Source organism: Crotalus tigris, unplaced genomic scaffold (assembly GCF_016545835.1).
Source record: "Crotalus tigris isolate CLP2741 ecotype Arizona unplaced genomic scaffold, ASM1654583v1 scf7180000017834.3080900, whole genome shotgun sequence".
In the NCBI taxonomy this organism is placed as follows: Eukaryota; Metazoa; Chordata; class Lepidosauria; order Squamata; family Viperidae; genus Crotalus; species Crotalus tigris.
In genome coordinates, this window is record NW_024096662.1 from 1,740,170 (window position 1) to 2,028,527 (window position 288,358).

Here is a 288,358-nt window from a genome sequence, read left to right on the forward strand (position 1 = left end):
AGCCCCAGCAGGAGACCCTATAATATTCTGGACAAACTGCTGTGGAATCTTTTCTTGAAAACCTCCAATATTTGAGCACCCACAACTTCTGAAGGCAAAGCTGTTCCACTGCTTAATTGTTCTGTCAGGAAATTTCTTCTTAATTCTAGGTTGGATCTCTTTTTGATAAGTTTCCATCCATTATGTGTCTTGCCCTCAGCTTTGGAGAATAAGTTGTCCTCTTCTTTGTGACAGCTCTCAAATATTGGAAGATGGCTATGTCACCCATAGTCCTCCTGTTAGACTAAACATACCCAGTTTCTGCAACTGTTCATTCTGTTTCAGCCTCTAACCCCCTAGTCATCTTTATTGCTCTTCTCAGTATTTTTTCCAGAGTCTCAACTCTTGTATTATGGTGATCAGAACTGGACATAGTATTCCAGGTGTGGTCTTACCAAGACAGTACTAATATTTCACATGATCTTGATACTGTTCCTGTTGATGCAATATAGGACTGCATTGGCTTTTTTGACAGCTGCAGCACACTGCTGACTCATACTTAAGTGGTTAACCACTAGGACTCCTAGATCCCTGTCAGTTATTACTGTTGAGACAGGTTCCACCTAGTCTATACCTGTGCAAAACCTTAGTTTCCTTACCACTGAATTGCATTTTGTTGAAAAGGGACCAGTGTTCAAGTCTGAAAATCTTTCTGGATCTTGAGCCTATCTTTCAAAGTGTTGGTTAATCCTCCTAGTTCGATGTTGTCTGCAAATTTAATGAGTTCCCCTTCTACCCCTTTATCTAAATTGATTACGAAGATGTTGTAGAGTACTGGGGCTAAGATAGAACTACACTGCATACTTCCTTCTGCGAAGGTGTAGTTTCTATTCAGGACTACACACTGAGTGTGGCTTGTCAACCAGTTACAAATTCATCTGATGGTGATGCTGTCTATCCACATTTTCTATCGTATCAAGAAGTAGATTGGGTCTACTGAAATTCAAGCATACTATATCTTCAGCATTTCGCTAATTTTGTCATTTTGTCAAAGAATGCAGTAAGATTTATTTGGCATGCAAACATCTTAGAAGGGATTTTTCCTAATTTCTTGTATTATAAAGAAAGGGTTGGGGTGGGGAGTAGAGAGATGTACTTTCAGATTTGCAAGATTCTCTTAATATAACATTACAATAAAGTCAGAGCTAGTGCTTCTGGGTATTTTTTTTTTATCTGGATTACCTCACAGGGTAGACAAGGAAGGAGTGAAATTTAAGAGGTTTTGAATGAAAAGCAGGAAATAAATGTAACATCTTAAGTTACATTTGGAATTATAAAGGGTATTTTGTTTTTTAGTTTCCCTGAAACCTTTAAGTTGTGTGTCGTACACAAGGACATACACACCCATGGTGATAACAAATACTCTTAACGTTTATGTAGTCGAAATGGCACTTCCAATGCCAAATCACACCTTGACACAAAGGGGGAAGTGATTATTGCATGCTGTTATGGAACTATAAAGAGAATTTTAGGAAATGAGAAAGGACAAAGTTCCTTCATCTCTCACTCAAATGAAAAGTACACATCTTGCTGTTGGGGCTGTCTAAAGTTTGGAGGGGGGTTGGGAATGGAATGCTATATTGAAAAAATCTTTGGCAGGCTGAGCATTTCACCTCCCAGTATTTCACTGCAAGCTCAGTGTGTAAATAAAACAATTCTTCTTTCGATCAGCACCTAAAGCAGTGGGAGTTTTTAATCTTAAACTTCCTATAATTTTATTTTGCTTTTGTATTTAGACTGATTAGACCAGTGTTTCTCAACCTTGACAATTTTAAGGCATGTGGACTTCAACTCCCAGAATTCCACAGCCAGCAATGCTGGCTGTGGAATTCTGGGAGTTGAAGTCCACATGCCTTAAAATTGTCAAGGTTGAGAAACACTGGATTAGACCAAGCCTTGCAAACTTTCTTTTTTCAACCTGCAATAGATACAAATGCTGCCATCTTCTGGCTCAAATAAAGTTTACAGTTATCAACTATACTTGGCTTTTTAAAAGTAACCTTTTAAAATTTTTACCATTCATCCATTTTTTTTTTAATTTACAGTGCGCAGTTAATTTCTGAAAAAAATATTTTTCAGGGCCAGGCCAAATATCATGTGCAGATATTTGTGTGGCTGTTCAGGAACATAAACATAAGCAATTTGTTAGCATTTTTTTTTAAAAAAATAAATCATTAAAAAATTCGTAGAAAAGACCAATCAAAAGAAAAAAAGAGAGAAAAGTGCATTAATCTACTTATTCGTGCTTAGAAGACATACTGCTTTCTTAGAAATTAAGTTGCTTATGAAGAACTTGTGACACTTGTGACAAGGGTTGCTTGAATCCCATCGCTTGTTTCTTTATTGGTTAATAAAAGTTTTCACTAGTTATATAAAAACTCACTTTTTACAACTCTGCAGTCTCTGTTCAGGGTAGAATCAGGGCAGCTGGAAGGAGCTGAGTGTTTACTGGCCGGATGCCCTTCCTGATGCCTACATGCAGCTTTACAGATATTTTCACCTTGCTTTTGTGGAAATTCCAGTTTTTGGTAAAGTTGTAGTGTTTCTGATTTGACCCTTAAAGCATCTCAAGGGATTGGGGACAGCAGAATTGATGTATTTATTATATAACGTTTTCATAGGGCTGTTGGAGCAAAGCTGTCATTTTACCAATTAACAAAAATATCTGTAACAAAATGTCAATTAAAAACAAGTCATTACAATTATTCCATGTGTTAACAATTGGCCTCAAATTTATTGTGCTTTTAGTCCCTGTAATCATTCTATCCCAAATGCCCAAGGACCCCGCAATGCCTTAAAGCAGCTATGCCTGCCATGGAATTTGTACTTACCAAAATACTGTGGACACATGTAGTCCTCAACTTACAACAACTGGGACTGGAATTTTGGTTACGAAATGATGTAGTCATTAAATGAGTCATATGTGACCAGACCGAATTTTAGGACTATTTTTAGTGGACTTTGTTTGTCGGGAACTGACTGGGAAGGTCACAAATCACGGTCATATGACTACAAGATTCCACAACCATTGTAAATATGAGCTGGTTGCCAAGAGCCCAAAATGCAATCGTGACCATGGTGTGTGTGTGTGTGTGTGTGTGTGAAGCGATGGTCATAACTTTGAGGACACGTCGTCACCTTTTCCTAGAACTGTCATTGAATGATCGTAAGTCAAAGACCACTTGTTCAGTTGATCAGCAAGATCAGCAAAAATGTATGAAGTTGATCGGGCAAACTCATTTCAGAAGAATCTTAAATGCAGATTTAATTTAAACAATCAACAGACGAAGGGTAATATTTTTCTGGGAGCTTGCCATTCAAGTTCATCTAAGGAATCATCAACAGAGAAAAAGTTATTCTGTAGATTTGTTCCCTCTAACACCTATTTATACAGATAAAGAAGAGTAAGTCATATGTCAATCACCTACAATGAGGAAGAGAACAGTTCACAAATAATTTTACTCTATTTGCTCTTTGTGTGACTTCAGTCTATTTAAACTATACACAAACACCAGTGTGTAATGCTGGTGGTGGAAGAGCTCTATTAATCCTTGTTTTGCCAGTAGTGCACCAACAACTGCCATCTATGAACATGTGGGAGGAATTATTAAAATGATTCCACTAGCAGCCCTTATATTTTTAATACCTGGCAGGAGCTGATCAAGAAAAGATCACAGAGTGCCAGAGACAAGAGAAATGAAGGCAAGTTATTTCTTTTTGTGGTAAGAGAACAAATTGATGGTGCAATAGAGCAGGGTGTGGAGTACAATCTGCATGATAAAAATTGTAAAAAAAAAAAAGCCATAAGCAAAGCCAGTGTTTTGTGAAATCATCATGCAGGTTCACAATCTCTCCACGTAGTTTTGTCATCGTGTGGCAACCTATTTCACAAATTGTTAATCTGCATTTTATAATCTATTCATCATCATTTCTGTATCAATTTGGACAATTAAGGGGTTCCAACAAGATGCCCAACTTCTATTTTAGATCATGGACCACTTGCAAATTGTTGGACAGCTTAGCAAGCCTCTTAGTAAACTGTTCCAATTCCAGCACGTACATAGCTCATACAGATAAAATGTTGCTTTATTCAGTAGCACCATCAGGGTTGGAAAGAAGTAACTTGTGAAAACCTGGGGCCTGAAGTTTAAGGATTTATTCAATCAGGATATGAAATCTGTTCTTAGAAAATAAATCAAGTTCAAGACCAAAGCATAAATAATTGTTGATTTTTCAACAGATTTCCTGAATGGAGTTCACTGACCACAATGTGAAAACTGGTTTCTTAAAATGACCACTGAAGATACCTACACATTGTGCAGAAGATCAATAGTAACAACCAGATTGCTCCTAAGGACACTTGCTTAACGTTTTACTAGAAAAAAAATCAAGGTAATTTTTAAAGAACTTATAAAGATGGCATTAAGACCAAGTTGGGGCAAAAATGTATGAATCTCAACCTTGGTAAAAAAACCTGAAAATATTTTGTTCATGATTTTATGTCTGTTCATATACTGTGAACCTTTGAGCGAAGTTAAAATATTTTAAGCTGCTTCTGTTTTTTTCATTGTTAAATATTCCACAATTCTGTTCCAAGTCCTGTTGGAGGAGGGAGGCAGTGCTGCTGTCATGCACAGTGCGGTCCTGTGCACGATTACTGGAAATTAAGCCACAGGTTATAGCCCACAGCCTTCAAGTACAGGTAGGAGCAAATGGCCAATGTAGAATAATTAAAGTGAATGCAGTTCCCATTTTTTAAAACAGACGAAAGGAAAAGACACTGGGCATTTCTTTCTTTTCTTTTCTTTCTTTTTTGATTTTTCTTATTTTGGCCTCATTAAAAGCACAAGGAAGAAGCCCAACTGACAGGCATGGTTAGTTAAGTTTCTGGTAGAAATTCCTTCCTCAGTTGAAGTTCTTGTGGCACCTTCAAAATAAAAAGGAACACAAGGATTTTGTAAGAGAGGTTGTTTTAGAAATTGTCCAATCCAAGTATGGGCGCAAGGGTGCAAACATTTATTTTATGAACCACAGTGTTAGAAATGGAAAAAAATAATTATGATGTTAAGAGGTAGGCTCAAGATAAACTGACCAATTAATTCCTACAAAATCTTTTAACATTTTGTTATGTTAATCTAAGATTCATATATATATATAATAATACAATATAAGAATAATTTTATTTAAATTGGGTGGTAATATTCTACTTCACAACTCCAAATTGTACTCTCCTATTACAGGTAGTCCTCAACTTACGACTATGGTTGAAACCAGAGTTCTAAGTAATGCAGACCATTAAGCTAATCATCTCATGACCAACCAGATTTTCTGACATTTTTTGTGATGGTCATTAAGTGAATCACCATGGTTGTTAAGCAAATGTCAGGGCCGTTAAACAAACCTATTGTCCACAATGGGCTTCCCCCCCCCTGGAAACTGGCAAAAAGCCATAAATCATGGTCATGTGACCATAGGACACTGCAAATGGCTGTAAATGTGAGCTGGGCATCAAAAATGGATCATTTGCCCACTGGGGGTGGGCACAGTTGTTGGAACTTTGAATTCTGGTCATAAGTATCTTTTTGGGGTGTGTGTGTCATAACGTCAAACATTTGCTTAAGCAATTGCTCGTACATTAAGGAGTACCTGTATGAGAAATATTTCAGATTTACAAGGGAAAACCTTCTTTGGAACATGGCACCTGTTGGCAACTCATTAAATTAAATACAGTAGTGGCCAAAATTGTGGAAACCTTTTGGGGAAAGTATTTTTGAGGTTTGATGGCTAATAACACCACTTTCTTTTTGGAGTAGTACCATAAAATTATATATCAATGGAAAGATAATTTAATCAAGAATGTAATGCAACAAAGTTTGTTCAATTATCTGTACTGTAATCTATGAATAGTTATAGCTAAATAACCAGAATAAGGAAGCACAACTTGCTTAGGTTGATATCACGTAGCTTTCCTTCATCTGATTGTAGCCAATGAGTATGAGTGTTTAGAGAACCAATCAGGTGTCATCTTGTTTTGGCAATGAGCCAATCAGATCACAATAGGATTCAGTTATTGATGTCATGTATTGAAGCTAAGAGGAGGACATTTGTCAGTGTGTTATGTGATCGCTATCAAGTTGGTTGAGGTTTTTTTGTGTTCTTTCATTTAGTGAGCTTGTAATAAAATTAAAGTAATGGTGCAAAGAGTTGACTGGTTGCCCAGAAAGGGATGTAAAATAGTATTATTAAGTGAACAAGGCTACAGTTATAAAGAAATTAGAACAAAAATTGGTGGAAACTTAACCAAAAGTAGCATTTCTACTTTACACTTTTCCCAAAATATTTCCACAATTTTGGCCACTACTGTACATGAGGCCCACAGTGGAGGAGTGGTCATTAGAAAAGATTCATTTCGCTGAATTAACTATTACTCTGTATGTTCCCCTCTATCCTTGATTACCCAGCCACTGGCGCAAACTAAAATTCTGGGGTCTTTTGAAAATCTATTATTCTGAGATGCAAATAACTGATCACTACACACGTGCTTCAGCACCTTTCCCATGAACCTGAGCAGCTGCTAGAAAAATATAAAGAACACAACACATTTTCAAAACTGACATTATTATATACAAACATACACATACTCAAACTCGGAATTAAAAGTGTCTCACAATATCACATGTCTTAGTAACTTTCTTTATAAAACATCTTAACTTGGACTTAGGAACACCCAACATAGCATGATAGGTGTATTTACATCCCTGATGAAGCAAATCCATATATCCAACCTTGGTTTAGCACATAAATGAAGCTTCTCAAAATTATTCTTCAGAACTCAGCAGTTTAAAAAAGTACAGAAACCCAGAAAAGTAATGTAAAATAACTTGAAATATATTAATTCTTTTAGACTGTTCTAATATTGTACATAAGAAGGTACAGCACGATGCAGTGAACCCTTGAAGAAAAGCTCGCGAACAAGCTTTTCTTCATGGCTACCACTGACTAAGGAAATAGAACATTTTGCAACATAAATGCTAGCAGGAAGACACAATAAGCCAGTTTTAAAAGACAAAGCATAATCAAACCTGTCATTTTAATGGTAAATTGTTTATGGAGATTCTAAGTCATTCAGGCCACGGTTATCCCAAAGGTGCTTTTTCAAGAGGCAATTGGACTTTCTTAATCTAGTTGCCTATTAGTGGTAAATTATACCACTAATAATTTAGAGGTATTTTAAGATAAAATACTTGAAGAGAACATTAGAAAGATATAATTTAAATATCACTCTTTTCCTTTTAAGTCCACATACTTAAGATTTAAATCAGTCCATGTTGATATTATTGCTGTAGCTCAAGGAGTCGATATACTTTATAAAAACAATTCCTGTACCACACACTAGAGCAGGGATGTCAAACGCGCCGCGTCACATGATGTGTCACGACATATCACAACTTTTTCCCCCTTGCTGGAGCTGAGGTGGGCGCGGCTTCTGTGTGACGTATCCAGTCGGCAGTTTGACACCCCTGCACCTGAATGAATAAGAAGGTTTCATATGAAAAAAGGCCAATAAGCTATCTCCTTAGAGAAAGGTTTCTTCTATCTTATGACTCACTAATTGAACATCATTTGATCCATCCACCTTATTTTATTTGATCAGAGCATGGGTTCTAGACTCCTGATGAAATTTTCAAGAGAAGATAATGCTCTTTAAGATAGTCTGGTTCCATCCCATTAAAACCACTTTACCTTGGGCCAAGAAGCACAACGAACAAAGCATTGGTAGCCCAAATTAATAATCTGCCAAACCACCTGTAGTTTCAGAACTACAGATGTGATGACATTTCATAATGCCTGTAATAAATTAATAATCATGATTGTTAAATACTAACTTTCTTGATGATCACCTACTCCAACAACAGCATAGCAACTTGCTTCTGGCTCATGTTTTACCCTTGTTGTATACCTAAAAGTGTCACTGTAAATAAGCTATTTTCTAAAATCAATGGGATTTACACCCGCAAATAACTAAAGCTGATGCTTTTAATCAAGCCAAAACTTAGTACCACAATTAGCTTTTGATAAATAGCCATCAACATAATACCTGATGTCTCCATTAGCATATTATGCATAAAACAAACAAAGTTTTCTTGCAAAGCCTGGTAACAATTATTAATAGTTCACATCTCCTGAATAAAAAGCACTGTATTAATTGTGGATTTCATAATATATTACTCTTAAAAAAGAAAAGAGCTTTACTTAGCTGACATTACATAAATACAGGTAGTCCTCAACTTATGACAGCAATTGAGACTTGAATTTCCATCGCTAAATGATATGTTCATAAAGTGCAACCACATTGCTTAGCAATAGCAATCCCTGCACTCCCGTTTGCTGTCACTAATTGAATCCCACAGTTCTTAGGTGAGGCAACTTCCTGCTGGTTTCTCACCAGTCAATGGGGAAGCCAGCAGGAGGTCTCAGGCTGGCAGACAGGTAAGGGGTGGCGGCCGGGTGGAGACAGAGTGAGGTGTGGGGGGAGGTTGGGGGGGAATGCTTGAGAGGATGCAAGGAGATTCAGAAGACGCGTGGTTCAGGCCAGGGAAAGTACACGAGGATGAGAGGACCAGCGCGAGAGGTGGGACACGGGTCAAGAAGGATGGGTGAGAGAAAGGGGATGGATCACAAAGGATGTGCTAGAAGTGGATCATGAAGAGTGTGTGAGAAACATGGTGTGAGAGGGTCAGGAAGGGTGTGTGAGAGAGTCAGGTCAGAGAGGCGCAGCAATGGTTGGGGAATAGTCCCCTGAGCATGAGCACAGAGCGTCCAGGGAGGTTGCTCAGGCGAGGGAGACTTACTCCAGCAATTTGCAAACTTCCCTGTTGGCTTCCCCACTGACTTTCCAAAGTAGCTAACAGAGAAGGTTGTAAGTAGCAATCACGAGGACCCAGGGCATTGCAACGGTGTGAAACAGTTGCATAGCGCCCAGTTTGTGAGGATGACCATAGGGATGCTGGGAGGGCTGGAATGACCATAATCACCATTCATTCAGTGCTGCTGTAACTTCAAAGAATCACTGAAGGAATGGTTGCAGTTTGAGGATTGCCTATAGGCAATAGTCTAGTGCAGGGGTAGGCAACCTTGGCTTTTTTATGACTTGTGGACCTCAACTCCCAGAATTCCTGAGCCAGCATGGCTGGCTCAGGAATTCTGGGAGTTGAAGTCCACAAGTCATAAAAGAGTCAAGGTTGCCTACCCCTGGTCTAGTGAAACCAGGAGTATATTGCTCTGCATGAGTCATAGGGGGTCACACACATAAACACAAAGAATGGTTACCTGCTAGAATCATAATGACTTCCATAAGATTTAACTGTAAAAATGAAAAACGCTTTTTTTATAATCAGAAAGAATATGCATTTAGTCTACATTACATTAGTTACAGTTCAGCACTCCGACACAAACCTTTAAATGTTTATAATACTGTCTATGGTCTAGAAACAGCACAATCAGATTCTTGCCATAAGCAATAGATTAGGGCTGGATCTACTCTTCCTAAAAGTCCAATGCATGCAAAGGTGATTTCAAAATATTAGCATAGACAGTATGGTGCAGTCAGAGCTTCTGCATGCCAAATATGCACTTCCTTGCGGCCTACACAGCGAAACTCTGGACTGATTTGAACGAAATACCAGGCATGCAAATACCTGCCTAACTTCAGGAAGAGTTCTCTGTAATTCTACATCTAATCTGACAGATACACATCAGTCCTGACAAAACCATCTATGGCTCTGTTGGGAGACATTTATGTCACCGTATATGCCGGTGAATAAGACGACTTCCGGAAGCGCTAAACTCGGCGCCAAAGACGGGGGTCGTCTTATACACCGAGTCGTCTTATACGCCGGAAATACTGGTAGTTTCTGGCGTATAAGACGATGTTCTAGGAATGCGGCTCGGCAATAAAGACGGGGGTCGCCTAATACGCCGGCATATACGGTATGTGAACTTGAAGATAACTTTTCAGCCGTAGGTAGAGGGTCATTATAGGGGATGCTAAGAGAGCAGGAATCCTTGTAAGATACCAAGCAGCATGAAAATGTGTGGTTTAAATGTCTTTCAGACTCAGTTCTAGCATCCTCCATTAAAACAGTGTTAGCTAATACTGCTCTCATCAGACCCTTTCTAATCTCAAGAGAGTCACAACTAGGATATAGTATTGGGATGAACTGTCTGAAGCTGCACAAATTAACTTTTTAAGTTAATATTGGCCAAACAGGAACAACAGGCATGCACTCTTTATGTAGTAGCTCACAATATATAGATAAGCATAGATTTCTCATTTACAGTTAAGTTACTGATTTCCCTCTTTAGCTAAGAAGCAGATACTTATGTATAAAATAAAGGAGATCTCTGCTAAAATAATTAGTAAGAGCAATTGCATCCGCCTCAATTTCATTGCCAAACTCTAGATTTTAAGCATTTGACCATTAGTCTATTAACATGAAAAATATTTTAATTCAAATCAATTTTATTTAAATAGTAGCAAATATTACAACATATGAACTTACAGAGATTGAATTGACAGAAATATTATAATGTACAAGTTCTACAGTCACATTTTGCTCCCATTTTTTATAAATAGCTATAGCATCAACCTTGAATGAACAGTCCTTTGGCAGTCACACAGAAGATTCCAAAATGAAGATAAACCTCAACTGGAATAGTATTATAAAAGTCTTCAAACCATTTCTATTTGGTTGTATTCTGATTTTATTCCCATACTTGATAGTGTTGGAGTTGGCATAAAAATGCTGAGAACAGTTATTCTACCTGGGATATATCGGGGAAAACACCCTGTATCTACAGGGCAGAGATTGGCTTACAGAAATAATCATACACATATGAGTCACAGAAAGTATTCTTCAATTTAAAACACTGGTCCTTCCTTTTTTGTTGATACCACAAGCATGGACACAGTGCAGTGTTAAATTTGTCTGTTCACTCACTTCCTTGTAATACCGACCCGTGGAAATGGAAGGCAGAGTTCCAAGGTTTAAAGTTTCACAAAGATATATGGTATCATAGCGCTTCTATATGATACAGAGCCTCAAGGCCAATAATTACCCTTTAAGCCATTGCTTAACATTTTCAAGTTATGGTTGCATGCTGGAATTGTTCTCATCTCAACTATATAGGCTTGGATTAGCTTGGGATTTTTAACCACAATTTATTGTTCACTTACATAGGTAGAAAAATAATACATATAGGATAAAAATAAGAACACATTATTTTGTTCTAAGTGGCCAGGAGTTTAATATTAAATTTACATTTCTATTATAAAAAGAAAAATCATAGCCTTGAACTTTTGTTGAAATAGAAAGGTGGCCTATAAATATATAGACAAAATACACAAAAGGCTTCAGTCACAACTGTCTTTCTTGATCCCAGTTAGCCTTTTTTTTTTTTACTTCTATCAAGAAGAAAGGGGGGGGGGTTCCTCAGATTTTCTGCAGTTTTCATAATATATTTTTCAACCTGACAAGTACCTTTCAAAGATGCAACTACTGTCTCTTGATCCAATGCAAAGATTTTGCCTCTACTAAGAAAAAGGACACACCTTCATGCACATGTCAGGCATTCCTTGCAAGGTAATTTTCCAGCCAACCAAATGTGCTTTGATGTTAGTTACAGAATCTCCTGCTACAAATTAACAGGCAACTCCAAGGAGACCAAAGAAGAACAGGTGGCAGGAAAGCAACATAGAATTATGGACAGATTATACTCACTACTTTTTATTTCTAGGTTTTAGTTCTTCAGCAGCACTGCGCAGAAAAATATAGTTTTTCTTTTGGGGATTATAGAATTCATGCCCCTGGGGGAAAAAAAAAGGTTGAGCACAACATTACATATATATCTGAATAATGGCATTATAAAGTAGGCGCACAATATTTGTGATATTCAGTTAGGTTTTTCTGCAAAATTACTGAGCAATCATTAATGATATAGAAACCTCTATCTGGAGTAAAGACCAGTTGTTTTTTGACTTAAAACTTCATGTGAAAATATATATCTGAAAAGCAGTTCTCCATTTAAATATCCATGCAAGGGCATTAAGAAATAGTCTATGTGCAAGAGAAGTTAAATTCAGGCTGTGAGCTAAAAAGCAGAATCAGTGGGAATAAAACAATTGTTGAGCGATAGAAATTCCAGTCCCAATTGCTGTTGTAATCTCAGGACTATCTGGGGTTCTATCATCAACGGGGTGAAAGGGAGAGAAATTATATATATTTGTAGCAACCCCATATAATAAGAAAGATTATATTCATATTATAGATAATGTACTAATTTTTCCAATAACCCTTTGTTATTCATCATCAGAATATGTAACATAACTGTAACAGATCTATAGCAGGTTCGGTACTTTCACCTTCTTACCTGCTCCACTTCAGTTAAAATTTGCTATGAAAACTTAATACTGATTTTCTACTTGGTACCAAGTCTTGTACCGACATAAGATGGAATTCAGTGGCATCAAAATGTTGAGGTGAAACCTGATGAGAATTCTTTTCTGAATAATATATTATGTTTAATGCCTATCATTAGCAGACATCTGAAAAAGATGTTTTTCCTTACAATAAATGAGGCTGATATTCTGGAAGATTTCAAATTTGCGGACACAGTAACAACTCACAATATTCTGTTCATATTAGCAATTATACAGGGAGACCTCGCTTAACAACCACTGTTCAAGTGACTGTTCAAAGTCAGGACAGCACTGAGCAATAATTATTTATGACTGGTTCTTGAAGTTATGACCACTGCAATGCCCCTGTGGTCATGTGATCAAACTTCAGGTGCTTGGCACTGTGTCCACTTAGGACCTCAGGAGAACTTTAACTCTCCTTACCCAACTATCTCCCCACCCCCTTTTTCTGGTTGCCTTGCATTCCCCTGGCCCCAGCTGAGCTCCATCATTATCCTCCTCCCATTGCTGATCAAGTCTGTGTGGCGTGACCCTTCTTGAGGCAGCTGCTGGCCATATGTGGCTTCCCAAAGACAGAAGCGGAAGCGAGGGCGGTAGGCCAAGAGAAGCGAAAGATCCTGGTCTAACAACCAGAACTAGGACTACAAAAACTGCTGTCGCTAAGTGGTATGGTCACATTTCACCTTAACAACCACATCGCTTAGCAATAAAATTCTGGTCCCAATTAGGGTGGTTAAGTGAGGATTACCTGTATTCAAAAACTGTATGTTTTCCAACTGCTAAGCAAGTTATTAGAGAGATTTCATTGGAAGTGCATCCCAATTGTTAGCAACAGCAATGGAGATGTTTACTAGATATTTCAGTGCACTGGAGATGCTGAACTTTCCTAACAACTGCTACTGAAAGGAGTTGTCTTAAACAAACTCAGTTACCTTTGACCAGTCATAACTAGAAGCATATGAAAATATGTTGCCGTTATGGTTGAAGCAGCAAGCGGATATTGGCTGGTCTAGCTGCTCGGATGTTTTTAGCTTTGTCCGCGCATCTTTATCCCAGAAACTGAATCTGCCATCGGACCCTACGGTTGCAAGAGTGCCGTGGGCAGGATGGAAGGCAATCCCGTTTACCTGTTAAGTAAAAATTAAAATATAATTTGAATGTTCTCATACTTTCAGTAATGAAGATTGAAGTTCTACCTTATCAAACTTATAATTTAAAAAGTATGGGAAAAAATGGAACAGGAAAACATACAGTAGTAACTACTTCCACAACCAGATGACTTGTATCCTAAGGTATAGAACGAAGTGTATAGTTTGTGGAACAAAAAAGTAATAGCTCCACTTTACTCTGCAACAATCAGACCTGGATCCAGTTCTGAACACTATCTTAAGAAGGGTTCATCACAGCAATTGGAAGTTAAAGGAAATAAGCATGATCTGGAAACCTACGAGAGACAGAAGGACCTAGAACTCTTTAATGTTGGGGCAAGACGACTAAGGGGCATTTGGTAGCACTCTTCAAATACTTTAAATGATGTATCACAAAAGAAAATCAAGACCTGTTGACCTGATATCTAGCATTTCAAAATGCCAGCAAATAATGGATTCAGTATCTAGGAAAGTGAAGTCCAGCTGAAAGTTAGGAAAAAAAACATCTTCCTAACTGTAAAAGCAGTTTGACAGAGGCTGCAATTATCTCCCAATATAGAGGCCTCCCCTTGCTGGAAATGTTCAAATGGAATGTAAACAATTATCGGTCAGAGATACTTTAGGTTAGATTCCCTTACTGACATGACTGGATTCAGAGTCTTCAATAACACCTTTGAGTCTTCAATAACACCTCTTAAAACAGCCAGTATCCTTCACAATTGGCTCGGTAACCTGAGTTTAAATTTAACAATATCTATTAGGCTGCCAATTGCAAAGTCTGTTTTAGACGAGGGACAGTACTGCTTTCCAAATGGGATAGTGATTAAGGCATTCACTTTCATTACTTTTCTCACCATCATATGTTATTCTCACAAAACAAATGACTGCCATTATTTTTTAAGGGAAAGAATGAAAAGTACCCTTAGGAGCCTTTGGTCAAGTAATGCAAGTATTTGAAGTAGGAAGGGCTGTTTTCCATTTCCTCAAGCTAATGCGTAATTGCTTTACATGTAGAGTATAATCAGAACCAAGCCAAACTGTAGCCTCTCTTTCTTTTGTTTAGTTAAATTCTGAATCCCACTTATCAAATAGTAAGACTGGTTTCCACTCAGATGTGTTATATTAAATGAAAATATACTGAGTTGAAAACAGAGCAATTATTTTTGCAATTTAGTATAAATATCCATTTTTCTCCTTTAATTTGTCCTAGAGGAAACTTACTACACAATGCACAAAACACTTACTGCATAGATATCCTGAGGCGCAGATGTGTTTGTACCATTGGATCGATGACATTTGAAGGTAAAGTTGTCTTTGGCGCTGGAAAAAAAATGTATTCTTTCATTTCACACTGCATGCAACACACAGGAGTTATTCTAAAAGCCTGCACTTCTTGGAATTGAAAAGTAAATAGCAGACCACTTCCAGATACTTACGGATTTGGTGGGTTAATATAATGAATGGCAACTCTTCCTTCGATACTTCCAAGGGCAAAGCCTGTGGGTTTGTTCACTTTGTCTTTGAAAATAGCCACACAACGATGCTAAATAAAAGAGACTGTATTTTAATCAGGTACTTTTATTTATGGCAATTACAGTTTTCTATTTATCCCATTAGGAATAAGAAACTAATGCTGGCATTACAGGTAGCCCTTAACTTACAATCATTTAGTGACTGTTCAAAGTTACAATGTCACTGAAAAAGTGACTTATGACTGTCTTTCAGACTTACGACACTGCAGCATCTCCAAAGGTCATGTGATTAAAATTCAGTTGCTTGGCAATTGACTCATATTTATGATGGTGGCAGTGTCTGGGGGTCAGGCGATCCCCTTTTGCGACCTTCTGACAAGCAAAGTCAATGGGGAACCCAGATTCACTTAACAGCCACATTACTAACTTAACTGCAGTGATTCACTTAACTGTAGCAAGAAAGGTCGTAAAATGGGGCAAATTTCACTTAACAAATCTCTCTCTTAGCAACAGAAATTTCTGGCTGAATTATGGTTGTAAGTCAAGGACTACCTGTACAAGCAAACACAAGCCATAGGGTGGAAATCAAGAAAACTTACGTTACCTGATGTTTAAGTGGAGAGTCTATCCTTCTAAATTCAGAAGGCTGATTCTCTAACTGATAAACTATCAAGCCCCTTTCTGCAGTAGCCACAACGGCCATGGGATATATCTAAAACAGGAGAAATTACACGAGAGTACAGATGGGAGAATTTTCAATTCTAATTTTACATGGTCAGGTAGTAAAAAGTGCTTTATTTCACATTCACATCTAAACAGGAAAGTATTTAATACAAAATTAATTTACATTTTTTTCTTGCACTAACGGAACAATCTATTTTATTATAACAAATAATACACATATTAATTACCACGGTATAAAGAAAAGACTGATAGTCAAGTATGGCATGATTCTAACTAATCAAGGCCTGAAAGCTTCTGAAATTCATCTTACCACATCAGCACAATAGCATCGTTCAGGCAACTGCAGCGTCATCATAGGAGTGGGGGTTCGTGTATCCCAAAACTTAAAAAAAAAAAAAAAGTTAAATAAGGCCTCAATAAATTCTTTTATGTAATAGCAGAATGATCATTCATCATTTCACTTTGAAGTGCCTCCAAACCCTAATCAAAATTGATTCAGGAAATATACTATAATGAATGTGGGAGACTGAAGATACAAGTGAGCAAAATGGCTGAATAAGTCATGCTTGGGCTCAGTTCTCACCTTTTAAACTGAAGGAATAAGGATCAATTTAAAAGATTGGCAAGCATTTTTTTTTATACTGTATTAGAATTAGATGTACTTAGGTAAGATTCTGTCCAGTGGAACTCTCAATATTGATTTCTCTATCATTATTATTTGAGGTACTTCAAACATGGCCCAGTTTCAGAAAATGTACTTTTTTATTGATATTGATAATTCTATGGAGCATTCATCTGTATTTTTTATGATTTTTAAAAACTGTATTTATGTCAGGATACCAAATAAACTAGGACTATTTGCTTGGAAGCTCATCACTATTGTGTTCGTCTCTTTTGTTTGTTGCTTGTAGTTTAATTTTTAATCTGCTGCATTTTTTAAAAAGCATTGCTAAAATAGTGTTACAAATGTAATAAACAAAAAACAATTGCTCCTAATTGTAAGTTTGAAGCATTTCACATACATCCTTTATAATCCTCAGAGATATATTGGCACTAACTGGGAATGAATACGTTAAATGGATACTATGGAATAAAGACTTCCCTAAATAAACTGATATTGAATCAACCATTACATTTCACCCTCAAGTCCACACACTTTGAAATAAGTGTCACATTTACAGGAATAAATTGCACCTTACTCTACCATGTCCTAGCAATCATTTCCCTATAATAATTATTACACAGAACTGCAGAAAACCTTTTTATACATTTTTTTTTTAAAAAATTACAAGCTTACCTTTAATGTTTTATCCCAACTTCCAGTCATCACACAACTATAATTTGGTGCTTTAATCCAATGGACGGTCTTTACAGGAGCTTCATGCTGAAGAATATGTTTAAAAGAATTCTGAAATCACTTTCCATTCATGCAATTACAGATTTCACTTTTCTGTAAAAAAAACAACATTGGCCTAGCCTTGTCTTTGCAATGGCTTTGGCAAGGCTCTTACTTTTTCCCTGTGCTTTTCAATTTAATATAGACATGTTACATTTTTGGTCCCATTAAAATACAAGTTTTAATTCAAACCCACAGATATCACTCCATAAGCACCAAGATCATTATATTTCAGTCAGTTCAGAGTTTTTAAATATTTGGAAACCACCTCATAGAGGAGGAATAATTTGAAAAGCACATATTTTATTCCAATGAATACTATATAATCAACTTTTTATCCTACTTAAGAAAAAAAACCTTTCAGGACAAGACTGTGTGATCCAAGCATCATGTATAATATCTTCCCATGCAGCTCCATCACTTAAAATATTTGTATTTGAACATATCCTAAAACATTGACAACTTTCTTAGAAATTAGAGTTAAGTGAGGTTAATTCATTAGTATATATCAGCAGTCTCCAACCTTTCTGGCTCCCAAACTGGCAGTGGCGGCGGGGATAGTGGATGGTTTCACACATGAAACCTAATCTTGCGCATATACAAATGGAGCTTTGTGTGCTCGCCCGTTGCTTGCGCAGCCTGGTTCTCAACTGGCTACAGATTGGTACTGATCCACGGACCGGAGGTTAAGCACCCCTGGTATACATAATCAATTCATTTGAGTATTCTGCACTCTGCCAGGAAACTTTTAAGTATTGTTTTTAACAAGCTTTTTTCCCATTTTGTGGCAGAAACTTGTTGAGAGTCAATGCATCAAACTCTTTGGTGTTAATTTGTTATAAAAAAAAACAATGCATATTTGAAAATTGTACCTGTGCAATTTGTATTGCTTGATTACTGTTAAGATCCCACATTTTGGCAGTTTTATCACAGGACCCTGTGAACACTTTACTTCCATCCTATTAAACAACAGAGAACAAAAAACTATGAATTCCAGAATGCCTACTCAGGGTGAAGACATTTTAAAAAGAAATATAGGTAGTCCTTGACTTACAACGGTTCATTTAGTGACTGTTCAAAATTACAACAACACTGAAAAAAGTGGCTTATGACAATTTTTCAGTTACAGTCTTTGTAGCATTCCCCATAATTGTGTGATCAAAATTCAGATGCTTGCCAACTGGTTCATACTTATGACCATGCTTTGTCCCAAGGTCATGTGATCAACTTTTATCACCTTTTGACAAGCGAAGTCAATGGGAGAGCCAGGTTCCTTTAACTTATTGTTACTAACTTACAAACTGCAGTGATTAACTTGGCAAATGTGGCAAGAAAAGTCATAAAATGGGACAAAACTCACTTGACAAATATCTCAACAGAAATTTTGGGCTCAATTGTGCTCATACGTCAAGGACTATCTGCAGCGTATTTTTTAATGGCTAAACCTCTAAAATGGGGTTGCTTTTCTCACTCTAGGACAATTTCCTTCACTAAAGAAATTGCTAAGGTTTGAAACAGTGGTTTTGATCTCACTCTCCTCCTCCTTCTCTGAAACCCATTATAGACCTTTAAGTACATTTCTTCTGAAATAATGGAACGTACATCACTCCAGCAAACATCTAGTACTGGTCCTGTATGCATCTGTTGGGCTTTTGGGATAGTTTGCCCGTTATCCTGGATTTCCCAACAACGAACCTGAAATGAATGCAGACATTTGTAAATATGAATTAGATAGCGCTTGAAATGTAAGTAGTTTATCCGGTCTCTTTGACGATGAAGTACATTTAGCTTCATAAAAATGCAAGAAGCTCAATTCAAGGCCTTGGAGATCAATTTATATAGCAACTGTGCCACACTTCTCTTAGTAGTTTTCCATTCCATGACAAAATGTTTCATAAATAAAAACCTGAAAAAAGGTGTTTTTGATGAAAAAGATATCAACACACAGAAGTCCAAGGAGCAATGTTTCTCCAGATTTAGATATTGTTGAAGTTTCTACTTTAGTGCCTCTTCAGAAAAAAATAAAGTTAATGTCAATTTGACGAAATGAAACCAATTAGTAGCCCAGGTTCTGATATTTTTACCTAACTCATTTCCATTTTAATATTATGAGAGGTTTTGTTCTGAAATTCCTTTAGAACAAACTATTAGATTGCAGCACTTCCTTGCTGTTAATACTTTGTAACAAGCTCATTTTGTCTCACAGAGGTAGCATGTGGTTACTTTAACTATTGCCCACTTATGGATAATCATATTTTGTCTGCTGGATGCAGTAATTTTCCATTCAGCAAATGCAGGGAAAGCTGAACGCATGATATGCCTCTATTTTCATTTACTTACATCATTTGCCCATGATCCAGCAATAAGGAAATTACCCGGCAACGTTGGTGGGCTGAAAGCCAAACAACCTATGCTGTCATCAGGTGGGGAAGTAACTTCAATATCCTGGAAAAAAGTTAAAAAGTTAAAATGTATTGTAAAATCATACATTTTCAATTATGAACATCCAATTAGGAAAGTCAGAGTGAGAGTCACAGCTACACTTCTACAAAGGAAAAAAAACCTTAAAAAAATAAAATTGCAGTCAGCTCCAATATATATATCTGCATTTAAATCTCATCACTGTATCAAAAATTATATGCTTCAGAGAACATACATAACCTAAAATTGATGTGTTTTGTAAGCAAAAAGTAAGTATCTATTAAGTATAACACTTTATAACATTAATATACTACTCTTTCTCCCTTTCTTTCTTCTGACAAAGTTTGCATACTTCAAAAGTGAAGTGGAAATGTGAAAAATCAGGCTCTTTTAAAGAATAGCAAAGGCTTGTGTCCTTGTGTGAGGTCCAAAGCATTTTTTTCTGAATATTCTTAAGGGTCTACAATTGTAGTAGCTATCTGAATGACAGTTCTAACAGCTACTCTATTGCAGTACTGTATTGCAGTCTCAAAATCTCATAGCAAATAATGCATAAAGCTAAACCTATAATATCTGGATTCAGCCAAAGGGATTATACACCTTCACCAATAGGCAAACTTGCCATCTTTTCAAATTAATAATTTTCAAAATATTTTATGTGAAATGATTTAGTTTTTCTCAAGGCATCCAGTGGCTTAATACCTTCATTGGGTTGTGGTTATCTGTAGCAGTGCTGCCAAACATACTGGTGCCTCCGGTTCCAAATCCTGATGTTGACCCAAACAAACTCATCTTGGTCCTGTTATAAGAATGCAAAAGAATTTCTGGATGTTATTTATTATACAGAGTGTTCATAAATCAACATAAGATATTAAATAAATAACTCTTACTTATGACATAGGTTGCTTTTATAATGAAAAAAGGTTAAAACAGAAATAAATGTAAAAACATCATCCCACATGCCTCTTTTTTTATCTGTAGTTACTCTTTCTAGACAAGTGATATCTGTCCTAGGCTTAAGGCTTTTCCAGCACATTATTATTTGGAAAATCTTTAATCTAAAATTTTAACTAGCTTTAACTTCAGAGTTGCTTATTGTGAGACTTACATGGGCTTAAGCACTCCAGCATCTTCTAAAATGTATTTTAATCTTGGGTTTATACTTTCAACTGAAGTTTATTTAATCTATATATACTGACCACATTACCTTTTTATTTTTAATATGGAGAGGAGCTTTCTTTACACATTTTAATATTTCTTAAAGTACACTACATTACATTCTAGGACAGCCAATAAATAACATTTCATTGAATGAAACATGTCTTTGGACAGAATCATATGGATCTTATTAGATGTGAATTAGTTAGAGCCACTTTGGTGCAGGGAATCAAGTGCTGGCCTACAGAAGGTGAGTTTTAACAGATCCCACTCCCTCCACTCCGCCCCTGCCCTCCCCACCTGTCATTAGATTTTAATGTTTGATTTTAATTTATTTATGTTCTAATGTACGTGTATAAATGCATTTTTTATGACTGTGAGTCACCAAGACAGAGTTTTCCTGAGGTAAGATGGGTGGCCAATAATATTTATTTATTTAATTTATTAAGAAAGGAAGGAAGGAAGGAAGGAAGGAAGGAAGGAAGGAAGGAAGGAAGGAAGGAAGGAAAGAAAGAAAGAAAGAAAGAAAGAAAGAAAGAAAGAAAGAAAGAAAGAAAGAAAGAAAGAAAGAAAGAAAGAAAGCTCCCTTAGACATGAAAAATTGGATGAGTTACTGGTCAGTTACTCTCAATCCAACCCATCTCATGGGGTTGTTGTTGTGGGGAAATAAGAGACAGGAATATTTGTCTGTCTGTTTCTATTTTTTTTAATTTTGGCAACTTTAACATGAGAAGACCTTGACTCCCAGAATTCCTCAACCAGCATTCTGGCTAAAGAGTTATCTTAAAGTTGCCAAATTTGGGGGGGAAAAACAAAACAAGCAGCGTGCCCGATTGCATTCAGTGGGGTCGTCCTTCTGAACTGATGTGGATGTTGCCATCAGTTCATTCCGGTATGGACTCAATATTTCTTGACAGCCGGATTCTGAGTTTCCATGGGAACCAGAATGCCCCGCTGGGTGGCCAATTTTAGTCCTTGAACTCAGAAAGTCTCAGCGAGAGTCCCTAAAAAACCCAGCCCGTTGCCTGACAGAAGGACAGCGAGGACCCAGATCGTATTTCTCTTCTCTTCTCGCTACGAGTGGGGACTGCAGTTCCAATAAACTCAGGTGAGCCGGCTGGGAATTATGGGGAGAGCGGTCCAACGTACTGAGGACAGGATGCCGGTTAAGGGAAGAGCACAACCGAGTAGGAAGCGGTAGAGAGCAGGCAGATGCTCTCTTCCGATCAGAGTTGGGGAAGTAAGGGAAGCTATTTTAGCTTCTTCTATCTACCGGTAGTTTATCGGCGCCCCATTCGCCCCAACGGTCCTCAAAGAAGGACGATGGAGCCCTGCCGACCTTAAGCCGCCTTTCCTACCTCGGAGATCTTTTCCGGAAAGGAACCTTATCCTAAAGTTATCCGGGAGAAGGAGAAAAAAAAAAAAACCCCAATACACCCACCTACCAATCCTCCACTTCCCTCAAGCCAGCACGCCGATCAGGACCGTTGGGATTGTCCGCGAAGCCTAGGCCCTTCTTCACTGCGCATGCGCCAAGTCACGTCCGTTCTCATTCGTCAGCAGCAATTCACGGGTTAATGGCGGAGCGTGACGTATCGGCTTTGGTCTCTGGCGTTGGGTGCGCGATGTTTTCGCTGAATGCGCTGTAAAGTAGCCGCCCGAACTTGGGGTCTCGGGCTGTGCTAACCACTGGGCTTCCTGACCATATGCGCAGATCTCCAGGTTGGGAAAATATCGTAAATCAGTTCGCTATGGATTTTACCAAGGGGGATGCTTAGAGACGGAGTGCTAATGATTGCCTATATAAAGTGTGTTAATGGATCTTTCACTCGTGTTTTTTTCTCTGACAGAAAATAGGAGATTTGTCTATGAACTGCATTAATGAGTATTGAGGAAAAGAAATATATTTAATGCTATTTCTTGCTTGGAACCAATATTATTTTTGATCCGAAGGTTTTCTTCAGTATTGTTAAATGTTACCCACGTATATAATAACGGTTCCTTGCCTTTTGGAAGAAGGCTGTACTCAGAATATTTAAAGTTTTTAAACTATAAATTAGGTCCCTGTTGAACAAATGAATAGCACAAGGGGAGGAAATCCTTAACTATATATTCCATTCATGTTTGATTGTAAACTAGACAAAAAATCATTCTTTAGCTTATTTAGTAATGTGTAAATAATGGTAACTATAAAGACTAACATTCTTACTAGGTTTATTACAATTTTGATATCAGATTTTTAAACTCAACACAAATCATGAACAAGTGCTTTTAATTAACTAGTATACTGTGATAAAGTGTTTCTAAAACAATATTAATGTTCTTTCATCTTCTGTATTTCTTATTTGAAACATGCAGTTATAAAATGTATGAAAACTAATATTAATATAAATAGGATATTCTTCCTATCAGAAAGGAAAAATTAAAGAGAAATACTATTTCACATGGAAAGTATTTTACATAACTTGAAAATTTTATAAGGTCTGTCTTAAAAACCTCTGAAATAAATTGTAGTCCATTAGGAATAATTAACTATACCTTCCTTTTGTTCTCTTATATGTTCTGCATATTTTTACTTAGATTTTTTTATTTATATTCTTTCAAAATACTCATTAAAAAACTTTAAAAGGGTGTCCTGATATTCAGATCCATCCACCGAATTGCAGCTTGTTTGGTAAATAAACCCTCGAAAGATAATCTGTTGAAAATGAAGTCAAAGCCTGAATTTCAGCCTTCATTTTAGATGTTTCCATAATATCTAACTGTAAAAGAAAAGCATTGGAAATTAGCATTTCAATTAACATTGATTCAGATGCATAATTCAAAAGACAAACATTTTATGCCATGGATTTCACATTACAAATATGATTGACCTTAACTATACAGACAAGCAGAGGTTATTTTGCTACACTATAGTGCCAGATGAATTGTGTGTTGTCTCTCTCTGTCCTCATTTACATCTACATCTACATCTTCCGTTTACATAAATTCAGCACATTGTCAGGACAAGTCAAGCTTATACATCTCAGATATTTCCTTCAGCATGTAGGCAGCTACGAAATGGCAATGTTCTTTGCCTTTAGGTAGGCATTTAAGCCTCAACTGTGTAATAGCATGAGACAACTTTTCTCTGCCCTCTTCTAGACTAGAGTCTATGAGGTCCTCTGGAAGCACACCTTGTTTTGCCCTACATAGGAGGGCATGTTTAGATTTGCTGCTGATCAAGAAGACATTTTATCCAGTTCAAAGCTATTTAGGCCAAAGCTATACAATGCAGTTTTTTTTAAACTATTTCTTGACTCAAACATCAAATTAAGGTTTTTTTAATTATTTAGACTGGAGATCTAATGTTTATGTTTGAACAGCAGAGGGGAGCACCTGAGTTCTGGAGTTCTTTTAAATGCTTTTTAATACTAATAGAGACAAGTACAATCCCACAAAACAAGATTTTTTATCCTCTAGTCCATGAGGCAACACAAACATGTCAGCCTGGATTTTCTGTGTCTATATTGCCAGACTCCCACAGTTTATCAGCACATTTTACAAGGGATCTCAGCCAAATAGTCTATTGCTGTAGTTATGCTAACATTTCACACTAGGCTGCAGCTCTGGATGTATCAAGAAGACTTTCCCACTAAAAGCAAGGGCTGCCATCATATGTGACCTGTTGATATGAATGTTGACACACTGTATAAAGGATTTGTGGGATCCCTGCATAGAATATCATATCACAAGGGAACATAACATGTGAGCATACTGACATGCTGTGCAGAGGAGAGTGGAGTGGAACAACATACATGCCCCAGTCAAGTAGCCAATAGATGATGGGCAAATTATTGTCTAATCAGTTCATTGCTGCCAAATATAACATTTCATCTAAGATCAAGGCTTTTGCTGGGAAAAGTTGAAAAAAACACTCAGAGCAACCAGTCCCTTGGCATCAGCTATGGGCTGAAGATGAAAAGAAGGCTCATGTGGAGTTATTCAATCAGTCATTCTCAAGTTAAAGAGGGGACATGTAGTTGAGCCATACATTAGAACTCTACCAACAGAATATAAATGAGTTTGCTCAAACTGTTTATAATACAAAATACAGAATTTATTATGATCTGTACGTACTTCTTTTTTCCAGGCTGACTCATGAACAATATATGGTCTTGTCTGTAAACCAGTTAATTTACTCTGATCTTCTTTAGTCAGTGGAATTAGTGCACTCTTGGGAATATTCAGCCTAAAAAACAGTTTGATTAATCTGTGCTTATGTTTTACAGTTAAAGATTTATTTTTATTTTTCATAAAATAATACTATAAAACTGAACTAAAAATCCAATAAGATTAATATTGTCAAATGTTAATTTTAAGCTAAGGGCTTTGCACATTTTAGGGACCATGAAATGTTACTTACCACTAGGTCATTATATAATTGGAACATTAACATACTTAATGTGTCTCACTATCACAAGTCATTAGTTAGTGCTTGCTTGTTTTATCATTCTACAGGGAAATGAATGAAGGATGATGATAATTCAGGGTGCTTCATATTTGCTCTAAGACTCTTAGAAACTAGTGCTGTTTTGCTGCATTATCCATTTTTTCTCTCATCCAGTCATTGAGATAGAGCCCCTAGCGCTGCTGAAGACCTAGATGTGATGAAATTGTACATAATACTGTTCTACAATGGGGAGTGTGTTTAAAATTTAAATCAAAGTGGGCAGAGAAAGATGTCTTGTCATATTTCCAACAGATTAAGCATGCAGCAAGGCACATTCTATGAAAATCAGACAGAGCATATCTGTATTCTTGCATGAACATAATGCCCGAATAGCAAGCTTTTGTTTTATTTAAATTGTATGGTTATTCTTTAAATAATTCCTTTTTATAGTCTGAAATATAGATATTAAATGAAAGCTTGCTATTTGAGTTGCATGCTGAAGGTTTGGGCAAAAACAGACATGGGAATGAATTGATAGCAATGTTCCAATATTTGAGGGGCTCTTTCAAAGACGAGGTCAAACTATTTTCCAAAGTACCAGAAGGCAAGGCAAGACACAATGGTTGGAAACTAATGAAGGAGAGAATCAACCTGGAACTAAGAAGAAATTTCATAATGGTGAGAGCTATCAACCAGTGAGTGGTTGCCTTCAGAAGTTGTAAGTACTCCATCACTGGAGGCTTTCAAGAAGAGATTGGACAACCATTTGAAACCATCTGAAATAGTATAGGGTCTCCTGCTTGAGCAGTGGGCTGGACTAGAAGATCTTCAAGGTCCCTTCCAACTATTATTCTATGTTCTATGACTCAGTATTTCACGTTATTTGGAAGAGACTTGGAAGTTCTGGCAGAAATTCCTAATAGATCAGAATATATACTGTAAGCATGGGATTTAAAATTCTTAAGTTAAATTCGTATATGTTTACTGTTTATTTCTACATTTATACAGGTAGTCCTCAATTTATGACCACAACTGAGCCCAACATTTCTGTTACTAAGTAAGACAGTTCTTAAATGAGTTTTGCCCCATTTTATGGCCTTCCTTACCACAATTGTAAAGTGAATCACTGCAGTTGTTAAGTTAGTAACACAGTTGTTAAGGTACCGTATATGCTGGCGTACAAGGCGACCCAGCGTATAAGATGACCCCCGTCTTTATCGCAGGGCCGCATTCCTAGAACGTCGTCTTATACGCCGGAAACTACCAGTATTTCCGGTGTATAAGACGACTCGGCGTATAAGACGACCCCCGTCTTTGGTGCCAATTTCAGCGCTCACAGAAGTTGCCTTATACGCCGCCATTTACGGTAATATGGCTTCCTTATTGACTTTGCTTGTCGGAAGGTCACAAAAGGTGATCACATGACTGGGACACTGCAACAGTCATAAATATGAGTCATTTGCCAAGCCTCTGAATTTTGATCATGTGACCATGGAGATGCTGCAATGGTTGTAAGTATGAAAAATGGTGCATTGTAATTTTGAACAGTCACTAAATGAACTGTTGTAAGTTGAGGATGACCTATACTTATTAAATCATGGAATATACATAGTTCTGTGTGCCACAACTGAATGAAAAATTAAGTAAAGGATAAGTCATGGTTCTAGTCATGCAATACCATTGCATGTGTTATGCTAATGGTTATGTTTAAGGCACTGCAACCGTGTACCTTGTAAATTTGTGCAGAGTAAACCAATATTAAGAAAATATTAAGAAAAAATGAACTTTTTTTGCTTTTTTAAAAAATTGAAAGTATGATAGTTAGAAAAACTAACCGATAAACATCAGATGGAAGGAGGCCAAGCCATCTTACAGCTGGAACTGTGAGGCGATGGGCTTCAAACGACATAGACTGAAACATAAAATCACAATCCTTTTTTTCAATATGTCTGCTTTTAATAGATTGGAACTTAATATAAAATAAGGCTTTTAATGATTAATATCATTGTAGGCATATCTACTTTGATTGACTTATTATGTGCCATCAAGTCATTGTTGACACTTAGTAACCAAATAGATAGATATTCTCCATGAGGGTCTGTCCCTAACCTGGTCCTTCAGTTCTTCTAATTGTGCACTCACAGCTAATGTAACTGAGTCCACCTTGCTGTTGGTTTTCACTTCTTAGAATGGTCCACTCTACTTGGACTTTTATTATTTTTATCCCCAAATTTTATCCCCCAAATTTATTATTTTTACCCCCTAACTGTTTAGGTAATGGGAGAAACAAGTTCTGTTTTTCAATGCATTATTTGAAACAACTTTTCTAAAACTTCAGCAGAAGTATAAAAATTAACCCTTGTGGGTTACATCCATTTATGAATTCATGTGTTCTGTATCAGACCTAAGCAAAACAGAAAGCATTATAAAAATTAAAAAAAAACCACTTTATGTGGCAAAAGCAGTGAATTAGCCAAAAGGGAGATCAACAAATATTACAGTATGCAATGGAGCCTAATTCTCTTCTCCCCTGATGTGCCTTAAAGTGAGCATTTGCAGGCTGAAGCAACATGTGGGAGTGTGTTTATTCATTTCTCTCTCTGCAAGGTTTTGATCAACTGCTTTATTTACACCGTATGAGAGATATCTGCTAATCAAGTAAGGAAATCCAGTTAAAGGGAAGAGCTGTTGAAGAAATATCTTCCATATCAAGCCTAGGCAGGGCTTTTTTTCTCATAGAACGCCAGAACAGAGTTCTGGCACCTTTTTTTGGATGGAACCTTGTAGGGTAGGCAAGGCGGGTTGTATGACGTGTGTGACTTCTGGCACCTTTTTTTTTTTTTACAAAAAAAAAAACCACTGAGCCTAGGTATTTTAAAATGCTTTCATAGGCATATACAATGCTGCAGCAAACATACGGTTGAGTATTCTATATTTGTGGTTCAACTTGTTATTCTTTCCAGAAGGGAAGAGGGAGTTAAACATTTTCTCAAATATTACATTGATGTGCCATAGCTAACCTTGTGCTTGATTATTAAAAAAAAAATTGGAAGGGGTTGGGATGGAATGACATTTACCTTGCAGACTGGGAATGAAATTAAAATTGAGCTTTACTGTAGTTGAATAACTGCTGTATATATACCCTAAACGTTTTCTTGATTTAAATATTTATTAACAAGAAAGATGGTTCATATTGTGAGTGAACACTATATTTATTCTCTTCTCAGAATAGAGAAGATTGGATGGTGCCATGGTTAAGATGTTCGACTGGCACCAAGGACACCCAGGTCCTTCTGTCTACCCTTTGGTAGACTTTAGGCCAAGGAATGTCTCAGTCTAATCTCCAACCCAGAAGTGTTGAGAAGAAAATAGGAGAAAGGAATATTATGTATGTCATCTTTAGCTTCTGCAAATGAGCGTGGTATTCTGTAATCTAATAAGTAAATAATAAAACGTTCATGACACATAGGCTATGTGCATTTTTTAAAGTACCATAAATCAATATGACTGTGATTTGGATAAGTTTTCCCTTATTTTAAGACATAGGTGTTGTCATGATATAATTTTTAACCATTGTTAAAGCTTTTTTATACTTTTCCTATCGTTAGTCCATTAGCTTTTCAGTCTTAACTTTGTCTCGCCATCCATGCAAGCTTGACATTCTCATTATATCTCAGCCTACTCTTTTAAAATTCTTTTGCCCTTTTTATTCTTCAAACATAACTGTTAAAGTGTGACATGCAATTCCACCTCTCTCTTCCCCCCATGGAAGTACAGGCAGATAGTTGTCAACAAGGTACAAGTGCTCCTTGATTCCTCTCTAGGAATCTTATGGTTTTGTAGATTTAAGATATGACTGTAGTCTGGATTGGAGTTTCTCCTGACTTCCATGTACTACTGAAGATTGTTAACGCCCTGTAGGAGTCTCTCTTGCTCTGAATGAACTGCCAGTATATTTTTGACCTTTTTATCTAACTTGAAATTCTACATGCCAGAATTCTCAACATTTGAATTGATCTTCTCACTGTATGACCAATCCCAATCTACCTTTCCCGATCATTTAAAAGATATATAAGATTTGTTTTCCAAACAACCTTTCAATTTCAAGCCAAAATATGAGAAACTGATAAAGTCTCTGTGTGTTTGTGGGTATATGCGTGTGTGTGCACATGCTTTTACCTTTTCATTCACTGTGAAACAATATGACAAGTTTAATAAAAAGAGCCGAGGTGGCACAGCAGTTAGAGTGCAGTACTGCAGGCGACTTTAGCTGACTGTGTTCAGCAGGTCAGCGGTTCAAATCTCACCGGCTCAAGGTTGACTCAGCCTTCCATCCTTCCGGGGTAGGTAAAATGAGGACCCAGATTGTTGGGGGCAATGTAAATATATATATACATTGCTTACTGGTGTACACTGCTTAGAGAGTGCTTGCACTTAAAGCGGTATATAAGTCTCATAAATAAATAAACTTACCACAGATCCATATTTGTAGATACTCATTATTTCAACACCTATACACAAACAATATTTTCCAGTTATTTTTTACAATGTTTTAGCAATGAATTCCAAATAAATGAATTAATACCAAGTATATGCATGACACAGATGTCCCAGAGAAGACACAAAGTTTTGAAGTTCCTATTCAGTAGCAATGCCAGACAGAAATAATGAACAGATTTATCACCTTGTATTATGTGTGCATCAAGATCAAGAGTACTACATCTTACCATATTGGTAGCGGCAAGAGAGACTCTTGGATGAAAAACAGATAGGAAAAAAAGTGAAAGAAAAAGAAGAACATAGAACATAGTGGGATGCTGAAGGAAGAGAAAAAGAGTCTTGTATGAAAAAGTATTAGTAGATGGATTAATTTCCCAACAGAATGAACTGTAAATGAACTTAAAGAAGGCTGATTGAAGCAGAATGAAAAAGTACATTTCAAAATGCAACAGAACTATGTTGAATAATGGGAAGTATGGAAAAAAGTGACAGGTGAAATAATGACGGGAAAAAGACTGGATGAAAAAAAAAAATCAAGCAAACAGCAAGATAATTTGCAAAATCTGAGAAGTGCAGTGTACTTTGTACAAAGGGTATAGAAACTAGATTTCTGTTATTCAGGAAATCAGTGAGAAACATACGTAATAAAACTATTATCCCTTTGTTAATTTAGAGACAGTATATGATAATCAAAAGGCTTGAATGAGTTCCCACAGAAAAAATGGAATATAAATCAAATCAATCAATAGAAAATGTTTTGCACGAATATGCATTTGAAGTCCATTGCTAGGCAGAGTAAAAGGAGTATATGATGGAAGTACAGTATGTGTGAGAATTAATTAAATGCTTATCAAATAGTTCATATCTGAGTGTGACGTAAGATATAGATGTGTGGTGTTTCCTTATCTTAAAGTTATTGAATGTATAGGGAATTATTTTGGTGATTTTAGAGGCATGGTGGTGAATGTGTGCATTTTTTGTATGCAGATCAGATAGCAGGTACAGTATTGCCCCTCCCCCTGCCTGGTTTGTACAGTATATAGATCAGTTTCTTACCCCTATACAAAAAGAGCTTAGCTTGGATCACAACACTATGACTGCCATTGTCTCTTACTTCTTTGGCTATTCTGCAGGAGATAAATTATTGCTTGAAAACCTGGATGGTTTGTAATGAATGTTAAGTAGATTGTATGATCTACACAACATTCAACAAGAAGTATAGATTTGAAAATTAAAGTAACAATGAACTAGATAGTTGTGTTTGACAGAAGAAAGGAGTTTGACTACAGAAAGGAGATGCATTTGTCTATCACGGTAGAATGTTTAATGAAGGTGGCAAAATAGTTGGAGAAATTTTAAGAAATCTAATACTGATAAAAAGCTAGTGGGCAGTAAGTGGTTTGTAGCAACAAATGAAAGTTTGTTTTTTAAAATACCCAAATGGCTTGTAAAAAGAGTATATGGATACTACTGCCTATGTTGTTATATAAGAATTGAGTATGTCAGGAGAAACATAACATAAATTGAATACAGTGGAAATAAGTATCTGTGATAGGAAGAAAGATCATGAATGGATTAGTGTTGAATGCTAAATAAAACCATTGTAACCATAAAACATAATTTGTGGAAGAGTGCAGTCAGTTTCCCTAACGATATAACCACTGTACAGATTCCACACCTACATTACTGGATCTCTAGACCAGATGGCAAAGACACGGAAAGGAATAGCAAATGATATATATTTATATAAATTACTTTGATCTATATTTCCTTTCTCTTAGGGCCTTCATTTTGGATTACTATTTCTTATTCTTTTTTGCATAGCATGCTTCCTTTGAAACAAAATAAATTACAGGGTCATAAAAAGGGAGTTTTAGTGTGATGAGTGTTTATGTCTGTATGTAATATATACTAGTATATTAATATTTTTGAGAGACTGTGGTGATCAGGGGCTGATCCCTGAGAACAAAAGGTTTATTTTAAATGTTTACTGCTATTTATGGATTATTTGGATTTTCTCCACCACGATCTGTATCCCTAAAAGAAGGGGATAGGAAGGCTGAAATCTATCCCTTGTCAGACAGAGAGGAATGGGGGGAGAAACAGAAAAACAATTCTTCCTCTATGCTCAGATAGAAAATACCCATTACCATGTCTACCTTGCTAGACATCTGGTATAAATAGGTATAGAGAATCTCCATACTTACCGTGTGGGTCAGCATCCATGAGAGCAAAAATTGGTATGTGACAAGTATCCCATAATTTTCTGACTAGTAGTCTTGTATTGATATCTGGTACACCTTTTCCCTGAAGAAATAATTACAATATTTATAACTATGACACATTTTTCAATATATGTTTAGGCACAGTTGCTTCTACTCAGCAAAATTCTTTACTACAGAACTCTAAATTCAGCTTCCAATGAGTATAATCATTTTTTTTACAATTGTTTATATTAAATGGATGAGACAATAAAGTCTACACTCACAAAATTAATACCTAAAAGCTGTATAATTTTTTTGGTGAAAACTGGGAATTAAAGTATAACATACGATGAAAAGAGTTTTTTTAGAAAACCCAAAAGATAAACCTGCTTTTAGATACAAATTAGGCAAGACTTGCAAAAATAAAAAAAGGTATTTCCAGTGTCTCAAAGTACATTTGGATAAATGCCAAGAGGATCTCGTTGAGGAAGGTATTGTATAATGCTGATAGTGATGAGATGACCACCCATCTGAAAGATTTGCCTTGGTCCCCACAGTGCTCTACTCACACCCCTGACTAGAGATAGTAGCAGTAACTCTTCCCACATAATTTATATCAACTAAAGTTCTGGATTCAGCACATTAACATATAATGAAAGCTGGAATTCTGCTCTGAGTGCACAAGCTTTCTTTACCTATAAACCTACTGGTCACTATGGATAATGGATGCAGAGATAGCCATCAGGAGGACTCTGTACTTTTATCTCCATTCCTTCTCTAAAAAGACCCAGTTTGCACATCTCTATGTAACACATAGAGTATCCTTTTGATTAGCATTCTCAGGGATTTCATCACTTTTTTTCTCTCTCTCTTTGTTCTCTTTTCACTCTGACCATACATTTCAGGTACTTCTCTGGGCCACTCTTTTTCCATAATGTAAGCTCACACTACAAACTCTTATCTGTAGATAAAATAACTAAGGCTTTCCTATCAGTGAATTATTTTCTAAATAAAGCTTATCTTTATTTTCTTTCATACGAGCACCAGCCTCAAGAATACCTTCAGTTACACTCCTAACTTTAGTGTTTCTCTTTCCATGCATTCTTTCCATTATATAAAGCCCTCTGCTATCCAACAATGTATTGTTGTTGGAACTAATGGAGGCCCATTGAAGCCAGAGAAAACTCTGTTAAGTAGGAAAGATATTTTGCCTTAATTACAAAGATAAATCGGCAACCCCTCCTAAGCGTGCACTTGACCCTTAGAGCAATGTGGCATTGCTGATATACTGTAGCTTAAACCACCAAGCTTCTACTTTGGCTAGACTGAGCTTTAAGTCAGCAGCTATCTGTCAGTGCATCACATAAACTCCGATTAAGGTTTTCAGTGATTCAGATGATATATTTCTGTGTATCTAAGTTTTCAGAACATGAAACAAGATGACAAGACTCTAGGGCAGACATGTCAAACACAAGGCCCGGGGGTCGGATGCGGCCCACGAAGTGGTTTCATGCGACCTGCGAAGCCATCTTGGAAACAGTGAAGGAATGGCTCCCGCTGCCTTGGCTCTGGCCCAGGCCAGCCGGGAGCCAATGTACAATTTTGTGGTAGCTATCTATGCTGAAACGCATTCAGTCTTAGTTCCATAAGGTCGTCTAGAAACAGCGAGGAACCAGCCCCTGCAGCGTCAGCCCCACCCCCTGGGTGCATGCTGGGGAGGTGTAACCCTTTGTGAGGAATGAAGAAATGCACCATGCCTTGGCACTTGCCCCGGTCCCACCCCTTTCTGCCAGAGACCCTCAGATCTGTCCCATTCCTGCCCAGGGCTCCACAGGCACCCTTGATGCGAACGATGTAGAGCTGGCCATGCCCACCCAGTAGGCCACACCCACTCCATCCAAGCCCACCCAGTAGGCCACACACATCCAGCCCCCCGAAGGCAACCACAATGCTGATGCAGCCCTCAGTGAAATTGAGTTTGACAACCCTGCTCTAGGGAGACATGTGTCCTGCTATTTAACCGGAATTAGAACCTTTTTAGTACTTCTGCCAAGTATGAGAAGAACTCTAAGCCTTCACTTAGAGAGTGATAGCACCACTGTGTGAAAGCTGTGAAAATATGAGGTTGAAACTTGGACTTTTGGGGAATAATGGGCACCAGTTATTAGCTAATCATATGGCTGGGCTTGTGTGGTTTGACCATAAACATATGGTTCACCAAGCATATGGTTGGAAATAACACTTCCAACCTCCTGTCTTACCTCTCCTTACTTGGAAACCCAGAGTTCTTGAGATCTTCCTGATTATTGCTCCTTCCTGATTCCTTCAGACATGAAGTGCTGCTAAGTATACCATATTTGGCTTTATAATGCTACTTACATTATTTCTTATTGATGACTTTATGGTGATGACCATGTTGTCGGTTTGGGATGATAGGATAATCCCACCATGTTACCCCAGGAATAGAAAAGATCACGTGATCATCATGCTGGTAGCATTGCATGCTTAATATCTGAGTTACTTCACTTAGTAGTTTCACATGACATTGAAAATAAGATGAACTCTTCTACTGACCCAAAGCACAAATGTCATGTGGTTGAACAGTAACACCCTAGCACAATTTTCTCAAAAAATAGTCTAGATATCAGTAGAACCATTGTAAAATACGAGTCCTAAGCAAAGTCTTTAACAGGAGGCATAATTGATAGTATTAAAAATTGCTGAAATGTATCCAGGAGAATTAACAAGATTATGATTGCATATTATAGTAGCAAACCTCATTGTATAACCAATGCAGTTTCATTTCTGAAACCAGTCCTATATACAATTGAAATGAATTTGGACAATTTATTTGAGAATGTTTGGATTTGCTTAGTAACATGTAAAATTGTACCGTAATTATTATACTTGGGGTCATTTTACAGCAGAAGTTGTCATCTAACAGTCTCTGAAAAGTTGCATCTTTTTCTATAATTAGAATAAATTTTGCATCTGTAATCAAATCTGTAATGTTAAAGGATTCAAGAAAATATATTGGAATTTAATTGCACTACATAAATTACTGGATATTATATAATTTTCTGTTACTATAATATAAACAATTTTAACATCAGTCATGCCATTTTATATGGAATCTTTAATAAATTTATATTCAAGTTTTCATTTTGTTTTTTTACTTTTTTTAAATCTATACATTTTGCTTAAAGGATACTTCTTATTCCTTCTACATTAGATGGTACAGGTGTCTAAAAAAACAGACATCAAATTGTTTTAGAAACTTAGGAAAGAAATTCTTTCAAATGAATTAGACTATAAAAAGCAAAAATAAATCTCTAAAAGTCTTTTCCAAAATAATTAACTATAGTAATTCTTCATTACTTTCTAAATATTATGGTTTTATATATTAACACGCTAATTCTAACCATCCTTTAAGAGTGGTGAATGGACCCATACATTAGAAATATTCTGTGATTTAGGAGTTTATTAAACTAAATAAAATCCTTTGGAGAAAGAAAAGCAATCCTCTCTAGTATTTTGCTAGTAAAATCCAAGAACCATTCACAACCCAGAGGTAAGATGAAAACTACATCATGTGCAGAAAAAGATTTTTCCAGGATATGCAATAATTAGGTGCAAGTTGAGAAAGTCCAGATACTTAGTTCAGTAAAATTATACCCAAGCATCAATACTTTGATTATCGTATTAGAAACCTAATGGATATAAATAATGATTTTATCTTATTGAATATATACAGTAATGTATATATTCTGTATATAGAATATATACAGTAATGTATAGAATATATACAGAATAAAAATTACAAGGCCTCATAATGCATTGAGCAAAACATATCTATGTATTTCAACTAGAATACAGAAATGCGCACCTTTCTTATATAAAATCAGGATATAATGAATTATACATACTGTGATACTGCAAGTACAATTTACTTTTGTACCATCCTCCTCAATATAACTAAGATTACCAGCAATGCACCCTTTGCTAGTGGAGAGCTGCAAAGAAAAAAAGTAGTAACTTCAGATAATAATTACATAGTTACCAGGATAATATATCTAATCATTATTAAGGTTAGATAGGGAAAAAAATGTAAGTGATGTAATAGTGTTCTTAATGTAGTCACAGGAAATTTTATCAGTTCTTTTATTGGATTGGCTGAACTTAATATTGTCTTAGGCAACTACTTCCTCATGTTCATAAATAGTATGACTTATTTCCATACCAATTTGAAATTTATAGAAATTTGACCACTATCCTCCAAACCTTTCCTAGACAATATTTAAGTTCTTTAATAACTGATCACTCAAAATCATCCAACTGCATTTTTTGGTTTGGCAAATGGGGAAAGTTTAGAGAAGGGGCTTTCTGGCAGTGCCAGTCTTGCAGGAGCTATAGGAGGAGGATATCTCCCTTTTCCACTACAGTACTGAAACAATATGCTGAAATGTTTCTTTTTCAAGGTGGATTATAGAATGAGTGAACAATCATAGAAAGGGCAAATAAGATTTTTTTTCTCTTCTTTTGGCTATACTATATAGTTTACTTCTTGAGTGTCATTAGAGAAAGGAAATGACAAAAGACCATCCCACAAACACATGCACAAATATATACTTTCTTCTCCCTTCTATGATTTGCACCTGCCAAAAAATCTACTCATTAGATATAGATACGATTTTTCTATTTTTATTTTGTCGTGTTTCTCTGTACTTACTGTTGTGGGAAATTAATTAAAATATTATTTCATACCTTTTCTCCCCAAAATATACTAAACTTACAGATTACAGATCATGTAAGACACATTTAATACTTAACAATATGTAGAGTCCTTCTGGGTATCTTTAGCATACAGGAAACGTCATTTATAATATTGTCCACAACCCTCTGATTACCAAAAAGTACTGTATCAGTGTAAAAGATATCTCTGTCAAAATAAAATGTAGTTTTAAAATAAAATATTTACAGTCTCAAGAGATTTCAATGCTACTTAGAAAATAGTACTCATGAATATTTAGCAAAGGTTATCCCATAAGTATTGCCTGTGGACATTATTCCCCTATTCTGTCATCTTCCTTGTTTCTTATGTTTCGTCTCTTCTAAATGGAACCCAAATAATTGAAAATTGTAGGAAAAATCCCCAAAGGGAGTGTTCAGGACTATTCTTATGCAGTTTTTCAACAATAATTTTTACAAGTTGTCAGAGTACTTGAGCTAAGATGAGGAGGAAAATATTCAGACCTCTATGCAACCAGAAAATGGGCTGATTATTTTCTCTTTCAGTCTGTTTTACCATAAAAGAGGATAGAAGCTTAGGAAGTGGCATCGAGAATGATGAATTCTGCTTTGAGATGCTTAGATAAACACTTAAATGTAATACATGTTATTTTTGATGTGTGTTAACTTACTCGTGACATCTCTAAAGTTTGGATCTGATTAGGGAACAAATGATTCCCTTCATTCTCTTACTACTATATCATTAAATGAACAAAATTTGATCAGCCATATTAATTTATCTGAAACTTGAAACAGCTACTCCGGCATCCTAAAAACACAACAGTCTTGTAGGTTAATTAGGTAATTCAGATGTAATATATTTGGTAGAACGACTTTCAAAAATATTTCAGAATAGTGAACTAGATTTTGTGTTTCAATGAATAACTTCACTGCTTAATATTTCAAATAATATCGTGGTAGTGAAGAAGGCCACAATAGAAATGCTATCACAGAGGCTATGTTTGTACAGCAAAATAAGTTGTTATGAAATTAATTCACTTTTGCAAAATAAGCTCACAGGGTAGGAGTCATCATAGGCATCTGTTACAAGCCACAGCGTCAAAATGATGACATATGCATCATATGTTATCATACTAATGATACTAATAATATAGTTATATAATTTTTGCCATGACATCTAACACAAGTATCATATGATACCTCTCTTTAGGTTTGTTTCTATGAAATTATAATTGGCAGTAGGAATAATACTGAAGAAGATTCACTACTAAGACAATAGTTCTATAAAAGAAGTTTAAGCCCGAGGCAGAAATGTAATTTGAGAAAGTTTCCCAGACTTGACCCTTACTATTTCTCAAAAAGATAAAGTGAATAAAGATAAACACAGAACTATGTCATAAATAAATGAAGAAATATGAAGTTTTTGACTCATTTGTTTGAGTTTTTCTTTTCTAGTTTTCAGACTTGTCTGAAGAACAAATCACATCTTAGGCCATATTTATGCAGAAATATTGAAACTCTTAAGCACAACTGTATATGTTTATTTTAACCTTACAAATACATGTAAACTTGATTATTACCTTTTTGTTGCATATGTATTTGTCTGAATCATCTTGTAGATTATAGATAATATTTTAAGAAACAAAGCTGAAACATAAAGCAAAACTTCATACAGTTGCCACCTGAAACATTTGCATCTTTTGTATTTTATCTTCAAGGGCTTGGATACAGTATATTTTTCTTACTGTTGGCATTATTTACAAAGATACCACAACCTAGTCTAAAACTTATCTGACACTAAGGCTTTATGTCAACACCTTAGTTGATGAAAACCACAATAGACAATGGAGATCAATATTTATTCACTTATCTGGTGACAACCATAGCACAGAAAGATTGCAATATGAAATAAAGAGGAGTGAATGGTAAAGAGCATGGATTAATAAATGAAATGAACATAGAAAAATACTTATAGTGTGTGTCTGTGGAATTAAGAGAAACGGAAAGTATATAATCAATCTGAAGAAAGTGTTCTGATAATATAGAGTACAATTGTTGAATACATGCAGTGAAGCGAAGGTAAAGATTTGATTGAATGAAAGAACTAAAACATGTCAGAAAAATATGAACTGAGGTATAGGTTGGAAATACTGTAGAGCAGGGGTGTCAAACTGAATGGTGATAATAGAAGAAGTTCTGGGGGGGGGGCAGGAAAGAATATTCTGAGTAACTGTGATCCAGAAGGCGGGGGGGGAAACTAAGTGGCATGAAGAGAACAGGAATAGTGGGAATGATATAAAAGAGTATAGAAAGGGTGACTGGGGCAGTTGGAAACCTAGAAGCTTTGTATGGGAAAAAATGTTTACAATATTAGTGTGAAAGAAAATGGATGAAAAGGAAGTTATAAATAATGTGAGAATGTTGAAGAATGCTAAGGCTTCAAGTATAGATGGTGTAATGGAAAATATATTAAAATATGAAGATGGATTAATTTTGGTATGACTTATGATTTCTTTAAAATATATGCAATAATGCATCTCTGCTTATCAAATGGAACAATGCCATAATTATACCACTATGCAGAGGGAAAGCTAACAAGAATACATGCAAAATCTAGAGGATTAGCTTATTATGTATATCTAGGAAGCTTTAACCCAAAGATACTTTAGCAATTCACTATATATAATTTCTATATTATTCTTACTAAATAGGCCTAGAAAGCTTTGAATTTTCTAAAGCAAGGTTGTTGTACAATTGTTGTACAATTTATCCTAAAGCAAAGAGGACAAAAATGGACCCCAATTAAATGATCTGATCCATTCATTTGTGCATTCTTTGAATTGTAATAAAATGTTTTTGAACTAAATAGATCAATATATTGCTGAGTTTTTTTAACTTACCAAACTTTGGTGCTGATTTAGGGCTGTCACTTCTTATTTGTTGTGTGGTACTATTCGATATCATCTGCAAACCTACAGCTTCTGTAAAACTAGTTTTGAAAACCAAATCAGGAATTTAAAAGAAGAACTAGCAATCTAATAATGATATTTTATTAATCAGGATTGATAGTATTGCATAGAAGTCAAGAATATTTTTTAATACTAAAGATTAGAAACAAAAGATAAAATGTACAAGTAATTCTCAACTTATGATCACAGTTGAGCCTAATATTTCCAGGCCACTAGATGGCTATCAGTAGATGCAATAAGGGCAGGGAAATATTGAAGTTTCACTGTACTTACAATTTCAAGATAACCCTTAATATGGGCTTTGAAACATAAAAACCAGTCTTGTTCTTTGTCTTCCTCCAATGGAGCTCCAGATGTCTCATCTGGTGCTTCATCTCCCAGTGAAACTAGATGCACCCCGGGATCAACACCCAGGGAGTACACAATGGGAGTATAGGCAAATGCACAGTATAGTATAATACAGGAAGATTACACCGGGAAAGATTTCATAGGGATTGTACCGTCCAAGTCACTGCCACCACTATTCCAGGAAGTGACTAAGGCTTTAGTCAAACTGTCACCTCAGAGAAAATCCCCAAATCTTAAATTTTCTTTGGAATTCAACAGGATTCATAAATATAGGGACAAGGAAGATGACTTGGTGAAGATATGCAGTTACTATTGCCTACGCAAAAGGGGCTGAAACTTTTTTAAATTCCAAAATGAAACACGTAAATATACAGTCCCATTTACTTAATGGATTGAAAACCTGATTATATTTGTTACCTATGAGCAGATTGCCTACAGACATAGACTTTACACAGGTAAGTATAAAGTATAAAGAAATATGGGACTCATTTAAACATAATGAAGTGGGTTTGGCTGATACTTATATAAATCTGTTAGAAACACACACACATACAAACACAATTACCCACAGGATTTGATTTTCTGCATTCAGATGAATAAAAATCCAGTTTCCCTGCAAGCTTTCCTGCCTAATGAGAGAAGCAGAGTGGACAGAATAGATCTGCAATGCAGTATATCTCCTTATGCTTTCTCCATTCTTGGATTATTCAAATGCCTGAGCTGTGTTTATTTATAAATAATAATAACAACAACAACAACAACAATAATAATAATATCAATACCTGGGCAATTCCAGTCATTAGGTACACAGCTGGAATAGTGGACTGAACTCACGCAGAACTAAAAGCAATGGATAGGAAGACCAGAAAAATAATGACAATGAATCATGCCCTTCATCCACGCAGTGACATTGACAGACTTTATCTACCAAGGCAAATAGGTGGGCGTGGAATGCTACAAGTACATCAAATGGTTGAAAAAGAAAAAATGGCTTTGGAAGAATATCTGAAGAACAATGATGAAGATACACTGAAATTAGTATATCAGGAAGGCTTACTGACTACTGGAGAGACCAAACTGGCCTACAAGAAAGACCAAATGAAGAACAGAATAGAGGCATGGGAAGACAAAGCACTACATGGCCGATACATTAAAAAAAATAGCTGGGAAAGCAGATAATAACAAGACCTGGCAAAGGCTAAGAGCAGGAAAATTGAAGAAAGAGACCGAGGGACTAATTCTGGCTGCACAAGACCAAGCCTTAAGGACAAATGCGTGTAAAGTCAAAATTGAGAAGACAGCAACAGACAGTAAGTGCCGCCTATGCAAAGAAGCTGAAGAAACAGTGGACCACCTGGTAAGCTGTTGCAAGAAGATTGCACAGACTGACTACAAGCAGCGGCATGACAAAGTAGCAACAATGGTGCATTGGAAGATCTGCAAAAAAAAATATCATTTGCCTGTAAGCAAAAACTGGTGGGATCATAAAATAGAGAAAGTCATAGAAAATGATAAATTAAACTGCTCTGGGACTTCAGAATTCAAACAGACAAGCACCTGCAACATAACACCCCAGACTTAACAATTGTCGATAAGAAAGACAAAAAAGTCTGGATAGTGGATGTGGCAGTGCCTGGAGATAGCAGAATAGAAGAGAAAGAACTGGAGAAGATAACAAAATACAAAGACCTACAAATAGAAATAGAAAGACTGTGGCAAAAGCAAGCAAGGGTAGTACCAATAGTCATAGGCTCCTTGGGTGCAATCCCAAAACAACTGGAGCACCACTTGAACACCATTGGCATTGACAAATTCGCTATTAGTCAATTGCAAAAGATGGCCTTACTAGGAACTGCTTCCATCCTGCGACGATATCTGTAATACCATCAAACATCCACATCTGCCTATCCCAGGTCCTGGGTAAGGACTTGATAGGTAGACAAAATGCCAAATCCAGTCTGAACATCTGGCTGAGTGCGATGATCAATAATAATAATAATAATAATAATAATAATAATAATAATAATAATAATAATAAGTTGGAAGGGAACATGGAGGTCATCTAGTCCAACTCCCTGCTCAGGTAGGAAACCCTATACCATTTCAGACAAATGGCTGTCCAGTCTCTTAAAAACTTCCAGTGTTGGAGCATTCACCACTTCTGGAGGCAGGTTGTTCCACTGGTTAATTATTCTAACTGTCAGGAAGTTTCTCCTTAGTTCTAGGTTGCTTCTCTCCTTGGTTAGTTTCCGTCCATTGCTTCTTGTCCTGCCTTCAGGCGCCTTGGAAAATAGCTTGACTCCCTCTTCTTTGTGGCAGCCCCTGAGATACTGTAACACTGCTATCATGTCCCCCCCTTGTCCTTCTTTTCATTAAACTAGACATACCCAATTCCAGCCGCCTTTCCTTATATGCTTTAGCCTCCAGTCCCCTAATCATCTTTGTTGCTCTTCTCTGTACTCTTTCTAGAGCAGCAGTTCTCAACCTATGGGTTGCGACCCCATTTGGGGTCGATCGACCATTTCTCGGGGGTCGCCAAACAAGGCAATCCGCCATTTTTCCCCCTCGGGGGGTGGGGCCGCGCATGCACGCTGTGCATGTGCGTGCCGACGCGCATGTGCGCTGCGCATGTGGGCGCCGACGCGCATGTGCGCTGCGCATGGGGCGCCGACGCACATGTGCGCCATGGGGCGCCGACGCACATGCGTGCGGCGCCGCGGCGCGCATGGGGGCGCCGATGCGCATGCGCGGCACGTTTGTGTGATGGGGTGGCCGTCACACAAACGTTGAGAAGCACTGTTCTAGAGTCTCAACATCTTTTTTACATCGTGGTGACCAAAACTGGATGCAGTATTCCAAGTGTGGCCTTACCAAAGCATTGTAAAGTGGTATTAATACTTCACGTGATCTTGATTCTATCCCTCTGTTAATGCAGCCTAGCACTGTGTTGGCCTTTTTGGCAGCTGCAGCTGCAGCTGCAGCACACTGCTGGCTCATATTTAAGTGATTGTCTACTAGGACTTCGAGGTCCCTCTCACAGTTACTACTATTGAGCAAGGTACCCCCTATACTCTACCTGTACATTTGGTTTTTCTTGCCTAAATATAGAACCTTACTTTTTTCACCATAGAATTTCATTCTGTTAGATAGCACCCAGTGTTCAAGTCTGTCCAGATCCTCCTGTATCCTAAGCCTGTCTTCTGGAGCGTTGGCTATTCCTGCCAGCTTGGTGTCATCCGCAAATTTGATGAGTTCCTCATCTATCCCCTCGTCCAAATCGTTGATGAAGATGTTGAAGAGCACTGGGCCCAGAACAGAGCCCTGGGGCACCCCACTACACACTTCCCTCCATGTAGATGCGGTTCCATTGAGGACCACACGCTGAGTACTGCCGGTCAGCCAGCTACGGATCCATCTGGTGGTGATTCTGTCTACCCCACATTTTTCTATCTTATCAAGTAGTAGGTTGTGATCTACTTTATCAAATGCCTTATTGAAGTCCAAGTAAATTATATCCACAGCATTCCTCTGATCCACTAATTTTGTCACTTGGTCAAAGAATGCAATAAGATTTGTCTGCATTATCTGTTTTTGACAAACCCATGTTGACTTTTAGTAATGACTTTGTTTGCTTCTAGGTGTTCGCTGATTCGTTGTTTGATTATCTTTTCCAGAATCTTCCCAGGTATCGAGGTCAGGTTGATAGGTCTGTAATTTCCTGAGTCCATTTTTTTTTCCTTTTTTGAAGATGGGAACTACATCAGCTCTTTTCCAGTCCTCCAGTAGTTTCCCAGTGCTCCAGGATCTTTGAAAAATATAGTTCAATGGTTCTGAGATCACATCTGCCAGTTCCTTGAGGACTCTGGGGTGTAATCCATCTGGTCCTGGTGATTTGAACTCGTCTAGGCTGGACAGGTGCTCACTTACTGTTTTCTTGCCTATCTTAACTTGTGTTTCTATTCTGTTTTTTATGGCACTATTTTTGGTAGGTTGGTCCGTTTTTTCCCTTTGTGTAAAGACAGATGCAAAAAATGAGTTAAATAGTTCTGCTTTCTTCCGGTTGCTTGTCACCTTCTTGCCACTTTCCCCCACTAATGGACCAATCATTTCCTTCACTTTTTTCTTGTTTTTTACATGTTGAAAGAAGCTTTTTTTGTTATTTTTGACTTTGGTCGCAAGCCTTAGTTCATTTTGAGCCTTAGCTTTCCTAACTTCATCTTTGCGGGCTCGGGATATTTGTTGATATTCTGACTTAGTTATGTGCCCCTCTTTCCACTTTCTATACTTGTCCTTTTTATCTTTCAATTAATAAATAAAACCACTGCCTTGGTAACCCTAGCTTTTTTAATTTCAGAGCTCATGTATTCTCTTTTTAGTTGGACAAATGTTTTCTTTTAAATCCACAGAACATATTTCCAAAGCATTGTAGAATGTAATTATACAAAATATTTGATTATGCTATTAGGAAACAGTTATTAAAGCTGCATTTTGCTGTTCAAAGTCATTACTTTTTATATCCTTAAGGTGGCAGAAGACACTACATTATAAAATCAAAATAAATCTTCTAGCCTTAGAAAACTTGTGATTTCTCAAGGTACCAAAATGGATCCAGGGCAAGTTAGTCATCAATGTCTAATTTAAGTTCATATTACTTCAATGGTTGCACAGAAAACCTTTCACTTACTTCAACTCTTTATCATTTAAATTTGATACAAATTACAGTCAAATTTCAGTTTTCATCATATTTAGAAAGAATGTGATTAAGTAATGTGATTATGTAGTAGCATTATAAATAAAATTATTTTGGTTTGCTTTATTATATATAATACATAAACAAAAATCAGGTGAATCTAAACCCAGAAATGGCTTACTTTCTTCCTAATTATTTTCTTTGTGCTTAAACTTTGACCTCAAATTAATTAGACCAGCCCTTATTGTATTTATTTCATAGTTTTCAAGGAGCTGAACATAGATTTCAAAATTTCCATTCTGAATTTCACAAACTCAGACTAATTTAACTCAAATAAAACATGTTAGACAAACCTTTAGTTATAGATAATATAAATAGAGCATAATGATATACACTACTTAAAATTGACTATATAAAAGATAAATACTATTGATGACCAAATTCCTTTGGTATTAATATATTCTTCCAAGCAAAACTGCAAAGTAAATGAGAAGAGGACAACAAAATAAGATATGCTTTATAACACAGGAAATTATTTTTTACTGTGTCAGACTATATTGCTATCTATTTCAGTATTCTGCTTTAGAGTTGTAGTGTTTAATCTATCATATAGCTTTGGGTTATGCTGTTGTTTCTGAAAATTTCTGAATATAAAGTTTTAATTCTGTCATCAATATGTTCCTTTCCCAATTTTAGTAGACTAAAATTGAAGAATGTAAAATTGAATAATAGCAATAATAATTTTCATATTACCAAACTAATACAGTTTAAATCAATTACAAATTAATTTCTGAATTACAAAACACAAAAATCTATTATGTAGCTGCATAATAAATGAAATGAAAACATAAACTCTTCACTAGTATTATAGATCTTGATTTCTAGTGCCCTTTCTTCTTTCATAACAGTTAAAACATTTTAAAAAATAGATAATAAAGAAGACACAATTATTAATAGTTCTATATTTTTAAATCACTGTTGATGAGATTCAGTTCTGTCATAGTGACCAGCCTATACTCAGTAATCCCTATGGAAATTCTACACTATTTAAAATTTCCAACATTTTTTTTTTATTTCCTAGGTTTCTGTTATTTCTCTTTCTCTTTTCTGTCAGCCATTTCCATTGGCTTCCATATTAAACTAACAGTTTGAATCACTATTTAATTTCCTGAATAGTGAGCTCTTAATTGGCAGCTGATTTGTTTCCATGTCATTCCTTGTTACTAAGGAGTGTTGCTAGTGTTACTAATGACACTTCCATGCTTTACCCCCTCTTCTCCTGAGAACATCAGTCACCTGGCTAATATAAACTTCTTTCAGCTGATTGTTAGGAGTGCAAAAAGCAGCATTTGATCAATGCCCACTACAAATTATACAAGGTTCTGAAGTTTTAAAAAATCTCATATCCTTAGCTTACACAGATATTTGTCAACCCCCACTTCTGTTCATAAACTGAACAGCTCCTGCTGGGAGGAGAAATTGCTAAAAGCTGTCAACATAAGCCCTGCAGTAAGGATTTGGGGTGAAGCAAAAGGGAAAAATACCTGTTCACAATTTCTGCAGAGCATCAGCATTTCAATGGAAAGGTTATTTTAGTAAGATTTTTAGATATACTTCAGGTAAACCAGAAATAAATTGAAGCCTTGTTGATCATGTGTAGGTTCAGAATTAGATTCTGATTATAAGACTATAGAATTGCTTTAGTCTAATGCTTCAGAATATAGGTTGTTAACCAAAGGTTTTCATAATGTTATCTTTGTCATTTGCAATTTAAATCAAGGTTACTTTTAGTCAGATTGAATAACATTTAATAAATATATAAATATAGAACTAATATTTTATTTGTAATGTTTGCATATAATACATTTGTAAGCATGATTTACTTACTGTATATTTCCCCAGTCAGATCTGTTTCTTAAGATAAGAATAGGTGCTTTATTTTTGGATAAACTCATGATAACATCTTCAATAACATTTTCTATTGCTCTCAGTACCTCGGAGCTGAAAGATATTACAACATATAATTTAATACAGATTGTATATCATTTTCCAAGGTTCACAAAAAAAAATCATTATTGCCTTTTAACTATTTTTTGTTTGAGATTTCTGAAGATTCTAGAAACATTTTATAGTGCTTTGTCTTGCTTCCAATAGTAGAAATCAGTTCATATGTTTAAGATTCAGCCTTAAGAAGTGCATTTCTAGCCAGTCTTCACAAGATTTTTTTCACCAAGCCAAATATTTGGATCAACTGATTTAAAACAACTATGATTAATGTTTTTAAATCATATGATGTAATATTAGCTTTGGCCAGAGTTTGACTTAACTTGTTTTTAAATGCTGTAAACTTAAAATAAAAGTTCAAGGGTATAATATAAGTACTTCCTCTCTACCATAGCACATTAACCTTTTGATCTGACACTTTGAATGAGTGCCTGTGGTTTTTAATTATATGAAGGTTTTGGCTGAATAACAACATTGTGTGTGTGGCAGGGGGAGATGAAATGCATCATGAGCTGAAGTAAGTACATTAGTACTGCTCTGTCTTTGCATAAGTATGTGTGTGTGTGTGTGTGTGTGTGTGTGTGTGTGTGTGTGTGTATTTTGATGGAATATAACTACTATATATATTCCTTCAAAATATAGATATAAAATGGGGCAGAGTAGGAAAATTAACTAAAAATGCAGTTTTGTTCATAGACAATTCAAAGTAATTAGAATAGAATAGAATAGAATAGAATAGAATAGAATAGAATAGAATAGAATAGAATAGAATAGAATAGAATAGAATCCAAGTGTGATTGGATACATAAGGAATTTGTCTCTGGTGCATAAGCTTTCAGTGTATATACAAACAATAAAGTAATATAATTATAAGATACCAATAGTATCTCTGAACCGTCTATGAACAAAACTGCATTTTTAATTAATTTTCCTATTCTTCCCCATTTTATGTACCTACATTTTACTGGTTTATATTATAAAGTGTAATGTAGTTTAGTCATAACTTGTTTCTATGTACAAATCATATAAATTAGATCTATACTTTCAGATCTTCCTTTAGCCTAGTGACATTGTTTTGGTTTTCTTTTATTTATGCACTACACATATATATTATATCACAAGCCACTGTAAAAGACTTTCATACTATAGTTTCAGAAATAATCTTTCCCATGTGAATGAAAATGATTACGATATTTACTGCAGTTCACACACACAAAAATCTCAAGTCTCTTTTGTCATATAGAACTAGTTCAGGGGTAGGCAACCTTGGCTCTTTTATGACTCATGGACTTCAACTCCTAGAATTCCTGAGCCAGCCGTGCATTCTGGGAGTTGAAGTCCACAAGTCATAAAAGAGCCAAGGTTGCCTACCCCTGAACTAGTTGAATAGTTATTTGTTTCCTAACTAAAACTTTAACACTGGATTACATTAAGTTGAAATCCAAATATAGTACTTTCTTAGATGGGAACTCAATGATTTAATGAATGGCAAAAAAAAAGAGTCTCAAAATTTCATGTGTTTCTTCAATATCACTTTTAAGCGCTAGTTTAAATATGATTCTACATGTTTTGTTAAGAGGACTAATATTTGTCACTTTAAAAGATTATGGGATATCTTTCTCTTACTTATTGCTCATGTTTTAGACTGAAATGTTTCAGAATAAAATAAAATTGAGTTAATAGGAAATGGACAACCCTGGTATTATTGATTAGCCATTCTTTTTTACTTAGTTATTTCACTTCTTTCAATACTTAACAAGCGTAATAATTAGTATATTAAACTAATATATATTAGTATTATTGTTTTTTATACATCACATCATTTAACTACATAGATTTCTGTTTAATTTTTAGAAATGTGTAGGTAAGTAATTAGGCCCAGATGGTAGATCCAGGTTTGATATGCAGGCTTAAGATCTAAGGTTTTTGGAGCCAACAGAGTTTAAGAGCATTTTAAATGTGCGAAGAGAAAGATTTGAGTGACATATTCATTCAAAGAAATTGCACAAGTTCCTTCCTACATTTTAGCTCTCCCTGCTTAATAATGAAGTAACCCTCAGTAAAAAGTTACATGACTGGCCAAACATGCCAACTTAAAAGGAAAAAAAAACACCTCAGCAGTAATTACAGAAAAATCTAAACTGTTGAACAGCAAGGAACAACAGCAAATCACACAAGGAAAAATTCTGTCAGCTAATTTCCAACAAGTCACAGCATGAACACCGTTTCTTTTATTTTGGCAACAGAAATAGAAATACCCTTAAATATTATTTCACAACAGAAAATTTAAAAGATACAAAATTAATCTCATGTGTTTGTTTCAACAAATGAAGGTTAGGATTTATTATTATAAATTAAATTTAGAAATACTAAAATGTTCATGGCAATGGTAGTGGATGACAAATTCCTTAAATTAGAAAACAATAGCATTTCCAATTTCATTTAGGGAATGAAAACTTTCAAATGATTTGAGTTTGTGTGTGCAAAAAGGATAATTCAAAGCATTAGAACAGCTTATTAATATAGGATGAAAACTTAGCCAATCATTGTTCATTACAGATGTTACAGTGAATAATGCTAATGAAAGTAGCAAATGCAAGCTATATTTCAACTAGAAATCAATATTTCAATTGTCACATTTATTTTATTTATTAATTTTTTATGCTGCCTATCTCCCCAACAAGGTGAATCTGGGTAGCTTATTATTCATTTGTTGGTGACATCCAAAAGCAAAATTATTTGCTAGATATTGAAGATATATTTTAAAAAAAAATTAAAACAATGTCATTCTTCTTATTGTATATATTATATATGCAGGTTTTTTCATGAAATATATTTATATTAATAGCTAGTAGGTTTAATATTGTTATTTTTACATGATTCAATAAATATTTTATGAATGTGTTAATTTTAATTTTTAGGGTGGTAAATAATGATAAATATAACAAACAAAATAAATATAACAAACAGAATATATTTTGGGATCCTCCCTAATTTTTAAAAGTGGGAAGAGATACTGAGAGCAAAAAGTTTAAGAAACATTGTACAGGTAGTATTCGACTTATGACCACAACTGAGCCCAAATTTTATGTTAAGTGAGACATTTGTTAAGTTAGCTTTGCGCTATTTTACAAGCATTCTTGCTATAGTTGTTAAGTGAATGTTGCAGTTGTTAAGTTACTAACACGGTTGTTAAGTGAAACTGCTTTTCCCATTGACTTTGCTTGTCAGAAGATCACAAAAGGGGTTTGCATGATCCCAGGACACTGCAACTGTTATAAATAAGAACCAGTTGCCAAACATCCCAATTTTGATCATGTGACTATGGGGATGCTGCAATGGCCATAAGTGTGAAAAATGGTCTTATGTCACTTTTTTCAGTGCTGTTGTAACTTTGAATGGCCATTAAACAAATTGTTGTAAGTTGAGGACTACCTGAACTAAGGTTTGGAAATAGATAAAAAGCAGGGAAAGTTTAAAAGTTTAAAATTATGATCTCTGTTTGGGAGAAGACTTGATAGGTTTTAATTTAGTGATTTAATATTTGGGAGTACTTATTATAATTTTTAATAAACGTATAAAGATAATTACGATATATTATGATATATTAAAAGTGTATAAGAAGCTGATAGGTTTTGATTTAGGAGAAAAGGTTAAATTTATGATTAATAAATTTACTTGGGTCTGGGGGGGGGAAGAGTTAAGAGCCAAGTTTATATTGTTTAAAAGAAATATACATCTCGGTGTGGAGAAGGTGGATAAATTATATGAAGAATAAATATGGGATTTAATGGATAAATTATGATTAGAGTAGATATGATTAAAAGTATCGTTTTGATTATGAATAATTTTTGGTTTAAATTTGGAATTGTTTAATTTGCTTTGTATTTGATTTTTATAGTTGATTATGAATAAATTTTGGTTTAAATTTTTTAATTTGTTTGAATTTGTTGTGTAAATTTGTTTCGTATCTGAGTTAAAGTAAGTTATTGATTTTGTTATTTGTATAGTTGGATAGGTTTAGTTAGATTCAGTTTGTATTAGTTAAAGTTAAGTAGATTTTGTTTAATATGTTTGAAAACCCTGTGCCAAGCTCTGGGAAGTGGGGTTGGGGGTTGGGGATGGGTGGGTGTTCTGGGGAGTGGGGGGGAGGGGGGTTGGGGGTGGGTAAAAATACAATAAATTTTAAAAAAAGCAGGGAAAGCTTGCATATACATGGAGCTTTTCTCCATTCTATGCCTTCAGACTTTACTAGATATTTATAAATGAGACTGAGAATTTGCAAGGCAGCTTCCCATTTTCAAAATAGAAGTAATAATAAAGCAGCTAATACAATATAGAAACATAGAAAACTGATGACAGAAAAAGACCCAGCAGTCCATTGAGTCTCCTTTTGAGGGTTTTTTTTTTGTTTTCTTATTTTTATTTTTAATTTTAATTTTTTAAATGATTGACTTGTGTTTATCCCTGACTGACCCATTATCTCAGCTGAAAGTTGCTTCCAGGATTTCATAGAATAAGAGACACAGATTTTAATAAAAACAGATTTGAACTGATTTAAATATCAGCCATTTTTTAAAGTCAGCATACTTTTTAGGGAAAGTTGTTAAACTAACATTTTACACTTCCTGAACAAGAGAAAAATGTTAACTGCCTAAAACCTGAGCTTTTTAGACCTAAGGCGTTTCAATTAAAAGCTTTAGGAGCAGCGTAATAAACATTGCTTTTAATGTTCCCAATCATGGATGTTCTTGTTTGCTACAAAAGTGTGAAAAATATTTCGGTGTGGCTAAATATAGTTAGCTGATGCATTTTCACTAGACTAAACTTATTAAATTCTCTTACTTCAGAACAAGTACAGGTAATCCTTGTTTAGTCACTGTTCATAGTTAAGATCGTGATGAAAAAATAACTATATGATGAATTCTTGCGTTTACAACATTCATAGCTCTGTAAAGCAAAGGAAAATTGATGTAAGATGAAGTGCAGTTGTGGTTACACTTAGCAACCACTTAATTAGCAACCAGGTTCCGAGTCCCAATTGTGGTCAGTAAACGAGAACTATCTATGTTCCTGCTATTATGTGGTAAGAGAAGTGAAAATTGGGTTCCTGCACTACCTTTTTGAAGTAGCCTCTAAAGGATTTTAACCCCTTCTGACATGGTCTGTTACCTGGAGTGACAGACATTTGTGGGTTATTTTCAAAGGCAGCCCATGGGAAGTTACCAGCACTTGGCCAGTTTAACCATCTTTTGGCATACAGATCATCTCTGTCCTGGTTTTTAACATAACAGACTCAAATTATAATCTGGGTTGTGTTAGGGTGACATTACCTAGAGATTTCACAACTGAGACTGGCCACATGGAGTTTTGCTGAAGTTTTCCTGAGGGCCAATGCATGTTGATCCAATAAAGTGAACAAAGACCAGTCTGTTTCTGTCGAATAAGCCATAAGGAAAAAATAAAGATTAAAAACAAAAATAGGAGAGAATAATCTGTTACACTCAACCCAGACTGAAAGTCTGGCTTTATCCTGCCCCTAATTTTCTGTCACTTTTTGGCAGTGCCGGCCAGGCAGCCAATCAAATCATGGTAAAGGTGGGCCTAGTCTGCTTGCTGGGCTGCAGTATGGACACACCTGTTTGTATTCTGAGGGCTGATGAAAAAAATTGGTTACCATTAACTTTTTAAAAAAGTGTTACTAGTGTGTATATATTACCTGGGTGTAGTCAGCAGGGCCTGGATTAACTGTGGCCACTGTAGATTGACTTTGGGAGTTCCTGCTCTTTGTAGGGACTGAATTGGTTAGTATTTGCAAGGTCCGGGTCTCTATTATCGCATACTTTCCAGAACATATGGACATTCTTTTGCTTTTGTAAAGATTTGATCTGTTTAGTCTTTCCTTCTGAGGTAATGAAAGCCATAAGGCTTGAGGTTTCTTCTTTCAGAAGTTGAAGAGACAGTTGCAGCTCTGATTTTTCCCTCAGCTTGCTTCAGAAAGATTAGTACAATGTTTCTCAACATTGGCTCCTTTAAGATGGGTGGGCCTCAAGTCACAGAATTCCCCATGCCAGCCTGGGGAATTCTGGGGGCTACACATCTTAAAAGTTACTGAGTTTTGAGAAACATTAGCTTAGAACTATAGCAAGATGAAGTGGAAATTCCACACAAGTCTCTGAAATATGAGCTATAAATGTCTATTTGAATAGGAGATTATCCTATCAACTGTACTTTTTATTTGACATAGGCTTATTTATTTGGTTGTTTTTTTTTTAAATTTGCCTTATGGACCTAAGCTACATGAACCTTCAGATTTAGCCACACTTGTACCCTGCCACAGAATCATCTCTATTGTGGATGAGCTATAATAATTTAAATAAATATATTAAGAAAAAAGATGTTCTCCACCCTTGCCATTCTAACTACTCTGTTGGTTTCTGTCATAAAAGAAAAGAAAAAGTTCAGTTAATAAACAGATCAAATAAATGAATACTTTTACATTTAACACACTTTCCTCTTTAGATATAATCAATTCTGACAGGAAGTATTTATAAAAGCTCCTATAATCCTTTTTAAGAACTCATTCTCTCTCTCCCTCACTTTCTACATATACAGGTTTCCTTGATATACAAACTGATAAATATTTGTCAAATAACTTTGACAAATTAAATTGCACAGCATAAGGAGACTTTTGAAGATTTCTGTTGCATCAAGTATCAATGTTAGTTACTATGACTCCAATGTGGAATATCATTTCCTGCTTTCTTGTTTTGAATATGTATTTAAATTATGGTTCTAGCTAAACCTGAATATATAAAGATCAAATGATAGAAAAATCTAAGTAAAATGATTGCTATTACTCAGATTATAGAAGTCAGATTAAAGATAATTAAATATATGCTGCATTCATTTATACAGGTAGTCCTCGATTTACAACCATTTGTTTAGTGACCGTTTGAAGTTACAACAGTACCGAAAAAGTGACTTATGACCGGTGCTCACACTTACGACCATCCAACATCCTCACAGTCATGTGGTCAAAATTGGGCAGTTGACAACTGGCATGAATTTACAATGGTTGAAGCATGCTGGGGTCATGTGATCATCATTTGTGACCTTCCCAGCTGATTTCCAAAAAGCAAAGTCCATGGGGAACCTGGGTTGCCTAATGGCCAGGTGATTCACTTAACTGCAGTGATTCATTTAACAACCATAGCAAAAAATGTTTATAAAATCAAGTGTGAATTTACTGAATTTATATCTCCATTCATTTATTAGGTAGCTATTGTCCCTTTGATAGTATCAAAAATGTTCTACAACAAAATTATAGCATGTTGGTAATATATAGCTAGGAGGCGCTTCTGGAAAATGAGATCTGTAAAGAAAATCCAATTGATACCTATGAAATAATCTTCAAGGCTATGAGAAAAGTCCTCCATTGCAGTAGCATGATTTGATTGAACAAGTTAGTTGAGTATGGGAACTAAACCTATCACCTGCTGTTTACGTGGACAGATGCTGATCTTTTTTAATGAACAAAGCCTCTGGTATAGAGATGAAAAGTCATTCATAGCAAAGAGCATAAAACAGGCATATCCTTTCTGATTTGACAAGTCTTGCTTAAAGAAGAAAATCCAATATATTTTAAGCTTACCCAACATTTGAATGAGAACCACCTGCAAGTAATTTAGTAATGGTAGCCAAGCCAGTATGATAGATTGACTTTATTTCCAGACTATTGTTCTTTATTTTGTATCTTTAAACCACTTACAAATATGACAGGTCCTTTCTGTAATAAGAAGGAGCTTTATGCTTATCTCAAAAATGCAAGATGCTTCCACTACTATGTAGCATGAAAATATATCAAGGAGATACGGTAATGTTAAAGAAACTATAGTAAAATATATATCTTCACAGCAGTTTGCAATGTTTTGTGTGAAATAATACATGTTACCCACTTTTTTGAAATTTAAAGAACAGTGCTTTGCTTTTCATTGTTCTTCCTTTTAGAATCATGAGAATAAACACTAGAGTTGCCAAAGACTCAAGCCAAGCCACACATGCAATGCACAAAGCATATTTTTTAACCTTTTCAAAATTTTAATATTTGATGACTGAAAGCTGAAAGTGTGAAATTACTCAATCTAAAATAATCAGCTTAAATGCAGTAGACTACAGGTAGTTCTCGACTTATGACCGCAATTGAGTCCAACATTTATGTTACTAAGTGAGAAATTGGTTGAGTTTTGCTCATTTTATGATTTTTCTCGCATTTGTTAAGTGAATCACTGCATTTCTTAAATTAGTAACATAGTCATTAAATGAATCTGGTTTCCCCGTTGACTTTGCTGGTCAGCAAGATGCAAAAGGGGGTCACATGACTTCAGGACACTGCAACTGTCATAAATGTCAGTCAGTTGTCAAGCTTCCGAAGGTAACTCACATGACCATGGGGATGCTACAACGGTCATAAGTGTGAAAATGGTCAAAAGTCACTTTTTTCAGTGCTGTTGTAACTTTGAACGCTCGTTAAATGAATGGTTGTAAGTCGAGGACTACCTACAGTGAGGGAAAAAAGAATTTGACCTGCTGATTTTGTACATTTGCCCACTGACAAAGAAATGATCAGTCTATAATTGCAATGGTAGGTTTATTTTAACAGTGAGAGACAGAATAACAACAAAAAAATCCAGAAAAACGCAATTCAAAAAAGTTATAAATTGATTTGCATTTTAATTAATTTTGCCTCAGTTTACGACCTTTCTTGCCACGATGAATCAGTGCACTTGCTAAGTTAGTAACACAGTTGTTAAGTGAATCTGGCTTCCCCATTGACTTTGCTTGTCAGAAGATCGCAAAAGGTGATCACAGTCACCCCAGGATGCTTCAACGGTCATAAATATGAATCAGTTGCTGAGCATCTGAATTTTGATCACATCACCATGGGGATACTGCAATGGTGGTAAATGTGAAAAATGGTCACATTTTTGTAATTTTGAACGGTCACAAAATGAACTGTTGCAAGTCGAAGACTACCTGTAGATCCTTAACACTGTGAAGATTACAGTGGCAGACTTTTTTCCCCACAGAAAAGTCCACTTAATTTTTTTTTTATCAAAGGATTCTGAAGTGAAATGAAAATTTTACCTGTGATGGTTTAATGATGCATTCTGATCAATAAGCAACTGCAGGTAGTCCTCGACCTATGACCACAATTGAGCCTAAAATTTCTGTTGCTAAGTATAACATTTGTTAAGTGAGTTTTGCCCCATTTTAAAACCTTTCTTGCCACAGTTGTTAAGTGAATCACTTGGTTGTTAAGTTAGTAACATGGTTTTAAGTCAATCTTTCTTTCCCATTGACACTGCTTGTCAGAAGGTTAAAAAAGTTGATCACATGATCCTGGGACACTGCAACTGTCATAAATATGAGTCAGTTGCCAAGCATCTGAATTTTGATCATGTGACCATGGGGATGCTGCAACGGTCATAAGTATGAAAAACACTCATAAATCAGTTTTTTTCAATGCCATTGTAACTTTGAATGGGCACTAAATGAACTGTTGTAAGTCAAGAGCTATCTGTATGCAGGTTGTTCAAATCATTCTGATATTCTTCATTATTTTCAAGTGTATTCATTTATTGATTGGCTTTTTCCCCCCTCAAAAGGAAAAACTTGAGCTTTTAAACTTCCATTGGATAATCCTGTCAGTAATGTACAATTGCATTTTATGCCACTGTGGAAGAAACAATAGGACATATTATATCTGTAGATGTTGCAACAAAAGTTATTTTTGAGAATTGATCTGAAATTACTTTTCTGGCAGCATCCTAATAATATAGTTAAGAATTTTATACTTATATTTTGCTAAGCTGTAGCAAGCTAACCAAACCTTAAGGAAATGGAGTTTGAAAAATGTGTGTAAAACTGAAACCTATTAGTAAACAGATTAAAAGGCCAATAATTTTGTTCTTGCATTCTGAACCATAGAGTTTGAACAACAAAAACAGTCATAAGACACTTTTTTCTGTGCCCTTATAACTTTGAATGGTCACTAAATGAACTGCTGTAAGTCAAGGACTACTTGTACTGCAACTTCTGTGTTTGAGGAGGTCTGCTCACTTTATAAAGCTAGAAATATCAGGAGAAAAAGAACAGTAAATTAAATGCAAGGGGAATGTGTTATACACGGTAAGATAAAAAAAGATGTATGTTGAAATGTGAATTGTATACAAAAGTGAATGACCAGTAGAAAAGAAGTAAATTGAAACAGTTTGGTCGAAGAAAGAGAATAAACGAAGATTCAATTGCATAGCAGTTATACGAAATAAAATCTGGCTGGGAGGACTGGATGAAGTAATCTCAAAGCAAAAGAAATGAGATATTCAAAGGAGAAAAGACAATGCATGAAGCTATGTATGGATGTGGTGGAGGCAAGCATGATTTGCAAGGATAGAAAGGTATGGAGAAATATGATAAACGGTGTTGATATAAATTAGATTTAGTTACGTTTCATTTTTAAATTTCAGAGTTTTAATTGTTTTGGATATTTCTTACTACCCTGCTGTGCTTTCCAAAAGGAACATGGTGAAGGAATGTATTTATAAGTATGATATTTGCTATCCAATTCATAACTTGGTATCTAGCAGCTTTTCGTTAAAAATGAATGTAAATATTGCTAGAAATTGTGCTATTTGCAAAATGGGGAATTCTATTCCCATAGCATCCCCAACAATCAGCTGGATATCTCTTAGCGTTAGGAAATCTACTTCCTTGGACAGTAGTTTAAGCTTTTAGGGTCCCCAGAGGGGCGAAATCGAATGTGGAAGACGGAGCCCGTCTTCCTGCGTCTGTTATGCCATGACACCTAACCGGAAGTTCCCAATTTTACAACCTTTTTTGTGGTGGTCATTCCTGCCAGATCCCTTGTCACTTTGGTTGCTCCTCTCTGTCCTATCTTTAATTTATCAGTACTTTTTCAAAAGTGTGGTACCTAGAATTGGATACAATATCTGATCCATGCAGAATAGAAGATAACAAGGACATTTCTTTAAATCAAAATGAATAAGAACATAGTAAAGTAACAGCTTCATATATAATCTCTATTTCCAACATTTCTGGGCCCCCAATATACCTAGACAAGCATTTGTAGAAATTGAAAAGGAGAAGATGCTTTGTTTGAAAGTCTGCTCACCTGTTCAGATAAAAGTCAGTAAGAAATGGTTTCTAGTGGAGATAAATATGCTAGGAGTGACTACTTTCATGTCCTATAAATATGCATTTTTATGATTATCAAGGAACTATCAGGATAGTCATATGGTATGGTGCACCTTCCATGTTCTTCATATTCTAAATGTGCCAACCAGCCTGCAGTGCAGTTTGCAAAATTGTATTAGGAACAGAAATATCTTAAATGGAAGTTTCAGCAAATCAGCCTTTTTATTGTAAGAAAAGCTTGATAAACTTTTTTGTTATGGTGATTGTTATATCTTTTGCTATGTCATTTTTTCGGTTTTCATAAGTTGGCAAAATATAGAGTTACTTTCAGAATTCAAAATTGTCCAAAATAATTTAGGACACAGGCTGCTTGCAATTATACGTGCATCAAATCATCGAGTTGAAGGGTGTGGTTCTCTTAAAATTTAAACACTTAGAAATGAGGGTGGAATAGAAACTTGCATTACCAACTACCGAATAATGCCTGGAGAAATCAAGCTAAAATAATGTAACACCCTAGATTGGCAACAGTGCTTTTCAGACCTTCAAATAATAAGCAAGGTGTGGTGTCTATTAAATCTAGATACATATAAACTTTGTTGAAATATATGTAAGCCAGTCTCTTTTAAGTAGGAATATTAGTAAAGACATATATGAGTTGAACCAAATTCTGAATGACTATATGGGCAGATTTTTTAAAATCAATTCAGAATTAGTTTGTCATTAATTCACTTAGATTTTTAAAATCATCCCAATCTAAGCTATAGTCTTGAGATTTCCTTGTGGTCTCCCATCTAAGAGCTTACCAAGTCTGATTCTATTTAGTTTTTTCATGATCAGCCAAAATTGGGTAGTTGCTGTCACTACTTAGCCAAAGGATATAATTGGGCAAAAAAAAAAATGACAATTGTGCAATTGCTCAGCTTGATTCACAAAATTTTACAAGAAATAAAGTAATTATACAGTGCCTTCTGTCTAGTGAGGAATATTTCCTCTGGAAACATCAACTGGGGATGTATAAATAAGGCATGCTATTCTGAACTCATAGAAAAATGCCAAAATACTCAGTCAACATCCTGATTAGGTGGAATAGATATCTATCAGTACAAAACTATGAAAACTTGTTTGATATTGTCACCCCTTTGAGGTAGACCATATTAAGAAACAGTTAGTGCAAGGATTCCAGGAATGCTGCTTTACTGTTCTGGGGCATATTAGAATTTTTCATCAATTGCTTCAACCCAGTTGCTTTGTTAATTTTGTTATGACCTTGTGTAGGTTTAATTGCAAAACCACTTGCAGTTGATGCTGCAACAATGCCTCAAGAGCTTCTTCTACAGACAACAAGATGCTCCAAGAATTTCTTGCCATGTTGAAGGTCTAAAAGTAGGATTTAATGCCTCTCTGATGAGAGAATAGTGAGTTTTTCAACATTGATGTCAATTCTTTGAGATAGGCCAGATCAAAAAACAGACACCTGAGGGATACTAGAAGTAATACTTGAATCATTGGAGTCTATATTAACAGGATCTTAAAATCCTTCCTCAAAACCTTCACTGCCTATTTTCAAGAGTAACAAAAGGAAAGTGGATATCAGTTCTTCAAAATAGGCCAGATCAGGAATTGGACACTACAAGGACTACTTAAATTTTACTTTATTATTGTATGGCATCATAATTTTGAAAGCTTGCCAGAACAGAGACTCAAGGTGGGGTTATTTTAAGTATCTTTCTTGCACTTCTTTCTCAGGGCTGAGATTTACTGTCGCTTTTATCTATGAATGGCTCTGCATTCCTTTACTATCTGTGCATCCCTCTACCCCGAAGCCATTCCCTTTCTCATGCCTTCTACTTTCCCAGGGGGAATGACCATTTCTCTCTCCCTCTTCCTTCTTAAGGTTAACACTAAAGTCCTCTACAGATACCTTCAAATTCTTCATTGAAGCAAGGTGTTAAAGGAGGTTGGGAAGCAGGAAGAGCATGGCTTCCAAAATTCTTTCCAAATTCTTAATAATAATTCCTCTTCAGGGCTTAAGAAAGGTGTATTCACCAACTTTCCCAGTCAATGAGTCACTCAAGGGATTGTTGGGAGATTTCCCCCCCCCCCAGGATTTTTTTCTTCTTGACAACCTCCAGTTAGATCTAGTGCAGTGTTTCTCAATCTTACCTGCTTGAAGATGTGCGGGCTCCAGCTCCCAGGACTTCAGCTCTTCAAGTGGCCATGGTTGAGAAACAATGATCTAGTGCAGTGGTTCTTAACCTTTTTGAACGAATCGCCCCCTTGAGCTAATGAGGAAGTTGTCATCGCCCACCTCCCCCAACATAACCTTTCAATCACAACATAGGAAATAATTCTTCAATTTATGCAAACACTTTTTTTTTGTTTTCTTTAAAATTGTCATCAGGACATATCGATGCAAATAATTTATTTCCAGTCTTTTTCCCATATCTCAACTGTGTGAAAAATTTTGGTGCCACCCGTCACTTTATTCCCAAACTTCGTGATACATGTATTTCATTATTATCTTATTTATTCAAGACACTTAAATGTAATGACCACTGAAAACAAAATTCAATTGCAAGAAAGTGAAATGCCTGAAAAGAAAAACAGTAACATTTAGTGATTGAATTATAAGTGAAATTTAAGACGCAAAAAGAAATATAAAAAGGGCATAAGAACAAACCGCAATGCAGGAACTAAGAATTTCAAGATGAAAACTCTGAAACTAAATTAAGATTTGAGGAAAGTATATATAGTCACACACATTGTAAAAAGAATTAAAAAGACACAAAGAAAATATAATATTGAACTGGAGTGCACGCTAAAAAAGTACAATACAAAGAGACACACAAAATGTTTTACAGAGCACAACAAAAATTTTAAAAAGAAGCCGAAAATGCAAGCAAATACAATGATAAAAGCTCAGACAATTATTAACGAAAAAAATGTATGTACACAAAAAGCAAAAAAAAAAAGAACATCAATGGCTGCCTTGTGCTTGGTGAGCTGATGCCAATTTCTTGATGTCTGGAACCATTTTTGTTAATCACATTCTTAAATCACCTGCAAATTAAATTTTTGACTGCACTGGAACACTAGAAAAACACACATGGACTTCGATAAACCTAGTTTCAACAATTACGTTGACATTACAGCTGACGTCACAGGGAACAGCCACTCAGCATGCAATGTTTCAAAAGAAGCGCTCCCCCCTCCATTACAGCCCATTCTGGCCAATGGTGCACCACTGTATGGGTAGAAGCTGCTGCGCAACACGCATGAAGATAAGCGATGCGTATTCACATATGTATAGCATTCTGTACTGAAGCTAGCTGGAGGAACATTTGAAAACACAATTCAATTCACTTATAGCGAGCGATCTGATGTTTTTGTACGACAAATATACAGCGATTCACTGTACAAAAAAGTCTCAAAAGTATCCCCAAAACTTCTCGTTCCATCGCCCATATATCACCCCCTTTTTGTTCCTTCGCCTCTATGTCGCCCCTTCTCGTTCCATCACCCCCCTGAAAAACAAAATTGCCCCCTGAGGGGCAATATCACCCAGGTTAAGAACCACTGATCTAGTGTATTGTAGAGTCCTTGGTGCTCACTGAGCTTTGTTGTTTACTTGCAGACATTTCACTCTCCAGCTAGGTAACATCTTCTGAAGGATTCCATGTTTCAATCTAAGCTTCTCTTCTATTAATCTGGCGTATTTCAGATCTCAACCTTCTTTATATTTGCTTCCCTCTCAAACACAAGATTTGGTAGTGTAATCTTCAATTTTTAGAGGGTTATTCTAACAAACAGAAAGAATTTCATAATTTATATAAAACTGAGTTGGAAAGAATAAAAAAAGTGAAGAGGAAAAGAGGAAAGCATGAAAATGGTACTAAAATCAGTAAGACTTCCATGGTCAGAATCCTAAGATTAAAAGGAGGAAGAGAAGCATTTTTTGTTGTTGTTAGTTGCGAAGTCTTGTCCGAACAATTGCGACCCTATGGACAACATTCCTCCAGGCCTTCATGTCCTCTACCATCTTCTGGAGTCCATTTAAGCTCACGACTACTGCTTCAGTGATTCCATCCAGCCACCTCATTCTCTGTCGTCCTCCTCTTCTATTGCCTTCAATCTTTCCCATCTAGGCTCTTTTCCAGTGAGTCCTTCCTTCCATTAGGTGGCCAAAGTACTTGAGTTTCACCTTCAGGATCTGACCTTCTAAAGAACAGTCAGGGTTGATCTCCTCTAGGACTGACCGGTTTGATCGCCTTGCAGTCCAGGGGACTTGCAGGAGTCTTCTCCAGCACCATAGTTCAAAGGCCTCAATTCTTTTGCGCTCAGCCTTTCTTATGGTCCAACTTTCACAGACATACATTGCAACTGGGAAAACCCTGCACAGCATAGCTCATTGCTTCATTGAGTTACGCAAGCCCCTTCGCCACAACAAGGCAGTAATCCATGAAGGAGAAAGCATTCTTACAAATGCCCTATAGGTTTAAATTTACACCAGGCACAATGGGGACATAAAAACTCATGTGGCTGATTCCACTTTTTAAAAAAATGTATATATTTTTTTAATTTGTCATTTTCAATGCTAACTAAAATGTGTACTATGGAGCAAAAAAGGAGAGAATTGTGAGAAAAAGGATAGAGATTATTCTGTATGAAATTAGGAAAAAAATCAGTAGAGGTCAGACTGGTAGGGTTGGAAGGAGGTTTATTTTAGCTTTGTTATCTTTATACTGCAATAAAAACTACTGTAGGCATTTCTCACCTCATCCTTCAAATAAATTTAAAACTGGGGACTTTGAAAAGTTGAAAACACACTGGCAAAGCTTCATTATTTCATTATTTTTTCAGAGGCATTACCAAAAATGTATTTCAATCTGCTAAAACACCTAGATATTAATATCCTTCTTGTTTAATAAATGCTTGGAATGTTTTCTTGAGTACCATTTTTAAAATTAGAGGAAATACATTTCATTTTCACTTTTTAGAACAGACTGGGTTTTTTTTGTCTGTCTGTAACTCTTTCTTTTCTCCCAGCTTAGAACAAACACAAATGACTCAGACAGATGTCTTTGTTAAAAAACATATGCCATATATGGACATGAAGAAAAGCATGACATTTCTTTGTGGTTGGCAGTGGGAAACTGTAAGGGATCTGGACTGATTAGCTCCATGAATTTTGCTTTCAAATACTATTTTTTTCTTGAATTATTAAGTGTTCTATAATGAAACTGCTAAAAGGCCAATATAAAGACAAAAGATTGGTGTGTTGACCTTTTCATTGAGGTCATGAAGCTCAACACACCTTCGGATTAATCAAGTATATCTCTAGTCCATGAGCTAGGTATTTCATCCAGAGTTAAGATTTGATTTGATCAGGGTAATTTAAAACAGAATGTAATTTTCATCTAGCACAGAGTAGAAGGACCTGAACCTGCTCCTTTAGATTTTAGACTAAGATAGAATTAAGATGGGATTCAGAACATTTATTTAAATAAAAAAATAACGGGGAGGAGACTGCTGTAACATACAGTATTCCAAAGGCAGCATGTACTTTAGTAATCATGCTAAAATTCATTTTTTATATTTACCAGAACCATGTAGCAAGCTACTGAAGTTGTTTCATATGTCCTGTGTGCTGTCTTAAAGAAGTCTTGCCCCCATTCTGACTTCAGTTTGAAATCAGTGCTGAACATGTCCCTGTTGAATTCCTAGAATATCAATCAATCAGAATAGAGCTGGAAGGGACTTTGGAGGTCTTCTAGTCCAACCCCCTGCTCAAGAAGGAGGCCCTGTAGAATTTAGACAGGTGGCTGTCTCAGTCTTTTCTTACAAACCTCCAGTGATGAAGCAGCCAAAACTTCTGAAGACAAGCTGTTCTACTGGTTAATTCTTCTCAGTGTTAGGACGTTTCTCCTTAATATAGAATAGAATAGAATAGAATAGATTAGAGTAGAGTAGAGTAGAGTAGAGTAGAGTAGAGTAGAGTAGAGTAGAATAGAATAGAATAGAATAGAATAGAATAGAATAGAATAGAATAGAATGACAGAGTTGGAAGGGACCTTGGAGGTCTTCTAGTCCAACCCCCTGCTCAAGCAGGAAACCCTATATCATTTCAGACAAATGATTGTCCTATCTTTTCTTAAAAACTTCCAGTGTTGGAGCATTCACAACTTTGGGAGGTAAGTTGTTCCACTGATAAATTGTTCTGTCAGGAAGTTTCTCCTTAATTCCAGGTTGCTTCTCTCCTTGATTAGTTTCCATCCATTGTTTCTTCTCTTGCCATGTGGTGCTTTGGAAAATAAGTTGATCAGAAAATATTGATCAGAAAATAAAGCAATTCACTTACATATTATATCAAACTCTGGGCATCTCCCAATCAAGAATTAAAATATAATAAAAATCATATAAAACTATTAAAACCTTGAACATTAAAAGCCAAATCCTGATGCCAAGTTAAGCTTCTGACAAGCAGTCACCTCATCCCATCACCTCATCTTCTGGGGGAGAAGCTGGGTCATAATAAGCCAATTATGAGTAAAGAGAATAACTCTTAGATCCAAATCTGTTTTAGGTCCCAGTGCAGCTTGTTTTTTTTCCCGTCACTTCTGCCAGAGAGTAGGCATGGAGGTTTTCAAGGATTAGAAAGTACGAACAGAGTACAGTGGTTGACATGTTAGACTAGGCTCAAAAGGACACAATCAAAACTCCTTCAGACATGTTGCTCATTGAATTACTTTGAGCAAGACTCAACTCAACCTGCTTCACAGAGTATCTTTGTGTGATAAACCTAAGAAAGGTGTCTATACAGAAAAAAATTAATATATTATTAATTGGATTGATGGAGAGAGGGATGGAGGGATGGGTAGATAGATAGAGATAGGTAAGTAGATAGGTAGGTAGGTAGGTAGGTAAGTAGGCAGATGGATAGATAGATAGATAGATAGATAGATAGATAGATAGATAGATAGATAGATAGATAGATAGAGACAGGCAGACAGACAGACAGACAGACAGACAATCTTAGTCCTTCCCTCTGTGTGTGTGCCTTCTGGCAGGTATACATACAGATAGACATATAATGAGCAATTAGTTTCATCTGGAGTTGGCACCCCTTGTTTGACAAAGCAGGGTGATGGGTATTCCAGGGAACTTTTGTCTATATTCATTTTTTGTCTATATTTTTTCATTTTTCAATTTTCACTTTGGGGCTTTCTTCTTTTGGGTAAATACAGGAAAAGCATATTAAGGTTCATTTCATCCAAATTAACTATACATTGCATTATATACAGGTAGTCCTCAACTTAAGACCACAATTGAGTCCAACATTTATGTTGCTAAGTGAGAAATTTGTTAAGTGAGTTTTGCTCATTTTATGACTTTTCTCACATTTGTTAAGCGAATCACTGCAGTTCTTAAATTAGTAACATAGTTGATAAGTGAATCTGGTTTCCCCATTGACTTTACTGGTCAGCAGGATGCAAAAGGGGGGTCACATGACTCTAGGACATTGCAATTGTCATAAATGTCAGTCAGTTGTCAAGCATCTGAAGGCAACTCACATGACCATGGGGATGCTACAACGGTCATAAGTGTGAAAATGTTCAAAAGTCACTTTTTCAGTGCCATTGTAACTTCGAATATTCACTAAATGAATGGTTGTAAGTTGAGGACTATGTATACTTCTTCCTCAAACTGTAATATGAATTTTAATTCTGGAAGATATGCTGCTATGAAATGTAGCACAGGTTCATAGAATAGTAAATGTGACACCCAAAGAATGATTGCACACTCATTGCTTCAATCATGAAAAGTGATGTTCAAGCTAGATTATGCATCAAATTTCCATACCACACAAGTGGAGTTTGATTCCCCATAACAATACAAAAATTCAAATAGTTGAATAAATCTGTCCTCGTTGTAATGGCAGATATGAAGACATTTAAGCCACTAATACATATTGTAATTGTTATCAATGTTGCATTTTTTCCCTTCAAAATAAGCCTATGATCCCTGTAAATTAAATTTAAATTAAATCAAGAAAATGTATAGTCACTCTCAAGCTTCTTCTTACATTCTGGAATCTAAAAAGCTATCGTAAAATAGCATTCTTCATGCTAGCATCTTCCAGATGAACTGGGACATTTCCAGCAGAGTGCCAACCGCATAATTGGAGGAATAATGTGCTAAGCATATGTAGCAGCAGGAACTCTGAACTATACTGTTTCTAGTATGTTTTACATGTCCCTGTGCTTGGCTGCTATGTAAGTATTGTAGATATCAAGGACATGTTGGCACTGTCCTGGAAAAAAGGCCTCCTATAAGCTCACTGCTAGGACAGAGAAACCATCAGTAGTAGGAATGAAAATGTTAAGACTGCCCTAACAGCAGAGACATTTTGTATTGATTCAGAAAGATTCTGGAAAAGTCAAACTCTTAATTTCACATAAGTATGTTCTCCCTCCAGACATCTTTTACGTGAACCCACTTGAAGCTTCTTTAAGGTAATATTTAAACCATGTTGCTTAAAAATAATGGTAAAACCTGATGCTAATCAGATGCCTTATATTTGTATATATTTTTTAAAAAAATCCAGTAATAATTTTGCATATTCCTAATCAAATGAGTAATTGAATTATATTCTAGTCTTTAAACTATGGGCATCTACAATTAATAATTAAATAACAGTGACACTTGTTTTCGTTATCATATTCCTCTGAAGTAGTATTTATGATGCCAGTGGGAAAGTTTCTGTTCTTTTTATTATTTCTGTTGTTTAAAAGTGTAAGCCATCTGGGGTTGTTTTGGAGTTAGCTGGCCTTTAAAATCAATCAATCTAAATAAATAAAAATCCTAAGATTTGTTGATACAAGTTCCATGTATTCCAAAAGAGTTCTCTAAGGGATTTAGATGCTAGTTTATAACTGGAGGCTTGTAAATTGTCTTCAAAATGGGTTATTCACAGTCTTCCCAATCTGCTGTAAATCTACAAACATGAGGAGCAAAAAAAAATATCTTCTAACAAAATTTATCCTGTCTGAGCTGAGAAATATTCTTTGCAAATATAATCTTTTCATATGTAATTCAAACAAAGTGCACATGGGAGATCTTTGGATATTAGTACTTCTGATAAATTGGTAATTTATTTCAACTGTTAATTCCAATTCCCAATTCCAGTTTGAATTATAAGCCAAAATAAGTTCAAAGGATTGACTGTTGTGTAAGTATTTAGAGACTGAGTCATTTGGATGTTTGAATGTACAAAATCTTTTCCGAATAGATAAGAAAGCGATTCCTATTATAACTATTCAGAAAGCAAGTATTATTTTTAAACATTTAAGTCAATCAAAGATTTGTCCATAAAGAAATATGAAGTTTTCTACAGATGTACAAACTAAAATTATAATAAGTAGATGGTTGTTATTAAATCATATTGATATATTTTAATTATGTTTTAACTAGGTAAGATTTTTTATTAATTCTAATTTTATTTATACATTTACATTTTATCTAAAGTTTGTCTTGAACTCAGAAATGAATGGCAATGTAATATGTAAAATTAATAAATTAAAATCAGTTATTGCTTTATGGCATCTTGTTCAGCTGGATTGAGAGACATTTTTAAAAAAAGTTTAGATGGCTATAAATGTGTTTGCATTTTTAACTACTGTATTTGTATCTTTTCCACACACATTACTTTCATGTTTAGTAGTCTGCTTTTAAATCAAATATTGAATAAATACTGTAACTTAATAGTCAATGTCATTTATTTAATCACCCAGTTTTAATTCTTGTTATTCTGCCAGTGACATTGAAAAGCTCTTCTAAACTGTTTAATCATGTGGCTGCAATCATTATTCATCATAAATGTGAACATAAAAACCTAATCGGATTATTCATAATATATGTCATGTTTCTGCTTCTACTCCTAGTTATTCCACCCCTTTTCAAATATTATTCATTTCACCAATCTGACATCCTCCAGATAATATTCAATTACATATCACATAATCTTTACTAGGATAAATCCATTTATGGTCTAGTTTTTCTCCAAGAACTCAAATATATCTTTGAATTTGGTCATAAATTTACAAGTATTTTCTTTGGATAATTCAGTTCCTGTTCATTTCAGATGTATTAAACCAGTGGCAATTCTTTCAAATGTCTGAGAGAGTTAAAATATTTTGTAGCGTACCATATGTACATATGTAACCTACCTACCTCTACACACACATACACACAAGCACAAACTGGCATCCTATATATTAAGTACTCACAGAGAGACTCTAATTATGCATAATGCGAACCCGTCCATCTGAAATTTATCATATGGTCCGATCAGTTCATTAGGTGTTATTCGTTTCTGGTGATTTTTTGGTCATGGTGCTTATTTTCTCTGTAACGTTTAGTTTTGACTGCAGATTGAATAACACTCTTAAATTTTTTTATGTGATTGGGATAATAAAACTGTGTTATCTGTAGTTATTTTTTTTTCTTTTCTCTAAAAATCCATGGGAAGAAATTGGACAGATTACTCCATCTTCTTGGTTGATGTTCTTCACTGATATAAACTGTAGGGGGCACCTTGTACACTTTGCTGGAAAATCTTCTAACTGCGAGAATGCATCAAAATAAGACTTCTAAAAATTTAAATAGAATATTCTACCTGGTAATTCCATGAAATGATCTGAGATAGTAAGGTTTCTAATGAAACAAGGGACTCCTTGCAAATGGTTTGCAGTGGATGATCTCATGTTCTTATTTAAGTAATAAATTTATTTAATCCCTGTTCAATGTTATTTCATCTTGGATTTCCTTCATGTTTCAGTTATATAACAACATAAATTAGACTGGATTCTCCTTGAATAAATTGTTCTTGGGTTTAATCTTAGTAACTTCTTATTGTTTTGTATTGTAAGCCATTTTATAACGTGTCTATATTTTAACTCTTTTGCTGTAGAAGGGAATGTAAACTGCTGAAAGTTCTGTTGAATTGGAGTAGCATGGAAGTTCCAATAAATAAATAAAAATAATAATTGGGTTGCCAGGTTTTTTTATAAAGTGCCTTGCATAATAAACTATTTTTTTTAAAAAAAAGGAACAATTACTCTGAGAAATGGAAAGAAACTTACTTTATGACTGTCACATATGCTAGCCAATCAGCATCATGTATGATTTTTTTAATATAAAAAAAAGTGATAAGAACATAGTGGGTGAGTTCAGTAGCCAGTAAATTCTTTAAAAGTTTGGATCACCTTGTGAAAAAAAGAAGCATTGCTTATATTTTAATATAATGATTTTAATAATCATTTTAATACATGCCTGCTTTTCTAATCGTGGCCCATGCAATCTCTCAAGCCAATTTTCTTCCTAAAATTCAAACTAACAAATATATACTTAGCACTAACTTCATGTTAGGAGGAAATTGCTACAGAGATCAAATAGATTAGATTCACTAGGAGGCATCTTTCTTTCATCTGGACAAAGCTATTCTTTGAATGTCTTTGGTATCCCATTTTTTTAAAAACTTGACTGCTTAGATGTTACAATTGGTATACTTTTGTAGTGACAGGCTAAACTGTAAAATAAAAATGAAGATAAGATCGAATAAATTGAAATTATATGATTCCTTAGGAACATGTAGAAGCTATCAACTGGATATGTAGACACTTAACAATTATTACTCTACAAATGATTCATAAATGCTTTTAGTATTTTGTGGTTAGAAGTTTGATTAACAAATATAGCATATATGTGCTTAACACGGCAATATGCATCATAATGTAAGATTACTTAGGACTGAATATATGTTTGGCTCAATGCAAATCTATATCTACCAAATGTTGTTTCACAAGCAATCTGGTTCAACTGGTTTTTTTTCTTTCTTAAAGTCATCTAACTCATTCAGCTAAGTGACATTCAAAGTAATACAATGCTAGCTTAGGAAATGAAAAAAAAGGGGGGGAGGGGGGAACCCAATGTGTCTTTTCTCCAGAGCACAATTTGCCATTGAAAACAGGATCCTATTATTTTACAGATGAATTGGTTATCTCTAGTGTGTTGACTAAATAGGGAAAAAGTCTTAGGTGATTTGTAGAAATGTTTACATTCTTCACAAACCTGTGGCTCTAAGTACTTTGCAGCCTGTAGAGCCAGAAAATATATGAAAAATAGTTTCTACTTTGACGTAGTTTATCATATTTTTAAAAAACACAGACACCGTCCTCATTTCCTCCTCAAACACACTAATACCAGGCTCCCATGTGATTGCTTTGTATTACTCTTCTCCCCCACCTCCCATGCCTCAGGGCCTACCTGAAGTTCTACATGAAAAGGTGAAAAGTTCTCTTGGCTCAGCCCAATACTGGGTTTGTTTTAACTTGGCACCATTTGAACCAATAATCACACTGACAGAGGAAACTGGGATTTAATACTTTATTTCTGCTAAAACTAAAGATGGAAGATTGGGATCCATATCCAAATCAAGAGTGTCTCTGATATTCAGCAAGCTGCTTTTCTACCATTAAACCATCTGTACACATCAGAATTTCCTGATTTACTTATAGTACTTTACAATACTCTCAAAGTGGTTTACAATGTCAGCACCTTGCCCCCAACAATCTGGGTCCTCATTTTACCATCCTCGGAAGGATGGAAGGCTGAGTCAACCTTGAGCCCGTCAGGATTGAATTGCTGGCAGTTGGCAGAATACTGCATTCTAACCACTGCACCACCACAGCCCCCTTAGTTAAGCTCTTCACCTCTGGGTATGTTTTTTGTCATGCTAATGATGAACTTTTTATCTGTGAGCCTTTGCTCAGACATTGTTGACCACAACTTAAGCAAAATGCCACATTACTTTCCTTGTTCCGGTAATGAGCATACTTGCAAAAGTTTTCGGCATACTTACAAAGCCACAACTGTCCCACTAGATGAACTCTTTCTATAGGGTCCTTGGTGCTGTCTGAGCTTGGTGGTTTTCTTGCACATTTCATTACCAAACTAGGTAACATCATCAATGCTAGATGGGAGTGAGGTTTGCTCTTATTTTTATATCATTTTCTATAACTGAAGATTTAGCTTCTTCTGTTAAGTGTCAAAGTAGGTGTTAGTCAACTGCTGATTCTAATAATGGGTATCTCAATTAAAAGTATAGACAAGGTGATTAAGATGGGCTAGCTCTGGTTGAAGTTAATTCATGGCTCACATAAAAAAGTCAATAATTTCATAAAAAATTAATTCAGTTGCACAATTAACAGATCTCCTGAAAGGGTATTGCTGGAGTTACAGCCAAATTATCAGAGTTTCAGTACTGCACAGTTACATCTTTTTCAGACAATTTGCTTTTTTGTTTCATTCTAGTGCTCAAGTAATCCTGACCGAAACAAAAAAGAACCGCATAGGACTCTAAACCAAAATCAAATAGGCCAGCTTATCACTTGGTCAGTTTTGTGAATCCAACCAATGGCTATTGATAATCCATGACTCAACTAATGTGAAATATGAATCCAGTAAAAAGTTTTGTCTCTAATTAATGGGACTCTTGATGCTGCCTGAAAACTTATACCTCTGGCTTTGTTCTTCTTGCTATTCTCTTCTATCTATTTATCTTCTGTTACCCCTCTAGCTAGTGGGGAATTCCCTAGAGTTGAAATGTTCAGCTTAAAAACATATTTTTTTTCACTGCACGTATTATTTTCCCCCAGAAATCAATAAATCCAGACCTGTAATTTTATCTAGATAAACCATAGACGTGCACTATTAATACATATAAATATTATGTTACAAAATACTTTTTATAGAGCAAAATAAACAAACAAACAAAATAATCACTAAGATTTGCCTAGTAGTTAAGGCACCAGGCTAGGAACCAAGATATTGTCAGTTCTAATCCCACTTTAGGCATGAAAGCCAGTTGGGTGACTTTGGGCCAATCACATACTGTCTCAGCCCAATATACTGTACCTCATAAGGTTGTTGTTGTGGGGAAAATAAGAGGGAGAAGGAGTATTAGGTATTTTTGCCACCTTGAGTTATAAAAATAATTGTTGTTGTTAATTGCGAAGTCGTGTCCGACCCATCGCGACCCCATGGACAACGTTCCTCCAGGTCTTCCTGTCCTCTACCAATAAAAATAATACAGGTGAGATAAAAAATAAAATAATGAATATGGTATTGCTATGTAACTGGTAAGACAGTCATATAAATTAAAATAATAATAATAATAATAACAACAACAACAATAATACCACCAATTATAATTGCAATGGTATCTAATGGACTTCTTCAATATCTGGAAATATTGAATTTACCATTTACCCTAATTTTACAAAAAAACAAACAAACAACCCCCCCCACCTGCTTGGAGCTGCCTATGTTCTTAGATGCTACTTTAATCATTCTTAGAGCCTTGGTTAGGTCTTGTATTATTAAGTTTCCACCACTTGGACTATTATTCTTTTATAGATTATCCACCCATAATTATCCATTTCATTTTGAATCATTATAATGAGGCTAGTACTAATGACCTATACTGATTGAAGTAAAGGAAAACATCTCCCCCTGAGCTAAAATAAATTCCTTGTGATTAAATGAACATCTTTATCTAGTTTTTTTGGCAACAATTCAGAAGTGATTATTTTACTTCTTCCAGGATCACCCCCCCCCCTCTTCGTCCAGTCCAATAGTTCTTTGGGATTTTCTGGTTTCCCTTCAGAGTCCACCAATACTTAACTTTTTCCAGGTCAGTCAAAGTCACCTATTCTAAATGTGATAAATATTCTGAAATCTTAAATTTCTCTATTCATGCTAAATGTTGTTAGACTTGCTTAAACCAAAGAGAGAGTGCAAACAGCAAATATATAGGATAATGTTGTGACACACACACCACCCCTTATTTGTCTCTGATGTCATGATTTATGATTGGGAATGTCTTCTGTTGTGACGTCATAATGTATGTTGCATAATTTTGGTGTTATCATAGTTAGGAATATTCACCAATATGTCATATCTTGAGTTCAATCAAGTGTTCCACTAATTCTCTATAATCCTTAGTTTGTATTTTCAATATAATTCCCACCGAAATGTTATTGATCCAAATATCTGCAATAGTAATATTTTAATTATTATTTTTCTCCATGTCCCATTCCACTCCAAATGTTGGATTCTCTCATATTTTAACAGTAGATGACAATTCTTTGTTTAAAGTTGCTAGCAGCTCCAAAATAAACCTGATATAACTCAGTACATCTATTTTTATATAATTTCTTTTTATTTATTGTGATATAGATTGAATACAAATAAAAATAAAGATCAAAGGGGAGAAGGGAAAGAAATGTAAGGTAGAAGGAAAAAGTAAAAAAAAAAGCAGTGAATTCGAACTCTTTTTGGTACAGTAGAATACAAGATACAGTTACAGCCTCACATATTTGCTTTACATGTCTGATAGATACAAGTCATTTCTATACTAACAAAGTTAATCTAGTCATCAAAACCTAAGATCCAATTTTCATTTTTTTCTGTTTTGAGTATAAAGTCCAGAAGTGATTCAGAGGTGGAAATGAAACTGGATAAGTTCTACTTAATTAAAACAGCTTTGCTATCTCCACCAATTCCAATACTTTTTCCATCCATCCTTCCATTGTGGGAATTGACATGTCTTTCCATCTTTGCACAAGTAAGATTCCCACCTCTTTCAACATCTATAATAATAAAGTTATTTTCTTTCATCTTCTTTATCCAACAGCCCTAAAAAGAAAACTTCTGGTTTCAGCTTTATATTTCTTTTAAGAATCTTCTGAATTAAGACAAAAATTTGGCCCCCAAACAGGAAGTTCTCAACTTACAACAGTTCATTTAGCGACCATTCAAAGTTACAAGGACACTGTCAAAAATGACTTATGACAATTTTTTTTTGCACTTATGACTGTTGCAGCACTCCCATGTTCACATGATCAAAATTCAGACACTTGGCATCTCATATTTATGATGGTTGCGGTGTCCTGAGGCCATGTGATCATCTGCAACTTTTGGCAAGCAAAGTCATTGAGGAATCCAGATTCACTTAACAACTTAGCGATTCACTTAATAACTGTGGCAAGAAAGGTCATAAAATGGGGCAAAACTCACAACTATCCCACTTAGCAACAGAAATTTTGGACTCAATTGTGGTTGTAAGTCAAGGACTACACGTATTTCATAACTCGCTACACCTTCTAAACCAGTGATGGCAAGCCTTTTAGAGACCGAGTGCCCAAACTGCAACCCAAAACCCACTTATGCATCGTCGGGTGCTGCATGGGTGTGGCCCATTGGGTGGGCGTGGCTGCCGTGGTAACGGCAGACTGGGTGGGACTAAAAAGTTCAATCAATCAATTTCAACTTTGCAAGATCTTTTTTTCCCCCCCGCGAGAAGTTGAAATTGACTGATTGAACCTTTTTTTTTTGTACATGGCGGCGGAGGCCTAAAGCAAAAAGGTTTTATAAAACCCAGCTGAAGGCCTAGGACTGGGGCGACGGTGTGCGTGCCCACAGAGAGGGCTCTGAGTGCCACCTCTGGCACCCGTGCCATAGGTTCGCCATCACTGTTCTAAACCAAAGAGGTTAGAATTCCTTTGAAAAAAATGCCTCCAAATCATTTTCCTTTTACATAATTAACACTCTGTTCCTTGTTTACTGAGTTAAAGTATAGCAAGGATACAGAAGCCAGAACCCAACTGCCATCTGGTAAATCAGAGCTGAAATGCGTGGGAACTGATTATCTTTGAAAAAGTTGTAATGATATTCCTTTTCACACTTTTTCCAGATGTGAACTAAAATGAATGCTTTGCCGATTAACACACCTTTTCTTATTAGGAACAAGATTCCTCATAAAGGCTTGGTAAGGATAAAATCTCTGAAGGTGCTAAATATGACTGGGGTGCTCGACTGATTACGTATAGATTAATAAGCAACAGTGATTGGTTTGATATGAATTTATTACCTAATTAACTATTTACCTTTTTATATGTTACAGTGACACAAAAGGTGATGAAGTTTTTTTTCCTCCCCATGCTGTAAAATAGTCCATTAAGATAATTCATTAACATTACAAAGAGGGCTGCAGCTTTTATTGGTGCCAGCAAACGTCTGGGAAAGTGTAAGCTGCTGCATTACCACAGGAAATTCTTTATGCCAAACATGTGCTGATAGAATCTAAAAACTGTTTTCCATAGATAATATCCTCCCTTTTTTTGACATGTTACCCAACCAGATTTACATGAAGGCTTTATGCAGTTTTCGTGCCTTGGGCCCGAGAATTATCTTATCTTTCCAACACCAGAGATATTGGAGGAGAGTAATAATATAATTCAAGCGTTAAAACTTCATCCTTCTCTTTGAAGCAGCTTAGATGGAATGTCGAACCACTGGTTGCACCAGCAGACAATTTGGGGGAGAGTGCAATACAATGGATTGTGGTTACAAAGGCCATGACTTGATTAAACATATGCAAAAATGAAAAGAAATATCATGATAATTTCTGAGCAAATAATAACAGGTAACTGAGGGGTTTTCTTTTAAAAAGCAAGAAGAAACACCATACTTTTAAATAGTGATTTATAACTGTACAGGTAGTCCTCAACTTATGACCACAACTGAGCCAAAATTTTCTGTTGTTGAGACATTTGTTAAGCAAATTTTGCCCCATTTTATGACCTTTCTTGCTATAGTTGTTAAGTGAATAACTGCAGTTGGTAAGTTAATAACAAAGTGAATCTGGCTTCCCCATTGATTTTGCTTGTCAAAAGGTTGCAAAAGGTGATCATATGGCCCTCAGGACATTGCAACCGGTCATAAATATGAGTCAAGCATTTGAATGTGAAAAATGGTCGTAAATATCTTTTTTCAGTGCCGTTGTAGCTTTGAACGGTCACTAAATAAACTTTTGTAAGTCAAGGAGTACCTGTAGTATCCCGTCTTTGCAAAGCTTTAGTTACAAATTGATAAATCTTTCCATAGTATTAGCCAACAGGACTTTTTTTTTTTTTTCTTGTTGCAAATTCCTGGGAGGGGTACCAGTGACTTTCAGAAAATGTAAAAGAAGAAGGAATTTTTGACTCTGCTTTTTTGTGATCACTACTGGGGAGCACAAGGGAGAATTCTGCTTATGGTCTCCCAAAACAAAACTTGGTATTGACAGCAATGATTGCGTTGAAGGTATTATTTCATATCCCAAGTCTAAATCATGCTTAAAGGAAATTAGAATTAGAATATTCTTTATTGGACAAGTGTGACTGAACACAAAAGGATGGACGGGGATGGACAATGATTGGACACACGAATGGTAATTTAACCATCTTGAATCCCAAGTTTAGTAAAATAGATAGAATTTGACTGACAAAATTTTAAAATCATGCTCATCTCCATTTTCTGAGTGATTTTGAGCTAATCATTGTCTTTCAGTCTAACTTCATTCATGGAATTATTGGGAAGGACGTAAGAACTAAATGACTACAGTATTTACTATTTCATTGCCTTTTGTAAGAAACACACAGTCAAATGTTTACCACTTCAATCAGTCCCCAATATAAAAATATTTATCATCAGAGGGATCATATTCTGCTGATTTAGGAGAGCTGAAATCAGTTGGATCCTTTATACTTGAGGAAGACTTTGAAAGTGATCCTTACCTAGAGTGGCAAACTGATGTTGAACTGATATACCTTAACTAATGATTATAGTACATTGGATCAAAGGAAGAAGTTCCATAATACCCAACAGGCAAATGCCTAAACAATTACTTAGGCCTACTGCTGACATTCCTTTTAAATATAGATCAAAGAGACCAAAAGAGGTGTTTCTTTTCTTTTCTTTTTTTTTTTTAAAAGAAAATGATATCATTTAAAAAGCCTATAAATTTAATTTCATAATTTTGCCCTGGATAAATTACAAGTTTCTGTGAGCTTTTCTGAGAGGTTTTTTTTTTTTTAGAAAACATGGTATTCAAACATTTCTAGAAATATATCTGGAATTTCCAAATTGTCTTTGAAGCTACAGCCAGCAGCAGACTGTAGTCAAGTTTAGTCAACCATTTATCAGAAAGCTTCACAAGTAAACAGCTGTCTTTTGGTCTAAAGACTTTGAAGTTAAGAGAGACAACATGTGACATAGTTTAATCGTAGAAAGCTATAATATACAGCACTTTAACTGGTACATTTTGTCCCCAAATAAATTATAAATGTATACAAATGAGCATATTTCTGCACAATACAAAGTCTCTGAGCTTTTTTTTTTTATTAAATGGAATCAGCCAGCTGTGCTGTTTGGGTCTGATGACTCTGTCAACTATTCACTTTTTCTTCTGAAGAGAGGCTCTATCCATTCTTCAGGCATCATCTTCAGATCTTCCTGTTGCAGCAACCCTTTCAAGACTGAACTGAAAATCTGATGCTTTATACAATCAGTTTTTCATGAAGAGAGACTATAGGGGTACATGCTTCCAGGTTAATCCTGGGTGGTTCCTAAATATTCACAGTTCCTAGTGTCCCCCCCAACTTTCTAGTTCTTATTTATTCTCAAAAGCAAAGCAAAGCCCTCCAAAAACTGTCCCAGAAATCCAATGTCTGTCATTCTATATGATTTTCTACCTTGCCTACACATGATTTATCCTTGTGATGGGACTGTCCTCTTGACTTACATATCCATCATCCTGTGGTTCTGACTTGTGCTGCTTCCTTAAGCTGTAACATTAACCACAGACAGAAGCTGGGAGTATTTCAAACATGACCCCATCTTAACAGGTCCATTCTAGCACAGATAATTTGCAGACACAGCATGATCTCACCCAGTTGTAGTCATCATGCTGCAATATGAATGCAAGACAAGCTACTGGCATTTTAAACCCTCTGTAAAACTGTAATATCTGAAGCAAGACATATTGCAAAGATCAGATCTCAAAAAAATTATTCACACAGTGAGAAAAAATGTGTAGTGAGTCAGTTCGTGTCCTGATATAAACCTGATTATACCAAGCAACTGGATCCCATGAGTTTACAACGTTCCTGACTCTTTTCTGAAGAAATTAAATTTTCACAATGTTCACAATGTTCCTGACTCTTTTCTGAAGAAGTTAGATTTTTCCTACGGCACTTTAAAACAATGCCACTCTCAAACCCATCCAAATGAATATAACCTATCATTAAATCAATCATCAACTCTTAATCACTGAAAAAAGCAAGACATTCAGGTATAAGCTTCCTTTTTCTTTACTTTTCTTTGCAAGCTCACTCTTTTCAGTATTCAGAAACTTCTATACCAGCGGTTCTCAACCTGTGGGTCGCGACCCTTTTGGGGGTCGCACGAGCCTTTCACAGGGGTCGCCTAAGACCATCGGAAAACACATATTTCTGATACTTAGGCAGGGCTTGTCAACCGCCTTCTTTCCCTCCCCCCCCATGCCACCTCACTTGTTTGTGGAAAATATGCTGCTTGGCAGCAGTCTGCATGAACTCTACCAAATGTGCCCTGCAGGGGGCGCATGAAGAGCGCAGGCGCAGAGCAAGGCCCCGCCCTCCCCAGAGACTCATTGTGCAGCAACCGGATTGACTTCTTCTCATGCACGCAGGTCAGCGAAGGGGAGGCTGCCGCAGCACCCAACTTCTGCACCTGTCAGCTGGTGATCCCAGAACTTGCGCTTGTCTGATGATGGCCGCCGGTCTCCTTTGCCACTCCGTCCATCCTTGACTCCTCCGCCCATTCATGTTGAGCCCGCTGGGGCTTGACAGGGAGAGAGGGAGGGAAGGAGGAAGGGACTCCTCCTCCTCTCCTAAGCTTCAAAGCATGATCGGCTTCCCAAGGGTGCCACAATCCTCACGAAAGCGGGGGGGGCAGGGGGGAGAAGCAAAGGGGGCAAGAAAGCTCGAGGCAGGCTTGAAGGAGCACCTGTCAGTGTTGGTGACAAGAAATTCCCCACAAACCCAGGGAAGGAGTGGAGAAAAGGAGCCCCTTTGGGAGGAAACCGCCACTTTCTTTTCCTTGGCTTTGCACTCTTCTGTTTCTCGGCAGCTGGGCTGCCAAGCCTCTGCTGGCTGGAACTTCCTTTCCTTCCCTCCCTCTTGGTCTCTTCCTCTTTTCCTCCCTCTCCCATTGTCCCTTCTTTCTTTCTTTCTTTCTTTCTTTCTTTCTTTCTTTCTTTCCTTCCTTCCTTCCTTTCCTTTGCTTCCCTCTTTGTCCCTCCTTCCCTCCCTCTCTCCCCTTGTCCCTTCCTTCCTTCCTTCCTTCCTTCCTTCCTTCCTTCCTTCCTTCCTTCCTTCCTTCCTTTCCTTTGCCTCCCTCTTTGTCCCTCCTTCCCTCCCTCTTTCCCCTTGTCCCTTCCGTCCTTCCCTCTTGTCCAGGATCGGGGCGTACCTCTACAGCTGATCTGCACTTTTGCAGAGCAGCCAAGCAGCAGGTCAGCTGTAGCAGCTCTCCTTGGCACCTGCCCAGCAAACTTACTCGAGCTTTGCTAGAAAACATGTCGCTTGCTAATTTAGCAGAAGTGTGAATCAGCTGTAGCCCGGCGCTGATCCTGGGGCTTCTGCTAACTTAGCAAGCGGCTTGTTTTTTGGTAAAACTGAGCAAGTGAGCTGGGTGGAGCTCTCCTTTGCCTCTGGCAGCCTGTCCCCCTCCTCTTGTCCCTTCCTGGGCGCGGAGGGGGGGAGGAAGGAAGGGACGAAGAGGGAGGGAGTAAGGGACAATGAGAGAGGGAAGGAAGGAAGGAACAATGGAAGGGAGGGAAGGAAGGAAGAGACAAAGAGGGAAGGAAGGAACGAAGGAAGGAACGAACTAAGAGGGAGGTGAAAGAAAGGAAGGAAAGAAGGAAGAAGAATGGGAAAGAGGGAGGGAAGGCGGAAGAGACTAAGGGAGGTGAAGGAAAGGAAGAAAAGAAGGAAGGAAGGGACAATGGGAGAGGGAGGGAAGGAGGAAGAGACTAAGAGGGAGGTGAAGGAAAGAAAGAAAAGAAGGAAGGAAGGGACAAGGGGAGAGAAGGGAGGAAAGACAAGCACCCACCCCAGACCCATCCCAGAGACCCACAGATTCCCCCCCACAGGCACTCTGCAACCTGAGTGATCAGCTGACCACGCCCCCTGGCCATTGATCACGTGACCCTGGGACACTGTGAACGTCATAAGTATGAATCAGTTGTCAAGCATCCGAATGTAAATCACATGACCCTGGGGATGCTGCAACAATCATAAGTGTGAAAAATGATCATAATTTGCTTTTTCAGTGCTGTTGTAACTTCAAACAGTCACTAAGCGAATTGTTGTAAGGCGAGGACTACCTATACTTTCCCATTTTTTCCTCTTTTTTTTGGTCAAGTTTTTGATACCCCCTGGCCAGCTGGATGGGGGGTTAGGAGTCACCACAACATGAAGAACTGTATTAAAGGGTCACGGCATTAGGAAGGTTGAGAACTACTGTTCTATACCATCAAACAAAGAATGGGGGTTAAATGAAAGTTATTCATCAGCTTTGTAATCCCTCTATTACATAAATATCTGTTTCTCTGAGAGGTACTAACTTTCTACAGAAAAATGGGCATGAATTCAGGTCATCAGAAAGCTTGGATTTGACAGAAGTTAAAAAGTCTAAGATTGAGATCTATGTAGGCAACTATTTTCCTGTAGTTTTCTAAGGCCATCTACACCCAAGCACTGGTTCCCATTTCATTCCTCTTCCTCTAATCCAGTGGTTGCTATATATCCTTCGCTTAATTTCACTGGACTCTCATTTATCAGCATGAAGGGTCAAATCCAGGAAATCCCTACTGGCACTTGAACAACATCTGCCCAACAACATTAACATTGATTTCCAACGGAAAGCCAAATGGATGGCTGAATGCCCAGTGATAGGAAAACATATACATGAGCCCACAAGAAAGGTGGCAGGCTTTGAACTGCCAAATCAGCAATGGAGAATCCTGACAGGATTCGCACCTCCCATGGCAGTAGTGGCGATCCTATGGCACAGGTGCCAGAGGCGGCACGCAGAGCCCTCTCTGTGGGCACACGCACCGTCACTCCAGTCCTAGGCCTTCAGCTGGGTTTCATAAAACCTTTTCGCTTTAGGCCTCCGCCGCCGTGTGCAAAAAAAAAAGGTTCAATCAATCAGTCAATTTCAACTTCTTGTGGGAAAAATAAGATTTTGCAAAGTTGGAATTGATTGATTGAACTTTTTAGTCCCACCCAGTCTGCTGTTACCACTGCAGCCATGCCCACCCAATGGGCCACACACACCGGCACCTGATGATGCATAAGTGGGTTTTGGGTTGCAGTTTGGGCACTCGGTCTCTAAAAGGCTTGCTATCACTGTCCCATGGCATCTGTCAGGATTCTCTGTATAAATAGGGCATAGTATCCTCCCCTCAGTGTGACTGCAGGGGTCCCACCTCAAACACATTGAACACATTGTAAGCTCAGAGCCTATACCGCTCCAGTATCTGATTATTTTTAATATAAACAATACTGTGCTTCAATGGTTAGATAGCCTAGACCAGGGGTAGGCAACCTTGGCTCTTTTATGACTCGTGGACTTCAACTCCCAGAATTCCTGAGCCAGCATCAAATTGGAAGTGTCTTGGAGACGTTTCGACGAAGTCTCATTCGTCATCTTCAGGCTCCTAGAAGCACGAAGCCAAAAACCCCAGCATGAAGATGAAATGTTAATTTATATTGCTAGTCTATGTATGATATGCTATACGCTAAATAAATAAATAACTGGCCTCTCAGGTATGTCTTGGGAAGAATTGGGAAGGACAGCAGCCAGTTGTATGCCATGACTAAAAAGGATTACAAGAAACTTTATCATTCCTCACTTGAATGTGAGGTATCCTTGGTGCTCTCTGAACTTGCTCGTTTTCTTGCAAACATTTCATTACCCAGACTAGGTAACATCATGAATGCTATGTGTCTATGAAATCTAGCACTGATGATGTTACCCAGTCTGGGTAATGAAACGTCTGCAAGAAAACAAGCAACCAAGGACCCCTCGTGTCAACTATGAGCTACAAATATTCTCCTTTATTAGTATCACTTGAAGGTCATTTTGTGAAGAAATGGAGGACAACAACAAGTTTGGAACTCCTACTTAAGGATAATCTAGCACCTTTTGGCAGCAGTTCCACCACTCTCCTGCCCACATTTTCTGCTTTGAGAGACATACTATGTCAGAGGATAAGCATGTACCTCCCTCCTCCACTATTCCAAAATGACTATCCCCCCCCCCTTTTTTTTGTAGATATTAGCTCCCAGGTAAAACAGCATGTGCTGCAGAAAATCTCCTGTAATCTCCTGTAATGTAAAACAATTACCTTGACCTTGCAGTGATTTTTTATTTGTTTTAATATTAATTATAAGTGTTGAAGCTGGTGAGCTGAGAATCTCTGCTTCTTAAACTAGAGTCATTTCAAGCTTGGGAAATGAATAGCCACAAGGCTGTTGACTCAAAAAGATGGGAGGAAGATATTCAGGATTCAAACCTTGGGAATACTTGATGTAAATGTCAGGATTCCTGGATAATAGTAGATGGAAAATGTCTTGTACTTATAGCTGTCTAATTCTCTGTAATAAGTCTTCCTATCCAATCTTCTGCCACCTGCTTGGAAACGCAGAACAGAGAGAGAGAGAGAGAGAGAGAGAAGGAGAGAATGAAAGAGTCTAGTTGTTATACTTCATAGACAAATAATAAAGGATTGTACAGGTAGTCCTCAACTTACAACCACAATTGAACCCAAAATTTATGTTAGGGAAGAAAGTTGTCAAGTGATTTTTGCCCCATTTTACAACCTTTCTTTCCACAGTTGTTAAGTGAATCACTGTAGTTATTCAGTTAGTAACACAGTTGTTAACTGAATCTGGCTTCCCCATTGACTTTGCTTGTCAGAAGATCACAAAAGGGGATCACATGATTCTGGGACACTGCAACTGTCATAAGTACATACCAGTTGCCAAACATCTGAATTTTGATCACGTGACCAAGGAGATGCTACAGTGATAAGTGTGAAAAATGATTATAAGTCACTTTTTTCAGCACTGTTGTACCTTTGAATGGTCACTAAACAAACTGTTGTAAGTTGAGGACTACCTGTACATATTACTGCATTTCCTTCCTTCACAACCTTACATGTATATAAATGGATGCATCACATGACCCTGGGACACTGCAACCGTCATAAATACGAGTCAATTGCCAAGCATCCAAATTTTGATCATGTGACCATGGGGATGCTAAAATGGTCATAAGTGTGAAAAACAGTCATATATCACTGCTGTTGTAACTTCAAATGGTCACTAAACAAACTGTCATAAGTTGAGGACTAACTCTATACAATTACCAACTTAATGTATTCCCCTTTTCCATACGAGGCAAAGGTCCTTGACAGAAAAAGGCCGCTCACATCCTGTGTTCTCTACTTTTGAATCTATTGCATTTTCTACACCAGAGGTCCCCAACCTTTTGGGCACAGGGACCGGTTCCGTGGAGAGAGGTTTTTCAATGGACCGGAGGGGGTGTGGTTTTGTGTGCTGCCTGCATCCCGCGAATGAGGCTTTGCTTGTTTGTGTGGACCAGTTGCTGGCATGCCACAGCCCGGTACTGGCCTGAGGATTGGGGACCCTTGTTCTACACAACATGCTTTCTGATGACAAACCCAAGACCATATTCCCTCTCTGGCACATTGCTCATACAAAACATACCAAGACAGTCTTTCTTTACTAAATGCCATCCGTATGTGCTGAAACGACAACTTTTGGTGTCCTTAAATTTTGTAATGCAGGTACCACTGCCACCATGTCATTGGAGAATCACCTATCTGGATCTCCAGGGTTTGAGAAAGCTCTTTCACCCCTGTTTCGCATGTGATGATTTCCATTAAATCCCACACGCCTTTACTTGTAGTCTTTTATTTAGAAATGAAATGAAGACCCCAGGGTAAAATTACTTATAGGATGATATATATTTCCTCCCTTTTGCTCTTGGTTTTTGGAACCTATTTCTCCACACCCAGTTTATGAGACCACCAACATGGTGTAAAGAGCTAGCAACTCTGAGAGTTTCTGCTTCGTGTTCTGCTCTGTTTGGCCTTTTGAAAGGGACTTAGTGCAAGACCTTGTGAATTAGTGGTGCTGCTGGCACAGGAGATCATTAGGAATAGTTTGGTCTGAACAAAAGGCATTTTGTTCCCATTGTCTTGTCACTGGATGTCTTAAAATGCAGAAAAAATCATATTAATTGTCTAACCATATACATTTGCCTACAGTGTTCAAAAAAAACTCTAAGGAAAAGTTACCACTCGTTATTGAAAAGCTGGATACTTTATTAAAGAAAATTTTCACATGAATGTCCACACAGAAATAAATGCTCTCTACCGTCTACATGAATTACAGTAACAAGTCAGAAAGCAGTGTAGACTTTATGCTGAATATTTTTCCCTGATAAGTTTCTTAACCCCGTAAATTAGAAAACCATGTTTCAGGTTGTTCCTTTCTGTAACCTACCACTTCCTATAGGTGGAAAGTGAAGACATTATAGACTGGTACCTTCCCAAAACACCTGCTATAGAACTTATGTGTATCACACACATCATAACAATTCCTTTTCAGGCAAGCAACATTACACATACATACAAAATAAAATAAAAAAAAAAGAAACCAATAAAAAATTAAAGTTATAAAAGAAAGGAAATAGTATATAAACACATTTTCTTCAACACTCTTCATGGTGCCTCTCTAGATCTATGTTCCATCTTTGCAAATTGTCCTTGCTTCCATTATGTCTATACAATGATTCACATACTGCTTTCTGTTCTTTATATATAAAACATTACAAATAGAAGAGCCTTTTAAAATAGTGCCTTCATACAAAGATTTTTTTTTTCTTTTTACAACCCTACAATACCTTCTATCGGGATGGAGTCGGGGCAACTGAGTGAAGCTGAGCATTTACCAGCCGAATGCCCTTCCTGATGCCTATGTGGAGTTCACAGCAGTTATTTTCTCTTTGCGCCCTGATAGAGAAACATCTGTCGCTGCCCAGGATTGAACTCTCAACCTTCCAAGTGGGAGACAAGCATCTTCACCTCCAGGCCAAAGCGCTGCTCTATCTTCATAGCTAAAGAATACAAGATGAAATAACGATTTCATCACTCAGTTGTATCTTGTATACTTTTTCCTTTGCTACTGAAAGGGAATAATATTTTTAGCCCACTCCAATGGATTATCTCCACATGCAGCAGAATTAAATGGGTGAATTGTTTCAAACATTCATACTTCTCCAAACACACACATTTCAGATTATAAATCTTCAAGAAGAAGTCTTATATGTAATATACAATTTTGATTAAACAAAATTAAAATGTTAAAAATGCAGCCAGTGTTGCACAGTATTTTGAACAAAACTCCTCAGGATTTATTCATTCGTTTTCTATTCCCTGCATATTCATCATTGCACAGCCACAAACCAAGTACTGTAATAAAACAACAAGCCTATAAAGTCTCACATAAAACAATAGAAAATTATGATAGCATGCTTCCTAAATGACGTGGGCAAAGGTGGGATATTACTCTCCCAAAGCTTGTCAGAACAGCCATGTTTTAATAGCTTTATGGAAGATGTCTATGTGAAAGCCAGCAAGATTTTAGAAGAAGATTGTTGGGGCAGCAATGAAGAAATGGTGTTTTCATGACTTACCTTAATCTAAAGGTACCTGGAGCATCTTCTTAGGAGCAGAATGGACAACCAGTCAAAGTATACTGGCCCAGAAGTTCCAAAACCAGTGCTAGGGCCTCAGCTTTCGATCACTACAGAGATCGGCAAAGCCTAAAACGTCTCACCTTGTGAGCTGGATTGTTGTTTTTGTTTTGTTTTTAATATGTGGAAGAATTCAAAAAGCATGTTTGTACAAGTGGTTCAAGCCTTGTAAGATAAAAGGGAAAGCTTGTTGGCAGGAAAATCAGTGACTTATTTATTTATGAATGAAATGGTGGGGAAGATCTGGCAGGTGCAAGTCAGGAACCAACTTGATTATATCCTAAGGTTATTAGATTAGAGCTGCCAAAATCCAGATCAAAACAAGATGGCGGCCATGAATGAATTTCTGCCATTAATGGTCCTCTAGATCAGTGGTTCTCAACCTGTGGGTCGGGACCCCATTTGGGGTCGAACGACCATTTCATGGGGGTCACCAAACAACGCAGTCCGCCATTTTTTTTCCCTTTACCTTAGCTGTGCTACTCCCTTTTATTCTATTCGCTTTTGAAAGCCAATAGAATAGACTCTCTTGAATAGAGTTTAATTGTATTGGCTTTCAAAAGCCAATAGGAATTGTCCAGGCTGTCTCTGCCCTGCTGAGCCCGCCAAAAGTCCCATTCTGCAAATGGTGCTGCACCAGTTGAGTAGTCCTTGACTTACGACCGGTTGAGTAGTCCTCGACTTACGACCGGTTGGGGGTCGCAGCATTAAAGAGGTTGAGAACCACTGCTCTAGATATTTCCACTCCCAATCTGGCAGCCTCATTCTTTATATGGCCTTCATGAATTTAAGGAACACATTTCAGTGATCAGCCTTCCTACATAACAATAAAGGTCATAGGAGGACAGGAAAACTTGTCTAGAAATCCAAACATTGGTTAAAGATGTGGAAATGTTAGATCCCCAATTAGATCCCTATACTTAACATGAACCTGACTCATACAAAGGTTGCATCTTTTGCGGTTCTTTTATTTACACAGAAGAAAAATGCATGGGTTTTTTTTCTTTAAAGAAAGCAATCCTACTATTTATTTATTTTGAAATCACCCCTTTTAACCTGGGATGTACTTCCAGATGAAATCTTTATTGTGCAAGCAGTCTACTTTGTATAGGCAAATTTAGAAGTGAAGAGAAGACAACAGGGCATTGAGGTCTTATGAGGGTGAATTTCCAATGTTCCCTTAACTTGGCAAAAAGAAAAAAGAAAAACAAATGATGCAGGTGGGAAAGATGGACAAGAGAAACTGCTAGCACGTGGATCCATTATCCAGAATGATGCTCAAGATTATGTTATTGTTACCAGTGCAATAACAGGCAAAAACTCTGGTCACCTAATAATTTTGCCTTCAAGCCCTTCTTTGAAGGATTCTCTAAGTTATATCAGGATATCTTGCTCTGATAATTAGCAGACTTTGCATTAAGCTTGTTAAAATAATTATAAGCCTACCACCAGCTTTTAGCTGTCGGTGAAGATACAAGATCCTATAGGCCAGTGGTTCTCAACCTTTCTAATGCCGCGACCCCATAATATAGTTCCCCATGTTGTGGTGACCCCCAACCACTTATACATCACCGGGTGCCAGGGGCGTGGCCAAAGAAAAGGGGGAAAAATGGCGGACAGCCTTGTTTGGCGACCCCCGTGAAATGGTCATTCGACCCCAAATGGGGTCCCGACCCACAGGTTGAGAACCACTGCTATAGGCTAAACCAAGGGTCTTCAAACTCGGCCCTTTTATGACTTGTGGACTTCAACTCCCAGAATTCCTCAGCCAAGCAAGCTGGCTGAGGAATTCTGGGAGTTGAAGTCCACAAGTCATAAAAGGGCCGAGTTTGAAGACCCCTTTCCTAAATAGATGTCTTCCAATGAAAACCAACCCTTCTGGTAATTTGGGATCAGTCAGAGATATAAATGGATCTTAGTCTCCTTTGGACTAGAGAACTGAGCTCTTTTGACCTCAGAAACTGGGAAAGGCCAGTGTTCAGTCTTAGGTAAGTTTGAGACTGATGTGCAAAAAAGAGAAATATTTAAGAACATTTGCCTAAGTGGTTTCTCCTTGTTATTTGGAAGTATATTTATTTATTTGATTTTTATTCCATTTTTATTACTTTATAAGTAACTCAAGGCACCTAATATTCCTTCCTTCTATTTTACCCACTATAAGAAGACTGTGAGGTGGGTTGGACTGAGAGAGAATGATTATCTCAAGGTTACCCAGCTGGCATTCATGCCTAAGGTGGGACTAGAATTCACAGTTTCTTGGTGATGGCCCAAAGTTATGCAGCTGGCTTTCATGTCTAAGATGAGAATAGAACTTAGTCCCTTGGTTTCTAGGACAGCACCCTAACCACTACCCCAAACTGGCTCTTATCCATGTTTCACCTGCATGGTTGATGCAGGTGAAACATCACTCGTCGCTTTACAGAGTCCAATGAATGGAGCAAAGAGCTGCCTCCATCCTGCAGAAGCAAAATAGCAAGCAATCAGGATTCTGGAATAAAAAGGATTGTCTGGAGGGTGGGGTGGTAATGGTGGTGGGTTGAGTAGTGCAAGCCCCTTTTCCCAACATGTGTTTCCTTTAGACAGACACTTTTTCCTCAGCCAGGACCTTGATATTAGAGCTGATCCCTGGAAGAAAGGCTTCAGAAAGACTCTCAGTATTTACAGAAAAAATATTACATATCTCTTTGGCAACTTAGAGAGACCCTCCTTTGTGTCTGGGTGGGCAGGGTTGTTTTAGGTCTCCTGCTTGAGCAGGGGGTTGGACAAGAAGACCTTGAAGGCCTCTTCCAGCTCTATTCTGATTGAGAAAGAAAGAAAGGGAGTCTAACTTTTTCACATTATTTTTTTTTAATTTGTAAAGTTTTATGGTTCCTGTTTTGTTTTTTTTTTTCTGGGGAAAATCCCATTCTTCAAAGATACGTTTGCCTGCAAAAACAAGTTTTGGGGAAACTGTAGAAGTTTGAAGTATCATTTTACCCCAAATTATTAAAGAAGACCTAAGGGGGTGGGGAGAATATAAAATGGTCCATGGAGGTAAGAATCAAATAGATAGATAGATAGATAGATAGATAGATAGATAGATGAAAGCTGGCTGATGTTTGGAAAGATGGAACAGAAAACCAGGAGTGGAGTAACCTGGAAAAAGGCATCCTGAAGTCAGTTGCACCCTGAGGAGTAGCACTTTAGATTGCACTATTTTGTGGATAGTAACAAAACTGTGTATTAAGTAAGTGTCTGCCGGGTACAATAAAAAAAGTCAAACAAGTGGCCACATTGATGCCATCAAAAGCTCTGCCTGTTTATGTGCAGTGCTGTTGCAGCCACCATTTTTATTTTTTTGACCATACATTGTGGATATCCTGATGTTAACACTGAGCATTAAAAAAAAACCTTTCTCGACCTCTAATGTTCAATTGTGAAAGTACAATAGTAGATAAATATTTGCCTTTCTGTTTCTAATTTATAGTCTTAGCTTTCAATATATTAGTCATATTTCAAGTTCTTGTAATGTTGAGTTTGATTTACTGTCCTCTATTTTTGACCAAATTTGATGTTAAACATCAACTTCTGATCTTTCAGCTCCATTTAAAAATGTTTCTGCTGGTGCTGAGATTTAACTGCCTTTTAGTACAGGGTGGAGTTGGTAGAGGGAAATTCCCACAGCTTCATTTGAAATGGAAGAACACCAGTGGTGGGATTCAGCCAGTTCGCACCAGTTTGGCAGAACCGGTAGCTAATTTTTTTGTTGCCCAGGCCCAGAATGGACTTCCAGAAGTGGCATCCACACATAGAACTGGTTGTTCACCTATTTGAATCCCACCACTGAAGAACACCCACCCTTTAGGATCACCTTTGAAAATGGGATGGCCATATTTCCAGTTGTCTAACCCTTGAGTGTATTGGCTGTCTTGGGAGTTAAGGGTCTGCAGGTTCTCATTCTGCAGGAGAGATTATAGCAGAAATTGTAAACATGACAAGTATTGCATAAAGAATGGCCATCTCTCTCCCCCCCCATTACAAAGCTTTCTTTCTCAGGAGCCAGTCTTCACTTGTCCAGGGCACTTTGGTGGTTGCATAACAAAATCTGAGAAAGAAGGTAGCATCGTATATTGATGTAGGGTGAAGCCAAAAAAAATAAGGTCCCTGAAAAAAAAGGGAAGTACTGCTGACCTGGTCATATGGCCTGAGTGAACTCTGCAGGGAGGCAGTTTAAGGGCTGGTGTCTGTAATCTTCAGGAAAGATCAGAAATAACAGCTGCCAACTCACAGGTTGCTTCATCTTGGAAGACACTTGGAGAGGGCCAAAAGGAAGGTGGTAAAGAAGAGAAACTGGTTTTCCCCTGTTGTTCTGGAATGAGTTCATGGATGTGTAATATTCCCAGTGAACTGCTTTTATTATCTGGAAGCTTATGAGTGAGGAATGTTTCCCAATTAGTGCTAACAGCATAAATGCATTCCTACAAGTTTGAAAACAACTTGGAAAAGACATAAACAGGCTTTGTTTTTTTTTAAAAAAAAGCACACCTGCAAGTGCACATGTTAAAACACGGGAATTCCAACCCTAATCCTGACCCCACCTTGTCCCTAACCCTCTAAAAACTAATAAAATCTATTCCAAAAAAAAAAAAAAAAACCCCACGGGAATGTATTTATTGCTTGCACAGCTCCTCTACAAGTGGATTACTATCTTTGGTTAACTCTTATTCCTTTTTCTAAGTTTTTTGTTTCACTTTAGAGTAGCCAATGGAAAAGAAATAGGGTCTTCTGCAGTGGTGGGATTCAGCTGGTTCACACCACTTCGGCAGAACCGGTAGTTAATTTTTTGTTGCCCGGGCCCAGAATGGACTTCCAGAAGCAGCATCCACACAGAGAACCGGTTGTTCACATATTTGAATCCCACCACTGGTCTTCTGCCTCTTTAATAAATCTGCCCCTAAGCAAATGTTAAAAGAGGTGCAGCTAGATATGTAAGCCAGGCTTGCTGAAATTCTTCCTTCTACAAAACTATTAGAAATGGAGGCGTATCTGCCTCTATCCTGAACACGGAAGATCTAACAAAACTACACATTTAGGATAATTTCATTGAGAAGGCTCTTATAGCACATTTGGTTCAGTGTTATTCTGCTACTCTTTCTTAAAACTCCAGATTTTATAGCAGTTTCACCGGACTGGAGGCATGGCCTGCGGAGACATGAAGCTACTGAAACCAGGCCTATTGTGGTGTCAACAGGAGATCATATGTAGATTGCAAGGAAGGCATCCCAGGAACCAAAGCTTGGGTATAAATGACTAAACATCTCAAGATTTCTGAGAAGTTCAAGAAGAAGACTGAATTCTGGGCTAAAGAGCTTTATTTTTCCCACTACCATCATCTCCTGCTCAATGACTATGCTTGTCTGGGCTGTAACTAAAAACTCAAGAGCCAGTAAATAAAACAAGGGAGCAACCTTGTCTGCAAGCCATTACAGCAATCTTTCTCACCCGGTGTCTTGCGGATGTGTTTGGCTATAACACTCCAAAGACGCAGCTCACTTGGGAATGTGACTTCTGAAAACATCTGGAGGACACCAAGTCATGAAGGTTACTTTAGAAGGCAGAGTTGAGACATCCCTCAGAATACTTCTTTCTCTCCCACCTTATACAGTAAGATGAGAAGGAAGGGAGAACCAACAAACTCTTTGCTGTTCTCCCAGGACCTTATCCAGTGTTAAGATCTTTTTTTCTCTTTTCAGTAATTTTACCTGGATTGGGCATAATATTTCAGCCAATAAAATAAGAAGAAACACAATTCCCAAATCTTGGGAAGCAAGTGTTCTATTCTATTCCCAGATACTCTATTGTCTACTTGACCATTTGTATTGATCAAATCCTAGGTTTAAAGCAGTGGTTCTCAACCTGTGGGTCGGGACCCCATTTGGGGTCGAATGACCATTTCACGGGGGTCGCCAAACCACGCTGTCCGCCATTTTTTCCCTTTTCCCTAGCTGTCCTACTCCCTCTTATTGGTGGCCACACCCACTTGGGGGTCACCACAACATGGGGAACTGTATTATGGGGTCACGGCATTAGAAAGGTTGAGAACCACTGGTTTAAAGGGCAACAAAGATGATCAAGGAACTGTATATTGAATCATTCAATAAAATAGAAAGACCTAGGCATTTTAGCCTTGAGAAAAGATGGATGAATAAAGATATAATAGCACTTCAGCAGAAGAAGATCTGTCTTGTTCTCTTTCATTCTAGAGACTAAGATTAAGAATAGTGCTAATTTATAGGAAGGCAGATTCTCTCTGGATTAGAAAAAAATTCCAAAGTGAATAAACATTTTTATAATGGAATCAGTGTTTTATAGAAGTAGTTGGTTTTCCTTAAAATGTGGCTATATATATAAGTGGAGGCTAAACAACCATCTGTATTAAGATGCTTTAATCTGGATTCCTGCCCTGAACAGAGGATTAGACACAATGACCCTTCTATCTCTATGAAGGGTTCCCTTTTGGTATATTTCATCACATAGTCATAGTTTGTTCCATGTTCTTTTCCTTGAAAGCTATGCATGAACAGATGCACAGGTGCAGGGTTGGTACTATCTGGCTTAGCAGTAATACTCGCAAGAAGGATTTGGGTGTGTTGGTAGAACACAAATTAAGCGTAAGCCAACAAGGTGCTATGGCTGCCAAAACATCCAATGCACTTTGGTTCAATAGAGATATGTGTCAAAATCATGAGAAGTGATAGCAACACTCTGTGTTGCATGGATTGGATCACATCCGGAAGTCTGTGTCATTTTGGTTGCCACAATACAAAAAGAACACTGAAAATCTGGAACGAGTGTGAAGAACAGTGAAAAGATGATAAGGGACTTGAAGGCTAAATCTCTTGAAAAGCAGATCTTGGTATGTTTAGGTTAAAAAAGAGAAGGGAGACATAATAGCAGTCTTCCATGCATGAAGTGATGCTACAAAGATGGTGTGGATTTATCGCCTGTGAAGCCTGAGGGTAAAACAAGAACCGATGGATGGGAGCTTTACAGGGAAACATCCAAACCTGTAATAAGGAAGAATTTCCCTGTCTGGGAGAGCTATTACACAATGGAACAGGCTGTTCTCTGAAGCTGTATGTGTTCCATCAACAGACATTTTCAGGAAAATATTAGATACCGATTTGTCTGGAATAGTATGAAGATCCCTGCATTGGGCTAGGGTCACATTAAAAGCCCTCCAAGTTCTTCCAACTCAACCCTATGATTCTCCTGCCAACAGGAGGAGTCAAATGGCTAAGCAGTATGGGTGAGCAAGGTGATCAATCATATTTTATTATTTCTCTTTAGAAATGGGTGTATGTCGACTTCCGGTTCCGGAACACGGTGACGCTGGTCACGCCTGGAAACTTCTCTTCAGGCCGTCCGGAGTTTCCTTCGCCGGTAGACCCCCTAGGGGGTCGAAAGTCACCCTGGAGGGGTGACCACTGAGGCCAGCTGATAGATAGGGGAGGGCAGCAGCTTCTCCCAAATCTCCAGCTTTTCCTTAGGGCCGACAGAGCAAAGATCGGCCTGTAAGATGGCCGATCACCCTGCTGCACCAGCCGAAAGTCACATCGTTATCTAAGCATTAACGACCCACCGCGGATGATCTGGGTGAGATCTCTTTTATTCCTCTCCATACCCCTGCTGTTTTTGCCTGTAGAAGCTGTTTGTGCTATCATTTCCCCGTCTGGAGAAAGCGGCTTTAGTAATCGTGGAAACAAAAGGGACAGAAAAAACAAATAAATATCCATTTAAAGACTATACTCTATTCCTACTTACATTGTGCTGTATAAAAAACTGTTTTTTTGTGTTTTTTGGAGTGGTATTATATCGACAGAGTATTTCTTTTTCTATTCTCCCTTTAAAAGATAGAAAAAAGGAAAAAAACTGGCGTTTGAAGAAGGTTTTTTTAGCTCACTGAGGACACCTACTGGTCAAAAGTTAATATTGGATTGTTGTTTATTTGGAGATGAGAGAGCTTTGGCTTTCAAACTGTTTTTCAAGAAAAAAGATAATTTGAGCTAGCTGTGTGATCTGTGGGGGTGGATAATGTTCAACTGTAACCTTCACTAAAAAGGAAAAGGACTCTTCTTTAACTATTGCTAAAATGGAGAAGGCTCAATCACACTTAACTTATACTGGAAAAGATATATGAGGCTAAAGAAGAAATATGTACTACAATAAAAGAGGCTACTACAGAATTAAGAGCCAGAATCTCTACTTTAAAACTTAAAACTGACTCCCAGACTACACTTGACTACTCTACAAAACAGATTATACAAGAAGAGGTTTTAACTGAGGATAAAGAGAATCTTATTTTGCCTTACAAGCAAGATCAGGAAAAGCAAAGACCGAACTTTGGACTTCTAAAGCAACAAGGCTTTATGGACAAGAGAAACAGAGGATTAAATCAGAGATCAAGATGGTCGGTATCGAATCAAGTGACACTACAAGCAACTAAAAGAGACCTATTATCTGGAAGGGAAGCTCTGTTATGGAAACCTACCTGGCAAAAAGGAAAGCTAGAATAAGATTGAAAAATGAAATTTAAAATTTCTTAAATTGGATTAAAGGCAACCTAGAACTATGGACTGATGTAAGGACTGAGATTTTGAGTTTGAAGTAAAAAGATGTCTTAGAGTTGGAGTGAATCAATAATTAATTGAATGTTAATTAAATAAGATGACTTGTTTGTCCTATAACATGTGAAATTTAAACTTTACTTAAAGGATTGAAATGATTTGATATTAATTTGTTAATTCAAAGAGATTGAGTAAGTGAAGGATTAGATATCTATAGAATAGTTTGATAAATACATACATTTAGATATGTCTAGGATAGATTAATATTTTTGTTTAAAAATGAGATATCTTTCTATATAAGGGATTAAAGACAATTTAGAATACTAGGAATGTTCCTTTTAGAATGTTAGGTTTATTTCTATGAAAATTATGATGTAATGGAATGACGAAAATTGAAGAGATGTTTCAGATTTGAAGTGAACTAATAGTTAATTGAAATTTAATAAGATATGATTTTCTGATGATATGGACATTATTAGTCATGTTAATTAATTGGAGATTTGAATTTTGTTTAATAGAATGACATGATTTAAGGTATATTAATTTTTGTAGCTTGAAGAGATAGATCAGTTGATAGATTTGATAGGTACAGGATGATTAATAATAAGGGAGAGTAATGGAAGAAGAAACAAATAAGATTTTGATAAAATTAAGAAAGTAGAACATATGTGGAAGAGATATTTGAATTGAAAATGTTTTTATTTAAAGTTAATTTGATTATGGTAGAAATTGATGAAGCTTAAAAACAGGTTCAGGTTGAATAAATTTAAGCTAGAATTGGATATTCTAAATATATTATGCTATCTGAGGGAAAAAGAGAGGGAATATTTGATTATTGATTATATTATGTATATATGTCTTGTTTTAAGATGTTTGATTACCCCAACACCACAGTGTGTCTTGAATATGTTGCTTTAAGAACCTAAAAAACCAATAAAATTTGTTTAAAAAAAGAGAAATGGCTGTATATCACTACATGGGTTGCATTATTACGATGATGATGTTTCCAAATAGTGTATGAGATCCATAGTTAGTAACCTCCTAGACCAGGGCTTTTCAACCAGTGGTACGGGTACCACCTGTGGTACATTGGCACCAGGCAAGTGGTACGCGACCATCCTAGAAAAGTGGTAGTGGGGGAGAGGAATGAGCTGAACTGGTGGCAGCACCGCACAAGCCTGAGTGAGGGATGGCTGGAGCTGCAGGGCTGTCAGGGCTCAGTGGAAGCGCCAGGATCAGAGCCAGGCTCCAGCTGGAGCTCGGCGCTGATCCTGGTGCTTCTGCTGAGCCCTGAAGAAGCACCAATCAGCTGGAAAGCAGCACTGATCCTGGCGCTTCCTCTGAGCTAAGAAGAAGCGCCAATCAGCTGGAATGTTGCAGCATCTCCAGGGTCTTGTGATTTACATTCAGATGCTTGGCAACTGATTCATATTTATGATGGTCACAGTGTCCCAGGGTCATGTGAATTGACCAAAACCTGCTGCAACCACCCAGCAGATGGGGGGAATAAAAACCAAACACCCCCTCACCCCACCTCTGCTGCTAATCCTCAACAGAAATGCTCACAACAATGGAAACCTCGGACAGGAGGAAGAGCGCAGCCGGGCAGGCAGGCAGGTGTCTTGCTCGGCTGTGCCTTGGGGGCACTTTTTCAATGCCATTGTAACTTCAAACAGTCACTAAGCGAACTGTTGTAAGTCGAGGACTATCTGTACTTTATCACTTTTTTCCTTTTTTTTTTGTCATCAAGTTTTTGACACCTTGCTAGGCGACTGGTGGTACTCGGATGTTGTCATATCCTAAAAGTGGTACAATGGGTAAAAAGGTTGAAAAACCTTGTCCTAGACAGTCCATAAAGGGTGTCTATCAAAAAAAAATCAAATAGTAGCTATGACTTTGACACTCAAGCTCTTACCCCTTTTTTCACTTGTGTCATATAATTCATGTAAACAAAGGCCAATATTTTGATCATAGAGCGGTGGCTACTATTTGACATATTTTACTCCATGCCCCACCCTCAGCCATAATCACATTCCTGCTCTCAAAGGTGCCTTTTAGGTGACCACAAAAATCAGAAAATAAAGCTCTTTTGGTTCTGCACTCAGATGAGGAAAGATAAACTACTGCTGAACTTTTATCAGGCATGTTAGTCAGAAAGCTGGGAACTGGGCTATGAATACGTTGGTTGCAGTGTCGCAAGTCAATAATCGTAAATGCTTCAGGATATGTGGCATAATATATTTAACATTATTTTAGTTGACTCATATTGCCTGGTGTTTATTTTTAGTATTTTTATATTCATTGGCAAAGAATATAAGAAATTAGTACATATCAGATCCATTTACTCCAAAACTGTCTGCTTCAATTAATAGTAGCTTTCTGAAGTCTTAGGGATTGGTCTTCAAGGAGTCAGACAGAGGTACATGTAGTTGTTGTCTTACTATAAGAGAAGAGCAGGAAGAGTGGGGGATGGGGGGCAGGGTTAAATGAGTCATCAGTCTAGTTGTTACTTTCCCACTAATGGTTCTAAGTCTAACCCCTATTGAATTCTGTTGACCTTATCTGGCACCAATTTAGCACTGAATCTTAGTAGACTAGATTCTCTGTATAGGCTTCAGCAGTAAATCTTAATTGCAACTTAATATATAGTCCTAATTCTTTGTGCCTGATACAACTATAACTGTTGGCTACCAAGATTAAAGCAAGTAGGAAAAACCAAAGGTAGAAGTACAGATTAGGCAAAACCTGGCTCAAAAACTGTAACTGTGAGAGGGACCTTGGTATCCTAGTGGACAATCACTTAAATATGAGCCAGCAGTGTGTGGCAGCAGCCAAAATAGCTAATACAATCCTTGGTTGTATAAACTGAGACATAGAATCAAAATCACATTAAGTATTAGTACCGCTTTATAAAGCCTTAGTAAAACCACACCTGGAATACTTCATCCAGCTTTGGTCACCTCATTACAAAAAAGATGTTGAGACTTTGAAAAAAAAAAAGTACAAAGAAGAGCAACTAAGATGATTAAGGGCCTGGAGACAAAAAAAAAAAAAAAAAAAAAAAACATTTGAAGAACAATAACAGGAATGGATGTGGCCAGTCTAGAGAAAAGAAGGACTAGGTGTGATGTGAGAACAGTATTCCAGTATTTGAATGGCTGCCACAAAGAAGAGGGGGTCAACTTATTTTCCAAAGCACCAGAAGGCAAGACCAGAAACAATGGATGGAAACTAATCAAGGAGAGAAGCAACCTGGAATTAAGGAGAAACTTCCTAACAGTGAGAACAATTGATCAGTGGAACGGCTTGCCTCCAGAAGTTGTAATGCTTCATCACTGGAGGTTTTCAAGAAAAGACTGGACAGCAACTTATCTGGAAGGGTATAGGATCTCCTACTTGAGCAGGGGGTTGGACTAGAAGACCTCCAAGGTCCCTTTCAGTTCTATTCTGATTGAAGATGGGCAGCCAATAAATTTAATAATAAATTAATTGAGCCTGGTAATTCATGAAATCGTAAAGAGGGATCTATTTTTACAATCTTTTCTGTAGAAGTTATTAGACAAATGCAATGGTCATAAAGATAATTCTGCAGTTGTTAAGCAAGCCCATCTTGCAAAATCATCATAAATTGCAGTCATATGCGTAAGGGATGATATTGGAACTTCAAAACTGGATCACAAGTAGCTTTTTGTGGGTCTGTTATAACTCTGAACAGTCACTAAGTGATCAGTTGTAAGTTGAGAACTACCTATATGCAAATGTTTTGAGGTGAAATTGTTCCATACTTGAAGCATCCTTGATAAGCCTTTTAATAAGTCATTCTAACTTCATTGGAAGACTTACAGACTCACAGTTTTACAGAATGAGTTGATTTGAGGTCAGGACACTTCCATAAAGTCAGAAGAGCCCCTTTTGATGTGAGAACATCTTTGGTGAAGTCAGAACTTATAAGGTTGGAATGAGCCATTTCAAGGTTGGATCCAATCTCAGCATGTTTTTCTGCCTCAAATGTTATTCATTATTCCATTGCATAGGCTGTCTAGTCATTTCTAGCTATTTAAATTGTTAGGCTTACAAAAGAATAAAGGGAGTGTTTTGGTTATTACTCAGCTAGTTGCAATATTTCTTAAAGGCAATTATAGAACTAAATATGCAGTGTTTGATCATGAACCAAAGAATGGATTCCCACAAAGGTTAACATTCGTGGAAAACTATGTCCTTAGAAAAACTCTGAGTAGTACTAGAAACCATGGACCAATTCTGCTTTGATAAAGATTATTTTTCAGCAGCCTTGATAACTAGAAATATGTTATTAAACAAGTCAGCAGTTAACAATATTATGCAAAGAACTGGTGACCTTTGTAAAACATGTTTAGTTTGCATGCCTAACCTGATGTGAACATGAAAAAAAAAGATATTTATACCAATTTTAAATTCTCTATTTTGACTAGAAGATTATTGGACAACATAATCAGAAATGAGTGTCTGAAACAAAATGGCTTGAAATACATAGGTCTGCTTGTGTTTCCAATAATCCAATTTTATGATTATTATAATAGATAAATTTGACATGTCTTCTACTACCTATGTCCTGTTTCTAAATCTTGGAATTCCAGTTTAAGGAATGAATTATCAAAGGCTGATAATTCTATTTCCTAAATAGTTTCCTAAGCAATGTTTCTTAAGCATTACATCTAAGCTTTCTGGAAAAACGTTTATTATGTTCAATTACTTCAAAGAGCTAATTCAAACACCAATTATGTCAAGGGGAAAAAAAGAAATTGACTATATAGGAAATAATTCTGCATGAACATAACTAGGATAAGGCTATTAAGAGACTGATCTATAAATAATCTGATTGGTAGCCGGTGCACATTGGGCACACTGCAGTATCTTCATGTAACATTGCTGCGCTGTCAGCTGCAGTGGCTCCCATTTGGGTGCAAGAAGGCCCTACATGGCATGGGACCAAGTTATATTAGTGAAGCCACTTAACCCTGGTGGTTTCTTCTGCCTGCCAGATACAGCAGAATGGGCAGCTCTGGAACACTGTTGCCTGTTGAGTCCTAGCAAGTGTACCTTCTCTATCATGGCGCCTGCCTTGTGGAAAAATTTTCTCCCAGACATTTGGATAGCTGAAAGGCTGTTGAAGACTTGACTGGGATATTAATGAACTCAGCAGATATGTGTAGGATATATTGGCAAGCTGTTTTTACAGTGGTCTCAACTTGACTGTTTTAATTGATACCTGTATTATGTTTTATTTTTTGTTTAATGCTCAGAGCAATACAATACAATACAGAGATAAGATTGAAACATAAGCTGCCCACAGCATTAAAATTAAATATGAAGAAGTAAGATTGAAGCATGAGACTGATAGAGCACATTCTGGATGATCAGATAAACTGCACTATACTAAGGGAACTTCTTCCTGATGTGATCACAGTTCATTTACATGAGTATGTATTTACTCATGAAAAATCCTGGAGAAGGAAGAGTATAAGACACCTGGAAGAATATAAAAAGGAGGCAGCAGGCCAGTTATCTAAATTCAGTTTCTTCAAAATTCTATAGGAATTTTGATAAAACATAGGTATATCTAAGTACCTTAAAAACAATGTATTAATGATCTGAAGTCAGAATACATTTGTTTAGAATAAGTCATTTTAAAACATGTTAGAGAATTTTAATTTCTCTATTGGTGAAAAAATAAATCAGAAGCTCTCACAGTTGACTGCATTTAGCTGATTCAAATAAATTTCTTTATATTCATATCAAAATATTTACAATACCATACAATCTTCTTTACAGCAGGAAACCGAAGATATGTTCAAATGGCCTATTCTTATTTTCTCTTTGCTTAGGGTTGGCATATTTGTTTTCAATTTGGATTTTACTTTTTTATATTTCCTGTTTTTATATTTGTTGTTATTCTGTTGTTGTGCGCTACCCAAACTCATGCTTTATGAGATGAGAGGCTATATAAATTCAATAAATAAATTAGTAGATCATGGGAATGAAAGAGACATATATTTTAATCAAAATACATTAGCTTCAGTAAAGCAAAGTCTCTCAATACAGTACATTCTTAGTAGCAAGCTGGTTAAGAATAAGTTGGATGGCACAAGAATTAAGTGGATACATAGCTGATTCAAAAATTATAGTAAATGTATATTAAAAGGACTAACTCCTTCTATCCTCATCAAATTGTAAGTATTTCTTAAATCCAACTTAGTAACAATGAGTGCCTTTGCAGGTGGTTCAATAGATTTGAAATAAGAGACAATCGATAGTAATCCTTAATGGTGACCTGATTGAGAAGTCTATAATCATGAACAATAGGAACTGAACCTTCAGTCTAAGAGATGAATATTACCAATGCAGATGCCAGAGATTTGGAAGAGTGAATAAACCCCTTTTTGAAATTGTCATCAGGATGGCTAACTTGAATACTCGTGGGAATCCAGGACTCGGGTTTCAATTTAATAGTACAATCACGTGTTTGACGGGGAGGCAAATGCATTGCCCCCTCCACAAATATGACAGTAAAGTTTGACTATTTGTCTAGCAAGGTAGAAGAGTCACTGTGCTGGATTGAGTTGGAGGAGAGGAAGAGCAAAGGCTTTGCAATATGTGGCCAGACCATGTCTGGAGTATATAACTTGATTCCCAAGACAACAGGTCCTTGCAAGGAAGCAGTTACATAAAGTGTGATCTTGTATCGTCAACTGCAATGGATTAGTACACCACAACACATCTGCTGTCTGGGGGCATAAATTTAACTTTTTAGACTGGACCGATCTATACAATTAGTGGTTGTTCCTATGTCTACAAGAACAGAAAGTTGAACTTTCTGACCTGAAACTAAACAAAGAATAATAGGAACAATAAAGTGTGCTTGCCTGCTGTTGGCCATCTGAGCTCACCTTAATTGTTTCCCAAGAGTTCCAATTGTCTTTGGGAACTCTTGGGAAAGAGGCCTATGAGGTTTCCTGACACTGTGTCCTTGAAGCAAGTGGAGTATTGCTATTTACCTGCTAGCTACATGACCTGTAGATCTGTAGCTGTGCAGGATTTGAGACCATCACAATAAAAGCATAAGCCCGGTTCCTTTCTTCTTCTTTGTTTCTCTTGATGGAGAGACACAAAGAGATCTTTCAATTAATCCAATTTTCGTGGATTACACTGGATCCCCAAGAGGTCATTGAGAGAGGATAGAAGGGACAATGTAAAATCTTGCCAATTCTCCCCTGCATCAACTCTTCCAGTCAGCCATCAGTTATAACAGCTCTTCCAAAATTATCTGGGGTGCCCTGATTCATCAGTTCATCTCTCAGCAAGCCCTTCTATCAATTGGTCAATTAGAGCCAAATCATTCTGTTCCACATATTTGGAAATAATTTAAAAACTGTTATATTCACCTGTACTCCACACTGACCTTGCCTAATATTGCAGATTTTATGGTTCGTGGTCACTCGTTTCATGCCATGTTGAAAGAAATGTCTAAATGTTTGCATGACATTTTGATAATTGTCCAGCCTGTGGGTGATTGCCCTCAATAACAGGTGTGGTCCATTTGGCTACCTCTTCTTTCAGCACGCGGAGGACAAAAGTTACTTTAGCGTGATTAGTGTAATCTGGGAGAAATTCTGTTGGCTAACACCATAAACAGTTCATACTGAGTCATGAAAGTCAGGAATTGGTCCTGGTCTCCTCTGAATTTCTCTGATAAACTCCTATGACAACTCAGAAATGCTGGCTGTGTGGCTGGCTGCTATGCTGCTGTTGACTGAGGTTAATTCTCTTCCAACTGTTGTTAATTCTCTTCCAACTGGCGTTTTGCAAGTTACTTATCTGTTATAGGTGTTGCAACCAGGGCTTTTTTTTTTTCCTCATAGAACGCCCAGAACGGAGTTCCGGCACCTTTTTTGGATGGAACCTTGTAGAGTAGGCAAGGCGGGTTGTATGACGTGTGTGAGTTCTGGCACTTTTTTTTTTTTTTAAGAAAAAAAGCACTGGTTGCAACTACACTGCAGTGAGGTGCTCAGTGGATAGTGGGGTGCCCTGAGAATTGGGAGCCATTTCTACAGAGAAAGATGAGATCTTATGCCTCTTATTTAAGATGAATGCAAGATTAAAGTTAGCTCCATTAGTTAGACTAGCCCAGAAAATCAACTCCATAGGAAGATTAGAACTACCTTCATTGAGACTGAGTATAACAACAGAATTTTGCAAGTCTAATTATGCTATGGCTCTTCTCATTTCTTATTCCACAGAGAATCAGGGTGGTGTCTGTCGGAGGGGCTTCCAACTATTAAATTCTCAAAGATTAAAAACATTTCAGTCTCTTTTGGGTAAGCAACAGTTCTTGGATATTTACATCAAAGTCATCTTCCTTACTTTCTATAGTCTGTCCCTTCCTGAAGAAACTATCACTAGTGCTGGATAGTTTTCACCCAAATTGAAAAAGAGAACTTTCTTTTCTCTTTTTTTAGGGAAAGTTGAGAGAGAAGATGTTTTCAATCAGCTTAGGATATAGTACTAAGATGGCGATCCCAAAGGTGTTTTTTCAAGAGGCAACTGATTTTCTTTATGTTCAGTTCTGAACTGAAGAAGCTTCTCGAATGAAAAGCAAAACCTCTTCGAGGAAAAACAAAGACAGTCCACTTGCCTCTTGAAAAAGCACCTTGGGACAACCATGACCTGGATGACTGAGAATCTTCACAGATTCTAAGACGGCACTGATCACACATGTAGATGATCTAAAGTGGAACTGGGATGAAAGGCTTCCACTATAGCTTTCTTTGATATTTTGGCAGTCTTCAATATCATTGGTCATATCTTTCAGGATCAGCTTAGGTGTTGAGAGGGTGGGGACTAGTGTTGCAGTGCTTCTTCTCCTTCATCCAAGGTCAGTTCCTGTTGATGTTCAGAGGGAAAAGATCTAGACTTAAGCTTCTGCTCTACAGCATGCCTCATTCTCTTCCATTCCTACTCAATAAGTAGGGAAATAATCTATTGGCATGGGCTAAATATATATAGATAATTCAAAGTTATATATCTCAACCCAGATAACGATGTTAAGGCTCTTTTCCAGTATCTGGAGGTTCTGGATGGGGAAGAAACCAAATGGCTGTGTATTTAGGAACATCTCTCTCCTCCCCGACTATATTCCTGGTCTGGGAATCATTCATTGTTAGTTCTGGATTGGGTGTCACTCTCTCAGTTGAACTGGTACACAATTTGGGAATCCACTTGGACCCTTAAACAGCAGATGGCAAATGCAGCCAAGAGGGGCTTTGCACAAATCCATTTTGTGTGCTTATTGCTCTTTCCTGGATTAGGAGGTTCTGTTCCTGTCATTCGTGCCTTGGTCATTTCCCATGTGGACTACTGCAATACACTCTACATGGGGCTGCAGCTGAAGACTACCGAGAAGTTACAATTGCTTGTCACCCCATAAAGCACTATGTGGCAGAGAGCTGGGTTATTTGTAGAGCTGAATAACCAATTATCTGTTTTTTTTTTCAATCAGATCCACCAAGGATGGGAATGCTTTCTTTCTTTTATTTGTATCCTGCTTTTATGATTTTTACAAATAACTCAAGGAGGTGAACATATCCACCACCTACCTCCTCCTGTTTTCCCCACAGCAACAATCCTGTGAAGTGGTTGGGGCTGAGAGAGAATGACTGGCCTCAAGTCACCCAGCTGGGTTTCATGGCTAAAATCGGACTTGAACTCACATCATCTCCTGCTTTCTAGCCTGACGCCTTAACCCCCTAGACCAGGGGTGGGGAACCTTGGCTCTTTTATGACTTGTGGACCTCAACTCCCAGAATTCATCAGCCAGCCATGCTGGCTCAGGAATTCTGGGAGTTGAAGTCCACAAGTCATAAAAGAGCCAAGGTTCCCCACCCCAGCCCTAGATCAAACTGGGCTCTCTTTGGGGATGCTCTATCAAACAATGATGGGACCCAGATGTGCCTTCTCTGTTGCAAGACTGGTCCTATGGAGGAGCAGATGTCCTGAAATGCAGATGGTTTGATCCTTCTGGTCTTTTCCAAGGCTCTTTTCCCCTGGGCATTGGAGTGGGCGGTGGAATTGATGAGTTTATTCTGAAAAAGGGGAGCAGTATGATTGTGGATTGCCTTGTTATTTTTTAATTATTTTTTGGGGGGTGGGGGTTGTTTGCTGACTTCTTTTTAATTCAACGTTAGAAGCCCAGAGTCACAACTGCAAGTGAAGGACACACATACACATTTGATGAGATGAAATGAATTCCCAACTTCAATTAACTGCTAAGAAATATATTACTAGGTGATAAGCCACTTTTTAATAAAATGAACTTATCACTTAAATCTTATTTGGCAAATAGCTCCTAAACCTGGCACCCAATGAAGCAAAATTATAAAATGTAAAGATGGGGGGAAAAAACAACAACCTCATATCACCACACATGTCTAATTATAAAAGCATCTGAGTTTAATAGCTCAATATACATTTTTAATTATAAAGTTGACACCAAAATTTGAATTCATTCTCACCTGGCAATAAAATATTTGAAGCTTGTAACCGAAAGACATAGCTAGAAAGAAAAGGAAGAACAAATGAGAGAGAGAGAGGGGGGGGGGCAACTTTTAAAAGAACGCACTTTGCAAAAAACAGGTTAGCGGATCAGAAAAATGAAGAAATAAAAGAATGGCATCCTTATACATTTAGATACAATTTAGCATAACATCCAAGTTCTCGCCATTCAAAACATCACCTTTCCTGCTCCGGAGAATTGAACCCTGCGTGGAACTGGCCGCTCGTTCAACGCTCCGCCACCCACCCCAAATCCTGCCGCCCACGACGCCCGCCCATGCGCTTACCTGTGGGAGCAAACTACGCAAAGTGGGCTTCGCTCCTTGGAAACGCCCAGGAACGGGCTGCGCGCGTATACAAAACAAGTGCCTCTCTTCTCCCTTTCGCCAGACGGGGCAGGCCCTCCACGCCCCTCCCGCCACGAGCGTGCGTGTGCGCTCCCCACGCTCCTTATCTCCAAGCCAGTCGGGGCTGAGGCTGAGGAACTCGGAGGCGGGGGATCGAGGGACTCGCTTCGAAAGCCTCCGAGGCAGCGTCTGAGCCCGGCGTGGAAAGAGAGACTTTCACTCTCCTGCGGCTTTTCTTCCGAGACATTTTGGGGAGGCAGTGAGAAGGCGGCGGCGAGCTCCGCCCACTCAGCGCCCGAGCTGCCGCCGCCTGTTGCTTCGCGAAAGCTTGCAGTTCAAAAGCCCCGGGACTTGCGGGCGAGACGCGCACGTAGGGGAGCCGAGCGGCCGGCCGGGTGGGCTAGAAGGACCGCGGTCCCTGCAAGAAGCGGCGAGGCGGGTGGGTGGGGGTGGGGGGATCGCTCGATCTCCTTTCTTTTTTTTTTTCCCCCTCCCCCGTGTATGGATTTTGCCAACTGAGCCGCTTCCCCGCCGCGATCGCCCGGGCTATCATGTGCGCCTCGAGGTCGGCTTCCCAGGGCAGCTCCCGAGCCGAGTGATCCCTCCGCGGGGCGCTCCGCTCAGCTGCCCCCCTTTTTTAATGGTCAGCTCTTTCGTCCGGCTGCCGCCGCTCAGCCCCTTGGCTTCCTAGATCTGCACCCCCCCCGGCCGCCCACACCCACCCGTGACGGAGATGCACGCGGCGGAGTGGTTCAAGCAGCTAGCAGCTGCCTCCCGGATCGTCTGGATCCTCCTCTGGACTCTGGAGCTGCGGTGCGCTCTGGCGGACTTCACCCTGGAGAACGAGGTGCACTCGAGTTTCATCCACAGGAGGCTCCGGAGCCAGGAGCGCCGGGAGATGCAGCGGGAGATCCTGTCCATCCTGGGCTTGCCTCACCGGCCGAGGCCCCACTTGCACGGCAAGGACAACTCGGCTCCCATGTTCATGCTGGACCTCTACAATGCTATGTCGGTGGAGGAAGAGGGCCCCAGTGAAGGTGGCGAAGGTTTCTCCTACCCTTACAAGCCCATCTTCAGCACTCAAGGGCCTCCCCTGGCCAGTCTGCAGGACAGCAGTTTTCTCACCGAGGCAGACATGGTCATGAGCTTTGTGAACATGGGTGAGTCTCTGGATGATGGTGGAAAGTGGTTGGTAGCGCTTAATAGAAAGTGGTTGAGGTAGAAGGTGGCTCTCGGGAAGCCAACAAGAACCTAATGGAGGTGGGAGCAGCATCTGATCCTAGGACCCCCAAGGCTGATGACCTGCCAGAGATCTTTGGCCACTGAAGATGCTTGTCCTAGATTTTCAGATGCAGGTCCCTGACTAAATGGCAGAGGCAGCCATCTTCTTCCGTGCCCCATGCTGATCTGAGGTATTGTGGGTAACAAAAATGACCCACAGTAATTGGGTCATTAAGGGCCTGCTTAAACCTGAATCTAGCCTTCCAGCAACTTTCTTTTTCTTTATGGTTGGCATGAATCAGTCAGGTATTCTTGTTTGTCTTCCTTCCAGACTTTTACTTGATTCACAGGTTAAACAAAAAAAAACAACCTAAAAAAACCCCATCCTTTCTTACAGCTTCTTTGGATCCTTTGTTAAGTAAACAGAATTTTGTTTGGTATTTTTTAAATGCTTGGATTTTCTCACCATTACCAAGTAGTTTTGTCTCCGGGACATTTCTGATCCCCACATCAGCCACATGAACCATAGTGTGTCTCTAGATACTTGGCATGGTGTCTTCAGTGTATGCTTCCTGATGTTGTGAAGGCCAAATCTGTGGATTGGGACCCTTGTCCAACTTGGCATTTAGAAAGGAAGGTAGAGCTAGCTCCATTTATTTTTCTTAAAACCACATGTGGGGAGACACCATAAGAAGAAAAGTCTGAATATTCTCAAGCCTGGTTGGGATTATGATCAAACAGGGGAGCTATCATCTCCAAAATCCTTTGTAGATCAACATGGATTCTTACTAAGTTGTATTTATTCCAACCATATACCTTGAATAATGAAAAAAAAGGTTGACTTGTTGGATTTGTTGGATTTCAGCAACTTTCCCCTCTAGATATGAGACCCATTGCATTAATGGGTAACCAACTTTAAGTGTTCTTCAAGCCTATTACATATTTTCTTTTCAAGCTACCCCTTGAAATCTTGCAATTAGTTGGCCTTAAAGGACCTTGTAAAGTGCACCTGCATGAATCTAAAGTTGCAACACCGCACACATTAATTTGGGAATGAGTGGCACTGCCTTTAGTGTATGAAAACAGAGGACTGGGACTGATGACAAATTGCAAGACTTTAACTAGTGAGATTAATTAATCTGTAGTAACTGAATCCATTATGTTCTACACTTGCAATAACATAGTCGGACAAACACTTTGTTTGATCCTTGTGTCATCCAGTGGACAGGTGAAATTTTCTACATTTTAATCTCCTTATGCATATGGTTCGGTTAGATAATGTAATCTTGAATATGCCTCCCCAAACACTAGATTAATTCCTCAATACAAACTAGAAACATTTTTTTTTTAGTTTTCTTCTACTTAAAAATATATAGGAACATACCATGCAATCTTTGTTGTGGAGTAATTTGATGATACCATAGCCTCATCGAATCCACTGATTAAATGTCCAGTGCAAGGTTGTGAAAATAGCCTTGCACTGGACATTAGGTTAAGTGTGAACAAAAGTTTGCTAAAAGATACCAACTGTTTATCAAGATGTTTGGAGAATTAGTCTAAAGAGTTCTCAGTTTTATTTGCAATCATGAACTGTTGTGCATCATAAATGAATTAATTATAGTTTTTATGAATACACTCTGGAAATGGCTCAGAGATAATTTGCATAAGTTAACAGTTGATTATTGTTATCTTAAATCTTATCACATATGCACTTTTAGTTCTCTCAATCAATCAGAATAGAACTGGAAGGGATCTTGGAGCTTTTCTAGCCCAGCCACCTGCTCAAGCAGAAGACCCTACCATTTCAGACTGGGGCTGTCTAGTCTTTTCTTAAAAACCTCCAGTGATGAAGCACCCACAACTTCTGATGGCAAGCTGTTCCACTGGTTAATTGTTCTCATTAGTAGGAAGTTTCTCCTTAATTCCAGGTTGCTTCTCTCCTTGATTAGCTTCCATCCATTGTTTCTTGTCTTGTCCTCTGGTGCTTTGAAAAATAAGTTGATCCCCTCCTCTTTGTGGCATTTGCAATGATGTTGAGTTCAGTCTTGGGTCTGAGACCTCAAGGATTTGGTCATAGCTTGTAGTTCACATTAAAGATTTTGGACCACTTTGAAGAGCACTGGAATCGCTGCAGAAGCATCTACAAATGAAAAGGTCTCAGTGGAAGGAAGAAAGCTCAGAGCTGTTTTAAAGAGCTAGCTTGCTTAGCTTTATTCAATGAAATTCTTTTCAATCTGGTTTGTAGTCCACAAACTCATTAAGTATGAGACATCTATTCAGATGAGGAAAAGGTTTGCTTTGGTGGGGGGTAAAAAAAGCAAAGCAGGTTGTGGATTGGGAGCTTAATGATGAAGAAAGATTTCCTGATAATTCCTTGTTTGCTATGGCTTTGTAATGAGCAAAGCCTGAGCATATGGCAATGGCTTTAAACAAATTAAATGAAATTGGTCGTTTTTCAGTTTGGCTAGGCTGTTTTTTTTTTAATGGAGAATTATTATTCATGGGGGTTTCTCTTTTCTTGTTAATGGGGTTGAATAAACCAGCTGGATTTGAGTAGAATACTCTCTAGGGCCAAGTTCTATTTAAAATGTATAATTATAGGTACGAGTTTCTGTGTATCTGTTTTTAGCCTAGATCATGTGTTGTCTGTGAAACCACCGCATGTTACAGATTGGATGTCTCTGAATCCACACCAAATCTTTATAAAAGTTCAGAACAGAGAGAACTTTAAACCATTCCCCCTTCCCGAAGCACCCAGCTTGGCCTAAACAAAAAGAAAGTCATAAAGAGGGACACACCCTTCCTTTGCATATGAAATGGCACAAATGATAGCCAGATTCTTCTTTCTTATTGCGACATGAGGTGCAGTGGCCTAGGGCTTGGTTTCTGATTCTCCAAATGTCCACCCAGCTAAGAAAAGTGACTAACACATGATAGTTTTGGAAAATGTTTCATGGACAATCAATGAATCCTAGCTATGGGGGGGAGGGGCTTAAAGGACAGAAAAGTGTTAGGTGCTTAAAGCCTTTTAAATCAACCTGGATGGAAATTCTAGGACAGGGGTTCTCAACCTTGGCAACTTTAAGACTTGTGGACTTCAACTCCCAGAATTCCTCAGCCAGCAAGCTGGCTGAGGAATTCTGGGAATTGAAGTCCACAAGTCTTAAAGTTGCCAAGGTTGAGAACCCCTGTTCTAGGAGGTGAAGGGCAACATATCTGATCAATAGTGGGGCCAGGGAAAGTTGCTTTAAGAATGTATGTTTGAGCAATAAAGCCAAACCAAGCACATTATGATTTAACATGATGTGTGAACTTAGCCTGCCTGAAAGTTTAAGCAATTTTCCCAAAGTTGTATTCTCCCCCCCCCAAAAAAAACAGAAAAACTTTAGAAACTTTTCCATTGAAACACTGAATAGAGAGACTGTAATTATCCTTATTTAGCACAATGTATGTACTGAAGTTTCTTTGATACTATATAAATCAATGCATAGTTCATAGTACATTATATTGCATCTCTGTGCAGGATATATTTCTACAAGTTGGAGTCCTGTTCTTACATGACACATGTATACAATCAACCAATATTTCTCAACCTTGATAACCTTTAGATGTGTGGACTTTAGCTGTCAGAATTTTCCAGCCAGCATGGGAGTTGAATTCCATATATCCTCAAGCTAACAAGATTGAGAAACATTGCAATCAACTGGTAAATTTCTTTTTGTTGTTCTGAACTTTTTGTTGTCCAGTTTAGCTTATGTGAATTTGGACGGGGAAGAAAATCCTTGTACCTCAGTCTCTTGGTGTGAATTAATTGTGTGAATTAATCTAGTACTGAGTTAATGCATTGTTAGTATCACACACTCCTCTGAATCAAAAAATAACCTAACATGAGCTTCACACAGCAGGTGAAATGACACACACACACACACACACACACACACACACACACACACACACATCTTTTTAGTAAAACCTAAAATTATTCAAGTTTACAGTGTTATGTTAATATAAGTCCTGGGCATTTAACTGAATTAAATGTATGGTGTGAACCCAGATCTAGAAGAAGTAGTGCATGAGATGAAAGATATTGCTTGCAGCGTTTCTCAATCTTGGCAGTTTGAAGATGTGTGGACTTCAACTCCCAGAATTCCCCAGCCAGTTTTGCCAAGCTTGAGAAACACTTGCATTTCTGGGGAATCATCTAAACCTCCCCTTCTCAATGCATGGAAAACATTTGGTTATGCCACTAATATGGATTGGGCTACACTGTAGCAGGAAATATGCTATTCTGGAAATAATGATTCTATCATAGTGGTATTTTCTCTCTGTTAGTGTGGCTTTTCATTAGTAAGCTGATAGGAAAGATTCAGTAGTTTTCACATAGGCAGGTGGAAAAAAGTGAGTTTTCTCTGCATGAGTTTGTTCCCCTGTGAAGAATGCATGCCAGGACAAGTTTAAGAAAGGACATAGATCTCTAATAGCTTTCTTCATCCTTGTGTACACTTTCATCCCATTATAGCTTCAGGTCTTTCATCTCTGTAGGACAAAGGCCATTTTGTTTATAGACTTTTTAATGAATTAGACTCATTGCTCACTAGGCTATATTATATAGTCAAGCCCAGCACCTGTTTTGGAGCATACAGATTTCTATTGACAGTGAAAATTAGAAGATCTATTGTCAGAGAGATTCCCCCCCCTCCCCTCTTTTAATTGAAAGCTTTCTATAGCAATCTTTCAAAATTGCAGCCTCTGTCTTAAACTGTGCCATGGTTGAGAAAAAAGATACTCTTGTGGGCATTGTGTTTCCCAGGTAGCGTCTTGTTACATACGTTGAACTATGGCAGCAAGGAAGTGTCATAACACAAAACCGAAAAGGTATTGCAGTGAGGAAGTGTTATAGCACTAAAAAGGTTGCATGTAGTTAATAGGTTGAACTAAAGCAGCTCTATATTTGAAATAACTCAATGTAACCTGTTCTCTCTCTATCTCTGTCTGTCTGTCTCTCTCTCTCTGTATTTTAAATTAGATTGTTTTTTCCCTTTTCTATTCCTCGGCTACTAAGAGTGAAAGAATGAGTTTTCAAGAAGGTGCAAAGTGGATGAGCTTTGCAAGGATTGGTGAAGATTTAAAAGATTTTGTATCAGGAACAAATAATCCTTTATAGAAAAGACAGAGTGGCTTTGTAAGTTGTAAAGAAGCATCAAAAGATAAAGGAGGAATAAGTGGTGATTATTTTTTCTCTTGCTATGGTTAAGTAATTCTGTAATTCTGTAATGTACTGTAAGATACATGGAGGTTATAAGCAGTCCTTCAGAACTGGGACCAGAATTTTGTTGTTAAGCAAGCTGGCTGTTTATATAAGTTATAAGACTGATTGAATGTAACTTTTTTGCAGGGCTGTTGTAACTTTGAACAGTTTGCTAAACTAATAGTTGTAAGTCAACGACTACATGTACTGAAGTTGAAAAAGATATGCAATTCTTCCTTCCATAAGTTGTCTTGAGGTTATCAAAAAAGGAAACAGAAAAAACTGTATTTCCTTATAACCAGTGATATTTCAAGAATATATCTATATCTATATATTTATATCTATATATCTATATCTATATATACAGAACGTTTTTCAGACAGACTGGTCTGATTGATTGCACCTTGGCATTTTGACTGCTATACTGCAGTTCTACTTTTTTATAATCTCTTTTGTCTTGCAGCCCCCCCCCCCAACTAGGGGCGTTAAGCAGGCTCAAGTCGCAACTGCGATACATTATAAATTCAGATTTCTTTTTTACTGACAAGAGTTAAAAATTTAAATGGGAGACAAATGTGTCTGAAATAGCTATACTAGTCTCCCACTTAAATCTTTAACTCTTGTCAGCAAAAAAGAAATCTGAATATCTATATATCTATATATCTATATCTATATATCTATACATGTATATATACCACTAACCTTTCTCTCTGTATGTATTATCTGTTATCCTATTTTCTTCCCAAGAATCAATCCAGAGATTAATTTTGTGAAGATATCAAGATCTGATTGATGGTGGTTCTGTCTTTTTACCGAATTAAAATTCTCAGCATATACCATCCATTTTCCACTCTGAACATTTTGACGTTTGAGACAGGCTTTTGGGGTGCTGAGCCACGTTTCATTGTCAGTAGAAGAGTGTGAACAGTATTTGGGGGTATTCTGCCAAGCTAGTTTGCAGTGTGAAAGCACCATTTCTGGAAGACAAGTGAATCGCAGAGGCTGACTTATTGAGGCAGCTATGAGTATTGGATGACTGGTCAACAGCCCATTTTTAATATAATGATGATGATGATGATGATGATGATGATGACAAAATACAAAGACTTACAATATCAAAATACAAAGACCTACAAATAGAAATAGAAAGACTGTGGCAAAAGCAAGCAAGGGTAGTACCAATAGTAATAGGCTCCTTGGGTGCAATCCCAAAACAACTGGAGCACCATTTGAACACCATTGGCATTGACAAATTCGCTGTTAGTCAATAGCAAAAGGCGGCCTTACTAGGAACTGCTTCCATCCTGCGACGATACCTATAATAACATCAAACATCCACATCTGCCTATCCCAGGTCCTGGGTAAGGACTCGATAGGTAGACAAAATGCCAAATCCAGTCTGAACATCTGGCTGAGTGTGCAATGATCCATAATAATGATGATGATGATGATAAAGTTGGAAGGGACCTTGGAGGTCATCTAGTCCAACCCCCTGCTCAGGGAGGTAACCCTATACCATTTCGGACAAATGGCTGTCCAGTTTCTTCTTAAAAGCTTCCAGTGTTGGCGCATTCACCGCTTCTGGAGGCAGGTTGTTCCACTGGTTAATTGTTCTAACTGTCAGGAAGTTTCTCCTTAGTTCTAGGTTGCTTCTCTCCTTGCTTAGTTTTACCCATTGCTTCTTCTCCTGCCTTCAGGCGCCCTGGAAAACAGTTTGACACCCTCCTCTTTGTGGCAGCCCCTGAGATATTGGAACACTGCTATCATGTCCCCCCTCGTCCTTCTCTTCATTAAACTAGACATACCCAATTCTAGCAATCGTTCCTTATATGTTTTAGCCTCCAGTCCCCTAATCATCTTTGTTGCTTTTCTCTGTACTCTTTCTAGCATCTCAACATCTTTTTTACATCGTGATGACCAAAACTGGATGCAGTATTCCAAGTGTGGCCTTACCAAGGCATTGTAAAGTGGTATTAATACTTCATGTGATCTTGATTCTATCCCTCTGTTAATGCAGCCTAGCACTGTGTTGGCTTTTTTGGCAACTGCAGCACACTGCTGGCTCATATTTAAATAATTGTCCACTAGGACTCCGAGATCCTTCTCACAGTTACTACTATTGAGCAAGGTACCCCCTATACTATACCTGTACATTTGGTTTTTCTTGCCTAAATGTAGAACCTTGCTTTTTTCACCATTGAGTTTCATTTTGTTAGTTAGTGCCCAGTGTTCAAGTCTGTCCAGATCTTTCTGTATCGTAAGCCTGTCTTCTGGAGTGTTGGCTATTCCTGCCAGCTTGGTGTCATCTGCAAATTTGATGATTTCCCCATCTATCCCCTCATCCAGATCGTTGATGAAGATGTTGAAGAGCAATGGGCCCAGAACAGAGCCCTGGGGCACCCCACTACACACTTCCCTCCATGTAGATGCGGTTCCATTGAGTATCACACACTGAGTACGGCCTGTCAGCCAGCTACGGATCCATCTGGTGGTGATGCTGTCTAACCTGCATTTTTCTATCTTCTCAAGTAGTAGTTGTGGTCTACTTTATCAAATGCCTTACTGAAGTCCAAGTAAATTATATCCACAGGTTGTCCTTGATTTACAACCACAACTGAGCCAAAAAATTTCTGTGCTAAGTGAGACATTTGTTCAATGAATTTTGCCCCATTTTATGACCCTTCCTTGCCACAGTTATTAAGTGAATCACTGTACTTGTTAAGTTAGTAACATGGCTGTGAAGTGAATCTGGCTTCCCCATTGATTTTGCTTATCAGAAGGTCACAAAAGGGGATAACATGACTCTGGGACTCTGCAACTGTCATATATATGAACCAGTTGCCAAACAGCAAAATTTTGGACATGTGACCATGGGATGTTGCAATGGTCGTAAGTGTGAAAAACAGTCATAATTTTTTTTCTGTGCCATTGTAACTTTGAAAAAATCACTAAATGAACTGTTGTAAACCAAGGATTACCTATACTGCTTTTGTTCTCCAGATTTAAACTGAGGATCGGGAATGAGATTATTAATGCATAATTCAGACTTTTTCAATCAAGTACCCTCCAGATATCTTTGTGCTATATAACCATTATACTCATTTATTGAATTTATTTCTTTTGAGCACCTTCCAGTTGTGATATACAACTTTCTCATCCAACATGTTATTCTAGAAGTTATAAGCACAGAAGTGCTCAAATCTGGAAAGATTATCATGGGATTAAATTGCCGGATTGAATGCCAGACCACATGTCAAAACTGGGTTGTGATCAAATAATGGGAGAACAAATGATGGAGATTATTAAAAAGAGGAACCTTGGAATACAGGTAGTCCTTGACTTGTGATGGTCACTTGACGACCGTTTAAAGCAGTGGTTCTCAACCTTTTTAATGCCGCGACCCCCAACCGGTCGTAAGTCGAGGACTACTCAACCGGTCGTAAGTCGAGGACTACTCAACTGGTGCAGCACCGTTTGCAGAATGGGACTTTTGGCGGGCTCAGCAGGGCAGAGACAGCCTGGACAATTCCTATTGGCTTTTGAAAGCCAATAGAATTAGACTCTATTCAAGAGAGTCTATTCTATTGGCTTTCAAAAGCCAATAGAATAAAAGGGAGTAGCACAGCTAAGGAAAAGGGGAAAAAAATGGTGGACTGCGTTGTTTGGCGACCCCCGTGAAATGATCGTTCAACCCCAAATGGGGTTCCGATCCACAGGTTGAGAACCACTGGTTTAAAGTTACAGTGAATTCAGAAAAAGCTGCTTACAACCTGAAGTCAAAGTTCTGATGACTGCCTCCCCATGGTCACGTGATTACACTTGGCAACGGTTCCACATTAATGGCTTTTTGCAACACCTTGCGGTCTTGGGACAATGATTTATGATTTATTTTTGCTAGAAACTGGTGTTTACTTCTGGTTTCTGGCAAAAAACATTAGTCTCCTTACAAGCAATGGATTTGCTTAACTATTGCTTGCAGCTTTGGTTTTACAAGCCTAGCACTCGCCAAACAACTGCCACAAAAACAGAGTTGTAAAATCAGGTGCGGTCACATGATGATTTGCTTAACGAATGACATGACTTATGATTGTAACTGAGGGCTCAGTTATGGTTGTAAGTCAAAGACTATCTGTAAGTATTTTGAGGAAAGGCAGATACAGGTGATACTTCAGGCCAGGGAAAGGGAATGAATTTATAGATACACCGTAATAGGTTCGGATTTTATCCTTTGCTCCAGTTTGGAAGCCTGTAAGAAGCATGTGAAGACAAAAGAAGTAAAAGTATAAAGCATTTTCACTTTAAATGTCTATAATGGTGGTTTACTTGTTGCTGCTTTGGAAATAGTAAAACAAAGAATTTCATTAGTGGTCTTAAATAAACCACAAACAGATTTTATCTGCTCCCTCCGGGCAGCAAAAGATTTAAATGTAATTCCCAAGTATTCAAAATCCTGGATTTCTTCTACTTAAATATCATTTATTTATTTTCCAGCTACAGGTGGTCCTTGACTTACGACCGCAATTGAGCCCCAAAATTTTGTTGCTAAGTGAAACATTTGTTAAATAAATTTCACCCCATTTTCTTGCCACAGTTGTTAAGTGAATCACGGCAATTGTTAAATTAGTAACACGGTTGTTAAGTGAGTCTGGCTCCCCCACTGACTTTGCTTGTCAGAAGTTCTCAAAAGGGGATCAGAAGACCCCCCCCAGGACACTGCAACAGTCATAAATAAATAAATAAACCATCAATTGCCAAGTATCTGAATTTTGATCACGTGACTATGGGGATATTGCAGTGGTTGTAAGTGTGAAAAATGGTCATAACTGACTTTTTTCAGGGCTGTTGTAACTGAGTCGTCACTAAATGAACTGTTGTAAGTCGAGGACTGCCTGTACAGTTGTAATTGGGCAGCCATTCGGTGAAGATCACTAATTAGCTAATGGCAATGAATTTTTTTTCTCTGCAACATCAGTCAAGGGTCTAAAGGCCTCACCTTAAACTGACTTGCACTGTGAAGCAGATGCTACTTCATTAGCATATGGAAGAATTGGTATAGGCCCACTTGCTACTGAAGGAGGATGCAGTCCATTGTGGATAAAACTTGATTTCCACTGGAGTTGCATTCAGTTTATTTGTGGGTGAGCTTATCTGTGAGTATATACAATATTCCCTTAGCTTTTTTTAAAGTACTGTACCCATATATTCTTTGTATACTTATGGATAAGGCCATCTGTGGATAAGTAGATCCTTCAGTTTTTCACTAAATTTGCAGGTAAGTCAATTGTCAAAATTAAAATGTATGAACATTTGAAAGGTCAGCTTATCCATAGGTGGCACATTTTCATGGTATTCTGGTTAAAAATTTAAGGGTCAGTTATCTCTGGATGGGCTTATACACACATACTGTATATACAGTAAATGGGATGAAAGAAAAAGAAAAGCCAAAATAATTAAAGCTGGATTGAGTTGACAAGATCCTCAAAAAAGAGAATTGAGAAGCACAAAAGGCAGTATATGAAGTGGTGTATAGAAGTGTGAACATTAGATTTAACTATAATTTATTTTCTTATGCCACTAATTTCTTTGGTCTACTAAGATTCTGTTATTGTAGTCCACCTTAATAAAAGTAGTTTTAGACTTCTGTAGATTTGGTGTAGTCTGCATTGTTAGGCTAAGATCCAGTAAAGGCAGGGATGAGAAAGGAAAAAATAGTTCTCCAGGTAGGCAGAGTTACAAGTTTCCCAGTCTCATCACATTGGCAGTGCTTCTTGTAAATTGGCAAAATAGGGTAGTAAGGAAAAGAACATCACCTGGACAGATCCCATTGCTTTGAAATTCCATAAGAACAGTAAGCAAGTGCTTGGCAGTTGCCTAGCAAACATGGTTTGCTTCCTTTATTTCAAAACAGGCCCCAAGCCATTCTTCAGATTGTTGGCTTTCCCAGAGCTTCTGCAAGGAAACAAAACTTTTCCATGAAAGTAGAGACTCATGTCACCCGCCCCCTCCATACATAATATGTAAATAGCTGGGGAAGAGGTAGAAGAAAATAAAGTGTTTCATCTTGCATTCAGGACACACCCAGACTATATACTGGAATAAATGGAGGCTAGCAATGAATTAAGTAGTTTGGGGAAACAGGTTAGAATGAAAGTGGTTATTCTCGAGAATCCAGCCTCTTTCTCCCCGTCCTTCCCCAAATCCCCAAGCAAATGTATTTCTAATTCATTCTTCAGTATAAGCCTTTCTCAAGCTGGTGTCCATGCTCAACTGGGATGATGGGAGCTGCAGTGTGAATCGGTGTTTCTCATGGAAGAAAAGTCTCTTTGTAGAAGCCTTCTGGAGAAACCCTTTCCCTAAAGCAGACATATCAAACACAAGGCCCGGGGGTCGGATGCGGCCTGTGAAATGGTTTCATGTGGCCCATGAAGCCATCCTGGAAACAGTGAGGGAACGGCCCCCGCTGCCGTGGCCATGGCCCAAACCGGCCGAGAGCCAATGTACAATTTTGTGGTGGCCATCTATGCCGAAATATATTCAGTCTTAGTTCCACAAGGCCATCTAGAAACAGCGAGAAACCAGCCCCTGCTGCATCAACCCCGCCCCCTGGGTGCATGCTGGGGAGGTGTCACCCTTTGTGAGGAATGAAGAAATGGACCATGCCTTGACGCTTGCCCCGGTCCCACCCCTTTCTGCCAGAGACCCTCAGATCTGTCCCACTCCTGCCCAGGCCCCCACAGGCACAATTGACGCGAACAATATAGAGCTGGCCATGCCCACCCAGTAGGCCACACCCACTCCATCCACACCCACCCAGTAGGCTGCACCCACCCTGGCCACACACCCTGCCCTCCCGAGGGCAACCGCAATGCTGATGCGGCCCTCAATGAAATTGAGTTTGACACCCCTGTCCTAAAGGGAAGAATGCTGTCCTACCTAGAAAGCAAAAGCGGTACCATAACAATTGCAGTAATAATAATTCAAGCCATAACCCCATCCTGTGGCTCAGAAGCAGCATTCAAAATGTCTTGCAGAATTCTTCTAGAAAATAATGCAAAATATTAAAATTTAAATTCTATGATAGGGAACCATAACAATACAGATCCGAGAGGAAGTGCTTTTATATCAACCCAAGAAAACTACAAATTTGCCCAGAAAGCTCATTAACATCTGAGGTCAGCGTGAAAGTGATTTCACTTTTTTAATGATAAAATCAATTCACAGTTAGATACCTGATGGCGACAAATTGCATCTGTATAGGCCAGTGGTAGGCAACTTTGGCTCTTCTATGACTCGTGGACTTCAACTCCCAGAATTCCTGAGGAATTCTCGGAGTTGAAGTCCACGAGTCATAAAAGAGCCAAGGTTGCCTACCCCTGGTATAGGCAGAGTAAAATATAGTTACTTTGACATTGTGGCCATCACATTTTGAAACATTCCGCTCCCCATGGTCTGCTGAATCTGGCTAACATATTTCGAAAAGCATTTCCAGCAACTCTGTTCCTTTGAGTTTTTAACCCTAGTTGATCACCAGAGGTGTTTTCAATTCCTGTATAGTTTGGCATTATAACCTAGGTGGAGTCTTCTGATTAGGCTCAGCTACGAAAACTGTAAATAAACAGATAAACTCTGAAATAAGTGCATTCTACAACTTGAAACCAATGCAAAACAGCCTCTATCCTAAACTGGCATTTGACAGCAACAACCTTTTCAATGGGGGCCTCTCCTGCAATGTTAACATATAGGCAATTCATAATGGAACATGGGTCCCTCTAGGAGTCGGGCTCTCGTCTGTTTTGAGAGTTAAAGGCCAGATCAATAATCTAAATTGTCCTCAGAGAACAATTGGCAACAATAGCAGTTCTTTCAATAGGGATATTTTGTCATCCTTATATCTTGTATCAATTAATAGCCAAATGACTACATTTTGCACCAGTTGCAAATTCCAGATACCTTCCTCTTTGTCCATGATAGCTGGGAAGTCCAGAGGTTGCCACATCAAGACAGTCTGGAGGACATCATCTTAACTGCCCAGAGTTGCTGGGAATCAGACGGCATATAAATTTATTATTACTATTATGTTGCCTTGGAAAAGGCAGCTGTGCATTATAAAACTCTCTGTGGCAGCAAGTTCTCCCCAAAAGCCTCGTAGCAGAAGTGTCCATTACCGAATTAAAAGTCAGACTGAACCCAATACTCCAGGACTACAAGTTCTACCATTTGGAGCAGATGGTGATAAGTTGGAGCTTGTAAGTATAATGGTTGTTACCACTGGTAATTATTGTTTTGCCATGGCTCATGGGAGCCAGCTTGAACTTGCTCACTAGAAAGAATGCATAACAACTGAAGGAAGAGTAAAAGGATTGCTTCTCAGAGGAAACAGAGAGAGACCCTGAAATTGTACAGCTGAAGTAAAAAGCAGTTGATGAGAAGAAATCACTGGAGGTTTTTAAGAAGAGACTAGACAGTCACTTGTCTGAAATGGTATAGGTTCTCCTGCTTGAGCAGGGGGCTGGACTAGAACAGAGCTTTTCAAACTTTTCACTCATTGTACCACTTTTAGGATATGGCAACATCCGAGTACCACCAGTCGTCTAGCAAGGTGTCGAAAACTTGATGACCCCCCCGCCCAAAAAAAAGAAAAAAGGAAAAAAGTGATAAAGTACAGGTAGTCCTCGACTTACAACAGTTTGCTTAGTGACTGTCTGAAGTTACAATGGCACTGAAAAAAGTGCCCCCCAAGCCACAGCTGAGCAAGACACCTGCCTGCCTGCCCGGCCGCGCTCTTCCTCCTGTCCGAGGTTTTCATTGTTGTGAGCATTTCTGTTGAGGATTGGCAGCGGAGGTGGGGTGGGGGGGTGTTTGATTTTTATCCCCCCCCTGTCTGCTGGGTGGTTGCAGCAGTTTTTGCTCACTTCACATGACCCTGGGACACTGTGACTGTCATAAATATGAATCAGTTGTCAAGCATCTGAATGTAAATCACAAGACCCTGGAGATGCTGCAACATTCCAGCCAATTGGCACTTTTTCTGAGCTCAGCGGAAGCACCAGGATCAGTGGTGTTTTCCAGCTGATTGGTGCTTCTTCAGGGCTCAGCAGAAGCGCCAGGATCAGTGCTGCTTTCCAGCTGATCGGCGCTTCTTCTGGACTCAGCGGAAGCACCAGGATCAGTGCTGCTTTCCAGCTGATTGGCGCTTCTTCTGGGCTCAGCGGAAGCGCCAGGATCAGCGCCAGGATCAGCTGGAGCCTGGTGCTGATCCTGGCGCTTCCGCTGAGCCCTGACAGCCCTACAGCTCCAGCCATCTCTCGCTCAGGCTTGTGCGGTGCTGCACTGGTTCAGCTCATTTCCCTCCCCTGCTACTTTTCTAGGATGGTCGCGTACCATCTGCCAGGTGCCAATGTACCACAAGTGGTACCCATACCACTGGTTGAAAGCCCTGGACTAGAAGACCTCCAAGATTCTACTCTACTCTACTCTACTCTACTCTACTCTACTCTACTCTATTCTATTCTATCAGGAGCAAAATCGTCTGTGATGACAGAGGAGACCTAATAATGCTGCAGCATCTCATAAAGATGCCTTTCAAAAGATCAACAGGATTGAAGCTGTGCAAATTGTGTTGGGAAGCTATTCCACAAAACATAACTCTGGGACAGAGAAGCAGTTGTTGAGAGCCAGTGAGTAGGAAAGAACAAGATCCCTTAGGTCTGGAACAGGTAACTGAGTAACTTTGGGCCAATCATCCTCTTTCAGCCTTACACTGGGAGGTTGCAAACCATCCCAGCTGCCAGTACACACTGGACCCAATGTGACAAATTGTAGTCCATAATCTTCAAATGAAGACACCTTCATACTGCAATGGAATGATCTGGGATGCTGATGCTGATGATAATGTTGATGAAAGAAAGCAGATTTTTCTGTATCAGCTGGAGACCTTATGAAACAGATCCAAGAAGTATGACTCATTAATTTTCATTAATAATAAAAGAATAACATAAACTCACAGAGGTGACTTTAGTGATCTGGTTGCAATAAGATATCACTCTGGCAGATTTATGACTGGTCTTTGCTCTTCTGAGGAGCCCTTTGAAAAGGTTTGCTAAATTTTTGTTTTGTTTTGTTTGAGCAAATCTACTTTTGTTTGGATTGAAAGAAGGCCGGTATGGGAGTCTTTTCTCTTCCCCTTCCCTCCCCCTCATTCCACAGTCTTTTTTGGTCTTAAATTTAACAAGGTTTCCACAACAGCTGCCTGCAGTGCTTCCCTACCTGCTTGGAGCAAGCTGCTGAAAATATCTGCAGCTTTCAGATATGGTTTCCTTTCAGACCCAGCCTCGGTGAAAAACGCTGTCAGCTCCAGTTGCTTCATTGACACGTTTAAAATTGTGGTTAAATGCTTGACTAAGTAAGTAAGTGAGGGAGGTGGGAATGGGAAAATTAGTCATTCTTGGAAAGAGTATAGAAAAGTGGCTTTTGGTTCATGTAAATGAAGATGCTTAAGAAACCCTGGAGTTTCAGTTTACTTCATACCATTTGGCAGCCTCTTTATCTCCCCCGTCTTTTCCCCCTGACAAGTGTTTGGCATCAAAAAACCCATCTCTTTGCCCCATTTAATAACAAGCTTTTTAGCACTGTAGGGTATTAGAGTTTTCTTTCTACAACTGTGTAGGAGAAAGGAGGGGGGGCACCCTCTTTTGGGGATTACTTTGTAAAGGGAATGTAAGGGGACAAGCATTTGCAGCTGTAACCTGGTTTGTGTTAAAATTTGGAAAAGCTGCCTTACATTCCATCTCACTACAGGCCTTCCTTGGTATACAGCCAAAGGTTAATATAGATGTCGCAAAGTTTCTCTCCCCCTCAAATCCTCCTTCCCCCCCCCACTTTAGAGCGCTTCAGATATATGAGTATGTATACAGCTGTGTTTGTAGTAACCCTTTCATAATCACCCTTCTTAAACGACATTTTCCTGCTTGTATAAATCAAAAGAATTTCTGAAGGATATTTGACCTGCATTTGAACTTATTTGATCTTTGCGCGTTTCCCACTTGAAACAAAGCAGATTAAATCTTCCGCCCTGAAAAGGCCAAGGATCACATGATGTGGTCCATACCTCAGGATAAACATTCCCCCCCTGCCCCCCCCTCCTGCTATCCTTTTAAGCCTTTTCCCTTGTTTTGAAAGCCTGGACATTGAATCGGTTCCTTATACCCTGGGATTTATAACCCCCTAGAGATTTAAATGAAAGAGAGGGAAAAAAAAGTATGTTATCATTCTAACAGAATGCATGATATTAAATGCGCGATATTAATAAGAATAAGCCAATAGGTACTTTTGCTTTGTATCAGAATATAGAAATCATAAAAATGCTTCTGTTTAGAACAGAGGAGAACTTCACAGTGTGTGGTTCTCCAGTGTTCCTGTGTTTGCAGCATTTATTTATTTATTTATTTATTGTTTAATTTATATGCCTCCCATCTCACTTTGAAAAGTGACTCTCAGTCCCTTGGTAATTTCCATTTAGAGCTGATGGTATTTGGGTTTCAGCTACAATCTAGAAACCATCAGTTTCTCAATCCTGGCTTAGGAGTAGGTAGCTGGTGTTTCCTAGAATTATGATTCCTACAAGACTGGAGTTGGGTCATATAACTCTGCTCTGCACAAGGTAGTAAAACCATGAATCTGATAGGCAAAGAGGAAGCTAAGTAAAAAACACATTAGATTGTCTACTATTCTTCTTCTTCTTCTTTTGCTTTAGAACTTCTGGTGAAGAAGAATTTTGAGAGTTGGAAAGAGTTATGAAGATAATGTTTGGACCATATTGGAGAAGATAGATATGGCCAGACTAACTCATGTCTTAATCAATAATCTGTCAGATGGTTGATGCAAGGAACCATACTTCAGGATGGTTGAACTACAGCAATTTCAAAAGTGTATGCCAAACAAGATCATGTTAGACTGATCTTATATTAACTTTGGTGATCTATATTGCCTTTATTTTGTGTGATAATAATGGGATATACAGACATTACTTGATGTACTGTATATTACTTTTTTTTTTTTAGCTTATGTACTTAGGTGGCAATAGAGTTAAATTCGCATCTGGTGTTAGCTTATCCAAAAAAAAAAAAAATCTTAACATTTCAGAGAATATATGTTTTGAATGTTCTGGACTAAAAATGGGACACCTTACCTTTTGCCCTCACCATAATTGGTTGAACATTTCAAGGGAAAGAATGAGTAAAGTTCTATACATACTTATGTCAAAAACATTCTGATTCCCAAACCTTTCACATGTTTGAGATGAGGCATCCAATGTAGACTTTTTCTCCTTCTAATGTCTCTGTGCAGGAATTCTTTTCCACATTTTTAACACAAAGGAAAGCACTGAAAATATGTAACAATGTCCTCCTGTGTTTTTAACAGAAATGCTTCTTTTTTTTCTGTCTAAATTCTTTTCCCCCACTCTCACATGGCAGTCTTAGTTCACTCTTATTATAAAATGACATTTATCTTCTCATTTTCCAATGTGAATGTCTTGCATCTGTGGAAATCACTATATTAATAGGTTTGAAAGACCTTGTGTAGGATTTTCTTTTGAAATTTTGCTTCAGAAATATTGCATTATGCATCGGTCCTGATATTCTCACATTTTAAAAACTGATAAAATAAAATAAATGGCTTCCCTGTATTATCTAGAGAAGAGAAGCAATAAATAATTACCTTTGGTGGAGATGATTATTGCTTCATGCAAAATTAACAAGGTGTAGCAAAAAAGGTTGCTATTTTGATTATTGGTTGATTTTGAAAACATATTACTATCAAACCACAGCTGATGTGCACATCTTTGGGAGTAGGTAGCCAAATTATCTAAAACTTAAAAGAGCAGTTTGTTGAGTAGGAAAAGGTTGCCTTAGTTCAGAGGTCTTCAAACTTGGCCCTTTTGTGACTTGTGCACTTCCAGGCATGCTGGCTGAAGAATTCTGGGAGTTGAAGTCCACAAATCATAAAAGGGCCAAGGTTGAAGACCCCTGGTTTAGATAGAACATTGGTTTGCATCTAGGTTTAATAATGGTCAAAATAGAGCCTTTAAATCAGTGGGCTTAAGGTAGTTTTATTGATTTCAATGGACATATCTTTATCATGACTAAGGAAGAATTGATATACCAGCGACACCGTAAGCTAATTGCATAGACTTGGCTTATACTGGATGGCTAACTTACATGGCTGGCTCAGGAAAATTCTGGGAGTTGAAACCCACAAGTCATAAAGGGGTCATAGTTTCCCACCTCTGGTTTACAGAATAAGGTTTAATACATTCCCTAAGTAAAGGACATTATACTCTTCTTTATATAGATTATTTGTCTGAAGGGTGCTTGACATAAGCATCCACAGCATCCCTATGGCCAAGTAATCAAAATTCAAGTGCTTGACAACTGACATGGATTTATGATAGTTGCAGCATTCTTGGGTCAGGTGGTCTCCATTTGTGATTTTCCCAGCCAGCTCCTGACAAGCAAAATCAATGGAGGAAGCTGGATTCTCTTCTATTGGTAATTGGTTTCTTTTATTCAATTGTGTGATATGACCTCTGTGGAAATGTTTTCATTTAGGCATATTTGAAGTAAAATAACTATTTGTGACATGTTGATGAGGTGTAAATACCTTTCAAAAGCAGAGTAAATAATTTTAAAAAATGGTCTTAATAGCAGCTCATGAAAGGGAAAGAAGAACAAAATAAAAACAACAAACAGATTTTCTTTCAACAAGTAAGACTCCACTTCAGAGTGAAGATGGCCTTTGGTTAGAATGGGATGAAAAAAGATTTGAAAGGCCTAATAGAAATATTTTATTAGGCCCAAAGATGAGCCCAGGTAAGTGGATTAATCACACTGGAAGAATCTTGCATGTTGTCTCAAAGGAAGTAAATAAGTGAGTTTAGTCTACATTTAGGGTTGCTTATACATGGCTCAAACCCATTGTCCCTGAAAAAAAGTTGACTTGACATGGATTGATCTAATCAATAGCAATCTGCTTTGAAGTGGTTTTTCCTTAAGTCCCTGCACTTTTATCCCTCTCATTCATCTTTTACCTGAAAGTGCTTCTGTATATGCCTTCTCCTCAAATGAATAGCTGTTATTTCGGTGAATGCTCCAACACTGGAAGTTTTTAAAAAGAAACTGGACAGCCATTTGTCCGAAATGGTATAGGGTTACCTGCCTGAGCAGGGGATTGGACTTGATGACCTCCAAGGTCCCTTCCAACATCATCATTATTATTATTATTATTATTATTATTATTATTATTATTATTACTACTACTACTACTACTGCTGCTACTGCTACTACTATTACTACTACTACTACACGAGAAGGATCCAGGCTGAGTAATGCAAGTTAATGCAGAATTTGAAAGAACATTCGCTAAGCTTTCTTTAACTCTCTTCCATCATGACATAACAATAATTAGAGCCAGAGAATGGTGAATTAATGCATACTGTAATCTGTAACCCATGCACTGGCACACACGACTTACCCAAAATGAAACCACAATTATTGGAATAGATTACATTCTTTGACACCAACTAATGAATTTGTATATATATAAAAAATGATTCTGCTCAAAAGAGAGTTGAACTGCGATTCTAACAATTCTATACTAATGTGAAGCCCAAAGAATTTAGTGGGGCATACTTTCAAGTAAAAGACTACGGAATTACAGCCTAGTTTATTTTGGTTTGTACATAAAAACCATAGTAGGCTTGATTTTGTATGGATAATTTTGCCAAAAGTAATTTTTCAGTATTTCCTCAAAAGATGAATGTGCTTGATTGTCCTGGATGACCTAATTATTTAAAGTGTTTGACTAGGAGTTGCAAAGCTCAGATTCGAGTTTGATCTTAGCTACAGAAGATCATTGGGTGAGCTAGTTACCGTCTCTCAGCTCAGTCTACCTGGAGGGTACTGCATGTCATTTTCCTCACAGTTATGATTTCAAAGCACTAAGGTAAGGCCTCAAATAATACCCCATCTTGAAACCTGCTGCTAGGTGTTCATGTAGTGCCACCATATTGGTGATTGACAGCTAAAGATGGACTCAGTCACCAGCTGGAATGGATGTCAAGGATGTGGTGAAGCTATTTCACATGAGTTTGGATAGAGTTTTATTGCAAGACTCGCAGGCATGCTGTATTGTGTTTCATGCAATTGTAGCTTATTCAACGATTATTTAGACATCCTTCTTTTCTTAATAAAAATTTACTCAGTTTGGAACATATTTGAGAAAAGAATGGCTGGCAGAGGCAAAAATGGTTGGAAAGATTTTTTTCTCTCCCAAAGCTTATTACTATCAAAGCTGAGTCAAGATCTGTTGACAGATTTCTTTTTAAATGGGACATGTTATGCTTTAGTTTAATACATTCTGGCAGTGTCACTGGGGTTAAAGCTAATGCAGAGATGTGTGGATCCTGTCATGTTATTGTCAGGAAGAATGTGGGGATTAGATTTTAAAAGGGCAGTGGGTGAGTGGTGCAGCTGTCTATATGTATTATTAAAGAAAAAAGGGGGGTTAGATCCCACTGCTAGAATCAATATATCAAATTGCAAGAATCTTTGGTTTTAATTAATCAAAATAAAATATGTTGTTAAAGCTCTTATGACTTCGCTCCTTGAACCGCAGCAAGGAAATGCTAATATTTGTACAGAAACTGTTAATTTGTGGTTAAAATGATAAATATTTAGTTTTTACACAACTCAGCCTTTCTAATGCAACAAAAGCCCAAAGCAGCTGATATGATTGACTGATAAAAATAAGGTGAATCAATGAATTCAAGAGTTTGCACAGTAGAGGCCAGGTTATTTATTTATAAGATTTGGATAGCCACCTAGCTCATGTAACGTAACCCTGGGTGACTCAAAAGCAATAATAATAGTACAAACAATTAAAAAAAACCCCAGAAGCCACCAAAATCTTCCTGGCACCCCAAACACAATATATCCCCACACATCCTTGTAGTTCTTTCCTGGACTCCAGCCTCTCTCTACCCCAAACCTTCATGGCTTTCTGGAAGACCAGGAGCCTTTTAGATCTCATAATGGAAGATAGTCGAAAGATCCCAGATTCTATTCTTACCTAAAGTCTTCTCTGTGTGAAAATTTCTCTGTGTGCAGAGAATGTGTGCATTAGGTAAACAGCTAGGAATGTTTTTTTCCTTCTTAATAGCCCAGCATTCTACAAACAATTTTGGTGTTGCTGTTTTTTGTTTTTTGACTGTTTTTGAAGGAGAGACATTCAGTTCCATTTTTTAAAAAAAATCTATATTTTGTGGTTCTATAATCCTTACACTCCCCGAACATGTAATTCAGATCTGGATGTACTCAGTTTTGAGACTGCAAATCTCAGCGTACTTGCTCTTATTGTTTAGGAACCAAGATGTTTATAATCTAGTTCCTGTGCAAACATGCTGAATGTGTGTTAATGTGTTTCAAAACCAGACCCCTTCAGCAAAATCTCTGCTTCTCATTAATTGACATCAGTAGCACATGGTACAGTATTTCAAAGTGCCGGCCAAATCTGAACTGTGTTTCCAATTTCTTGACTTTCCTGTGCTTGGAATGCCAATGTTAATTTGTTCCCATGGAAGAGGCAAGACATGGCCAAGCATCATTTTATGTCAATGGTTTTGCTGTGCAGAGTTGCCAATGCTAAAAGGATATTTGGGGGGAATCTCTTGGATCTGGTACCTAACATTGGGAGCACCAAGTAAAGACAGAACACAATATTGGTACAGAAAGGTCAGCTTTTTTTCCCCTGCAGAAAAGATTTAGTATTTTTGCTTAATAATTAACCAGAATTACTGACTAAGTTCATTAAAGAAAGTAAACCAATGGAAACAATGACAACTCCCATATTTTCCAAATTTTACCCAAAGGCACGGAAACTTGCAGGCTAATCCCTGGATTTACTTGATTTTAGTGAGATTTTCTATGAAGCCAGTACATTTAGAAGGTCAGCCCTAATAGGTACAATATGTAATTTATGCTTTAACCTCTATTCCTTTCCAGGAGTTTTAAGATATTTAATTTTACATATCATAGCATCCTGTCCAGTTCTTTCTGAAATCATCATAGTGTACCCTGACAAACAGGGTGGGCACAACTTTTTCATAATATTATCCATCTGGAGAGGATTTTGTTTTTACATGCATGCCTTTGGCTGGCATAAAGGCATGTCCACAGAGCATTTATCACTCCCTATCCAGTTTTAAACAAGTAACTAGTCCATTTTATGAAAACATTACATGATGCCTCTCTCACCCTATTAGTCTCATCTATTTTCATTTATTGTTCTTATTCTCTTTTAAAAGAAAATATAATGCTTAACTGCATTTTTCAAATATAATATATTTCATGTCACTTCCTGTATGGTCATTTCAAAGTTAGTTAACATTTTTTGAAAAAAAATATCAATACTGAATCAATTGCATTGAAGCAAATATAAAATATTCATTATACATTCATTAAAAAAGGTATGGAAGAGAAACAATGTGGAGGGAAAGAGGAAAGAGAACAGGAAGAACAAAACAAAAACATTCATCCATAAAGGACAGAAAATCTAGTTTAGCTTTTTCCATTATGGCCTTTTAATTATCAGTGGTAACCCTTTTTGCATTATCTCACAAAGAAGGATTGTCTATTCAATAAAGTGATTTACACTGTAATTGGGTCCATGTCTTTTCAGAAGAAAGTGCTATTAACATATGTAGCATTTCTCCCAAATTACAATTGCAGTCTTAATGCCAATTTCTTGACACTGATAATCTTGGAACACAAATTTTATGCCATTCCAACCAGTTATAAATAATTGGTTATACCAGTGCAACTTTCTCCTGACTGGAAATCCTTGAATTTGTAGTCTCAGTTCTAACAGGAAAAGACCTTATTGGAAGAGTTTGTGCTAGTGACTTGTTCATGCAAACAATATAACATCTGAAGTGAGTTTTTTAGTGAATAATATACCAGCTTCTTTGGTGGCTCTAAAAATTCCAGTTTGATTTTTCCCCTGTGTTTATAGGAGTGCACATATTAAACTTAAATTAATTCAAAGAACATCTTAATGCAATGCATGCAAAACAACTTCCTATATATTCTGAACTGCTAAGAAACATATGTACAGTCATGGAAATATCTGAAAATAACAGGGGTGGCATTTTTAATAGTAAGTCCTTGAATGTTGGATAAGCCATGAGTTTCTTCCTCTAGATTTCCCTCTTCCCACCTTCCAACATAAGCAGAAAGAATACACTGAAATCAAGATTCCAACATGGTTATTCTCCCAATGTTATTAACCAAGACTAACTGCTAAGGGCACTCCAAAAGGTTCTTTTTCAAAAGACATTTTCCTAGAAGATGTTTCCATTCTCATCCAAGAAGCTTCTTCAGTTGTCCAGTTGCCTTTTGAAAAAGCACCTTTTGAACAACCTTGACCTGGAAGAAGCTCCATAGACATTTTGCTAATGGCGCTGAAGTTATGAAAGGATGAAACAACTACGTGTGAGAGGAAGAAAAACTACTAAAAACACCTTGAAAAGTCATTTTAATTCATTTCAACTGAAAATTGAGATGTTGAGAGATGCTAAACGGTTCTCAATTTTTGCTGTTGCTATCTGCTGTCATAAAGCAGTTTTATCCATTGTATTTATCTGAAAGAAAGATTTATATTTTCCTACAACAATTTACTCATAAAATCTGAAGGTATTCTTACTCTTATTAAAAGTACAACAATGAAGGCTAATGAGGATTTTTTCCTCTGTTTATTTTTACTTTTTTGCAGAAGGGAATCAATCCCATTTAGAATGGCTTTGGATAGATATGGTCTATCCAAGTCCTTGACTTAACAACAGTTCATTTAGTGACCGTTCAAGGTTACAATGGCACAGAAAAAAGTGCAGCATCCCCATGGTCACATGATCAAAATTCAGATGCTTGGTAACTGGTCCCTATTTAGGACAGTTGCAGTGTCCTGGGTTCACGTGATCACCTTTTGTAACTTTCTGAAAGCTAAGTCAATGGGGAATCCAGATTCACTTCCAACCATGTTGCTAACTTAACAAATATAATGATTCATTTAACAACTGTGGCAAGAAAAGTCATAAAATGGGGCAAAACTCACTTAACAAATGTTTCACATTTGTTTTGGGCTCAGTTGTGGTCATAACGCGAGGACTATGTGTAGACCACAGGGATCCATTTTTCCCACCTCACCACCATCAACCTCAGATTTCCATTCTTTATCCAACCCCTTCCCAATAAACCAGGGGACTTCAGAGTTGAAGTCCACAAGTCTTAAAGTTGCCAAGGTTGAGAACCCCTGCAATAAACACATTATTTGTTGCAAGTCTTCAGTAGCTATAGAATAAAATTTCTAAGATTCTCTGGAGAAAGGATTTTTTAAATGGTACCTTATTAATATACTGTATGTAAAAACAGCCTTAAAAGAAAGTTTTATTTTACGCAGGGCTCATGACATTGTACAGATGAGGTTAGTTTCTGGATAATTTAATCTCAATGTCCTGCTAGATCTATTTCTGACAGATAACTCTTTAGTCATCTTCTATGAAAAATATGCCGTCAGTTGAGTTAGGCCACTGCAGAAGATTCATCTTATCCTCAAGCAATTTCTCAACCCCAAAATCTTTTCCCTCTCATTTAACCAATTAAATCTCATCTTGACTTTTGGGTCTGAAGAGCAAATCTGTCTCTTAATGTGACTTTCTTCAGATTTTTGAAGCATCCCCTGTCCCATTCAGCTTTCACCAGGCTTAACATGTTCAGTTTCTTCAATAGTTCTACAAAAAAATTCTCTTTTCTATTCCACCCACCAGCTTAGATTCTTCCCAATTCCAATCTGCTCACATCCTTCTTAAAGTACTCCCATTGTGGTGTGTGACTAGTAGAGAATGAGTTATTTTTCCTGATGTCTTCAAAACTGTGGACATGTAATTATAGTTTTAAATTGCATTCACCTCTATTAAGTTATTTTCATGATGGTTGGATGCCAATGGCTGGTTAAATGTAAAACTGTAAACCAATTAGCATGAATATTTTGTTCATTGAATTGCTTATAATTTTGTCCACCTGTCATAGTCATTCATTCCTGGCTCTAATCTTAAGAATCTTACAGGTCAAGGCCTAGCTAGTCCAACTTTTTTTTTTTTTTTTTGCAAATTGGCCAACTAGATCCTAGAGGAAACATACAAGTAGCTGGGAGTAGTTTTTCTGTGGTTCTCCACATTTATTTTGGCTTGCAGAGTAGCTTACAAATATTATTAGTAAGATGTGGTTTTCCTTGGAAAAATGTTGGAGAGAAAAAAAAGCAAACTAATGCCTGAGCTAGCTTCTTATGTATTTTTTTTTCTTTTTCCCTTCATCCTCTTTTTTTTCTCCAAGGAGGAAACTTAATCTGCACTGCTTCCTAGCTAACAATTGGACATGCAATCTCAACACTTATTCATGCAATTCCAACTGCCACTTGACAATAGAATAGAATAGAATAGAATAGAATAGAATAGAATAGAATAGAATAGAGCTGGAAGGGATCTTTGAGGTCTTCTTGTCCAGCTCCCTGCTCAAGCAGGAGAACCTCTACCATTTCAGACAAGTCACTGTCCAGTCTCTTCTTAAAAACCTCCAGTGATGGAGCACCCATGATTTCTGAAGGCAAGCTGTTCCACTGGTTAATTGTCCTCACTATTAGGAAGTTTCTCCTTAATTCCAGATTGCTTCTCTCTTTGATCAGTTTCCAACCATTGTTTCTTTTCCTGCTCTCTGGTGCTTTGGAAAATAGTTTGACCCTCTCTTCTTTGTGGCAGCCCCTCAAATACTGGAATACTTATATCATGTCATCCCTATTTCTTCTTTTCTTTATACTGGCCAAACCCAAGTCCTGCAGCCGTTCTTCATATGTTTTAGTCTCCAGGCCTTTGATCATCTTAGCTGCACTTCTCTGAACTTTTTCCAAGGTCTCCAACATCTTTTTTGTAGTATGGTGACCAAAATTGGTTGCAATATTCCAGGTGTGGTCTCACTAGAGTTTTATAAAGCGGTACTAATACTTTGTGTGATCTTGATTCTATGCCTCTGTATATACAACCCAGGATTGTATTAGCTTTTTTGGCTGCTGCTGCACATTGCTGGCTCATAGTCAAGTGATTGTCCACTAGGACTCCAAAGTCCCTCTCACAGTTACTATTTTTGAGCCAGGTTTCACCTAATCTGTACTTATATCTTTGATTTTTCCTGCCTAAATGTAAAATTTTGCTTTTCTCCACATTAAAACTCATTGTTCAAGTTTGTCAAGATCTTTTTGAATTCTGAGCTTGTCTTCTGGGGTATTGGCTATTCCTGCCAGTTTAGTGTCATCTGCAAATCTGATGAATTCCCCTTCTATTCCTTCATCTAAGAGTCATTGATGAAAATATTGAAGCCTACTGGTCCTAAGACAGAGCCTTCTTTAACCCCCATCTTGCAGATATCCCTGCTTTGGCTATAATGCAGCTCTAAGAAATCTGGAGAATGCTACACTGAGGGAGACTGCCTTAAAAGCAAAATTTATTAAATCTACATATATTGAAGGATGCTCCATTCACAAAACATTGATGTATTATGGAGTAAATTTACTTTCGGAACCTAGTAATTAGTAATTACTTCAGACTGGGCTAAAAGAGAGATTGGACACTATCACAAGTTAAAAAAATCCCAGACGTTTCCTAGTATTTCAAGATAAAAATAGATATTAGAAAAGAAAAATAAAGGAGGCTAGTTATTTCGGGATTCTCTTCTTATGGGTTTTCCTCAGATTCACCCACAAGTTTAGAAGTGTACCACTGGATATACAGCTGGATAAAAGTGCATTAAGATCAAAAGGAAAAAACTTAGCAGTTAGATACAAGGAAAACTAAAATAATTTAACAAGCATCTGTATAACTGTATCAAGCTATTTATTTCAGGGTTGCTTTCTCATTAAGCCAAGGGATGCCAGGAGAGCAAAGAGTAGATAGTGCTTAAAATGTTTTAACGAGTTTCCTAGAACAATAAAACCATGAGCAGTTTTCATTGGAAAAAGCTAGCTTAATTTCCCAAGCCAAATAGATCTGAATTTTAGAAACTGAACTCTGAAAAAAAATGGAATTCATTCACTTCCCTCAGGCACTTTAGTTCTTCAGTTTTTCTCAGCTACATTGACTTCACTATATCAGATCAGATGCCATAGAACAGTGGTTCTCAACCTTCCTAATGCCGCAACCCTTTAATACAGTTCCTTATGTTGTGCTGACCCCCAACCATAAAATTATTTTCATTGCTACTTCATAACTGTAATTTTGCTACTGTTATGAATTGTAATGTAAATATCTGATATGCAGGGTGTATTTTCATTGTTACGAATTGAACATAATTAAAGCATAGTGATTAATCACAAAAACAATATAGCAATGCTCGCTGGAGAAGCTTACTCTTCTTGCTCAAAAATGTTGGGAGGGAGGGAAGGGGAAGGAAGGATGGAAGATTGAAGGGGAAAGGAAGGAAGGAAGGAAGGAAGGAGAAAGAGATTGAAGTGGAAGGGATGGAGATGGAGATGGAAGGAAGGAAAAAAGGAAGATTGAAAGGGAAAGGAAGGAGATGGAGAAGGAAGGAGATTGAAGGGGAAAGGAAGGAAGGAAAGAAGGAAGGAAGGAAGGAAGGAAGGAAGGAAGGAAGGAAGGAAGGAGAGATTGAAGGGGAAGGGAAGGAGATGGATGGAAGGAAGAAAGGAAGGAAGGAGAGAGAGAGATTGAAGGGGAAGGGAAGGAGATGGAAGGAAGGAAGGAAAGAAGGAGACAGATTGAAGAAAAGGATGGAGATGGAGATGGAAGGAAGGAAGGAAGATTGAAGGGGAAAGGAAGGAGATGGAGAAGGAAGGAAATTGAAGGGGGAAGGAAGGAAGGAAGGAGAGATTGAAGGGAAGGAGATGGAAGGAAGGAAGGAAGGAAGGAAGGAAGGAAGGAAGAGAGAGAGATTGAAGGGGAAGGGAAGGAGATGGATGGATGGATGGAAGGAAGGAAGGAAGGAAGGAAGGATTGATCTTTGGAGAGTCATGTTTTTCCAGATGGTGATGAACTGCAACTCCCAGCATTCCCCACTCTTGCCCTCTCCCAGCTGCCCGCCCGGGACCTACCTGCCCCTCCAGCCTCCTGAGCGCCATCGCAGTGGCGGGGTCACGGGAGCCCCTTTCCACATCGCGCAGCCCTTCACCACCATGACCCTTCCCCGACTCATCGCATGTGAGAGGGGCATGGCCGGAGTGCCAGCTTCCGCTTGGAAGGCGCCGCTGCTCCCCTCCCAGCCCGGTCAGCTGGCCTCCCACGCACATGCAGGCATTGCTGCCGCCTGGCTGCTTCTGAGGCCCGGAGCCCGGCAAGCCGGGAAGGAGCCGCTCCTGCCTGCCAGTCCCAGGGCCTCCCCGGGCGCCAGAGGGCCAAGGCAGCCTCCGGCGGTGAGGGAAGTGGGCTGGGCGGCACGGGGGAAGCTCCGGTGCGGCACGAAGAGCGGCCGGGGGTGGAGTGCGGCCGGGCAACCAGGAGGCATGGAGACTGGCTCGGCGCCGCAGCTCAGCCAGCAGCAGCAGCAGCAGCAGCAGCGCGTTGCCAGAGCAGGGCGGGAAGAGAGGGGGCAGTGGTGGCAAGTCATGAAAGCAGCGTCCACACGTTCAGGGTGCAAACGCCTTGGACGGTTTGGCTCCCCCACCCCTTTATTTACTGATCTGCCACAAGCTCGTGCAAACAAGCCCCGAGGAGTTCTGAACAAGGATCGTTAAAAAAAAAAGCTTTAAGCAACGAGGCAGAAAGGGGAACTCGCTCACGGCTCTTTTTTTCCCTTTCTCGGCAACTGGGAAGGCAGCAGCCAGAGACGGCGCTGCACAAAGGGAGGCGGAGAGAGGGGCGAGGGGGAAAACCTCACTCAACTTTCACCCTTATCAGACCCAGTTCCCTTCTGGTTGACCCCCTCCCACCCACCCACCCACCGCCTTCACCTCCCGCTATAGTTCGACGCTACCCCTTGGGAGTATTTCGCCAGGCTTTTTTTTTTTTTTACCTTGGCCCTGCGCTTCTCCCAGATGGAAGCCAGGCAAGAGGACCTGAAAGATGCCGAGCAGGAGGTTCATAGCCATGATGATGCGGCAGTAGCTGCTCTGCGATGGGTAGCGCAGCCCTCCCATGCTGCTGAGGCGGCTGCTTTCCTGTCTGCCTGAGCTGGCTGGCGGAAATAGCCTTGAGCAGAAATTCTCACTAGTGTCTCGGTTCCTAAGACCATCGGAAATATGTGTTTTCTAATGGTCTTAGGCGACCCCTGTGAAAGCATCATTCGACCCCCCAAAAGGGTCACGACCCACAGGTTGAGAACCGCTGCCATAGAAGGTGCCCCTGGTCATTTTAGTTGTAGCTTTGTGATTTTCGCTTTAGAACATGCTCTTTTCAAAGGCATGGAAGAGATACGTTGTGATCTTTTGTAAGTTTCCCCAGTCGAGGGGAATCAGCTCACTTTCCAACTTTGAAAATTTGCACCACTTTTTGTATTTTAGGGGGAGAAAAGCATACTCTTTAACTCACTGTCAGATGGAATTCATCTAGACAATAGCAAAAGAACTCCCCTTAAAAAAATGCTCAAAAAGATACAGATGTTTAAAATATACAATGCAAATATAATACTGATTGGATGGCTTCCTGGTCTTCTGTCCCCCATTTTCCCCCTCCCCTTTCCCTAAAGAGTTTTAGGAATATTTGAAGGCAATTTTCTAGAAGCCTTGAGTGACAAAACTCATTACTTAACAGGCTTTTCCTTGCCAAGCACTTTCTGCATTCTTTCACTGCTTTGCTCTCAAGAGACTTTTAAATCCATTGACCCAAAACAGCCCTCACTTTGCTGGCTTAGGAAGATCCTGGCAGAGCTGTTAGTGGCTACACCTGTTCCAATAAAACAGGAGATTTAAACCCATTTGGTGTCTTTATGAAACCTAAGGCAGCTTCTACTTTGAAAGCCTTCTCAGGAGAGGTAGAAACAGGGGGAAGAAACCATTTATGTCATGTTATGCTTTTAACAAAAAGCGGTATACTGACTCATAGTGCTTGATCTGACTCTTCTAGAAAAGAGAACAGACATGATTAAATCTAAACATGAGCACCTACATTTTCATGTTTTTTCCTGTTGGTAAAAGAGGTTAATAATTTTGTTTTTCTAAAGATCCTTTTTTCACATCATTACTTTGCTTGTTATTCTAATCATACTCACTAGGAAGTCTGTTACCCAACTATCAACTTGGATAATTTTAGATCAGGCCTGGAAATTTCTTTCTAAAAAGTCCATATTTGATCATGAAAAATTAGTGTAGACTACCTGGAGGCAAGGTTAATGAAAGCAATGGATAGGCCAGAAACTACCCTAACCCTAAATCTAAACTAACCTAAACCTAAGCTAAAGACACACTTATATCCTAATGTCCTGCAGAAAGCTTTTGCAATTAGTTCTAGGTGCTCAGTTGTGTTTTGGAAGGAGGATAAATCTGTCTATAGCTCTTTATCATGATGGCATGATACCCCAAGGATCAAAAGCAGAACAAGGAAGATCCAAAGTCAAGTCCACTCTCATCCCCAGAAGTCCTTTTTGCTTCTTATTCCCTTCTATACTCCCTATACCTGTTTGGCAAATGGAGATGTCATGAAGCATTTTCAGGACACTAGTGGTGAAGGGCTGATAAGATACTTGCACTTCCTGAAGAAAGTGAGTGAAGGCTTTATTTCCCTAAAACAGCAACCCTTGAAAAGTTACTGTGATTGTTTGCTGAGAAACAACCTGTAGGACAGGGGTCTTCACACTTGGCCCTTTTATGACTTGTGGACTTCAACTCACAGAATTCCTCAGCCAGCATGCCTGGCTGAGGAATTCTTGGAGTTGAAGTCTACAAGTCATAAAAGGGCCAAGTTTGAAGACCTCTGCTGTAGGAGATGACCAAGCTGAGCCTAAGTGCACCATCAATCTTAAGTCCCTTTGTACCCACAAGAGATCTAAGTCCAACCCATCTTGAATTCCACTGAGCCTTATCTACTGCCAGTTTGCTTTAATTATTAGTAATTCAGATTCTTGTAGCAAGTGTTAGCTTGCAGTAAACCTATGTTTATTTGAACTGCTTTGTCTTCTGATTCCCTGCAGTTCACACAACCCCTACCACCACCATGAGGGGATCTGACTGGGATAGTAGCTTACTGAGGAGATATGAATGGAATACAGGTAGTCCTCACCTTAGGACCTTCCAGAATGGAGATTGCATTGGGAAAGGAGATCAGGCCACTCTGCCCCTTGACATCCCTAGGCCTTATGGCTCCATCTCTGAAGTGGGTGCCATTTCAGAGCAGCCACAGTTCATTCTGCAATCCATTTGTGGCATAATGTATCCATTCTACGTTTGTAGAAGCCTCTTGTGATACTCTCAGCATTAGGTAGGAAGTGTCTTCCAGATTTTACAAGTGCTAGTTAGGCCTGATAGACATTATCTTTGAATGAACTATTAGAAGATATGGTAGCATTGCTTGTTTTGAGGGAATGTGTCTCTTGGGCTTCTGTCAAAGCATATCCATATTAAGTACAATCAATACCATTTTTTACCCATGTACGTAGTTATCACTACCTTTATTTTGTCCTACTCATAGAATCAAAGAGAAAGTACTATTGGAAAAATAATATTCCCAACTAGTTGTGCACAAAGCTACAGGCAGTCCTTGTTTAGTAACCACAGTTGGATGTTCAGCAAAGCAATCGTTACCTGAAACCATGATTGTGCTTATAATCTTTTACAGCAGAGGTCCCCAACCTTTTGGGCACCAGGGACCAGTTCTATGGAGAGAGGTTTTTCCACGGACCGGAGGGTGCCTGGTTTTGTGTGCTGCCTGCAGGTTGTGGATGGGGCTATGCTTGTTTGGACGGCCCAGTTGCTGGCATGCCACGGCCTGGTACTAGTCCACAGACCAGGGATTGGGGACCCCTGTTTTACAGCTTTCCTTTCCAGACCCACAATGGTTGTAAGTGCGAGCAATGGTCATAGAGTTACTTTTTCAACACTGTTATAATTGCAAATGATTGCTAAACAAGAGAGTCCTTAAATCAGGGGTGTCAAACTGCCGGCCCGTGGGCTGGATGCGTCACGCAGAAGCTGCACCCACCCCATTGCCAACAATGGCAAAACAGTCCCGATATGTCATGCAATGTCACGAGTTTGACATGTCTGCCCTAAACGAAGCTGCAGGATTTGGGGGTCCTAATTATTGATCTAATTTCAGCCTTTTCTCTGCATGGAGATTTTGTCATAATTTATTCATGAGGATCCACGCATATAATGCATTACTCCAGATTATAGCTCTCAGTCTGTTGTTATTCCAGAGGGAATTAGACATACCTCACTAGGAGCACAGCTACTTCATCTGCCTCTGCCTCTAATGCTGCTCTGGTAAGAGCTGCTATGTGATCTTCCAGTCTCCTTGTCAGATGTTGTTTGGCAAATGTGTTCTGCAGAAAGCCATTCTTCTCATTAGCCAATATTCCACAAATCTTCCTTCCCAGTGAGACAACTCTGGTATGTGCTATGCTAGGATATTCTCCTGCACTTATAATAAAATATGTTTGACTTAGTGTGAAATATCCATTTTCTGCAGTGGAAGGAAAACATCTGGCTCTCCTATTGTTGTTCGGTATTGACAGGAAGGTTTTCTGTTTTGTTTTGTTTTTTCTCTTTTAAATTGTTTTCCTCTTTGATTCTATTATTGCTCTTCTTGTGTGTTGAAGCCCTCTTGGGATCATATTTAGAAGCTGGAGAAATTGGTCTTTTTCCTACAGTAAGAATCCAATAATTTTGGCTTCTTTCTACAATAAGTGTTCTCAACTTACAATCATTCATTCAATGGATTGTTCAGAGTTATTATGAAGCTGAACAAATGGTGATTATAACATGTCCTTGGAGTTCTGACTTTCCCAGCACCTTCATGGTTAGATGATCATGACCTGGATGCTTAGCAACCAGTTCACATTTACAATTGGTTGCAGCATACCATGATAACATGACTTTCCTTGCTGGCTTCTCTAGAAAGTCATAGGGGAATCAGCAGGGCAAGTTGTGAATTGTTGTGTTGTGTCCTCCAGCCTCTCTGTGTTTTTGCTGTGCCGTCCAGTCATGCATCTCTCACTAAGCTTCACTATGTCTCCTGCGCATCCCTGCAGGCCCTCCCCAAACCTCTTTGCACTTCTGCCACACACCTTTTTTGGCCTACAATGCACCCCCTTCGGCCATCGTAACAGAACAATTACCAGTAACTATATAAGATGATAACTAGAGAAAATGCACCTTTGCCATCGGTCCAATGCTTACTTAACTTATTTCAGTAAGTAGCAGATGGAAGAATGGATAGTTTTATCTCTTTGCTTTGATAAGTATGTATGATTGGCTTTTTAATGTACTATTTTATTAGCCTTTCTGTGTTTTGAAGTTTTTTTTAAAGAAACATTTTTATTTAATTCTCACAGATAAAATAAGCCCTCACTTCTTATCTGTTGTATTCTAGAATGCCTTTAAAAAAAAATCCAGAGTAGATATAGGCATCTTAAAGCACATACATGCATGTGCACAGAGGCAATATAGTCAATTTACTTTTTGTACACAGCTACTCCAAATCATATATGAAAGCCCTTTCAAACACAAGAGTGCCCCCCAAATGCCTGAGTGAAGCCCACCCTTATCTGAGTGTATATATATATATATATAGATATTTATCTGATTTGCTGCTTAGGAGGTATGTTTGATTTCAGCACACTTCATTTGAAATTCCTAACCTGGCCAGAGGTAGTTTTGTTGGGATATTTTGTCAGTTGGCCACCTCTGGACTATGCCATAAAACCACTGTTATAAACCACAATGGCTGGGTTTGCACACCCTGCTAATGCATAATGTTTATGTTGTAGCCACAGAGCGCTACTAAGTCTGGTCTATTCAGAAAAGGAGCAGGTTTTATATTTTTAAACAGGGTGCAAGCCAGCAGGATAATTGTGTTGCTATGATCTCTGTGTGGAACTGTGCCAAAGCAGAGGAGGCAGTAAACTGCTACTGACTTCATCACGAATCTTTTGAACATGCCTCAACAAAAGATGTTGGAACCTGTGAGTTTTACTAATCTGAATTTGGCAAAGAGCATCCTTTGCCAAAACAGAGAAAAGCCACCTAGCTATAAATATATATTCACTCGATGTGTTATTTCTAAGAAGTGATCTATTTGCTTTCCATTTATTGTAACATATTTTTAATAAATATTCTGGCAAGAAGTATTAAGACCTGCTTTCACCTTCCAGTAAAGTCAACACCCTGCATTGCTGGATCAAGATGTTTTAAAAGAACATGATGCTAAATGGAGCCTCAAGGAATCCATATTCCAAGCTCGTACAGATCAAGATAGTTCAAATCTTGAAAATATTCGTCCTCCCAACTCCTGAATGTTTCCCAAATGTGTGTAGTAGCTTGGGATGAACTTGTTTTGTTTTACACTTTAATGAGAACTCAGTTTGCATTTGTTCCATAGGTGCTGAGTAGAAGCCACAATGGCATTGTGCATCTTATGGCATATTCATGCAAACGATGCCAGCTATGAAATACATCAGTCAGAATGCAGAGGTGTACTGTAAACTTTGGTTTGCAAATGCTGTGCTGATATATATACCCAATTTAGCCACTATTTTGACCAAATGTAGAATGACATCCACATGCAAACTATGGGTTGAAAACTTTAGTTGGTTTTCTTAACTGAATCTCAACTTGTTGGGTTAATAGTCTAAACAGAATGTGTGTAGGTGCTTGGGGGACAGGTAATCTGGATGCTCTCCAGGTATGTGAACTTCACCAGGCTCTTGCTGAGATTTCTGGGAACGGAAGTCCATATATCTAGAGCAGTGATGGTGAATCTTTTAGAGACCGAGTGCCCAAACTGCAACCCAAAACCCACTTATGCATTGTCGGGTGCCAGGTGGGTGTGGCCCATTGGGTGGGTGTGGCTGCAGTGTCGGGTGCCAGGTGGGTGTGGCCCATTGGGTGGGTGTGGCTGCAGTGCTAACGGCAGACTGGGTACGACTAAAAAGTTCAATCAATCAATTTCAACTTTGCAAGATCTTTTTTTTCCCCATGAGAAGTTGAAATTGACTGATTGAACCTTTTTTTTGTACACGGTGGCGGAGGCCTAAAGCAAAAAGGTTTTATAAAACCCAGCTGAAGGCCTAGGACTAGGGCGACGGTGCGCGTGCCCACAGAGAGGGCTCTGAGTGCCGCCTCTGGCACCCGTGCCATAGGTTCGCCACCACTGATCTAGAGGGTGCTCAAGTTAGGGAAATGTGTTCTGTCTTCCATCTCTGCCTTTGTCCCTTTTTTGATATCTTTGAGGAATGAGATGGGGAAATGGAAGGACTGAGGAAATTCAGTTTTCCCCTTCCCATCTATTGTGATTCTGACTCATATGAGCCATTTTTTGCCATGGTTGTTAAATGAAATGCTGCAGTTGCTAAGTGAATCACATAGTTGTTAAGCAAGTCCAGGTTCCCCCATTTCTTTGCCTATCAGATGCTAGCTGGGAAGGTCACAAATAGTGCTCCCAAGACCTTGGGACATTGCAACTGTCCTAAATACACGCCAATGGACAAGCATCCAAATCTTAATCGCATGACCATGGGGGTGATCTGATGATCATAAGAGTGAGGGTTGGTCAAAAGTTAAGAGCCGTGGTAGCACAGTGGTTAGAATGCAGTATTGCAGGCTACTTCTGCTGACTGCCGGCTGCCAGCAGTTTGGCAATTCGATCCTCACTGGCTTAAGGTTAACTCAGCCTTCCATCTTTCCGAGGTTGGTAAAATGAAGACCCAGATTGTTAGGGACAATATATTAACTCTATAAACCGCTTAGAGAGGGCTGTAAAGCACTATGGGGTGGTATATAAGTCTAAGTGCTATTGCTAGTGCTAGCGCTACTTTTTTCAATATCATAATTTCAACTCTTCCTAAACAAATAGCTGCAAGCCAAGGACTACTTGTGCATATTATGTGATCATATTCCATGTATTTCATCTTCCCAGCAGATAACCATCTTCCTCACTCTGGCTTTAATCTTCCTCCTTTATTCATATATTGGCTTGCACTATTATTTAATTTTACTAACTAGAATATAAGCTGTGGCTAATGGCAGCAGTTTAACTGAGCTAGGGGTAGGCAACCTTGCCTCTTTTATGACTCGTGGACTTCAACTCCCAGAATTCCTGAGGCAGCTATGCCTTTTTTTACCCCTGCTTTGCCTAGCTGATTTTTGTAACTGATATTGACTGATGTTTTAAATGGTACTGGATTTTTAAAAATGTGGTTTTAAACACTGGCTATATTGTTAATTGTTAGGTGCTTGAAATATATTAAATAGAGAAGTGAGATAAAAATAATTTAACTTTAGATTGTACCAATTTGCAATTCACTTTATTGGCCAGTACAAGGCCCACTAAGACCAAAATTTACAATTATAATTGTTTTTAGCTGATATATAATATGTTTGTAATTGGTTTTAATTAATTTATGATTAGGGGTGACATGATAGCAGTATTATATTATTTGAGAGGTTCCACAAAGAGGAGGGGGTCAATTTATTTACCAAAGCACCTGTAGGCAGGATGAGAAACAATGGTGGAAACTAATCACGGAGAGAAGCAACCTGGAACTAAAGAGAAACTTCCTAACAGTGAGGACAATTAACTAGTGGAATAGCTTGCCTTCAGAAGTTGTAGGTGCTCCATCACTGGAGGCTTTTAAGAAGAAACTGGACAGTGGTATAGGGCAGTGGTTCTCAACCTTTTTAATGCCGTGACCCCAACAGATCTTAAGTCGAGGACTACCCAACTGGTCATAAGTCGAGGACTACCCAACTGGTCGTAAGTTGAGGACTTTCCCTGCCCTAGAATGCCGCGCATGCGTGGTGCCGCCCCCTGCGCCGGCCGAGGCGTAGCTGGCAAGCGGCAGAGACGGCGCAGGCCGACCACCGGCTGGGCCACCAGCTGGCCCAGCCTAAGGGAGGTAAGGCACCCACCGGGCCCCATGCGCACCAGCAACACTCCCTGCGCCCACCGGCCTCCCACCTCCCACTCTTGGCCCTCTTTTACTTACATTTTTAGTAGTTGCTCAGCAGGGAGGGGTGGAAACTTCCAGACAGCTCGCCTTTGTTGCAGACAACTTGCAGCACCGTTTGCAGAATGGGACTTTTGGCGGGCTCAGCAGGGTAGAGACAGCCTGGACAATTCCTATTGGCTTTCAAAAGCCAATAGAATTAGACTCTATTCAAGAGAGTCTATTCTATTGGCTTTCAAAAGCCAATAGAATAAAAGGGAGTAGCACAGCCAAGGAAAAGGGGGGGGGGGGAAATGGCGGACTGCGTTGTTTGGCGACCCCTGTGAAATGGTCGTTCGACCCTAAATGGGGTCCCGACCCACAGGTTGAGAACCAATGGTATAGGGTCTCCTGCTTGAGGTCCTTTCCAGCTCTATTCTGACTGATTGACTTATTTTATGATTGTTCACCGCCCAGAAGCAGTTGTTTGAGGTGGGTGGCTAAACAAACAAACAAAATGGTTTCCTACCATTTCTAAATAAGAAACAAACAAACATTGAGAACATCGCCTAGAGTCCATTGAGAAAAACCTCAGTATAGTTATCTTTCTAACTGACGTACAGAATAGAGAAGGAAAATGGCTTTGAATGTCAGAACTTTCATTTTTTTTACACTATGATTTTCATAAAGTCAGTACGGTAGCCCCCTTTTTCAGGATTATTATGGTAAGGAGCTGTGGTTTAGTATTACATTCACTTCACTTCTTTGTTATTTTGCCATTTTAATTGGAGTCTTGAGTCCTGATTGCATGTCTTCCAAATAACTTTGGATTGGGATGAATCAAATTACAAGCGATGAGAGAGACCTGTGATTAGTCTGTTGACTGTTTGTGCTAGGGTGTGTATACCAATTACAGTCACTGAAGGATCTGAATTCAATTGGTTGTTTTTGTGTGAGCACATACACACACAAGTATTTGTGCTATGTCTTTTTTCCAGTTTTAAGTGAGTTTCTTTCTCCTGTTCTGGGGAAGCAGGTAACTTTCACTGTTAAAAAGTGGCTTAAAAGAAAGAGTTAATCACATATTCTCCCCAATTAAATTCATAGAGATTAATCTCCCAGCATGGTTACTTTTGAGCCATGGAGCTCCCCACGTCCCATGTAATTTCCTGTTCTAAGACATTGTGGCACAGGTTCTACAAAAACATTTACAGCTATTTAAAATCCCAATTGGATTTTAAAAATTCAGTGCAACTTCTGATGTTGTTTTCCCTAGACTGCTGCCTTTTGCAGGTGGAGTCCAGTTTCTTTCATCCCAGCTGGCACATTCAGTGGTTATATTAGCCAGAGAGCACCAGGTTGGACCTAAGAAACAGAACTGCACAAATGAACTAGAGCAGGTGTCTGGAGATTTAGACTTTGATGGGGAAATCTTTCTGTACTATAAGGAGCCTTGCTTTTCCAAGTCAACATCAATTTAGAAAAGAGCACATTCCACTGATAGCATTAACCCATTAGAAGTGTCTGTCACCTAATCTCCTGCTTTTAAGTGTTGCTGGTTGATGGATGTACCCATACTTTATGCCTGTGCCTTTGAAGGACTTTTATTCTGAACTCAGGATGTGGATCTTATGGTATTAAGGAAAACAGAGCAATCCTTTATGTAGCTGCACCTGCATCTTAACGCCTAATGAGTTTAGTTTGATGGAATCCAGACCTCAGGAAGGATTATAAATTCTCGTTTGATTTCATTTACTTCTGAAATACCATAAACCAGCTGTACCAGTCTGGAATCCAGTTGGCTTTTCCAGACTGCTCTTTTTTTCTTCAAAGACCTGCAAATCTATTACACTTATAACTTTAACTTTCTAATGTACACCCAATAGATAAGAGCAGAAGGATGGTTAAAGGAGGGGGGGAAGTTGTTAAGAAATGAATTAGATGTATATAACTTTGAAAGAAAACATCTTCTAAGTATGAAAAAAGCATTAAAAAAAGCAACACAATGCACTGCATTCTTGTTACATTAGGCATCTGAAGGAAGATGCTTTATTTGGGAGGGCTGAATCCATGTTCTAAGTCAGGAATTGTTAAACCAAGATTTATTGAATCTGGTACAATGGTTGGAATCACATATTGACTAAATCCAAATCATACATTGTAAATCCCGAAAATTCTGCCTGGGATATGTGAACCTAGGTAAGGTTTAATACAGTATTTAATATATGAATCTGTTTGACCTAATTATAGCCTCATCTCCTTGCTTCCTTAGCTACTCTTACCTCATGTTGCTTAGAAAAATTCTCTTTACTTCTTTATTTTGCCTAATGATGCTTCTTTCCTTTGCTGCTGCTAGTTCATACCTCCAGCTGCAGTTCTGAGGTACTTCATTTGGGAACCCTGTACTCAAAGAAAAGTTATTGATTTTCCCTTGGAGGTCTGTCCACAATGATGATTCCAGTACAACGTCTTCCATCTTTCTTCTGTTAGAAAGCTAGCTTAGATATCAACCTGCTGCTGCTGCGTATACAACTTTGTCCTCCAACATCTTTCTGTTTGTGCTCATGGAACTCTAACATACTTCTTTACAGATGTGTTCAAGCAGAGGATGGGTAGCCAACTGTTGGGAAGGGCTGAATTTTCATTTTGGTGTATGATGGTGTAGGACTTGATGGGCAAGACGGGCCCTTTAAACTACTTCATCATTTTATATCACAGTCTCTGCTTCTAGGGAGAGCAATAACTGATTTAGTTGCCAGGCGTAATTAATCCCAGATCAGTTCTGGGAATAGGCCAAAGTAGTTTCTTGATTGTTTTCTTCTATTTACAAGAATCTTGCCAGACTTACTGTATTCTTTTGGGAACAGGCAGATAAAGGCTTCGGGAGTCTGGCCTCTGTTGCTTTCTCTCACAGAGCGACATAAGCAAGACCTCTTCTTTACTCCAGACTTTACCCAGAGATTCTACCACATTTAATTATGATAGGGCCAACTAGCTGAGAACACCTTCTGAGGGTCACTCTTGAAAGATATAAACCAGTGTTTCTCAACTTTGACAATTTTAAGGCATGTGGACTTCAACTCCCAGAATTCCACAGCCAGCAATACTGGCTGCAGAATTCTGGGAGTTGAAGTCAACATGCCTTAAAATTGTCAAGGTTGAGAAACACTTATATAAACATTTATAAGCACAAATACATTGGTATAGACTAGTATCCTTTAATCCAGTTTCTGCCATATATGTTGAAGTAAAGTTCCCATCATCTCCCCAACAGTATTAAAGAATTCAGAATTTATGGTCCAAAGCATCGTGGTAAAACTGACAGAGAACAAATGGTCCGTGGCATTTGTATCAGAGATGAAGACATTGTTATAATCTAAAAATGTATGACTGCCATGAATGACGGTAATGAAAGCTAGAAACAAAATAGATGAATAAAACTCTTTCAGTGCACATCACAACCCTGTTACCCCGTGGTAAGATGGGTGCCACAAATAAACTTCACAAATAAAATAAATAAACAAGGAGAACTATAAGATGGTACCTACAGTTTTAAATTTATTTATTGTTAAAAACCTAATAACAAAAAAAGAACAAAACACAAACATAATAATAACAGAAAGTCATACATTGTCAAAGAGAGTTCATAGAAAGTACTTTAAGATGAGTATTATAATAGTAAACAGTTACAGTTCTAAATATACTTATCTAATGCAAATATTATTTAAGTACAGGTAGTCCTCAACTTACAACCACAACTGAGCTCAAAATTTATGTTGCTAACTGTGAAATTTGTTACATGAGTTTTGCCCCACTTTACGACTTTTCTTGCCACATTAAGTGAATCACTGTAGTTGTTAAATTAGTAACACAGTTAAGTGAATCTGACTTCTCCCATTGACTTTGCTTGTCTGAAGGTGACAAAAGGGGATCACAGGACCCTGGGACACTACGACTGTCATAAATGTGAGTCAGTGGCCAAGCATCCGAATGAAAATCACATGACCATGGGGATGCTACAATGGTCATAAGTGTGAAAAATTGTCATAAATCATTTTTTTTAGTGCTGCTGTAATTTTGAGCAGTCAGTATCAGTAAACCAAGTGTTGTAAATCGAGGAGTACCTGTATGCATATATTTCTAATTCACTTATATAACTACAGTATTGTGTTTTTTAATCTATATTAAATGGTACATATACAACTACAAACGCGGCCAGGTAAGTTTGGAATCTCATCACGACATACAGTACACACACAGAAAAAGTATTTCATGAAACGGTGCTCTACAGACTTGACTAAATATGGGTACAGATGAAATAATGTTACGAAGGGAAGGGTATGCAGATGTCTTCAGAAAGCAGCAATGGCAATGCACACAAAACCAGCATATATTTTGCACACCAAACCCTACAATCTGAGAACATTTACGTCAGACTGACCTTTTTCCTCAGATAATAGGACTGTGGTTACAACATACACATTAATTCAGTGCTTAAATTTTTCCTATGTGGGTAGCTGTCAACAGTCCTTTAGCCTATTACTCTCTGGCTGATTTTTGTGGAGCGAAACTCCTTCTGATAATGTTGTTGTGGCCACAGTTAGAATTAAAATATCTTTCTATTAACCAACTTCTATATTTCTAGAGCATATTTAAGTTGTTTCTTTTCTGACCAACTGTGGCATCGAATTAACAAACAAACCAATTGTGCTCTTCTAATCACCTACAACCTGTTCATAACCCATTTATCATTATCTTCTTGGCATGTTGTTTTGTCACTAAGTTAGTATTGGATAGGATATTTCAATTAAGACATAATAAGTGCAGAATAAAGCAAGTTAAGCTATGCCAGGGCTTTGAAGCCAGGGTTCTCCTGATATCCTCCAAGAACATGGCCATTGTTGAATGATATTGGTAATTGTAATTCAACAAGAGGTATTCCCTACCTCTTTTCTGTGTAAAGATGATATTTCTGCCTCATAATTGCAACCTACCATAACCGCAGCCTATTCTGATCCAGGGATTTTAATCTCTAGCCATCTTTTTATGTTTGAACTCATTATTACATTCTTTCTTGGCAGTTGGGAGAGAATAAATATATGCAAAACATACCATTCTGGGAATGAGCTCTTCCAGGAACTCTGTTCTGTCTCTCCTCTGGATTGTGCTAATCAGCCTGATCTGGAGGATGGTCCAAGTGGTTTATAATGTTCTGGCTGGAATTACAGCTTCTACTTGGAAAGAATAACTTATGAAAAAACTGCTCGACCAACCCCCAAACAGCAGGTTGGGCGTGATCTGGAAGAGAAATGGAAAGTTAAGGAGTTTTATGGAATATTTCTTTCCCAAAATAAAGAAAATATAACCCACCTCTGTAGAAGAATCATATGGAAGAGCAGGCAGAAGCATCTTGTGAACTTTTGTGAGAACTATCCTTGGTCTGTTTCTTATGAAATGCACTTCTATGTGAAGATTAATATATCAGCATTCAGCAGACTAATGTTAGGTCCCATATGCCGTGGACCTGGGACCAGTGCTTAATCTAAGCCAGGGGTGTCAAACTGCTGGCCCATGGGCCAGATGCATCAGCAAAACCGCCCCCAACCCATTGCCAGCAATGGCAAAAAAGTTGCAATATGTCGCGACATGTCACGTGACGTTGCGAGTTTGACACCCCTGATCTAAGCCACTGTCACAATCTCCAGCTTCCATGAGTGCTCTGAAGGTACTAGAAATATTGTTGGTTCTATCAATCAGAAAGACATGCATATACTGCCTGGGGCTTACAAAGGATTAATTTTAGCAATATAATGGATCTGCCTGTTTCCAGTTGTTTTCCAATCAAATTTCTTCTTCTCGTAGTTCTATTCCCAGCTCATTAAGAATTGTTCTAGTGGGTAAACTGGCTCAAGAAGAATTAGGAAAGAAAGCTCAAATTATGGTGTTGAGAGTTTTCACTGAAATCAACCTCTCAGGACTCTCCAAAATTGGAAATTGGCCCTTTGCCTAGCTGTCCTCTGTCATACTGCAGTTTCTTTGGGCTTTGTATCATTTGTCTTTGAATATGGTGACCAGTGTGTTTGTTTGCTTTCTTCTTTCTGGAGAACCCTCTCCACAGTTTACAACATTCTAAATTTCATTTTGCATCGCTTTTCCCGGCATAATTGTAAGACTTCTTGGAGGTTCTGTGAAATAGTATATTATGCTTTCTAACTTTAGTAGTTAGTATGACCTAGTATACTAGTATTTTATATAAATAGTTTAAAATGCTTTCTAAGAAGCTGCAAGGCAGTTCTTCAGTATTGGGCAGCGCAATACAATTTGTTTTGACATGGGCTTGAAAAGACATGTCCTGCGAATGTACACTATTCTTTTCTGGGAGAAAATGTAGGGATGGCTATTTCAGGCTTGCACAGATTAGTTTCCTGGGCTTTGATGCCATGTGAGAAGAACTCTTGAGAGTTGAAGAGATGATTGGATCCACCTTCTCTTTAGTTCTGTCTTGTTGGGTTCCTACACAATGGTACTTTTGTTCACAGCAAATATGTTGATGTTAAAGTGTTTAATCTAGTTCTACAGTATTTGGGGGGTCCCTGAAACATCTGTATATGATAAGAAATGGTTTGTATTAAGAGGATTTGTTGACAAAGTAATAGCTAATGCTTATACATGAGCAGATGGAAAATCTCTCTCCCCCCTTTATATTCGGCATGGAGGGGCGTTTCTTCTTTCCATTTGGGTTGCAGATGTGATATGCCCCATTGCTATAAAATCTGTCTTATTTTACTTTATTAGTGAAAAGTCTGTGTTGGGTGGGAAGAATGCTAAAAACTCACTGCTCTGTGTTAGCCTCTAGTCTAGATCATTTGGCTTGCCATAACATACATACATACATTTATTTACTTACTTACTTACTTACTTACTTACTTACTTACTTACTCACTCACTCACTCACTCACTCATTCAATTTATTTTTAACTGCCCACTTCCTTCTCTCTGGAAAGAAGAAAATGCAGCACAAGTAGTAAAAAGTGAAATTGCAGATATTTAAACATTAAATTACTAAAAGCTTGGGTAAATTAGAATCCCCTCCTACGTTGTACAGGGAGAGAGTTTGCTTCAAACCGAGTGGATAGTTTGTTCCATCGTAATGAAAATTTGAGGACAAAATCCTTTCGTTCAAGCACTAGTTTTTGAGATTTCTGAAACTGAGGTTAGTCATCTTAATGCTTTAGATGAACTTTTCCTACTTAGCCTTTCCAGATGTGCTTCTTAGCTAACAGATGTATGATGCCTGGACATGATGGAGCTGTTATGTTACATCTGGAAACCCCTATATTGAAGAAGGCTGGAATAAACACTGGTGCTCCTATGGAAGCCCTGTGTGTGCGTGTTTGTGTGTGTGAGTGCATGAGGGGGGGAGGTCTTGGAAATATATCTCAAGAATGCATTTTAAATCTCATTTGATAAAAGGCAATATTATTGAATTTACATTTGTTTGACTGCACCATAAACTAGTTTCATTTCTTATTTGTGTGTGTGTGTCTATGAAAGAATAGAGGTACAGATCAGGTTTTTTTGAATTTCTTTCGCAAGGGTGGGGTTTTTTTGGGGGGGGGGAGTAGAACCTTCCATTATGATAGATTGCCTGTTTATCTGTTTAATCTACTATTGGGTATGTCTAGTCTACTGAAAAGAAGGACGAGGGATGACAAAATAATATTGTTCCAATATTTGAGGGGCTCCTACAAAGACAAAGACGTGGTGATCAAACTATTTTCCAAAGCACCAGAAGGCAAGACAAGAAACAATGGATGGAAACTAACCATGGAGAGAAGCAACCTAGAACTAAGGAGAAATTTCCTAATGGTGAGAGCAATCAACCAATGAAATAGCTCACCTTCAAAAATTGTAGGTGCTCCATCACTGGAGGCTTTCAAAAAGAGACTGGACAGCCATTTATCTGAAATGGTATAGGGTCTCCTGCTCAAGCAGGGGTTGGACCACTAGAAGATCTTCAAGGTTCTTTTCAACTCTATTATTCTATGTTCTATCGTTATACAGGTAGTCCTTGTTTACCAACTGTCTAATTTGGCTATCACTGGGTATTCATAGTCCTACATAAGATGATCTCCTTCCTTGTTCTTTAATCTTTCTTTAAGAAAACAACATTTTTTTCCTCAAAAATTAAATATGAAGCAATTTTAGACATTCAGCCTCTTTCCTAAGTCAGGATTTGATAGTGTTTTCTTCTACAAATTAATTTTGCAAATCTCTTAGATATATTATTGTGATATATTTAAAATTTACTCAATGTTATTAAGTGAGAGCATATATATATTAAAAGTTTATTGTATGTGCACATACAATATTATATTATTGTATGCACACACATACTACCTGCACACACCTATATACATGTGCATAAATACATATTTACATACATGAGAAAATATGTATGTAAATGCAGAGTATCAGCTGGCCAATCTTCCATCCAGGTTTATATTTTTTTTGCCACTCAACTGTTTAAGATGTTTAACTTTTGGAAGCAAAAGAAACCAATAGTACTTCCAATCTTACAACATTGCTGGTAAGAAATCGCATAGAAATCGTGAAGTGTTTTAATATGTCATTAGTTTTTATGGACAATAGAATCCAGATACCTTCATTTTTAAAAACATCTTTAATAAGCAAATATCCAGGTTACACTCAATTATTTTTGCAGGCTACTTTCTGCTGTTTTTGATTAACATGTACACAATGTCTTCTTTCCTTCCCACTTCTTCCATTAGAATTGGCTGTATTTTTTAAGATGACACATTAGCCTTTTCTCTAAATGACAATTGAAAGCTTCAGTTGCTTTATGCTTGTGTTATAGGATGCTGTCATGTACATCAAAACATCCAGGCAGAAATGACAGTAAGAAAAAAGTGAAGGAAATGATTGGTCCATTAGTGGGTGGAAGTGGCAAGAAGGTGACAAGCAACAGGGAGAAAGCAGAACTATTTAATTCGGTTTTTGCATCTGTCTTTACACAAAGGGAAAAAACAGACCAACCTATCAAAAATAGTGCCATAAAAAACAAAATAGAAACACAAGTTAAGATAGGCAAGAAAATGGTAAGGGAGCACCTGTCCAGCCTAGATGAGTTCAAATCGCCAGGACCAGATGGATTACACCCCAGAGTTCTCAAGGAACTGGCAGATGTGATATCGGAGCCACTGAACTATATTTTTCAAAGATCCTGGAACACAGGGGAATTACCAGAGGACTGGAAAAGAGCTGATGTAGTTCCCATCCTCAAAAAAGGAAAAAAAATGGATCCAGGAAATTACAGACCTATCAGCCTGACCTCAATACCTGGGAAGATCCTGGAAAAGATAATCAAACAACGAATCAACGAACACCTAGAGGCAAACAAAGTCATTACTAAAAGCCAACATGGGTTTGTCAAAAATAGATCATGCCCGACAAATCTTATTGCATTCTTTGACCAAGTGACAAAATTAGTGGATCAGAGGAATGCTGTGGACATAATTTACTTGGACTTCAGTAAGGCATTTGATAAAGTAGATCACAACCTACTACTTGATAAAATAGAAAAATGTGGGGTAGACAGAATCACCACCAGATGGATCCGTAGCTGGCTGACCTGCTGTACTCAGCGAGTGGTCCTCAATGGAACTGCATCTATATGGAGGGAAGTGTGTAGTGGGTGCCCCAGGGCTCTGTTCTGGGCCCAGTACTCTTCAACATCTTCATCAACGATTTGGATGAAGGGATAGATGGGGAACTCATCAAATTTGCAGATGACACCAAGCTGGCAGGAATAGCCAACACTCCAGAAGACAGGCTTACGATACAGAAAGATCTGGACAGACTTGAACACTGGGCACTAACTAACAAAATGAAACTCAATGGTGAAAAAAGCAAGGTTCTACATTTAGGCAAGAAAAAACAAATGCAGAAGTACAGTATAGATGGCACCATGCTCAATAGTAGTGACTGTGAGAGGGACCTCGGAGTCCTAGTAGACAATCACCTAAATATGAGCCAGCAGTGTGCTGCAGCTGCCAAAAAGGCCAACACATTGCTAGGCTGCATTAACAGAGGGATAGAATCAAGATCACGTGAAGTATTAATACCACTCTTCAATGCCTTGGTAAGGCCACACTTGGAATACTACATCCAGTTTTGGTCACCACGATGTAAAAAAGATGTTGAGACTCTAGAAAGAGTACAGAGAAGAGCAACAAAGATGATTAGGGGACTGGAGGCTAAAACATATAAGGAACGGTTGCTAGAATTGGGTATGTCTAGTTTAAAGAAGAGAAGGACAAGGGGGGACATGATAGCAGTATTCCAATATCTCAGAGGCTGCCATAAAGAAGAGGGAATCAAGCTATTTTCCAAAGCACCTGAAGGCAGGACAAGAAGCAACGGGTGGAAACTAATCAAGGAGAGAAGCAACCTAGGACTAAGGAGAAACTTCTGACAGTGAGAACAATTAATCAGTGGAACAACCTGCTCCAGAATCATTAAATGCTCCGCAACACTGAAGTTTTTAAGAAGACTGGACAGCCATTTGTCTGAAATGGTGTAGGGTTTTCCTGCCTGAGCGGGTTTGGACTTGATGCCGTCCAAGTCCCTTTCCAACTTATTATTATTATTATCAATCATCGCACAGTCAGCCAGATTTCGACTGGATTTGGCATTTTGTCTACTACCTATCGAGTCCTTACCCAGACCTGGGATAGGCAGATGTGGATGTTTGATGGTATTACAGGTATCGTCGCAGGATGGAAGCAGTTCCTAATAAGGCCGCCTTTTGCAATTGACTAATAGCAATTTGTCAATGCCAATGGTGTTCAAGTGGTGCTCCAGTTGTTTTGGGATTGCGCCCAAGGAGCCTATGACTATTGGTACTACCCTTGCTTGCTTTTGCCACAGTCTTTCTATTTCTATTTGTAGGTCTTTGTATTTTGTTATCTTCTCCAGTTCTTTCTCTTCTATTCTGCTGTCTCCAGGCACTGCCACGTCCACTATCCAGACTTTTTTGTCTTTCTTATCGACAATTGTTAAGTCTGGGGTGTTATGTTGCAGGTGCTTGTCTGTTTGAATTCTGAAGTCCCAGAGCAGTTTAATTTTATCATTTTCTATGACTTTCTCTATTTTATGATCCCACCAGTTTTTGCTTACAGGCAAATGATATTTTTTGCAGATCTTCCAATGCACCATTGTTGCTACTTTGTCATGTCGCTGCTTGTAATCAGTCTGTGCAATCTTCTTGCAACAGCTTACCAAGTGGTCCACTGTTTCTTCAGCTTCTTTGCATAGGCGGCACTTACTGTCTGTTGCTGTCTTCTCAATTTTGACTTTGTATGCATTTGTCCTTAAGGCTTGGTCTTGTGCAGCCAGAATTAGTCCCTCGGTCTCTTTCTTCAATTTTCCTGCTCTTAGCCATTGCCAGGTTTTATTATTATCTGCTTTCCCAGCTATTTTTTTCATGTATTGGCCATGTAGTGCTTTGTCTTCCCATGCCTCTATTCTGTTCTTCATTTGGTCTTTCTTGTAGGCCAGTTTGGTCTCTCCAGTAGTTAGTAAGCCTTCCTGATATACTAATTTCAGTGCATCTTCATCATTGTTCTTCAGATATTCTTCCAAAGCCATTTTTTCTTCTTCAACCATCTGATGTACTTGTAGCATTCCACGCCCACCTATTTGCCTTGGTAGATAAAGTCTATCAATGTCACTGCGTGGATGAAGGGCATGATTCATTGTCATTATTTTTCTGGTCTTCCTATCCATTGCTTTTAGTTCTGCTTGAGTCCAGTCCACTATTCCAGCTGTGTACCTAATGACTGGGATTGCCCAGGTGTTGATTGCCTTTATGGTATTTCCTCCATTGAGTTTGGACTTTAAGATCTTCTTCACTCTCTTGATGTATTCACCTCTAATCTTTTTCTTGACTTCAGTGTGCTTGATGTTGTCAGCTTGAAGGATACCCAAGTATTTGTAGTACTCTTCCTCATCCAGACTCTTAATGTTATTTTCGTGGGGCATCTTGATTCCTTCAGTTTTCACTATTTTTCCTTGTTTGATAGTAAGTGTGGCACATTTGTCCAAGCCAAACTCCATTACAATATCTTGGCTATATATACGGACAGTGTTGAGCAGCGATTCTATTTCAGATGATGTTTTTCCATACAGCTTCAGATCATCCATGTAAAGGAGGTGGGATAGTCTGGCAGATGTTTTTGATGTTTGATAGCCATGTCCTGAGTTATTCAGTATTGTTGACAGAGGAAACAGTGCAATAACAAATAGTAATGGTGATAATGAATCTCCTTGAAATATTCCTCTCTTGATATTAACCTCTCCCAGCTCTCACCATTGATCTGCAACTGTGTCTTCCATTGTGCCATCGATCTTTGCACAAATTTTCTGATGTTTCTACTGACTCCTGTTATTTCTAGGCACTTGATTATCCAATCATGTGGCAGAGAGTCAAATGCCTTTTTGTAGTCAATCCATGCCACATTCAGGTTGGTCTTCCTTCTCTTGCAGTTTTCCAAGATCATTTTGTCTATTAGGAGTTGATCTTTTGTTCCTCTGCTATTGGGGCGGTTTCCTTTCTGCTCAGGTGGAAAGAGATTGTTTTCAACTAGATGCTGTTGTACTGCATCAGCTACCACACCAGTTAGTAATTTGAATGTTGTTGGTAAGCAGGTAATTGGCCTGTAGTTACCTGGTGTTGCCCCTTTTGCTGGATTTTTCATTATTAGGTAGGTTTTCCCAGTTGTTAGCCACTTTTCAATTTCTCCTCCTTGTAGTATATTGTTGAACTGCTTGGCAATGAGTGGGTGTATAACAGTTAGATGTTTCAACCAAAACCCATGCAGTTCATCTTCACCTGGTGCTGACCAATTTTTGATTTTCTTTGCTCTTTTTTCTACCATTTTTGTTGTTATTACTAGTTCTTTCATTTCAACTTCTGTTTTATTTGCATCCACCTCTTTTAACCAAGCCGCATCCTTGTTGTATTTCTTTGGGTTATCCCATATCTGCTTCCAGAACTGCACTGTTTCTTCCTTGTCAGGTACTGACTGATTCCTTGCAGTTTCTCCATTGATGGATTGGTAGAAACGTTTCTGATTGGATTGAAATTGGAGGTTCTGCCTATAGTTTGCAATTCGAGCTTCATATCTACTGATTTTCCTGGCTATAGCTGTTATTTGTTGCTTTATTATTTCCAGTGCTTCCTTGATCTTCCTTGTTTCTAAGTGGTATTTCTTGATTAGGTATTCTTTGGTCTTCTTGTTCTTCAGCTTCTTTTCTTTCATCTGTTCTAGCTTGCTTGCATGTGATCTTAACTTGCTGATCTTATTTTCTAGTCTAACCTTCCATTTTTGTGGTGCACTGTTTGTTTGTTTTTCTTTTTTGTTGATTTTGCATCCCAGGTATTCTGTTATAACTGCAGCTGTGCTGTACATTAGTTGGTTTGTTTCTTGCAGTGAATTGGTGCTTATACTTGCTATTGCAGTATTTGCATCTTTTAATGCTTGTGCTAGCTGTTTCTTTGGAACAAGCTTCAATGCAGGCAGCCTTATTCTGTTGTTTTTGTGCTGTTCTAGATGCTCAATTATTCTTTGTTTCAATTCTTTTATTTCTTTAGTTAGAGGGTTTTGTTCTTCCTGAGGAAGAGGTGCCTGGTTTCCAAATGAGAACAGTTGTATATCTCTACTGGATTCTTTCACTGCCAACTCCCCCTGGTTATTATTATTATTATTATTATTATTATTTATCATTCTTTCCATTTCTGTAATGATGATTTTAGTCCTATAAAAAGTGCAAAGGATGCTACTGTGTGCTTTCAATCAGAAATGTTTAGAAACCTTAGATGCTCTGATATCCTTATTGCTGTATGTATCCTTTCAGACTGAATGTGATTTTTCACAAGACAGATAACTTTTTACTGCTACTGGGATGGCTCAGTGGTTAGAATGCAGTATTGCAGGCTAATTCTGCCGACTGCCAGCAATTCGATCCTGATGGGGCTCAAGGTTGACTCAGCCTTCCATCCATCCAAGGTCGGTAAAATGAGGATCCAGATTGCTGGGGGGGGGGACAATATGCTGACTCCATAGAGGAGGCCATAAAGCACTATAAAGCGGTATATAAGTTTAAGCGCTATTGCTATTGCTACCTGCATAAGGCAGAACACAAGTCCCTATTTGCAAAAGCAGGGTCAAATTTCCTTTGAAGCTAGAATATTAGGGAAGGTACAGTGAGCAAGGGAGATGGGTGAACAAATCAGATACTTGTGGAAGCAGAATTGCTTTCTGCTAATGCAAAACCTGAATTCCATGCAAAAGAGAATTCCATGAGTCAGCAACTAGCAGCTTCAAATCTAATTGTCCCTAGAGGAATATTGCTTGGCCTAAAGTAGCATGATTTTATTTTGAAAGTGAGTGTACAGGGAGTCTTTAACTTACAACCACAATTAAGCCCAACATCTCCATTGTTAAGCAAGACAGTTTTAAGTGAGTTTTGCCCCATTTTATGACCTTCCTTGCCACAGTTGTTAAGTGAATCACTGGAATTGTTAAGTTACTAACAGGGTTGTTATGTGAATCTGGCTTCCCCATCGACTTTGCTTGTTAGAAGGTTGCAAAAAGTGATCACGTGATCCCGGGACACGGCAACTGTCATAAATACAAGTCAGTTGCCAAGCATCCAAATTTTAATTATGTGACCACATGATGATGCAGTGGGTCATAAGTGTGAAAATTGCTCATCAGTCACTTTTTTCAGTGTTGTTGTAACTTCAAATGGTCACTAAATGAATTGTTGTAGGTCGAGGACTATCTGTACCTTTGCAGTTCCAATAGGAAGAGGTGCTATTGGAATGTGTGTGATACTATTCAAAGAGCTCAGGGTTTCCAAAAGAGCCACGTGGCCGCAGCAGTGAACTGATAGTCAGATTAATTTACTGGAAACCAGGAAAGCTGTATGTTGTGTTCCTAGTGCAAAGGCTCTTTCTTTCTTTCTTTCTTTAAAAAAATCAATTTGCTTTCCTTTCAGCATGTTCCAAAATAATCTAATCAGGCAAGGGAGTTGATGCCTATAAATTTTGACAGTGTCAGGCAAATTCTGTTTTAACAGTATTAAAGAAACATTTTCGTGTTGGTTGCACAGCGTGGAGCATTTGCTGTGCTCTCCTTCCAGAACCCCTTATTTATAGCATTACAAAAATAAAATAAAATAAAACTAAAAAGATACAAATGCTGATTCAGCTCTGTGGTCATGTACATTGATTCTTTTACTCAAGGGAGCTGGGATAAAGAAAAGCAAAGTTGCATAACAGTGTTATGTTGTCCATTTTAGTTTTGTTGCAGCAATTCCACAGAATATATATCAAGGACATAACTGAGCTAAAAATACATGCTAGCTTATCCAAGTTGTAATCACAGAGAATTCACTTTGCAAAAGTTATTAGTCTGGGGAGAATTTAGAAATTAACTGTTGTATTCAACATAGAATGAAGTGTAAAACAAGGCAATACAATATCACCTATCCTTTTCTCAGCCTATCTTGAAGAAGTATTTTGCAAAGTAGACTGGGCAAAAGATGGAATAAAAATCAATGGTGCCTATTTAAATAACTTTGAAGAAGAGACTGGACAGCTATTTGTCTGAAATGGTATAGAGTTTCCTGCCTGAGCAGGGGGTTGAACTAGATGATCTCCAAGGTCCCTTCCAACATTATTATTATTATTATCAACTTAAGATTTGCAGATGATGTTGTTCTCCTCTCACAAGGCCCAGAAGAGCTACAAAGACACATACAAGAGCTGCACAAAGCAAGAGAACTATTTGGCTTAAAAATAAACCTGAAAAAGAGCCTTATTATGCTTAATAAATTACCAAACAACAAGTTTAGTATCTGGAGAAGAACTAGACCAGTGGTTCTCAACCTTTTTAATGCCGCGACCCCCAACTGGTCATAAGTCGAGGACTACTCAACTGGTCGTAAGTTGAGGACTACTCAACTGGTGCAGCACCGTTTGCAGAATGGGACTTTTGGCCGGCTCAGCAGGGCAGAGACAGCCTGGACAATTCCTATTGGCTTTTGAAAGCCAATAGAATTAGACTCTATTCAAGAGTCTAATTCTCTATTCAAAAGCCAATAGAATAAAAGGGAGTAGCACAGCTAAGGAAAAGGGGAAAAAAATGGCAGACTGCATTGTTTGGCGACCCCAGTAAAATGGTCATTCAACCCCAAATGGGGTCCCGACCCACAGGTTGAGAACCACTGAACTAGACGTAGTAGATCACAACATATATCTTGGCCAACAGATCTCAGTGGAAGGTGATACAATAAAGGAAACTGAACAGTGTGTTAAATGTGCTTGGCAGGCATTTGGCAAGTTAAGACTAAAAATCAGGCTTGTCAGATGTTATATTTTTTCTATCCTGCTCTATAGAGTAGAGAGTTGGTCTCTGACAGAAGGCCACCTGAAGAGACTAGAAGCATTTGAAATGTGGATTTACAGGCGGCTGACGTATAAGCTGGGTTGACAAGATTAGAAATGAGGAGGTGATAAGCCGCCTGGGAAAGCCAAGGGAAATCATCAAAACAATTAAAAAACGAAAATTAGAATATTTCGGACATGTGAGGCGACACCCAGAAAAATACGGCATCCTCCATTTAATCCTCCAGGGAAAGATTGAAGGCAAACGAGGTCCAGGCAGAAGAAGAACATTGTGGCTTCAAAGTCTAAGGGACTGGTTTGGACAAAACTCAGCAGCACTTTTTCGTGCAGCTGCTGATAAAAACAGGATCGCCAATATGATCGCCAACATCCGATAACGGATATGGCACAAGAAGAAGAAGAAGCATAATTTCCCCTATGCCTGAGGAGAAAAGTTTTCGGTCAGTGTGTGCTACCTGCTCTAACATATGCCAGTGAAACATGGACACACTAACCTCACAATTGATAGAAAAATTACGAGTGGCCTAAAGAGCCATGGAAAGACACATGCTTGGCATCACAATACAAGACAGAAAGACTCGCACATGGATTAGAGAACAAACGAAAGTATAGGATATCATCAAGAGAGTAAAAGAATGAAAATGGAAACAGGCTGGTCACATAGCAAGAAGGACTGATGGCAGGTGGACCAAGGCTGTCATAGAATGGAACCCACTTGATAAAAAGCATCCATGCAAGAGACCTAAAACAAGATGGATCAACGACATCAGCAAATATTGCAGGCCCAGTTGGCAAAAGAAAGCTCAGGACCGTATTGGTTGGAAACATGTGGAAGAGGCCTTCATCCTACAGTGGATAGACAGACTAAAATGATGATGATGATGATGATGATGATGATGATGGTGATTCTTCCCTATGTCAGAATTGTTTAAAAGTTATCTGAAGTTTCAGTCAGTGATGAATCTAGGGCAGACATGTCAAACACAAGGCCTGGAGGCCGGATGCGGCCCGCGAAGTCGTTTCATGTGGCCCGCGAAGCCATCCTGGAAACAGTGAGAGAACGGCCCCCACTGCCTTGGCCCTGGCCCAGGCTGGCCGGCTGGGAGCCAATGTACAATTTTGTGGTGGCCATCTATGCTGAAACACATTCATTCCCTCTGATTTTGCCCATCATGAACAACCTGGCTAAGGAGAGCAAGCACAGCAGCAGCAGCCTTGAGGAGAAGGTAAGTGCAGCTGGGCGCCCCCTTGGGGAAGTGGGTCTGGGCTTGGTGCCATGGGTGCTTGAGGGCCAGGCTGAGCATTTGACCTCTGCTGCCCAGGGCTCCGGGCAGCCCGCATCACCATCCAGCTCCCACAACATTGTCTGAGAGGAACAGTGAGGCTCCTCCAGTGGACCATGCCTTGGCACTTGCCCCGGTCCCACCCCCTTCTGCCAGAGACCCTCAGATCTGTCCCACTCCTGCCCAGGCCCCCACAGGCACCATTGACACGAACAATGTAGAGCTGGCCATGCCCACCCAGTAGGCCACACCTACTCCCTCCATGCCCACCCAGTAGGCTGCACCCACCTTAGCCACACCCATCTGCCCCCCCCAAGGGCAATTGCAATGCTGATGCGGCCCTCAATGAAATTGAGTTTGACTCCCCTGATCTAGAGGATTTTGTTAGGATTTTGGTTATTATAACCTTATTTTGTCCTCCCTCTCCCAACTGCCTATCCAATTGACTCTTGTCTTGAGTCTAATCCTAGAGAGAAAACTGAAGGAAAATAGGAAAAGTTTTTGTCTCTTGGTTTGTCTCTTCTCGCTCTTATTGTGATTTGCATAACACAGGGGCCTAGTCTTTGTGGGCATTACACTTTGGGGAAAAGGATCAGGGAAAAGAGAGACTCACAAACTTGGCCTCTGACAGAGTGTTGGGCTCCAGTACTTGTCTAGTGATACAGACTTACAACAGTCTGTTTAGTGACCATTCAAAGTTAAACACCATTGAAAAATACATGGGCTTAAGGATCCTTGACTGTACAGATGTGGGGGCATAGCCATAAAAGGTTCTGATTTTGGAAGCATTGTTAAAAGATTCAGCTCCCCTAACTTCTCTTTTTGTTCTAGCATATGGAAGGGCCTAGTTTACTTGTACTCTGATCTTTAGCCAGGTGTGATGAGGATTAGAGCAGTGCATTTAAGCTCCTGATCTCTCTCCCCCCCCCCAAAGAGAGTATTTGGTTTAGTCTTTTGGAATCTACTTTCTCTTAGGTTCTCTTTGAGTCTCAGGAATTCACTCAAGGAGATTAAAATCTTCTGCAAATCCCCCATGGCCTTTTCTGGGGAGGAGATCGGTCACAGATATTTAAATATGCATTCCTGATGGTGTGGCTTTCTCTGCATGTGTGTTTTTTCATCCTCAAGGCAACGGCTATCAGGACCCCTTTTCCATAGGAATGGAAAGAGAGCCACTGTTAGGAATATTTACAACCTGACTTGCCAACCAAAGATTTGAAAATGCATTTGTGAAAATATAGTTAAGCTGTATTAAAGGATCTTTAGTACCCTGTAAAATAGCACTCAGATTTTTAGTGAGAGTGTGTACACTAATCTTATTCTTATTAATCTTATTAACCTCATTATAATCTTTAATAGTAGAATATACAGTGAAAACTGCTAACTAGAATGAATGTAATTGGGTTTTATATGTGCGCGTGCACACACACACACACACACACACACACACACACACACACACACACACACACCAGGAATACCATTTGTTGATGAAAGGGAATTTCAGAATCTGGAAATTATGGGAAACTACCTTACATTGAGTGAAATCTTGCTCAATCTTTAGCTAGATCAGAAGTATCATATGTAGAATACAGTTTCCATAAATCAAGTCACCTCCAACAAAGAATCATGGATTGGGAACAATCTGGTGGGAGGCAGCTGTTTAGAAAATTACCCTGGGGTCTTTGGCCTACAGGCAAGTTTTATATTACTAAGTTAAGATTGTCAGGCTGCAGAGCAGAACATGCAAACCATGATGTCTGGACAGGCTCATCTTTAAATGAAACCACCTGGCTCTCAGATCCAGGCCATTTTTGAAATGCAAGAAAACGTGAAGGAGGGAATACTTATCCAAGCTATTTAAATTTAGCACATACTTTCCAACTTGAAATCTGTGGGAATATTATATAGTTTCTAATGCAGGTGCCAAAATCTCACAAGATTGTGGCATCTCCCAAAATCTTGGCATTGCTATTCCAAATCTCACAGATTTTTGTTGTGTGGGTGACATCACTTTCCTGTTAAAGCTGAAGATAGTTCTTAGTGATATATTGCCACTAAATCCTAGAGATATTATGTAGTCCACCTGACTAGGAGCTGTCAATAAGGCTTTCTGTTGAGTGCTAAAGAGTAGAATAAACAGGAATGAAATATACAGGATTCTTTTATGCTGGAGTATTGGGAGAAAATTTGAATGACAAGAATTAAGAGGCATGGTGGTGCAGTGGTTAGAATGCAGTATTGCAGGCTAATTCTGCCGACTGCCAGTTCAATCCTCAACGGGCTCAAAGTTGACTCAGCCTTCCATCCTTCCAAGGTTGGGAAAATGAGGACCCAGATTGTTGGGGGCCTTATGCTGACTCTGTAAACCTTGGAGAAGGCTGTAAAGCACTGTGAAGCAGTATATAAGTCTAAATGTTATTGCTATTAAAGTACCTGTTTTGTCCCTGAACCCCTTCACTGGTCATTACCATTTTTTAAAAAAATTGGCTGAAGATATCCTTTCATGTCCAATATTATGGTATCATAATATCTTCTGCAATAACCCCATGGTATACAGCAGTGTTTCCCAAACGTGACAATTTTAAGGCATGAGGACTTCAACTCCCAGAATTCCACAGCCAGCATTGCTGGCTGTGGAATTCTGGGAGTTGAAGTCCACATGCCTTAAAATTGTCACGTTTGGGAAACACTGGTATACAGGGAAGACAGAAGGCTGTAAATGAAACTGGAAATTTAATTTTGGCATCCACTTCTCCCTCCTCCCCCCCCAAAAGCCTTCATTAACATTACTGCACATATGAATTTATTAAAGGCAGGAAGTCTTTGCAAGCGTATCAAGCCATAGAGTGAGTGAATGACTAAATAAATGCCTTTTTAAAAAAGCTGACAGCAGAGCAAGTGTACAAAGACATGGTGCTTAGTGCAAGACAATGTAAATCACACATGTCTTTGTGTGTGTGTGTGTTTGTGAAATAGTATTGTGTAATGGGAAGGAGAAAAGGGGTATAATGGGAAAAATAAACCTAGCAAACAAAAGGGATCTTGCATCCCTTTTATTCCTGTCCTTTGGAAATGACAATAGTTAAACATAGTTCATCTCTTTTCCTAATCACATCAGACCCAAATTGGCCCTCCCTGTCCTAGACAAAGCCCCCCCCATCCCATCAAGAATAGAAGTCTTCTCACAGCATAGCCCAAAGGCTATACTTATAAGGATATTGCAACCTAGAGCAGTGATGGCGAACCCATGGCACGCGTGTCAGAGGTGGTACTCAGAGCCCTCTCTGTGGGCATGCCTGCTGCTGCCACCAGCATCTTATGCAGGTCCATTAGGCCGCTGCTGATGCTGGAGCAACAGCTCTGCCCAGTGCAAAGGTGGCAAAGTGGCCAGCTAGCAAGCTCGAGTAGAGGTGGTAGAGCATGCCCCCATGCGCTTGCTGGCCTCTGTGTGCGGGGGCCGATGGTGTCAGGTAGCAGCCGTCCCTGCCTCGCTTTGCCTTGCCCTGCAGCAATGGCACCCCCCACCCTACCCCCTGCCTCACCCTGCAGGAAAAGCCTCCTGCCCACCACCCCACCCACCAGAGATCCCCTGGATCTCCCCCCCATCCTGCCCAGCCCCCACAGGCGTCCCCCCACGAGCAACATTGAGGTGGCCACACCACTCCAGCCATGCCTATCCAGTCTGCCACCCCCTGAGGGCACCACAATGCTGATGTGACCCTGGCACTTTACGATAAATAAGTGGGTTTTGGGTTGCGGTTTGGGCACTCCGTACCTAAAAGGTTCACCATCACTGACCTAGAGAAACCCCAACTGTTTTATCCTCTATCAGTTGATGACCTCAATGTCTCCTCTCCTTCACAATGGGCTTCCTCAGCTCTTCTGTCCTTCTGAAAGGTCTATTTTGCCTAACAATATATAACTGTCCAAAGTACACTGAAAAGGACTTGCCTAACTTCCTCAAACTGGCCAGCAAATTGTTTCCCTGAGATTTCCCACTTTGCAGCCCCAAACCTCTATAAAAATCTTCCTTTTCAAAGTCCCTCTTTCTTCTAAAGCAGATAATAAAATTAGATTCTTCTACTCAATGGTAGTGCTCCTTCTTCAGACCAAATCCATGATGGGGAATGTGCGCTAAACAAGTTTCCATTTTTCTTCCGTAAAGCCATAATAAGGAAGCAGCTACAGTAATGTTTTCTTTGTGGTACAGGCCTCAAGACAGCCAAAGCTTATTGGCTGCTAGATACTCATTGGCTGCTAAAAAGTTAAAATACAAAATTACAACAAAAAGGGAAAAACTAGGGAAGGGGGGGGGGCAACAGGAAAAATTTAAAGTGACACAAAAAAACAAAAGCAAAAATAACATTAAAATGACAGTTGCAGTGTCCTGGGGTCAGGTGATTTCCTTTTATAACCTTCTGACAAGCAAAGACAATGGAGAAGCCAGATTCATTTAACAAATGGGTTACTAATTTAACAACTGCAATGATTCACTTAACAACTGTGGCAAGAAAGGTCATAAAATGAGGCAAAAATCACTTAACAAATGGCTCACTTAGCAACAGAAATGTTGGGCTCAAATATTGTTAGTTGAGGACTACCTATACAATAAAATACTCTCTTGCTTACTTTAACAAATAAGACTAAACTAAAACTAAACTAAAATATAAAAGATGTACGTATCAAACTATCAAATAATAACAGCACTATATAATATTATATTCACTTACTCTAAATCAGGGGTCTTCAAACTTGGCCCTTTTATGACTTGTGGACTTCAACTCCCAGAATTCCTCAGCCAGCATGTGTGACTGAGGAATTCTGGGAGTTAAAGTCCACAAATCATAAAATGGCCAAGTTTGAAGACCCTGCTCTAAATAAAACATAATGCATCACAATAGCAATTCCATACACCTATTACTAGATATTTCTAAAATTAAATATCTACAATAAAACATCCACTGCTTTAAGTTTAAATAAGTACATAAGAAAGGCTGAGCGCAAAAGAATTGTGGCCTTTGAACTATGGTGCCGAAGACTCCTGCAAGTCCCCTGAACTGCAAGGTGATCAAACTGGTCAGTCCTAGAGGAGATCAACCCTGACTGCTCTTTAGAAGGCCAGATCCTGAAGTTGAAACTCAAGTACTTTGGCCACCTAATGAAACTCAAGTACTTTGGCCACCTCACTGGAGAAGAGCCTAATACTGAAAAAGATTGAGGGCAATAGAAGAAGGGGACGACAGAGAATGAGATGGCTGGATGGAGTCACTGAAGCAGTAGGCGTGAGCTTAAATGGACTCCAGAAGATGGTAGAGGACAGGAAGGCCTGGAGGAACGATGGGTTGGACACGACTTCGCAACTAACAACAACAAGTACATTAAAAACACAAAGTAAAATAACATTGTCTAAATTCTAACAAGGATACTATTCCAATTACTGTAATGGTTATATTCCAAATATTAAAGCTGCAGTGACTCGGTTCAGTAAACAACTGGTATGGGAATCCTATTTCTGCATCATTCCCATATATCATGTGACTGCTCATGCTAAACAGGAATCTTTTATTGCTGTTATTGCATTATTGCATTATTGGCATGAGAAGTGACAAAAATCCTACAGTACGAAGGTGCAGTCAGACTGGTTAGGTCACGATGAACTTTTACTGTATCTTATTAAATAGTTTAAAAGTCATACTAATGCAATTAATTGAGCGCTGGTGCAAATGTTAGTGGAGAAATGTTAATCTGTAGGTTATTGGGATCCAACTCTTAATGTTGAAATAAAGCCTTATACAAGTAGTCCTTGTCTTACAACTGTTCGTTTAGTGACCATTCAAAGTTACAACGCACTGAAAAAGTGAGTTATATTTTTCACTCTTATGACCATTGCAGCATCCCCTGGTCATATGATCAAAATTCAGATGCTTGGCAACTGACTCATATTTATGACAGTTGCAGAGTGTCCTGGGGTCTTTGCGATCATGTTTTGCAACTTTCTGTCAAACAATGTCAATGGGGAATCCAGATTCACTTAACAACCAGGTTACTAACTTAAAAACTGCAGTGAATTGCTTAACACATGTGGCAAGGAAGGTCGTAAAATGAGGCAAAACTCACTTAGCAACAGAAAGTTTGGGCTCACTGCTGGTCATAAGTAGAGAACTATCTCCATATGCTTTGAATCTTGAAGTCAGAGGCCAAAAGATATTGTTGGTTTGATTAAATATGTGTATTACTCCTCCCCAGATGTTATATCCATGTCAGTTTATAATATTATAATAAGTAATAGAATAATATCAGTAATTGTAAAAAATAAAGATGCAGATTATGTACTGTTTCAAGTTAGTGCTAAGATAGTCTGTTTTCAGAAGAACTAAGCCCACCTGGTGTCTCAGTGGTGCCCTCTGCAATGTTTTCAGTTCTCAGTGGCCATTGACTATTTCGAAACAGGGGCTTGAATATAGATTTCCAGAATAGTGGTTTGATGCTATTATTGTTAAATCTCTCTGACTGTCCCTGGAATATAACAAGATAGCACTTGGGTCTGATAAGTTCATGGTTCGTCCTTCCTTCCTTCCTTCCCTCCTTCCTTCCTTCCTTCCTTCCTTCCTTCTGCAAAATCACAGTAAAATTGGCAGATGTTACAAAAGACATCGGAGAATCAGGAGCTTATTTGTAGGTGTCACTTTTTTGTTGGAATTTCTCCATGCAATTATCCTCCATTGTATATTTGCAACTTAATTAAGAAAGTTCCTTTTGATAATACTCTCCAGCAGCAATTTCCATGCTAATCTTGGTCATAATTTTGAGCTTGGTCACGATCACTGAAATTTTGCAAGGAAGTGTGTGTGATTGCTTCCTGTTGATACTCCCTGTTAATAAAAAAGATGGGGTTTTGACTAGAGAAGATGCAAACTCTGTGAGCACATTCTCAGAAATCCGTGTAAACCCGTGTGGCTGTTTTTCGTTTAGGTATCAAACAAGAAGGTCAAGTGGGGATTTGTTGATAATGTATGTGTAACTTCCCAGAGTTAATTGTTAATTGGGTAGCACAGGAAGTGTAAATGAGATCAACAGATACAAGCTTAAGCCAAGCAAACACGCAGAGTGAGTTAAGTACACAGTGTAGCCACAAATCGGTGATTAATTATTGGGAGATTTATGAAAGCACTCAACAGCCATCAGGATCTCTCTTCTCTCTTCTTAGCTTTCAAGTCTGAGACCAAAATAGATATGGTGGTGGCCATGTAAGCATTCCATGCATGCCTCACCCCCATTTAAATAAAATCCAACTGTATTGTGTAGCGAGTCTCATAGGAACCAACAGTCTCAAAGGAGTATGGGGTTGGTAAGACCTTTATTCATGCCCATCATTACAGCAAACCTTTGTTTCAGTAAAATAACTTTGGAAGCATTTAATTGTATCCTACTTTCATTTTAATTAATATATTTGTGGAGAGAGGATATCAATGGTAGCATTAGTGTGAAGTGAGTGGTTCATACTAGCTAGCACACCGTTGACTCATTTTGTTAGAGTTGGCTCCAGATACTGAACCATGTATGCTGGGAAATTAGATTCAGGAGATTTAGGAGGAAGAAGAATGAATAAACTAGGGTGGCAGAGTGTTGCACTAACATTGGGAAGACTTAAATCTCAAGTTACTACTTAATCATAGAGCTTGTAATCAACAATAACTACGTATGTCCAAGCCCAACCTTACAGGCTAATGAAAAATTCATTTCCATAAGCCCTCAGAATTAAGACTATCAGCTACACTTCTGTATGCTAATTGATCTAAGGTAAGGTGTGTATTATTTTTCCAATGTTGTAATGATAACTTTTAGCAGTGAACAAAAAGCAGATAACTAAGCTGATCACCGCAGTCTGTATGGTGTAGTGGTTAAGGCATTGGACTTGCATTTAGGAGACTCGGCTTCTAGTCCATTTTCAATTATAGAAGCTCTCTGTCCAACCTACCCATTTAGAAAGCATGGAAATAGTCTTACATGAAATAAGTAGCAGCTGTTTAAAAAAGCTTAAATTTGGGATTAGGGCATTGTCCTCATAGGTTCAGAATCTAGCGCTAACCCTTGTACAGACTGAATCTCTTTTGGCACTATTGTAGAGCATATATCGGTTATGAGGGTGAAGTTTCGTTCTCCGAGCTTACGGCTGAATGCACACTGCTTCCGGAAGTCCTGTAAGAGATCTCCCAGGTTTGGAATGGCCTGCCGGAAGTGCATGGATGCCACTTCCGGAAGTTCATTCTAGGCCTCAGAGGCCCAGGCCTGCATCCAATAAGAGAACCAGTTGTTCAGGTATTTGAATCCCACCACTGGTTAATACAATGCCTTGGTAAGGCCACACTTGAAATACTGCATCCAGTTTTGGTCACCACGATGTAAAAAAGATGTTGAGACCCTAGAAGGAGTACAGAGAAAAGCAACAAAGATGATTAGGGGACTGCAGACTAAAACATAAGGAATGGTTGCTGGAATTGGGTATGTCTAGTTTAATGAAGAGAAGGATGAGGGGGGGACATGATAGCAGTGTCCCAATATCTCAGGAACTGCCACAAAGAAGAGGGAGTCAAGCTATTCTCCAAAGCACCTGAAGGCCGGACAAGAAGCAATGGATGGAAACTAACCAAAGAGAGAAGCAACCTAGAACTAAGAAGAAATTTCCTGACAGTTAAAACAATTGATCAGTGGAACAACCTGCCTCTAGAAGCGGTGAATGCTCCAACACTGGAAGTTTAAGAAGAGACTGGACAGCCATTTGTCTGAAATGGTATAAGGTTTCCTGTTTGAGCAGGGGGTTGGACTAGAAGACCTCCAAGGTCCCTTCCAACTTTGTTGTTGTTGCTGTTGTTATTATTATTATCTCTGTCTCTCTTACCGTCTAATATGATTATGGGAGTATTTAATTTTTAGATTTATTTTAAACCCAGGAATTAGTTGACATGAGGGCATAGGGGACATACTGTAGGTAGTCCTCAACTTAATTGGGATCAGAATTTTTATTGTTAAGCAAGGTGATCGTGAAGTCAGTCGCAGCCAACTTTATGATATTTTCCCCATGGTTGTTAAACAAATCACTGCAGATGTTAAGTGAATCACATGGCCATTAGGCAAATCCAGCTTCCCTCATCAACTTTGCTTGTCAGACTTTGGCTCTGAAGGTTGCAAATAACAATCACACGACTCTGGGATGCTGCAACCATCGTACATACATGCCGGTGGCCAAGTGCCCCAATTTGTGGTTCTATGATTGAGGAAGCTGCAACAGTTATAAATGCAACGACTGATCATGAGCTCTGTTTCTGTGCTATTGTAATTTTGGACAGTTGCTAACGAAATGGCTATAAATTGGAAATTACCTGTAAGCATATTTGTATGTTAACTTCTAAAAGATAATATTATTTACTTAGTTTAAATTTGCTCCCCCCTTACTTTTAAATTAATTTGATGTGGTCTTGTGCTTTTTTTTTTTATGCGCAGCCCTCAGTCTATCATTCTGAGACCAGCCTAACAAAAATGTATTTCTTTGGTTAATATTAGGAAACAAAAACCCATCACAAACTTCACTCTGGCTTACTGTATATTTCAGGAAAGCAGCTTCTTTTAGGGCAGTGTTTCCCAAACTTGACAATTTTAAGGCATGTGGACTTCAACTCCCAGAATTCCACAGCCAGCGTTGCTGGCTGTGGAATTCTGGGAGTTGAAGTCCTCATGCCTTAAAATTGTCAAGTTTGGGAAACACTGTTTTAGGGCGAGTATGAGAAGCTGGCTGTTAGGTGAAGTGGATCAGGATCCAGACCATAGTGGAAAGCAGACCAAATCCAAGGGAGTCAAAAGCAGATGTATAATTTGCAGATGAGACTCAAGGTAGTAACAAGCAGGGCTAGGACACAAGCCAAGACAGGAAATCCACAAACAAGAGAACAATTGTTGCGATTAAGGGCCAGTTGCTTAGAAAGTTGCCTTTTTCTATTTTTGCCAGACGAATGAATGAGTTAAAGAGAAGGGCTTCCCTTGAAGATCTTAGAAACTGGGCAAACTCACAAAGAAAATGCCTTCTTTCAAAATGCCTGATCTTGAGTCCCGTAGAATCTTATTGGTCACATCCAGCATTTGAATGGTGACATAATACAGTAGGTGGTGAAACTGTTGTTAATAGCAAGTTCCTACTAATTGGCCCCAAGCAATATCCCTGTTTCTACAGTATTCTGAACCAGTTCCATTTATTTTTCAAAAGTCAGTAAGCTAAGCTAATCTTTGTGGATTCTTGGCTATTCCCAGAGGGAGAAGTATTGGAAAACAGAGCGAGGTTCAGAACTATGGCATGCATAGTAATTATTTAATTTGAAAGAGTTTGTGAAGCATTAGATATTTTAAATTCTAGAAATCTTTTCTTCTCTCCTTTCCATATGGTTGATCCATAAGCAACTTGGTTGGCTCTTCAGTCCAGTTCAATTTGTTAAGAGCACAATTCAATGGTAGAGTACTTCTTGGCAAAGGGAATGTCTTGAGTTCAATTCAGGTACAAGGATAGGGCTGAAATCTCTACAAGTCCCCAGAATGTCTCTCCCAATCAGATTAGACAACACTCAGCTTCGCAGACCAACAGCGAATTGGATATAAGGCAGCTTCCATGTCAATTTAGTTCATTTATTTTTCCTTGTTAGGCCATTTCACTCTGAATATGCTTTTGCATAATACACAGCCCATTTAATCTTCAAAGGGTTTAATAATGAATTCTTCCAGCCCAGCCCATAAAGAGGGACTGCTGCCTTAGCAGATGAGAAAGCTGGCAAAAGGTTGATAAAGAGATTTCCCATGGATACCTCTGAGTGTTGCAGTCAGGGCTGGATCCTGGACTTTCTTGGAACAGTAAATCTGAGTTGAGGAAGGGAGGAACAGAAATGTTAATGAAAATATTTTCTCAAGTCTAAACTATCTTTCCTCCTAATGCTATTTGCATCATCATCATATTCAGGCAGATAGTTGCATCATTTCAATAAATGACTGGCTTATTTAAAGCTGCGTTGGTGTCATGTGCATCACACTGCATCTTTGTAAAAGTCATCTCCTTCAGGTTCAATTTGACATTGTGCCGTTTTCTTGGCAACAGTAAGGAAATAGTTTGCAACTAACTTTTTCAGGATTTTTAATTCCGGTTCTAGTCAACAGCCTTCGTGTTTCATGTCACCCATCCAGTACCAAGTAGGCAGAGATCTTGCTTAGCTTCTCAATCCAGACAGAAACAATTGAACAGTTGCTGCCACCTGCTGTGGACTCATTAACTAAACTGAAACTACTGCTTGGACAGTAGTGTAAATTCTACTCTGAGGGCAGATATTCTGAAAAAAAAAAAAATAGCTGTGAACATGTCCTTAATGAATTGCAACAGGATTCTTTTAGGACAATGTATAATCTTGCTCACCTTGCTTGAACAAGAGGACAGCTAGTGTAATAATCATTTGTAGGAATAAATGAAATTCCATTCTTTCATCTATCATACCTTTTCCATACAGACAACTAATCATGTTCAGAGTGATGGGAATGGGCAACTAGACTTTATTGAACAGACTGGGAATCGTCCATGTATGTTGATGCAGTTGTGGTGATACTAGATCATAATTTTCAAAAAAATAAATATTTTCTGTTTTTATTGAAGGTTACAGTCAGTTGAGTTGAGGGGTTCAACACTTTTGATAAAATAAAAGGTGTCAGAATTCTACTTTGAAATAAGCTGAGCTTGAGGAAAGGGCAGAAGTTGACAACTTTATTATTTTCTTGATTCTTCAAGACATTAGGTGTTAGCTAAATTTCATAAAACAAATGCCACTGTTTGTGTTTTGAATTCCAAGGACACTTGTCATTGCTGAAATCAGTAGTTTACTGGTGTTTTCTCTGCTTTTTTTGTGCATTTGGCTTTTCTTGATCCTAGCCTTTTTATGAGTAAAATGATTGTTATTTGAGCTCTTCCATTTTAATTCTTTAAAGTTATAGACTTTAAAGAATTAAAACAAATCAACAGAGAACTAAAATGTGTGAAATCAAAGCATAAGCATGAAGTACAGGGGCTATTATGATACAAGAAATAATATTACTAATTGTGGTTCCTAGTTGGGTGGCATAATATCCAGATCTTTAGTTTAAAACCTAGAATTTTCCAAATGATGAAGAGAGCAGAAGAGATTTATATGAGTAATTTTAGAATAGAATTATGATGTTGGAAGAATGTTAACTGTGTATAAGTTTAAATTATACTCTTCCCTCTCGGTATTAATGGTTAAATTTTGCGATTGTTAATTTGAATTTTAATTGTGCTCAGGGTCACATGCAAATGAGATGGGAGCATATAAATTCAGTCAATCAGTTCTCTTCAATAATCAATCTAGTAGTATCTTTTCTCTTGTAAGTTTTGATGCTTTTTCCTGATGTACTTCAAATAGTACAATTAGAACATAATGTAGTTAGGAAATTACACAGACAAGCATGTGAGGGTGGGATAATGCCCAGACAAGATCCACTTGGTGCCTAAGACATGTGACTACATTCCAAACATGGTCATAGTGCCTGGATGCTGGCATGGGAAAAAAAAGCTGTATCATCTCAGTGACAAAACATTGTGATGAGTTTGGAAAAATGTGATCAAATACAACTCAGACAAAGAACATCTGGATTTACCCCCCAGAACAAATGACTAACAGGCAGCTATACTGTATAAAATGGATTGCTTTGAAAAGCTCAGGATGAGATTTGACTCAATGTGTGTACAAGAGACCACATATTGCTGCAATATGGAAGTGCTTGTGAGTTGAATGCTGTTTTTGCTGGGTTTTTTTTTTAAATAGTGAGAATAGGAACACTTGGTCAAAGTTTCCAGGAAAGATGATTTAATGGACAAAGTGAAAGCTGGGGAGAAAGTGATCCTGTTGGACTTCTTAGTATGATGGGAAACTGGAGCTGAGTGTAACCAAATTCATGTTTTGGGTTTCGAGAAACCACTTTTAATAAACTGAAAAGAATAGTAAGAATTCCATGGCAAGAGAAACTAATGGGGAAAGAAGGCCAGGTGGGTAGGAGTTCTTTAAAAAGGAGCCATTGAAACAGTTACAAAAAATATGGTGTAAAAATGGGTCAGTAGAGGAAGGTACAAAAGGTACAAAAGGTACAAAAGGAATTCAGATTTGTGGATTGTACAAACACTAGGAGGATTAACTCTTAAAGAGACTGAGGTTGGTGACCAATGATAAAACTTAACCAAAAAGTCCTTTTCTACATAAATGAAAAGAAAAGCAACAATATGGCAGTTATTAAATGGAAATGGAAAAGAGTTAGAACATTAAGAAAAGACAGAACTACTTTAATCCCATTAAAACTCAGTTTTCTCCAAAAAGTGTACATGTCGTCTCCCTGGCAAATAGGAAAAAGCAACATTCAAGCTTAAGGTTGACATCCTTGCAGAATACATGGTGACCTGGATTCAGAACACTAGGATTTTATTCTAAGATATTGAAAGGACTTGCTAAGTTTGTCTGAAACTTTTATTTTATTTATCAAATTTTGAATCTGCCCATCTCCCTCTCAGAGAGACTCTTGGTGGTATACAAATAAAACACTATATAAAATTTAAAAAGAGGCAAAGATGATTAAAATTTAATGTTAGATATTAATTAAAAGGCCAGGAGAGAGCTTTCAGGGTACTGACCTTGCATATCCCTCTGTGCACCCCAAGCAAGGCTACAGAATCATGATTTCACCTCTTTCTGAAAGGCCATTCTTACCTCTAGGGTGAGAATGCTGTCTTTCTGGACCCCACCAGTTGGAATTCTGATGCTGATGAGATCCACAACATATGTTGCCTACCTAGCCTTGTGGGATGGGCTGATGTAATAGAACAAAGATAGTAACCTGGCCCCATGCCATGTAGGCCTTTAATTTGGACCCAGAAACACTTTGAATTGGACCCAGAAACAGACTTTTCCAATTATCGTTGAGAAATCCTAATGAATGAAGAAAGTTATGGGTAATTTTTGTCTTTATCTTCTAAACGGAGAACTCAGGTAACTACGGACCAACCGATATGTGATATCAATATCTGAGAAGGTTATGGGTCAGATCATTAAGTGATAGATCGGAAAGTATCCTTAAAAAGTGACCTGTGACATTCTGATTGGCAAGTTAGTTAAAAATTGAGAATCTCTTTCTGCAGTTAAGAGCTTGGGTAGAAATATTGTAAAAATCAGATTGTATTGGATTGTATTTTGTTGTTAAGCATTGGGGGTAGGAATAACTCCATAGCAGTCAAGTTTAATAGATAATAAAACTAATTGATAATAATTGTATTTAAATCTGGAACATACAGAAGGGATAAAGGTGATTATTGTGGAAAGCAAAATCAGTTATTGCAGTGCAGAGGAATTTATATGTACTGTATTTAAGGAAGGTTGTTGGTAAATAGCAGGGTTGTTGTTGTTTTATTTTTACAAACAAGTACCATGTAAATGTATTGAAGTCCAAATCTACCATCTCCTGCCATTTTTATATTAACTTGGATGATATTTTCCAAAATGTTGGAGGGCACCAAGTTGGGCAAGATTGACATGGAACAATAAAAAACCATTAAAGATTGGCAACTGCAATGAATTGTCATGGACCACATTCTATGTAGCCTAGTTAACTTTGATAAATAGATTTAAGTTTTTGAAGAGCAAGTTCAGTGGTCATAAAATGCATTTCTTAGATAACTATCCTTTGTATAAAGTGGGAAGTAAAGAACCACAGAGAACTTCAAATGAAACAAAAATATTAAAATCAATATGACCTTCAGGTTTACCACTATTCAGTTCTGATTCAAGCAATATAAGATCATGGGAAGCAATGGACAATGTTATATGAGTCACACCATTCATACAGTTAGCTATAGTCCCATTGCTAAATGAAATATGTCTGTTAAATATGTCTGGTTTTATACTTTCTTTACATTGGTGCACAGTCTAGTCAACCTTACTTGATTAACTCATTTGTTCCTCACCAGTGATTTCTGTAAAAAAGAAGTTAGGAAAAACAAAGGTTTGCCTAAATCACTAAGTGATTCTTACTTACAACTAACCTGGGATTACTAATATGCTAGATAGAGCTAACAATTTAAAACTTATTTCAATCTTTTCTTGATGATAGGGCTGTCCTGCCTCCTACTGATGGGACTGAGATCCATCTTTATGTCTAGTTTAAGCATAGAGATGGTTGGAAATACATTCCTGAATGTAGAGTAGCTTCTGTGCCTAGGAGTGCTTTTACACAAGTCTGGTTGATGTTTATATTAGATTAGTTTAAAGGCCAATGTAGTCAAGTATCTTGGTTTTTAACAGTGGCCTGCCTGTTATTGATGGGAATGTTTATAGATTTCTTTTCTCACTGTATAACCACTACTGTATTTTTTCATTGTATTGCAGTTGTTTATATTCCACTAATCATCATCATCATCGAGAAAGAACTGGAAAAAATACAAAATACAAAGACTGGCAAATAGAAATAGAACAAGTGGGGCAAAAGAAAGCAAAGATAGTACCAATAGTCATAGGTACCTTGGGTGCAATCCCCAAAACATGTGGAGCACTACTTGAATACCACCAGCATTGACAAAAGGGACAATTAACCAGAAATCACCTTCAGAAATCATGGGCGCTCCATCACTGGAGGTTTTTAAGAAGAGACTAGACAGTCACTTGTCTGAGATGGTATAGGTTCTCCTGCTTGAGCAGGGGGCTGGTCTAGAAGATCTCCAAGGTCCCTTCCAGCTCTATTCTATAGTATTCTAAAAAAATCACCACCAGTCAATTGCAAACTTTACTTGGAACAGCTTATATACTGCAGCTTATATCTTTAACACTATCAAACCACAACATCAGCCTATCCCAAGTCTTTGGGAAGAACCCGATTAGTGGATAAAAATGCCAAATCCAAATCCATATCTGGCTGACCGTGCCACCAACCATAGTAACAAATATTGATGTGGAATTCACAAGGGAAATTAACTCAAGTAGCTCCTCACCAACTATATAGAGTACCATTTACTGTCTCCATTGTCTCAGTAGGTGGCAGCACCTGGTTGATATTGTCTTAGCTGAAAATATTAGCAGGATCAGGCCTGATTAGACCTGGATAGAAAACATCCTGGGAATACAAAGGTTACCTTGAGTAATCCCAGAAGAAGGCAGCGGGTAACTATTTCCTAACTGTTGCTAAGAAAATTTTATGGAGATATCCATGAAGTCATCAGAAGTTGAGTTCACATTGAGGAAAGTGATAATTAGAGGTAATGCATAGCTCTCGTGATTAGTAGTAATAGGAAAGTTAGTTCTCACCCGGTCAAAAAAATAAACTATGGTAATGGCTCCAGTGATTGTAAAAATAAAAGACAGATAGAAACAACCTGGCTTGCTCAAAAGAGATGCCAAGTAGGACAAGAAGGAGAAGAACATGCAAGAGAGTTTGAATAGAAAGGTTGTTTTTTTGAATCACGGCAATTGTTGAAATTCTTTGGTTATTGTTTCTATTTTTTCAATACATATGACTCATCTGTCATCAGACAACTGTTGAGAGACAAATTTATGGAGAATAACATAAGAGTGTTTATGGAGTGATAGCACATTTTAAAGCCATCTGTGTTGATGGCTATGGTCTATATATCTTCTAGAAGCAAATTCCATTGTTTAAGCATGAGTTGTCTGAAGAAATATTTCTTGGCAAAAAGAGTGAAGTGGCATGTTCCCTCCCCTCCTTTTTGTATGTTTTTTTTTTCCAGTTCCCACTCTAATCTTGAAATTTCTCATGTCCTCCTCTCCAAATAGTAATCAGGACTTGACCCTATTTAGTTTTGTTGAGATCAGCCACATCTAGTTAGGTACCATCATCTGTGGTGATTCTGCCCCATTTTAGTGCTCTCCCAATGTTGATAAAAAAAAATTCAGAATTCCTTTGCATTCTGCCTGGTGGTTGGAAGAAAAAAAATCTAGCTATAAAGCCTGGTATATCCTATATCAGAGGTCTCCAACCTTTTGGGCACCAGGTACTGGTTCCGTGAAGAGAAATTTTCCACAGACCGGAGGGGGCATGGTTTCATGTACTGCCTGCATCCTGCGGATGGGGCTTTGCTTGTTTGTGCGGACCAGTTTCTGGCATGCCGCGGACCGGTGCCGGTCCACAGACCGGGGATTGGGGACCCCTGCCCTATATGTCCTCCCAGAAATTGCAATGAGAGCGGATACTAACAACTTTCTAAGATGGACCAATAAACCTACTTCTGCCAGTTCACTATATGGGACTAACAATACTCTAAAGTCTATAGGCGATCCAGAGATGATCAGTAATGTATATCAGTTTTAATATTGTATATTCGTATTATATACTGTATATTTTTAGGTAGTCTGGGTTTGTGAATCTGAAATTCAGTTTGGATTGGCTTGGTTTCTCAGGGAGGAAGAGTGCACAGATCCTTCACAGCATCTGGCACATCCATCTAGTTTGAATAACACAGCAGACACTCAACTCAGCAAAGCTTCTGCAAAGGTTTAAAATACGTTGCGAGTAGTAATATCCTCCTATCCCTTGGATACATTCTCTTCTCTACCAGAGAAGAGAATATGCATAACATCTAATGCAGGTGTCTGCAACCTTGACAACTTTTAAGACTTGTGGACTTCAACTCCCAGAATTCCTCAGCCAGCAAGCCTGGCTGAGGAATTCTGGGAGTTGAAGTCTACAAATCTTAAAGTTGTCAAGATTTCAGACCCCTGATCTAATGCATAGATGTTAATTCTGCCATTGGATATTTTACGGGTCACTAAAGAATTATTTGAGCCAATCATTTGCTTTTTCTTTTTGCAGTGGAACATGACAAGGAGTTCTATCATCAGCGCAGTCATCATCGTGAGTTCCGATTTGACCTCTCTAGGATCCCCGAGGGTGAAGCAGTAACTGCAGCTGAGTTTCGAATTTACAAGGACTACATTAGAGAACGTTTTGATAATGAAACATTCCAAATCAGTGTCTACCAGGTCCTCCAAGAACATCCAGGAAGGTGAGTGGCTAAAAGACCCCAGAAACCTAAGAGACTGTTAAGAATGAAATATAATTCAATAGTGGCTGTAATATGGTGTGTGCATGCGTGTGATCCTTGCTTGTTATTTAGTATCTCCTCATCTAAAGACTTAGGGCTGAATGTGTGAAGTGATCTTCTGAAACTTCCTTTGTTGAGATGATATGGAAACTCTGTTTTAGCACTTGATCTCCAGAGGCTGTTTCTGTTCAGCTTAATTATCCCCCTTAAAATACAACTATACTTGTGCACTTAATGTATTTAGCTTTGAAGTAATAATCAAGAATTCAGGTTTAAGCCTTTGAAGAGCAGTTGGTTTAATTAATGTAGAACTTGCTTATGAAACAGGTAGTAAAATTAGGACAGTTCCACGAGGAGTAGAAGATTGCTTGGTGATTCTGTTGCTTCAACTGCACTGAGTTCCTCCATGGTTGGTGAAACAGGACTCTCATTTTGCTAAACTTTCAGAATGGCTTTATTTTCAGTCCTTCAAAATGGTCAGAGTTGCAGGATCCCCTCCTATCTGAATCATGTTGAAAGCCCCCACACTTCTTGAGAATGGCTTAATGTGGCAGACTTCACACTGGAACTCCAAAGACAGATTTAAATAATAGGAAAGCAAATTCCAATTGAAAGTTAGAAAACAGCAACGGAGCAATAGTTACTGGATAGTGGAATAGTTATCCAGATAGATAGTAGACTCCCTGTCACTGCTTAAGCGGAGGATCTGTCAAGTGTACCCTCACTGAAGAGTCAATCAGAATTGAGCTGGAAGGGACTTGGAGGTCTTCTAGTCCAACCCCCTGCTCTAGCAGCAGCACCCTATATCATTTCATACAGGTGGCTATCCAGTCTTTTCTTAAAAACCTCCAGTGATAAAAGCACCCAGATTCCATTGTAGAAATCTGTTCCACTGATTAATTATCCTCACTGTTAGGAAGTTTCTCCTTAATTCCAGGTTGCTTCTCTCCTTGATTAGTTTCCACCCATTGTTTCATGTCTTGCTTTCTGGTGCTTTGGAAAATAAGTTAACCCCCTCCTCTTTGTGGCAGCCCCTCGAATACTGGAATACTGCTATCATGTCACCCCCAGTCCTTCTTTTCTCTAGACTGGCTGAAGTCCCCTCTGATTCTATGATTTTGTTAGTTAAAGTGTTGCAATGCCTGTAAGACTTTTTAATAATGATGTGATTGGTGGCATGTAAAATATGGATGGAAACTTTAGCTATTTGTTGTGTCTGTTCTGTAACCAGGTCAAGTTTTCAGATCAGTTACTTATATCAGAACCAGTAAGCAATCTAAAGTTCATTCAGGAGTTCAAACAAGGGGTCTAGCCATAAGCAGACTCTAAAGCTAGGCCAGAGGTCAACATCAGTGTATCAGCAACTAGGATGCTCAACTGAAGATCAGAAGAGAAGCTTTTGTAGTGTTCCCACTGATGAGTAAGCCTTTATTCACATGCCGATCTGTTTCTCAAGAGAGCATTCCTTTGAAGTCCTTGGTGCTCTCTGAGCTTGGTGGTTTTGCAGGCTCCAATCTGGGTTGGTCATTGGGACCAGAGGCTTAATCTTCCAAAATTTTGGACTTGTGCTGGAGCCCATCCTCATCTGGCTCCAGCACAAATCTGAAAGCACAGAAGACTAAATTCTGGTCCCTGTGACTAACTCAGATTAGATCATGCAACATTATCTTGGGACATATATATTTGCCCTCATTGGTGGTTTTCTTTTAGATGTTTCATTACCAAACTAGGTAACACCACAGAGCATTCCTTTGCCTAGCTATTACCATCTCTTTTGCTGCCCAGTAGAGTATGTTTCTCAAGCTTTGCTACTGTTTACTCCTAAGCAAGCCATATGTTTTCTTCTGTAAATCAGTAAATAGATAGCAATAGCTCTTAGTCTTATATACCACTTCATAGTGCTTTACAGCCCTCTCTAAGCTGTTTACAGTGTCATCATATCATCCCCAACAATCTAGATCAGACATGTCAAACTCGCGACATCACGTGACATCGCACAATGTATCGGAGCTTTTTCTCCATTGCCGGCAATGGGGTGGGCGTGGCTCCAGTATGATGAAACCGGCCTGCAGGCTGGCAGTTTGACACCCCTGATCTAGATCCTCATTTTACTGAAGTTGGAAGGATGGAAGGCTCAGTCAACCTTGAGAATCAAACTGCTGGCAGTTGGAAGGCTCAGTCAACCTTGAGAATTGAACTGCTGGCAGAATTAGTCTGTAATACTGCATTCTATCTACTGTGCCACCACGGTAGATAGATAGATAGATAGATAGATAGATAGATAGATAGATAGATAGATAGATAGATAGATAGATAGATAGATATTCAATTTATTAATTGGCATGCCTTTGTAATTTTACTTTGTTTTATGTCTCCTGAATAAATAATAAACCAAGTCTAATCTTTGTGTTAAAAATAGGAGATGAAGCAAACAAATTATTTAGTTTGGAATGACTGGATGCTCTTCTTCCAAGACTGCTAATCCAATATTGCTGCTCAGTATATTATAAGATACCAGAGAGAAAAGTTCCAAATAAGTGTGGGAAAGATGATTCCCTTTGATCTCTCTTCCTGAGGGGGTTTCCCTCCAGGCCTGCTGTGTACACAGGATTCTAAGTAACTGCAGGAAAACAGATGCAGTGTACAGCTTCCCAGCTGACTCACAGCCTGCACTGAGCAATGCCATGCCTTCATTTCAGCAAGAGAACTGAAAGGAAAAAACAGGGAGGGGGTAGCTTTTTCCCACATAAGGTTAACCCAAGCAGTAATTTTCAAGAAGTGTCTGTTTGCGCCATTCCCCCCAAAGTAAACTTTCATGAAATAGACGTGTGAGTAATAGAAGATGATTGAACCAAGCAAATCAAGTCAAGTGAAACCATGGAAATTCCACATCAGCTCTCAACATTTAAGGCGGAGTGTAGTGCTTTGTCATCCATGCTTCCTGTTAGTGCTCCTTGATTTGAAAGCTCCCGAGTGAATTTCAATGTTCAGTTAATCAGAATAGAGCTGGAAGGGACCTTGGAGGTCTTCTAGTCCAACCCCCTGCTCAAGCAGAACACCCTATACCATTTCAGACAAGTGACCGTCCAGTCTCTTCTTAAAAACCTCCAGTGATGGAGCACCCACAGGTTCTGAAGGCAAAGCTGTTCCACTGATTAATTGTCCTCACTGTTAGGAAGTTTCTCCATTGCTTTTTGTCCTGCCCTCTGGTGCTTTGGAAAATAAGTTGACCCCCCCTCCTCTTTTTTAGAGCCTGGCTGAGTAGTAATGAGGTCTAACAAACTGGCAGAGAAGCCACAAAACTTTGTGTGTTTCTAAGTTGACTGTCAAAAGGAAGGGGAGAGTTTGATGTCCCAATTTTCAAAGGGCCACCCGAGGAATATGGGAGAGTATTGTAGGACCTAGGTCAATTAGCTGGACACCAACTGCTCTGTCTGGCAGCAGAATTCATGAAGAGGCCTTTCTTGTTATCTTACACCCACAGGTAATTTATGAAGAAGCCAGATGAGATGGGGTAGAATTGGGGTTTTTACCTTTATCACTAATTACTGTTACTCTTAAATCTGGGAGTGTAGAGAAGCACATAGACGACCTTGGAGAAGATTTGCAGCAACAGTTAATAAAATATAAGCTTAGCTCAGGAAAACAAGGAAGCAAGAGAAAGAAAATCAAGATTGCACCATCTTGACAGTCTTTATATAAGAGGGAGGGAAGGACAATGCTGCCAGACTTTCAAGATTCTGTTACTATAATAAAATAAAATTCTAATATTTCTTGTGGTGTCTGTTTCTTAGCCTGGTCTACTTTGAAGGGCAGACATGAGGTTCCTGGGTAGTATGTGTATTTATTTTAAGACTCTACAGGGCACTTTTGTTCCATTTGCATTGTAAAATATTCTCAAAACCATAAATCTTCAGAAAGACTCTAGCAGCTAATGACAGTTTTAGTAGGGGATACCCTGATCAGAAATAGTGGCCACATTTTCTTGAAAAGTAACTGGCTGATGTACCATAACCAGGTTTTCTTTCTAGTATGAAGCTATACCTGGGTTCCCCCCTCATGGTGCTCACAGACCTTGGGGCTCCCAATGCTCCATATGCTATTTGATTTTTCTAAAATATGATTTTAATTTAAAAGGAGAGTGAAATGATAGCACACGGTAAAGCAGATTGCCAGCCTGAAGCACAATTCATTTCCAGGAATTTTCTGAACCCCACAAGATTATGATTTTATGATCTTAAGATATGCTTTTAAGATTACAATTAAAGAGTTAGTCCTTGTCCTCCAGATTACCCGGTATGCATTATACCGTGTATGCAACATTTCTACAGCAAAGTAGGATTCTTTTGAAAATATAGAAGAAGTAGCTGTCAGATGCAGAAAAAGTCCTCTGAAGATAAAAAGTGTATTAGGGAAAGTACTTTTAAAATTGTTAAGTGTTTTCACCTTTATCAGATTTGCTAATCAAACTGATTACATTACATTACATCACAATACATGACATGATCTCTAGCTTCAATAGCTAGAGAAACATCTTTCATCTGGGGAGTTGGAACATTTTCCCAGCTCCTTAAAAAAAAATACCCTCTGGTGGCTGGCTATTATAGCAAGATAAATGTCACAAAACATAACAAAAGATCAGCTTGGCGTCTCTGCCCTAATCGTCCAGAGTTGTGAGGGAGATGGGCAGTTCTAAAGATGAATAGACAGATAGATATTGTGTTTCCCTGAAAATAAGTCCTGGTCTTATTTTTTGTTTGACTCCAAAAGAGTCAATTTCGGGGGAGACCTTACCTGCTTACCTTAGGACCGTAGCAGACAGGCCTCCCAGACCCTGACACCTGTCGCACAGCTGCTTGACTCCTTTTGCATCCGCTTGCAGCCTTACGTCATGTGGCGCATCATGTACCGCTGCTTGCAGGAGGCCGCGTGCCGTTTTGGTGCTGCTATTCGCAGCAGTAGGCCAGAGACAAGAGGCTGTGTGGTGCGTGGCACTGGTACCGCTGTGCATGCCACAGTGCAATGTGCCATACGGTCTCCAATTGCAAGAGGCGGCACCAGTATGACATGCCACGTTGCCTCTTGCCACAAGTGATGGCACCAGCTCAATGCACCATGTGGCCTTTGGCCATGAGAGGTGGCACCAGCATGATGCACCACGTGGCATCTGGCTGTGAGCAACCGTAAGCGGCCAGAAAAGAAATCGGGCAGTGGTGTGACAGGTGTTGGTGCATGGGAGGCTGGCTGTGGCAGTCCTAAGATAAGCAGATGTGGGGTGTGTGGGACAGCTCCCCCCCTACTACCGCCTAGCTTGATTTTTACACATGTGCCTTGCCCCATCCCATACAACCAGACGGTGGACAGGGTGGGCAGGGTCTTAACTAGGGCTTAATTTTGGGATAGGGCTTATATTAGACGCACATGTAAAAATCAAGTTAGTAGACAGACAGACAGATCTAAGTCCTAGTCTGCCTGGGTATGAAAGCAGGTACTTAAATTATCATCTCCTGTTCTTGGTCTAAACTTCATACATGACATGGACCAGAAGGATAGAAAAGCATCTCTCTCTGCTGCCATCTTGTGACTGTCCAGAATTTTTTGACCAGTGGTGGTAGCCCTAGAGATGCCCCCTCAGTCAGCTGGAACCTGACTAAATAGAACAGGAGACCTATTTCTCAGTTCTAAAATAAATCTCTTTTACTCAGGCCCAGCTAGTGCATGGTGCTAGTAACCTCTACACCAGGGGTGTCAAACTGCCAGCTGGATGTGTCATGCTGAAACTGTGCTCACCCCAGCTCCGGCAATGGGGGGAAAAGTCACGATATGTCACGACACATCACATGACGTTGCGAGTTTGACACCCCTGCTCTACACAGAGTACCATACTCACAACAATGCAGGGAGTCAAAAAGACGACTAAAGGTAGAATGTCCAAACAGCATTGAAAGTAATTAAGAAAACCCCATCCTGATGCTTCTGTCTGTACTTTCCCTATTAAATTTATTGATTCTCCTGGGGTTTTGAAGCAGAGGGCCTGATTCCATTCAGAAAACCTTTTAGCTGCTTTTAGAGATTACAGCCCACAGAGGGTTAAAAAAAAGAAATCAAATTGTCATTTTCAGTCCAAATTCCGCTAAGCTCTACCTCCTGTCATTCGTAGAAGACAGTGGGCTTTAGATATTATAAAATATTTAAAGTAATCAATCCAGCCTGCAGCAATCAACAATGATTAGACTAGTTGAAAAGTCTGGGAATTAACACCTTGGTATCTGGAGGCTTCACAGGATATGGAAAACTTGTCTGATTGTTAGTCTGATCCAGAACAGCTCATATATATATACACACATATATTGCCTTACAACACAGCTGTAATTGGCCTTTATTTGTTTTAAAGAGGCCATCAGACTATCATTACATGTATTTATATTATTACAGCCTGTCCAGAAGTCAAATTAAGTTGAAATAATCATTTCCCCCAAGATTAAGGTCAGGTATGCTTTAGCAGCTTAGAACAGCAAGTGAAACTACTCTAGCAGTATCTTTCTTTTAGCTTTCTTGTCAAGTCGCTTCTTTCCTGCCAAATTGAGTGATGCATTGTGGTATCATCAGTATGGAATAAGGAAGACACTACAATTATTTCCTTTTCTTCCTTGCCTGTTAAAATCTAAGAAGCTGTTGGAAGATGAATTGGTGTTGAAAATGCCTGATGTTAAAGCAGGAAGATGTTTTCAGAATAGGTTCTTAATTCAGGTCTAAATAACCTCATTATGGTAGATTCTGATTCTATATTTTCATAATTTATTGTGCATTTTTTAAAAACAATACTCAGTAGGGCATTATTGTGTATCTCTTCCATACATTTCCCAATATTCTGCCAATTCCTAAAGAGTCCTGTGGACTTTCTATTACACTTAGAAACAGTGGTGGGATTCAGCTGGTTCGCACCACTTCGGCAGAACCGGTAGCTAATTTTTTGTTGCCCAGGCCCAGAATGGACTTCTGGAAATGGCATCCACACAGAGAACTGGTTGTTCACATATTTGAATCCCATAACTGCTTAGAAACTTAAATATTTAGATGGGTTTCTGATGGGCCAGCATGAAACTATGATGGAATTGATGAGATAAAAACTTTATTCCGGCATTATTTTGATCTTCTGGTATGTCAGAGGGTCTGTGCTTGGTGTCTGGCAGATTCCATGCTTAGCTCAATTACTTTAAATTAAAAATAACATGTAAAAATACAATGCTGTAAAGTCTCTAGCCCAATTTTTAAAGATTATAGTCTCAAGAGTGCTTCCTGACCCTTCATATACTATGCTGTGGAAACATATAGGACAGGGTCAGGAGAAGTGGCAAGGAGCCTGCAAAGCAGGTGATTGGGAATATTCTCATTTGTTTGCCTTCTGATAAATCCCATCTACAATGCCTGGTAATTTCTGAAAATGCCCATAAAGTGTCTTTCAGAACTTACCGGCACAAAAAATATAAATACCTCTGTTCTACCAGATGGTTCAGTTTTGGTGTGCCACCCATAAAACCTTGATGATAATTGCCTCATTAGTTTTCATTTAAAAGGCTGAAACGAGAGAGCTTAGCAGCCGGTTTAGGAAAACTCAATTGAATTTAGTAACACTTCAACCAGACTTAATTTCAAATGGGTAAACTGTTGATCACAGCTGAATTCACTTAATATATTCCTGTTGTGGAAAACTTGCAAGAGAAAGTGCTTACCGTCATGTTGCATCCCAGGCAGTCCCAGATGTGAGACTAGATTTGTTGTAGATGGTCCAAAAGTTGCTGGAACTTGCATACATAACTGCCCAGATTAGAAAGAAATAATCTATATTGCTTCTGTCTCAGATCTCCTCATGATTTTCTTGCTTGATCTTTTGCTTACTCTTGAAGTTGCTCTAGTCCTTTGTTGAATGTTAAATTCCATACCTCTGCCTTTTTTTTTATGAGTATGCTTTGTGGCTTGGTGCTTCTTTTATCTATAAAACCCTGTACTATCATTCTACTGATAGTAGAAGTAGTAGTTCAAGAATTTATAGAGCACCCTAAAATTTTCATAACCACACAGATGGGCTTATCTTTGCTTCAGTAGGAACCCACACAAAGTAATTAGTTACGCAAATATCTATGCAAAAGTGTTCACAGTATGTTTGGCAAGATGACACATGCAAGTCAGCAAAACAGGCTTGTAAATGAAGCTGGCATGTTGGTGTATCCAATTATCAAGCTTGCACAAATAGTTGCAACTTCCAAGTGGCCTATATTAACTATAAATGGATTGTATCAGGAATGTATAGTGGCTGGGGTGGGAATTAAGGCACTATTTAGAATACATGTGGGTCACCCCAGTCCAAAAATGAGCATGAACAAGGAGATAGAAATATGATATGATATGACATGTTATGACATAATATGACATGCTATATGATACCATCCATACAGTGAGAGAGGATTGATGGGATGATATCCTCATTCAAAACAAAAAAGTTGAAGTATAATCCAATATTTATTTTAGGATTTGTGGGTTTCTCCACACTATTGGCCAATGGCTTCAATGAACAAAGAATAACATGAGAGATCTAATATCTGTTGGTCCATCCATCCATCCGTCCATCCATCCATCCGAAACACAGGCAAAAACAAAGAAAATTCTACTCATAATGGCTTGAGGATCTTAGTCAATATTCCCTGGATTCCAGGAAAGGAAAGTTGGATGACATTGAGGCTGATCTCCCTCAGACTCCTTCTTCAGGCAGTAGAGAATGTCTCCATAGAAGAGAAGAGAACTTTTTCTGTTTTCCCATGGATAACATGAGTTTGCTGCTGGAACATCTAATTGGGCTCCAGCTTCCTCAGTTGTGCCAAAATGGTAGGATAGACTAAAGCATTGTCCATGTACCTCGCGTGATGCATTCTGCGAGTAGACATCACCTTAGGACCACAGTCGGGACCAAAATTTCCATTGCTAGCAAGGCTGTTGTTAATGAATCATGCCCAATTTTACAAGCTTTTTGCCACAGTTGTAAGCAAATCACTGCTGTTAAGTGACTTGTGTGATAGTTAAACAAATCTGGCTTCCCCCATTGACTTTGCTTGCTGGAAGTCAGCTGGGAAGGTTGCAAGGGGTTATCACACAACCCCGGGTTGCTGCAATTGGGTAGGAAGCAGTGGTCATAAGTGTGAGAACTGGTCATAAGTCACTTTTTCATGAGGCTGTAACTTCGAATGGTTAAAAGTCAAGGATTACCTGTACGAAGTTTTAGTGAAACTTTCATCATATATAACTGCCTTAAGCAGAACTGCATCTCAAAACTACCTGGAAGATTCTTCTGTTATAGAAGATGGTCACCAGAGTTTATGGTGAAATAATAGCTTTAGCAGCTTCTACATGGAATTCTAGAAGTTATTTGTTATTTACTTTTAGTTTGGGGTACTAAGGACTATAGTGGACAAGGCTGAGATGTTCCATTTCTTTTCTTTGGGACTTGGATTTTTTAAAAATACAATCATAGTTAAGGCTTAATTGATAATATTTATCCTTGTTCCAATCTAAAAAGAGCAGAAAAGTATGCTGCAAATACTTGGTGGAAATTTGCCAGATTTTAGAGATACTATCAGCAGGTCTTCTGGGAATTGCAAAGAATGTTCCAGCCAACAGGTTGTGGATTGCTTTGCATGTTGGATGCCTGCCTATAATTCTCTCTCTATTTTTCAAGTCCTTGCAGGAAATGAAATGATTTTCTAGGAAATGTTGAATTGAAAAAGAATTGCCACTGCCCTAGGTTGGTAGAGTTTTTGTTTTTATTTTTGGGTGGTGCTTTCCAACTGAAAATATTGGAGGGAAGGAACTCATACTAACTAGAATCAATAAATTGTTCTTAGACAAATTGTTAATTACATTTCCTGCATTATGGTTCCAGTTCATTGAAAATTGTATTTTTAAGCAAAATTCTTTACACTGCACCACATATTGTGATCTAAACATGTTTGTTGTTTAAAATATGGATATGTATGTATGTGTGTGTGTATGTACAGGTTTCCCTATTGTGTTCAACTCTTGGACACAGTGCTCATCTCCGTGTCTTAACCGAGGGAGACTATTTCCGTGGTCATGTGGCCAGCATAGCTACGGTATATACCAAAGGTGCAGAGGAAGCTGTTACCATCCCACCAAAGTGGTACCTATTAATCTACCTGCATTTGCATGCTTTCAAACTGCTAGGTGGGCAGGAGCTGGAGCAAGGAACGGGAGCTCACCCGTTTCATGGTGCTCAGGTCTCAAACTTGGACTGTCAGCCCTCCATACACACAAAATTCTAGCAATTTTGAAAGATCTTCTCTCCCATTTTCCTTTTATTTTGTGTCTAGGGATTCAGATTTGTTCTTACTTGATACACGTAGAATTTGGGCTGAAGAAGAAGGTTGGCTGGTATTTGATATTACAGCAACTAGTAATCATTGGGTGGTAAACCCGCAGCACAATCTTGGCCTGCAACTATCAGTGGAGAGTATAGATGGTGAGTATCATAAAATAACATTTTGGCAAATCTTTTACAATTTGTGCTTGGGATAATGACCAGTTGTATTTAGAGATGGTGTCACTTTCATGTGTCCCCTTGGTAGGGAAGGTGGTCCTTTATTCAAAGGTATCCTCTGTCCAACCAATATCTGGATTAGGATTCATAAAAAGGAAGACAAGGTCCTTGATTAGATTTAGCTTCAGGTTATTCTCCTTCACCTCTCCCAAAAAGCTTTTCAAGCCCTAGTTTAGATTTTCCACTGGCTTCCATTGGCACAGTTTATTATGTGCACCTGGAAGTCATTTTACCTTTAGATCAAGTACTTTCTTGTTTTGTTTTTGCCTCTGGCAATAGAAAGAAACTACCAGAATCAGACATCTTCCTCCTTACTGAATGAAGATTAAGAAGAACAAACTAAATTTGTTAATGTAAGAAAAGTATATGTGGGCATTGGCCATTTCACTTACCCATGGAAATTTGAGTCTAGGTGGGATGGTTTTGAAGGCATTTTGAAGTTCCAACTGAAACATAAGTTCACATTCAATAGGAAGTAGACCAGGAATCCTCAACCTTGGCAACTTTAAGACTTGTGGACTTCAAGTCCCAGAATTCCTCAGCCAACTCCCAGAATTCTGGGAGTTGAAGTCCACAAGTCTTAAAATTGTCAAGGTTGAGGACTCTTAAGTAGACAACCCGTGACCTAAATATCAGAGATATTTCCTTACTTAAACAGAGAAACAGAATGACCAAGGGCAGAAAAATCAGTGAAAGTAAGAATGACGTCTAGCAGCTATTGGTGGGATTGATCTACACAGCCTCCAGAAAGCTAGGATGGGACTGGTCTATTGAACCTCTGGATGGCAATACCCCAGCACTGAAGCTACCATAATTTTTCCAAATTTCAATTCCATGGGAGTCATGTGTCCTGGATTTTGGACACTTTCTTAAGTTAGCCCAATTGAGGTAAATTGGTTCAAAAATTATTCCCCTATGATGCACTGTTTCACTCAGGTTAGATTATAGACATGAAAATTTTAGAAGTATATAGATGACAATTTCTATTATTTGATAGTTAAATCCAACAAAGGTAGCAGAAAGAAAGAAAAAGAAAAAAAGAGAAATAAATAAATAAATAAAGGAAGGAAGGAAAAGAAAGGAAAGAAAGAAAGAAAGAAAGAGAAAGAAAAGAGAGAAAAGAATGAGGGAATTTTAGAGGGCTTTTTTTTACTCTTGGAGAGTTTGGCTAAAGTGAAGCAATGTAAAAAAAGCTAAAGTAATTCATTAGCCTCAGGCATTCTGTTATCTTCTAAGTCTATGAATGCTTTCCTTCCTGACATTATATTGGAGCAACAGCTTACTTTGTAAAGTTAACTTGATTTCTTACGTTCATATCCTGTTTGTCTCATTATAGTGGCAAGTTGAAGCAAACTCTTCTGCAGCTTGACTCTAGACATACATGCTTGGCAGCAAATCCCTTTCAATTTATTGGCCTCCAGAGCTAAGGAAATGTTCAATGAATGTAGACTTAGAGGCATAGTGTCTAAAACATATTTGCATCATTTCATCTGAATGAAGGGTATTGCTTTAGAATTAATACAACTATATTCTTCTCTAAAGTCTTCATGAGAACCCATCAGAGTGACAGGGAAGGAACTTTCACTATAATGAGATTAGAACCCAAGAAAGGGAGTTAGTATAGAGAGGAATGTGAGCTTTTTTTTTTTTTACTTAAAACAGGGATCCCCAACCCACAGCTCACTACTGGGCCGTGGCCTATTTGGAACCAGGCTGCTTGAGAGGCAGGCCAGTGCGCACTTGTGCATGCAGCTGCACTCGCACAAGTGGCGAGCCCACCACTCGTGCGGCCCAATTCCCCTCTCCCACAGCTGCGCCGCCAAGCTGCAAAGGTTTGGGACCGCTGACTTAAAAAGATTCATTAAATTACATAAAATCTATTTCTTAATTTATCTATAAAATACTGTTTAAGAAAGAAAACAAATCGATACCTCCAATATTTAAGAATGAATGATTTGGTCAAGCATTACTATGCAGCTGAATTGAAAAAAATATTATTGATATATGCATTATTGACTATATGGGTATGCTAGGGAGCTAAAAAATGACCATATTTCTGATGACCACTGCATGTTTCAGAAATCCATTAGATGCTGGTATTATTTAGAAGTGGTATGAATAAATTTCCTCTGAAAAATCAGTGTGTTCTCTCGTTTTCCATCCTGGTCAGTTAAATGATGGTGGGATTTTGGAAGTTTTCACAAACAACTGATAGGATCCCTAGCACTACTTGGGGGCTAGATCTTAAAGCGTTTAGAGCATTTGTGTATCCTGACCCACATCAGCTTGCCTGACTACTAAGATGGACTTAAGAGGCCTGTTTTATTTTCAATAAATCCCAAGTCCCTCAATACACTTTAGTTTCACCAGTCCCTGGAAGGCTACTAGACAGGGGTCTAATCTAGCTTCCAAGTTGAAGTTGTTCAACAAACAGGAGCCATCACATATCTCCAGACCTCAACCTTACTTCCCCAAAATGGACCACCATGAGCAACATCTTCTGGGATACTCATATTGGATAGATCCCAATAATACTTAGAGCTAAGCTCCAAAGGGCTTCATAGGATGAAGCCTGCAGTGTGAATTGTACCCAGAACCATATTTGTAACACGTGCAGGGCCATTAATGTAGATGCACTAACCAGCAAATGGGCCGCTTTATTCTGAGTCAACTGCAATGTTAAAGTGAATTTCAAAGTAGCCCCATGTAAAGATTGTTGCAGTAGTCCACAATATCATCTTTGTTTACATAAGACTAAAAAATTTATTGGGATGTCTTTTAATAAGAAAAAGCTGTTTCTTTCTATCTCTCAAATGGATGTTTTCTGGAAACACACCAGCTTTTAGTTTAGGACATTTTTATTTTAAGCTAATAACTTTCAAAGAAAATTTAGTGTTCTGTTGGGCTTAGTTTTATGGCTCTTTTTTTTTAACAGGAGCACATTAAATTATAAATAGTTGAACTCAAGAAATGTCCCTTCCCCCACTTGTTTTTTAAAGAAACCAAAGAATAGGAGAAAATAATATTGATGTTGATCTGGAATAACATGGCTTTCAATAGAGGTAATTGCTTCAAGAATGACAAATTTCAAAATAGAAAATGTTTTTTTTTAAAAATTGAGCCGTTTCTTATATGAAACGTTTTGCATTAATTTACATGTTTAATAGCAATAACACTTAGACTTACATAACCGTGCATAGTGCTTTACAGCAGATTCTCAGTGGTTTACAATGTCAGCATATTGCCCCCGAACAATCTGGGTCCTCATTTTACCAGCCTTGGAAGGATGGAAGGATGAGCCCCATCCTGGCTATATGTAGAGTTAGCTTGTAGTATTGTATTCTAACCACTGTGCCATCATGCATGGACTATCTTCCTGCACCTTGGAGGCTTCCATTATTGCTAGCATAACTGGAAAATATTCATTTGTAAAATTACTTTGTCTCTTTCCTGTTCTTTCTCTTTCCACTTAGGACAAAGCATCAATCCGAAGTTTGCTGGTCTTATTGGAAGGCATGGCCCACAAAACAAGCAGCCATTTACAGTGGCCTTTTTCAAAGCTACCGAAATACACTTTCGAAGTATCCGTTCTACAGGAGGTAAACAGCGGAATCAAAACCGTTCGAAGGCACCAAAAAATCAAGAAGCTTTTCGAGTGTCGAATCTCGGAGGTACGCAAACCTTAGGTGTGTGATTTCTATAAAATTAACATTGGGGATTAAGCTAAGAAAATGAAACTCTTTCTGGTGATTTTCTCTCCTTCCTAAATTGTTTTTCATCTGAACTGAGAAGAAAGGAAATCAGAGCCTTGCTTTCTCTGCTGTCAAGATGCTTAGTGGTTGAGAAGTCTTCAAGAATGCTTCTCTGCAACCACCTGGTTATCAAACTTCATGGATTGCAGTGCACAATTGGAGTCTGTAGACCATTCTTAGCTCAGAACGGCCATTTTGATCATTCTAAATCTGAGTTCAGGACAAAATAGAGATGTTGCTTTGAGTGTTTTACTAGAAAAGAAAAAAGTATCTTTCTCCCAACATTTCATCTGAAAGCTACTCTCCTAGATGGAGTAACAATCCATGCTAAGCAGTACATACTGTTGGGCTCCTCAGGCATGACACTTGGAAGAATACACCAACGGACTGAATTTTTATTGTCACACAGTAGTTGCAATCATAATATAGAAAATCTCTGTATTATGAGAAAAATCTATAGAATATGTACCCAGTCTTACTTCCAGAGAGGAACCATACCAGTTTTGGTTTTTAGTGCATGGCTGCTTCATGATTGGTCACCATTTTGTGCTTTGGGAGGGAGGGAAGGAAAAAAGATGTTATTGGATTTAGGATTTGCACTTATGCTGCTGTGTAAAGAGTCTACAGTGTAAACATTCTTTATATATATCCCTCCTTTATTATTTTTGTAAATAACTCAAGATGGTGAACATACCGAATACTCCTTCCTCCTTCTGTTTTCCCTATAATAATAATCCTGGGAGGTGGGTTAGGTTGAGAGATACATATACCCTTATATGGTAGCATGGAATTTTATTGCACTATTTATAGATATTGTCATTATTTTAGAATTTTTTTTTTTTTAAAGTCATGTATGAATGTAACTACATCACCTCAGTTAGCCTGTGCCTTAATATAATTGCCAGACTGGTTGTTGTGAGACAGTTGGTCTCACTTTGCTTTCCCTTCTTTTTCTGCCCAATGCTCTCCAACTCAGAAAACAGCAGCAGTGACCAAAGGCAAGCTTGCAAGAAACATGAACTCTATGTCAGTTTCAGGGATCTTGGCTGGCAGGTAAATTCTACTTTTATACTTGGAATTAGAGATCCATGGTGCGCTCCAGTCTACTTATTCTCAAGTGGGTAAAGTGAATACTGTGACCTCATTTTCTTATTATGTCCACTTGTAAAAAAAAGCAAAAAAACCCTGTTTCAGCAGGTAAGATCATGCAGATCTCCAGGTTACTTGCAGATAATTCAAGGGCAGGTGTTCTTTGCCTATAGAATATTCAGATCCACTAATTTATTTATATATTTTATTTTTATTTTCTATATCAGATTTGAAGGTCACCCATCCCACTCGCAGAGCCACTGTGAGTGATGTACAATTAAAACATTAAAAACCATGTATGTTATATTCCAAAAGGAGGCAGTTTAAACATGAGTAAAATAATTAAAGTTAGAAAGGCAGAGGAAGGGCCTTCTAGGCACTGTTCAACACCAAAGTTGTGTGTCTGTGGAGATTCTCAGTTGGTGTCTTTGAAGAACACCAAAGTTGTGTGTTCCTCTGAGAGCCCCAAGCGAGTCGGCAAAGCCCAGTCTTCAAATTCTTTTGAAATGCCATGCTGGGGTGGGGGGGATGCCTTACTCCTGGGGGGTGAGAGTATTCCCAAGGGCAGGGTGATGGCAGAGAAGGCTCTCTTCCTGAACCATGCCCGTCAAAGTGTTTAATTTCTGTATAAACCAAAAGAACCAGTAATTTTAAAGCCATCTTTAATGGGTAAAGCTGAGAGAGAAGGATTGGCTCAAAGACAACCAGGTGGCTCTCATGCCTAAGAGGGAACTAGAACTCACGGTCTCCCAGTTTCTAGCCTGGTACCTTAACCACTATAAGGAGTGAATACAAATCTTATATATATATATATGTATGTATGTATGTATGTATGTATGTATGTGTATGTATATGTATATGTATGTATATATATATATATATATAGTGTGTGTGTGTGTGTGTGTGTTTTCTGAGGTTTTCACGGGTGTTTGTATGTAGGTCTTTGGTTATTCGGGTTTTCTCCCGCGTCAAATTGGAAGTGTCTTGGCGACGTTTCGATGAAGTCTCATTCATCATCTTCAGGCTGGTGCTTTTGGCTTCGTGCTTCTAGGAGCAAACCCAAGAAGCAAAAAGCACCAGCCTGAAGATGACGAATGAGACTTCGTCGAAACATCGCCAAGACACTTCCAATTTGACGCAGGAGAAAACCCGAATAACCAAAGACCTACATACAAACACCCGTGAAAATCTCAGAAAACAAATATATATATATTGAATGAGAGCTTGGCTGTGTTCTGATTGGAACACACTTCCATCCAATCAGAACACAGCCGAGCTCTCATCCAATCAGTTCATACCCCCACTGGCAGTTAAAAGGAAGAAACAGCTACGATCACACATTGCTCCTAGAAGGACGAAGCTGAAAACACCAGCCTGAAGATGACGAATGAGACTTTGTTGAAACGTCGCCAAGACACTTCCAATTTGACGCGGGAGAAAACCCGAATAACCAAAGACCTACATATATACATACATACATATATATATATATATATATATATATATATATATATATATATATATATATATATATATATACACACACACATATATATATACATATATATATATACATATATATATATATATATATATATATGTATGTATGTATGTATGTAAAAAAAGTCATTCTAATCTAATGTTTCTTCACCTCAGCAATTTTAAGAGGTGTGGACTTCAACTCCCAGAATTCCCCATTTCAGCATTAGAGGAAGCAATTAAAGTTACAGCGATTGAGAAACACTGCTTTAGGGGAAATGAAAAAAATATCCACAGCAACCCCATTGGAGTTGATACCCTTGAACTGGGTCTAGGGCCGTGGTGGCGAACCTAGGCACGCGCGCCATCACCCCATTCTTAGGCCTTCAGCTGGGTTTTATAAAATCTTTTCGTTTAGGCCTCCACCACCGCGTGCAAAAAAAAAAAAAGGTTCAATCTATCAATCAATTTCAACTTCTTGCGGGAAAAAAAAGATCTTGCAAAGTTGGAATTCATTGATTGAACTTTTTAGTCCCATCCAATCTGCCATTACCACCACACGCATGCCACCAAATGGGCCACGCCTACCCAATGGGTTCACGCCCACCCAGCACCCGATGATACATAAGTGGGTTTTGGTTTGCAGTTTGGGCACTCAGTCTCTAAAAGGTTCGCCATCACTGGTCTAGGGATAAATTAATGTGCCTGTGGCAGGAAATGAAGGTTAAACTTTGTTAACCCTCTCTTTGATCTTTAGCTGATAGCACAGACCAGAGACATTAATTTAGGCCTTGATAATCCCTAAACTGTTTTAAGCTAAAGTAAACTTCTCCTAACCCCCATCCTTTTTTGTCATCATTCTTTTATTGCAACTTTTAAAAAGGAAACATGGGGGGGGGGGAGAATCTACAGAAACAAATTAAAATAAAAATAATATTATCTAACCAATTCAGTTTTAAATCCCCATTTTAGTGAATGTCCTGTATGTATGCAGAGGCATTTTAATATTTTTTTTTTGTTTATTGGATAGTTTTATTAAGTTCTCTCCATCTCTCTGCCTCACCTAACCCAGGACTGGATCATTGCTCCAGAAGGTTATGCTGCTTATTACTGTGAAGGAGAATGTGCTTTTCCATTGAACTCTTACATGAATGCAACAAATCATGCTATTGTACAAACACTGGTAAGTTTCTCTTAAAAGTCTTTCACAACAGTTCTGTAGCCCGATCAGTGTCATTCCGTTAAAAAAAAAATTACAAGAGAGTTGCACTATATGGATTTCAGGAAAGTAAAAAATCATTAACTGCACACTACATTTCTTGTATCTTCAATCTGGTAATTTGTCTGATACCAGGGTGGATGGTATTTGGTGAACTCTGGGGAGTCCTTGGTGGTCTCTGAGCTTAGTGTTTGCTTGCAGACCTTTCATTACCAAACTAGGTAACAGCATCAAGTTTAAATCATGTATCCACAATTTACCATTTTTAGATAGAACGACAGTTTCTGTCCTCTCTTCCCCCATCCTGTTAATATGTATATATAAGATCACTGCTTTTAATCATGCTAAACAAACATATCCAGTAGACACATTTTTTTCATAGCAATACCTCTCATATTTCCTCAAAAAAACCTCACATAAGAAAATTTTGAGCAATATTTTCCATCATCACAGATTATCAGGAGCTAAAATTCCATACCTGGGAGAGGATATTGGGTTACTCCAAGATTATAAACTAGATCTAATTATTAATTGACAGTATGAGTAAAGAACTTGCAGCTACATTGACAGTTCAGGAATAGCTAGTTCAGCTACTTTGATGGTGGTAACTTGTCTTCTTTGGGCAACACCCAAAGTTGCCATGCAGTCAGAGGAAATCAAGTGTTGGTAATAATAGGTGCCAAAACTGGATGTTCTAGTTGCATAATGGGAGGTAGCATTGACAGGGTGGAAGAGTATGGCGTTCAACTAATTAACATGTATCTATGTGTATTTATAAATTAGTATAAAAATGGAAGTGAATAAAAGTGAATTAAGTACACTTTTACCTTATTAACTATATTTTCACCAAGAATGAGAATTTGAAAACTACTAAGAAAATAATTCAGATATTTGAGAAATCCAGTGCTGTATCTTTTGGATGCTCCACAAAAGAGAGGAGGAGAGAAAGGAGGAAAAAGGGGAAGAGAAATATTATTGTATTCATTCAAATAATTTCTTCATATCGCCAGTTCCCGAGGATAGGAAGAATATCTAAAGAACAGTCAAATCCACAGAGACAAATGCTTTCTATGGCTGTAAGAGCTACATTAATGATAGTGTGTGTGTGGGGGGGGTGAGTTGTATGCATGCAACACATACCCACAGCACACACACACACACACACACACAGCATTGCAAATAATATTAGCCCTAAACATTCACCTTTTATCCTTTTATTTACCCAGCCTTTATTCTTGCTCACTGCTCTTTCGTGACTTCCTCATGTAACAACTCTTGTTGATCTTCTGTAAGACCTGTTTCTTCTAAACCCAGGAATTATAGTCTTCTCAGTACAGAAGTCAAGGTGTCAGATCTCCTGGCTCCAGTTCTGATAGAACTTGGTGGTAACTTTATTCACAAGCCCTGTTCCTTTCAATGTCTAGTATCCACAGAGCTTGTTCAATTCATAGTTCAAAAATGTCTTGTTTAATTCTTGCACAGTGATCACCAAACTTGTAGAAAAGCAGGTCTTTCAAGAAATAGGTATAAGTGGCAGTGGTTGTAACATCAGTGTAGCAGAAACAGGAAGCTGATATGGAGGGGGAAAGAACCATAGTCCAGGGGTCCCCAGCCCCCGGTCCATAGACCAGTACCGGTCCGTGGCATACCAGCAACCAGGCTGCACAAACAAGCAAAGCCCCATCCGTGAGATGCAGGCATCACACAAAATCACGCACCCTCCGGTCCGTGGAAGAACCTCTCTCCACGGAACCAGTCCCTGGTGCCCATAAGATTGGGAACCTCTGCCATAGTCCATTTCTTGAGAGCCATATTCCAGGCTGCAAAATTCCAATGATCACTAGATGGCAGCAAGGAGTGAATCATTTTCAGTGTCTTTCCTGTCATCGAATGGTTTCCTGGATTCCTTCAATCTCTCTGGTAGCCCATCTGATGCTGTTGTGTTGTATTTGTGGTTAATATTCAGCTTCAATTCTTGTAAACATCCTGATGTCTCGTAACTTATTTGCCTCTAGGTTCACTTTATAAACCCCGATACCGTGCCGAAACCTTGCTGTGCCCCAACACAACTCAACGCCATTTCCGTCCTCTACTTCGATGACAGCTCCAATGTCATTTTGAAGAAATACAGAAACATGGTGGTACGAGCCTGTGGCTGCCATTAACAGCCTAGTCAGGAAAGCTATTTCAAAATGTGCAGACTGAATTGTTTTTATAAAATAGAGAGTTGTAAAAAAAAAAAAGAGGAAAAAGAAAGAAAGAAAACTATCCTAGGAAGAATATTTCTAAATGGGCCAAAGGTTCAGCAATGATTTTTGAGATGCAAGTGCTGCTTTGAGTAAAGTTGGCGTTAGATTGCATGAAAGCATCTTGTTCTTATGATGAAAATAAGGATGAATTTTAGGAACAGATTTTTTCCATTGCAAGTGCCTTGTCAAGAAAACAGACCTCTTTTCTTCCTTACTTTTCTTTTCTTTTCTTTAATAAGAAAGCTATTTGAGGTGTATATGAATGTGGAACATGTCCATGAGCGCCACATGCATGTTTATAGAACTTCTTCCTAAAGAAATGCACCATATGAATTAAAACATATGAATGAATTTAAGTGAATCCACTGGCTATTTTGACCACATAACTAGGAAGATGTGAATTCTGACTTTTATTAAAACAATTCCATGGCCTTATATGTTTGAAATATTCCCTACCAAGGCAGCTATACAACTTTTGCAGTGATTCCAGTCACTGAGCATTATGTATATACTGTAATTTCTGCAGCTGGATCTCCTGTTTCCCCTTCAAAGCGAGCAGACAGCATTACAAATCCAAGAATCAGGGCTGTACACAATATCCTTGTATGGCCATGCATAGTGTTCTATAGAAGCACAGAGACAGCAAGATAAACGGCATACAGATTGGAGTTGCAGTTGGCTGTATTTAATGTAATTCATGGAACTGCACAATTAAGCTTCCACTATTTGAGAAAACAGGGTTGACGATAACATTAACTAGAATACTGACAATAAAATTTGCCAATCTATTTCCCAAGTCAGAGTAGCAAATATGCAGATTTACTCTAATAATTTTTAATCACTTTTTTTCTGACAAGATTTCTTCTTTTCCTATGCTTTAATCCAATTTGATAGGCAAGAGAAAAGTCTAAATATTCAGAAGAGTGAATTTCTTAATGTGCAGGAACAATGCATTCAGCCAATATAGAGATCTTTTGTTTCTGAAAAGTGCCTTCTCCCTTTCTGTTTTGGCAATGCTAATTTAAATCTTTGTCTAATCTGAAATGGGAAGGGAGCAGAAAGGTGTAAAAAGTTAATACAATAATAGCTGTTGAATTAAAAGGCTACATTCTTAAGCCACGTTGGTCAGACTAATCTGGATGAAGAGGTGGACAGCTTGTCAATATTTTCACAATGCTAAATGACATGGAATTGCTACTCTGTTGATCAGTGGTAAGCATTTTGTGACTTCCAGATACTACTAAATTGTAAGTCTCATGTTTCATTATTAGTCATGGTGGCTCAGAAGCTGGAATTCAACATCTGTAGATCCATGTGTTACCTATTTCTGCATAGATTGTGCACACGAAATTATTCACTGGAGAGAGCGGTTGGGAGAAAAGTACAAGGATAGAGGTTGGGTCTGTTATGTAGAATAAACATTAATCAATAACTTGATAGCAAGGTAAATAATTCAGGTTCTATCATCAAGCAGAATTGTTTCCAAAACTTGAGAATATTATTGCTCTTCCAATTAGCTTGAGGATGTCCAGGTACGGTGATATGATTTTCAGCTGGGTTGTATGTTGTCTCCAAAAAATTTTTGACCGTTCAAGAAAATTTCATAGGAGAAGATATCAAGATAAGAACCTACATAGGAAGGCTAAAAGAGCTGAGCTAAAAAAGTATTGAATTTCAAGCAGCAAGTGTAATATGCCATCGGCCAACACAGTGCTAGGCTGCATTAACAGAGGGGTAGAATCAAGATCACGTGAAGTATTAATACCACTTTACAATGCCTTGGTAAGGCCACACTTGGAATACTGCATCCAGTTTTGGTCACTGCAATGTAAAAAAGATGCTGAGACTCTAGAAAGAGTATAGAGAAGAGCAACAAAGATGATTAGGGGACTGGAGGCCAAAGCATATAAGGAATGGCTGCTGGAATTGGGTATGTCTACTTTAATGAAGAGAAGGATGAGGGGGGACATGATAGCAGTGTTCCAATATCTCAGGGGCTGCCACAAAGAAGAGGGAGTCAAGCTATTTTCCAAAGCACCTGAAGGCAGGACAAGAAGTGATGGAAACTAATCAAGGAGAGAAGCAACCTAGAACTAAGGAGAAACTTCCTGACAGTTAGAATAATTAACCAGTGGAACAACCTGCCTCCAGAAGTGCTGAATGCTCCAATACTGGAGGTTTTTAAGAAGAGACTGGACGGCCATTTGTCTGAAATGGCATAGGGTTTCCTCCCTGAGCAGGGGGTTGGACTAGATGACCTCCAAGGTCCCTTCCAATTTTATTATTATTATTATAGCTAAAGCTTCATGAATACTGGGTGGTAGTCCAAAAAGGATGTTGTGGCTGAAAAGTGATTGAAGCCATTCAATTTGTTATAACTGCAAGGTTGCAGATAATAACTCTCAATCACTGAACAGAGTCCCATGGAAAGCCATATCTAATCATCACTTGTTTTAAAAAAAATTCAAAGGCTTTTTCTGCATCTAAAGGTATTAAGGCAGCAGAATCCATTTTATCCTCAGCTATATGCAGTATGCTACTTAATATATGCAAATTACCTGATGCCTGAAAATTTTTGATAAGACCCAACTGGGAAGGATGAATTATATCTAGTAAGATTTTTTGCAAGCATCCAGCCAATAGGGTAGTTAAGACCTATATATATAATCTCATAAAATTATGATGGTAATTTATCAACCTTAAATTTTACCTCATTATACACTGCCCAAAGAATAGAACCAAGTTCTTATACCAGTGATTCTCAGTCTTGGCAACTTGAAGATGTGTGGATTTCAACTCCCAGAATTCTCCAGCCGACATAGCTTTTTCGGAATCTGTCATAACCTCCAATGGTTGCTAAAAGAGCAGTCATAAGTTGAGAACTAGCTGTGTTTTTGTTTCTGGTCTCCCTGAATATTAGAGAGATGTTTTTCCCCTTCTTGCTGCTAATAAGGCTGCCTAATGAAGTTAATTTGCTGCAGTAGTACACAGAAAGTATTTTATCACACAGTGCCTAAGTAAAATTTCTAGGATTTGTTACCACATGATGAATTGCTGGTTTTGAAATAGGAGGAGGATGGGTCTACCAAACACTCTGAACCATGGAAGCTAACTTCTACATGATCGTATATATAGGAAGTTAGGAACAAACCATATTGATTGACATTGCCTTGCTATCTATGAAATCATGCTTGGGAAAGTTTTAGACTGGCTGGCTGTTAGATGGAAAAGGCCAAAAGTGGACTTTCTTACTGGTCAGCCAGCTTGTTTCATATAGGTAGATTGGGGAGATAGAGCCCAATGGGAAAGTAAAGAGACCAGAGTGATTTTCAAGCATCCCTCAAATTAGAGCTGGTTCTAATCCTTATCTTTTCTCCCAGTGAAATTTATTTTGGGATCAAATTAATTGCCCTCCATCTGCTGATGAAGCCAGGAGGTCATAATCCTAGCATATTTTTATATAGATGCTTACACCAGCTTCGTATGTCTTTCTAGGGTTTGGTATACCTCGTTCAGGGAACTCTGTTTAATGCTATACTAGGTAAAAAGAAAAATGTGGTCTTCCTGAGCCTGTTACCTTCAGGCTGTGTTGGGACAACAAAAGCAGGATTCCTGACCATCATGTGAATTCTGAGCATTGTAGTCCTGGTATATAAAGGGGACACCAGCTTTGGGGAGACTGCCTTATGAATGAGTATGTATATAATATAGGGGTGATGTGTAGTGCCTTCTTTTCCAGATTATGTTGGTAAATATTCTGGAAGAAAACCTTCACGAATGAGTTCAGCCTCTTTATGTGTATTAGGGGAATAATATTCCTAGGGTCGTTTCTCTTCCCAACCTTTATAAATAAATTGCCTTTTGTTTTGGTTAATTTCTGTTTTAAGTTCCATTCTTTGTACATGTTTTTGTAAATAGTTTTCACAAAAGCCAAAAAAAAAAAAATTATTTATTTCAGCCTCTGTATTTCTTTTCTCAGTCACATTTGGGAAAAACAAAACCAACCAAGCAACCGACAAAAAAAAAAAAAAAAAATATCGTCTCTTATTTGAAAACATTGTTGTTTCTTTATTTAATAAAATATTTATTAACAACTGCTGGTGAAAACAAATAAATGTTTTGGGGGCTTTTTATTTCCTTACAGCAGTTGTTTTTAGATGGTTGTTTGTACAAATTAATCAAATAAATCATTGCCATTTTATGTGGTTTTAAAATGAAGTCTCTCTTGTGATGTTTTTGTGTGATTATTGCGCTTCCTTTTCTTCTTCACAGCCCCATCCTGTAAATGTTCCTTTGAGTTCAATGGGTTTCACTGTCAGGACAAATGCAATCCCATTCAAAGAGCCACAAATGGACATGTAAGGAAGCACAGGTGTACCGGCATATGGTTTGGGAATGGGTGACAGAAATGATTAAGTTAAACATCCAGTACAAACCTGAGACATTGTTGTTAGGAATCCTTGAAAAAAATGTTAGTAAAGAGGATACGTATTTATTTATTCATGTGGTTACAGCGGCAAGGATATTATTCGCTCAAAACTGGAAAGCTACGGCTGTACCTAGTGTGGAAATTTTAATTCAGAAAATTATGTATTGCGCAGAATTAGACAGGTTAACTAAAAGATTAAAAAATCAGGATGAAACAGGTTTTTTTTACCAAATATGGAATAAATTCTATAGATGGTGGGAAAAAAAAACAAAAATAGGGAAGTTATTGAAATGAGATAAGTTAAGATTGAAATTAGAAGGATGTTATTGTAAAGAGTTTTATCTGTAATTAATGTCAATATGAACTGAGATGTTTGTCAAATGCTGATTTACCACGTTCAATGTTTTTAATTATTTTTCTTTTTTTTCCTTTCTTTTCTTTTTTGTTATTCAATAAAACTCTTTTAAAAAAAGAAAAACAAAGAGCCACAAATGAACGAAGGCCACAATTCCTCATTTATGTACCTCAGTATAAGCTCCGTGTAACATAAGGAGATTTTTCCTTTGAATACATTTGCATGTGGATGCTCTAGAAAGGTTGAAAAGTTTTGGGACCCAGTTTTATCCAGAATTAAGCTCAATATTTGTGTTCTGCATTTATTTGAAAATACGTCTGTTTCACTTTGACTCCCAGGTTTTCCAGATGGCTTATGGCAAAACAAATCAATAAACAGAGTCCACAACAAGAAAGATACAAAACTGTAAATAACGATGAGAGGGAGGAGAGAATCAGATACAAAGCAGGACAGAAATTTTCCCCCTCAAGCTGGGTTTATTTATTTTATGGAGGAAAATGCTTAAACTGCCCAATAGCCAAAGCTTTCTGGATGGTTTATAACAAATACATTAAAAGTTACATTTTTTGAATAAAAATATGTACACGAAAACGCAAAATAAAAACTTGAAAACTAGGCAGCTGAAAGACAGTTATTCAAAAGCTAAGAATAATATGAATTAAAATACAAATAAAAATCAGTTAAGAAGCCAGGGCAAATAGATCTTGACCCAGCAACAAAATGATGCTAATGTGAGCAACAAGCCACTCCGAGGAGGGAATTCCACAAATGAGGTGCTATCACTACACAAAAAGGTCTCCCCCTTGTAGAGGTCTATCTCACCTCCTTTGGTGAAAGGACCTGAAGGAGGCCTTCATTAGACAAACTTAAGGTCCAGTTAGGTACATACAGTATGGAAGAAGGTGCTCCTTCAAGTCATTTGGTCCTAAGCTGTTTAGGCCAGATCTGGGCATTTTATGGCCTGTGGACCACATCCATCCCTTTGGCTGTCCCTGTCTAGTCTACATAGATTGCTTTTATTTTGAAGGCGGCTGCATGCCTATATACCTTCACAGCCCTATTGATTCAGCTCTCAACAGTCTTAGTTTCTCATCAGGCATCTTGGGAAAATAATTGCCCACTCCTGGTTTAGAACTTTAAAGGTTAAAACTAACACAAGTCCAGGTAGGTACATACAGTATAGGAAAAGGTGTTTCTTCAAGTAACTTAGTCCTAAGCCAATTAGAGTTTTAAAAGTCAAAACTAACACTGTGAACTGAGTCTGGAAATGGACCAACAGCCACTATAAATGGTGAAATGTTAGTATCAGCCAGTCTCAGTGAACAGTCTAGCTACTCTGTTTTGAACTAACTGAAGTTTCTGGAGTATTTTCAAAGACAACCCAATACACAGCATGTTGCAATAATCTAACTGGAAAATGACCCGACCATGAATAACTACTGCAAGGCTATCTATCCAGACAAGGTCGCAGTTGGTAAATCAACTGAAACTGATAAAAAGTACTCTGTGCAATCAAGGTCACACCTGGGCTTAATGACAGTGATGGATATGGGAGCATATCTCAACTTGCAAACCTGTTCCTTTAGGGCAGGGGTATCAAACTACTGGCCTGTGGGCTGGTTTCATCATACGGAATCCATGCCCCCATTGCTGGCAATGCAAAAAGAGTCGCGACACGTGACACGTCATGTGACGTGGTGAGTTTGACACCCGTGCTTTAGGGTAAGCGCAGATCCCTTCAGGACAGAAATGCATCATCCAATAATACAGTAGTATCTATATCTTGTCTGGTTTAAGTTTCAGTTTATTGGCCTTCAGTCTATTACCCTATCCAGGACATTAACTGATTCAATCTGTATTAGATAAAAAGATTTTTTGAAACTTGATTATATGCTGTTGTTTTTGACTTCTGACAACCATACAGATTTTCTCTACAATGATGTCTTTCGGGTCTCCCAACAATGCATTCATTGCCAGTAACTGAGTCCGTTCACCTTGTTGGTTGGTATACTTCCTTCTACCTTTCCCAGCTTAAGAGCCTTTTCCAGAGAGCTAGGTATCCTTCATGTATTGATAGCACCTCAGTCTATGCTTTTTGACTACATAACACAATTCTTCCAAGCTGCTCAGCTTCTGTGTCTTGGTTACTTGTCAACATTCACTGCAACGGCATAAATCTAAATTATGCAGCATTATTGGGATGTAGAGAGAGCTACAAGGGGGGGGAGGGGAGAAGTGAACTCATTGCTGGAAGCCCAGCAAAGATGCCCAGTTGATTATAGCACAGCTGTCAGCAGCTGTTTCGAAGAACCAGGAGGTAAATTAATTCTGTTTACTGCTGACATAGCTTAGAGATTTAGTCATCCCAGTAAAATCAGAAGCACAAGAAGAAGGGGGGGCAGTAGTTAGAAATTAAAGAACCCTTAGCTAAGAAGTTGATGCTTTATTTTTGCAAATTAGGTGGATATAATGCAGTTTTGCAGATGTTGCCAGCATCAAACATTTTTCCTGCCTACGTAATATTGTTATCGAGGAGCAGGGTTGAGCCATATTGGAAAAAATAACCATTAGTAGCCATTGCTATTTGCCTGCCTACATGGAATACAGCTGATTATCAGCTGACTACTTGTCCATCATACTAGAAATAGTTTTGCACAGCAGATGTTAAGATGCCTCTACAAAAGAAAAAAGAAACAGAGGAGAGTCTACATCCTGGGCTAACAATGATTGTCTTTTCCTTTCCTCTGCTGCTATTGACTTAAGCTACGACTGCTACTCCTGATTTCAGCTACATCAATTGTTCCCCAAGTGAGATGTGGTTGGCTTCAACTTCAGGCATCTGTAGCCTGGTGGTTTAGATAAAAAGCACATCTGGTGGGTTCCAGGTTCAAAAGAATGGCTTGTATTGCAGAGGAACAAGCACAGCTCTAGCAAGGAGTATAAGGATATAAGGGACTAAGAAGACTTACCTTTGATCAGGCTGAAACTCTGCATGTCCCAAATTGTGATGATTGAGAATATCTTTTTCCAAAGCACCTGAGGGCAGGACAAGAAGCAATGGATGGAAACTAATCATGGAGAGAAGCTACCTAGAACTAAGTAGGAATTTCCTGATAGTGAGAACAGAGGGGTCCTTGGTGTTCTCTGAGCTTGCTTGTTTTCTTGCAGACATTTCATTACACAAAGTAGGTAACATCATCAGTGCTAGTAAAGAGTGCTGTTTGCTGTCAGTTAAATTGTTCTAATATTTAATCAGTGGAATTGCCTCCAAAAGTTGTGAGTGCTCCAACACAGAATATTTTAAAGAAGAAATTTAACAACCATTTGTCTGAAATGTATAGAGCAAGGGTAGGCAACCTTGGCTCTTTTATGAATCATGGACTTCAGCTCCCAGAATTCCTGAGCCAGCATGGCTGGCTCAGGAATTCTGGGAGTCAAAGTCCATGAGTCATAAAAGAGCCAAGGTTGCCTACCCCTGGTATAGGGTCTCCTGCTTAAGCAGTGGGTTGGACTAAAAGATCTCCAGTGTCCTTTCTGACTCTTATTATTCTGTTATTCATTTTTGTAAGTCCATTTTGGTGGCACTAATGAGTTTCTTTTTAATTGGGTGCCTTAATGGCCTCATAAACTTAGCTCATCTTTTTAAAACTTATTAAAAAGAGTAAGAAAAGTTTCTCAGGTCACAATTTTGCTCCTGAATTTTGGCTTAGAGCACGGAGGTTCATTTATTGACCAAGAAGATTATCCAAGAGATGAAGAATGAATTTTCCCTATTTACTCCACTATAGCCCTATTCCTCCTGTGTTTTTTTTTTTTTTTTGCAGAGAGAACTTTTAATATGGAATAAATAAATGTGAATCACCCAAATTAAGCAGGTATGTTTTCAGTATTAAAATGTCAGCATCAGGAAAAGCCATTTCTCTCAAGCTTCAGCCTGGCATAGAAACAATACAGACTTAGGAATGACAAAACGAAGGCGTATGTATATGTGTCCATGTCAGTGATTTATAATGGCCAAATCACAAAGTGTCAAAGCTTGAGCTGCAAAAACTTGGTGAGCAAAAGAAACTTAATCTGCTATCACCCTGATCCCTGAAATATACCATATTTTAGGGAACTTTTGTCTATTCTAACATCTCCAACCCTAATTGTTCTGGTTTCGACACAAATTTGACCCAGCAAAGAGAATCAATCTCGGTGGATTTTCCCCAATGTAATTGTACTATTGATGTGTCAAGTTCCTTGGATGACTTAACATAAACTATGTGAATGTGGAAAGATTCCAAATCTGGAATGAGTTACTAAGGGTCAAAGTGCAGCTATGTTGTCTCAGGGACCTCTTGCAACTGAAACCATGTCTCTCTCCCAGCGCCCCCCCACCAGTATTTGGGAATGTTATTTAACAGTTAACCTTAATCTTGAAAACCACTTAATTTGGAAAATAAATCAATTGGGATCAGCAGTATTATTATTATTATTTTTATTTAGGCGAGCAAATTAAGACATTGGCAAGGCAGAATAAATTCACTACTGAATTTGTTTAAATTCCTTTTGCTTTCATAAGGAATTGAAAAGTTATACAATATGTAGAGCCTCTATATCCCTTCCAAACAAATCCTGGTTTTTCTTAATTACAAGATAATGATGAGTTATCCAAAATTAATAATGAGATAAATGAGAACACATGAATAATGTAGCCTCAATGATTTCGCCGAAGCCTGGATCCAGTCCTATATGGACACAGGCAGTTCTTGACTTACAGCCACAATTGAGTCCAAAATTTCCACTGCTATGGAAGGAAGTTGTTAAGCGAGTTTTGCCCCATTTTAGACCTTTCTTGCCACAGTTGTTAAGTGAATCACTGCAGTTGCTAAGTTAGCAATATGATGGTTAAGTGAATCTGGCTTGCCCATGGACTTTGCTTGTCAGAAAGTCGCAAAAGGAGATCACATGATCCCAGGACATGTGTACATGCCAATTGCCAAGCATCCTAATTTGGATCACATGACCACAGGGATGCTGCAATGATCGTAAATGCGAAAAAATGGTCATAAGTCACTTTTTCAGTGCTGTTGTAAGTTTGAACGGTCACTAAATGAATGGCTGTGAGAGCTATCTATAGCTGATTCTGCAAACAAAATTAGAGACCCTAGAACACAGGTCGGCAACCTGCGGCTCCGGAGCCGCATACGGCTCTTTGAGCCTTCTCCTGTGGCTCCCAGCCTCCTCTGCCTTTGCAGAGAGAGACAGAGACAGAGAGAGGCAATTGCACTTCCCTGCTTTTCTCTCTCTCTCTCTCTCTCTCTCTCTCTCTCTCTGTATGTATCTGGGGGTGTGTGTGTGTGTATGTGTAAAAGAGTGCACTCACAGTGTTCTCCGAGGAGCAGAAAAGCTTTCTGGGCGGAGCTCCTCCCTTTGCTGCGTCTCTGAAGGAAGCAGGAAGGGCAGGAGAGAGCTAGCTAGCCCAGCTAGGCTGACTCAGGAATTCTGGGAGTTGAAGTCCATGAGTCATAAAAGAGACGAGGTTGCCTACCCGAGGTTGTTGGACAACAGCTTGAAGCTTGCCAGGTGAGTAGCAGATAGGAGGGGGGGGGGAGAAAGAGAGAGAGAGAAAGAGAGAGGGGGGGGAGAGAGAGTGGGGAAGAGGAGTGGCAGACCAAGGGCAGATAGAGAGGGAGGGGGAGAGAGACCCTTTTGACATCTAAAATGAAGATAACACTGCATATATCCTTTTTTTACCTGTGTGTGTATGTAATTTTATTCTCTTAAAGCATTCTCTTGGTGATCATTGTTTTAATAATATGGATATTCCCAAGAGTCAATTTTTACTTTTATTTTTAATGTGTATATGTGTGTGTACACATACACACATACACACACATACACACACCTAAAATAAAGGTAAAAAAGGATATATGCAGTGTTATCTTCATTTTAGATATCAAAAGGGTTTTGCGGCTCCCAGTGTTTTGTTTTTGGTGGGAAACGGGTCCAAGTGGCTCTTTGAGTGTTTTGGGTTGCCTACCCCTGCCCTAGAATAAAACCCTGGAATATCCCTACAATAAATGAGAACACACGAATAGTGAAACTCATTGAATTCACCAAACCTATCCCAAGCCAGGACCAAGTCCAATATGGATATATAATAAAATATTAAGACCCAATTTCCCTTGATGAGGGCAGGAACTATGCTGAATTGAGAAGGATGGTATCCAATGTCTGTCACTTTCTTCAGCAGTTAAGCATTTCCATTTGGAGCTGAAATGTTGAAAGTTGCAGTTCTGTAGCCACTGGCAAGGTATTGCAGGACTGAGTTTAAGAGACAACAGATGTCCCGCCTCTAAAATCAGAACCTTCAGAAAATAAAACTGGAGATATGGAACCTTCTCCAAACACCCCACCAATGTCTGGTGCTGGTTTTTTTTTCATGTAATGTTATTGAAACTTTTAAACACAAGTATAAGACTAATACAAATGAAAATAGAGTGAAAAAGGAAAAAAAATTAAAGGTGCAAAAGAAAGAGGAGCAGAAAAAATAGAAAAGATTTTAAAAAGTGGTTTCTGATCTTCTGCACAGCAGTTATATTTATACATCAATCTTTCTCTCCCTCTAAAGTTACTTCATGACTCTCTTCTTTCTATAATCTATCAGCAAAACCATAAATCTGATGCTGTGTTTTTCAGAGGGTAAATTGAAAAGATTGTTTACTCTTTATTCTTTCCTTCTCGTTGACACCAATGGACCTTGGAGAAATATATTATGGGAACAAGGGGCTATCAGACCAACATTAATCCTTGTCCAATATTCCAGTTGCTCTTGGAAGCCCCCATTTGAAGATCCATTAGGGATAGAACAGCAGTGTTTCAACATCTAAGGGGCTGCCACAAAGAAGAAGGGGTCAACCTGTTTTCAAAAGCAGCTAAAGGTAGGACAAGAAGCAATAGATGGAAACTAAGAAGAGAACCAACCTAGAACTAAGGAGAAATGTCCTAACAGAACAATTAATCAGTGGAACAGCTTGCCTTCAGAGGTTGTGGATGCTCCACAACTGGAAGTTTTTAAGAAGAGATTAGACAATCATTTGTCTGAAATGCCATAGGATTTCCTGCTTGACCAGGGGGTTGAACTAGAAGACTTCCAAAGTGCCTTCCAACTCTGTAATTCTGTTATTCTACATTTGTAAGGCATTCTATGGGGTGCCCCACTGGAATGGATGAGGTGATAAACTTGGCTCTGATGAAGGCTACCTTGGGAAGGAAGATTAAAACAAACAAGAAGGCAGTCGTACCTTGTTTTTGCAAGCTTTGCACATATGCACACTCCTGATCTGCAGATGTTCTTACTCAAATTGTATAAAAAAAACCCAACCCTAAACATGACAGGTGTCCCTGCCCACCACTTCTGGATTAACCTTTAAGCCAAATAAACATAATCAGAATACCAAAAGAAGTGGGAGATTTTTTCCCCTGGCTATCCTGCCTTTAACTCTTTCACTGCCATGTTAAAGTGCTCAACTTTAGGCAAATGTTTTTTGATTGTTCTTATCTGCTGTGTTTGACTTGCATTGTTAAATCTGCATTGTTAAAAACAATGTTCAATCTGTTAACTCTGCATAGTTAAAAAAAGTTTTCTTTTCCATGATGAGCAACTAAATTTTAACAATGGTTTAAAGGTGTTATCAGATATCACATTTATTTCCATCTCATGGTGTGAGAGTTTTTCTTCTGACAAGGGACAACATTGTTGGGTTTTGCTTAAGGCATCAGTTGGCTTTAATTTGGCCCTTTGCACATTAATGCTTCCAAGGCATGATCAGCCTGACCAATGTCATGTTTTAGTTAACATCCAAATTTACTGAATGTTGAAGCTTTCTGTTAAAATATGAACCATGAGTATATTTTGTAATCCAGTTTCTCAACTCAGGCAGCTCATTTTCTGGGAAAGGAATACTTTATTTTTACTCAATAACAATTTGCACAATGTTTTTAGGAAGACAAAAAGTGAACTAAAATATAAAATTGCAGGTGGCAGAATGCTTCATTGAAACACACATAAGAGAAAATCCTGCCTTTACTTTCGTTTCACATTACTGTCAAGAAGCCACTTGTAAAGTGGGCAAGGTAATATGTGTGTATATACAGAATGTCTAAGCATAAATATTGTCAGGGCATCTGGTTTAAGAAGGTGTAGGTAGCTTTTTGTCAGCACTGCCATTAGAGACATTTATTTTCTCAGGTTTATATTTCCATTTTGGAAGAGGAGCAAAATGGTTGTAGAAGAAATGAGTGGGTTCCCTTGGACCACGGACTTAGCAATCAAACATTTCTTTTGGAGGTTTAAATTCCCTGTGGTTAGGATTGGGCTCAATTCAGAATGAATTCAGTGGATCATATAACCTGTAGTCCTATATACATACTTCACTGGGTTCATGGAGAGAGGGAGGGAGGGAGGGAGGGAGGGAAGTTATACTCATGCATTCTGCTTGAAATACAGGGAATACAGGAAATTTTCAAATGATGATCATAATGGATCCTACCCATCATGCTCATAAGTTGTGACAGTTGTAAATTAGGCCATTCATGTGCCAGACCCAATTTTACAATCTTTTTTTCATTAGTCATTTAGCAAATGTCAGAGGTGAAGCAATTGCTTGCTATGAGCATGGTTTTGCTGAAAACTGGAAGTCAGCATACTGTAAAATGTGGTCACTGAATTCTGGAAACAGCTGTAAAAGCAGCCTTGTTGCTGAGTGACTGACGTTTGGTCACATGACTGGTGGGGACCAACCATTGGAACTTTGAATCTGGATCATAAGTACCCCATGGTAGGTCTGAGAATGGAATGGAATGGAATAGAATAGAATAGAATAGAATAGAATAGAATAGAATAGAATAGAATAGAATAGAATAGAATAGTTCTTTATTAGCCAAGTGTGGTTAGACACACAAGAAATTTGTCTCCGGTGCATAAGCTCACAGTGTACATACAAGCAACAAGTGATAATATTGAACGACTGCTTATAAGTCAAGGACTATTTGTACCAGCTGAGGGCAGCTATAGGCTGATAACCATCATGCTTCTGGATCCTAATTGTACAAAAATCACAATAATTTTAATCAATATTATTTCAAACCTTGATCCCTGTTGTAGTAATAGTCAGTCTAGTGTCCTGGGGTCTCTGTGGTTCCTCAGGAGACTCCTGAAAATTGCCCCAAACTAGGGCCACTTTTTTTCTATTCTTTTTTCTAAGCCTTAAAATGCAGTTCATATAATTAAAAGAATGCCAGAAATTACTACACAAAACAGCAAGACATAACCCTGCCCTGTTTGTATAACTGCTCTGCCCACTGAAATTTGTACCTTCTTGGGGGGGGGGGGGAAGTGTAGTACCCAGCTAATAAGTGCAGCAAAATGTACAAATGCCTTCTTTGATGGCCCATGAAAACTGAAAAGAAAGCGGTGCCGAATTAGCCAGGCAAAAGAACTTGAAGGGAACTACTTTTCTTCCAAATTCTATTTGGGACAGCATCAATCAAGGCAACTGAAGAAGGAAGGCATGGCTAGTAAAACTGCATCATACATGGCCTGTTTGAATTTTGATACTTAGTCAACAGATGAAAGGACACAGAAGGGATTTTTCAAAGAAACCTGCTTCTAATTTATGGTAGAAAGCCCCATGTCTAGATGCAAATTTCATATATTTGCACATTGTGAAAAATAGAAAACACTAGTGCGGTTACAGTATGCTTGTAAACCATGGTGCTTTCTGAAAATGTCGTGGTTTGACCACATAGCCAAGAAACTTGGGAATGAAACCTTCAGCTTTCTTTGGTGAAACCACCAAACCACTGATAATATCCTCCCGGGATGCTGGGAGATGGGGAGATGGAGGCTGCCAAAACATGTGGAATGTCCTGTGGAAACACTAGACCACAAATTCAAATCTTACCAAATCATGACTGCAATAGATGAGGGTGTTGCAGTAGGGCCTCTCTTCAAGTCCTTCAGGATGATGTTCAGACATATAGCTATAACCACCTTATGTGAGCTTATGTGTTTATCTGACAGTATAAAAACAATATGTTAGATGAAACTCTCACCCATGCTTAGTTGAGATAGTTTTACAGGCTTTCTAGGAATTACAAAAACACACAGCATTAACTTCCCCACCTCCCCTATCAACCCTGATTGGCAATTGGAAATATGCACTTCTTGGGATGTGGTAGACATCCCTGTGAGATTAACACACACATGCATGTAATTTTTCCGTCATTAAACTCTTGAACAGAAAAGCTAACTCAACTGTTCTAACAATTTCTAAGATTGTGCCATTTTAGGCAGAAAAATGACAAGCATCTTTCTCTAAAAATGTCAGTGGCAGATTATCCTATTTTATCATCAGAACAAATTCTTCTGAAATGTAGGAAGTGGGTGAACTTCTAGGCTGAATGGGGATTTCAAACTGGATTAATATACATTATGTACATTACTCCCATTCACTAGATATCATAATTAACTTAAAAACTCCTTCATGCTATTGGAGATTGCAATAAAAAACTATGCTATGAAAGAAGTTCCACTAACCTTGAATTATTTCCCCCTCACAAAATTAGACCATAAAATTTTAGTTAGCCTTTCCTCCATTCTGTCAGTGTCAATTCCTGGGAAATGCAAACAAACCAAGTTAATTCAACATATTTTAAGGAAAGCTGAAATAAGCTGCTTATAATTTCTGAAATTCTTTCCAATCTCTTTGCCAGCAAGGACCATAGGAAGTGTGTGTTTTCTTCTGCATAACAATGTGTGATGCATCTTTCTCAACCCTTGTGTTTGTACCTCTGTATTGGGAAGAACATGGTACTGTATATTTTCTACCCCAAGTCACATGACCAGGCGGGAGGAGGGAAAAGGCTTATCATGGAGCAAAGGGTTACATACAAAGGGTTAATACCTCTTTACATAATTTATTTCTACATACCACTGGACTGGAAAGGAAAGGAAATCACAGAGAACCTGGCTTCTGCAATTATTGCCATTTGCTTACCAGCTGTGTCATGAGGTCATGTGTTGCATCTTTGTGCCTCTGTGCACTTTCTTCCCAGGGAGTAATCAAGATGCATGCATATGTGTTACATTGCTTTGCTGTCCCTTTGTTTGGGTCTAGATTTGTCTGTGTATACAAATAGGTTGTTTAGGCTCCTTTCTGGGTCACATGACCAGAAGGAAAGCCAGAAGGAGGCTTAGCATGGAGGAGTCAGCAGCACCCTGAGCAGCAGCCCAGTTGTGATATATTGGAGGATTCATTTTTTCCTCTGTAGTTCCCAGCCGGTCCAGTCTACTTTTGAACACCATCATTTGTTTTGATTCGGTGGCTTCTCTAGCCACACCACATTTAGTCCTTGGTCAATAGACTAAATGGTAGAGAGTACAGTAGTCCTCAACATACAATAGTTTGTTTAGAGACCGTTCAAAGTTGCAGTGACACTGAAAAAAGTTGCTTAAGACCATCTTTCACACTTATGACCGTTGCAGCATCCCCATGGTTATGTGATTAACAATTGGATGTTTGACAACTGGTTCATATTTATGACGATTGCAGTGTCCCGGGGTCATGTGAACCCCTTTTGTGACCTTCTGACAAGCAAAGGCAATGGAGAAACCAGATTCACTTAACAAACATGTTACTTAACAGTTGCAGTGATTCACTTAACAAATGTGGCAAGAAAAGTCGTAAAATGGGGCAAAACTCACTTAATAAATTTCTCACTTAGCGACATATATTTTGGGCTCAATTGTGGTCATAAGCCGAGGACTATCTGTATGTATGTATGTATGTATGTATGTATGTATGTATATAAAATTTTTCCCCAACATTCTGTTTGGTTGGAAATTTAATGTAGAGAAATAACCCTGGATAGACATACCATCCTTTTAGTCTATTGGTTTAGTTAGGTGCTTAATAAATAGAAACTTGAAGAGAGCAATCGAGTTCTTGAAGTTCTTTAGCCAGCACTTTGTAATATTCTTAGCTGAGCAGACCGGCTAAGACTGTGATTTTTCAGGGCATTCTCAATTCCCAGCTGTTCTCAGGCAGTTAAACTGTAGCTGCATTCACACAGGACACTGAACCTGTGCTTTTTCAGTTACATAGTTTCTGATCCTGTTTGTAAGCCTGTCATGAAAATAAGATGACCACACTTCTTGTAGACTTTTGCATACCTGCAACATGCTTCTGAAATGCACCCTCCAAAGAATCTAGTGCAGTGGTTCTCAACCTGTGGGTCGGGACCCCATTTGGGGTCGAACGACCATTTCACGGGGATCGCCAAACAACGCAATCCGCCATTTTCTTTTCCCCTTTTCCTTAGCTGTGCTACTCCCATTTATTCTATTGGCTTTTGAAAGCCAATAGAATAGACTCTCTTGAATAGAGCCTAATTCTATTGGCTTTCAAAAGCCAATAGGAATTGTCCAGGCTGTCTCTGCCCTGCTGAGCCTGCCAAAAGTCCCATTCTGCAAATGGTGCTGCACCAGTTGAGTAGTCCTCAACTTACGACCGGTTGAGTAGTCCTCGACTTACGACCGGTTGGGGGGTCACGGCATTAAAAAGGTTGAGAACCACTGATCTAGTGTTTTATTCACCACTAAAACAAAATTGATCCAGAGTGAAACTCTACAATATTGCTGAAGAAGAGGGCCTCCATGGATGAAGACGAAAAGCTGAAGTGTCCAGGAAGAGCCCAGTGGTCCTCTTTGGAAACCATATAACTGTCACATAGAAAATACCCGAACTTGATGGGAACCAGATAAATAATAATTATATCATCATTTTCTAATCAAAATTCCTTCCTCCCATTTCTCCTGTTGTCCCTATTTGTTTGAGGCTTCTCTGAAAAGTAATTGGTAATGCTGAGAAAATAACTATTCACTGTCCCATCTGGTTTGATCTTATGATAGATGATTTCTCTCTATGCAGGAACAAATAATAAGTTCCTTTCCTGCAATTTCCCATGAAACTGATCCTTCGATCTTATTAATCCATTTAGTTGGCCATCTTCATATATAGGGGGTGGAGGGAAGAAGAGAGAGAGAGAGAGAGAGAGAGAGAGAGAGAGAGAGAGAGAGAGAGAGAGAGAGAGAGATATCAAATATGGTGATCGGAGTGTTATTTTAAGAACTGAAGAGCTATATTTAGGCACAGCCAAATGAATGAATGAGCTAGTTTCATTTTTTTAAAGCCATGATGCCACTAAGATAGACAGTATGAATTACTGTCATTTCCAAAATTGCTAGCTGTACAAGAAACATCCCAAACACTATATAATATGCCCCCGCACTGGGACTGTCAATTTAACTGTAATTATATGAAAATGTTTAAATGGAGCAGCCCCTGGAAATGAAAAGCACACAGCATCAGTCCTTGCAGCTGAAGTCTTATGGCAGCTTGAGGGCCTTGCTCGGTAACACATGATTTTCATGTATCTGGGTACAATCATTGTTTGGCTGCATCTGTTCTTTCTTGCTGAAGTTCTTGCCTAGCTTAGCACCCTACTTTCTTGAAGGGCCAAGTTACAGCTTCTGCTTCAAAGTGAAAGTTGGTCATAAAGGTGCAGCAGGAAGAAGTTTTTAAAAAGCGTTAAAATAATTATTGCAATCGTTCAATTAAAACTCTTCTCCATTTTGATGTGTGTCACCTGACTGAGGCATATAAAAAGGGTGTGGCTTTGAAACTTTGCTTGCAGTTGCCAGCTTGATTTAAAAAAAAAAAAAAAACAGGTCGTCTTCATTTGGTTACAATTGGGTTGGCAACTTGGTCATTAATTGAAATTATGGCTGTGTTTATGACCTTCCTTTAGCTTTCTTTTGCTTTACAAACAGATTGGTCATAAAGTTACTTTTTCATCACTCTCATAACTTGAAATGATCATTAGGTGAGGCAGTTTAGCAGAACAAGGCAGGACGAGGACTACTATACTAATTGAGGAGCTGCTTATCAAAACAGTTTCAACAAGACCAGCACTGAGCTCTTTAAAAAAATGTAATTTTTAAAAAATAACTGCTCAGTCTTTCCAGAGACTATTTCCCCTAGCTATCCAACTCAGGTAAAAAAGGCCATCTATAAACCCATCACCCTTGATTCATCATGTTTCTGTTTGCCAAGCTATTGAAAAATGACCCAAAAGGTTGTGAAACCGTTAGAAAAAAAACAAGTGTAGGAGATGACCAGACTGAACCTGAAGGAGGGGTCAGACACATCATAAGTCTCAAGTTCCTTTGTTCCCACAAAAGGTCTAAGTCCAGCCCACCTTGAATTCCATTGACTCTTATCTACCGCCATTTTGCTTTGACAATTAGTAGTTCAGATTCTTGCAGAGAACATTAGAATACAATAAACCTATATTCCTTTAAACTGCCTGGACTCCTGATTTCCTGTGCTTGATAGATCAAGCAGATCATTGTGAGAAGTCACAAAACAAATCAACTAAAATTTCTAAAGGAGCAGCAGGATCAAGAAAAAGAAAGATGGTCATGGAAAAGGATGGTTAGATGAGGACACATTTAGTTGAACAATCAGGCGTTCCTCTAATAGATTTTAAATCTTTCAGATACTGTTGTTTGCATGCACATGTTCATACAAAATATACACTGAATATTGTAGCAATGTATGTGCTTAATTGATTCAACAACATGCATCAGATGATGTTCACAGTATACCAGAACAGAACTGACCATGTACTATTTATCATGCAATATTTTATGCTCTACTGCTAGACAGATTTGCAAAAGTGTGAGCTAGAGAAGGGCAAATTATATTGCTATTCCTATATCCTGGTTTCTCTTCTTCTTCCCTAATATCTGGTGGAGGAGTGAGAGGCACAGTGATTGCTTTCACAGCAATTAAGGAGGTCAACAGAGCACTAAGACTTTTGATACAAGCAAACTGGGGATCGTATCAGCTTCTCCATTTCACTTTGTTGCTTTTCTGTATGTCTTTGTGTTGGCTTTTGAAAACTTGAGAGTGTTCCTTATAGTTTAGAGATGACATGCGATCTCTGGATATGATTTAGTATGGCAGTCTATTGTTCATTATCCAACATGGGCTCTACTTTGCTTAATTTTATGGCACCGTTCTCTCTCTTGTGCAATCTTCTCACAACTGATGACCTGCAAGCTTTGCCTTATCTCTTGCAAACATGAAATTTGCAGCTGTTGTAGATTTCTTCTCTGAGATGAAAGAACAAGAACAAGGGGTTTCCAGTAAATTTTATAGTACCCACAACAGAGAAATTGGAAGATATAGGATTAAAAAAAATACTACTGCCTGGTTGGTAATAAGTAAGGAGCATACCAACAAAATAAACATCTAAAGACAGGGCTGAAGTAACTGAATTAAAGGATCTCCAGTGAGGGAAAATGCAAGGAAGAGATAAAACAGCTGTTATATCCAGTTGTTTAGTTATTGAATATATCTGTTTTTCTGTGTCCAAAGCCATGTCTTTGTGGACACACAAAACATACTGAAAGTAATTAAGACATGATAGTGACTACTTGGGGTATTTTGGCTCTGTGCAGATATTTTCATAATTGGTGCCTGAACTGGTCAGCAGACAGAAATGATGGCAGATGTGGTCTGCAGAGGCTGGAGAAATGCAATCATCTTGACCATGAGACTTGGATTGTCGGTAACCATCATTATGGACAATTCTCTTCTTTCTAACATTTTTGTCTGCTGGGGAAAATGATGTTAACCCATAATCCTTATTTATTTGTACTTTTTTTTAACTTGAAAAATGTTTAAATAGGACACTTCCCAAACAGCAGAAATCACTGCTCAAATTCTTAATCTCTTCACAAAGCTGCATCTCCCAAAACCATCAACATCAAGAAAAGCAAAACTAGAAATATGCAGGCTTGATTTGGACAGGGTGACAGAAGAGTTTTTTTTTTAAAAAGGATGCTCATCTCTTCCTTAAAAGTGGAAGATCCGGAGATCAATCCCAGCATCTCCAGAGAGGACTAAAACGCTCTGCTCTCTGAAACTGTGATGAATGCAAACTCCAAGACATGAGTAAAATCCAATCTTCCTAACAACCAAGTCACAAATACAAATGTGCTATGAACAGGATCCCATAATCTGTAATGTCCCCTCCCAGATCTCTGTTGGAGACCCCCTGACCTATGTCAGGTTATGACAAGCCAAAACCTATCCTAATAAAGTCAGAAGGTTGTGTTTATCATCTGAGATTCTTTGTTTTGTTCATAGGAAAATGTCAAGAGAACCCTAGAAACGTTTTATTTCTTGTAAACTTTTTCTGTCCTGTATTACAATAGTGGCCTGAGGCAAGGGAGCTTATCTTCCATCTACTTTAGCTTTTAGAAAAGCTGCTCAAGAGAAGTACTTAGCATCTCCTTAGTTCCATGGTACATGATTTGATTTTAAAATTTTCCCACTTTGAAGGCCAGATGCAAATACAGCTGGGCTTCAGTTGCCAGTGAAAATTAGTTTTGCTGTTTCCTGCTTTAGTTAGAAGAGAGCAAGGCTTTAGTTTTCTGGCTTAAAACACTAAACACACACAGCTTATAAAACACTGTGCATGTCGGTCCCTCTGACTTAGTAAACCCTGGGATGATATGAAGTCCTTCACAAAATCATTCAGATGACCCATGTCCTGGGAGTGTATTATGAAAGCCTCTAGCATTTCACAGTGGAAGTAAGACATGCTTCCCATGCCTTAATTCATATCTCTATGATTGCTATCCAAGCTTTTCCCATTTCCATCAATTACACATTGTCTATTTCACCTTTTGTATCAATTTCTTCTGTAATACTGCTGAAACCAGTCCTGCAATTATCTGTATGTTTCAATTTCCTCTGGAATGGCCCGATCTGAACGTTGTGAGATACTTTGAATATTCTTGGAATTAAACGAAAGGTGGGAAGTCAAGCATAGGTGCTCAGTATCAGTTCTGATGATAGCATATGAATGAATTATTTAATTGAAATGAATTATTTAATGTTGAGGTGAATTATTTAATTTGTATCATTCACATCTGTCACAAATGTGACATCACTTCTCTTCCATTTCTCCTCCTTGTGGATACTCATGAAGCCAAAGATGCTACATATAGTTGGAGCAATGAAAGGACATTTGTACATCTATTCCTCACCTATGCCTTCCTTCCTTCCTTCCTTCCTTCCTTCCTTCCTTCCTTCCTTCCTTCCTTCCTTCCTTCCTTCCTTCCTTCCTTCCTTCCTTCCTTCCTAGTCCTATGAACACTGGACAGTATACAAAACTAGGAAAAAAACCAATTAAACATTAAAACATTACAGTTGGACAGCCCAGACTAAAATGATCTAATAGAGAACAACATCCACAAAACAAAACATGGATAAATAATAACATCAATCTCAATTTTTCCAGGAATGCCAGGTTTTGAAAGCTTTATGGAACACTAGGAGAGAGGCCACTGTCCTTATTTCTCAGGGGATGCTATTCTACAGAGTAGAGGCTGTGTCAGAGAATGCATGCTTCCTATGTTTCACAAGATGACAAATCTTAAAGGATCTGGAGTGCACCTGCTCTGCTAGAACCTATTGGGTGGACAGAAACACTTGGAGACAAGTAGTCTCTCAGATATCCAGGTCCTATCCAGGTCCTATGTAGGTCAGTCCTAGAGGAGATCAATCCTGACTGCTCTTTAGAAGGCCAGATCCTGAAGTTGAAACTCAAATACTTTGGCCACCTAATGAGAAGGAAGGACCAGTGCTTTTTTTGTAAAAAAAAAAAAAAAAAGTGCCAGAACTCACACACGTCATACAACCCGCCTTGCCTACCCTACAAGGTTCCATCTAAAAAAGGTGCTGGAACTCCATTCTGGGCATTCTATAACAAAAAAAGCCCTGGGAAGGACTCACTGGAGAAGAGTCTAATGTTGGGAAAGATTGAGGGCAATAGAAGAAGGGGACAGCAGAGAATGAGGTGGCTGGATGGAGTCACTGAAGCAGTAGGCATGAGCTTAAATGGACTCCGGAAGATGGTAGAGGACAGGAAGGTCTGGAGGAACATTATCCATGAGGTCGCGATGGGTCAGATACGACTTCGCAACTAACAACAACATATAGAGGAGGAGGAGGAATGTATTTCAGAATAAACATAACATTTCTTTACTGTTTTAACAAATGAGGATCTGTGGGTGGAAACCACAAACGACATTGTTTAACATATTGGTTGTTCTGATTCCTTGGAGGGGAGGATGATTGGTTTTGGTTGCAGGCACTGTGTTATCAGAACATATAATATTAAAATTGTGTATTTCTGCTGATAACATTTAAAACTACTATAAACAAGAGAATCTTCCACATTTATTTAATTAATTCAATTAGCCAATTGAAGTCCAGTCTCTTTTATGTGCATGTGGCATTGATTCATGCACAAAACTGGTGGGAATTTAATTGCACAGTCTGGATCATCATTTTGACTTTTTTTCTACACACACACACACACACACACACACACACACACACACCCTGGATGCCCTGGTACAGTGAGCAAACAGGGTGGTCCAGGAATATCAGTTCCACAAATTACATCAATTTCACATAAACTGCTAGCTCCACCCTGGAATTGTGTTACCTCATTATCTTATATTGATATTGACAATTTGGCTTTCCTTGTACTGCAGAAATCCAAGCAATGAGAAGAAGCTTAAAAAGCTAGAGTACTTACACTTGCAGTTTGAAATAACATCCATATCCTAAGTCTACTTTTAAAATTGAAATGTTGCCCTTGGGATCTGGATGTAATTTATGCACTGAGAACATTTGGGCAACTTCTTATCGGCCCCACTGGGGATGAAGGTATAAACCAAATTAAATGTACTTGGACTGATGCCTATAAAAGCTAACCTTGAAGTCTTTTCTTTGAGCATTCCCACAAAAAGACAAGGACACTAACTTTCACCTATCTCTTTACTACACATTTCCTCATGTGCTTCCAAATCTTCAGCTCATGCTTTTTGAGAAACTTTGATGTGGTGCTTGTTATTTTTCCCATCTGGATCCCACATTTACAAATGATGTGCTTGGTGATGATCTGGATGAGGGTAATAAAGCCGGTGTTATCCTAGGGCAGGATTACTGAATGGATTGTTTGCTAATAGACGTCCCACTGTGCCTTTGTCTTATTGCAGAATACAGCTTTGCCCTTTCCTTGTTCTGGGTACAAAATTAACCAGATGTGAAAATTGTAATACTATTAATTATCATCATTATTTTTAGAGCTGAGTTGGCAAGCGTAAGCGCTAAGAGAACAAAACTAGCCACAAAGTTTCCACATAAAACCAACTGAGAACAATAAAAGCCAAACCAAGTTTCCAATGATACAATTTCCTATCAAACAATTTTCCAAAGCACCAAAAGGCAAGGCAAGAAACAATGGTTGGAAACTAACCAAGGAGAGAAGCAACCTAGAACTAAGGAGAAATTTCATAATGGTGAGAGCAATCAACTAATGGAATAGCTTGCCTTCAGAGGTTGTGGGTGCTCCATCACTGGAGGCTTTTAAGAAGAGACTGGACATTTCATTTGTTTGACATGATACAGGGTCTCCTGCTGGAGCAGAGGGTTGGACTAGAAGACCTCTGAGGTCCCCTCCAACTCTATTATTTTATGTTGTTTAATGATAGTAGCCTGTCCATCAGAACATCTACAGATTATAATTTCCTCAGCTGCTATGTATATTTAATTTTCTTTTGAATTGTGTTTGTAATGTGGTTTAAGTAGATTTTATCATTGTTTGCTAGCCACAGTCACATGTTTGAGATAGTCTGCCATGTAGAATGAATGAATGGATAGATGGATGGATGGATGGATGGATGAATTAATTAATTAATTAGATGTTTTGAAACAGTGTCACCATTTGGAAGTCCAAATGGGCTGTGTCTTCAACTCTGAGAATTCTTAACAAGTTAAGGTTCTAATCTGCCTTGAGCCCAAGGTAGGTGATATATAAAACATTGCACAGGTAGTCCTCAACTTATAACCACAACTGAGCCCAAAATTTATGTTGCTAAGTGAGAAATCTGTTAAGTGAGTTTTGCCCCATTTTATGACTTTTCTTCCTCAAATGAGGAAGTGGCCAAATACCTGTAACTATCTGGCATGGTGAATCCATAAAAACACTTAATTGTGGATCTGTTCCCTTAAGGATATGAAAGAGGCCACAAGCTCAACTATATATCGCAAATCAAGGAAAATATACGTATCCCAGAATAATGTTTCAGGATCCAATCTGAGTTGGTCTCCAGGACCAAAGGTTTTATTCTTTCAAGCTTTTGGGCTTGTGCTGGAGTCTATCCTCAGGGAACATCTCTCTCTCCAGAATATGTGCACTGAACTGTTCTATGTACTGTATTTATGTGGTGCCTGGTTGTGTGTAGCTTTTAGTTGTTAATTAGGGGGTTGATGGCTGGCTATGAAGTTGTTGATTGTTGTTTCCTTGCACCCTCAACTCCTAAGTACTTGATAATCTGGCAGTAAATCAGCACTCCTATTGACTGAAAAGTGGTATGTTTCCCAGGCTTCAATCATTTTTCTGGCTATTTTTGTCCCTGCTCTGCCAACACTTTTAGCATCTGTAAATTGGATGCCTGTCCTTCTTCATTGCGGTGTGAGGCTACCAATAAGTTTGGGTCTCCTCAGTTAACCACGCTCTCATGTTCCTGCAATATAGTGGTTAGTTTCCTCCCTGTCTGTCCATTCAGGGAATCCAGTAAATTACATGAGAAGTTTCCCTAACCTCCACCATCAATTACATATCCTTTATCACTAACTACATATTTCCATCACTAACAACTGAACTGCCCACACTCAAAGGACTGGAACCATTGAAAACAGTGCCCACAACCCTAGTAGGTAATCTAGGACAGGGGTCCCCAACCCCCAGTCCGTGCATATTGACAGTACCAATGGCTGTAACTGGGGCAGCATGCAACCAATCTGCATAAACAAACGAAGCCCCATTTGCAGGATGTAGGCAGCACACAAAACCGTTTTTTCCAGTCTGTGGAAAAAACCTTTCTCCACAGAACCTGTTGCCCAAAAGATTGGGGACCTTTGATCTAGGGGATATTTTATTGATAGTATCAGAAGTAGCTGAGAAATGTAACAGAACAAGGAAAGTTGCTCTCTCAGCAACCAGGACCCATTAAAGGTCATCTACAAGAGTGACCAATGCTTTCCTGTTATGTACTTGGATTCTCAATCCTTATTGAAAGGGATCCAGATAGTTCACTTCATCCAGAATCCTTTGCAGCTGAAGTTCTCCCACCTTTTCTAACATTTTAGAGATCGTGAAGGAGTTATCTAACATTGGGGAGACAAGAAATGGCTTCTTCAAGAAAGGTTACACCACTACTTTCAAGGTATCAGGCACCACTTTGTCCCTCAAAGGAGCATTTACTATCTTCTGAAGCTAGTAGGAGTTAGGAAGGACAGGGATTCCACCCACAAATGGCTGAATTCCAATTATCAAGATTCCTACTACCATCTTCAAAGCCCATAAGATGAAAAGAAATTCATATAACTTTATGTTGCCCCAGTTACAGCCATTGGTACTGTCAATATGATGTGCAAGTCTGAGTGAGTGCAAGCAACTTGGGTTAACACTTTCTTTTTCTTTTCTCTTTTAGTTTGTAACTCCAAGAGGGAGCCAGAAACTCCCCACTCCATCTTCTGAAAAGTCCTTAAAGAAAGATGTTTTATATCTAAACTATTGACTGAAAATTTCAACCCCATAGGAAGGTCTAGCTGTTCTTCAGCTTGGCTTTCTACTCAGGATTGACTCTGTCAATAGAATAAGAAGGCCACCTCAAGTGGCATGTCCTAAGATAGACGAAATTGCAGCATAATGAGGAGGTGAGTAGGATTGTGAAATCTGCACAGGTTGTGCTCACCTAGTTTGTTTTCATCAGGGCTAGTGATAAACACTTCCATTTTCACTTGGAACAAAGTCCCAGTCTAAAAGAGAGTATCATTTTAACCCTGTCTATGGAGATTCTCAGTCATCCGGGTCATGGTTGTCTCAAAGGTGCTTTTCAAAAGGCAGCTGGACTTTGTTTTTCCTTGAAAACTTTCTGCTTCTCATCCAAGAAGCTTCTTCAGTTCTGACTGAATGGTGGAGGATGGAAGGATTTATATTCCTTGCAGTCATCTGGTTGTCAGAACTCTTTCTGAGAATTGTTGAGACCACTTGGAGGTTTATCTGTGCTCTCTGGGTCACCTAAATAACGCAAATGCATGTGGAACCTTCTTGGAACTGCTGAAAGGACTGTGTTGTAAACAGGAGATAAGTGGTGTCCTATCCCTCCCCCTTCTCTTTTAACCTTCTCTTCAGGCAACAAATTGTCTTCAGCAGACCTTCCTGGTGCCTCATGTTTTCTTTTTTTTTTACATTGATGGAGCAGAGCTGTTTTGGAAATGGAAGTGCTGTGAAGCAGAACAGCTCTGGGAAATGGCGTTCTGTCCATGGATCAGCAGTCAAATCGACAGATTCATCCCTTGCCTGTAAACACACATGTCAAAATTTGGAATCTTTCATTCCGGCTGACATAATAGAGCAAGCTCTTTAACATGTGACTCAGTTATTTTATAAGAGACACTTGGCCAGTTGGGGTTTCTTTCTCCCTGCTTCAAGCTCTGTTTTCTTCAAACAACTTTCCTCTCTAATGCACACACACACACACACACACACACACACACACACTCAACAACCCCCATACAATCTGGTTATGATTATGGGTTACAGCCACCCGCAGCTTGATAAACTTATAACAGCTGCATTGCAGGAAATCACCCACAATTCAACCCTGATGTAGCAGGGATGTCTTTAGTTAACTTAAATAGGCTTTTAATGTTTCTCTGGGTGTGCACGTGTTGTATATGTGCGCTGTGTGTACGTGTGTGTGCATGCATGCTTGTGTGGGTGCAGAGATCAAAAAGCTAACAATGTGTTGATCCTGGATTGTTTTCCAGTGATGTATTGTTATCATTTTGGAGAGTTATGAGGAATGAAGGTTTTCTTTTGCTAATGGATCAAAGTTGATAAGAGAATGGGCTGAAGCTGAGTCTTGGGAGAGGAAGCTATTAACAGCTATGCTTGAAGAGTTTGAAGGGTCATGCTGCATCACAGTGCTTGAGTTTGTTGAAAGTTATGTTATATTCTTCCCCCATCCCCAATAAAGGAAATGAATTCCTATAATCCATTGCTTTGAGCCACATCCCAGAAGGATAATGAAAAATAGCTTATTTGATAGAAGACTGTTTGCACACTATACATCAGCACAAGGATGAAGGCTATCCAACAAATAAAAATATTAAATGTTGAACTTCAATGTTTCATAACAATTCTTTATTGCAGAACTGCAAGAAGCATAGAGTAGGGGAAGTGCTATCTCAACTGTTTTTAAAAATTATTATTCTTTTCAAAGCACCAGGCAAGCTGCAGATTTTAATAAACAACTCAAAGCAGCCTTGTTTTAACCACCCATCCTCCAGAGGTGCCTAACTACAAGACCCATCATGCATCACAGGCAAGGCAAGGAAGTCTGATGTATCTGGAAATGAATACTTAATCTGTTATATAATACAGTGGTATCTTGGTACTCAACTGCTTTGAATCTCACCAAATTTGGTACTCAACACATTTTGATGAAAAAAAATTGTCCCTGTATTTATTGTTTGTTTGGTACTCAATGCACAAGCTAGAATTTGTCAGTGTTGGACTTGTGACTCACTACATTATTCTTTATGGGAAAAAAGTGTTTGGTACTCATTGTTTTTGTGCCTTCTGGAACCAATTAATGATGAAGACCAAGGTACCACTGTATATGAAAATAAGGTGAAAGGTACAAATAAAAAGTAAAGCACCAAACAATAGTTTTGGAATATTGAGCAGAAAACAGGTTATTTTGCATAGTGTGAGGCCAATTTGGGAATGTTCTGTTCCAGAATATGTTTCTGGTGCTTCTTGGAATATAGCTTTGCATAGTACCATGGATTTGGGGCATAATTTTGGAGTCTACTGGAGATTCCTTAGATACTTAATTGAGGACCTGTCCATGAGAAGGTAAGGAAAGCTTCTTGGAAAGATGGGTGCCATTAGGAACATATCCATCTCTTTTGCAGATCTGAGTTCATACTTCTGGGTCAAAGAGAGCTGATTCCAAACAGGAAGAAATGTGAACCTCTCCCCCCCCCTCTCTTGACGGACTTTGTATGGGAGCTGGAGATGTTGAGTGATTTATGCAAACATTAAGCATGCACTAAATCAATCTCTATTAAGGGGAAAGGGGGGAATGCCCTTTCCCCCCTTGAACAGCTATGGAGTTAGAAGTTTAAACATGAGGTCTGATGTTGCAAAGTAAATGGCCATTGATAATTTGGGAAATGCCACATAAGTAGAGCTGGTCAATTTCAATCTGCTCCTTTTTAACATTCCACAAACTGAATAAAACCTGTATTCAATTAGGGCCTATGAAAGGGTCTTCCTTGAAAGGCGGAAAAACCTATGTGGTTTACACTTTTCCAGTTGAATATATGATAGAACTCTTATAGTCCTTCCTTCCTTCCTTCCTTCCTTCCTTCCTTCCTTCCTTCCTTCCTTCCTTCCTTCCTTCCTTCCTTCCTTCCTTCCTTCCTTCCTTCCTTCCTTCCTTCCTTCCTTCCTTCCCAGTTTCACATATCTAATGAAAATACATTATGATTGATAACATACAGTACTAAATTATCAACTCTTATAAAAACCCAGGTCATGAAATTGTTTGAAAAACACTTTCTAAAAGTGTAGGTAATTAGATTTACAGAGGTACCCACTGTGTGTAGAGTGTGTAATGTAGGCAGCTCAGTATAATTTGCTAATCTCTTCTTTATTTCATCAACCTTGTCAGGCTAGTAAATATTTTATCCTTCCAGATTCATCCATAGACTCTACTAATAGGTCAGAATATAACTTTGCATTTTATGTTAACATGGATTTGCTTGATAAGTGTTATTTGTTTATTATTTAAAGCACATAGACCACCACCAATCTTATGTACAATAACAAAGAGAACAACAATAATAAGAAAACTAAAATCAGCATCAAAAAACTTCCAGCACCCTGCACTCCAAAACCACAATACTCTATACGTAGAATGACCTTAATGAATCAAATCAAATAATCACATTTGCTGGGTCTAGCATCACTCTATTCCAGTGGTTGGGAGAAGCACCAGGTTTTAAAGACCATCTGGAAAGGTACAGTATATATTTCCTTGAAAAGCTTCAGGTGACAAACATAACTGTCTCTCTCTTCACCCAACTATCTTATATTTGGGTTGCTGGTCTGAGAGAGAGTGACTGGGCCAAAATAACACTGTGAGTATATTTGATTGAAGTGTGGCATGATTCTGGATCTGTCTTTGGGTATTTTAACCTCTTTACCCCTCTGCTTTCTAAATATCAGGAAAGGAAAAAGGAGTGATCTGCACTATTTAGAGAACCAGTACAGTGATCTTCAGCTGTTAAAAAAATGTATATCAAAGCCCTTTTTGAAAATTGTCCATAGAGTTGATGGGACCAGCTATCAGATGAGGTGTCATATGAATGTTTTCCCAACTACATCCATAAGAGAAGTCAAAAATGGCCAGTCGGGGACTTCACAATTAAAGCCTTGCTCATTTTTTTCAGTATATTACACACACAGTGCATATAAAAAAGGGGCAGATCATATAGTCACATCTGTAATCTTAACTCTGTGGACCCTACTCCTCCTTAGGTGCCTACTTGGGGTCCTCCATGTAACTGCTCTTTGCAAATCATATCAGGAGGCAGGTAATGTGTGCAGAGATGTTCCCAGGAACTCAGTGTGTACATGTGGGAAGAGATACCCTTCAATTATTCAGTAGTGAGCAAAATGAACTCTCTGCATATGATCAAGATACTATTATTTTCACTTGGGTTTGGCTGAACAATAGTTAAGGCTACTTTTATGAACAGATGACAGAGTTAAGTGCTGGCATTCTCCATTATGAGATAAATTATTATTTATTTCATTCTTCCCAGCCTGATGCATTCCAAACAGGTTACAGGATATCTACTATAAGTAGTCCTCAGCTTAGAACCATTTGAAATTATAACAAATTTCCCCAGAGCTACTTATCATCCATTTTCAAAATTTGATGGCTGCACACACACACACCACACACATACACACACACACAATGTGATCACATTTTGGATGCTTAGCAACCAGCTCGCCATTATAGCCATTTACAATCCAGTCTTTACTTGGTTTCTGGCAAAAAGCATCCATTGGGGGAAAATGTATTTGAGTCCCCTGGACTGCAAGGCGATCAAACCAGTCAGTCCTAGAGGAGATCAACCCTGACTGCTCTTTAGAAGGCCAGATCCTGAAATTGAAACTGAAGTACTTGGGCCACCTAATGAGAAGGAAGGACTCACTGGAGAAGAGCCTAATACTGGGAACGATTGAGGGCAATAGAAGAAAGGGACGACAGAGAATGAGGTGGCTGGATGGAGTCACTGAAACAGTAGGTGTGAGCTTAAATGGACTCCAGAAGATGGTAGAGGACAGGAAGGCCTGGAGGAATGTTGTCCATGGGGTTGCAATGGGTCGGACATGACTTTGCACTAACAACAACAACAATTGCAATGCTCGCTTAATGACTGCTGCAAAAAAAAAAAATGTTGAAATGGGTCCAGTCACTTGATGCCTCAACATACAACTGCAATAACCTACAACATAATTCCAGGCTCAGTTATGGTTATAAGTTGAGGACTATGTATTTTCTTCACCCAACATTCTTATGGTGGATGAAAATACTGGCACTTGAGGCTTAATATGTCTGAGGAAGTTTGATTTATTTAATCTGAAACTGAAAAACTTTATTTATTTAACCTGAGGTTAAATTAACAGTTAAAAATTAGAATGAAATTTGCAGAAATTGAAGTGTCAGAATACAAATTGTTTTCGACTTACAACAGTTCATTTAGTGACCATTCAAAGATACAACGGGGCTGAAAAAAGTGACTTAGGAGCGTTTTTCACAATTACGACCTTTACAGCATCCCCATAAATCATGGGATCAAAAATCAGATGCTTGGCAACTGGTTCATATTTATGACCGTTGCTATTTCCCAAGATCAACCTTTTATGACCTTCTGACAAACAAAGTCAATGGGGAAGCCAGATTCGCTTAACAACTTATGTTACTATGTTAACAACTGCAGTGATTCACTTAAAAAGGGTGGCAAGGAAGGTGGTAAAACGAGGCAAAACTCACTTAACAAATGTCTCACTTAATAGAACTGTTGGGTTCCATTATGGTTGTTAAGTTGAGGACTGCCTGTATCCATATTGGACTGGATCCAGGTTCAGTGAAATCAGTGAGGCTACATTGTAGTTGCATTTTCCCTCTCCCCCCCCCCCCCAATCCACATCTTTGGTCAATCCATTATCTTGATTATCTTGGTTTGTCCATCCCAGCAGAGGAAGTTCTCCCTATGGAGAGAATCAGCAACACACTAACTGGGTTGAAGTTTTATTCTTGGCTTATCAACTGAAAAGAGTTTGAGAGAAGCACAAACACCTCTTGGGTCACTGTCAGTCCAGACCTTTTGACTCAGGAGTGTAATTAAAAATGTGCTCGGGAATGCAGCTCACCTCCCTTTCCAAAAACAAATGCACTGGTAACTCCAGCCTGATGTAGGATGAAAATATTCTGAACGTTTCTTAGACTGCACGGAGAGGGGAAAACGTTCTGCTGTGGATTTTGAAGGGGCAAAAAAAAAAAAAAAGAAGAAGAAGAATGAAAGGGAAATGTTAGCCTTGGCTCTTGGTGCTCAGTAAAATGTGCACTCAGGAGAAGGAAATCTAGCTAGAACTGGGAGAGCAGCAGGGAGCAATCCTGGCCATTTCCATTTCTCAAAATGCCCAAGGAGCCGGGGATGGGGGGGGGGGATTCAGAGATTAGCTGGGGTGGGGGGATTGCTGGATATTTTGCAGCTGCCTTCGATTTACATGCTGTTATTGGGTTTGGCTCTGGTGCTGTTCTTGTGTTTCAAATGCAAATCTTTCCTCTGAAAATGAAATTAGCAGTGGCAGAGGGAGCATGCAAACCATACTGGTATGTGTGTGTGTGTGTGTGTATATATATATATATATATATATATATATATAAAATAATTAATAGAATGTTTGGAAGGGGGGGATCTGTGCATCAGAGGAATAGTTAACCTTTTACTTCCCAGGCTATGTACTTGTACAACACTGAGCAAAATTGGGGCTTTTTGGGGAGTTAAAATCCTGCAGAATGATAATGTTGAGTCTCCTATGAGTCTAAAGATTTTATTTTCTTTCTTATGTTTAATGCCAAGAAAAGACATGTGACTTCTTTAAAAGCTGTGCTTAAATAAATAGTATTCTGGACTTTCTTTTTCCAGGTTCCAGGAAGTTTTATTCCTCTATAAAAGAGGCTCCCCACCAGTCATATTCTCAGGGTCCTTGAGATTTTTTTTTTAATTCATTCATAGTTGCAAAGTGACAACAATATCGGTTTTACAGGTAATCCTTGACTGACAGCCACAATTGAGCCCAAACGGGACAGCTGTTCAGTTAATTTTGCCCCATTTTACAACCTTTCTTGCCACAGTTGTTAAGTGAATCACTGCAGCTGTTAAATTAGTAATAGGATTATAAAGTGAATCTGACTTCCCCATTGACTTTGCTTGTCAGACATTCATGAAAGGGGATCACTTGACTCCAGGACACTACAACCATCATAAATATGAGTCAGTTGTCTAGTGTCTGAATTTTCATCATGTGACCAGGGGGATGCTGCAATGGTCATAAGTGTGGGAAAAGTTCTTAAGTCACTTTTTTTTTAGTGTTGCTGTAACTTTGAACGGTCAATAAATGAACTGTTGTAAATTGAGGACTACCTTGTATTTTATTGTATGCCTTTTCTCCAAAACTGCCATCCCCTGACTTTCTGTTCTATTTTAACTGAAAAAGCTCCATCGTTGGTTTTTTCCCCTCCTTTCATCTTTCCATGAGGCTTAAATGGAAGGTAAGAAGGCAGGAAAGGATTTTGACATAGACAGTTGTACAAAGAGTGTCAAGTCACTCATTCAGATATGTCCCCTCAGCCACCGTGTAAGCAAATTAGCTCCAGAAACCTTCCCATCAATAGTGGGAAAAAAGCATTGAATTTTTCTTCTTTTAAAAAAGTTTTATTAAAGTTCATCATGCGATACAATAGAAATAGAAACAAAGTCAAGGAAGATAAATAGGAAAAGTAAAAGTAGAAAAGATAAGAAAAAAGAAAAAAAGATAACGAAAGTTTTTCAGTGCAGTAGAGTATAAGAAAAATTACAACTTAGCCTTTTGTTTTACATTTCTTATTATTTCTGACTATTTCTATAACCACAAAATCAATCTAGTGGTCAAAACCTAAAATCAAAATTTCAATTCCCCCCCTCCCCCATTTCTGAGCCCAGAAAGCCCAGGAGCAGTTTCCAGATGGAAACAAAACTAGATAAATTCTTCTCTTTAATTAAGACAGTCAATTTTGCCATCTCTGCCAACTCTATCACCTTTACCATTCCATTCTTCCATTGTGGGAAATAGTGTGTCTTTCCAACTGTGCATACAAAATTCTCACTGCAGTCAATTTTTCTTTTAAGCTTTGTATCCAATAGACCTAAAATAATTTTCTTTTTCTTTTTTAATGGAATCAATATAGTTCCTAACAAATGGAAAGAGAAATGGGATACAAAAAGTAAAAAAAAATTGATGCATTCTAGAACCCAGAACTAAGGAGAAACTTCCCGACATTAGAACAATTAACCAGTGGAACAACCTGCCTCCAGAAGTTGTAAGTGCTCCAACACTGGAAGTTTTTAAGAAGAGACTGGACAGCCATTTGTCTGAAATGGTATAGGGTTTCCTGCCTGAGCAGGAGGTTGGACTAGAAGATCTCCAAGGTCCCTTCCAACATCATCATCATCATCATCATCATCATCATCATCATTATTATTATTATTATTATTATTCTGTACTGCTGTTTATCAACAGCTGGCAAGGAGCTATGGTTGAAACACATTCAGCCAATGCAATGTTTCTCAATCTTAGCAACTTTGAGACATGTGGACTTCAACTCCCAGAATTCCCCATGCTGGGAATTGAAATCCAAACATGTTAAAGTTGTCAAGATTGAGAAACATTAAACCAGAATATGGCAGAAGGCAATTTTTCCAGTACTGGACTCAGTCAACCATCCATCTTACCTCCCAATTATTTTTTAAATCACACAAAATCTTGCAATATTATCAAATGTCCTAGGATTTCAAGGTTTTTTTTAAACATCTCCCTCAAGTTAAGCTTGCCTCCTAGTGACTAAATAGACACATCTATATTATTTCCTTGGCTACAATACTGAAGTTCTTTCTCACTGCATGCAACTAGAACTTTCCAGTGGTCTCCCATCCTTGCATGAATAGGAGTCAGCTGATGTCAAAAGAAAATATCAGAAATAAATCTAGGCCAAATTCAGATTTATTTTATTTATTTAAAAAATGTATATGTCTGCTCAACTCACTAACGGTGACTCTGGGCAGCTTACAAAATAAGCATAATGTCAGGGTTAACTTGAAATCTTGCAAAACTTCAGGATAAAATGTTACACATCTTGCAAGAGTTTATTTTGAGCTTGAGAGAGGTAAGCCACTTAATTTCTTTAATTATTATTTGTATTAATTATTTTCAGAGTCCACATTGCCCAATTCTGCTGTATTGGTTGTTTTTCTAAAATGTAATCTTTTTTTTAATTAGCTTTTTAACCAAAGAAGTCTCCCTGCCTAATTTTTATCTATTTTAAATAATAGCATTATTTGTTCTTTTTGTCTTGCACTCTTTTCTTTTTCAAAAAAGAGATGGATTTGCTGTATTGAGGGAACTACAAACTGGATTCTATTATATCATCAAATAACCACTAAAAAGCTTTGAATACTGCTCAGTAATGGCTCTATTACCGAAGATACCTTGATGGTGTTTTCTAAAACGCCCCTGGTTTTTTTTGCCAAAAAATGTCATGATAATAAAATCTTGTTCGTGTGCATCCAAACTCACCACCAAGGAGCACATGTTCTCTTTTTCTTATTATTCTTGGGTAAACTGGAAGACAGTTGAATGACCAGGGTAGACTAAACTTGTTTTAGACTTCTGTGTTCAAAGAAAATTTGGAATTCTCTCTCTGCCTGTTGCAGACTAAAATGAATCAGTTCAAGAGGGAAAAATGGTACGTGTGTTAGTACTTCATTTGCTTCTTGTAATAATGAGATTTGCCTGCCTGCCCGTTGTTTTATTTTTCGTGTGTTTGTCTCTTTCTCTCTCTCTGTGTGTGTGTGTGTGTGTGTGTGTATGAGAGAGAGAGAGAGGTGGAGGGGAGGAAGCAGCTGGGAGGTAGCTTGCTCTTTCTAATTTCATTGACAGCAGTGGTAATATATAGGGTAATTTTATCTTCACAACCTGTAACAAAGGATAAGACAGTAGTCATCTTACATTCCCCAGACAGTAGGAGATGTTTACTCATTCTCACAGTGAACTCTCTCATCACTCATCTAGACTTTATTAGCCTGCCAGGAAGCAGTAAACCTATAATTTAAGAAATGTATCATGAAGGGGAAAGCCTTTGTTTGCTTATTTGTTGTTTTAGTAAATATAGCTTGAGATCTGGAATTAATTCTCTTTGATTCTTCCTTTTTTTTTTTTTTTTTCATCTAGACATCATGCCTCCCACAAGGCAGAGTTTTGCAGGGAAGTAGTCACGGTTGCAGAACTTGTGGCTAATGCCATACTTTCCAGAGATGGCACAAATGAAAGAAATAGGGAGAGAGGGAGAGGGAGAGGTAGTTGGAGAGGGAGACAAAACATTGGGTTGGGTGTTATGGATCACGATTCTAATACCGGGATAATATTTATTTCTGAAATAATTTATTTCAACAATCATAATCTTGTAAGGAACTTCACAGTTCATCTAGTTCAATCCCTTTCAGTGCAGGATGTGGTCAGGATTGGTAATGTATATAGTTTCTAGCAAATAAAACACTTGAAACCTTGGAACTTTGTTAAAGTAACTCATGGAACCCAGCAAGTCTGGAGGGAATTATCATAGAATCACAGAAAGGACTTTTAGGTCAATGAGTCCAAGCTAGAGAACCAAATTGGTCTACTAATTAAGGCACCATGCTTGAAACTGGGAGACTGTGAGTTCTAGTTCCACCATAGGCGTGAAAGCCAGTTGGGTGTCTTGGGCCAGTGATTCTCTCAGCCCAACTCACCTCATAGGGTTGGGGTTGTGGGGGAAAAGAGGAAAAGGAAGATGTGTTGGATATGTTCATCAACTTGAATTATTTGTAAAAATAATAAAGGCAGGATACAAACAAATAAAATATTAAATCTCTTGTTTAGGGTAGGAATCCAAGTTAAGCCCCCTACAATAGGTGGCTTTAATACATGCAGTGACCTTCCTAGGTAAGTTCCATGGCGTGATTACTGTTACTGTTACACATTTTTATAACATTCAATTAGAATTTGCCTTTCTGTAATTTGAATCCATTATTTTGTATTGTGTAATTTGAGATGAAGGGGAACAGTTTTGATATTCTTCTGTGTGATAACTTTTCAGGTATATAGCACTAGCAATAGTACTTAGAGTTATATACCACTTCATAGTGCTTTATAGCACACTCAGAGCAGTTTACAAATGTCAGCATATTTCTCCCAACAATCTGGGTCCTCATTTTACTGACCTTGGAAGGCTGAGTCAACCTTGAGCTCTTCAGACTCGAATTCCTGGCTGTGGGCAGAGTTAGCTTGCAATACTGCATTCTAACCACTGTACCACCACGGCTCACATCTCCCATTAATTATAATTCTCAAGGTGAAACTTAGCCAGCTCTGTCAGTTTTTCTTTATAGGGGTTGGTTTCCAGTCTCACAATAAAATTTGTTGCCCTTCTTTAAAACTGCTTCCATTTTTCCAAATCCTTTTTAAACTGTGGTCCCCAGAACTGGACACAGTGCTCAAGACCTGGATTCTAAGAACCAAATAGGCCTGTTTAATGTGCAGTGTCCCCATAGCTGTTTCTTTACGCTAATTTTTAAAAAAATCATTCCTACACACACACATACACTGCTTGCATTTCCTCTATTATTTGACTTTTCTCCAGGTTGGAAAAACACCAAACAAGGGGAAATCTTATCTATGCATGAAAACCAGCCTTTCTTATCTGACAGGAAGTATCTCTATAGAGATTGGACCTGCCATCTCAATAGGAGATACAGATTTGGCTGTTGAAATCTAACTAGCCCTCAATTAGAGCTTATTTGTAGCTGGTGTTTTTCAGCTGCAAACATATTTTACCACTGCAGAACTCAGAGTTTGGCTGACTTTATAACTCTGCAATCTCACCTCCTCCTTTGGTACTGTACTTTGCAGCTGAAATACAAAGAGATGCCTGTTGATAAATAATCCTTGAAGACTGGGCTTTGTGTGAAATGAAACACACACACACACACAAATATCCCATCATTTAGTGACTTTGGCAAGGAAGATAAGTATGACTAATTTGGGGGAGAATTCTTAGCTCCATAATGGGCTGCATTGAGGCTTATTTCTTTCTGTGAAGGGGCTGATAATAATGAAATGTATTTATCAAAGCACATTATTTCAAAAGCAAAGTTATATAAAAGTAGAAAACCTCTCAAGCTGGCAGCCAAATTTGCTAAGAAAAACAACACAAAAATAAGCAGGTGGTCCCCAATTTATGACCATAACTGGGATCAGAATTTCCACTGCTACGCTAGGCAGTTGTTAAGTGAGTCACACCTGGTTTTATGAACTTTTTTGACATGGTTGGTAATTGAATCATTGCAAATTGTTAAGCGAATCTGGCTTCCCTCATTGATTTTGTTTATCAGAAGCTGGTTAGAAATGGTTGCCAGTTGTGATCACCTGACCCCAGGATGCTGCAACAGTCATAAATACATGCTGGTTGTCAAGCACCTGAATTTTAATAATGTCATAGGGGGGATGTGGCAACAATTGTAAGTGAAAGGACTGGTTGTAAGTCACTTTTTGCAGTGCTGTTGTAACTTCAAATAGTCACTAAACAAATAGTTGTAAGTCAAGAATTACCTGTAAGGGGTTCTACATCAGGATTACACTGAACATTTATCCAGTAAAGTTGTATCCCAGAAATATGACAAAACCCTAACCTAAACCAACATTTCTAAACTTCACAACTGTAAGATAAGATATATGGATTTCAACCAGCCATGGGGAATTTTGGGAGTTGAAGTCCACACATCTTGCAGTTGCCAAGTTTGAGAAAGATTGCCCTGCACAAAGAAGATTATTAATACATAGTGAACTAGAATATTTCAGTCTCTGTTTATCAGATGCTTTTTGAATGAAAATTAAATGAACGCTTGCTGGCAAGAAACCCCACAATTTTTTCTTCAGTAACTTAGAAACACAATTGCCAAATCAAACAGGTATTAGAAACTGTATTGTATTTGTTACTGAGAGACAGCATAAGGGAGATAGAGTAAGGCAATTTCCGTATTGCATATCCATTTTTGATATAATAAAAATATAGCAAAGGTTTTGTTATTAATTTGTTATTATATTTGCTTTCTGCTGCTGCGAGAATAAAGATATGGGATGTGCATTGCAGATATGATTGGTCACTGCTACGTTTGAGATGATTTTATGACTTGCCCTCATTCCCTATGGCCTTTACATATCCTGGAGTTTCCCATCCAAGTTCTAATTAGGCTTAATTCTACTTATTTGCCACTTGTTCAGATTATGTAATTAGCCTTACATAGAGATTAAAACTGAGGGAAAAAATTGAGGCAGAGTTCTTGAGTGGCCTATAAATCATATAAATAAATTAGCACTTGCCAAATAAGAAAGAGAGGAAGCAGTATAGTAAAGACAATAAGTTTAGTCTAACCTCTTGCTCAAGCAGGAGACCCTATTACCATTCTAGGCAAATGGCTATCCAATCTCTTCTTAAAAACCTCCAGTGATGGGGCACCCAGAACTTCTGAAGGCAACCCATGCCACTGATTAATTGTTCTTACTGTCAAGAAAATTCCTGACAGAAAAATTAAACAATGGAACCAATTGCCTTTAGAGGTCGTGGGTATACCACCATCTCTACAGTTTATTTGAAGAGAGATTGTGCTAGAATCATAGAATAAGAAGGTTGGAAGGAACTTTGGGGGTTCCATCCAAAATAAATGGTTGTCCAAACTTTTTTGAAAACTTCCAGAGATAGAGCACCCATACCTCCAGGAGGCAAGCAGTTCCATTGTTTAATAACTCTCATAGTCAGGAAATTTCTCCTTATTTCAAGGAGGAATGTAAAACTGTAAAACTTCAACCCATTAATTCTTGCCCTACCCTCAGGCACTCCAGAGAATAAACCCATGTCTCATCCCTGTGACGGTCCTTCAAGTGTTAGAAGACTGCTATCATGTCTGTCTCTTCTTTAGGCTAACTATAGCCTTAGCAAGGCAAGGATCATGAAGAATGCCTTAGACAGGAGTTCAAACTTGGCCCTTTTATGACTTGTGACTTCAACTCCCATAATTCCTCAGCCAGGCACACTGGCTGAAGAATTCTGGGAGTTGAAGTCCACAAGTCATAAAAGGGCCAAGTTTGAAGACCCCTGGCCTTAGAGATCAAATGAAATTTAAGCAATTTTTCTTTGGAAAATACTGGACTCTAGACAAGAAACAACCAAGGAGCAACCAAGAATAGTAACTACAGTACTCATGTTTAAAGACTATTATAAAAAAAGCCATTAGAGCTAGACAAAGAGATCAGCAATTCCATCCTGAGTTATGGAAAGAAACCTCAGGAAAGTTAGGAATAGAATAGAATAGAATAGAATAGAATAGAATAGAATAGAATAGAATAGAATAGAATAGAATAACAGAATTGGAAGGGACCTTGGAGGTCTTCTAGCCCAACCCCTAGCTCAGGCAGGAAACCCTATACAATTTCAGACAAATGGTTGTCCAATCTTCACAGTTCACAGCAATTTTCTCAAAAGTCATGCTATTGGAGACATTTTACTACAGTAACATCCAAACATGTTGTCCCAATGGTGCTTTTCCAAAAGGCAACTGGACTTCCTTGTTTTTTTCCTTGAAAACATTTTGCTTCTCATCGAAGAAGCTTCTTCTGTTCTAGAAGAAATTCTAGAAATACTGAAGAAGCTTCTTGGATGAGAAGCAAAACATTTTCAAGGAAAAAAAAACCTAAGAAAGTCCAGTTGCCCTTTGGAAAAACCATGACCTGGATGATTGAGAATCTCCATAGACACCCAAACATGTTATTTTATTTCTGGGGTAGAAACAGATTACAAAGGAGCAATTTTCTCACCAAGGCTCTGGTCTGGCTAATTTAAAGGTTAACTTGTTAGCTAATGGCTTAATAATAATACTGTCTTTTGCACACTTTAGTAATTCTTGGGATGATTCCCCTTCATCATTTGAGGGCTCTTCACTTTTAATATAGTCAAACAGAAAGGAACCACATAAATAAGGCAACTTTAATCCTTCTGCAATCTTTTGAGATATTATCCTTGTTGCTAGCGAATACCTGACTCTCTGGCTTTGGAGGGGGATGGGTGTATATTTATGCCTGAGTTTTCTAGTAAAATTTCCTATCATTTGCAACCTCTTTGTAGCTGAGATTGAACTAGGGTCTTCCACTATAAAAATGTTAGCTGCTGATGACCTGTTTAGTCACCTTGAAAATACAAGAATCACAAATTTATTCATAGTCATGAAATGGAAAAATTACCAGTTGGGTTTTGTCCTTTTCAACTGTTCAGCATACTAGGCTGGCCTTTGGTCTACTTACTGACTTTGATCGTGGTATTCAAGAGCGGGGATATAAACCACTTTATTTATTTGTAGTGAGTGCTGTGAGACAAGATCTCATTCACAACAGATCATTCTAAAGTAGTTAACTTCCTATCGGCCCCACAGCTGACAACAGTTCCTAAAATAGGCTACCCCTCACTGCCTGTTCACTTCTGCAATTCTGAAGAGGTCTTATCAGAATGGTAGAGGTAGCGGAAGGAAAAAGAGATGATATACATAGTTCTTGCATTTTGCACATACTTTGTAATGAATGCAAGAAAGTGTGGTTGATTGTCTGATCTGGTGACAGGGCAGGATAATTGAAATTCATTATTCAATATGCAGGTCAAACAACTTCGCTTAAACAGAGTTGCAGAAGAACTGGACTCGAAGAAAGAGATCCATATAGGCTAGAAATCTAGAGTTCCCAGTCTCAGGAAAATCCAGAAGCAATTACAGGATGGTTATGTTTTCTATTTTCAGGAGTGTCTTGAGTGCATAGGATTTCCCTTTTTATTCTTTTGTTTTGTTAGCGCAAGCCACGTAGAATTGGTTTGGAGTAAGGAAGATAGCAGAGGCAAAATCTGTTCAGGCCCCTAATGCACTTTGCCTTGGCTTACATCATCTCTACTCAACATAGCTCACTGACAGGAAAGATGCAAACACAATGAGATTAGACTTGCCAAGAAAAACAGAGAAGGATAGCAATGGCTTCATTCAGACGTAGCACAAAACCAAGTTTATGAGTGGAAACAAGCCATATTTCTTATAAACTTACATGCTCTTTTTTTTTCTGCTGCAGCCCTCACTTCTTTTTTCATGAGGTGTAGTTTTTTTATTTCATCCTTTTCTTAGAAATTGTAATTAATCTTTGCTAATATTTGAGTGACAGTTCCATCACTGGTACTGAAACTAGGTTCCCCCCCAAACAAACAATAACTTAATCCTAATCACAGTTTAGGATCCAGACAGCATGTCTTCTTAATAAAGAATAGCTGATTTTTTTCTGATATTTTCCCCATGGCTGTGCTGGGGGGAAAAAGGAAACCACATAGAAACCTAAACTTCAAGAAATGGTTCCTTCTTCTGATGTCCAAATAAATAGGGTATACAGTTACACAGAAAGAATAAGATGAATGAGAAGAGAAGTTTTATAACTCTGCTTGGTTATTTTTCTTTTTTACAGTGGCACACTGGTAATGATTAGGGCAGTGATATTATCCTTCCAATAAGATCAAGGAGGAAGGGCTTGGTTCGGGTCCCATTCCTGAGAAATTGCACTTGCAGGATTGAGTCTTCTTAGTGATGGCTCCCTTCACTAGATTATCACCTTCCTGTGGAGTTTTTACTGGCTGTTAAAATAATATTCTTTAATAGAGCATTAGCAGGATTCTAAGATTTGGATTGCTCCTAGTATTGCTATTTAACATTTATATGGCTGCAGTTCTATGGTACTTTAAATCCTTCTTCAGTTCATTCAGCTCAAAGCCGGTGAGAATGGAATAGAATAGAATACATCAATGAAGACTCCAGGCCATAGGTTGAATCATGGCAACTGAACCACGTTTGTTAATCTGAGATGTTGCGTTGGTCATCCAAGCAACTTCATCAGTCAAAGCAAAATTAGTCAGGCAAAGAATCAGAGAATAATTGAAATGTACCAACTCTTGCCACACTAAATAAAATAAATTATTTTATAAAGTAAATTTATAAAGTAAATTTATAAAATATAAAATAGAATTATAAAATAGAACGGAATAGAATACTTTATTTGGCCAAGTATGGTTAGACACACGAGGAATTTGAATTTGGAAATAAACAAGTAAGCAAATAAATAATTAGATTAATCTGAGTATAATTTGGGGAAGCTATAAGAGACTCTTCACATGTAGGGATGTTACTTCACTATCTGCTGGTGGGACTCTTGAAGGACAGAACCTAATAAGGCAAAGGATATAGAATCTATTCCACTTTTCCAGATCAGCATAACAATTTCCCTGTCTTATCAGGGATTCTGCTCTCTCTTATAATAATTTACGTTGTGTTAATAGGTTTCAGCTGTGAAAATAATTTATGAAGTTGAGAACATTATTCCTATCGATGAAGCTGTTCATAGTATTGAGTGGTGTGGTTACTTTCCAACTCCAAATCCTTCTTCAACCTAAGGAATTGAAGCAAATCCTGTTGTGGATAGCTGAACCTCTTGGTACTGTATACAGTACATGTTACAACTTGCTTCTTATTTTAAGTCTCCATTCCCACAAGAGTAATGTCAGGCGTATCACCTCCCTGACTTTCGAAACATCTACGATGCTATCAGTTCTTCTCATTAAACAGACGTGTCATTATAAAAAGTTGGATGATGCATTGATATTAGGACATTCTCCTTTTCAAGAATGTGTCTAGCCCCACCCTTCTACTTGGTGGTATACAGATTGTCCTCAACCCACAACCGGAATAGATCCCAAAATTTCTGTTGCCAAGTCAGACATTTGTTAAATGAATCTGGCCCCATTTTACAACCTTTCTCGCCACAGTTGTTAAGTGAATCACTGCAGTTGGATTTTGCTTGTCAGAAGATCACAAAAAGTGATCACATGACCCTGGGACATGGCAACCGTCATAAATATGAACCTGTTGCCAAGCACCTGAATTTGGATCACGTGACCATGGGAATGCTGCAATGGTTGTGAGTATGAAAAATGGCCATAAGTCACTTTTTTCAGGGCTGTTGTAATTTCAAACAGTCACTAAACAAATGGTTGTAAGCCGAGGTCTACCTGTATAAATATCAGTTATTCATAAAACAACTTTGTATTCTTTAGGAGAGTGTTTCACAACCTTGGAAACTTTAAGATGGGTGGACTTCAACTCCCAGAATTCCCCATCATGCTGGCTAGGGAATTCTGGGAGTTGAAGTCCACCCATCTTAAAGTTATCAAGACTGAAAAACACTGCTTTAGGACATTAATGCCTGCATGTTCAAATCCTCAAATCCATGCCACCATTGTTATTTTCTCATCTGAAATATACATGCATTTTATTTCTCTTGCCATTCTGGGTTTGTTTCCAATAACTTTCCTGTTCACATGAAGTTTAATAATGTTACATACTTTTTATGCATTGATAGTTCATCTCATATTTTTTCATGAATGTGCCTCACGATAATCCCCTAATTTTGTTATGGAATCACAGTGCCCTCTAAAGCATTTTGTAAACGGATTCAATGTTGAGAGGTTTGGATTCAGCTTTTGTTCTTCAAAGAGGTACTTCCATGTATAGACAAGCAAGGCTATCTTTTATAATTCTATCAAGGATTATTAGAAAAGTATATCTCCTACAGATGTAAATAATTTAAGCTATTTATCTCAGATTACTGTAATATTAATATTAATACAAAGAGGTAGTTAAAAATCCTAATGAGTTTCTGGGGGAAAATAAATGTAAAATTGAATGTTAGTTCAGTATTAAAATATGTACTTAGAATTATTCCTCCCGTATTTAAATATCTTCATGGTATTTCAGATAAAGCAAAAAATTGTCAATATTTTTATGAGAAAGACAATCAGCTGGATTGTCTTTAAGTTATAGTTACCATGCAATGGTGGGGATTTTAATTTTCCTATATTGCAACTGTATTGCTAGGTATACATTTTGATTTTTGTATTCCTATAGAATCCAAGCAACCAAGTCCAAAAACATCATGGATCCAGTCAGTAATTTATGTTGCGATCCTTATGATATAATAGCAGGTTCCTTTCTAGGCAATATTCTGTATTTTTACTATGAAAGACTGCAGGATTTATCTGAAAGTCGTGGTGGAAGTTTGCATTTGATCTTTATGGTATTTACAATGAAAGTGCTATGCTAGATTTATAGTCCTGACTTAACAAAGTGTATTCAGTCTCTGCTTATGAACTGGACCTTGATCAATGCAATGGAAAGACTGAACTATGCTACTCCGTGTGATTGAAGTGGAATGATATTTTTAAAAGGACGGTTTTCTATGGCTTGCTCGAGAGCTAATTTGGTGCAAATTAGCTAAAGATAGCAAGCAAGGAATTGGGAATCTCTTGAGCTTTACGTCCCACCTTAGCTGACACAAAGCCAGCTGGCTGACTTGGGGCTAGCCATTCTCTCTCAGCCTGAGGAAGAAGGAAATGACAAATCACTCTTAAAAACTTCCAGTGTTGGAGCATCCAGAAGCGGTGAATGCGCCAACACTGGAAGCTTTTAAGAAGAAACTGGACAGCCATTTGTCTGAAATGGTATAGGGTTACCTGCCTGAGCAGGGAGTTGGACTTGATGACCTCCAAGGTCCCTTCCAACTTTATTATTACTATTATTATGGATCATTGGATAGTCAGCCAGATGTTCAGACTGGATTTGGCATTTTGTCTACCTATCGAGTCCTTACCCAGGACCTGGGATAGGCAGATGTGGATGTTTGATGTTATTACAGATATCGTCGCAGGATGGAAGCAGTTCCTAGTAAGGCCGCCTTTTGCAATTGACTAATAGCGAATTTGTCATTGCCAATGGTGTTCAAGTGGTGCTCCAGTTGTTTTGGGATTGCATCAAGGAGCCTATTACTATTGGTACTACCCTTGCTTGCTTTTGCCACAGTCTTTCTATTTCTATTTGTAGGTCTTTGTATTTTGTTATCTTCTCCAGTTGTTGTTGTTGTTGTTGTTGTTGTTGTTGTTGTTGTTGTTGTTGTTGTTGTTGTTGTTGTTCTTCTTCTTCTTCTTCTTCTTCTTCTTCTTCTTCTTCTTCTTCTTCTTCTTCTTCTTCTTCTTCTTCTTCTTCTTCTTCTTCTTATTATTATTATTATTATTATTATTATTATTATTATTATTATTATTATTATTATTATTATTATTATTATTATATCCCAAAGATGCTTTTTCCAGAAGGCAAGTTGGACTTTCTTGGTTTTTTCCTTTGAAGATGTTTCACTTCTCATTCCAAAAGCTTTTTTAGTTCTAACTGACCGGTGGGGAAGTCAGAATGATGTGAGAAACATTTTTAAAGGAAAAAGCCAAGAAAGTCCAGTTGCCTTTTGGAAAAAGCATCTTTGGGACAACAATGACCTGGATGACTGAGAATCTCTACAGACACTTTTAAAAATCTTGCCAATAAAGTTTCAGACAATTGCGATGTCTGCTGTGTTATAAAAACTGCTGTTTTTATAACACAAACACTCATACTGTATAGCCTGGTTAAGAAGTCTCTACAGGGAGACCTTCCAAAAGCCTTTTCTAATGTCACTGAATGGTTAGTTCTTGTTTATATTTATGTGTATTTGCCCTTTTGTCATTTAAAAAAAATGTTTTCCCCTTTCTTTCTCAATATTGAAATATGTACAAATAAATAAAGATCAGTTTACTTCTACATAATTTCTAATTTGCCTTCTAAATTCAGGACATTATGGACATTGTCTTGATTTGCTAAAACAGCATGCCTTGTCTTCAGAAGTTGTGGATGTTCCATTAGTGGAGGTTTTTAAGAAGTGACTGGATAGCCATTTGTTCTCCAAGGTCTTTTTCAACTCTGGTATTCTATATTCTGTAAGTCTGACCTTTATTTATTTCTCCATATTTTATAAAACTGAGTAGATTTCAGGAGCAAGAGAAAGAAGAGAAAGAAAAGAAGGAACAAGGTGGGCCAAGATGACCTTTCTCCAACCATTCACTCTTCAGGGACCATGTGCTAAAATCCAAGAACTTATTTAGAGATAAGGAGATAAGAACTCATTTAGATAGGTGGCAATGTTAACTTTATTTATGCAGCGTTGTTGACTTCCCTTGATTTGCCTATATTCCTTTTTTGTGTTTATCAAGGTGGCTCCATTGTTTATAAAAACATCCCCATTGCAAAATTGCAGTTATGTAGCTGCTTCCTTTGTTTCAGAATTGGTATAAGGCAGTGATGGTGAACCTTTTACAGACCGAGTGCCCAAATTGCAACCCAAAACCCACGTATTTATCGTTGGGTGGATGTGGCCAATTAGGTGGGCATGGCCCATTGGGTGGGCATGGATGCGGTGGTAACAGCAGACTGGGTAGGACTAAAAAGTTCAATTAATCAATTCCAATTTTGTGAGATATTTTTTTTTACACGAGAAGTTGAAATTGATTGATTGATTGAACCTTTTTTTTGTTTTGCATATGGCGGTGGAGGCCTAAAGCAAAAAGGTTTTATAAAACCCAGCCGAAAGCCTAAGACTGGGATGATGGTGCGTGTGCCCACAGACAGGGCTCTGCATGCCATCTGTGGCACGCGTGTCATAGGTTCTCCACCACAGGTATAAGGTTTATTACATCTTTTACTACTTGGTATTGGGTAGGGAGATTCAAAATACTTTTTTTCTGACTTTCCTAGAATTTTTCTAAGGAGGAAGTTCAGATAGAAGAGAAGGGTTAGGTTACAATAGGTATGTTTCAAATCCCCATCCTACCTGATGGAAAATGGTGGGGCTTCAGGCTCACTCCTTCTTGGTCCGCACTATGGAACAATCTCTCCTCCTCAGGGTTTGTGCAACCCAAATCAGTGGTTAGAAAACAATATTATAATGTCCAGATAGATGATGACCAGACAAGCTTAGGATCCAAGGAGATCTTGACAGACTTGAACAATAGGCCCTATTCAACAACATGAAACTTAACATGGAGAAAAGCAAGGTTTTTTTACACCTGGGCAGGTGTAAAAGGTACAAGTACAGATTAGGTGAAACCTGGCTCAAAAACTGTAACTGTGAGCGGGATCTTGGAGTCCTAGTGGATGATCACTTAAACATGAGCCAGCAGTGTGTGGCAGCAGCCAAACAATCTAATACAATCCTTGGATGTATAAACAGAGACATAGAATCAAAACCATATTAGTACTGCTTTATAAAGCCTTAGTAAGACCATATCTGGCATACTGCATCCAGTTTTGGTCACCACATTACAAAAAAGATGTTGAGACTTTGGAAAAAGTGCAAAGAAGAGCAACTAAAATGATTAAAGGCCTGGAGACTAAAATATATGAAAAACGGTTGCAGAATTTGGGTTTGGCTTGTCTAGAGAAAAGAAGGACTGGGGTGACATGATAGCAGAATTCCAGTATTTGCGAGGCTGCCATAAAGAGAAGGGTGTCAATTTATTTTCTAAAGCACCAGAGGGCAGGACAAGAAACAATGGATGGAACCTAACCAAGGAGAGAAGCAACCTGGAAACTTCCTAACAGCGAGGACAATTAATCAGTGGAACAGCTTGCCTTCAGACATTGTGGGTGCTTTATCACTGGAGGTTTTTAAGAAGAGACTGGATAGTCACTGTCTGAAATGATATAGGATCTCCTGCTTGAGCAGGAGGCTGGATTAGAAGACCTCCAAGGCCTATCAGCTCTATTCTGATTCTGATTAGTCACTAGTGTTATGTCCCGAGCCTTGCAAACGGGCTCGGGGCGTTTGCAGGCAGTCCCGGGCAGGTGCAAGCTGCCCGGGACCAGACAGGCTGTCGCCAGCGCCTGTGCGCATGCGGGTGCTGGCGCGGGAAAAGTAACACATTGACCCGGGAATTGCCTATATAAGAGGCTGGGAGCTTTTGGGCGTTGCTGAAGCCTTCACCTGTAAGCTGAACACAGAATAAAAGGAAACCTGAGAACTACAACTGCTTCTCGCGTCTGCTTTTCGCCAAGGGACTCAACACTGGCGACGAGGATGGGATGCCTTACATCGCCTGGAAAGGAAGAGGTGTAAGCTTACCCAAGTGAGTCCTGAGCGGCGGAACGGCGTTGACTCGGCAGCTACCCGCCAATCCAGTGCGCATTCGGGGGTAGGCTGGCTGATAGACCCGTCTCCTGAAAATGGCAAAAGTCGGAAGGCTTTCGGAATTCGACGTCTCACATCCAGAGCGGTGGGAGTCCTACGTAGCCAGGGTGGAAAATTACCTCAAGGTAAACCAAGTGAGGGAAGATAGCTTGAAAGCTGCCACCCTGCTTTGTGTCTGCAGTCAAGACGCCTTCGAAATTGCAGAGAACCTTGCAGCACCTGTCCCATTAGAGTCTGTCAGCTACGCAGATCTAAAGAAGCTATTGAAGGAGCACTTCCAGCCCAAGATGTCCGTCATCGCATGGTGCCACACCTTCGAGCAGAGGGATCAACGATTCGGAGAGTCGGCCAAGGAATACATCGCCGCATTGAGGAAGGCCGCCAAGCACTGCAAGTTCAAGGACCTCGAAGAACGACTGAGGGACCGATTAGTGTGCGGTTTAAGGCATCGAGATCTACAACAGAGGCTTTTCGCCAAAGAAGACTTGTCCTTCCAAGATGCCTTAAGAGAGGTCACCGCAGAAGAAGCAGCAGGCGGCGCCGTCAAAAACATGCGGCCGATCAGGAACAGTCCAGATGTTGCATCCGTGCACCAAGAGGACGTCCAAGGGAACTCCGAGGAGGATCCGGACGAGGAAGTCGACCGTCTCCACCCCACGAAGGAAGGGAATCAGAAAGGAAGCTCTGCAGTTCCCCTTAAGTGCATCGGCTGTGGAGGTCGCCACAGGAGAACCGACTGCAAGTTCCGCTCTGCTATCTGCTGGGCGTGCGGGAAACAAGGACATATTGCAGCTGTGTGTCTGGGCCGACGAAAGGTACAACCTCAGGAAGAACTGCGCCTGAAAGGTACCAGGGTCCCCAGCCAGAATAGGGTAGGTTTTGCGCTTCGCGAAGAAGCATCTTCAGGACAGGCACACACAAGCCCATCAAGAAAAAGCTGTCACTCAAGGTGAAGCTACAAGGGGTTCCATTAACTATGGAACTAGACACGGGGTCTGCCCTTTCAATCATATCCTTACATACATTTAGGAAGATTTGTTCCGGCAGTGGAACTCAGGCTAAATTAAGGCCTTCTGACATTGTGTTAACAGACTTTCAAAATTCGAGAGTGTGTGTTAAGGGGGAGGCCACCCTTAACGTACAGTATAAGAATTTTGAAGGTCCACTAGACATATTAGTAGTAGGGGGTGAACGAACGAGTCTCATAGGACTCGATTGGTTTGAAGCCTTGGGGATACACGTCACGGGGCTCAACAGCTTACAAACACTCGACCTACAGGAAGTCTGCAAAGAATTTGCAGATGTCTTCAGCCCCCAGCTGGGCACATTCAAGGGACCTCCTGTGTCCTTAAAACTAGACCCCGCTGTCACACCCATTAGAATTAAAGCAAGAAGGGTCCCTTTTGCTTTAAAGAGTAAAATTGACACTGAGTTAGACAAACTGATCCAACAGGGAATCCTAGAACCTGTTGATTCCAGCCCTTGGGAGACCCCCATTGTCACGCCTCTAAAGGCAAATGGGGACATTCGCATTTGTGCTGATTACAAATGCACTCTTAATAAGGCATTGCAGCAACATGCCTATCCTGTTCCTGTGGTCAGTCATATTCTGGCCTCCCTCAAGGAGGGCGCGTTTTTGCAAAGCTTGACCTAGCTCAAGCGTATCAACAGCTGCCTGTTGATGATGATGCTGCTATAGCTCAGACTATTGTGACCCACAGGGGAGCCTTTAAGGTAAAAAGGCTACAGTTTGGAGTGAATGTCGCTCCTGGGATTTTCCAAAGCGTAATGGAAAACACACTACGGGGCATACCGGGGGTTTGCCCCTACTTTGATGATGTCTTAATTGCAGGAGACTCCACACACATTCTAGCTGAAAGGCTAAGGGCTGTTCTGTTAAGATTCAGGAAAACAGGCCTCAAGCTCAAAAAAGACAAATGCAAGATTGGGGTGCCTTCTACTGAATTTCTGGGGTTCAAAATTGATGCTGCTGGGATTCACCCTGCTGAATCCAAACTAACTGCCATTTTAGAAGCACCTAGGCCAAAGTCTAAGGCCGAACTTCAGGCCTTTCTGGGCCTCCTGAATTTCTACAATTCCTTTCTTCCACATAAAGCTAGTGTAGCTGAGCCTCTTCACAGGCTATTAGACAAACAAGCAGTGTGGCAATGGTCACAAACACATGAGGCTAGTTTCAATGAGGTCAAGGCTTACTCACTTCTAACAGTGTACTTGCACACTTCAATGAGTCCCTTCCTGTGTGCATCGCTTGTGATGCTTCCCCTTACGGGGTAGGAGCCGTCCTGAGCCACCTCAGGTCTGATGGAACTCAGGTTCCTGTTGCATATTACTCCAGAACACTGTCTTCTGCTGAGCGCAACTACGCTCAGATAGACAGGGAGGCTCTGGCTGTTGTTGCTGGAATTAAAAAATTCCATGATTTCTTGTATGGCAGGCATTTCACGGTCTTCACTGACCATAAGCCTCTGCTGGGACTGTTTACCACACGTAAACAAACTCCCCAAATCATTTCCCCTAGAATGCTTAGGTGGTCTATTTTTCTGTCTGCATATGATTTTTCCTTACTCCACAAGCCTGGGAAAGAAATGGGCCATGCTGATGGCCTCAGTAGATTGCCCCTGCCAGTAGTAGAAGCTGACCCTGTGCCAGCGGTCAACATTCTATCCATCCAAGCCTTGCCCGAGTCCCCTCTGAATGCCAGGGATGTCGCTGCTGAAACAGGCACAGATCACACACTTTCACGTGTCCTTTCTTGGGTTTTGTCTGGATGGCCTGAGCACTGCCCTAGTCCTGAGTTTCAGAGTTTCTGGTCCAAAAGGAACGAGTTGTCCACTTCTCAGGGTTGTCTGCTTTGGGGAAACAGAGTTGTCATTCCCACCTCAATGAGGACTAGGATCTTAGAGTCCCTCCACGAGGGTCATCCTGGCATTGTTCGCATGAAGGCCCTTGCGCGCAGCCACTTGTGGTGGCCTGGTTTAGATAAGGACATTGAGGCTAAGGTGCATGCATGCCACCTGTGCCAGCGCTCTCGCCCAGAGATGCCCCAAGCTCCTGTGCATAGATGGGAGGAAACACAGTCCCCATGGTCTAGGGTGCACATTGATTACGCTGGGCCCTTTCAGGGCCAGTTCTTCTTGGTCCTCGTTGACAGTCATTCAAAATGGCTTGAGGTTGTACCTGTCTCATCCACCACCACTGCAAAGACTATTCAGGTACTGAGGGGGATTTTTGCTGCACACGGGCTCCCAGATGTCATCGTGTCTGACAACGGCCCTCAATTTACTTCCTCCGAATTCCAAGCTTTCTTACAGGCTAACATGATTCGTCATGCCACGTCTGCACCCTTCCACCCGTCCACCAACGGTATGGCTGAACGCATGGTCCGCATCACAAAGGACGCCTTGAAAAGACTCACCTATGGGGACTGGCATCACAGGTTGGCTGACTTTCTCCTTTCTTACCGCACCACACCGTCCACTTCTACAGGGAGAAGCCCAGCTGAACTTCGCAGGGGGCGCAAACTTACTACGAAGCTTGACCGGTTGCATCCGGACAGACTGCCTTCATCTACCTCACATCCTAGGGCACCTAGACAACTACTTGTGGGTGCCCCGGTTTGGACTCGCAATTACGGGCCTGGTCATACATGGGTCCCTGCTTCTATTTCCAGGGTCACAGGTCCTCTATCCTACGAGGTAGCCCTGGACAACGGTCGTGTCCTGCGTCGGCACATCGACCAACTCCGCCCTAGGCGGGATCTTTCAGATGAGACTCCTGGGTCTTTTCCAGGGGGGAGGGGGACCCTTTAGAGCAAAGGGAGGGGCACGAGCTGCTGCCCACCTCCAATGATGGAGCCACAAACGGCCCATTCCAAGATTCCGCGAGTGCCCCAAACAGGAATTCTAAGAGCCTATCCAACTACCAGGCATTCACGCCTACTCCAGCCAGGGAGTCACCCCGGGGGTACAATCACTATTCACCTGCACAGCACAGTACTCCAGTCAGGGAGGATACCCGGGAGCATCCCAATAAATCATACCCCTCAAGAGAGCTGGCACATAATCCCCAGAGTTGGCCTGACCTTACCCCAAGTCCTACAGGGGGTCAAACATACAGGGAGGTGGTCGAGGAACCAAGTCCCGACCGCAACACCTCTAGCCCAAATCAGGGAGTAACTGAGTTTTGGGAAGGTACAGAAACCCACACGAGCCCGGACACAGAACGGGGTTTAGGAATGGACAGCCTCCTGACAGGTCTTGGACGGACCTAGGAGGTTCTACAGAGACGCCCAGCAGTGGCTATCACTTCAAGGGGCCTGAGGGCCTACAGCTAGGCAGGTCAACCAGGTCACAAAGTGACAGAAGCCCTGGCCTGACGAGCCCGGTGGGCGAGCAAGCAGGCCAGGCATTGGGGCACAGTCCTTGGAAGGCACCAAGGCATGATAAGGAGAACAGGCTCACGTCTTCCCTCAGTCAGGGAACACCTGTCAGAAACCCAGAGCTGAGAAGGTCACAGAGAGCAAGGAAATCTCCTAAATACTTAGAGGATTACATAACATTGCTGGCCAAACAAAAGCCAGTAAACAGTAGGAGCACTGGGGAGTAGAACACTGCATCAAGAAATAATTGTATGTTGGTAGTAGTCTTAGCCCGGGGGAAAGGGGTGTTATGTCCCGAGCCTTGCAAACGGGCTTGGGGCGTTTGCAGGCAGTCCCGGCAGGTGCAAGCTGCCCGGGACCAGACAGGCTGTTGCCAGCGCCTGTGCGCATGCGCGGGTGCTGGCGCGGGAAAAGTAACACATTGACCCGGGAATTGCCTATATAAGAGGCTGGGAGTTTTTGGGCGTTGCTGAAGCCTTCACCTGTAAGCTGAACACAGAATAAAAGGAAACCTGAGAACTACAACTGCTTCTCGCGTCTGCTTTTCGCCAGGGACTCAACAACTAGAGTCCAACTTAATTTGAGGAAGACTATTTTTTTATCTTTTACCAGTTGTGAAAGTCTGTTGTGAATGCTATTTATATCTTAGAAAAAGAAACCCAGCATTTTAATTAATCATCTGGTTTAACAACCTCTAGCTTAGTTTCTTTAATTATCTTAGAGTCCAAACGCAGCTTTCCAAAGCGTTTTAGTAAAGTTTGCTGACCTCTGCTGGTGAAAGGGATTGTCAATTTGACTAGAATTCCTGTAGTCTTTGTCTACAGGCTCCACTATTAACTATCAATTGTATCATAAGTAGATCTTCCCAAACTGATGGCCTTCAGATATGTTAGACAAGAATATTTGTAATCTACCCTTCCCTGATAAGATAAAAGATAGTATCAGGTTTGGGAAAACATCTTTAAGCAAAAATGTTACACTATGATTATTCACAAAGTGAGGGATGAACAATCTGAAATTAGATTCAACAAAGATGGAAGTTGTATTGGAAGGTAGAAAACTTGACTCAAAGTCGATTTTAGCCTATTCTGGCTCAGACTGTGTAGAGCAGGGGTCTTCAAGCCTGGTCCTTTTATGACGTGTGGACTTCAACTCCCAGAATTCCTCAGCCAGGTGTGCTGGCTGAGGAATTCTGGGAGTTGAAGTCCACAAGTCATAAAAGAGCCAAGATTGAAGACCCCTGCCGTAAAGACATTTGGCTAGCAGGTATTAATATTGATGGTTCCTAGGTTAGTATCTGATTTGTATTCATTATGGTTCTACACACTCTGCTGTATTGTAACATGCACTTGTAAATAAATATGGTTGCTATGTTTGGGTCTGTTTTGGTTATAAATAGTTACCTAAATTTTTAAGTTGTAAATTATTTATATGGGATTGAATTTTTGTAATTGCTGAGTCCCTTTGACATGTACCACACCTTGGTAAAGGTGAGTAACAAATTGCTGTTGTTGTTATTGTTATTCAGCTGTGCCTGGATATTCAAGTAGTATCAGGGACAAAGAACACACCTGAAGTTGGGAATACCACCCAACATGTCCATTCCTGCCTTGTCACCAAGTGTCAAATCTCACCGCTTGGTGAAAAATAAACTAATTGGTTTTTAATGGGCATACAATATCAACCAATACCATGTCTGTTTGGGGAGCTGGCTCCAACTCCAGAAGTTGGAAAGTGTTGCTTTAATATTTAAAAGTTGTATATTGGGATCACACTTTTTCTGAGTTGAGAGCTTGAAGACCACATTTCAAAAGAAGTAGTTTGATCCAGCTAAGCCCAAAATTCAGTACTGTTACATAGACATTGAACTGAGTGAAGTACAGTTCCTTTCCATATCTTTAATAGTTCTCCACTCTGCTAGTTTAGAAATATCAGAAGGTTTCAGACAAGTTGCACATGCAGGCCTGGGGCCTCAGGTGATGGTCCTCTGATTTTAACAGTTAAGGCATCTACTGGGTTTGGGGATCTTCAGTTCCTCCAATGGCCTCCCTCAACCCCCCCTAGTACCAGCAGGAGGGGTCCCATCTCTGGGTCCCATCATCTGAAAGATGTCATCTTGCAGGAATCAGGAAGTGTGGAATGTCATATGACTGAGATTAGGTTGGCCCTGATCTTGCCCATTAGAAAGGCCTCAAAATCCAGTCCCCCTCCATGGCATGTGGATTAGGATATTAACTAACCCATGAAGTGTTAGTTGATTGCTTTCCCCAATTGCTAACTTTCTTTCCTCCTATTTTTCCCACAACAGCAACAACAACCCTGTGAAGTGAGTTGGGCTGAGAGAGAACAACTGGCTCAAGGTCACCAGACCATTTTTCATGTCTAAGGTGAGACTAGAACTCTCAGTCTCCTGGAGATTGATCCCAAGTCACCCAGCCAGCTTGCATGCATAAATCAAGACTATAACTCACAGCTTCCTGGTTTCCAGCCTGTTGACTTGATCACTAGAATCAAGACTGATGTATTCATTCAGGCTTGTGGAGTTGTTCTGTGACTTTCAGGGTTTATTGCATGCATATTAATTATGCCTTAATTATTATTTTTATTTTTAAATTGTATTTCATGTGTTTTAGCTTGAGGTTTCTGACAGCTTTTCCTGACTGTATCATGTAAGAGCCTTTGTTTTAGTTTTCTGAAAACTATTTTTTTTAAAGCATCTTGAAAGGCAACAAAATGGACAGTTCTGTGTCAATACATTTGACTCTTATAGTCATCTGCTGCAGAGGCAAATAAACAAAATAAATTCAGTGGAGAAAATATTTCTATTACCTGCACACAGGGGGAGCTAAAGATACATGGATGGAATGATATAGTTTCTAAGTAGACTTGGGATTGGTTTTAATTCAAAAAAAAGAAAGAAAGAAAGAAAGAAAGAAAGAAAGAAAGAAAGAAAGAAAGAAAGAAAGAAAGAAAGAAAGAGAAAGAAAGAAGGAAGGAAGGAAGGAAGGAAGAAAGAAGATGGGAATGAGAAGGAGGGAGACAGGGAAGGAGGAAGGAAGGAAGGAAGGAAGGAAGGAAGGAAGGAAGGAAGGAAGGAAGGAAGGAAGGAAGGAAGGAAAATTCTTTGTTTAAGAGTGATTCATTATTGTGCCATCAAGTTGATGCGGTTGAAATCCACTGGATAGGTGAATTTTCCACAGGAATGTGCACATATTGGGGTTTTCATTTCTGTAAGCCACCTGGAGTTACCATAAGCAAGTTGGGTGGCCATATCATTTTTTTTTAAATGAATGAATAAATAATAAAACAGTTACTCATCCTAAGATGGGAAGAAGGAAGATAAAGCCAACCCTCCAGTGTTTCTGTAAGCAGAACAGGCAAGTTCCTTGACATGACTCTGCCCATCAGCTGGGAATGTAATAGAAGTGAACCACTCCAATTTGGCAGATTTGGGTTCTTTCCAAAGTCATGCATGGTGCTATTTGCAGACTCCTTGAAATAGTTTTTGACTCTTTTGAAATCTGTGATCTAAATTTCTTAAATCGGAACTTAGAATGTGCCCTGCAGGGATCACTGAGGATGACTTTTGCCCATTGCAAATATTGGTGCATGAAACTGGCACAGTGCAACAATTCACAACTTCCACTGTTTGGAAGGAATCTTCATCAATATTTTAAGCTGTTCCTTTATACTTTTCATGGAGGCCGGAAAGGATATACAGCTGTATTTGGAACACATACAAGGAAAATTTCCAATTAACATAGATATATTTTTCTCTTTTCAAAACTTGTTCTTACTTGTTGAAAGGTGTTATAATAAAAACCTATTTTCCTGCTACCGTTCTCTTCCCCCTTTCATTGATATCTGATCCTCAGATGATCCTGCTACTATTCGAATAGTAGAAAATTATCCGCAAAGAAGGGATATAATCGATAGCATCAAGATTGCTCTAGATTAGAATCCTAATTCTATGTACCCTTCAGATATATTATCCTTATTTCAAAATCTGGGCTTTTCTTTTATATGAAGCTTCCTTCCTTAAACTGAGGAACAATTTAAGAACAAAGGATAAACATTTTAAAGAGAAACAGAAGAAATGCAAGCCAACTTTTAGAGTGCTGGGCTGGATCTGACAAAAGCATGCTTTCCCAAAGAATAACCAGCTAGAAGCCTATGGAAAGACCATAAAAAGATCAGATTCTTTTGTTGGTGTTGTCCAATAGCAACAAGAATTGGTATTCAGAGGCATCCCAGTTGTAGCCATTGCCTAAAACTATCCAGATTGATGGCCTTCAAATCTTGGAAGAAATGAATGAAGGAGTACACTTTCTTCCCCTTGAGCCCTCCAGTATTTTACTGGAGAATTTCCATATCAATTTCTCTATCATACACTACTTGAAATATTAAATATGCCTCTCCCGTGTGCCTCACCTGCTTTTTTTCTAAGCCAAAAATCTCCATGGAATACAAACTTCCTTTCATGGGAAAATGTTCTAATCTTTGATCATTCTGGTTCTTTTTGTGCATCCTTACCACTTCCACAATTTCCTTTTTTTGAAGTGCACTGACCAGAACTGTTTGTAGAATTCTGAACTTGGTCAACCTATCAATTTTTTTTTAAAAAATAAACAATTTACAGGGTTGGCAGTTCCTTTTCTAATGATATCCAATGCAGACTTTGCCTCTCCTACCCACAGTAGTTACATATGCACAGTTGATCCAGAAGCTGAACTATTTACCATTACATCTTCTGAGTGAAATGTAACCAGTTCAGACTGCATTAAGATGTCTATAAACTTAAGGTAGCTTCTTTTGTTCCCCGCTGACTCTGAAACACACTTTCCATTGGAAAGTCAATTCAATTCTCTTTGAAAATCCAGAAACGAGGAGGAGTGTGGTAGTGCCTTTTTAGCCTAAACATGTATTAAAAGGGATAAGCTCTCATGAGCTATAGCTCACTTCATCAAATGCATGGAATGCCTAAACTGATGAAGGATTTAAAATGGGATGAGGTGGGGTAAAAGGAAAGAGAAGGGGGTTTATCCAGATTCAGATTACATGTGAGACAAATTTTTATTTATTTTATTTAAATTTTATTTTTTTATTATTTTTTCTATGGCCATCACTCTCAACCAAAGGACTCTAGGTGGCTACAGATTATGGCTATTTTATCAATGAACAGTAATAGATTGATAAAAAAACCATTGTGTTTTTTGGTATGTTTTGAGACAGCGTGAAACCTTTGTATACTATATATGTAAATTCTGCAATCTATTGCTTAATTGTGTTGGTAAAACTTCTTCGTCAAAACCATGAACTTTCAAATCTGCCTTGTAGTCCTGGGAGGTTAAAAGGCTCTGATATTATTTTGATCTTGTTTGGAGTATCAAAATTGTGTCCATTAATTCTTCTCTGCAAAGTTTGGCTTGTTTGCCCTGCATAGAATGCAGAGAGCCATTGTTGGCACATGATGGCTTGTATCACCTTAGAAAAAGAGCACCTGAAAGTGTCTCTAATCTTGTGTGTGAAATTGCTGGGGCCATCTCTACATGGTGAACATAAAGCACATATATGCATAACATGACTTATTTTTCTTTATGTAAATCTACTTTTTGACTGAGCTTTCAGATCTGTTTTTACATAATCACAAGGGCAATTTCTTTTCAGTGATTTAGTAGACTGTCAAATCTGATGAATCTCCTGGTTGACTAACCTGAGATTTGGAAGTATAACCATCCTTGTTGACCTAGGAATTCATCTGTGGGCTTCTGACATTTAGTTGAAGTTGCTGTGATAAATCAGAGTATACTATTGAATACATTATTCCATGTCTAACTCTAATTCTGTATTCATTGGGTTCAAGGAATTCTAAATTATAGAGTACATTTTTGGTCAATCCCATCTATGTCTGAGACTCTTTCTTTCTTTCTTTCTTTCTTTCTTTCTTTCTTTCTTTCTTTCTTTCTTTCTTTCTTTCTTTCTTTCTTTCTTTCACCTTTTAAGATTTGGAGGCCATCATTTATATATTTATCCCAATGAGATCACTACAAAAGATTGATATGTGAGACATTCCTTGAAACTATTCTAAAGCTGCATCTAATTTAGTTTACAATATGAAAAAGCATGATTAATATTGCATTTATTCATTGTTTCCTTATTTATAACATTTATATACTGCTTATCTTGCAAACCATCAGCCGATAGCATGTAGTGGTAAATCAAAAATAATTTTAAAAATGGGGGGGGGAATGGTTGCTTTACCAGTGTATTCCTTTCAAAATAAATTAATTCTTGAAATAATTGAATATTTCATCATTATTATTACCCTAGTTATTTATTAACGCATTTTATTATTTCTAAAGTTCTAAGAATCTTTGTCATCCAGCGGGACACCTGGCTATAAAGATTTCTGGGCAAAAATATGTGCTTTAGGAGCACAAGCAGAAAAAAAACAAACATTTGAATGACAGGAGTAGCATTCCTGATGGAGATCTGTGTAACACTCAAGGGTGGGGGCAGGGAAGGAGAACCCTCCCTCCAAAGAGTAAAGAACACCTGGACTGAATTAACCATGCAGATTTTTGAGCTGCTGGACAAGCTGATTTGGCTATGTCCATTTTCACAGGGTCTGAGAACTTGCAACAAATAGAAGACAATTAACAAGAACAAAGACATTTAACATCAAACATCCCTTTGCCTCTGAAAATTAATTGGGGGAAAATAGGCCTCTTAATCAGTTGCAGACTTGCAACTGTAATAGCTAGCGTGACTCCACTTAATTATTATACTGTAGTCTGGAGCAAAGAGTGGGTTTCTCAGCTTTGTCCTGTAGGAGGTGAGAGGGCAAAAGAGGAATTGCATTAAAAGGTCACAGGGGAAGGAAAGAGGATGCAAGTCAATATGGTGGTCTGCATGATATAAAGTAACCCAATTTAAAAGAAGAAAAAAGCTTGGTAAAAGGGTACAAACTATGTGTATGTTATTTATATCGGAAATCCCTCCAGGGAGTTCCAGGAAACTTTACGGGGCATTTTTGCATGAATCATATTGCATAACAAAAAAAACCCAAAACAAAACAGAAATGAAAAATAAAAAACTGTGCCCCTTTGCTGTTTGCATTAGCATCCTTCCAAAGAGGAAAGAGAGAAAGTCCTTTGAATTTTGTTTTTATTTTTTAATTTTTTTGGGGGGAAGGGGGTGACAGGCTATTGAATAGTTGCTAATATCTGGAATTTCTGAATTTTGGCCCCAGCAAAAAAGCAGAGTAGGGGGAATGATTGAGCTCAAAAATAATATTGTTATCACTGTTCAGATACAAAGTGAGGTCTCGGGTCAGACCTACAAGCATCTCAAGGCCTTGCCCAGGAAACATGGTCCCGATGGAAGGTAGGGGAGGGCAAATACCAAGGCAGAAGGTTCTTTCAGGCAAAGAGGGAGCAAGGACATTGTCTACAAGATAAGCTGCTAGAATTCATAGAACCTGGGCTGACAGTTAGGACAATTAATCAGTGGAACAACCTGCCTCCAGAAGCTGTGAATAGTCCAACACTGGAATCTTTTAAGAAGAGACTGGACAGCCATTTGTCTGAAATGGTATAGGGTTTCCTGCCTGAGCAGGAGGTTGCACTAGATGATCTCCAAGGTCCCTTCCAACTTTATTATTATTATTATTATTGTTGTTGATCATCGCACAGTCAGCCAGATGTTCAGACTGAATTTGGCATTTTTGTCTACCTATCGAGTCCTTACCAAGCACCTGGGATAGGCAGATGTGGATGTTTGATGGTATTACAGATATCGTCACAGGATGGAAGCAGTTCCTAGTAAGTCCACCTTTTGCAATTGACTAATGGTGAATTTGTCAAAGCCAATGGTGTTCAAGTAGTGCTCCAGTTGTTTTGGGGTTGCACCCAAGGTGCCTATTACTATCGGTACTACCCTTGCTTGCCTTTGCCACAGTCTTTCTATTTCTATTTGTAGGTCTCCTGTCCTTAAAATTACTTAGAAGATCTAGACTTCTACAGTCTTGTCTATACAGCAGGGTTCCCCAACCCCAGGTCCATGGACCAATACCGGTCTGCGGCATGCCAGCAAGCAGTCCACACCAACAAGGAAAGCCCCAACCAGGATGCAGGCAGCACACAAAACCATGCCCCCTCCAGTCTGCGGAAAAAACGTCTTGCCAAGGAACTGGTCCCTGGTGCCCAAAAGGTTGGGGATCTCTGCTATACAGTACTATATAAGTGAATGCAGTAGTATACAGGAACTTGACTTCCAACAGTACATTTACTGACCGTTCAAAGTTACAATGGCACCGAAAAAAGTGACTTAGGACCATTTTCCACACTTACTACCATTGCAACATTCCCGCGATCACATGATCAAAATTCAAATGCTTGTCAACTGGCTCATATTTATGATGATTGCAGGGTCCCAGGGTCACGTGATCATTTTTTGCGACCTTTCAACAAGCAAAGTCAATGGGGAAAAGACAGATTCACTTAACAACCGTGTTACTAAGTTAACCAGTGATTCATTTAACAATTGGCAAGCAAGATTGTAAAATGGGGCAAATTCACTTAACAAATGTCTCATTTAGCAGCAGAAATTTTGGGCTCAGTTGTGGTCATAACTGGAGAACTACCTGTATTTGATCTCTGAGCGTTATGGTTTTGGTTCAGGATAAATGGGAAGAATACTAAAGAATGTTATTAGTTGTTTTCAGCATTTTCTTATTTTGGCAATCCATTTTTGAGAATAGAGTGCCCGGTTACTCTTTGATTCATTCAGCTCTTTCCCTTGATCTACTTACAACCATTGGGCTCCATCTCTTAGCAAAGTATTTCTGTGATTAACGTTGAAACCTTCTAAGGTTTAGTTAAATATAAAAGGTGATTCAAGTAGTACAGGTAATCTTCGACTTACAACAGTTCATTTAGTGACCGTTCAAAGTTACAATGGCACTGAAAAAAGTGACTTATAACCGTTTTAACAGTTATGACCTTTGCAGCATCCCCCATGATCACGTAATCAAAATCCAGATGCTTGGCAGCTGGTTCATATTTATGACTGTTGCTGTGTCCCAAGCTTACGTGATCCCCTTTTGCATTCTTCTGACAAGCAAAGTCAATGGGGAAGCCGGATTCACTTAACAATCGGATTGCTAACTTATCAACTGCAGTGATTCACTTAACCACGGAGGCAAGAAACTTCGTAAAATGGGGCCAAACTCATTTAACAAATGTCTCACTTAACAACAGAAATGTTGGGCTCAATTGTGGTTGTAAGTCGAGGACTACCCATAAAACCAAAAACCCCATAATATGAGTAACCGGGATTCTTTTGATCCCCAATGGCTTGTTGGCATTCAATTCCTGTGGGGTCTTTTTGCCTCCTCTCTGGTGTACACTGCTAATTTAGCAGTATGGGTTGGATCTGCTCCATAAAGCTCTGAAAAGAATCGTCCTCTGAGAAGGAAGCGCATCCTGATAAGACAGATTCTGAAACCCCTTTTCATTAGAGGAAGGGTCAATGGAAACACTGTTCTAGGAGCCAGGGAGGATGGGAGTTAGCTGGAAATGGGTCCAATGCACCCTATAAGCATAAATGCTTATAGATAAAACTAGAGCCTGGCCACATGAAAATGTCCTGGGGGTTCCTCAAGGTAACTGGACATGTTGTGAGGTAGGTTTATTGTAGGAGCTGTCATGATTGGTGAATTGTTAAAGGATACTAATAACATCAGCATAAAAAACAGAACCGACTGCTGTTCTGAACAGGCCAATGCTGGAATAATATTTGCAAACTTATTTATGCTTAGCTCATTCACTACTCTAACTTGAATCTTTGAACAATGATATTTGTGTCCCCCTCCCCCAATTGTCACTGGACTAAATGCCATCGGACTAGCTGTTGAATTATTCTGGTTAGCTTGTTTCACCCAGGCGTTAAACCACCATGCTGATACTTTGGGCTTCCTTTTGAATATATCATTCAGGTTACTAGTCTGTGTAAAATACTTAGTTCCAGAATCATATCCAAGATGCATGGGGAGATGTCATTCATGTTTCTGAGGCTGGATTAACATCATAATTAGGTTTGTTTTTTCAATCAAGCACAGTGTTTCAATGAATTAATAACCTCTGATATTAGCCATTCAGACATGTTTATAAGTTGAAGTTAGCCAAAGGAAATTGAAGCTTTTCCATATGAGCTTTATGGTCTCCTTGGCTTAAAATCAGGCATGTGTATGTGTATGTGTGTGAGTGTGTGTGTTAAGAAACAGATGACCTCCAAAGTCCCTTCCAATTTTATTACTACTACTAGTAGTAGTACTAGTATATGGACAGCTCTAAAAATACACCATGATTTGTTTCCCCTGCCAGTCCACCCAAGCAGATGCCAGCTGCCCTGTAGTATCCATGATATGAATTGTGTACAGCTTTTAACCCTGAGCAGGCAGATGTGCTAATTCTTCAGGACAGGCTGCACATATAAGTGTGTGTTTATAGAAACAATACATCTCCCTTAAAGAGAAAATCTGATCATCAAAGAGCAAGCAAACAAAGTCCTTGTGTTTTGTTTGGTCTTTTACTAGTCAAAAATGGCTGTCCTTTAATAAGCCCTGGAGCCAGTACTCAGTAGGACAGGACTTTTATAGGCCAGAGACACCCACATCAGTTTTTCTTTTCACTGACCTGTGTGCAGCTGAATTGAATTTTCTTCCTAAAACTGATGATTTGCCAGTGTAGATTAAAGAAGAAAAGCAAGGGCAGGGGGGAGGTGGGTAGAAATGTGACATTTCTAGATCACCATTTTACATGCAATTGGCAGTTTAGGAATGTTGCACAAGATTGAAGTTTAAAACAACTCTCATAGTTCCATAAGAGAACTAAAACAGATGGAGTTTTGCTCTGACCTTCTGATCTATGAAACCCCATTGACCCATATTTTCATTTGACGAGAAGTTTACTTTTGGATTTGGTTACATTTGGGGATAGAACAACAGGATTATAATTAGAGCTTGGACAAAACTAGAGGGAAGTTGGAGACATTCCCCCCCCAAAAGACATCTGGCCAAAATATGGGCGCCTATTAAATTATAATCTGGTCAGATCAAGCTTTCATACACTGGTTCTATTCCAAATTAAGGTTCACTTAAGACTCAGTTACATCAGTGGTATTAAGTAAAGAAATGGGAAGGGATGTCACTCAGACTTTAAATGTGATGTTTGGTCTGGAAAAAGAGGAATGTGCTTACTGTAAATAAAAATACTGTGATTTAGGAAAGTCTTTTCCAACTTTGTATGTCTTTAGGTCAATCTTGACTTTTGACAACTGGCCAAACAAGTCTGTAGTTTGCTTGGCAACATCTTAGTAGTGATTTGCCATTGCCTTCTTTTTTGTAGTGCTAAGTGGAGGAAGATAGTTCAAAATTACCCAGGTGGCTTTGTTCCTAAGGCAAAACTAGAATTCAGAGTTTCCTTGTTTCTAGCCAGGTGCATTTAACCACTACATCAACTAGCTCTCCTAACTTTGCTTTTGTGGAAAATGGTTGGAACTTCGTGCTTTCTTCTCATCATGCTTGTGACTGGTAGCTCAACATCCTCTTTAGGGAGACAATAGTCAGGAGTCCTTTCTGATTCCACTTCCAATCTGAGTATCTTTGCTTTTTGAAGGTCTTGCTATCATCAGAGTTACTTTTTTTTTTTTTTTTAACCTCAAGGCTGGAATCTTATAAACTTCAGGACTGCTGTGGTTTTTCACTTCAGTTAACTTTCAGTCAGATGTATATTGGCTCTAAACAAACCACAGGAGAAGGAAACAAATAGCATCTTGATTCTATTTCCTCAGCGCAATAACTGTGAAAGGTTAGCAAAATGTCTGTCAGTTGTACTTCCTGATTATGGAGTTCTTACCCCACAAGAGACTCAGTCCTATGGACTCTCAGCAAATAACATTACACCATTGTCCTGACACCTATTGTGCTCCTTGTTCAGGGGTCAGGAGAGCGCTAACTAGTATCCCACATAGTGCTTCCTTTTCAGTACATGAAAGTATGTACTGAAATCTTGTAAGATTTCAGGGTAGGAATATATTCTAAGAGGTTAAAAAAAAAGTAAAGCAAGGATTGGGGAAAAAAGATAATTTTTGAGGGTTAGTATGTAGAGCACAAAGGTCTAGGTTGGATTATTTCAATGACTTATAATAGAGGAGAACACTCGTCACCCTTCTGAGAATCAGACATGAAATACAGAAATAGCAATATTTATTTATTTGTTTATTACTCACATTTATATAGCCACCCATCTCACTAAAAGTAGTGTTGGCTAGAGAATACAATGCAGATCCATACTGTTCCTCAAATAAAAACCTTTTTGGTTGTGGTGTTTTCTTTGAGCTAGAAAACAGAAAGTTGCAATTAGACCCTGCGAAATATCTTTCTGGTTGCAGCCTCAGGTGGTACAACAGCAATCATCTTCCAAATTAATGGGAAAAGTCACTTAAGGCAGGATTGCAAGTTGTAGGCATAGCAACAACCAAGACCATCTGTGGCATAATTTCTGTCATTTGTTATTTAGAAAGACACTTCTATTGTGTCAGCATCTGGCTGACCTTGTCTGGGCCTGGAAATTAAGCAGGGTCAGGCCTGGGTAGTATTTAGGTGGGAAATTACCAACTAATCCCAGAGCTATAGGCTAGATGGGGAAGTTGAAACAAAGGCAATGGAAAGTTACTTTGACACTGCTGCCAAGCTAACTCCATGGAAGTGGCTATGAAGTCAAAGGGATTCAAGTTCAGGAGTCATACAAACATCATTCAACCAAAAGCCATTTAGTGGCATCAGCTCAACAGACTTGAGGTCACATTCATCATTTGATGTCTCTTGTGTTCCTGATTTTATACTGTATTGGTCATAGTTTCAGAGACCCTTCCTTACCTAAACAGAGAAACAGAATGACCTAGGGTGGAGGGAGGGGACAATTACTTTTCTCATGTGTAACTGGGATATTGTGGAGGACCAAACCAATACAGCTGTGAGGATGTGTAAGCATGTACACATACATATATGTGAATTGGAAAAAAAATAGTCCCTTCAAAATAAAAGCAATGCAGTTGTATTGCATGCATGACGTACACTTATTTATATTTGATTTCTAATGTCCGATTGACCAAATGTGAGCTGGACAGGGACAGCCAAAGGGATGGACATGGCTGGGGGCGGGGCATAAAATACCCAGGTCTGTCCTAAGGCAAAAAAGTATTAGGAGTGAGAGAGACTTCTGACTTTCTGCTAGTTTAATTATGGTTGACTGCCCTCTGGCAGCTGATAGTGGGACCAGTCTACCGGGCTTCCTGCATTGGGCTTTTTGGCAGCTGTAGCACATTGCCAGTTGATAGTTAAGTGGCTGTCCATTAGGACTCCTTAGATCTCTCTCACAGTTACTGCTATTGAGCCACCTATTCTATACCTGATTATTGGTTTTTCTTGCCTAAATATAAAACCTTACCTATCTCACCACTGAATTACATTTTGTAGGAGAGGACCCAGTGTTCAAGTCTGTTGAGATCCTTCTGGATCTTGAGCCCACCTTCTAAAGTATTGGCTGTTCCCCCCAGCTTGGTGTTGTCTGCAAATGTGCTTTCCAAAATGGCTACTTTGATATTTGTAATGGGAGGTTTTAGTGTTCTGATATTACTTTGTTCTTGTTTTGAGGCTTGAGGTCAAGCTGATGCCCATTAGGTTTTTTGTGTAAAGTTTGACTGGTTTGTCCCATGTGGAACCAGAGTGACATGGCTGGTAGATTAAAGTCCTATATAAAATTAAAGGAGGAACATGCAAAGGGCCTCTCATCATGAATAACTGTAAACAAATATCTGAATATGTGCAATTACACAACTTAAAACTTATTTCAGTGGACACCACCATGAATGTCAGGAATCAGAGGCTGTTCCTGCTGTCCTCATTTGATGGAGAGGGCCACCAGAAAAGTGTTGCTAAAATAAATGGGAAAGAATAAGAAGTAGATGTTCTCCATAAGTGAATGGTCTGTTCCTTCAATCAAAATATTTTTAAAAATATAAGGAAAAAAATATTGCATCAATCAGCCTTGACTTCCAGTGGCCATGGAATCCCTATGCTGAACCAGATGATCTGCCTGGTTCTTTACAGTGATTCCATCATTATCTTCTCTCTGGGTGATAGTCCCATGTTCCTGGGTTGTACAACTCCAGACACCTCCAAGGTTCAATTTAGCTGTAACACTGCCTGGAAGTACAACTCCTAGTTTCTAGTTCCAATGTGGTTGTCACAGTGCTGGTGGCACTAGGAATACCATACTTGGGATGCAAACATTCAGATGGCCACTAGATTGCAGTAACGAAAAACAGAAAAAGCCCTGTTTTGGCTGCCATCTACTGGTTGACTGGAATTTTCATCTCAGATATGGTAGACCTAGCTGAGAGCCTTGGTTGATGGAATCTCAATCTGGAAATAATCTGTAGAAAAGATGGCTTCCACCTTTTCTGTAACTGACAGGACATGGAATGCCTCAGACATAACAAAGAAAGACTGTGGAAAACCACAAACTATTCATATGAAGATTAGTTCCTGTTTATCAGTCTTTTATTTACACAGTGTCTTTTGATGGTTAGATAACTGAGAATGTTGAGCATTTCTAACCCCCCTTTGTGCCCCTTACTTTAGTTTTTCCTTGTTTGAGATCTGAGAAACAATATGTGTTAGACAAAAGACACAAAGAGAGAAGGTGTTTATGACAACATGTGCTCTTTAGAAACAGGAAGCTCATTTTCATTTTAGAAAATATAGAGGATCCATGAGTAAAAAGTAGAGGATAAAATAAAGATTAGAACAATGGTAAAAAGTTGCCAATTTTAACTTTGCTGTTTTGCTTTCTGATTATGTAACTCATCAAATTTACAGAAACATAATTAGATATAATCTATACCTAATGGTATTTTTTTTATAGATAGATAGATAGATAGATAGATAGATAGATAGATAGATAGATAGATAGATAGATAGAACCATGGTGGCGTAGTGGTTAGAATGCAGTACTCCAGCTCAATGTTGACTCAGCCTTCCATCCTTCTGAGGTCGGTAAAATGAGGACCCAGATTATTGGGAGCAATATGCTGACTCTGTAAACCCCTTAGAGAGGGCTGGAAAGCAGTTTGAAGTGGTATATAAGTCTAAGTGCTATTGCTATCTCCACAATGTTCTACTCTTCTTCCAGATCACCTCAATCTGAAATGGCCAAAGCAAGTATCGAATATTCGGGAATTCCCTGGAATATTTTTTCGTTCTCCAACATTGTGACCAAGCCCAACCTATATGAGAATTGTCACAGTGCACTTGATATAATGATACAAAAGTATTGTCAGGATGGGTGAATTAATGATTAGGAAGTCATTAATACTGGGAATCATGAGGACCATGTTGTCCCTCCTGAACAAAATCTTTCCACTGAGTAGTTGTTTGCCTTGGATAGGGGGATCTTACTGGTGCAGAAAACCAGTGTGAATCCTGATATTGATATAGAACAGATAGATTGTCCCATCAAGTAACTTCTCTTCAATAAAATAGGATTGGTGAATTCTCTTTTTATCAACTTCTTCCACCAAACATCACCAGCTAGCAGGAAAATATCCACAGCTGGGATTGATCTGAAGCTGGAGAGAAGGGGAGTTTAGCAGTCTGTCCAAAGTTACTTCAGATTTTGTATGTGATCCAACTTGTTATCAGTCAGTCTATCAGTCTATCATAGAGCTGGTTAGTGGGATCAGAGACTGGGTGGGTAAGGAGTCAGCTCCTCATCAATTCTTCCAGCTTGGAGATCACTGTAGACTGTAGAGCCTCCCCCAGAAACATCTGTTAGGGAGGTGTGAAAAAAACTGTCAGGTATTGTGTGTGTCATGAAGCATGGGGTTTGCACTGTTTTTGAAGACAAGAGTGAGGCTCTTTTGAAAGAGGGCTACATCTGTGTTAAGGCTGTTTCTGGAGATGAATTTATCTTTTTTTTTTTCAGAAGTGCTGCAGCTTGAATAACAAATGACATCTGGTGGTATAGCTTTTGAACCAGGCCATTTTAAATATGTATATAGACATTTCCTGTGTGCAAGGTGGTTTCCAGACAAAGATCCATGTAAACAGCTAATTGCAAGCTTCTCCATTATCAGTAAAGAAAAAAAAAAAGTAACTCTTCTTGCTGCATCACATTTAGAAAGAAAGTCTTCACCTCAAATGTCTGTGGACATTATCAGTCTTTCAAGGCATGGTTGTCCCAAAGGTGCTTTTTTTCAAAAGGCAAGTGGACTTTCTTGTTTTTTTCCTTGAAGGCATTTCACTAGTCATCCAAGAAGCTTCTTCAATTCTGACTGAATGGTGGAGAATGGAAAAGTCAAAACTGAAGAAGCCTCTTGGATGAGAAGTGAAGCATCTTCAAGAAAAAAACAAGAAAGTCCAGTTGCCTTTTGAAAAAAAAAAACCTTCTTTGGGACGATCTTCACCTCAAAGGACATGAGGAAATATTGGTTCTAAGTAAGAAATAAATCAGTTGCTGAAACGTTTATAACCCTATTGACAATTTGGTTGTGCGAGTTTGTGTTTCCAAATGTGTGATGGAATAGAGATGACTCTGTGTGTTGTGTAAATGTGGGCCCCTGATCTCCACTCGGCAGCTTGGGATCTTGAAAAAATGCCTATGCATCCATGTCTTATGGTAGCAGTTTTCAAAATTTTCAGATCACAAGTGCAGACCAGAAACATGTTTATTACACACACCTAATCAAGAGCCTGTGATGGCAATGTAGAAGATCATTGTTGTTCCAAGATGTTTGGTGACATATTTTGATTTCTCCTTCATATTAAGAAAACTCTAAAAGTTTAGAGCTCATTCTGAGCTAACCTGCTTGTTTCCTTTTCTTATTTACTGAATAAAGCAAAGCTCTCCCCCCCTCTCTGTCTGTCTGTCTGTCTCTCCCTCTCTCTGTGTGTTGTCTCTGTGTTGTCTCTTATTTCTGAAAGTCTCAAACTTTATTTACAGGTTGTCACACACTAAATAAATAAATAAATTTACATACTGGTGTGTTCATTACCTCTGCCTGGGAACCTGATCACTTACCCTGGCAGCTTTAGTAGGAGAAATTTGCTTGTATCTGAATGTACATTTCCCCCCTGTCTTAATTTCTAAGAGGAGGCTAATGGAAGTCTATCAAGTTCAAGCACATCATTATTGTAAGAGCTGCATTGGTTACCAGTTTGCTTCCAGATCCAGTTGAAGGTGTTGGCTGTTACCTTTAAAGCCCTAAATGGCATGGATCCAGGGTCTGAAGAGCCATTTCTATCCTATGGGACAAGCCTGCTCCACTCGTGCCAGCAGAAGAGGTTTGCTACTGATTCTGTCTGCTAAGGAATTAAAGTGGTTGGGGTTAAGAGAAAACCCTTTTCCACTGTGGTCCCATCCGTGTAGAACTTTCAATCACGGGAGGTGAGTACCACCCTTTTTTTGGGGGGGGGGCGCTTTCTGGAAAGGTATCAAAACCTGGCTTTGCCAATTGGCCTGGGGCCCTGAGGAGAACACTCACTATTGGAGGTGCCTGATGGGGTAAGAAGACCTCATCCCCATCCCGTCTGCCTCTTAGCTCTTTTTTGTTCAGTTTTTGTACAGTTTCTAATACTACTTTAATCTGTGTCATTTTAACCCAGCCATACAATTGATTCATCAACCCTATGCCAGTCCCAAGCCTGGATAAATGGGAAGCAATAGTGAACTACCCAGTAAAAAAAATCTTACCAGAATATTTTATGACAATAACTCAACGTAACTCAGATATGGATATTGTAGGGAGAATCCCCATCCCTCCTTTTAATATAAGAAAACCCACATATTAACAAAGAAATACCCGTCCACACCCCCCCCACCGAAGAGAAAAGGTTTCCCTGAAACAAAACCACTCAAGCGGCCAGCCTCTGTGAATGGATATTTAGTTCCCAAACTATTCCATTCATAAACAAAATGTCTTCAACTACAGCCTCCATAGAAAACTGGAATTGATTGGATTAAAAAAGCAGCGAGACAAAGAAACCTAAAATCTACATTCCCCACCCAACTCCAAGGACAGGGCATGACCTTCCAGCCACAATGGGAGTCAGCCAACAATAATTAGAATACTAAAAAGGTGCACTCAAACACAGAGTAAAGTATATTTCACAAGGAACCTGCACATCTAAATTACAAAGCCCTAGAACCACATAAAAACCCATCCACTCACCAGACGGCTTTGTCAGATGTCCCAAAATCGATTGCTGTGTCACTTCCCTTCTGATTCCTAAATAAATGGAGACCTCCTTTCCAACTGCAGCTTGCCTCCAAATTAATTTCTCCTGCATCTTTCTTCTGACTTGGAACTGGACCAGATTTACAATACCAACAATACCAACAGCAGGCCCTTCAGGCTGGATGAAAGCTTTCAAGCTACGGGAGAAGAGCAAGGGCTAGCTTTTATAGTCAGGGATTTTATGATGTTGGAGGAAAACCTTCAGGAAGCCCAACAATTGACGGTGCCCATGAAGAAAGAGGTCACCTATGCTCCACAAAGTTATATCAAATTGGAACATGGAATATTATAGAATGTTAAAATGTGTCATTTTAATCTTTTAATTAGTTTTTTCTTGTTTTATAACTACAAGTAGTCCTCGATTTACAACAGTTCATTTAGTGACCATTCAAAGTTACAACGGCATTGAAAAAAGTGACTTATGACCATTTTTCACACTTATGACCATTGCAGCATCCCCATGGTCACGTGATTTACATTTGGATGCTTGACAACTGACTAACATTTATGAGGGTTGCAGAATCCCAGTGTCATTTGATTACCTTTTGTGACCTTCTGACAAACAAAGTCAATGGGCAAGCAAGATTCACTTAACAACTGTAAATTCTCATGGAATCCTGAGATTCTGCAGAAAAGTTTGAAAAACTCTGCTTTATGGCATGTACAATTTTAGGAAGTAATGTACTGTGTTAAAACTGTGCAATATCATGTGATATAAATTCATCATGAACATGAAAAAAGTACATCCATTTTATTATCTTTATTAAAAATCATCATCAGTCATAATCATATACGTTTTCTTTTTGGCTGGTAAGATAGATATTATTTCTTTGTACAAGCTTATTAAGATGGATCGTTCTTTCCTTTTTTAATAAAAGAAATGTCATTGAGCCAATATTTAGAGGCATTGCAAAAAGCAAGTTTTAAACTTAAAGATCCAGTTAAGCACATTTCTGGTTCATGTATATCTGTAAGACTTCAATTCATTGGATTGAAGTGAACCTGAAGGACAGCTGTGGAATTAAATCCAGTCAAACGTTTCTACATGGGAGGAGGAAATTGTGACTTGAGGGCATGGCTCATCTTTATTATTTTCCAAGTTCAGTTTGAAAGAAAGTAGAATAAGTTAAAAGAGCATTCTTCAAAGATTTAAGAGTGAAAGGGTAATTTAATGCTTACAAGGTACTGGAGAACAGATAGTACATTTAATTAAATTGTACTTTACTATCTTCAGAAGGCTTGTGGCAAGTAGCGTATCCTGCATATTTTTAATTGGCAGAATTTAAGCTAAAGTTGACTGAATTGCCAAGACTTCTCAAAATGGATTGTTTTGTTTTATTATATTTCAGGGTTAATATGAAATCACTTGGGAGGGGAGGGAATGGGAAATTACCAGCAAAACAAGACTGTATTTATTCTGTTTATTTTTATTTCTATTAAAATGCATAGTACACTTTACTAGTGCTTATGTACCACCCAACTCAGAAATGTATGAATGACCTGATCTGTTATTTTATTTAATGTATGTTATATCACACATGGGCTAGCAATGTATATATATACCTGATCTGTACATGGATGTACCTCAAAAGGGTTGTGCTCACCATTCAACTGTTCATCCTTCCTAAATTCCTGTTGAATGTAATATGTGAACATTACCTGGAATAATTGAGAAGAAGAATAACTTAACACAGGCATGCAGAATTATTCATTAATTTATTAATCAAAGGTATATACCTACCCATCTCACTGAAGGAAAACAATTGTTTTCCTCCCTTCCCAATGCAACTACTCCTTTGTCTCTTGTTCTTTTCAGCTATTCTTTCCCCCCCCCCCGAGTCGCCACCTCCTTCATCTTCTCCTCCTCTGTGAGAAAAACAAAGTGGACTGTGTACAGCCCTGTGCGCTTCTGTACTTGAGGATGGTTTTTATGTTTGAGAAAGAATTGTTGATGTGAGCCAAATTGATTTCATTAATTAGGCACCACATTTAGTAAGAACAGAAAACATTTTAATCAACAGTTATTAATTCAGTTATGTATTGAATGTTGGCCTCTTGGTCCTTTGACCTATAGCAGGGGTCTTCAAACTTGGCAACTGAAAGACTTGTGGATTTCAACTCTCAGAATTCCTCTCAGAATTCATGCTGGCTGAGGAATTCTGGGAGTTGAAGTCCAGAAGTCTTAAAGTTGCCAAGTGTGGAGAGTCCTGGCCTATAGCTTCTGTCCTGGATGCATAATGCACTTACAGTTACACCAAAGACTGAGAATATGGGTAGCTGGGCACTACACACATTTGGGGCAGTATTTAATTTTTATGTCTATTCTTCCTTCCATTGTGGAGGCCATCTTAAATTCAGGGTCATCTTACATTAGGCTAAATACAATAAATAAATATAGAAGCCAAAACTTTGTTTTATAACAACTATCCCCCTTTTTTTAATTAAAAGAAACCATAGGATTGACTAGTAGCAATATTCAGTGCTACTGTTTTTCCATCAATTGCTGCAGAATGGCATATTAATTAAGATCCTGGAGAACTGCATTTATTCATCATTATTAATAATCACTGATGTCCCCAATGAACTGATTGCATCATTTCTTAAAGCTAGTGGATTTTACCAACTATTTTGGTGCATCTAACCTAAACATCGTCTATGGAGATTCTTACTTATCTGGGTCATGGTTGTCCCAATGTGCTTTTTCAAAAGGCAAGGCACTTTGTTGTTGTTTTTTACTTGAAGACATTTCGCTTCTCATCCAAGAATTTTTTTCAGTTTTGGGTGAATAGTGGAGAATGGAATGTCAGAACTGAAGAAGTTCCTTGAATGAGAAGCAAAACATCTTCAAGGAAAAAACAAAGCTCAGTTGCCTTTTGAAAAAGCACCTTTGGGATAATCTAAACATCCCACCATTCAGTTGTACTGGATAATTTTTCTTCTTCTTTTTTTAGTAGAGTCCAGGGATGTTGCAGATTTTGAAATCTCCTGCTCTTTCATAATGGTAGGTACTGCTCAGTGGGATGAGGTATTAAAGAAAATGAAAGAGATTCTCCAGTTACAATGTATGCTATTTTGGCGATTAGATTTCTGATTTAATTTGCCCCAAACATTTTTTTATGTTAGCCAGAAACTTGCAGTGTTTTCTTAAACACTTTTTTTCTTTTACCATAATAATTTAGATAAGATGCCAGAGGGGAAGGCCAGGGCCAATTGTCTCATTGGTGCCAAAGTCTGAAGCTACCAGTTACACTTGTCAATCTCCAGCTTAAGTATTTAGCAGTTATAAAGAACTCATTAAAAGAGAAAGATTTATTTGAAGTACCCTGAGCAGATGAAAGATTGACTTCACGGCACCTTGAACAAAAAAGCAACTCATTGTGGGTGCAACCTAGCAAAAATGCTGCTCTGGAGGAAATTGATGTGTGTTTTGAAAGATCACAACAGGAGGCTGAATACAGCGGTGACCTCAGGTATCTAGAGCAAAACTAGATTCCCAATATCCAGCGCCTGAAGGTCTCTCAGTCTTTAAGGCTTACAAAAGGAATTTTGTTCTTGCAGAGCATACTTCAAGCAATTAATTCTTAAACTGAAATAGAGCACAATTATATGTCAGGCATGCATAAGCTCCCCCCCCCCCCCGTTTATGGGCTGCACATGGTTTTTGAGAAATGCACACTCCCTCAAAAAAACATGACCTGACAAAGAAGTAGATGGAGGCAGGATAGAAGTTAAGTTTGATTTAATTTCATTGAATGTTATCAAAGCAAAATTAATTCCATACAGTATAGATAATAACCCCAATATATGCTAAACAATTTATCCCTTCTGTTATATACAAATTTGCAATTTGGTGGCAATTGTTAGAGAGATTTCAGAGAATAGAGCTGCTAAAGGATAGCAGTAGCCCAAACAAAATAATATTTGATAAGATCGGCAAGAGCTTTATGGACAAAAATTTAACTTTTCCCCACTATTCTCTGTTATATCTAAATTCAACCTAAGTATGTCTCTTTTGCAATTGGGAAGGAGTCCAACTTATTTCCCAAGGCAGTTGGCTTTGATATTGTGTCAAAGATCTCATTATATTTGACATGCCACTCACTGAAAGCATCTCACCTGTTCTTTTATCAAACATTTTTTTTAAAAAAATAAGTTTCTATTTTTTTTGTCTTTTAAAAAGCTGTATTGAAGCTAGTTATAAAATGTTTAGATGGATGAGATGCAACTTTGCATATAAAAAGATGAAAACAAAAGATGGTCAATCACTATTTCCTCTTCTTCTTCTTCTTCTTCTTCTTCTTCTTCTTCTTCTTCTTCTTCTTCTTCTTCTTCTTCTTCTTCTTCTTCTCCTTCTCCTTCTCCTTCTCCTTCTTCTTCTCCTCCTCCTCCTCCTCCTCCTCCTCCTCCTCCTCTTCCTTCTCCTTCTCCTTCTTTCTTCTTCTCTCCTCTTCCTCATCCTCCTCTCCCTTTTATGACTTTTATTCTGCACCATCATGTTTCCATGTGGTTAAGCTCCCTTTACTTCTTTACCATTGGGCATCGTCCAGTTCCTTCCAACTCTGTTATTCTATTCTATTCTATCATGATCATCGTGACCATCATCAATCAAAGAAAGTGACAGAAAAATTGAAAATGAAAAAGAGATTGCAAGGTGTACTAGGGCCAGAAAAAGTTAAAAAGTTGCTTTGAACAATCTTCAGAAGAAGGTTCTTTCCATTCTTCTTTTCTTATGCAGTTAATCAACCAGTTAAATGTGAGAGATTGAAGTTTTGCACTTTCACATTTTGCAAGACAAATATCAGCCGTCTTAGTAAAACAGATAGAAAAACATGACTAGATGAGCTAAAATTACTTTATTGTAAGGCAACATGAACAGAACTTTGCAGGTCTGAAAATACAAACTTTCTCCTTTCACTTTTAATTGCTTGGTCCATTAGGACATGTCCTTCCCAAATTTCTTTCTCTGACCATTAAGCCACCCAGTGCTCCAGGCTCTCTTGTCTGATTGTTTCCTAGTTAGCATCTCTTCTCTTTCCCAGCACTATTCCCACATTACAGCAGCTCATATAGTGAACAAAAGCTATTCCAGAGACAGGATATGAAAAGCTGAGGATCCAAAAATATTCTCTGTGGAGAGTAGTCCTGATTCAATTTGTTGCCCAAATAAAAGACAGAACGTTATGAAGATGAACACAACAACAAAGAATTTTTTTCTTTTTTTGAAACAATCCTGATTTCACGTAGAATTTAAATTCCTGGCTATTATTCTTACAGTGAAGACACAAACCCAAGCCTGGTGCTAGCTCCTCGAATTTCCAGAGCTACAGAAGTCTGATCGGTGAATGTCTTTGAAGAGAAAAAGAAGTAGCTAGTTTCAACTTGAAAGGGAGAAGCTTCCAAACCAAAATCTAAATATTTGACTATATTAGTCAAGCTCAGAACACTTTCTGTACAGGAGATGCCATATGAGAGTAAAAAAACCTGAAGCATTTCCATCTATGATCATTATTTACTGCCTATTTGTATCTTATTAGTTGCATGATAACAAATTTCCTCGGTGATAAACTGAGTATAAAACCAGGCAAATAAGAATCATAGTATAAAAACCATAAAAACAATGCCGCTTTAAAATCCAGAAAAGGCTGGAGACCATGCTATATGTTATGATTATTTTTTTTAAAAAAAAATTCTTTGTTTACCAAATTTCTCAATCCCTCTTTGCAGAGATCATTTTCGTCCTGTGTGGTTTACGTTGAACTGTTTAATTTTGTTATCTTTCTTGTTTAAAATGCTTAAGTAAAAAAAACCATCTTCATTCTATGTCTTTCATTAACCCGAGTCAGTCCACATGGGTGCCTTATCAAGGAATTATATATTTGCATTGCCATATTTAACTGACATGTTAAATATGACAAGAAACAATGGATGGAAACTAATCAAGGAGAGAAGCAACCTAGAACTAGCAATAGCATTAGCACTTAGACTTATATACCACTTCATGGTGCTTTATAGCAGAGGTCCCCAACCTTTTGGGCACCAGGGACCGGTTCTGTGGAGAGAGGTTTTTCTGTGGACCAGAGGGGGCATGGTTTCATGTACTGTCTTCATCCCGCAGATGGGGTTTTGCTTGTTTGCGTGGCCCGGTTTCTGGCATGCCGTGGCCCAGTGCTGGTCCACGGACCAGGGGTTGGGGACCCCTACTTTATAGCTTTCTCTAATCAGTTTACAAAACTTAAACAGGGCAAAATGTACTTCCTACTCTGAAGGAAGAGATGCATCGTTTTCAACATTATAGTCAAACATCTCTCTTTGGTCTCTCAAGAGGCAAAGAACTTCAGTTTCAACCAACAAGATAATGACACCATACCAGGCAAGTTAGAATTTGCTTTTTGGAGTCATAGCCCTGCTAATACAAGTAAAAAAAAAATACCAAGGGCATAGAATTTGATTCCTCATTCCATTAGCATTTGGACACGCATGGTTGTTAGTTTCTTTGATCTTGTTCAAGGTGATAAGAGTTTGTAAAAATTTTTACAGCTTTAGGAAAATACAATTCCTCAGCAGAAATACATATGAATTTCCTATCCCTTCAAGCTTCTTTTGGAATGAGGTTAGTTCTCCTCTTAACAGATTAACAGAACTGGAAGGACCTTGAAGGTCTAGTCCACCTCTTGCTGAAGCAGAAACCCTAACCGTTTCAGACAAATGGTTGTCCAATCTCTTCTTTAAAAGTTGTGGAGAAACCACAAATTCTGGCGGCAAGTTGTTCCACTGATTAATTGTTCCAACTGTCAGGAAATTTCTCTTTGTTTCTAGGTTGGTTTTCTCCTTGATTAGTTTCCATCCATTGTTTCTTGTCCTGCCTTCAAGTGCTTTGGAGAATAGGCCCTTAAATATTGAAAGACTGCTATCATGTTAGCTCTAATCCTTCTTTTCATTAAACTAGGCATACCCAATTCCTATAACCATTCTTCATATGTTATATGACTTAGCCTCCAACCCTCTAATCCTCTTTGACACTTTTCTCTGCACTCTTTCTAGAGTCTCAACATCTTTTTTATACTGTGGTGACCAAACTTTTTTATGCGTTGGCTATTCTTATAGAGATAAACTAAACAATTCTTGGGAATTATAAAAAGACAAGGATCTGGAAATATAAGAACAGTGGAATCCAAAGAAAGTTGGGATATGGAGGTCCCTGCAGGACCGAAGGCTATTGTCAAAATAGGAAAAATGAGCAGGCTTTACTATTTCATATGTGCATATGATATTAGTGTGCATATGGAAAAGGGGAGGAGCTTGCACTGTTTTTGCCATTTGCTCCCCCTTGATCTCAGCCTCTACAGATGCTTCCGATAGAGGCAAACTTCAAAATCAGCCCAGAATTACAGTCATAGGTTGTGCTGGTCATTAAGCAAGTCATCATATGACCATGTCCAATTTTATGAACTTTTTTATGGTCGTTAAGCAAATCCATTGTTGTCAATGGATGTTTTTGCTAGAAAGTGAAAATAAACCCCGGTTTCTGACAAAAAAAATTGTAAATTGTGGCCATGTGAATGCAGGATGGTGAAATAGCTGTAATGCCGGACAATGGCCAAGTGACCAAAATGTGATCATGTGACCATGGGGAGATGATGTGATGGTTGGACTTGAATCTGGGTCAGATGGATCCTTGAGGAGATGCCCTGCAACTTCTAATGGTAGTTTAGGGAATAGTCGTAAATTGAGGACTATCTATATGAATTAAAATTGAGATGTGGCTGCAAAATGTGCAGATCCTATGTTAGATTTCATTAATATATGTATAGTTTTCAGGCTACGGTTATTAATAATTTCACTCTATGTTGATCAGAATGTATCACAATTGCTGTTCTAGATACCACATTTTAGGATTAAAACCTGCAACTTTTTTCCCCCTAAAATTTCTCCTTGCATAGGGCAGTAGGAATTGTGTCATGTAATTTATCACTTAAAAGATCTGGAAATGCTGAATTTGTTTTTCTCGATCTTTTTATGCTTGTCTGTGCACATCTATTTTTCTGTTCTGATATGTGTGTGTGAATGAAGTCCACGAGTCATAAAAGAGCCAAGATTGCCTACCCCTGATCTAAACTATCCGTGGACTATCTATGAATTACAATCTTTCTTATCACATGTCAGCCTAAAATAGTTTCATATAACGCTCTTCATTCCCCAATTTCACTAACCATTTGCTTCAAGATTCAATATAATTTACTTTTGAAGATCTTTTACCTTCAAAATCCTCCAAAAACTTCACCTATCAGATGTGACCATTTTTTGGATCCCTACACTTTTCTTCCAATGATTTTTGCCCTCTCAACTTCCTCAAACAACCATCCCAAAATGGATTATGAATCTGTTAGAACATATTAACCAACAATATATCAATCAATTAAATGTATTAATTTTAAGTTGTCACAAGATTGTTTGTTGAGTGGGAACAGATGACAGCATCCTGACAATCTGGTCTCATCTTGAAAAAAAAAATAAGCATGGTTAGTGCTGATTATGGGACTGTCAACTAGACTAAGGTGAGTGTGATGACTTATGTGGTTAGAACACAGGTTGACAATCAGCAAGCCTGTGTTCGAGATCCAGTGCTGCTGTGTGATGAGGTGAGCTCCTGTCATTTGCTCCAGCTCCTGCTTACCTAGCAGTTTGAAGGAGTGCAAATGTGAGTAGATAAATAGGTACCATTTTGGTAGGCACATTTATGGGGACATGAAAGGACTCCCCCCCCCCAACCGGCCATGCCCCGGACAACAGTGATGCACGACCTAATCCTTTTAACCTGGAAGTGCCTCGGTGCTTCCAATGTGAAAATAGCAATTAGGCTATAATTTTTGGAGGGGTGGGAAACATCATGGAAGAACACAGTTGTTGAGTCCTTGGCGTAAAGCAGACACGAGAAGCAGTTGTAGTTCTCAGTTTTCTTTATTCTGTGTTCAACTCACAAGTAGATGGCTTCAGCAGCTCCCAAAACCTCCCAGCTTCTTATATAGACATTTCCCGGGTAAATGCGATACTTTTCCCGCGCCAGCACCCGCACATGCGCACGGCGCTGGCGACAGCCTGTCTGGTCCCGGGCAGCTTTGCACCTGCCCTGGGACCGCCTGCAAATGCCCCGAGACGTTTGCAAGGCTCGGGACATAACACCCCTTTCCCCCGGGCTAAAACTAGTACCAACATATAATCATTATTTTATGCAGTGTTCTGCTTCTCAGTGCTCCTACCGTTACCTGGCTTTTGTTTGGCCAGCAATGTTATGTAATCCTCTAAGTATTTAGGAGACTTCCTTGCTCTCTGTGACCTTCTCAGCTCTGGGTTTCTGACAGGTGTTCCCTGACTGAGGGGTGACAAGAGCCTGTTCCCCTTATCATACCTTGGTGCCTTCCAAGGACTTTGCCCCAATGCCTGGCCTGCTTGCTCGCCCACTGGGCTCGTCAGGCCAGGGCTTCTGTCACTTTGTGACCTGGTTGACCTGCCTAGCTGTAGGCCCTCGGGCCCCTTGAAGTGATAGCCACTGCTGGGCGTCTCTATAGACCCTCCTAGGTCCGTCCAAGACCTGTCAGGAGGCTGTCCAATCCCTAAGCCCCGTTCTGTGTCCGGGCTCGTGTGGGTATCTGTACCTTCCCAAAACTCAGTTACTCCCTGATTTGGGCTAGAGGTGTTGCGGTCGGGACTTGGTTCCTCGACCACCTCCCTGTAAGTTTGACCCCCTGTGGGATTAGGGGTAAGGTCAGGCCACCTCTGGGGATTGTGTGCCAGCTCTCTTGCGGGGAATGATTTGTTGGGATGCTCCTGGGTATCCTCCGTGACTGGAGTGTTGTGTGATGTGTGTGGAAAGTGAGTATGCCCCCGGGGTGACTCCCTGGCTGGAGTAGGCGTGAGTGCCTGTTGTGTGGGTAATCTCCATGAATTCCTTTTCGGAGCACTTGCGGAAGCTTGAAATGGGCCGTCAGTGGCTCCATCAGTGGAGATGGGCAGCAACTCGTGCCCGTCCCTTTGCTCCAAAGGGTCCCCCTCCCCCCTGGAAAAGACCCAGGAGTCTCATCTGAAAGGTCCCACCTAGGGCGAAGTTGGTCGATGTGCCGGCGCAGGACACGACCGTTGTCCAGGGCTACCTCATAGGAGAGAGGACCTGTGACCTTGGAAATAGAAGCGGGGACCCATGTATGACTAGGCCCGTAATTGCGAGCCCAAACCGGGGCACCCACAAGTAGTTGTCTAGGTGCCCTAGGATGTGAGGTAGATGAAGGCAGTCTGTCCGGATGCAACCGGTCAAGTTTAGTAGTACGTTGACGCCCCCAACGAAGTTCAGCTGAGCTTCTCCCTGTAGAAGTGGACGGTGTGGTGCGATAAGAAAGGAGAAAGTCAGCCAACCTGTGATGCCAGTCTCCGTAGGTGAGTCTTTTCAATGCGTCCTTCGTGATGCGCACCATACATTCAGCCATACCGTTGGTGGACGGGTGGAAGGGTGCAGACGTGGCATGACGAATCATGTTAGCCTGTAAGAAAGCTTGGAAGTCGGAGGAAGTGAACTGAGGGCCGTTGTCAGACACAATGACATCTGGAAGCCCGTGTGCAGCAAAAATCCTCCTCAGTACCTGAATAGTCTTTGCAGTGGTGGTGGATGAGACAGGTACAACCTCAAGCCATTTTGAATGGCTGTCAACAAGGACCAAGAAGAACTGGCCCTGAAAGGGTCCAGCGTAATCAATGTGCACCCTAGACCATGGGGACTGTGTTTCCTCCCATCTATGCACGGGAGCTTGGGGCATCTCTGGGTGAGATTGTTGGCACAGGTGGCATGCAGGCACCTTAGCCTCAATATCTTTATCTAAACCAGGCCACCACAACTGGCTGCATGCAAGAGGCTTCATACGAACAATGCCAGGATGACCCTCGTGGAGGGATTCTAAGACCCTAGTCCTCATTGAGGTGGGAATGACAACTCTGTTTCCCCAAAGCAGACAACACTGAGAAAGGGACAGCTCGTTCCTTTTGGACCAGAAACTCTGAAACTCAGGACTAGGGCAGTGCTCAGGCCAACCAGAGAAAACCCAGGAATGGACACGTGAAAGTGTGTGATCTGTACCTGTTTCAGCGGCAACATCCCTGGCACGAAGAGGGAGCTCGGGCAAGGCTTGGATTGATAGAATGTTGACAGCTGGCGCAGGGTCAGCTTCTACTACTGGCAGAGGCAATCTACTGAGGCCATCAGCATGGCCCATTTCTTTCCCAGGCTTGTGGAGTAAAGAAAAATCATATGCAGACAAAAAATAGACCACCTAAGCATTCTGGGGGAAATGATCTGGGGAGTCTGCTTACGTGTGGTAAACAGTCCCAGCAGAGGCTTATGGTCAGTGAAGACCGTGAAATGCCTGCCATATAGAAAATCATGGAATTTTTTAATTCCAGCAACAACAGCCAGAGCCTCCCTGTCTATCTGAGCGTAGTTGCACTCAGCAGAAGACAATGTTCTGGAGTAATATGCAACAGGAACCTGAGTTTCCATCAGACCTGAGGTGGCTCAGGACAGCTCCAACCCCGTAAGGGGACGCATCACAAGCGATGCACACAGGAAGGGACTCGTTGAAATGTGCAAGTACACTGTTAGAAGTGAGCAAGGCCTTGACTTTGTTAAAACAAGCCTCATGTGTTTGTGACAAGTGCCACACTGCTTGCTTGTCTAGTAGCCTGTGAAGAGGCTCAGCCACACTGGCTTTATGTGGAAGGAAGGAATTGTAGAAATTCAGGAGGCCCAGGAAGGCCTGAAGTTCGGCCTTAGACTTTGGCCTAGGTGCTTCTAAAATAGCAGTTAGTTTGGATTCAGCAGGGTGAATCCCATCCTCGTCGCCAGTGTTGAGTCCTTGGCATAAAGCAGACAGGAGAAGCAGTTGTAGTTCTCAGTTTTCTTTATTCTGTGTTCAACTCACAAGTAGATGGCTTCAGCAGCTCCCAAAACCTCCCAGCTTCTTATATAGACATTTCCCGGGTAAATGCGATACTTTTCCCGCGCCAGCACCCGCGCATGCGCACGGCGCTGGCAACAGCCTGTCTGGTCCCGGGCAGCTTTGCACCTGCCCTGGGACTGCCTGCAAACACCCCGAGCCGTTTGCAAGGCTCGGGACATAACAACAGTGGTAAACTATTTCCATTTTGTGTCATGAAAATTATGTAGACCTATACAGTCAGATCAAGAGTCAAGCTTGACTTGAGGGAAACTTTATTCCTTCAAGATTATTTTATTTCTTGATTGCCTGAAACTGCTTCTTACTAATCTCTGAAAAAAAACCTCAATTTTCTCACAGAACTTATTTCTATACTGTAGTTTCAGTACAACTCAGCCTAAGTATTAATGATTGAAATATAGGCACTTCCATAGTTCTATTGCTTCATAATATCCCTGGATTGCTTTCTAGACTGTAACCTCCTTGGGGCAAAAACTTAACTCTTGTCTTGGTACACCGTTTTGCTCACCGATGGCATTACTTCAGCACTGCTGTTATCACCACATCAAAATAGCCTGAGAATTACAAATCCACAATCATGTTCAATTACCAATGGCTCAAAATACTGACATGCTTTGTGCATGAACAGGAGCAGATTTTCAGGTTATATTGCCAACAGAAGGGGAAAAATAACCCTCAGGCTTTCTCATTCATATCTAATCAAGACATAAAGGATTTGCTTGGTAGAGAATTACTGTAGCCTATTCAATATTCAGTAGCTCACCTTATTAAACAAAGGAGTTGTTTATACTTTCTTCTTACCTTGTCAAGTTGTCTTTTTCAGTGCTATGTAGTCCCAACTCATTAACAGAACAATGTGTTGCAGTTCTCCCAAATAAATAATAAATAAATAAATCCCTGAGCAATTGTAACAACCTGAGGCTGAAGAATAATATTCCAAAATGATTTTATACAGTACAAATTGTGAGCATTTCGGAGAGGTTATCTAATTTTAATTTTAAAAATGCCTCAGGCATTTCTTTTAACTTCTTTTGAAAGCACTGGAGTTTTGTCATCATTGGGTGGCAAACAGATTATCAGCCTGTCAGCTTTTCTGTGTCCAAAAAATTTATCTACATTACACAAATTAATCTATATTAGTACTATGTACCATAAAATTTCAGCTAGAAGGTTGTGAGTTTGGGGCTACTTTTAATTTTCCATCATTCCTTTATGACAAAACCTAAGTGTAAAATTATTCCTTTCAGCAAGAAGGAAAGGAGGGGGAGAGATAATAATATTTTTCCCCCACTGGCAGTTTTGAGAAAATGCTTGTGATATTCCAGAGCATTTACTACTGGAAAATACTTTGTATAATTGAACAGACTCTGATTCCTCAGCCCCATAGATCTTCATTTGAATGATCTGACCAGGCTCATTTTTGTGCCTTGAGTTAGTGTCCTCCTGGTCTCTACCATCTTCCCTTTATTTTCTTTTACTTCCCCCATTTGATTATTTAATCCTACTTTTATTTATCATGTGGTCTTAGTAAGGCCACACTTGGAATTCTGCATCCAGTTTTGATCACCACACTATAAAAAAGATGTTGAGACACTGAAAAGAGTGCAGAGAAGAGCAACAAGGATGGTCAGGGGGCTAGAGACTAAAACTTATGAAGAACGGTTGCAGGAATTGGGTATGTCTAGTCAAGTGAACAGAAGGACTAGGGAAGACATGATAACAGTGCTCCAAGATTTGAGGGACTACCACAAAGATATTTGATACCTATTTTCCAAAGCACCAGAAGGCAAGACAAGAAACAATGGATGGGAAAAAAATCAAGAAGAGAAGTAATCTAGAATTAGCAATAGTAATAGCACTTAAAGTGCTTCATAGTGCTTTACAACCCTCTCTAAGCAGTTTATAAAGTCAGCTATTTCCCCCAAAAATGTGAGCCCTCATTTTATTGATCTTGGAAGGATGGAAAGCTGAGTCAACCTTGATCTGGTCAGAATTAAACCACGCCCCCCCCCATTGCTGGCAATGGGGAAAAAGTCCCGATATATTGTGCGACATCACGAGTTTGACCTGCCTGAGTTACAGTCTCCATTTTATCTACTAGATCTGACATCACATTCCTTTTATCTGAAAAAGAAGCATATTTTATTATATACTGCCTCTCGGAGTCCTAGATGACAATCACCTAAATATGAGCTAGCAGTGTGCTGCAGCTGCCAAAAAAGCCAACACAGGCTAGGCTGCATTAACAGAGGGATAGAATGAAGATCACGCGAAGTGTTAATACCACTTTACAATGCCTTGGTAAGGCCACACTCGGAATACTGCATCCAGTTTTGGTCACCATGATGTAAAAAAGAAGTTGAGACTCTAGAAAGAGTACAGAGAAGAACAACAAAGATGATTAGGGGACTGGAGGCTAAAGCATATAAGGAAAGGCTGCAGGAATTGGGTACGTCTAATTTAATGAAGAGAAGGACAAGGGGGGACATGATAGCAGTGTTCCAATATCTCAGGGGCTGCCACAAAGAAGAGGGAGTCAAGCTATTCTCCAAAGCATCTGAAGGCAAGACAAGAAACAATGGATGGAAACTAACCAAAAAGAGAAGCAACCTAGAACTAAGGAGAAATTTCCTGACAGTTGGAACAATTAAGCAGTGGATCAACCTGCCTCCAGAAGCTATGAATACTCCAACACTGGAAGTTTTTAAGAAGAAACTGGACAGCCATTTGTCCGAAATGGTATAGGGTTTCTTGCCTGAGCAGGGGGTAGGACTAGATGACCTCCAAGTTCCCTTCAAACTTTATTATTGTTATTATTATTATTATTATTATTATTATTATTATTATTATTATTATTATTATTGTTGTTGTTATTGTTGTTATTATTATTCATCACACAGTCAGCCAGATGTTCAGACTGGATTTGGCACTTTTGTCTACCTATTGAGTCTTTACCAAGGACCTGGGATAGGCAGAAGTGGATGTTTCATGGTATTACAGATATCGTCACAGGATAGAAGCAGTTCCTAGTAAGACCGCCTTTTGCAATTGACTAATGGCGAATTTGTCAATGCCAATGTTGTTCAAATGGTGCTCCAGTTGTTTTGGGATTGCACCCAAGGTGCCTATTACTATTGGTACTACCCTTGCTTGCTTTTGCTGCAGTCTTTCTATTATTATTATTATTATTATTATTATTATTATTATTATTATTATTATTATTATTATTATTATTATTATTATTATGTAAGATGGGAAGCTACATAAATTTGATAAACCAAAACAGTAAATAGATAAATGTTATATTATTCCCCCTTATTTTTACACATAACCCATAAAGTGGCCGATCTGTGTTGGTCAGGTAATAACTTTGATTTAAACTTTGTTTTTCTTTTTCAAAAACTAAGAACAAGAAAAATAAGGATGCAAAGAGAAAGAGAAAACAAAAAGTAGTGACTTCCAACTTTTTTTAGTGTAGCAGAGCACAAAAAAAAAAAAGAATTACAACTTCAACCTTTTGGTTTACATTTCTCAGTATTTCATGCCATAATGTATAGATTTTGCAATACGTATTCCCGATATTATGTATTTATTTCAATTATTTTCATCAAGTACAGGTATTTTAAATATATGTAAATAGTACGTTCCCCTCAACAATTTCTATAAAAACATGTATAAATCCAGTATGTACTTTTCTGTAGCATATATTGCATTGTTAAAAAAATAATTGACAAGCTAATATTGCAAAATTCAAGGAATTATAAATGTTGAATGATAACTTTAATTTGTAAAAGTATTGAGTTC

General features: G+C 38.8%; 3 protein-coding genes and 1 long non-coding RNA gene across 10 annotated transcripts; 1 reads left to right on the forward strand and 3 right to left on the reverse strand.

Moving 5' to 3' along the window:
* Positions 1-2,357: 2,357 nt before the first annotated feature.
* RAE1 (ribonucleic acid export 1) lies at positions 2,358-22,355 on the reverse strand. 5 transcript variants are annotated; one of them, XM_039343251.1, is made up of 14 exons: positions 22,242-22,355; positions 20,341-20,437; positions 19,558-19,662; positions 18,820-18,912; positions 18,090-18,176; positions 17,119-17,205; positions 16,132-16,203; positions 15,742-15,849; positions 15,102-15,208; positions 14,910-14,985; positions 13,450-13,644; positions 11,820-11,905; positions 9,370-9,403; positions 2,358-4,966 (listed from the first exon to the last, which is right to left on the reverse strand). In XM_039343251.1, the coding sequence occupies exons 2-13, from the start codon at positions 20,428-20,430 to the stop codon at positions 9,400-9,402; spliced, it is 1,110 nt and encodes a 369-aa protein (XP_039199185.1). In that variant the 5' UTR covers positions 20,431-20,437; positions 22,242-22,355; the 3' UTR covers positions 2,358-4,966; positions 9,370-9,399. The 5 variants fall into 5 exon arrangements, with proteins under 5 accessions (XP_039199185.1, XP_039199187.1, XP_039199188.1 ...); XM_039343253.1 differs by having other exon boundaries at positions 22,238-22,335; XM_039343254.1 differs by having other exon boundaries at positions 22,257-22,290.
* A 156-nt stretch (positions 22,356-22,511) lies between these two features.
* SPO11 (SPO11 initiator of meiotic double stranded breaks) lies at positions 22,512-52,144 on the reverse strand. The gene is made up of 13 exons (XM_039343250.1): positions 52,026-52,144; positions 46,576-46,689; positions 39,582-39,670; positions 38,262-38,328; positions 36,763-36,871; positions 35,859-35,945; positions 35,144-35,177; positions 34,826-34,935; positions 31,936-32,035; positions 29,702-29,739; positions 27,064-27,140; positions 24,916-25,027; positions 22,512-23,558 (listed from the first exon to the last, which is right to left on the reverse strand). The coding sequence occupies exons 1-13, from the start codon at positions 52,142-52,144 to the stop codon at positions 23,439-23,441; spliced, it is 1,176 nt and encodes a 391-aa protein (XP_039199184.1). The 3' UTR covers positions 22,512-23,438.
* Positions 52,145-82,250: 30,106 nt separating this feature from the next.
* Positions 82,251-105,642, reverse strand: LOC120307941. Of its 2 annotated transcripts, none has more exons than XR_005556703.1 (3): positions 105,167-105,642; positions 84,835-85,047; positions 82,251-82,533 (listed from the first exon to the last, which is right to left on the reverse strand). It is a non-coding gene; the product is annotated as an uncharacterized LOC120307941 (long non-coding RNA). The 2 variants fall into 2 exon arrangements; XR_005556702.1 differs by lacking the exon at positions 105,167-105,642 and adding an exon at positions 85,627-86,029.
* A 75-nt stretch (positions 105,643-105,717) lies between these two features.
* BMP7 (bone morphogenetic protein 7) lies at positions 105,718-202,016 on the forward strand. 2 transcript variants are annotated; one of them, XM_039343257.1, is made up of 7 exons: positions 105,718-106,386; positions 179,564-179,756; positions 190,178-190,326; positions 193,878-194,090; positions 195,133-195,209; positions 197,797-197,907; positions 199,959-202,016. In XM_039343257.1, the coding sequence occupies exons 1-7, from the start codon at positions 105,960-105,962 to the stop codon at positions 200,106-200,108; spliced, it is 1,320 nt and encodes a 439-aa protein (XP_039199191.1). In that variant the 5' UTR covers positions 105,718-105,959; the 3' UTR covers positions 200,109-202,016. The 2 variants fall into 2 exon arrangements, with proteins under 2 accessions (XP_039199191.1, XP_039199192.1); XM_039343258.1 differs by having other exon boundaries at positions 105,719-106,386; positions 193,878-194,075.
* Positions 202,017-288,358: the final 86,342 nt, after the last annotated feature.

Bases quoted from the DNA above. Each gene is read 5' to 3' on its own strand.
- SPO11 (XM_039343250.1), bottom strand. From the start codon at position 52,144: ATGGCTTATTCGACAGAAACAGACTGGTCTTTGTTCACTTTATTGGAT. The intron at 32,036-34,825 runs GTACAATTTTAC...TTATTTCTTCAG, and splicing joins CCCCAAGTATAATAATTACG to GGAAAAGGTGTACCAGATAT. The intron at 25,028-27,063 runs GTTAGTTTTTCT...ACTGTTTTTTAG, and splicing joins CTTCCATCTGATGTTTATCG to GCTGAATATTCCCAAGAGTG.
- RAE1 (XM_039343251.1), bottom strand. From the start codon at position 20,430: ATGAGTTTGTTTGGGTCAACATCAGGATTTGGAACCGGAGGCACCAGT. The intron at 18,913-19,557 runs GTAAGTAAATGA...CATTCATTTCAG, and splicing joins CTGGATCATGGGCAAATGAT to GTTCGTTGTTGGGAAATCCA. The intron at 11,906-13,449 runs GTAACTGAGTTT...TTTTTCCCCCAG, and splicing joins CTAGTTATGACTGGTCAAAG to GGGCATGAATTCTATAATCC.
- BMP7 (XM_039343257.1), top strand. From the start codon at position 105,960: ATGCACGCGGCGGAGTGGTTCAAGCAGCTAGCAGCTGCCTCCCGGATC. The intron at 194,091-195,132 runs GTGTGTGATTTC...TCTCCAACTCAG, and splicing joins CGGAGGTACGCAAACCTTAG to AAAACAGCAGCAGTGACCAA. The intron at 195,210-197,796 runs GTAAATTCTACT...CACCTAACCCAG, and splicing joins TCAGGGATCTTGGCTGGCAG to GACTGGATCATTGCTCCAGA.